At 42.0% G+C, this 282,663-nt stretch overlaps 2 protein-coding genes and 1 long non-coding RNA gene across 9 annotated transcripts; 2 read left to right on the top strand and 1 right to left on the bottom strand.

The window, feature by feature from the left end:
• Nucleotides 1-446: 446 nt before the first annotated feature.
• On the bottom strand, nt 447-203,865 carry jcada (junctional cadherin 5 associated a). 7 transcript variants are annotated; one of them, XM_059971991.1, is made up of 5 exons: nt 203,530-203,865; nt 82,005-82,124; nt 62,475-62,821; nt 25,374-29,422; nt 447-4,769 (listed from the first exon to the last, which is right to left on the bottom strand). In XM_059971991.1, the coding sequence occupies exons 3-5, from the start codon at nt 62,756-62,758 to the stop codon at nt 4,735-4,737; spliced, it is 4,368 nt and encodes a 1,455-aa protein (XP_059827974.1). In that variant the 5' UTR covers nt 62,759-62,821; nt 82,005-82,124; nt 203,530-203,865; the 3' UTR covers nt 447-4,734. The 7 variants fall into 7 exon arrangements, with proteins under 7 accessions (XP_059827974.1, XP_059827976.1, XP_059827975.1 ...); XM_059971993.1 differs by lacking the exon at nt 203,530-203,865 and adding an exon at nt 182,247-182,316; XM_059971992.1 differs by lacking the exon at nt 203,530-203,865 and adding an exon at nt 156,767-156,890.
• LOC132395421 (uncharacterized) lies at nt 62,761-127,929 on the top strand. The gene is made up of 3 exons (XR_009512606.1): nt 62,761-62,784; nt 119,847-119,943; nt 127,896-127,929. It is a non-coding gene; the product is annotated as an uncharacterized LOC132395421 (long non-coding RNA).
• Nucleotides 63,227-78,641, top strand: LOC132395420 (uncharacterized). The gene is made up of 2 exons (XM_059971997.1): nt 63,227-63,274; nt 77,305-78,641. Exon 2 carries the CDS (start codon nt 77,713-77,715, stop codon nt 78,523-78,525), a length of 813 nt encoding a protein of 270 aa, XP_059827980.1. The 5' UTR covers nt 63,227-63,274; nt 77,305-77,712; the 3' UTR covers nt 78,526-78,641.
• Nucleotides 203,866-282,663: the final 78,798 nt, after the last annotated feature.

Raw genomic sequence — 282,663 nt, forward strand, 5'->3', positions numbered from 1 at the left:
TGGAGAGTTCTTTATGTTAAAAGATGGTCCATAATGTCGGCTGATCTTGCTGATTGTCAGTTGATCTTAATTATCCATGCTTATAGTGACATTATCTTATGTTCTCCGGAGCACAGCATTGTCAGTGAAGGTCTTGGGAGTCTCCTTTTTTTCCCTCTATGCATTATCAAACTTGCTTCTTTTAATCGATAGAAGAAGGGAAGGCTGAGATTTGAACTTGCATCTCTAAGTTTGAACAACCAGGTGGCTCAGCCATTGCAACTCACACAAAATGCCGGAGGAATGCAGCAGGCCAGGCAGCATCTATAGGGAGAAGCACTGTCGACCCTTTGGGCCGAGACCCTTCGTCAGGCTCAGCCATTGAATGCACAGAGGAAAATGTATGCTTTCAAACAAAAATAAACAGGACGAAATTGGATAACATACAACAAGAGAGGTATTTAAAAGAAGTTTCATGCATATATTTTATTTAGGGATAACCTAGAATAATATACATCAGTGAAGATACATTGTAGCCTGTGAATTAGTATTTACACTGAGCTGATAAATAGAAGTTAATCTCAGATTTTGGGGGAAAACAAGCAAATCCCCTCTTGCTTTCCTCCACAGATCTTGGCTTCTATACAAATACATACCTTGGTTTAAAAAATAAAATAACTGCTTTTATTTTCAAAAAAATAATGGAAAAGCTTCTAAGATATGTGACACTTGTGAGTTTGTCTGAGACACTTATATGCATCTTCTACTCAACACAAATACTGCAGTTTAGTTTCCTTAGGCCACTTGTCTACTAATATCAACATCATCTCCATGAAGCATTCATAAGAAGACCTAATCCTTGCTATGGAAATAGTATCACCGGAAGCAATGACAATAATCCAGCTCCTCTTTCAGACCCACGCCACGGATAATGTATAGCTGAATTTCATTTGAGGAGAGAAGAGGAATATTCTATGAAACATACATTTCCGGTTTTGCTCCTACATTGTATTTGGCATTTTGTATAACAATCTGGATTTTTGCACAAGCTAGTATTTCATTCCCAGTATTGTCACTTGGATCCTAGAAAAGTATAGAGACGATTATATTTGTCCATTCCAATTATAGTAAACAAAATCTGTGGCACAATTGCATATTTTATCTCTTTATAGTTGAAGTGCGCCTGTACAGCATTTTTTGCTATATACGATAGGGTTGATTTATCTCCAGATTATCAGTGTGGTGGTGTGAGGTACAATTTGAGATGATAAATTGAGAGCATTAACACGCTCTCAGTTAACGAGAATATATATTCATATAAGTTTAAAGTGTGTTCGATTAAGTGCAACACTTCCTAAAGTGGATTAACACCAGCATGGCGAAACTATAATCTGTGAATACACTGGCCTTTGATGAACAGGAAACTGGTCCATTACTATCACTTTATAAGTTTTTCTAGTAAATAAATAATGATCTAGATCCATCTATAGGTTCACTCCTGGATTCCTGTGTAAGTGACTTCCCTGAAATGGAATCTGGGACCTGAGACAACCAATCAGAGTACAAGGAATCTATATCAACTTTTATTTTGGAAATCTTTTTGTCATTGGATATAATTCAACTTCTATTGACCATCACTTCATATGCTTCCAATATACATACTATATACAAAGATATGCATTAAACTATACAATTACTCTCTATATATTAAGTCACCTGTAAGCCTACTTGCCTTGCTGTCAATTTTGATTAACTTTAGAGTGCCTGTGAGCCATATGCTCAGACAGAAAGCTGACTTCAGACTGGCATGACATTTAAAGATTAAACGTATAACATAAATTGTTTCTTTCAGAAGTGTTATTTCTTTAAATGTCAGAAAAATAACAAATATGTTGTCTGGAGGAAGCAGGCATCTGCATTAGAATTAATTGCGTTTTGTGACTGGTACAAGCTTAGATTACTGTAATGTTGATCCTATGGAAATGACTTTGTGCCCTTTCGTTACAGATAACTGATTGATAAATATCCAATATCAAGATTTTATATACGTATACTTCGTGGCGGTCTGTCAGAATGTAAACACTATTTATTTGTGCTTTTCCATTAAAAAAAACAGGATTACAAGATCTGGTTCATTGGCATGATATAGGGACAAGGCAATTTCCTTTGCACTCACTCCCCGGCAGCTTTTATAAAATCCGCTCTGGTGAGTAAGTTACGTGCAAACACAGGGATCATTGGCTGATTTTATGTAGACAGTATAGAATTTAACATTACTTTTGTTCTTTCTTAGGATGTGACCTTTGCAAGAAAGGCCGGCATTCATTGGCAGTTTCTCACTACGCTGAGGGTGAGGGGAGGCTGATGAATCTGTAGCTTAAAAAGAAAAGGCTCCATAGCTCACAGTTCTTGTCGGTATGGAGAGGGTCCCCTACCGAGCCCTCTACCACATCATTTCCGTGAATAGGGAAGAAAACTCAGTATGACATCAAATACTCACATTGCTTAACACTCAATAGCCTGTGTCTTTTGATTCTTCCCAATAATCAAAATACAAGATATTTAATAATCCTGTTGTTAGTTCTAATCTAATAATACTGTATACATTAAAATAAATATACACATTTTATATAAAGCAAAATCTTTGAGGCCATTTCTTCATTAATGTATAGTAATTCAGAAAGGCACTAGCAAGTCCTTCGTGTATTATATTCACCTTACGTTTAAAGCCAATATAGCCCAATGAATGTTAAAAGTGCTATAGAATTGCAAGGTGGTGTTGTCAAGTGATTTTATAGCATTTCTCAGCTATATTAAGATCAGCAATCTTCAAGATTGGGTTGAATGATCTGAGTAATACCACGTTCTGTATTGCTCATTATTTCCTGCAATGAAAAGGCTGGATATCCAATCTCAGCCGTGTAATGATGATGGATGGCAGCGGCTGATGTGAGATTCGCACCGAATCATCCATCACTGTAAAATTTACTGTTGAGATCAGCACCGAACAATTGGTGCTTACAAAACTTTGGGTGCACCGATTGTAAAGTTCCCAGTAGGCAGACAATCACTGCAGGTCAGAAATATTTAAATTAACATTGAGCAGGAGTATATACTTTACAAAATGTAAATGAGCACATAATTTCTGTTATGCTAGTTAATTTCCTGATTAATGACCGGTATTAATTTGCATGCCTAAAACTCTAATGCAAATTCTGCAAGATAAGAACTGACCTTCAGTTAGAGTGAAGATCATGGAGAATACGGGATGGAAGTGTGTCCTTTGGCCAGCTTGTCCACACCAACCTTCTGAACTAATTAATAGGCAATGATCAGTGTCTACCTATGCCCATGAGTTCCAGTGTGAACTGCATATTGGAGAATGAAAAATGGGTGAGAGCTGGACATTTGAATTTCCGGTGAGTGGAAATCGGGAGTCTCATAGGACTGGCAGCGAAGACAGGAGATTGGAGTGAGACTGGGGGAGGGTGTTCCATCTACTTGTCATTTCCCAACTGCAGACAGAACAGTGCTATGAAGAATGCTATGTGAACAGCTTTGCCAAGTGTTGCTGCAGGAAGTGACTGATCTTTAATGCCCTGTATGAATGAATTCAAACTGTAATCGCTCACCATGTGCTGTATTCCTTTGTCTTTAACTCAGCTGTAACTTTGTGCCAACTGTTTCATTTCTAACTGCCATTCATGAGTTTCCATTACTGGGACACTGTGTCCTCCCTCATTCCCACCATCCAAGAGGGATCCCAGACACAGTGGAGTGCAGGGTTAGAACTTGTCCCCACTAGTGGGACCATGGAATCCAGGAATAACTGCGGCTAGTGCAACATACCTAGCTTTGGAAAATAAATGATGAACAAATGAACTCTGTTATCCAAAGGATAGTAGACCTAACATTGCTGAATGCTTTCTGAATTATAGATCCCAAATCCCTGTAACTTTCATACACACTCTCCTTTCGCCCTTATACTCCCTGCAGCTGTCCAGGCATGTACTTGAAGTCTAATCTTCTAATGCTCTGCAGAAACTTGGAACTGTCTTAAACACATTAATAACAAGTCCATTCTTAACTAGACCAATATTACAAATCCAGGTTCAGAGTTCCAGTAGATGGAAAGGTTCATTTCTCTCAAATAATCAGAAAAAACCAAATGCAGATTTGTGCACGTTCAAGTGCCTCTACCAGAGAGAAAGCAAATCCAACACAATACTTTGAGTGTAATATTGCTGATTTTTGATATAAAGTCCAGTTCGTGAAACCTCAAATTAGAAGACTGGATTTTTAAAAAAAAACTTGTGCTCTTCAGGTAATTGGTGGGAAGCTTCTTCCTTCGTTTCAGGTGTCCAGTGTTAGCATTTCCAGATCAGGCATCACACATTTGGGAGCCTTCATTCTGCCTCAACTACAACTTCAGTAGGTCACCTCTTACTGAACCAACGTGGCCTCTCGTCACCTCCTGCATCTGCCTGCTGGACTCAGAGCAGGTGGGTCATGTGCCAAGTTATCGGTGGATTTATACTGTGTGTCTATGTGCTGGGTTGTGATATTGAAGAGAAAGTTTACAGTCAATTTCTTCCTGGCAGTGACACAGCATTTTATCAATGTATTTGTTAATATAAACATAGTAGTGGAAGGTGTTCCAGATGTTTGCATTTGATGAAAGGCAGACTTGTGAATGACACAGTGTAAAATCCACAATGTTGTCCTGACAGCTCCTTGCTCTTGCCCGCTCCTTTTTCACACGGTCTCAACCTTGCTGGGATCATATGCATCTGGAAAACAGGAAGCATGTGAGACTTAAGAAAACTGCATGAGCATCTGCTTCACACAAAATTCGTACAGCTGCAGATCTGCTAACAACTCGGCATGTGTAACCTAGTGTGCTAAAGCATTTTGAAAAAGGATGGGCAGTTGCATAAATGCAAAATGGCATTAAGTGGCACAGTGCAGGTAGCCCTGTGATCAAGGTTCGATCCTGACCTGTAGTGGCTGTACAGGACTTGCTCCTTCTACCTAAGCCTGCATATTACACTTCCTTAAACAACTTAAGGATCAGTAAGCAGCATCAGTCATTTGAACTTCCTCTTACTGGTTTATAGAGTCAAAGAGATGTACAGCTCAGAAATCACTCGCCATTCCTTTTAGCACATCAACAGCAAAGCTACTTTCTTGCATTAGATCCATATCCTTCTTCACCTTGCCTATGAAGTGTCTGTTTGAATGCTTCCTAAATACTATGGTATTTGGATTTCAACGGTGCTTTGCAGATATCAACTCTCAATGCAAAAATAAACTATCACTAAGATCTCATTTAAATTTCCTACCTCTCGTTTTGAAACTATGCCCTCTTCTTTTTAGTATCCCTACGATGGGCAAAAGATTTTGACTACCTGCTCTTTCTATGTCTCTTTTAGTCTGTGTACTTTATATATTCATTGGTCACTTTATTGCATACTTCCTGTACCTAATAAAGTGGCCACTGAGTGTTTATTTGTGCTCTTCTGCTGTTCTGGGCTTATTTACCCTGGAGGCTACGGGTGGAATCAATAGAAAGACACTCAGTCGCCATGACCATCTGCCATGTTATATCCAACTATCTTGCCAGAGCTTCAGACAATCTTCCTCATCATCTTGAAGTCCATCCACCTCCATGTTGTCTGCAAACTTACTAATCATTCCTCCTACATTCACATCCAAGTCATTGATATATAATCACAAACAGCAATGCCCACTGTCCTCTACCTCCCATCAACAAGCCAATTTTAGATCCAATTAACCAATTTGCCTTTGAGCCCACATAAATCAACCTTTCAGACCAACCTACCAAGAGGGATCTTGTCTAAATTCCAGATTGACACCATCTATTTCTTACCCTCATGAATCTTCTTGTTAACCTTCTCAAAAAAACTCAATCAACTTAGTGAGACAGGATTTCCCCCTCACAAAGCCATGCTCACCATCCGTAATCAGTCACTGTCTTTCCAAATGTACATAAATCCTGTTCCTTAGAATTTTCTCCAATGATTTCCCCACCACCAATGAAAGTCTACCGTTACCAGGCTTATTCCTTCTCGTAAATAAGTATACAAAAGAATGTTAGTCCTCTAGTACTTCACCAGTGGCCAACAAAGATGCAAAAATCTGTCAGAGCTCCCGCAAGTTCCTCCGTTGTCTACCATAGCACTCTGGGATAGATCTCATCTGGTCTTTCCAAAGGTTACCTGGTTTTCTCCCACACCCCAAAGGATGAAAAACAAATTGGATAATTACCCCTCAGAAGGGTGATAATAGATTCAGGGTGGAGTTGATGGATAAGTGAGTGAGAAACGGTCACTGGAACATAAGAGTGGGAAAGATTTGGTGATCTTGTCTGAGAGTTGAATGGGCTTGATAGGCAAATGGCCTCCTTTTGTGAAAGAATATATGGTAAAATATAAGATCAGCATTTTTTAGACAGGATCAGTGCTCGAACCCTCTGTCTGTGTTGCCTGTCTCTGTTTCGGTCAGTGTGTGTAATGGACTGAACTTGCTCCAGTTGTAGCATTCATGCTCCAACATGCTGGAGACCTCCTGGACACGCACCAGAGCTCAGTTCAATAACATGCACTGCTTCGGGTGAGTGACCTCGCTGCGCAAAACAATCACAAGTGAAGATGCATCCTGGTAATACTTCGCGGCCTGTGATGATAAGGTGGCTGACTTCAGCTTAGAAATCAAACAGCTGTTTTGCTCGGTGAAACTTCCTTTGCCCTTGTGTACCAAGGGAAAGCCAAGAATTGAAATGAAAACATAGGGAAAATAACTTTGTAACTGATTTGAACTAATGAGATACAGGTTTGCGATTTTGGCAAGCGTCTTGCATGATTGGGCCCAATGAGATCATTTGGATAGCTTAAAATCATGGATCTAATCAGTATTATTTGTAATTACACACATATTGAGGATAAAATACTCTGCTAAGGCATGCTTTAAGATGGCTGTGTTATGAAAACTGTCTAGTATATCTCAAGAAACTTACTAATGAATCAGTTTCCAGTTCCTATCAATGACTGGTGTGTTGTTATGATTAAAACCAGGGTCGGGGTAATACCAGGAAATTCAAGGGATGGGAAGAAAACACCAGGAGAATGACTGGCTTCTCTTTAGTGCCTTTCAAAACCTCAAGGTGGAGTGCACTCTCTGTGGATTCCCAAAAGATCCATTGGCAGAGCATGTGGACTAATATACAAGAGAGAAGAAGCTCAAAGTGAATTAAGTCATCTTTAGTCTGTGACTTGTCTCGGACTGCCACCCAGGACCTTAGTGTGAATGCTGCTACACCTCACTGACGTGACATAATCCTTAAAGTTCAAGTTTAATTATCACTCAACCATACATGTAAATGCAGCCAAACAAAATGGCATTCCTTTGGAGCACACAAGCCAATGGCTCAAAGAAACTGTTGCTCTTTATAATCAACATCCTGGTATAGACGCTGTAACGCAGAGGAAAACAGGAGGCGGCAGAGGGTTGTAAACTCAGCCAGCTCCGTTATGGGCACAAACCTCCCCACCATCAAGGACATGTTCAAGAGGCATTGCCTCAAGAAATCAGCATCTATCACTAAGGATCTCACCATCCACAACATGTTCCCTTCTCGTTACTACCATCAGGGAGAAGGCAGAGAAACCTGAAGGTCCACACTCAATGATTCAGGAACAGCTTCTTCCCCTCTGCCAGTGGATTTCTCAACAGCTCATGAATCCACAAACACTGCCTAATTATTCCTTTTTTCTTGCACTGTTTATTTATTTGATCTTATTTATTTACATATAGCATGGTAACAAGCCCTTCTGATTCATTATTATAATAGTCAGTATTAGATCATCTGTAACAATCTTGTCTGCTTCATCCACATCAGAAGGTATATTGAAAAGTTCAGATGCTTTGTATGTTGAGTGGCTTGGTCTTCAATGCCAGGCAAATAGAAAATCGTGTGTCCATTGCCTCCATGTTTGCCCAATTGTTGTGCATTGAGCATTCACCAGGTACCCCAACATTGGCTGGTAGACGATAATACATCATCATCAACACCTCAGGGGTGTGTGTGTGCTTAGCCCACAGCTCTACTCTCTACTGTGGCGAGGCATAGCTCAAATGCCACCTATAAATTTGCTGATGATCCAACCACTGTTGTAGAATCCCAAATGGAGATGAGAGGGCGTACAGGAGCGAGATATACCAGCTGGTTGAGTGGTGTCACATAAAAACCTTGCTCTCAGTTTCACTAAGACCAAAGAGCTGATTGTGGACTTCAGAGAGGGTTGGAGGAGGGATCACAAACCCATCCTCACAGAGGGATCAGAAGTGGAGAGACTGAGCTAGTTCAAGTTCCTGAGTGTCAAGATCTCTGAGGATCTAAACTAGTCTAAACATATCAATGCAATTTTTGAAAAAGGCAAGACAGTGGCTATATTTCATTTGGAGTTTGAGGGAATTTGGTTTGTCACCCAAGAAACTTGAAGACCTCTACAAATGTACCGTGACGAGTTTTCAGACAGGCTGCATCACTGTCTGGTATGGGGGAGGGGCTGTGGATGGGCTACTGCCCAGGATTGAAAGCTACAGAATTAGTCAGCTCCATCTTGGATACTAGCCTCTGTAGTATCCAAGACCTGACATCTTCAAGGAGCGGTTTCTCAGAAAGGACCCCCATCACCCAGGACATGTCCTCTTCTCTTTGTTACCATCAGGTAGGAGGTACAGAAGCCTGAAGGCACACACTCAGCGATTCAGGAACAGCTTCTCCCCCTCTGCCATCCAATTCCTAAATGGACATTGAACCCTTGAACACTACCTCACTTTGTTATTTCTGCTTTGCACTATTTTCAAGTTAACTATTTAATACATATATCTATACTTACTGTAATTGATTTACTTATTTTTCTCCTATATCATTTTTCTGCTGCCCGTATGTTAACAAATTTCATGACACTTGCCAGTGATATTAAATCTGATTTTGATTATGATCTCTGATGCACTGTTCCAGTGTTATCTGGCAGACAATGAACCTGGAACCTAGAGAGATCTAGCTAATTGGATACATATTGACTTGACAGTAGGAAGCAGAGGGTAGAAGGCTGGGTTTCAGACTGGAGACCCATGACTCATGTGTGCTTCAGGGGTCGGCGTTAGGCCCATTGTTATTTGTTACCTATTATCAATGGCTTGGATGAGAATGTACAGGGTGGGCAAGTTTGCATATGACACTGAAATAGGTGAAACAGTGGGCAGTGAAGAAGGTTAGCAAAAATTACAGGAGATTCTTGATTTGCTGGTTAAGTGGGAAGTTAAATTGGATAAGAAGACAAATCACAGTTGAACAGTTACTGTCAATGGTAAGCCCTGAATAGTGTTGTAAAACTGGAGGACAGAGTACATGGTTCCTTGCAAATAGTGTCACAGAGAGAGAAGGGGTGGTGAAGAAAGGTTTTGGGCACCTGAGGGGCAACGTTTTCACCCAGAGGGTGTTTAGTACAGTGTATGGAATCAGCTGCCAGAAGAGGCAGCTGAGACAGGTATATTAACAATATTTAAAAGGTACTTGGACTGGTACCTGGATAGGAAAGGTTTAGAAGGAAATACAAGCAGACAGGACAAATGAAGAAGGGAATCTTGTTAGCATGGATGAATTGGGCTAATGGGCCCATTTCGATGTTGTATGACTCCATTCATTTGCACCTTCAAATCTGGGGTCCACTGCAGAGAATCTTCATTCACCAGCACTAGTTTTCCTGCTTGATTCACGATGTCACAAGTATAGCGACAGTTCTTTTATTTACGGGATGTGGGCGTCACAGCTAAGCCAGTATTTATGCCCATCCCTACTTGCTCTCGAGAAGGTGGTGATGAACTGCCTTCTTGAACAGAGTAGTGTGGCTTTTGGGGAGAGGAGGGATAGGTAGAGGGAGAAGAGTTAAAGATTTGGAGAATAAAGATTAGTTTTACTTGTCACACGCACATTGAAACACAGTGAAATGTTTCATTTGTGTCAATGATCAATACAGTCTGGGACTGCAAGTGTCACCATGCTTCCAGCACCAACATGGCATGCCGACTTCTGGTATGTCTTTTGGAATGTCATAGGAAACCGGCACAACCAGAAAATACTCACATGGTGATGAGAAGAATGTACAAACTCCTCAGAGAGGGTGGCGGGAATTGAACCCTTGACGCTGGCACTATAAAGTGTTACGATAACCGGTGTGCCACCTACACTGAGGGTAATGCTCAGGTCGGGGTGGAATATCAGTTCAGAAGGTGAGATCGCAGAACGCAGGAACAAGCCCTTTGGTTCACAATGTTGGGCTGAACTAATCATGATAATCACATCTAATCGCTTCTCAAACAAGAGAGAATCCGCAGATGCTGGAAGTCCAAGCAACACACATGAAACACTGGAGGAACTCAGCAGGCCAAGCAGTATCAATGGAAAACAGTAGACAGTTGACACTTCGGGCTTTTCCATAGATGCTGTCTGGCCTGCTGAGTTCCTCCAGCTTTTTGTGTGTGTTGCTCTAATCCCTTCTGTGTGCACAAGGCCCATATCCCTCCATTCTCTGCATACTTATGTACCTGAGAAACTTTTAAATGCCTCTGTAATATTTGCCTCCATCATTACCACTAGCAATGCATACCAGCAACCCAACACTCCGCGTAAAGAAATCCTGCCTTACGTCTCCTTTGAACTTTGCCCCGCTCACTCTAAGTGCATGACCTCTAGTGGTAGACATTTTGACTCTGGGGATAACGGTACTCGCTGTCTATCAATGCCTCTCACAAGTTTATAAACTTCTATAAAGACCAGTGGCAGGGAAAAGCAATGAGTTCTTTACAGAGCATCAGGAGCTGATTGGGAAATGGGGAGGCCACCATGGAGCATGGGGGTCATGAGCCTGGAAAAATGCAGGGTAGCAAGGAATAAACACTGATAGCGCTGTTTCCTCTATCCCAACATGAATCTCATATGCATGAGCAACTGTTTCCTGGGAGGATAATACCCTTTGTCTTTGACAATCTAGGTCATAGGAAGGATGTTAGACAGGAAGCCATGAGTACTTACTATCGTTAAATTGTTGTGGCATATCTGAGTGGGAAAAAAGGTTGTGACTGAAGGTTTCATCCAAAAGATGCCACCTTCATCACTTCAGCACCTTTAACCATCTGCCTCATATTACAGAAAATTATTCTATATTGTACGACAGAAATGCTGGACTGGAGATTCTGTCCAGGATATACTGGTTGAACGTGGCTCCGTGGAGACACCAGGCACTGCTGCCCTGCACAGTGGGCTCGTAGAACAGATTAATAGAATCTACTAGCCTCTGGCATTCAGATTCAGGTTTATTTATCACATGCACATCAAAACATACAGGGAAATGCTTCGCTTGTGTTAACAACCAACACAGCTTTGGAGATGAACTGGGACTACTTGCTGGAAAGAGGACCAGAAATTGAATTGCAAACATTTTGGGAGTAAGTTCTTCATCTGAAATAAATCATGATTTGATCATTTGCATTGCTATTAAGGTTTCATCTATTTGCAGTATGCTTTGTTCCTCCAGTGTAAGGAAAAGCTCTCATTTCCCAGCCTGTTTTAATGTAATTGTTGTTATTGACTCATATTCAGAAGGGTATGAGTCATCAGTCTATTTGTTTTATTTAATATTAAATGGGCGTACACGCGATCTGTTTGAGAACCAGTCTGATTATTATTTCTAACTATGAGTGGGGAGACTGTTGCTAAACACACAGATGTCTCTGAGAAGGCCTCACAGAATCCCATCCCAAACCCACCATGAGTCATTGCCTCAAGGTTAGGACGAGGGTCGCACTGCGGAATGTAGAATTGAGTACAATGTGATGTTGAGAGAAACGACATCCTTTGGAAGTTCACTGCTTTGCTCTTTGTGTGCCACATCATTGCTGCCCGCAGAAGTCCCGCTTGCAGCTTCCCTGTGATTTGGCTTCCAAAGCTGTGGTAACTCCATAATCAGCTGCCCTCTACTGGATACACACGGAATGCCACCATGTTCTGTTGTAGGGTAACAAATATTGCAAGCTTGAGTTCCCACGTCACATATTATGAAGAAGCTAAACGAAAACTTAAGGCAGCTAGCAGCAACTTCAGGAAGTTTTAAAAGGAACAGAAGTTGAAATGGCAAGCACTGGAATATCTGGGCTCCTGCCCTTTAGAGATAAGTGTAAAAATGTCTTGTCTATCACAAACTCTTCACCTTAGGCTCCATTACAGAGTCATACAGCACAGAAAAGGGCCCTTCAGCCCACTAGCCTAACACCAACCAACAAACACCCACCCTACATTTCTCCTGTATTCCCATTCACTATCCCTCCCACAAATTCTCCTAATACCCATCCACACTGGGAAAACATAGAGCAGCCAATTAATCTCCCAACCAATGAGGATTTGATGAATGCTTAGTCATGCACATGCTATGTTTCATGCCAAATAAAGTGAAATTACCGTCAATGCCACCAGCAGAACTTTGAGGCACAAACTTTGAACCTTAAGTACCTTACGGCACATAACAAGCTGTTATTCCAAAATAATGGATGTTGAAACATCAGGCACATCACTCTGAAGCTGAGCTGAGCTGAGCTGGTATACAAGGATTCCACTTGACATCCTGGCACAGAAATATTCAATGTTCTCTGGAAAGGTGTTGGGTCAAAAACTATAAAGGTATTTAAAATGTTACATGAAATGGACACCTTAGTGGATCAATTGGCAGAAACAATTTTAAAAAACCTACACAGCTTGCTACGTTATGTAGCAAAGCACTTGTTGAATATCCGAAATCCAGCATGGTGTCCACGTAGTTTTGTGGATATCATACTGCAAATTAAAGCAATCGTTTTGATGAGTCTATAGTGCACAACTCATAAAATAAAACTTCTGCCAAAATAAATAGTGTCATTAGATTTCTTTAGTGGGTCATTGGATTGTTTGGCAAGCAGAATGCTCAGATAGATTATCAGTTGAACTCTAGGTAAATATCAATTAGGTCTTATTGGGAAAGATTAGTACACAAAGCAAGACTGGCCTCAAAGTGGCCGCTTTGTTGGTGCTACAAAGCCAGCGCTAACGTAGAAGTCGTGGTTGCGCTCTTAAGGAAAACGTGTGTTTGGCAAAATTAGAATTTCCACAAAATAATAGAAAGAACTGCAAAATGTACTTGGGGGAGCTCTTTAATAAAAATCAGCCTTTCACAGGCTTTTAAGAAATATCTGTCTAGCAATAGAAGCTCCCACTTTTTCCTGGCACTGTGCGATTCGGTTTCCCTCTTCTGGAACAGATTACATTGGAGATCATTTCTGGGTGGAAGTGCACCAGACACAAAACTGGTCTGAGTACTTCAGTGCTGTATTATTGATAGTGAGCCTGATGGTTCCCCCATGTTGGGCACATGTCACCTGACATAATTATTCAGATAAAGTAAGCTTTCCATTTGTACCAACTTCTTTGGAGTAGAAAGCTGTGCACTATGTCTCACAGCCTGGTATGAAAACGTCAATGCCCAGGAGTGGAAAAGTCTGCAGAAATTGATGGATACAGCCCAGTCTGTCATAGGAAAAGCCCTCCCCAGCATTGATCACATTGACAAGGAGCCCTGCCACAAGAAAGCAGCACCCATCATCAAGGGCCCTACCATCCAGGCCATGATCTCTTCTCGCTACTACCATTGGGAAGGAGGTACAGAAACCTTAGGTCACACACCACCAGGTTCAGGAACAGTTATTACTATACAGACATCAGGCTCCTGAACTGGTGTGGATAACTTCACTCACCGCAACTCTGAACTGATCCCACAACCTACTGATTCTCTTTCAATGACTCCAAAACTCAATGTCACACATCAGGGGACTTATTAATAACTTGGTGCTGCATTCTACCTGGTTGCATCACCATCTGATATGGAGGAGCCACTGCACAGGGTCAGAAAAAGCTGCAGATGGTTGCAAACTCAACCAGCTACATCATCGGTTCTAGCTTCCCTCGCATCAAGGACACCTTCAATAGGTGATGCCTCAAAGGTAGCATCCATCACTGAGAGTAGATGTTGACAATACATTTACTTTGACTTTGATGATCCTCATGCAACAGCTCAGTAGAACTGGGGACACATCACATTACACGCTTTCCCAGATTTAAAAAAAAAGAGACACATTGCTGATGTCAGGAAACTGGCGGGTACCTTCAGAGATGTTTGAAGAATCTTCAGACATCTTCCTGAGTATAGAGACAGTTGACAGATTGCATACTTCTTTGACTTTGAACTATTGCAATGCCCATTCCATGCAAGCATCAGTGGCAACACTGCTGGCTGCAAACCATAACTGCAGGTATTGGTATGCTAAGACTGATGATGTGTTGGAATGGTGACAGTAGAGTAGGAGGTAAAGTAGAGTCCACCAGCAAAGGTACAACTCCAACAGACCCCTAACTAGGTATCTCTGATGGAGAACATACTCACAGATTTAGGTTTTCCAAGGATCTCATCACTGAGACAAGAAAATTCTGCGGAGAGACCGTTTCCATCTTCTGTCTGGACTATCCCTGGGCGAGGTCAAAGTCAGATTGAGTCTCAATATCTGTGCTACAGGACACACGCAGATGACCGCTGCAGAACCTTAGCCATGACAAGGCTGGCAAATACAAGAGGGGAGATAACAGCACTGGCAAGTTTGAACTGGGGTTAGTTAGCATGACTTTGTGTGCAAGAAATCATAGCTCTCAAATCTGTTCATTGATCTTTGAAGAGGTAATCAAGAGGATTAATAAGGCAGGGCAGTGAACATTATCCAGATGGACACTGCCCTGCCTCACTAATAAGGTCCTGCAAGGAGAATCGGTCTGTAAAATTAGATTGTATGGGACCCAGGGAGAGCTAGCTAAGTGGATACAAAATCACCTTGATGGTAAGAAGGGTGTTTTGCTGACTGGAGAGTAATATGCCACTGTGATCAGTTTGAGCTTTTTTGTTCACCAGTTACATACTGCTTATGATGAGAATGTAAAGATGGTGCTGACGAGTCACATTGACGGTTTACAGGCAGCAAAGAAGACCACTAACTGTTCTATTTATTACACTTTTTCTGGACTTCAATCCCTACAATCAGACGCAATTTACCTTTGGGAGTTGTGCTTTTGAACCATCTGCAAACTCTGCACGACTTGGCATTTTTTTGTGGTATCCTGTAGGATCCAGCATCTGCACCATCAGGAATGCAAGTACTGCAGCACTGGCCATGGCTGGTGTGGATTTGGGGCCCGATTGAACATGCAGGGCCTGAGCCCAAGAGCAGAAAATGGGAAATGGTATTTAATTCAACAAAACAAAAGAGCTGCTCATTGATTTCAGGGAGTGGGGCAGTGCACGTGTTTCTGATCACATCAACCACGTTGAAGTTGAGAGCTACAAGTTCCTATCACCAACAGCCTATCCTAGTCCAACCATATAGGTACCACAGCCAAGACAGCTCACCAATGCACCTACTTTCTCAGGAGGCTAAAGAAATTTAGTATGTCCTGATTGACCCTTACCAATTTTTAAGTGATACACCTTAGAAAGCTTTCTACCTGGATGTATAATGGCTCGGTATGGCAACTGCTCTACAGAACGGTTTCCTTGAGGGTAAATCTTGCCTGAAAAACTTGTTGGAATACTATGAGGAAGTAACAGGCAAGATAAATAAAGAAGAGTCTGTAGATGTTGTGTACTTGAATTTCCAGAAGACCTTTGAAACGGTGCCGCACGTGATACTGCTATACAAAATAAGAGCCCATGGTATCACAGGAAAGATACTTGCATGCATAGAAGGTTGGCTGGCTAGCAGGAGGCAAAGTGTGGGAGTAAGGAGGGTCTACTCTGGCTGACCGTGCCGACTAGGTGTGCTCTGCAGGGACTGGAGGTGGGACAGCGTCTTTTTATGGTGTATGTCAATGAGATGGATAATGGAAGTTTGGCTGTAGAAAGTAACGACTAGTGATGAAGGGATGTTATTCTGACTGGAGGTGTTCTACTGGGAGCAGTGTTGGGACTGACTGAGAAGTGTATAAATAGTTTGGACAGAAATGGGTGTGAGCCATGTAGTAACTTTGCAAATGATACAAAAATGGTGTGATTAGTGAGGAAGGTTGTCAAAGGATACAGAAGGATATAGATCCGTTAAAAGTATGGGTAAGGAAATGGCAGGTGTTATTTAATCTGGACACATGTAAGGTGCTGTATTTTAGGAAGTCAAGCATATGAGGAAAGAATGCAGTAAATGGCAGGACTTAGTAACTTTGATGCAGAGGCATCTTGAAGTGAAAGTCCATAGCTCTCTGAAAATGGGAATGAGAGTTTAGGGTGGTAACTTCCCGTTCTAGTCACTGCAGTACAAGATGTAACAGAAGCTCTGGAGAGGATGCAGAAGAGGTTCACCGGAATGTTGCCTGGACTAGAGAATATTAGCTACCAGGAGAAGTTGGGATTGTCTTTTCAGGAGCATAGGAGGCCGAGAGGTGACCTGTTAGGCATAAATAAAATGATGAGGGACAGAGACAGGATAGATAGTCAGAATTTTCCCCAGGGTGGAAATAACAAATATTACAGTGTATAGCTTTCAGTTAAGTGGGCCAAGACCTAGACCTCTGTGGTAAACTATGTATACCTGCCTGGACACGCCCCCTACTGACTGCTCCTGTGGCTCCTCCCACAGACCCCTGTATAAAGGCGATTGGGGCACTGCTCCTCCCTCAGTCTCCGAGATGTCGTGCTCCCTTTTTGCTGTTAATAAAAGCCTATCCTTCGCTTCCAGTCTCTGAGAGTTATTGATGGTGCATCAACCTCAAAACCTCCTTATGCAACTGGATCTTTGATTTCCTGACTTGCAGACCCCAGTTAGTTTGGATTGGCAACATTATCCCCTCTACAATCAGCATCAGCACAGGTGCACCACAAGGCCGTGAGCTTAGTCCCCTGATCTACTTGCTTTGTGCTTATGCCTGCAAAGCTAATCACAGCTCCAATGCCATATTTGAGTTTGCTGATGACACCACTGTCGTTCAACGTTCAGAGGGCGTTTATTATCAAAGTATGTATAAACTATACAAGCTTGAGATTCAGCTGCTTACAGTCAGCCACATGAAAGAAACCAATTTAAAAGAAGAGACCAACACCCAAAGCACAGTGAGAGAGACACACAGAGAAAATAACGCACAAATCGTGCAAAATAAAAGCGTTCAGAATGAAAGTGAGTCAATAGGCATGAAACCTGGAGCTGCCATAACCTCAGCCTCAGTTCATCACACACTGGGGCAAATGGCTGAATCAAAGGTGGGGATGAATTGGCATATAGGAGGGTAATCGAAAATCTGGCTGAATGGTGCCACAAAAGCAACATGGAGCATGTGGAGATCTTCCAACCACCAGGCATTCTTTCTTTCTTTCTTTCTTTCTTTCTTTCTTTTTTTTCTAAGGGGCAGTTAGGGGGGAGGGGTTAAGGGGAGGGGGTATGGGTTATATACATTGTTTTTTTCATACTTTGTAATCATTTAAAAATGCAATAAAAAATTATTTTAAAAAAAAAAAAAAAAAAAAGCAACCTCTCACTCAACGTAAGCAAACCAAAGAGCTGATCAATGACTACAAGAGGAGGAAACTGGAAGTCCATGAGCCAGAGGTGTAGAGGGCAATAACTTTAAATTCCTCAGCATTATCATTTCAGAAGTTTGTGAAGAATCGACAATTTCATCTAAAACTTTGAAAAGCTTCTATAGATACACAGTGGAGAATATACTGATGTCTTGCATCACAGCCTGGTTTGGAAGCACCAGTGCCCTTGAATGGAAAAGCCTACAAAACATAGTGTATTCAGCCCAGTCCATCACAGGAAAAGCTCTCCCCACCACTGAGTACACCTACAAAGAGCACTGTTACAGAAAGCAGCATCCATCAAAGACCCCTACCATTCAGGCCATACTCTCTCTGACTGCTATCATCAGGGAGGTAGTACAGGGGCCTCAGGTGCCCCACCACCAGGGTCAGGAACAGTTACTACCCTTCAACCAACGGGCCCCTGAACCAGAGTGGATAACTTCACTCACGCCAACACTGAACTGGTTTCACTACCTGCTGGCTCACTTTTAGCACTTTACAACTCATGTTCTCAATATTTATTGATTATTTTGTTTTTCCTTTTGTATTTGCACAGTTTGTCATCTTTTGCACATTGGTTAATTGTCTATGTATGCAGATTTTATTGTGTTTCTTTATACTTACTGTGAATAGCCGCAAGGAAATGAATTTATATGGTGACATATGTAGCACATTGTTTGCATTGATAATACACTTTCTTTGAATGGGAGAAAGTTTCAGGATTTACAAGTTATTTTTAGACAGGCTGGTAGCCTGCTGGAATGTACAACCAGAAGTGGTGGAAAGCCATCCATTCAAAAGCAGCGCTTCAGAGGCACTTCCACAAGTACATGAATAGGGAGAGAATGAAGGGATACAGACCACGTGTACGTAGATGGGATTAGTTTAGTGGGGATACCAGCGACTGCAGATTCTGGAATCAAGAGGCTGTGATGGAGGGTTTTAACTCAAAACATTGATAATTTCTTTCTTCTCTCTGAAGCCGTTCAACTCACTGAGTTCCTCCAGTAGATTGTTTGGAATTTGTTTAAATTGGCATCGCGCTTATCGTGGCTACTTTGTGATGTAAGTTTCTATGTTTTAGAAGCGCATGCCCAACAGCAATCAAGCACACTTCAAATTCAAATTCACTGTTTAGAACAAAGACCTTATTTGATTGGTACCTCATCCATCGCCGCTAATGTTCATTCTCTCCATTACCAGTGACTTACTGGAGGAACATAATGTGCTCCTATTTGGTGTTGTGTCCAGTCCTGGAATTCCCTCCCCAACAATGCTCCAGGAGCACCTTCACCACAGGACTACAGAGATTTAAGAAGGCAGTTCATTAGGTCACCTTCTAGTGGGAAATTGGGGATGGACAACATCATTAACAATGGAGTAACACAACATCTAATAAGCTCTTCAGCCCAATTGATCCATGATAATCAAGATTCCAATCTGAGCTCATCCCATATGCCTGAGTTTAGTCCATATCCCTCTACACCTTTCCTATCCATATACATAATATCAAATGCCTTTTAAATGTTGTCAATGAAGTGGTCTCAACCATCTCCTCTGGCAGCTCATTCCATGTACAGACCAGCCACTGGGAGAAAAAGTTACAGGATCATTGAATACTACAGCACAGAAACTGGCCCTTCAGCCCATCTAGACCATGCCAAACTATTAATCTGCCTAGCCCCAACAACCTGCACCCGGATCATAGCCTTCTTATCCAAATGTTGGAATCAAACCCGAATCCATAACTTCTGCTGGCGGGTCCTATCTATGTCACTCAAGATTTAAGGTTCTGTTATCATTCTGTTATGCACCAAGAGTAAAGTTGTACAGCAGCATAGCGGTTAGCACAATGCTTTACTGTGCCAGTGACCCGCATGCATATTCCGCCCCAGCCTGTAAGGATTTGTACATTCTCCCTGTGACCACCTTGGTTTCCTCCGGGTACTCTGGTTTTCTCCCACGGTCCAAACATGTATTGATTGGTAGGTTAATTGGCTATTGTAAATTGCTCCATGATTAGACTAGAATTAAATTGTGGGATTTCTGGGCGGAACAGCTGGAAGGGCCTCCTGCAGCCTATGTCTCAATAAAAAAAACAAATGCTCAACCTATCTCTGCAATTTGCCCCTTCATGTCCCAACAACACCTTCATAGCTCTCCTCTGCACTCTTTCCAGCCTACTGGCATCTTCTCTGTAGGAGAGTTGCTAAGACAGAAGAGAATATTCCAAACGCACCAATGACGAATTCAATTGCAAAGTAACCTCCAAACTTCTCCACTCACTGCCCTGATTGCTGGAGGCAAGCCTGCCAAACACTTTCTTCACCACTCTGTCTACCTGCAACACCACTTTGAGAGAACCATATCTTTTTACTCCAAAAATTTTCTGTTTTATAACTTATAGACAACTCTGTTTTACTATTAGTGTTACAGATAAGAGCTATTATCTTTGCTGGGTAAGATCACTGCAGCTAGCTATCCAATAGCATCTTCATCACATTGCATGACTTACAGCTGTTCAAGAAGGCTCTTTAACGCTCCCTTTCAAGTAATATTATCCCAGAAGTGCCAAAATTGTGAATGAAGAAAACAATGTTTCACACACAACAATTCAACTTATCCAGAGGAACATAAACCAAATGCTACAGGAACTCAACTGGTCAGGCAGCATCTATGGAGAGGAGTAAACATGGAACATAGAAATCTACAGCACATCACAGGCCCTTCGGCCCACAATGTTGTGCCGACCATGTAACCTACTCTGAAAACTGCCTAGAATTTCCCTAGCGCAGAGCCCTCTATTTTTTTAAGCTCCACATATCTATCTAAGAGGTTCTTACAAGACTCCATTGCATCTGCAATAAAGAGCTGACATTTTGGGCCAAGACCCTTCATCAACTCTACTGTCTTGTACAATTGCGATTTCTGGGCCTCAGCCAGAAACACTGGGTCTTTATTCCTCTCCATACATGTTGCCTGACATGCTGAGTTACTCCAGCACTTTGAGTGTGTTACTCTGGCTTTCCAGCATCTATGTTTCTGTACCCAATTTATCCATCTGTGTCACCAACTACCTAAATATTTACTTTCTGCTGTGTAAAGTGGAAAGCCTGTCTAAACAAATCAAAATTAGCCCTTGCTGTACCTCTCTTTGACAAAACCTCAGTCAAAAATATTTTAACCAATGCTAGGACATGCAGTTTGACGATTCTCACTAGGACGGACTTTAGGAATCAACCATCTATTGCAGGACTGACATCAGTTGGGATTTAAAACAATTCAGAAGATTCTCATGGATGTCTTCCAAAATTGCTGCACATATTCACACAGTCTGATTTTACAGATCTTTAGGATTGAGATGTGAACTCACTAACTTTGGGCTGCTGGTCCACTTTGTTACTTCGGCATATGACAATGGGCCATTAACTCAAGCTGCATTGGATGCTTATGTCATGTGCATAATATCACTGTGAATTCATATGTATTCTTAGAAAACATGCATTCCTAGATAAAGAGCTGCAACAATAACTAAAACCTTTTAAATGGTCATAACTAGTTTCAGAGCACTTTAGGAGAAGGCACACAGATGGTATAGAGAGGCAAGGGACTGATCAAAGCTTCTCTCCCTTCTGAATTATGCACTACTCCAGCAAAATGACATGGCAAATGCTTTTGAGCAATCTGCTGAATTCAAGGGGGCTTTGAAGGGCTGTAGCAGAAATTAGGATGATCTCTGCTTCTGGTAGGCGCAGCCAGAAGTTATTATGGAATAAGTAATATCAATTCAGGTGAAAATGGCAGAAGGCTGTACTTTTGTGACTGAGGATGTGAAGTCAAAGGATCCTTTAATGCTCACTGCCACCACTAGCTTATTCTGAAATATGGTTCTAATCACATGCAGCCAGCTAAACGTAGGGTAGCAAAAACAAGAAAGCATAGGTTTAAGGTGAGGAGGGGAATTTCATAGGAGATGTGAAGTGCAAGATTTATTTTTACAAAGCAGAGATTGATATCTGGGAGGTGCTGCCAGAGGACATGGCGAAATCAGATCCAATTATTAGGTTTAGGAGGCATTTAGACTCTCAAATAGAGAGGGTACAGAATGATACCATTGTAATTCAGACAAACTGGATTAGCATAGATGGGCAAAAGGTCAGCATGGTCACAATGGGCCAAAGGACCTGTTACTGTGCTGTACAGTCTATCACCGAGTTCATACACACTACACTTCTTCATCCAGGGACCATAAGATTTATGCCCCTTTGCTTCTCATGCATTCCTGAATTTCATTGCCTACTATTGGGAGCTGAAATCTCAGCAGGTTGTGTGAATGTCTTCCCTATTGTCCTTTGCCCGTTTCCCTACTTCTCCTCCTTCGAGGGGTACATGAAAAGATCTTGGGGAGATTCTTGCTGGGCAGAGACAGCAGTTCTGATCAGAATGACTGACATTCAGGTGTGAGGAAATATCTTACTCCCAGGCAGACTCTGTCAAAGCAAGAAGTCTATGACCAACTGATGGCAGAAGCTATAGGGCCAATGGTAAAGCTAGGTCTACTGAATATACCGTATGCTGAACAATTGTCTGTGAATTCTATACCAGATCAAACATTGCATCTGATCATGGCGGTGCAAGGCATAGAACTATTATAAATTGATCATTAATGGAAAAAAGCAGATAATGAGTTCATGGTTTAAAGACACAGTGCCGCAAGTATATGATATCCATCGTTAAGGGCCATCACCATCTGGAACATGCCCCCTTTGTGGTACTACCACAGGGGAGGGGTTGTAGGTTTTACCTACACTCAAGGTTTTAGGTACAGCTTCTTCCCCTCTGCCATCTGGTTTCTGAACAGTTCATAAACATTACATCACTATTCCTGTCTTGCACAACTTACAGTAAGATTCATGTCTTGCACTGTATTTCTGCCACAATGCAACAAACTTCATGATGTATGTCAGTGATAATAAGCCTAATTTCATTTCTGTCTACTCTCATTGTCTCTGATAATTTTATGAACTATCAGTCTCCCGTCAGCCTCTGCCTCTTCTTACAGCACGTCTTCTAATCCAGGCAGCATCCTGGTAAACCTCTTCTGCACCCTCTCCAAAGCGTCAACATCTCTTCTATGATGGGGCATCCAAAATTGAAGCAATACACCAGATGGGGCTTAACTAGAGTTCTTTAAAGCTACTATATAACTTCCCAACTCTTGAACTCAGCTCCTCACCTATAAAGGCAAGCAGCCACATGCACTCTTTACTAGTCTATCAACCTTTGTTATTACTTTCAGGGAGCTATGGATTTTGACCCAAGATCCCTCTGTATATAAACATTGTTAAGGGTCTTTCCATATATTGTGTACTGGCCATTTACATCTGATCTCCCAAAGTGCAACACTTTAACATTTGATCGGGTTAAACTCCACCTTCTACTTCTCTGCCCGTGCCTGCAACTCATCTATATCCCACTGTATAATTTGGAGTCATCTAGACTATCCACACCACCACCAAACTTCATGATGCCTGCAAACTCACTCATCTAGTTTTCCCCTAGGTCATTTAGATACGTCTCAAACAGCAAAGGTTCCACTACAGATTCCTGCCAAACACCATTAGTCACAGAACCAGAGTAAGTCCCATTGACCACTATCCTCTCTCCACTTGGATTCAGAATTGGCTGGTCCATAGAATACAGTCAATTCACCATTTAAGATGCCAATTAAGACACAGATCTTAACCCATGCATAGGTTAAAGGTCTTAAAAACATCTCAATGTTATTTTTGCCAGTTTGGAGTTCTTTCTCTACATCTTTGTCTGTCACCTTCTCTTTCTCCCTTTAAAAGTTCCTCGAGAAACATCTTTTTCTGTTACTCGTATTGCCTTATATGGCTCATGGCAAATTTTATTTGCTTACACTCCGGCAAATCACTTGGGCATGTTTTCTACTTTAACAGTTTATATCAATAACGTAACCTAGAAATTCTATTATCCCTAATAGTGCCGTCGCGGTGCTCCATTCAGCTGCTTTAATTGTGGGCTCATTGCTTCAAACTTCAGTAATGCCCAAGGTCATTACCCTACCCTGCCATTCCCCCTCCCACTCCTCCTCCTTGCAACAAGTCATGCTGCAGACGGCCTCTGTTCATTTGGCTAAATAATATATTCCCAAAGGAGGCACAGGCTTGTGTATCCTCAAGTGTTAATGTGAAAATTGTGAAGTGGCCTCAAACTCAGGAGAAGTTGCTTCGATTTCCGCTGCACTGCCACTCTCCAGAGACACAAGTCTCACAACTGCGTAACCAGCACAAATACATTGATTTGCTTTAGCAGCTTATTGGACATCAACCAACAACTAAACTGTCGGTACCTGGCATTTCCTCTACATGGTGCTGTTGAGGGCCTTTCCCGTTTCTGAATGGCGATCATTTGAAAGCTTTGTGTTAGTTGGGTGCTTGAGGTACAATGTGTTAGTTAGCTTTGTTCTGCATATACCTGGCAGACATTTTATCACAGAACATAAAGCAGTGCAGCACAGCAGAGCCAACAAAGTTGTGCCAACCTTATAACCCACACTAAGGATCAAGCAAATTCCTTCCTTACACATAGTCCTCCATTTGTCTATCCAAGACTCTCTCAAATGTCCTGAATACATCTGCCTCTACCAATACCCTGGCAGCTCATTCCAAGCTATTACAAAGCTTACCTCTGACCTTCCCCTACATTTTCATTCAGTCACCTTAATATTTTGCCTCCTCATATTAGCTATTTCCACCCTAGGGAAAAGATTCTGGCGGGTCACTTGACCTCTGCCTCTCGTTATTTTTAACATCTCTATCAAGTCACCTCTCAGCCTCCTTTGCTCCAATGTGAAAAGACATATTTCAGTCGACCCATCCTCATAAGAAATGCGCTCTAATCCAGGCAGCATCATGGTAAATCTCCTCTGCACCCTCTCTAAAGCTTCTATATCCTTTCTATATATGAGGAAACTGGAATGCAATACTCCAAGTGTGGTCTAACTAGTGTCGTAAAGAGCTACAATACCTTGCAGCTCTTGAACTTAATCCTACGACGAATGAAGGCCAACACAACATACCCCTTCTTAATCACTCTACTAACTTGTGTGACAACTTGTGAGGGATCTATGGACGTGGACTCCAAGAATCCCCTGCTCTTCCACATTGGTAAGGAAGCTGAAGTCACCCATAACAACAACTGGTGATGTTGCATCTATCCAAAATATGCCTCCTAATCTGCTCCTTGCTGTCTCTGTTGCTATTGGTGGGGAGGGGTGTGTGGAATACTGAATAGTGTGATTTCTCCCTTCTTGCGGCTGTGATACTATCCCCGATTAGCAATGCCACTCCCCACCTCTTTCATCTTCCTCCCCGTTACTTTTGAAACATCTAACCCCAGAACATCCAGCAGCCCTTATGATAGCCAAGTCTCTGTAATGGCCATAGCATTTGCAGCGACATTGACCAAGGCAGCCTCTGGCACTGTGCATCATTGTGGCTATTTGCCACTCTAAGAGAACTGGTGGGATAACACCTGGCTTAGTTTCAGTTTATATCTTGTACTAGCACACTAGAACTAAAAATAAGGCTATGTTAATTATTTTATGCAATGATTTTAGTTAAGACATTGATCTTCATAACAACTTACCTCTAGCCTCTTTGCTCTCAGCATCAGCTGTGACTGAAGTCACAAAAGATTCAAAATCCTGATCTAGCAATACAATTCTTTCCTTTGTTGCATGTGTGTCTTCCTTTCGAACTGGTGCACAAGGCCCTTCCTTATCTCTTCGCTCTGTGCCACATTTATCCTCCTCAAGCTCATCGCCAGAGTCTGCACTTTTGATGCTGAGGCGTCTAATGCGGGAAACCGAGTCCACTTCTTTCATACGGGCCAAGCGATCCAGAGCTGTGCGGCTGGGAGACGCCGCAAGTTTACCTTGCAAGGCTTCGATTATTCCTGTCGTGTTTCGACCTTTCCTCTCCGGACCCGTTAGAGAAACGGCTTTGCTTTCGGTGCCAAAGAAGCAATTTTTGTCAGCCCAGTTATAAAACTCTTGGAAAGGTTCATGAAAAATTTCATTGATGATGGCCCTTTTCCCCAACTGTAGTTCTTTGTTACTTTCAGTAACATGCTTTGAAAATTTATTCTGGAGCACATTATTTCCATTTGGTAACCACGCTCCATAGACTGGGCTGCCTTTCCATTCCAATTGTTTGCCAGATTCCAAGCCTTTTCCCACTCCGTGCACCAGTACTTCTCCTGAAGTACATTTACTGTTTGCCATATGACTGCAGGTACTGTCCAGCTCCTCTTCAGAGGAAGACTTTGCCTCATTTTCTCCATCTTCATGTTGAGCTTTCTTTGTTGGGGAAATCAAGGCTTCCACTGCCACGTCAATACCTAAAATCCTGGCAGCTCTTTCTTCAAATGATTCACTTTTGGAAATTCCTTTCACTGTTTTCCGCTCAAAGAGGTCGTCCAGGTTGTCAGTGAGTGGTTTTGGGCTTTTGCAAGAATTTAAAGAGCTAAGATCAGTTTCTGAATAAATCTCATCGCTGTTAAATTGAGAGAACATCTTTCTAGTAATGCCATTACATTCACTTTCTGGAGCTGGCACATTTCTTTTACCTGCAGCCTTATTGCTGACTAATGAATTTTCAATTATCTCGCCTGCCTTTCTTTCACTCAGTTGATAGATGGGCTTACTAACGCCATTGATGTTTATGCGTTGACTTTTGCAACTGGAGTCCTCTACATTCTTTTCATTGTTTAATTTAGTGAACTGCGCATTTTTTGCTGAAAATACATTTAATACTGTGCTGCTTTTAGTATTTGCTGTTGTTTTGCTGATTGGTTTATGGAGGGGATTACTCAGCTGGCTGCTCAGCTTGTTGTTGTCGGCAGATACTCGAAATGGTTTCTGTACCTCAAGGGTAATATTGGGATAACCTGGGGAGTGTTTATTAATTCCACAGTCCAAGTTTTCTTTGGAAGTATTTCTATTGGCCAATAGTTTTTCAGGCACAAACAGCTCAGAGTTGTCACAGGAAGGCATTTGAGTGCTTGGAAAGGCGATGTCTGAACTTAACGACTGGGGCGTTGAAAGCTCACTCTCCTTTTGTGGTGCCTGATTGTTCTCCTCCTGTTCCTGAATCTCTTTGTTGAAATTTTCCAGCTCGCTGATTGCGTCCCAAGGACGCCTGTTTACAGGCTTCAGGAGAAACTGCCCGAAGCCCACAGGTGCTTTGCCATTGTTGGATGACGTCTGTGGACAGGTTCGGTTCTCTTCCACCTGCTCTTCTGAACTTACATCTCTGCCTTTCTCAAAGGGGCTTTTTGAGGCTCCTTCCAGCTGATTTTTGTGTGGTTTAATTACCTGATATTGTGTAGGTGTTGTCCTTGAGAAAGCACTATTTTTGGATGGATGCAAGCTTGTCAGACCATGTATTGGATGGTTACTGAGCTTCTGTTTCTGGTCAGAGATGGCAGCAGCACCTGTACTTACTTTATCCCCCTGCTCTAATAAAAGAGTTTCAGATTCTGAGTGGCTCTGGTTGCCCTTGGCAACATTTTTTATGGCACTGGTGAATGATTGAGTAGAGCGAGGGCCTTTACTGAAACTTGTTTGTGTTTCCTGATCTTTGTACTGGTCACCTGGCCAAGAGCCAGAGGCTCGCAACACTCTGTGCTGGTTAAAGTTATAGCCGACTGCGCGTTTATTGCTGACTTCAGTCCAGGGCTCCAGTTTCTTCAGCCCATTTTCTGACATCATGTTTCCAGTCAATGCTTGTAACTCCAAGTCAGAAGAGGACATGCTCAAAAAACTTTGTTCAGTTAAATTTCCAGTGCTATCACTCATGGACTTTTCAACATTTCCATTTCCTATGTCACTATTAAGGGCATTTTCATTTGACCCTCCTTCGGAATTACTGAGTGGAACGGACACGAGGCAAAATATTGTTTCTGTCATTCTTCTTTTTGGCTGTTTCTTTCCTTGCACGTCAAAACACTGAGAATCTGGCTCCCATTTCTTTACCTGGGTCACTGTTTCAGTAGAACATTGGTTTGCTTGCAGTTTTCCTTCAGATTTGGTACTTGATTGTGGAAAGTGTGCCGGATGGTTTGTGGTTGAAATAATCCTTGAAGAGGGTTCGCACTGGCCAACTACAAATGGTTTGTAACAATGGTCCAACTTTGTTCTGTTCTCACTCTCTGGCTTACATGCCACCAACCATTTGTTAGCAGCCGAAGGATCAGTTATTGGCTTCAGGCCTGCCTGAATAGAGTAAAGTGACCCTGATGGAACAGAGAAGGCACTATGACGGTGTGGTGACCCAAGCATCTTATTTCTATCTGTAATTTGGTCTGTTGCATTCCATTGTACTTGCTTATAATCCATTTCTTCAGGCTGCTTGTCAGATTGCACTACTGTAATATGCCTAATCCGAGGATCAGTAAATGGTATGTACTTGACAAAAGCCTTTTGATCATCGGCGTATCCATTATGCGATGTGTTGTGGCTTTCCCGAGGATGAGGGACACCGTTACCTATTTCATCATTCATATTCTTGTCCTGTAGCAAATGCTGCTTTGCACCATGATCAACATAAGCTTGTCTTTCATCAGTCTGATTGCTCTCCTCATTTTTTGAGCACCAGTGAGCCTGATCTGTATGAGTCCTTACTGACTGAGAGAGTTGATATGTATTGTTGTCACAACTAGGCACTTTATCAAAACCTATCTGACCAACTTTTTGATGAGGTGGCGTTTTATAGGATGGGGGAGGCACATAGACAGGAGGCTCCAAGTTGCTACTAGCAAGAACTTGGGGACAATTATTATGGTCAGCACCTACTTCAGTGTCCTTGGCAAAATACACACCTTGCCCTTCATTTGCTTCAGGCACAAGGAGACTAGGGATCATTTCTGAACTTCTCCTAATTTGCTGATATAGTTCATAAGAGGGAGGTTTCAGTGGTCTGTTGAACTTTGCTTTGGGCAGTTGAGTAAACGGAGTACTCTGCCTGGCGGTTTCCCTCCATTTTGTACTTGTTTGAGGATTACAGTAAGAACTGCTGTTTTGCAACACATGAAAATTGTTTGAACACAGATTTTCCTGCCTGCTTCTATTAAAGCCAGACGCTGTTATGTAATGGAGCCCTGTCTGAAATTCCTTGCCATTGCTGTCTGGAATGACCCGAGGCAATGACTGAGACTTCCCTTTTTTAACATATCCCATTCCTTCTCTTTGAAATACTTCATCACTAACCATCTTGGGCAACATATTTTGTCTCAGCCCGTTTCCATCACTGTCAGACAAATGTCTTCCTAAAGTTGACTTCCATTCCTTGGTCCCCAAGCTTTGACACTTCCGATCCATTGGCGCTCTCCACTTGCCTTCGCACACCTCTCTCTCAACTATACTCTGACCTTCTGCTATCCAACTCTTTTGCTGATCTGGTCTACTTGCTTCTGTCACCTGCTGCTTGTTCTTCATCAGTTGATCTTGTGATCCTCTCTCTTGTTTTTCGGTTTTCAGAATAGTTTGAGTTTTCATCATGTTACTTCCTTCTGAGCCTCCTCGATTTGTATAATTTAGTAAAACACTGAAGTCTTGTCCTCTTCTTTTCCAGTAGGTGACATCTTTACCCGAGTTGGGCCTCGATGAACAGGGTAATGAAGGACCACTGTTTAACCTGTAACATAGATGAAGACGATGGTTCACACTTGAGAAATTTGAATTTTGTTAAGAAAGCCTTACTGATTTCTCACTAATGATTTGCAAAATAGCTCTGAGAACAACCAGTTTTATAAATAATACACCAAATTAACAAAGCCGACGAGATTCATGTTTAATCACATAGGAGGTGAATTGTGCCAATATTTTTTTTGCTTAAGCAACTTGCTTTTAGCTTGAATTAAGGTTTATTGAAAATAAAGCATTTAATAATATTCCCCTACCCAAAGAAAGATTAACTTGAAATGAAAGGGGGAAGGGGAGGGGAGGGGAGGGAGGTGGGACTTACCCCTGACATCCCCTCTGTACTTACTTCCAAGCACCTTAAAACTATGCCCCCTCGTGTTAGCCATTTCAGCCCTGGGAAAAAACCTCTGGCTATCCACAGGATCAACGCCTCTCATTATCTTGTACACCTCTATCAGGTCACCTCTCATTCTCCATCACTCCAAGGAGAAAAGGCCAAGTTCACTCAACCTATTCTCATAAGGTATGCTCTCTACTCCGGGCAACATCCTTGTAAACCTCGTCTTCACTCTCTCGATAGTATCCACATCTTTCCTGTAGTGAGGTGACCAGAACCGAACACAGTACTCCAAATGGGTTCTGACAAAGGTCTTATATAGCTGCACCATTATCTTACAGCTCCTGAATGCAACACCAAGGTTGATGAAAGCCAACACACCATACGCCTTCTTAACAACATTGTCAGCCTGTGAAGCAGCTTCGAGTGTCCTATGGACGCTGACCCCAAGATCTCTCTGATCTTCTACACTGCCAAGATTCTTACCATTAATACTATATTCTGTCTTCAAATTTGACCTACCAAATTGAACCACCTCACACTTATCTGGGTTGAACTCCATCTGCCACTTCTCAGCCCATTTCTATATCCTGTCAATGTCCTACTGTAACATCTGACAACCCTTCAGACTATCCACAACAGCCCCAATCTTTGTGTCAGCGAACTTGCCAGCCCACCCTTCTACTTCTTCATCTAGGTCACTTATAAGAATCACAAAGAGAAAGGGTCCCAGAACAGATCCCTATAGAACACTTCTGTTCACCGATCTCCATGTAGAATACGAATTGTCTACAACCACCCTTTGCCTTTTTGTGGGCAAGCCAATTCTGGATCCACAAAGCAAGGTCTCCTTGGATCCCATGTCTCCTTACTTCCTGAATGAGCCTTGCCTGGGAAACCTTATCAAATGCCTGACTAAAATCCATATACACTACATCCACTGCTCGATCTTCATCAATATGTTTTGTTACATCCTCAAAGAATTCAATCAGCCTCGTAAGGCACAACCTGTCCTTGACAAAGTCATGCTGACTGTCCACAATCAGATCATGTCTGTCCAAATGTCCATAAATCCTGCCTCTCAGGATCTTCTCCAACAAATTGCCCACCACTGAAGTAAGACTCATTGGTCTATAATTTCCTGGGTTATCTCTCCTCCCTTTCTTAAACATTTGCACCCTCAATCCTCCACTACTTCTCCTGTCCCTATTGATGATGTGAAGATCATTGCCAGATGCTCAGGAATCTACACCCGCACCCCCCCCCCCAACTCTTCCCACAGTAGCCTGGGGTATATCGCATCTGGTCCCAGCAATTTAACTCAATGCTTTCAAAAGCTCCTGCACATCCTCTTTCTTAATGTCTATATGCTCAAGCATTTCAGTCCACTGTAAGTCATCCCCACAATTGCCAAGGTCCATTTCCTTGGTGAATACTGAAGCTAAGTACCTCCTCTGACTCCATGCACACGTTTCCACTATCACACCTGATTGGTCCTGTTCTCACACGGCTCATCCTCTTGCTCTTCACATACTTATAGAATGCCTTGGAGTTTTCCTTAATCTTGCTCACCAAGGCCCTCTCATGGTCCCTTCTGGCTCTCCTAATTTCATTCTTCAGCTCCTTCCTGGCAAGTTTCTAGAACTCTATCAATAACTTGTTTCTTGAACCTTTCATAAGCTTTTCTTTTCTTCTTAAACATTGTACAGTATGGTTCTTTTATGCTACCATCCTTTCCCTGCCTCAATGGAACATACCTAAGCAGAACGCCATACAAATGTTCCCTGACATTTGCCACATTTCTGTTGTGTATTTCCCTGAGAACACTTGCTCCCAATTTATGCTCTCAGGTTCCTGCCTAATAACATCATATTTCCCCCTACCCCAACTAAATATCTTCCCAAATTGTCTGCTCCTATCCCTCTCTAGTGCTATGGTAAAGAAGACAGAATTGTGATCACAATCTCCAAACTGCTCTCCCACCGAGAGATCTGACACCTGACCAGGTTCATTTCCCAATACCAAATCAAGTACAACCTCTCCTCTGGTTGGCTTATCTACATATTGCATCAGTAAACCTACCTGAACACACCTAACAAAATCAACCCCATCCAAACACCTTGCTCTAAGGAGATGCCAGTCAATATTAGGAAAGTAAAAGTGTCCAGTCACAACAACCCTATTATTATTGCACCATTCCAGAATATGCCTCCCTAAGAAACAGAGTAATGGGGGAGAGAGAAATGACAGACCAACTTAGTAAGCATTTTGTGTCAGTTTTCTCGGTGCAAGACATTAACAGTACGCCAGAAATTCAAGAGTATCAATGGGCAGAAGTGAGTGTAGTTGCTATCGCTAAGAAGAAAGAAAGTGCTTGGGAAGCTGACAGATCTGAAGGTAGATAATTTACATGAGCCAGATGCACTACACCACAGGTTCTGACGTGGGTAGCTGAAGAGATGGTGGATGCATTACAACTAATCTTTCAAGAATGACTAGGTTTTGGATTGGTTCCAGAGGACAGGACAATTGCAGATGTCATTCCACTTTTTAAGAAGGAAGAGAGGCAGTAAGAAGGAAATTATAGGCCAGCTAGCTTGACTTCAGTGGTTGGGTAGATGTTGGATCCGTTAGTATGGATGAAGTTTCAGGGTTCCTGGAGGCACAGAGTAAAATAGGCCGAAGTCAGCATGGTTTCCTTAAGTGAAATCTTGCCTGACAAATCTATTGGAACTCTGAGAAATTAATAGGCAAGATAGACAAAGGTGAGTCAGTGGATGTTCTCTACTTGGATTTTCCGAAGTTCTTTGACAAGATGTCTCACATAAGGTTGCTTAACAAGGTAATCCATGGTAATACAGGATAGATACTGGCATGGATAGAAGACTAGGTGACTGGCAGGAGGCAAAGAGTGGGAATAAAGGAGTCCTTAACTGGTAGAGTACCAGTGACTAGAGATGTTCTGCAGTGGTCAATGTTGGGACCATTTCTTTTCATGTTATACATCAATGATTTGGATGACAGAATTGTTGGCTCTGTGGACAATATGAAGATAGGTGAAGGGGCAGGAAGTGTTAAGCAAGCAAGGAGTCTGCAGATAAGGAGAATGGGCAAGGTGTGGCAGATGGAATAGAGTGTCAGGAAGTGCATGGTCATGCATGATGGTAGAATGAATAAAGGCATAAAATATTTTATAAATGGGGGAAAGTTCAAAAACTTTCCTTTTATGAAGATATTTTTGGGCCGATTGACAACATGTCCTGCCCTGAGCAGTTGGGCTGACGTCATCAAGGTTGAAACTGCTGGCAGTCCAGCTCAAGAGAGGACCTCGGTATTGGAGACCTTGTCTCGCCAGGTGATCTTCATCAGAGAAAGTAGGTGATGTTGGTCAAGCTGGCGTAAGTGACTCTGATATGGGCACAACATTTCACATTCGTATAACAAGGCTGATATGACAACAGCCCTGTATACCTTGCGCTTGGTGGCCAACCTGATGTTCTGTGACCAAACTCGATCTTTCAGCTGACCAAAGGCAAAGCAGCTTTTCTGGTTCTTGACTCAATCTCTCCATCCAGAGAAGATGAGGATGTTATTACAATGCCCAGATAACAAAACTTTGAGATGAGTGTCATCAATGAGGACAGTTGGTTCTTCATGGCTTGAGCCACAAGCCGGTTGGTACAAAACTGTCGTCTTTTTCAGGCTGATTGTCAGTCCGAAGCTTTTGGCTGCACTGACAAAGCGACTGGTGATTTCCTGTAAGTCTTCGAGAGAGTGGGTAACCAGTGCATAGTCATCAGCAAACTGCAGCTCATGCGCCACAATGTCCCTGAGTTTTGTTTTTGCTCTGTCTTGCGAGGTTGAGGAGCCGCCATCAACCCTTGTTTGTAGGAAGACCCCTGACTTCAGGTCTGATGTGGCATCCTGAAGAACAGCAGCGAAGAATAGTCCAGACAGAGTAGGAGCTAAAACACAACCCTGTTTTACGCTGTTGCTTATGGGAAATGGGTCTGACAACTCACCACACATGTTGATACGGTTTTCCATGCCTTCGTGGAACTGACGGATGATGTTGGTTAGGCATGGGGGGGGGGGGGGAAACCAAATTTTGGTAGGAGCTTCCACCGGCCATCTCTACCAACAGTGTCAAACGCTTTGATTAGATCAACAAATGTGACATAGAGACTTCTCTGCTGCTCAACACATTTCTCTTGGAGCTGCCTCAGTGAGAAGATCATGTCCACTGTACTACGGCCTGTTCGAAAACCACACTTGCTTTCTGGAAGGATGTTGTCACTGATGTTGGACACCAAGCATCTAAGGGTGATCTTTGTGAGGCATTTTCCCGCAACTGACAGAAGAGAGATGCCACGGTAATTGTTACAGTCTCCCTTGTTCTTATAGATGGTCATGACTGATGCATCTTTGAAGTCTTGTGGTAGTTCTGCAGTTCCCCACAACTTTGTGAACAGCTGGTGCAGGCATGATGTCAGTGTGTTACCACTATGCTGGTAGATCTCAGCTGTGATACCATCAGACCCTGGTGCTTTGTTGGGTTTTAGCTATTTGATGGCTTTGATGACCTCGTGAAGAGTAGGGAGAGCGTCTAGCTTGAACAGTATGGGTTGAGGGTGTACTCTGCCCTGTGCTTCATCAGTGATGGTTCTGGGTCTGTTCAGCAGCTCGTGGAAGTGTTCTTGCCATCTCTTCATATGCTCTGACGTCTCAGTGAAGATGGATGTACTGTCCTTGCTCAGGAGTTGTGCGGTGCCTTGCTCTGGTGGACCATACACAACCTTGATTCCTCCATAGAAGCTTCTTGAGTCATTACAGTCAGCAAAGGCTTGTAACTCGTTGGCCTTGTTTGCCCACCACTGGTCTTTCATAGCTCTGAGCTGCCTCTGCAAAATTGATTTGCACTCAAAAAGGCACGTTTATTGGAACTTAAGTTTGGGTGTCGAAGAAGAGCCTGGTGTGCAGCTGCCTTAGCTCTTAGAAGGTCCTGCACAGATTGGTTGCTCTCATCAAACCAGTCCTGATGCTTGCACTTGACTTTCCCCAAGGTGTCCTGGTCAGCAGTGTAGACCGTTTCTTTGAAGGTATCCCAGTGCTCAGTAATATCATCTGGTGGATTCTCAACCAGTCTGCTTAGAGCAGTTTCCATAGAGGATTTCAGTGCATCAGCACACTCACGGTGTTTCAGTTTGGTGGTGTTCAGCTGTTTGGGTGGTTTGGCAGCATTTAGTCTGCGTGGAGGATTGATCGATAGACATAGATCCGACCACACCATTTGATGATCAGTTGAGCACTCAGCTCCACACTTAACTCTGGTGATACGACTGTCAGAGATGTCTCGTTGTCAGGTGATGACATGGTCAATGAGATGCCAGCTTTTAGATCGTGGATGCATCCATGTGCATTTGAGCTTGTCTGGCAATCTGAACCGTATGTAAGTAATGCACAGTTTGAATTCTGTGCACATCGAGAGGAGCAGTAGGCCGTTACCATTACTGTTGCCAACCCTTTGGCGTCCAGTCACACCAGGCCACACAGTGGACTTCTTGCCAACCTAAGCATTAAAGTTTCCCAGCAACAGCAGCTTATGGGAAGTTGCCACACTACTGATGGTGGTTTTCAGCTCACTGGAGAATGCCTCGACTTCACTGGGATTAGTCAGAGTTGGGGCGTAAACGATGACTATGGTGAGGTGGCGCTTTCCTTGCAGAGGTGTACGCAAGGTCTGGATTCGGTTATTTACAGCAACAGACAGGGTCAGTAGCTTTGATAATAAACGTAGTTTGAACTTTGACTTGGGAGTCCTTGTCCCGGACTTCCTTAAAGTTAGCTTGCAGGTGGAGTCGGTGGTAAGGAAGGCAAATGCAAAGTTAACATTCATTTTGTGTGGTCTAGAATGCAAGAACAAAAATGTAATGCTTTGGTGTCATAAGCATTGGTTAGACCGCACTTAAGAGTATCGTGAGTGGTTTTGAATCTTTATCTTTTTCTTTTCTTAGGAAAAGGAAACTAAGAAAACTTAGATAAGTACACTACCTGTGACTCCACCCACCTTTGTATCATCCATAAATGTGTTGGCGTTGGAGAGAGTCCAGGAGCCCAATGGAATGATTCCGGGAATGAAACGTATGAGGAGCATTTAACGGCTCTGGGCTGGAGTTTAGAAAAACGAGCTGGGATCTCATTGAATCCTAGCAAATATTGAAAAGTCTGGATAGAGTGGATGTGGAGAGGATGTTTCCTATAATGGGTGAGTCAAGGACCAGAGGGCGCAGTCTCAGAAAAGATGGACGTCCATTTAAAACAGAGATGAGGAAGAATTTATTTAGCCAGAGAGTAGTGAATCTGTGGAGTCCAAGACATTGGGTATGTGTAAAGGAGTGGTTGATAGATTCTTGATTAGTCAGGGCATGAAATGTTATGGGGAGAAGGCAGGAGAATGGGACTGAGAGACATAATTAATCAGCCATGATGGAATGCAGAGTAGACTCGAAAGGCCAACTAGCTTAATTCTGCTCCTATGTCTTATGGTCTTATAAAAGCCATTCATTAGCAAGAGAAGTATTCTGAGATAGAACTTCTTGAATTCTGGTATGTATATTGTGCTTACATATAACCAGAAGGGATTTTTCTTCATGCGAGTCCACTCAGGCAAACAAGAACCAAAAAATGTACATAATATACAGTGGTCATTCTCCTTTAAAGCACTGCATCTGCGGCATACACTTCTTACAAGGCAAAACATATTAATCTGTATAGAAATGGGGATCAGCTGAATAGAATGAAGTCCACCAAGATCACCAGCAACACTGAAAGGGTTGTGACAAGGTGCTTAGAGCACATGGGCTTTGAGGTAAACAGAATCCAAGTAGTACAGGTTTGCTTTCATGACTGGAAGCACATGACCAGTGATCTAACACTGGTTTTGGTACTGGGACCTGTACTGTTTGCTATATTCATAAATCACTTAGCTGTTAATGCAGGAGATTGCTACTGACACAGAAGTTAGTAGTGATATGGGTGGTGAATAGAATTGCCTCAGGCTTCATAAAAACATTGATCATCTGGTAAATTGACATCTGGGGAAATGACAGATATAAATTAATTCTGATAAGGGCAAAGTGATGCATTTTGGGAGGTCGAACAAAGGCCCGAGGGTGTATAGATGATCAGAGGGATTTTGGTGCACTAGTCCAAAGCTCCCAGAAGGTGGCAGCACAGGTAGGTAGGGTAGCTCAGAAGGCACACAGGCGATCGTCTTCACAAGATAAGTGAAGTAATGGTACAGATTTACAAAATATTACTGAGGCCACACAGGGTTAATTGCATGCAATTTTGATCATCACAGAATAGAAAGGACAAGGTAGCTACAAAGAAGTTGCAGGGGAGATTCACAAAGATGTCTGGGATGAGGTGTCTCTATTATGAGAGGAGACTAGATAGGCTGGGTTTGTTTTCTCTGCAAACGAGAAGGCTGAGGAATGGCATGGTCGATGTATATAAGATTATACAGAGCATGGAAAGGATGCACAGTGATAAACTTCCCACAGTGCAGAGGCCTCTAATAACCAGTGCACAAGGATTTAATCGTTGGCTCTGAGGGAACGTTGGCTGTGACACTGGGCCAACTACTGGGTCCTTCTTTAAATAGCATCGTGTCTTTTACATTCGTTTGAAAGGTAACACCATTACTTGTGCAGCACCCTCTCTGTGTTGCATTGATGTCATTACATACTGTTTGCTAAATTTTCTGGAGTGAAGCTTGACAAAGAACAGTGCAACACAGTGCAGGCCCTTGTATTAGCCATTGCTAACATGGTGAAAACATTTCTGACAACTCTAACTATGCTTTGTATCATCTTATTCGCCTTCATCAAGTCAGTTCTCATCCTCCTTCATCCTAATGAGAAATACACTAGATCACTCAGCCTATCCATACAAGACATCCTCACCAATGTAAGCAGCACTCGAATTTCCTGCACCCTCTCAAAAGCTTCTATATCCTTCATTAACTAGGGGGGGCGGACCAGAATTGAACCTAATACTCAAGTCTAAACTCAAAAAAACTAATCAATAAGCTTCAAGACCTTGGCCTCAATGCCTTCTTGGGCAACTAAATCACTCGCAGATCCTAGTCAGTTCAGATTGGCGACAATATCTCCTCCACAACCTCCGTCAGCACAGGTGAACCACAAAGCTACGTGCTCTGCTCTGCTTGCTTCATACTCATGACAGTGAGACAAAGCACAGCTTCAATGACCTAAACAAGTTTGCTGATGACTCCATCGTCGTTGGCTGAATGAAAGGTGGTGATGTCAACACATAGGAGGGAGATCAAAAATTTGGCTATCACACCCTTACTAGTTGCCACAACAACCAACTCGCACTCAACGTCAGCAAGACCCAGGAGAAGACCAGTCCTCATCGGGGAGCAGTGGCAGAAAAGTTCAGCAACTTTAAATTCCTCAGTGTTATTACTTCAGAGGATCTGTCCTGGGTTCAGCATGTCAGTGCCATTATGGAGAAAGCATGGCAGGGCCTCTACTTCCTTAGAAATTCGTGAAAATTCAGCATGTCATCTAAATCCCACATAGGAGATTGGTGGGTAAAATCAAAGCTCAGGGCATCGGGGGGAAGACATTGACATGGATAGAAAACTGGTTGGCAGATAGAAAGCAAAGGGTAGCTGTGAATGGGTGTTTCTCGGAATGGCAGGTGGTGACTAGTGGGGTGCCACGGGGCTCAGTATTGGGACCACAGCTGTTTACCATTTATGTCAATGATTTAGATGAAGGCATTGAAAATAACATCAGCAAGTTTGCTGATGATACTAAGCTGGGTGGCAGTGTGACATGTGATGAGGATGTTAGGAGAATTCAGGGTGACAGGGATAGGCTGGGTGAGTGGGCAGATACTTGGCAGATGGCGTTTAATGTGAATAAGTGTGAGGTTATCCACGTTGGGAGTAAGAACAGGAAGGCAGATTATTATCTGAACGGTGTAGAGTTGGGTAAGGGAGAAATACAAAGAGATCTAGGAGTCCTTGTTCACCTTGTTCAAGGTGAATGAGCAAGTGCAGCAGGCAGTGAAGAAGGCTAATGGAATGTTGGCCTTTATTACAAAGGGAATTGAGTACAAGAGCAAGGAAATCCTCTTGCATTTGTACAGAGCCCTGGTGAGACCACACCTGGAGTATTGTGTACAGTTTTGGTCTCCAGGGTTAAGGAAGGACATCCTGGCTGTAGAGGAAGTGCAGCGTAGATTCACGAGGTTAATTCCTGGGATGTCTGGACTGTCTTACGCAGAGAGGTTAGAGAGACTGGACTTGTACACGCTGGAATTAAGGAGATTGAGAGGGGATCTGATTGAAACATATAAGATTATTAAGGGATTGGACAAGATAGAGGCAGGAAATATGTTCTAGATGCTGGGAGAGTCCAGTACCAGAGGGCTTGGTTTGAGAATAAGGCGTAGGTCATTTAGGACAGAGTTAAGGAAAAACTTCTTCTCCAAGAGAGTTGTGGGGGTCTGGAATGCACTGCCTCGGAAGGTATTGGAGGCCAATTCTCTGGATGCTTTCAAGAAGGAGTTAGATAGGTATCTTATGGATAGGGGAATCAAGGGATATGGGGCCAAGGCAGGAACCGGGTATTGATAGTAGTTGATCAGCCATGATCTCAAAATGGCGGTGCAGGCTCGAAGGGCCGAATGGTCTACTGCACCTATTGTCTATTATCTAAATCTTTAACAAACTTTTATAGATACGTGAAAGAGAGTATATTGCTTGGTTATATCACACAGCCTGATATGGAAACACTAACGCCCTTGAATGGAACAGCCTACAAAAAGTTGTGGATACTGCCCAGTTCATCATGGGTAAAGACCTCCCCACCATCGAGCACATCTACACAGAGCACTGGCAATAGGAAAGCAGCGTTAATGAACCCAGACCATGCTCTCTTCTTTCTGCTGCCATCAGGAAGGTGGTACGGGAGCCTCAAGACCTAGGCCAGTAGGCTCATGAGTAGTTATTACCCCATGACTAGCAGGTTCTCGAACCAGAGTGGATAACTTCACTTGCCACATCACTGAACAGTTCCCACAACCAATGGACTTACTTTCCAGGAGATGAAGAGTTCTTTTCTCCATATGTATTACGGTACTCATTTATTATTTTTTTCCTTTCTTTTGGTTTTCGCACATTTTATCATCTTTTCACATTGGTAGCCTGGCTGTCCTCTTGGGTGTGGCTTTTCATTGATTCTATTGTGTTTCTTGCATTTACTGCAAACGCCAACAAAAAAATGAATCTCAGGGTAGTGTATGGTGACGTTTATGTACTGCGATAAGAAATTTACTTTGAACTTCGAAGCCTTTGAACTTTTAGTATTGGACTAAACACTACCTGAGATAAAGATTGCCACCACATTCACTACCTACGCCCCTGTAGCCAGAGTGGTGAACCTGTGGAATTTGTTGCCATAGATGATGGCGGAGGCCAAGTCACAGCATATACTTAAAGTGGAGGTTGATAGTTTAATGATTAATAAGGGTGTCAAAGATTATAGGGAGAAGGAAGGAGAATTGGGTTGAGAGGGTTAATAATCAGACATGGTGGAATGGCCTAATTCTACTCCTATGTCTTATAGTCTCATAATTTTACGAACTTCTATAAAGTTGCCCTTTATCCTCCTTTACTCCAGGGAAAGTAGTCCTCCAGTCCAGGTAACATCCATGTGAAACTTCTCTTAACCCTTTAGCTTAATCACACCATTGTGTGGTGAACCAGACCTGCACACGATACTCCAGGTTGGTCTAACCAAAGAGTTGCACAACTGAAACCCTTGTTCAATGCAATACGTAATACAGAAAAGAAAAAATTAATAATAATATCAATTACAGTATACATATATTGAATGGATTAAAAATGTGCAAAAAACAGAAACATTGTATATTAAAAATGTGAGGTAGTGTCCAAGGGTTCAATGTCCATTTAGGAATCTGATAGCAAAAGGCAAAGAGCTGTTCCTGAATCACTGAGTGTGTGCCTTCAGGCTTCTGTACCTCCTACAGTGAGAAAAGGGCATGGCCTGGGTGCTGGAGGTCCTTAATAATAGACACTGCCTTTCTGAGACACCGTTCCCTGAAGATGTCCTGGGTACTTTGTAGGCTAGTACCCAATATGGCACTGAGTAGATTTACAACCCTCTGCAGCTTCTTTCAGTCCTGTGCAGTAGCCCCCCCACCCCCCCACCATACCAGACAGTGATGCAGCCTGTCAGAATGCTCTCCACGGTTGCTTAAGCTCTATCCAGAGCAGGGATTTCCAACCTGGGGTCCACAGACCCCTCAGTTACTGGTATTAGTTCATGGCATAACAGAAGTTGGGAACCTCTGGTCTAGAGTATTGTGCACTGTTAAAGAAATGTTGTCATTAATCTGGAAAGAGTGCAAAGAAAACTTATGAAATGTTGTTAGCACTTAAAGGCCCGAGTTGTAGAGAGAGGTTGGGCAGGTTAAGACTTGATTCCTTGGAATAAAGGTGTGGTCTTTTAGAGGGGTATAAAATTATGAGGCTGAATACGCTCAGTCGCTTTTACAGTCATTTTTACTAGAGGGCATGGGCTTAAGTTGAGAGAGACAGTGGCTTTGTATGGAATGAGCTACCAGATGAAGTGGTTGAGGCAGGAAGCAGGTACAGTAACAACCTATAAAAAGAGACTGGAAAGACAAATGGGTAGAAATGAGGGTCGTGGGCCAAATGCAGGAAAATGGGACTGGCTCAGATGTACATCTTGGACAGTGTGGACAAATTGAGCCAAAGGGTCTGGTAATGTGCTATATTACTGAAGGGCTCTCTCTGATCCAGAGTACACCCCGGAATCTTGCTATTCTGTGTGTATGTACTACCTTCATTTTATCTTCCCAAGATGCATTATTATGCTCCAGTATGAGTTAAATCCCATTTACCATTCCACTCGCCACTTTCCCAGTTGATTCTGTTACGAATGTGCCACAACTCTGAGGGGCCGAAGGGTACAAAGTAGCCCCCTCCTTTTTGAGAATCGTAAAATCGCTATTAATTCGGGTCTGGGACCCAGGAAATGAGAGAGAATCCTAAAGGTTTTTGGAATGCATCCTGGTCCCTCAGCAAGACAAAGCCACGGATAACGGCCATTGTCTCTTGGAGATGGAATTGTGTATTGAGTACTGTACTATTCATTGAAGCCCTCAGGGAATGACCAGAGTGGGCTGGTTGAGGGATTGCATCATCCTAACCTGATTAACATCTGAGACCCCGTGAGTGAGGATAAAAGAGGGTCTGGGGAACAACCCCTTTAGACGCACCAGGAGAAACGCTAGAAATCCAGTGACAGCGTTTTATAGCGACAGCTGGTGGGGTCCGCGTGCATCCTTTTCCTTTGCCTAGGAATTGGCGGGTTTACCACGGAAGAACGGCTTAGCTAACAAAGAGGCCACCACCAACGAAATTTCGAAGGATTGACATCATAAAAACTGACAAGTTTCTAAAATCTGTCTCTCTCCAACCAAAAGCTGCAGCCTGAATGAACTGAGTGACTTTTATACTTCCATCGGACAATACATTATCCCCTAGACAACGATAGAGCTTATTTCTTATTGATTATTATTATACCCGCACTTTTAGATTTAGTATTGACGATGTATATTATCTGTATGTTTGCATTGATATTATCTTTGTGTATTTTTACTAATAAATACTGTTAAAAATAGTACCATCAGACTTCAACGGACCTCTCTATCTTTGCTGGTAAGTGACCCAGTTACGGGGCTCGTAACAATTCATATCCTGTTGTAAATTTATACAAATTTCTTCACTGCCCACAATGTCACCAATGTTGGTGTTATCTGTAGACTTAATAATCATGACACCTGCATTCTCGTGCAAGTCGTAATATAATGACAAACGAGAAGGAACTCAGCACCGCATTCAATTGTCATTCAACCATACAAATAAATACAGCCAAACAAAACAGCATTCCTCCAGGCACAAGGTGCAAACCACAACATCAAGGGTCACACACAGAACATATAGCTACAACAGCAAAAACCTACAGTCACAATATATAGTCCAAGTCCCTGAGCATCATTGTCTGCAGACTGATGGTGCAATAGTCCTCATCAGGCAGTAACGCAGCTCTAGAAAATGCAATTCAAATCATCCAACCAATGCGGCACACCACTAGTCACAGTCCTCCAATTTGAAAACCAACTCTCCACTACCATTCTCTGACTCCTAGTACCAAACCAATTCTGTATCCAACTGGCTAGCTCACCCTACATTCCGGGTATCTGTACCTTCCAGACCAGCTTACTTGGTTACCTCTTAAAAAAAATCTCAGCGAGATTCACGAGGCAGGATTTCGCACACACAAAGCCAAACTGACTACCCCTACTCACTCCTTGCCTTGCTGAATGCAAGTAAGTTGTCTCTCTCAGAACGTCTTCTAGTAACATCCCCAACACCGTTGAAAGGCTTGTCCTTGCAGCACTTCTTATCCAAAGGCACATTAGTCACCCTCCAGTCTTCCGATGAAGAACAAAAATATCAAAGCTCTCCCCAAGGACCCTAGAAATTTCTTCTCACGCTTCCAACTATTCCGTAGGATTTACCTGATCAAGTCCAGGGGATTTATCCACCTTTAAATGCTTCAACACCATCAGCATCGCACTTTTGTAATGTTCTACGACACCACTATTTTTAAAAAAAAGAATTTCAATAGCCTTTGCATAGAATTGGTTTCCTTCCTGCGCTGGGAGCGCCAATACTGAGCAGAATGCAGCAGAGCACACTGAAGGCCGCAATCTGCCAGTGCCCACCACAGCAACGGCGGCCTGGTGCAACATGGCTCGGCTTTGTAGTGTGGTCGGGCCCTGAATGGCATAGGAAGCCGCAGACCTCAGAGAAGAAGCTCTTCCCCACCTTCATCATAAGTAGCACTCTTTATCCAGAAGTAATACCCTTTTGATTCCCCTGTGGAAACAGCCTCTAAATGGACTAGCTTAGATGGGCGTTGCTGATCAACATGGATCTGCTGGAGCGAAGGGTCTGCTTAAAATGTTGCGTGACTATGTACCCTGTCAAACACTCACAGGATCTAGATCTGTTTCTGGAACTGTATCTCCTTACGTTTGGTAGCAGGGTGGAGATACAACTCTACCAAAAGCAGGTGCAAGGCACTCCTTCCCTCTGCTAGCCTGCAGATCACACTCAGGCAATGTTTAGCACCTGCTCAGCCCCCCACCCCCTCCCATGCTGGTCAAAGTCATGAGAAGCCATGGGAGCAGGTGGTGGATTGTCGCTTGAGCAGCTGGTGCATCTGGTTATGTGACTACTGACAAGTCAATCTCTGAAGAGCGATGATAATGACTGGGGTCAACCATCTTGAAAAGACATGGCCCAGAAAAGGGCAATGGCAAACCACTTCTTTAGAAAAATTTGCCAAGAATGTCACAGTGCTTCCAACTATATTTCAGTGGTTTTCTCAAACTATCTCGTTTGAGCTTAGAAAAAATTAGAAGTGTTGTCTTTGATCCTTCAGTTAAATTTGAAGAAACTTGGAGACCATTTATTCAACATTTTCATATGAGTTAAATAGTCTTTTCCTAAACCTCACTTTTATTATCCTTAATTATTTTGATAGAGGTTGGGAGTTATTGGCACTACTGCATATATTTGACATTATGCAATGGCCCATGTTGGTTAGTGTTTTATTTTCCTCTTTTTTTTGGGGGGGAGTTATTTCTTTTGTTCATAAATACTATGAGTTTGGGAGGTTATTATATACTGATTATCATATATTTGAATGTCTATTTAAACTATTAACTATGTACTCTCAAACTCTCTGTATTCATGTTTCATTTATGTTTGCTTAAAAATTAATAAAAAGATTTAAAAAGAAAGAAAAATGTCACAGTGCAGATGGAGGGCCATGATCGCCCACATCACATAAAGTTGATAATGATATTTTTAAGTACCGTCTAAGCTAAATACTAATATATTGAAGGTGGATAGATTTCTGGAATGCATGGGAAGCAAGGGTTACAGGGAGCAGAGGAAAAAGTGGAATTGTGGCCAATAATCAGGTTAACTGTAACTTTGCCAAATGGCTGAAAAGCCTTGTGTGTTATGACTACTCCTGCTCCTATTGCTTATATTGTGTTCATCCAAAATCCATCGAGAGGAGAACAGATGAATCTCACAATGAAAGCACTGCAACAAGTAACAAAGTGGATGGAAACATTTTCAAACTCTCTGAAATCCTGCAGGAGAACGAACTGTGTCTTGTTGAAAATAAAAGCACTGACTGACATACAGGATAAATCACAAACAGAGACACTCTGGGAATTCCTACACTATGTATTACTGCACAGTTTCCCTACTAACATTACTTTATATAACTAATGTCCCAAAGTGTTCTGGAGAAAATTGTATTCAGCCTGGATCACTAAGAATTAAGTCAGAAAATATATTGCCATGACATCTTTAAGGCAAACACATAGCAGATTCTGAATAAATTAAAATAAAGAAATACTGTTTTCATTAATTATTTAAACATTTAAATTTCCAGCAAGAGCAGCAGTGAAAAACAAAAATTCTCATAAATTTGCAGTAAGAGCTATTGTGTAAGGCCCCCTTCAACTCCTAGAGGTTTATCACCAAAATGCAGATGAAATGTCTCATTTATGAATAGCAGTACATGTTACTGAGCCCCAATCTTTATATTGCACAAACACGATACTTGGATATATTGTGTTATATTAAAACAATTCACAATAATTACGCTATGCACATCCAGGTGGTTTTGTTCATATTCACTTGTACAAATGCATCTTCACTCTACCATTATTTCACTATTATTTGGTGTCATTAAGGAGCATTAAAATACCCAAATAAGATCTAACACAGTACTTTTGAGCAATCACGTATTTAAACTTCATCTAGCTTGGAGAGAGAGGAACTCATCTCTCTTCGCAATCTCCCTGGTTCACAGCCTTGTTCCCAGAAGACCGTGTTCCCTCTCCCAAACCCACTCCTTGCAAATCCCTTCAAAGTCATTTCTTACCTCAAGCAAATCATGTGCTTGGACTGTAACTGGAGCAAGAGAAAGTCTGGAAAAGCAAAACAGAAAGGACCCGGCCTGTCTGGTTCTATTTATAAGAGAAATCAAGCCTAATAAAACAAATGTCCGTTAGTCCATCCGCAAATCCGGCTCCAGGTCATGCGCTGCTGTCCTGGGGAGAGGTCCAGCTCAATTGCACCTGGGAAGCTCCATTCCTTCTAAGCAACACCCCCACAAGTTTCCTGCACTACTCTTTGGGTGGGATTTTATCACTGTGGGCAGACTGCTATATGCATTTGCTACGTTATTTCACTTTCTGCATAACCTTGGCTCAGAAATCAGACAGACTTTTGAAAAAAAACTTGGAGCAAGTTTTATTCATAAGTAAAATTAACGGCTACAATAACAGCATTACAAATGATGAACTTACACTTTGAATATCTTTCTTTTTTCAGCTTTCTTTGGCACAATATCTGAATGCTCAGCTCTTTTTAATCTTCCAAGTCATTTGTTAAATTCTAGGATCTCTTTATTTGTGACTAACCCACTGTAATTCTCCACCACTTTGTTATAACACTACCTGTATCTTCAAAGAGTTTCCAAGGATCTAAACAAATCATTGGCGTTAAAGGAAGGCTCATTATAATGCAGTTCGGGTGGTCTGTACAGACACAAACGGTAAAGGAACTGGTTTGTGAGAAAGAAAAATTCAACATAGAAGGTAAATGTTCAGTAAACACAATACAGTGCACCAGGCAGTGGCTATCCTTAGAAATCTAATACATTGGTCAATCTCTCGTTAGGAGAAACTTTGGTCTTCTTTTCTTGTAATGTGATATACAAGGAATTAACTTCCTTAGCACTTGGCTGGTAACAGAATATATGCTGAAAGACCCAAGGTTTGGCAGACTCAGCCAGCTAATGCATTTACATTTGAGCACGTTTTAGTAGAGGATTGTGCAGAAATGTTTTGCACGGCCCACAAGGCCAGAGGGAGGGTTAGGTGGAAGGCTCTTCCTCCGGGGAGTTTGGTTAATAGGTTCCAGAAAGAAACAACTCGAAGGATAAACAAAATAAATCATGCTTCGTTAGAAGAAGATTCTGGAACAAATCTATCCAATTCTTACCTACTGGTAGAAACAGCAAAGGGAGTTCATGGGGAAGTGCAAAAGAAACAGAGAAAGCTTCAAAAACTCATCTTCAGAAAACTAGCTTTGATTTCACAAGCACCACTTTTCTTCTCCCCAGCATGCCACCTGCCACCACTCCACTGCTCCACCTCATCTTGCCCTCCTCTGGATTCATACCCCCGCCTCATCTCACACCACCACCTGTTCACCCCAAACCCAGCTAATCACACCCCTGCCTCATCTCACCTACCACCCGCTGCCTCATCACTACACTACCCCATTTGCCACCGTATCTCCAACCCTACTCACACCACCTCACCCCCACCAAGACTTCACCAAGCCACATCACCTCACCTAGCCTCACCCAAACCCACCTCAGACCACCTTACCCCCATCTCAACTGATAGCACATCACTCCTCATCTCAACTCATGTCACATTGCCAAACTGTGCCCCTCCCACCTCACTCCTGCTCACCATCCCACCCCACTAATCCCACTTCACATTTCCCTACCTCACTCTCTAATACACTACCCCTTTCCATACCAGACCACACACCCTTTCCATCTACCACACCATTTTAAATTGGTCTCCACACCTCACCCAAAACCATTATACCGGGTATCACCCAATATCACCTTGTCACTTCACCCCTCTTCATTTCAGCCACTGTCAGGGTCAGCCACAGAACCAAAGACATAGTCTAGAATACAGTGGCAGTAGAAAAGACCCTTCCCCACCAAAACACAGAAATTGAGGAAATTTTAGGTAATTAAAGCCATTATTACAGAGTTTTGAGCACAGATGTTTCCACAAGATATTTTTGCTCTCGAAAGCATCTTTTCCCATTTATTTTATCCCATTGGTCTTCAAAGTTTGCCAATATTCAGTGGTGATCAAAGTGAACTTGAAGAAATTACTGAGCCCAACAGCGCAACATAGTTCAATTAACAGCAGCAGAATTTCCAAAGGGGGAAACCTGAGGCAGTTCCTTATATGCATTAGCATATAATCAAGCAATCGTGTAAAGATGGTTGTAACATTTCACTGCTATTCATACCTCATACTGAGAGGAAAGCAAAAATTCTGACTGACGTGTTCCACCTGGCTGGCACAGAACTCTTTCCTATTCCTTCTGAACATCCTCGGAGAAAAATACAGTAACTGATACAAATACATAGCTCAATGGAATACTGAACCAAGTTCAATGTTATTAAATAAGCCGCTCACAGGACAATTTGGAGGCATCGACTACCTTTGTCACAGCGTGGCTTGGAGAATGCAAAGTAGGGATTGACAGCAGTAGTAGAATGAAAGTCAAGGTCACTGTTGAATGGATGTAACTCCTTTTTGAGGCATATCTCCAGAAAGGTTTCACATTGATATTTCAATTTCCATGTTTTCTGACATATTTCACTTCTGCCTTTCAAATGGGGCAGAGAGACAGATGAACTTAGCATTAAAAACAAAAAAAAATCACTTGTTCAATGGTCAATGTATCTTCACTGGATGCAGAACTTTCATCTCCAAATATACCAGGGTTGATGCGGCTGCTGGTACAGAGTGCTGGAGTCTGCAGAAACGCCCAAAGATTTGCCTCAAGCAATTCTGCCTTTACAAGGCCCAGCTGTAGACAAGAATACCTTGCTATTGACAGTACAAGTCCAGGATAAGTGGATGTCCAGCCTCAGCCCCGAACATTGCCACTACAGGACAGCACAAGGAATATTATTTGTTACTCACTTGTTCTCAATGGCCCACGTCAGCATTTACCATCACCCCCCATTTGCCCACGAATTAGCGTCGTAGTGATGAACATCACAAAATGAACCCTTTGGCCCATCTTGCCCACGCTACCAATGATGCCCATTTATGCCAATTCTACTTGTCTACATTAGGCCTATATCCCCTTTTTTTTCTTTTCCAAGAACCTGTCCAAATGCTTTCCTTAAAATATTGCAATTGTATCTGCCTCTACATCTTAATAGGCCACTAAAAATTGCCCCTCATGTGCAAGTGGATGGTAGAACCTGGGGAGAGTTTATACGAATGGGATTAATACAAGATTTATTTCTCCAAGACTTGGCATCACTATTTTCAGCTCCTCTGGTTCATCTTCCCTGACACTAGCTTTGTGTCTATTTTCAGAAGCACACCCAGGATTATTCAGTGGGCCTGTGAGGAACAGCAACCACAGCAGGCCATCTTTTTCCTATCGGAGATAGAGTTGGGGATCAGTGCTGGCAGTCCTCACGCTGTGCCTCTGGCTGCAGCACCGGAGAAGGCTGCTCGTGGTCCGATCCCGAGCAGAAGTGGACGTTACTTATTCCGGAGATCAGGCATGCTTTAAAGGGCTCACTAAAGGTGTGTAGAACAAGGAAGAGGAAAGCAACCACCTGCTCTCCGAGAAAATATAAAGCAAAAGCAAAATAAAAAAGGAGGGAGGCAAAGGGAAACTGTACATAGCAAGTTGATATGACACAAAAGAGCGTTGAAAGGCAAGTCAATAATAATTTTTAAAATTATTTAGAACCAGTAGGGAATGAGGAAAGACAGGGGAAATGTGGCTAATTGGGAAGCTTAGCACAGGCACTGTGGGCCAAATGGCCTCATTGTATGCTGAGAACAAAGTCAATAAAAAGAGGGAAACAATGAAAAAATGGCTCTCTGATTTTACAGAGGCTGAAGTGTTGATGACTGTCAGCTGCAGAGAGATTGCCCAAAGGCAAGAAACAATGTGCTTCAGCTGGGCTGCTCTCTGCCTGCTCCTCACTTCTTAAGGAAGGAATTTGTTTGGAGCTCAGGTTTGCCAGCTATTAATATCAATAACACCGCCTCCATTACATGCAGCTGTTTCCATCACTTTGAAAATCAGTGGAAATCACAGGATTTCAGCACTTCCCAGGCCACCTGTGAAGAGTTAGTGTCAGCACACACCCAGCCAGGCAGTAATACCCACCACTCAAAAACAACACTGCAGCTTGGTGCTGCTCTGCTGATAGCTTTCCCATTGACAATGATCAAAGCTCAAGCTTCTGCTGAGATTGCCAGGCCCATGAATCTTAAAGCTTCCCCACCCCAGTTGCAAAGAGGCACATATTGCTGTCTGGAAAATTGAAACTGATGACGGGTGGGTGACATTCAGGGAGTTTAACAAATTGCAAAAACAGCAGATCATCCAGGCTCTCTGTGGGATGCTCCAGATCTTAACCTGATTTACCCATCTTGCTTTCATATCCCTGACCTGAAACAAACCTGGTAATCCTAGTTTTGAAATGTTTGTTTTGTCTAATCTCTTTAGATTTTGGAAGGATCATTTTCTAGATGTCCAACAACGCTTGAAAGGAGTTGCGTCCCACTATTAACCAGAATCACACACTCAGTGGTTCAGGAACAGCTTCTTCCCCTCTGCCATATGATTCTTAAATCGACATTGAACCCCTGATCACCACCTCAACTTTTTATTATTTGTTTTCGCTCTATTTTTAATTTAATTATTTAATATACATACTCTTAATTGATTGATTTTTTTCCTGTATCATGTACCATAAGTACATTTACCAAAAGTACATTATGGTACATTTTCTGTACCATAAGTTAACAAATTTCACGACATATGCCGGTGATATTAAACCCGATTCCAAATTGCCACATTCGAATTGTAAACTCATGTCATTATGTTCAGCATTTCCCCAGCCTGAGGAACTAATTTCTCCTGACCCACACTAGCAAATATTTGCAGTGTCAGAGCTCCACACTCCTGAGACTTGTTCTATAGATAGAATTGTGTAACCAACTCATCTGACCAACTAGACGGCGAGGGAAAACATGGAATGACGAAGGCTGGATGGTTTGGAGATTAGTCACGGTGTTGGCATGGATCAAATAAAACACTAATGCTCCTCATGGACCATCACTGGGCTTACAACAACCAGGTGGTTCTAAAGCGTGAAACTCCTTACCCATTAGCATTATAACCATATAACAATTACTGGCCATCTCGGCCCTTCTAGTCCGTGCCGAACACTTACTCTCACCTAGTCCCACCTACCTGCAGTCAGCCCATAACCCTCCATTCCTTTCCTGTCCAGATACCTATGTGAGTACCTTCACCAGAAGGATATTCATCGCTATCATCTAAAGATGGGTACGGAAAAATGGATGATAAAATATAACTAGATCTGATTTGCCAGTGATAGTACCTGCAGTAAATAATTTCAACAGTTGTAATACTGCCAATGTATAGAGACATGAGGAGCATAGACAGGACAAGTACACACTATATTTTTCCCAGACTTAGGAAATCAAGGACTAAATCACAGGTTTATGGCAACAGGATGAGATTCAGTTGGAACTGGAGGGACAACCTCTTCCCCCAGAAGGTTGTTGTATCTGGGATGGGCTGACAGAAGAAGTGAATGAGGCAGGTACATTGATGGCTTCCATTAGTCTCGCGAGGCCATGGATCTGCGTCTGGAAAGTCTTGCTTCAGTCTGTGTTGGTAGAGCAGCGTCTGTTGTGGCTGTAGAGGCCCACACGGGAGTGACAGTCTCGGCTGCAGCGACTGTACTTGAAGGCGCTGTCCTCCGGTGTTGTCTTGGAGCTGTTTTTCCAGTGAGTGCGATTTTCTTCGGCAGCAAGCCTCAGCTTCTCTCCTCCTCTTCTTAGACATCTGTGTAGTTCCACCCTCCAGCGAGAGCGATCACTTGCAATGTCCTCCCACCTCTCGAAGTTCATGTTCAGTGACTTCATGTCTCTCTTGCAGACATCTTTGAAACGAAGAAGGGGCCGCCCTTGTGCTCTCTTGCCGGAGGCCAGTTCCCCGTACAGCAGGTCTTTTGGGATCCTCCCGTCTGACATGTGGCGTACGCGGCCCAGCCAGTGGAGGGCATTGTTGGAGCAGGGTGAAGGTACATTAACAATATTTAAAAGGTATTTGGACAGGTACAGAGAGGGGAAAAGTTTAGGGGGATATGGGCCAAACATGGACAAGTGGGTCTAGAACAGTTGAACATCTTGGCTGGCCCAAAGGTTATGTTTCCATGTTCTAGGACTCTATAACCAAACCTATTGTAACAATGTAACACAGACAAAATGCTGCAGGAACTCAGCAGGAGAGGAATGAGACTCTGATGAAAGGTCTCAGCCTGAAATGCCAAGTCTTCATTTCTCTCCATAGGTGCTCCCTGACATGCCGATTTCCTTCAGCATTTTGCGTGTGTTGCTCAGTATTTCCAGCATCTGCAGAAACCCCTGTTAATGACTGCATCAGTGCTAGAATTGAGCTTTCTATTTTAGCTCCATTTGACTTCCTCACTTGCCTTGTTTCCTTTTATAGTTTTCCCTTACAAATACTCAGCTGGATTGAGTTACCCGTCTAATTATTGTGCTTTCCCGAGTTTGTTATTTTGCATTTTATAGTGATTGGTATGACAGCTGCAGTGCTTGTATTTAAGTATCAATATTAATTAGCAGTTAGTACTCACAAAATGTGCAAAGTATAGTGTAAATACAGCCAAGTTAGGATGACACCCTTTGATATTGCAGAAAAGGAAATGTAATTCTGAAATATCTCCTTGACAGTGATCTGTGCATAATAACCACCAGCGAGTTTTGCAAGATTGTCCTGAAGCATTGAAAAGTGGGAGAATTTCTCATTCCCATCCACTGATGCTTCTTCCCACAGCATGATGGTGCAATATCTGAAATGGGATAAAAATGCAGTGAAGCACAGCACACATGCCAGTGAATGGTTCTGCTCCAATGAGCTATTTTTAACTGTCACATTTGTCTTTCGGAGCCACTGTACTATTCTATCTTGTGAGTCGTCTTCTTTCGTTGTCCATCGGAATCCAATGACGATGTCCACTCCGTTAACAGTGAGATCTTTGATGATGATACTGTCCTATCCTGGACCCACAAGGTCTATTGCAGGTGTGACATGTATATGTGGTAGTGATGGCAACCATGACTGCATTTCTCCTGACTATCTTCTGCTGTCTTCTGGTTGTTCTTTCTATCTCCAGAATACGAAACCCGTCCCTACACAGCTGTCACCAAGTGCTACGGTCAGCAGCAACATCCTCCAGGTCCTCGGGTCTAATCTTGCACTTCCTTAAAGCATTCTTCATCTGATCCTTATAGCGCTTCTCCGGCCCCCCAGCTGAGCATTGACCATGATGTAGCTGGCCGTATAACACTCTGCGGGGTAGCCGACATGGGGGCATCCTTATCACGTGCCCCAGCCACTGCAGCTGACACTGAGTGATCATGGCCTCAATACTTCTGTAGTTGGTCTTTACAAGTATTTCAGTGTGAGGCACCCGCTCACGGCAGGTAATTCCCAGGATGTGCTGAAGGCGGCTTATGTGGAAGCGCTCCAAGGACTTGATGTGACGGCTGTAGGTTACCCAAGCTTCACAGCTATAAAGGAGGGTGGTGACACAGACCGCTTGGTATATAGTGACCTTTGTGGAGGGACGAAGGCTCCTGTTCTGAAAGACTCTACGCCAAAGTCTCCCAAAGGCAGCTGACGCCTGTTTAATGCGGCTCTGGGTGTCGTTGTCAATGCCGCTATCCTCAGAGAGAATGCTCCCCAGATATTTGAAAGATGGCGCTACTGACAGCTTTTCATCACCAACAGTGAAGGCAGATAGGGTGGGTGAGACACTGGCACTCCATCGGTAAACCACTTCTGTCTTGGTGGCATTGACAGTCAGGCCCATCCTGCTGTACGCTCTCACCACCACAGCAAGGACAGTCTGAAGATCCTCTGGAGTGTGGGCCACAGGAGCACAGTTATCTGCATACTGCAGCTCCAGGACCCGCTCTCTATGGAGTTTGGTGGTTGCGTGGAGCCTCCTGATGTTAAAGAGGTTGCCATCTAATCTGACGTCCACTGCCACACCACTGCTATCCTCAGTCTTGTTGTGGAGAAGCTTGGTAACACACAAGAGGAGGATGTTAAAGGGCACTGGTGCCAGCACACACTCCTGCCTCACCCTTGTGCGTACAAGGAAGGACTCGGACTCTTGTCCTCCTATGGTCCCCCGAGCAGTCGTCCCATCATGGAACTGGCGGAGGATGTTAACAAATTTATTGGGACCTTGTGAGTATCAGAGTCTTGACATGCAGAATTGCATGAGGGAGGGGGTGAGAGGGACAGAGGGAGGGGGGTGGTTTCAACAATCACATTACTTTGGTCCATGAGATTTAGAAAAAAAACTAAATTGAAAGATGGTCCAGCTTCAGCTCTGTACAAGTCGATTCTATTCTGGACCCAAGATACAAATTCAACCAGGAAGGCACGCCAGCAGCTATATTCATTAGAACGTTGAGGAGATCTTGTACGTAACCATAGACTCTGGTGAATATCTACAGAGAATTCTGACTGGTTGCAACACTGCCTCGTGGGGACTCCAATCCAGAGGATTGAAACTGGCTGCAGAAGGTTGTAGACTCTGACAGCTCCTTTATGGACACAACCTTCCCCACCATCGGGGATACCACCATTAAGGACCTGGCCATACCTTCTTCTCAGTACCATCAGGGAGGCCGTCCATGAGCCACAGTCAACATTTAAGAAACAACTTTGTCCCCTCTGCCATCAGATTTCTGAACAGTCCATGAACACTACAACCTCACTAGTCCTCTTTTCGCTATTTATTTTTATTACAACTTTGGGTAATATTTTTGTCATGCACTGTACCACTGTCACAAAACAACAACCTGATTCTGAAAAAGCTCACCACAGCTTGACACAGTGCAACAAGGCTTTCCAGAAATCCAGTCACCGATAAGTCCTCGTAGCATCAAGTAAACTTCTATTGGTCTTTTCAGGTATTTCTAAAACTCTAGATATCATATAGACAGAACTAAGCTTGAAAAGCTTAGTAAATTAAAGGCTAAAGAATTGTATAGCTAATACCCAAACTATACAAGTGCTGCTGTTTTTGATAACTGTGATGAGGATCTTCAGGTTTCAATTACTTGAGGAGATTCTGCAGAACAGAGATGTTGTGTAAACATCTCTTCACTAAAGGAACTTTTGAACTGTCTGTTATTTAGAAGAGTTACAAAGATTACCAAATCAAATCTCTTTGGAGATTAAATTGGCAGAGACAAGGGCACAGCAGTGATTGTTCACAATTCAGTCTGCAGCCAGAGGGGAATTGGAAAGGGGTACGAGAGTAACCCTGGAAAGCAGGAACAATTGAGCAGTAAGGGGAATTACAGCTGAAATATCACTTGAATCTCACGCAGGGTTTTCACAATGGTAACAAAGATATTACTCAGAAGGCCGACTACTGTCCAGAGAGCACGGCAAGAATGGACATCAACACAAGAGATTGTGCATGTACCGGAAAGCTTGAGGAACACACATAAAATGCTGGAGGAACTCAGCTGGAAAGGCAGAACCTATGGAAAAAAGTAAACAGACAACATTCCAGGCAGAGAACCTTCATCAGGATTGGAAAGGATGGGGCAGAAGGCAGAATAAGAAGGTCATGAGTACAAGCGGGTAGGTACTCCTGTCTCTCCCCTCAATTTCTTATTTTGGCTTCTGCTCTCTTTTTCCCCCAGTCCCGATGAGGGGTCTCGGCTTAAAATGTCGTCTGTTTATTTCTCTCCATAGATGCTGTCTTTCCTGTTGAGTTCCTCCAGCATTTTGTGTGTTCCTTAAGAATGGACAGGCGTAGCGTCCCATGGAGTTGGTGAGCATGGGTACTGATGACCCTCATCCTTAATAACTTAGTGCCATTGTTAGGTATTTTGTTTATGTAACTTAGAGGAGCTTAACCTCAACTTCATGTGAAACCTGCACTTGTCCCTAAAAGATCAAGACATACAGCACTGTGCAAAAATCTTGGCCACATATATATAGCTAGGTTTCCTCAGTCCATTGCACAGTAATGTAGTAATTTTATGCATTGAACTGTACTGCTGCCACAAAAGAAACAAATTTCATGACACATGTGAGTGACGAATAACCTAATTCTGATACGGGTCTCTATTGTGGACTGAGAGTGGGAAGGGGGCAGGGAGAAGGGAGGGAGTGGGAAACACGAAGCAACTGAGGGACATTCTGTAATGATTAATAAACCAGTTGCTTGGAATCAAATGACCTTGCCTGGTGTCTCAGGGTTGGGTGTGTCTGCACCCACACCACCTTCCCTTCCCCTTCTGCCACTTGTCCCACACCCGACAGGGCACTCCACTCTCGCCATTCCCAACATAGTTTGCTTCCACCAGGTTTACGGACTCGGTCTCAACTCCACGTTGACAAATACAGTACTGTACACACATACAAACTTATAGTAATTTAAATGAAATGAACAAGGAAACAGATGACTCCTGTATTACAGGAATTTACTGACAAAATTCGTAAGTCTTTCTCCAAAAATTTGAGATATGGAATGAAATTGACTGTTACAGAATTTGTGAAAAAACACAAATAAATAAACACAAAATAAAATGTTTGTGTAACTTGATGCACTTCCAGATTATAGACAAGCCCATAAGTCACAAGAACAGAATTAGGCCATTCAGCCCATCGAGTCAGCTTCACCAGCATCATGGCTGATCCTGGATCCCACTCAGCCCCATACGCCTGCCTTCTTGCCATATTCTTTGACGCCCTGACCGATCAGGAAACTATCAACTTTGGCCTTAAATATACCCATGTACGTGGCCACCACTACAGCCTGTGGCAGACCATGCCACAGATTTACTACTCTCTGTCTAAAACATTTCCTCCTCACCACTTTTCTAAAATGTCACACTTCAAATGTGCCCTCCTGGAAATCCAACTAAATGATACCCACTGCCTCTCCTTTGTCTACCCTGCTGGTTACTTCCTCAAAGAACTCTAACTGATTTGTCAGGCAAGATTTCCCTATCGAGAAACCATGCTGACTTTGACTTATTTTATCGTTAGTTTCCAAGTACCCAAAACTTCATCCTTAATACTGTAATAGACTCACAACACTTCCACAACCACCGAAGTTAGGCTAACTGGCCTATAATTTCCTTTCTTTTGCCTTCCTCCTTTCTTAAAGAGTGGAGTAACATTTGCAATATTCCAGTCCTCCAGGATCATGCCAGAATCAAATGATTCTTGAAAGATCATGACCAATGCATCTGTTACCTCTTCAGCAAACTTCCTCAGGACTCTGAGCTGTAGCCCATCTGGTCCAGGTGACTTATCCAACTTAAGACCTTTGAGTTTGCCTTCCACTTTTTCATTTATTATAGCAATGCTGGTGCTGGTGGCATCCGTCGGTCTCGAGAGACCATGGATCTGCGCCTGGAGTTTCCAGGGCGCAGGCCTGGGCAGGGTTGTATGGGAGACCGGCAGTTGCCCAAGCTGCAGGCCTTCCCCTCTCCACGCCACCAATGTTGTCCAAGGGAAGGGCACTGGGACCCATGCAGCTTGGCACTGGTGATGTCGCAGAGCAATGTGCTGCTAAGTGCCTTGCTCAAGGACACAAACACGTTGCCTCAGCTGAGGCTCGAACCAGTGACCTTCAGGTTACTAGTCTGATGCCTTGCCCACTAGACACTCACTCATACTCCCTGACATTTATGGACCTCTGGCACACTGTTAGTGTCTTCCACAGTGAAGTCAGATGCAAAGTACCCATTAAGCTCATCTGTCATTTCTTTGTCCCATATTACTACCTCACCAGTATCATTTTCCAGTAGTCCAATATCAACTCTCAACTCCCTTTTACTCTTTATATAACTGAAAAAACTTTTAGTATCCTGCTTTATATTATTGGCTAGTTTGCCCTCAGATTTCATCTTTTCCCTTCTTATAGCTTTTTTTAGTCGCCTTTTGTTGGGTTTTAAAAGCTTCCCAATCACCCAACTCCCCACTCACTTTTGCTACCTTATATGCCCTGTCCTTGACTTTTATGTAGACCATACCTTCCCTTGTAAGCCTCATGTGGCTTTACAATAAAGAAAATCACAATATGGACAATTTTCTAAAATACAACCAAGCCCCACCCTCACCTGTACTTTAACTGGAACTAGCCGTCAAAGGACACAGTTACTACATTTAAAGGACATTTAGAGAAGCATTTAAATAGGCAAGACCTAGAAGGGTATGGACTTAATATGGACAAATTAGCACAGATGGACAAAAAAGGTCCATGGGCTGAAGGCCCCATTTCTCTGCTGTACAACTCAATGACTCTGTATTTTGATATTTTATTCCTTAATGACCTTTGCTACAAAACCTTGGCTCCACCTTGACTATCATGTATCATGTATTTATCAACAAAAATACACGACATTTATATTATTGGGTACAGTTAAGAGTGCATCAGAATTTGCCAATCTCCCGGCTGTGCAAAGCAAAGACTGGGTATTTCAGTTCAGGGACTCTTTGCTGGAGGGATGCTCAACGCCCAAGAGAGCAGGTGGATATCTAGAAGTGTGGGATGTTTGGCATGGGCGAAGCAGAAAATTCCACCACTTGCCAACCCCTCTGTGATTCAGTTTATTAGGCATGCAAGAAGACTATTCAGAGAACTTCTTTAAGCTGAAGAAGGTACATATCAATTAAAATAAGGAGCTCTTGAGTAAACCACTTGGGCCCCTGAGACCACGGCTCATCTGATGGTAAGTTCATCTCTGCTGTAACTTCTTACCCCTCTGATTATCAGGTATCTAACTTGATGGCCTCTGTATTGGGTACACCTGCTCATTAACACAAATATCTAATCAGCCAATTATGCGGCAGCAACTCACTCTATAAAAGCATGCCAACATGGTCAAGAGGTTCTCTTGCTGTTGAGACCACACATCAGAATGGGGGAAGAAATGAGATCAACTTGACTTCGACCGTAGAATGATTGTTGGTGTCAGGCGGAGTAGTTGAGTATCTCTGATCTCCTGGGATTTTCATGCACAACAGTCTCTAGAGCAGGGGGTTCTCAGCCTGGGGTCCACAACCTCGGTTAATGGCAAGGCTCCGTGGCATAAAAAAGTTGGGAACCCTTGCGCTGGAGATTACAGAGAATGGTACAAAAAAACAAAGTAAAACATCTAGTGAGAAGCAGTTTTGTGGGTGAAAATACCACATTAATGGGAGAGGTCAGAGGAGAATGGCCAGACTGGTTCAAGCTTGACAGAAAGGCGACAGTAATTCAAATAGCATGTTTGGCAACAAGGAGAGCACCTGTGAATCCAGAGCACATCAAACCTTGAAGTGGATGGACTACAACAGCCGAAACCCAGACTGGATTCTACTCGTGTACCTAATATAGTAGCTACTGAAAGTACCTTCCTCAGCCTTGAAAGAAAGATTCTGCTTCTAATGCTTTTTGTGGAAGAGACTCAATGACTAATGACGCTCTGGTGAAATATATACCTCACCTCTGCCTTAAGTGGACGATAGCCCATTTTCATATCCCATTTTCCCACAACATGAAATATTCTGTCCACATCCTCCCTGTCAAGATTGCTCAATAACATATGACAAATGACTGGATAATAAAGTGCAATGCAAACAGGACCAAGTCATTCTTGTGCAACAAATTCCATTATATTTATACCTTCCTCAACTTTTATATACATGCCAATGTTTCACATCTTTTGAAGATTAGTTAATACCTAATTGTTTATATCACTCAGTGTTGGACATTTCAACTGATTCAGTATCCTCAGACTTTTGGGAGAGAGCACAAGTTCAAGATTTCAGTCACTTAAAGCTGCTAATGCTCCCAGCGCTGGGCATGAATTTCCTGCTGTCAAGAAAACTTTGTTCTCTTCCCATTTCTTCCCATGACACCACTGTCTGTTCAATAAAATTAATTAACCTAATTGGCCCACTTCAGGGTCTGGTTATCCTGAAGAGGTTGGCATGATCTACTGGAACAGCATCCCATGGTTAACACGTAGTCAGAATCCAAATAAAATCAGAGCTCAGCTTGTGAATCTCACTGATGCTTGATGATTGACCAAAATCCATGGGGAAATGTGGCAAAGATCAATTTGGAAGATCTCATTCCCTGTACAGACTTCCCTCACTCTGAACAAATGGTAGGAATTAGGATCGTCGGTTTAGCTGGATCGTTAGGATTTCCTTAGAGTGCAGGCTGAAGTTGTTGATGAAAATAAAATCCCTGATACTCCATTATTAATATGGATGTGGGAAATTACTAAAGAAAATAGGGTCATCCCAGATTTCCTGGCCTCCTGTTAACTGTAATGCCAACAGTACACCAATTGTGAATTTATCTCCATGACATAGAAGCTGCCAAACAAGAGAGTTCCTTGATACTTGCTGGTTACATCACATAAAAACATAGCAGCAGAATTAGGCCACTCGGCCCATCCAGTGTGGCCTGATATTCTGTCATGGCCGACTTATTATCCCTCACAACCATATTATAAAATCATGGCTGATCGTTTTCATCCCCATTCACCCACCTTCTCCCCAAAGCCATTTACCGGTACAGAACCTGTTAATCTTTGCTTTAAATGCACCCAAGTACTTGGCCTCCTGTGGCAACAGATTCAACAGATCTTCAGCCCTCTGGCTTACGAAATTCCTCATCTCAGTTTTAAAGGAACATCCCTTTATTCTGATCCTAGACTCTTCCACTAATGGAAACATCTCTCCTTGTCAACTCTATCCAGGCCTTCCAGTTTCCAATGAGATCCCATCTCAAACTTCTGAACTCCATTGAGTAAAGGCCTCAGGGCCATCAAACGCTGCTCATATGTTAAACCTTCCATTCCTGGGATTATTTTTATTTTGCATTAGAGGCTGCACAGAGAAGGTTCACTGTGTTCATTTCTGGAATGTAGCGGTTGATGGGGGAGGCTGAGTAAGGTAGGCCTATATTCAATAAAAATGCATACACAGTAAAGTAAAAATGACCTTATCTCACCCATGAGGATATGAGGAATTGGGGAATGTGTTCAGAATTAGAGTTAGCACGTTTAGGATGAAATGTGGATGATGATTCACTGCCTCAGATGGTAATGGAAGTGGGGCAGTTAATAGACAATAGTAGGTGGAGTAGGGCATTCGGCCCTTCTAGCCAGCACCGCCATTCACTGTGATCATGGCTGATCATACACAATCAGTAGCCCGTTCCTGCCCTCTCCCCATATCCCTTGACCCCACTATCTATAAGAGCTCTATCTAACTCTCTCTTGAATGCATCCAAAGACTTGGCCTCCACTGCCTTCTGGGGCAGAGCATTCCACATATCCACCACTCTCTGGGTGGAAAAAGTTTTTCCGCATCTCTGTTCTAAATGGCCTACCCCTTATTCTTAAACTGTGGCCTCTAGTTCTGGACTCACCCATCAGCGGGAACATGCTTCCTGCCTCCAACGTGTCCAATCCCTTAATAATCTTATATGTTTCAATCAGATCCCCTCTCACCCTTCTAAATTCCAGTGTATACAAGCCCAGTCGCTCCAATCTTTCAACATATGACAGTCCCGCCATTCCGGGAATTAACCTCACGAACCTACACTGCACTCCCTCAATAGCAAGAATGTCCTTCCTCAAATTTGGAGACCAAAACTGCACACAATACTCCAGGTGGGGTCTCACCAGGGCCCTGTACAGCTGCAGAAGGACTTCTTTACTCCCATACTCAATTCCTCTTGTCATAAATGCCATTTATAAAAAATACATTCAAGACAGAAACCAGTAAATAATCAAGCTACAAGGGAGTGGCAAGGTGGAATTGAGGATAGTGTTAGATGGTCCATGATCTTATTAAATAGACCACCTCCTCACCTGTTGAAATGCTGTCTCCTTCATGGATGGCTTGAATGATAATTAAATTGATTTGATTTTTTGATGCTGGGTTGGTCTCTGGAATCCTCCAAGGGTTTTAGTATTTTTACCACTGGAATTTTTCCCTCTGTCCTCTATTCCAGTCATGGAAGAAACTGCTATTTGGTTCATGCAGTCCAAGCAGCCTAGCTGAACTAGTCCTGTATATCTGCATTTGATGTCCCTCTAAGCCTTTTCTATCCATGTACTTTTCCAAATGTATTTTAAACGTTGTAATCATACCCATTTCTATCACACCTCCGGCAGTTTGTTCCATACATCCACTACCCCCTGTCCCGGCCCTTGTAAATATTCCCCATCACCACTGCGGTGACCAACCGACACACATTAAAAAAGCACAAGCACACAAACTGCTGGAGAAACTCAACATCTGTGACAGTGAATGTTTCGGGTCTTAGCCCTTCACTTAGACCCTCGCTGACTCCCGGAGCTGCTGCAGCAGATTGTTGCTCCATATTCCAGTATTGGCATTCTCTTGTGTCTGCAAAAGAAAATCACTTGGCCGGCTTTAAAGTTGCCAGAGGCGCTATGCAAATGCAACGGGGTCACTGCGAAGGAACTCGGAAGTCCGAGAGTACTGTCTCATCATTCATGCGAGCACACTGCACACTCTAAGAGTTAGGCAACTCACCGGCTCCCGTCGGCCGGCGGCGGGAGCAGACGGTGCACCTGAGGACAGCAGCCGCCGCCGACCGGCCTGCCCTCGCCGTCACTCAGATCGTCCTCCACCCGGGGCTGCCCACTCCCGCTGTCGCCGCCGCCTCTCTCCCCTTCGCACCCGGGCTTGCGCCTGACTTCCGAGTGGCCTCCGGGTTCGAGACTGTCGGAGGAGGAGGAAGACGGGGGCTTGTCCCCTGCATTTCTCTTCGAGGGTTGATAGCCATGAGAGATCAGGAGGTCCTCCACGCTGAACATGTTGCCAAAGGCTTCAGTCACAGCAGGTAGCACCGACGCACCGCTTTGCAGCAGAAGCCATCACTGTATGTGCATAAAAGGAGAGCAGAATGTAACCGAACGTTCATCTTCTTTCTACCGAGATTCACCAGTTAGTAACCCGTTTGCTGACATTACTAAGATTCAGTTTTACTCCGGTCCTGACCCCGTAATCGCGCTGTGGCAATCTAGTTTGTAGCGCGGAACTGCACACGCTCAGACACCCACTATAAATATGTTTGCACCGTTTCCCTCCAGATAATATTTCGCTGCACTTTTATCAGAAGGCAGCTATGAGGGGAGCTGCTGACTCGGCATCGGAGCCTTGTCTTTTGACAACAGCTTTTAGCACTTAATGGGCACTCCAAAAAGGGAAAACTCGCGATTTTTAAAAGCCGCACGTAAAACAAAATTCCGTGGGTCAGAGGTCCAGCAACCCCACACCGAGGCAGCTGAGGAGGAAAATAACCCCAATGTTACATTTAGCTGTTAGTCAAGGTGAACAGATGCCATCAACTGACCGCGATAATAACTAAATAACTCGAACGGGGACGGGTATGGCCAAAGATGTATTGTGTGCGGTAAACATAAGTGGTCGAGGTATGAGTGTCGGGAGAGGGTGTGGTTTTTCAAGGGGGGGGGGGGGGGAAGATGGCGCGCCAGAGGCATAGTGAGATGGGTCCAGAGAGGTGAGGAGTGTCAGGAGGGCGTGGGAGGGGATGAGGTGTATTGCAGACGCGTGAGACTAGGAGCAGAATTACGCCACCGGGCCTGGAGTCACCCCACAATTCAATGACATGATTCTTCCGTCACGTTCTCCCAGTAGCCCTTAACACCCTTAGCAATCAAAATCCTAAAAATTTATGTCCTGAATACATCCAATGAGTAATGAATTCTCACAGATTCACTACCCTCTGGTTGAAGAAATTCCTCCTCATCTGAGTTCTAAAGGGATGTCTCTTGATTTCTAAGGCAATGCTGAGATCCCCGCCCCTCCTGCTACCCTCTCCACAGTCACGCTCTCCAGCCCTTTCAGTACCTGGTGGATTTCAATGAGATTCCTCTTCATTTTCTGAACTGAGTTCTGGCTCAGATGCATCAACTGCTCCTGGTATATGACTGTCAGGAGGAGGATGTGTGTCCGGAGAGGGAAGGTTGTGTGCAGAAGAGAAAGTGGGATGCGTCCGGAGGAGGGGAGGCTGTCTGCAGAAAGTTTCTACTCTTATCCTTGGCACTTTATTCTGCTTTAGCTCCTGTTGGGTTGTGAACCTTCTAATTGCAATGTCAGAAATCCGGCACATTAAGCTTTGCTGATGTCTTTCGCACACTAACTTCCCGTTTCTCCAGTGAGGTGTACATAATCACTGGGAACTGCAGAACACATTTCTGAGTTGGCCTTTCTCCACTGCCCTGACGGAATTTGAAGAGATCCATTTCACAACAGCCCGATAAATGTATAGAAATTCCAACATGAACATTGAATGCTATTAGTTAAAATAAGCAAAAGCTGATCAAGGAAAACCATTAGGAAGCACCTTTGTTTACTGTGATGAAAACCTCTGGTCAAGCATAATCTGAATCTGGATATGTGGTTTAATGTTACAATCTGATCAGCTATGTTCTTAAAGGCAGAACAGTCTAGAGGGGCAGAGTGGCCATCTTCTGCTTCAAATGCATATGCCCATGTGGTTACCAATCAAATCAACTATGATTTTTGAAAATTATACAATTGTAATATTAATAACATTTTTATTCACCTTCTTAAAATAAAATGTGGCTGATGACAGTAATGGGACTGGAGAATTTGGGGCTACATTTGAAAGTTGGTGTTAAAGTCAGTTGTTCTGACTAGAAGAGAAGACAGGATTGTGAGAATACATGTGATGTGGAGGAATATAATAGCAGTGAATCTAAAATAAAGCGAAGGTTATAGTTGATAAAAACACAGAACAAGGGAAGCAAACATTCAGGTCTTCAAGGTTGAAATATAGGAAACTATAGATACTAGAATTTGAACCAGTACTCAAAAAGCTGGGGGAACTGTGTGGGTCATGCAAATGTGGTGCAATTTTTTTAAGAAGGAAGAGAGTGTGAAAATAAAGAACTGCAGGTCAGAGAGATTCCAACATAGTGACAATAAAATGCTCTGAAAATCGTAATAGGATTATGCAGGGTCAATGTGGACATATGACAGTAGAATCACACAGTATGACAAATGTATTTGCTTCTTGAAGTTTTAACTATCTGGGTGATTAGCAGATTTGATGTTGGTGTCCTTTCATAAGTGTTTTGATAATGTGCAGTATGGATTATTAAACAAAATTAGAGGTTATGCTGGCATGGATGGAAGATTGAGTAATGAACAGAAAACACAGTAGGAGTAATTCAGCCAATTTTATGTTGGAGGTTGTGACTAGTGGGGTGATGCATTGGAGCTGATGCCTCAGCTGTTTGCAGCCTTTATCAATAATTGAATGAGAAGATCAAATGCAGTATATCCAGATTTCCTGGTGATACAAAGCTGTGATTTGCAAGGAGGATACAGGATGTAGAAGGACTTCAGGGGTGTAGAGGATGGAGAAGTGGATGACTGAGGACATAGCAAATGAGGACATAGGTTCTCCCCTCAAGTCGGTAGGCTTCTGAACTCCCTGCCACTTCATATTCAAAGTGTCAATGGTTAATCTACTCCATACTTTACAATTATTTAATATTAATGCACTTTAGTTTTTTATTTATGTGTGATTCATCTGTAGATTTTATCCTTACTTTCACAAGAGTAAGAGGATAGCAAGAAGGGGGCATGAGAAGGCCTTGGCGAGTAGGGTAAAGGAAAACCCCAAGGCATTCTTCAATTATGTGAAGAACAAAAGGATGACAGGAGTGAAGGTAGGACTGATTAGAGATAAAGGTGGGAAGATGTGCCTGGAGGCTGTGGAAGTGAGCGAGGTCCTCAATGAATACTTCTCTTCGGTATTCACCACTGAGAGGGAACTTGATGATGGTGAGGACAATATGAGTGAGGTTGATGTTCTGGAGCATGTTGATATTAAGGGAGAAGAGGTGTTGGAGTTGTTAAAATACATTAGGACGGATAAATCCTGGGGTCCTAACGGAATGTTCCCCAGGCTGCTCCACAAGGCAAGGGAAGAGATTGCTGAGCCTCTGGCTAGGATCTTTATGTCCTCGTTGTCCACGGGAATGGTACCGGAGGATTGGAGGGAAGCGAATGTTGTCCCCTTGTTCAAAAAAGGTAGTAGGGATAGTCCAGGTAATTACAGACCAGTGAGTCTTACGTCTGTGGTGGAAAATCTGTTGGAAAAGGTTCTTAAAGATAGGATCTGTGGGCATTTAGAGAATCATGGTCTGCTCAGGGACAGTCAGCATGACTTTGTGAAGGGCAGATCGTGTCTAACAAACCTGATAGAGTTCTTTGAGGAGGTGACCAGGCATATAGATGAGGGTAGTGCAGTGGATGTGATATACATGGATTTTAGTAAGACACTTGACAAGGTTCCACATGGTAGGCTTATTCAGAAAGTCAGAAGGCACGGGATCCAGGGAAGTTTGGCCAGGTGGATTCAGAATTGGCTTGCCTGCAGAAGGCAGAGGGTGGTGGTGGAGGGAGTACATTTGGATTGGAGGGTTGTGACTAGTGGTGTCCCACAAGGGTTGGTTCTGGGACCTCTACTTTTTGGATTTTTATTAATGACCTGGATGTGGGGGTAGAAAGTTGGGTTGACAAGTTTGCAGATGACACAAAGATTGGTGGTGGTGTGGATAGTGTAGAGGATTGTAGAAGATTGCAGAGAGACATTGATAAGATGCAGAAGTGGGCTGAGAAGTGGCAGATGGAGTTCAACCCAGTGAAGTGTGAGGTGGTACACTTTGGAAGGACAAACTCCAAGGCAGAGTACAAAGTAAATGGCAGGATACTTGGTAGTGTGGCGGAGCAGAGGGATCTGGGGGTACATGTCCACAGATCTCTGAAAGTTGCCTCACAGGTAGATAGGGTAGTTAAGAAAGCTTATGGGGTGTTAGCTTTCATAAGTCGAGGGATAGAGTTTAAGAGTTGCAATGTAACGATGCAGCTCTATAAAACTCTAGTTAGGCCACACTTAGAGTACTGTGTTCAGTTCTGGTTGCCTCAGTATAGGAAGGATGTGGAAGCATTGGAAAGAGGAGATTTACCAGGATGCTGCCTGGTTTAAAGAGTATACATTATGATCAGAGATTAAGGGAGCTAGGGCTTTACTCTTTGGAGAGGAGGATGAGAGGAGACATGATAGAGGTATACAAGATAATAAGAGGAATAGATAGAGTGGACAGCCAGCGCCTCTTTCCCAGGGCACCACTGCTCAATACAAAAGGATGTGGCTTTAAGATAAGGGGTGGGAAGTTCAAGGGGGATATTAGAGGAAGTTTTTTTACTCAGAGAGTGGTTGGTGTGTGGAATGCACTGCCTGAGTCAGTGGTGGAGGCAGATACACTAGTGAAATTTAAGAGACTACTAGACAGGTATATGGAGGAATTTAAGGTGGTGGGTTATATGGGAGGCAGGGTTTAAGGGTAGGCACAACATTATGGGCCAAAGGGCCTGTACTATGCTGTACTATTCTATGTTCTATAACTTATGGAGTGTTATGTGTACTACTGTGCTTTACACCCTCCTTCAAAGAAACATTACCTTGTTTCTATATACATTATATGCTTATATACTTTATAGACTTGCATATAGCTAAATGACGATAAACTTGATTTGACTTGGCATGTGGAAAATGTTATGTCACAATATTAGTAGAAAAATATATTAAAAAACAGAGTGTCCATGTACACAAATGTGTAGAAGTTAACATGCAGTACTACAAATGACTCAGAAGGCAAATTACCGGTATATATTATAAATTATATATATTGGCCTTGATCTAAATAAGATTTAAACATCAGAACAAGAAAGGCTTGAATATGTGATTAACATTTTAGATACAAGTATAGTCTCCCTACTGAATGAAAGATCTACAAGCAATATTGAGAGTGTGACAAGGGTTCACATTGATGTGGGTCAGGGGCCCTGAGGAGAAGTTAAGCAAACTGTGAATAAGAGAGATCCCTTTGAGAATACAACATTATTATAAGAATGAGCAATGTAGATTGTGGAGCTGCTATTTTGTTCAGCTGTGATGTCTCGAATCAGGGATCAAACTCCCAAAATGAGTGAGTCATCGATTTTTGTCTGAGATTAGAAGGGATTTATTGACCCAGAGTGTGGGAGGCCTTTGGATTTCTACACTGAAGGTGGTTGTGGAGGTTCAGTTGTTAAGTCGATTCAAGACAGGGATTGATAGGTATTTTTGGATATCTTAAGAATCATGAAATAAAGAGTTACTACAGGAAAAAGAAACTAACCATTATCTTATTGAATGGCAGAGCAGACATGAGGAATATATTCTGGCTTCTGTTTCTTTTATCTTTACAGTAGAACCACGGACAAATGTTGTGAAAATCTTTGTTTGATGGCAGCAGGGCAGTATAAGGCATAAAAAATGATTATAAGTTACAATAATAAACTAAATGGTGCGAAAGAGGAATAGCAAGGTAGTGTACATGAGTTCATGGACTGTTCAGAAATGTGATGATGGAAGGGAAGAAGCAATTCATTACACATTGAGTTTGTGCCTTTAGGCTCCTGTATCTTCTCCCCGATGGTAGTAATCAGGAGAGGCTGGGTGGTGATGATCCTGAATAATGACAGCACTAATAGTTGTAATCATATGATGCTCCAAATGAAGTAATCCTGACTTTACAGTGAAGATAACCTCAATTGTGTTCAGCTTTACAATTATGCTAAACAAGTTTGACTCAGAATAGATGTAACAGCTGAATACTTGGCATCCATGAGTCAGGACAGGATTACATCTGTAAACTTATGGTTATCCGTAAACTCTGGCCTATCCCTCACTCTACCGTAACTATGAGGTGCAGAAAGGTATAGAAATGGTGTGTAGTTAATGAGGTGCAAACTTTGTGAAATTGCAACATGAGACAACCTGTATGGTAAACTGTAAAAGCAGTATGCCATTAACAAAGTGATTCAACAACCAATAGGTCAGATCAGATCTTTGCAGTCCTGCTATACCCCACCATAAAACCTAATAGACAATTTAACATGGGGCTATCAGAGGATTCATGAAGGACGTCCACATGGTCAAAAGTGATAGAATTTAGCAATGAATGAGTGCCAGGATATACTGTATCTGAATCACTCACAATCGTATTCAGACAGTACGGTTGATCCTCCTCAGCTTCCTCCTGAGATCCCACTATCGGCATAACCAGTCTTCAGCTGAATCAGTTCATCGCATAAGAAGGGGTGAAAGGAGCCAGGTTTCAATGAGATTCCCCCCCCCCCCCCATTCATCTAAATTCCAGCGAGGGCTGGCCCAGGGCCAACAAACGCTCCAAGTAGGATAAGCCTTTCATTCCCGGAATCATTTTTGTGAAACTCCTTTGAACCTCTCTAATTTCCCCACATGCTTTATTAGATAAGGAGCCCAAAACTGCTCAAAATATTCCAAGTGGGGCTTTATAAGACACTTCCCAGTTTTTTATTCTAGTCTTCCAGAAATGAATGTTAACAGTGCATATGCCTTCCTCTCCACAGACTCAACCTGGAACTTAACCTTTACAGAATCCTGCACCCTTTGCATCTCTGATTTTTGAATTTTCTCTCTGTTTAGAAAATAGTTTACGCTTTTATTCCTTCCACCGAAGTGCATGGCACTTCGCAACATTATATTCCATCTGCCACTTTTTCCCCATTCTCCTAATCTGTCTTAACTCCTACTGCAGCCTCCCTGCTCCCTCAACATTATCTGCCCCTCCACCTGTCTTCATATTGTCTGCAGACTTGGCCACAAAACCATCAATTCTGTTAACCAAATCATTGACATTTAACTTAACAAGAAGTGGTTCCAACACAGACCCCTGTAGGACCCCACTAGTCACTGCAGCCAATCAGAGGTTATTTGGACTTTTTGCCTCCTGCCAATCAGCCAATGCTCTATCTAGGTTAGTATTTTTCTTGTAATACCATGGGCTCTTATCCTGCTAAGCAGCCTCAGGTGTGGCACCTCATCAAAGGCTTTCTGAAAATCCAAGTACACAGTATCCGCTGATTCCCCTTTCCTGCTATCCTGCTTGTTATTTCCTCAAAGAATTCCAACAGATTTGTCAGGCAAGATTTTCCTTAAGGGAAACCATGGTGATGTTAGCCTATTTCAGCAAAGTTCCTTCAAGTAACCCAAAACTCCATCCTTAACAGTTGACTTCCAACATCTTTCCAACCACTGAAGGCAGGCTAACTGGCCTATAATTTCCTTTCTTCTGCCTCCCTCCATTCTTGAAGAGAATCCTCCAGAATCATGCCAGAATTTATTGAATCTTGTAAAATCATCACTATTGCCTCCACAAACTTTTCAACTACCTCCTTCGAACCCTGGGGTATAATCTGTCTGGTCCAGGTGAATTATCTACCTCAGACTTTTCAATTTCCCAAGTACCTTCTCCCTAGTAATAGCACCTGCACTCACTTTTGCTCTCTTACACTCTCAAACCGCCAGTGTACTGTTAGTGTTTTCCACAGTGAAAACCGATGCAAAATACTTATTCAGTTCATCCACTATTTCCTTGTCCCCCATTACTAACTCTTCAGTGTCATTTTCCAGTGGTCCGATATCTACTCTCTTCTGCTTTTTGTAGATCTGAAAAAACGTTGGTATCCTCTTTGATATTATTGGCTAGCTTAACTTCATATTTCATCTTTTCCCTCTTTATGGCTTTTTAGTTGAATTTTAAAAGTTTCCCAATCCTCTAAATTCTCACTCATTTTTGCACTATTATATGCCCTCTCTTTCGCTTTTATGGTGGCTTCAGCTTCCCTTGTCAACCACAGTTGTGTCATCCTGCCTTTAGAATATTTCTTCTTCCTTGGGATATATCTATCCTGTGCCTTCAAAATTGTTTCCAGAAACCCCAACCATTGCTGATGTACTGTCATCCCTGCTAGTGTCTCCTTCTAATCAACATTAGCCAGCTTCTCTCTCATGCTTCTATAATTCTCCTTATTCCATTGTAATACTGACACATCTGACTTTAGTGCCTCCATCGCAAATTGGAGCGTGAATTCTATCATGATCTGTCTCCTGAGGGTTCCTTTACCTTAAGCTCCCTAATCAAAACTAGTTCATTACACAACATCCAATCCAGAATAGCTGATCCCTTCATGGGCCCAATCACAAGCTGCTATAAAACGTCATCTTGTAGGCATTCTACGAATTCTCTCTCTTGAGATCTAGCACCAACCTAGATTTCTTAATCTACATGCATACTGAAATCTCTCATGATATTGTAATATTACCCTTTTGACATACATTTTCTATCTCCTGTTGTAATTTATAGCCAATATACTAGCCACTGTTCCAAAGCCTGTATATAATTCCCATCAATGTCTTTCTACCCTCAAAGTTTCTCTACCCAAAAAGGTTCTATATCTTCTGATCCTATGTCACCTCTTTCTAAGGATTTGATTTCATGTTTTACCAACAGAACCACACCACCTCCTCTGTCTTCCTGCCTGTCCTTTCAATATAATATGTATCCTTAGATGTTAAGCTCCCAAGTGTAATTTTCTTTCAGCCAGAACTAAGTGATGCCCAAAATGTCCTACCTGCCAAACTGTAACTGCACTACAAGATCATCTACATTATTCCATATAATGCGTGCATTTAAATGTAACACCTTCAGTCCTGTATTCATCACCCTTCTTGCTTTGACCCCCTGTTACAGCTGATCACACTGACTGGAAATTTTGCCCTATCATCTGCCTGTCCTTCTTGACAATCTCACTACACATTGCCTCTGCTTGTATATCAACTGCCCCATCCTCAGCCCTATCACTCCATTTCCCATTAAAATTCCACACAATACCTGATAAATTAACTTCAGCCATTAAAACCCATGCTGGATTAGGAGTGATTTTTTTTTTACTTTCATCTGTGGTGATAAGTGTCCTTCATGCTAGTTTACAATTCTGATGCAAAATGAGATGAGTCACTAATGGAATTTGCTGCAAATGGGCTTGCAACCTACGTCATTCTGTGAATTATGGTTTTTGGTATGTTGGAAATGGTCCAGCCTTCCCTGTGGGCTCCTATGATTCCAATCAATGAGATGGAATACCATAACACATCTTATTTTAAATCAAAGACATTTGAAAATAATTTCTTGTGGCGACCCACTTCCTAGCGCACTCGAACTGGCTCACAAATAGTCAGCGCGCCGGCATAAAGGCCAGTCCCAAAAGGGCGCCAGGTCTGCTTCACTAACAAAGGGAAAAGCTCGCGCGGGACTGTGAATATGTGTCGCTACAGTATCCGCGCCCGGGGAGGGCAGGATCAGGGAGGCTTTAAAGCGAAGCTGCGGTTCAAATAAGATCTCTTTAACTGCAGTTTACCGACTCCGTGTCGTTATTTCAGCGCTGCGTGTAGCACACCGCTACAATTGGTGACCCCGACGGTCCAAACGATATTTGGACTGGAGATGAACGACGCCGCATCTGTTCATGCGGTTTTGTTGAAACTGCCAAGCTTCTGGACGCTGCGACCTCACCTATGGTTCCAGCAAGCAGAAGCCCAATTCCACGTTCGGCAGATAACCTCAGAAGACACAAGTTACTACTACGTGGTGAGCTCCCTCGACCAGGACACAGCGGCCCAGGTTGAGGAGTTCATACAGTCTCCCCCAGCGGTCGGCAAGTACATGGAATTCAAAGCCCTGCTCATAAGGACTTTCAGACACTCACGGCGTGAGCGGGCTGCCCGTTTACTGCACCTGGATGGCTTGGGGAACAGACCTCCATCGGCTTTAATGAATGAGATGTTGTCTTTGGCCGACGGACACAAACCCTGCCTCATGTTTGAGCAGGCATTCCTGGAGCAGCTGCCCGAGGACATACGCCTGCTGCTGTCCGACACAGATTTCAGTGACCCCCAGAAGGTGGCAGCCCGGGCGGATTTGCTGTGGAACGCCAAGAAGGTGAGTGGGGCGTCCATCGCACAGATCACCCGGCCACGCTCCCAGCAGCAAACCAGTCCAGGCCCGGCCGCAGAGCCCGCTAACCCCAGAGGCAGGGGTGTGGAGCCCAACGAACAATGGTGCTTCTACCACCAGAGGTGGGGCGCAGAAGCCCGCTGCTGTCGCCCGCCCTGCAAGTTCCCGGGAAACGCCAGGGCCAGCCGCCGCTGATGGCTCCAGCGGCTGGCCATCGGGATAGTCTCCTGTATGTGTGGGACAAGAGGTCGGGACGCCGTTTTTTGGTCGACACCGGTGCCGAGATTAGCGTCTTACCTCCGAGGAGTTACGACACCCGCAACAGGGCACTGGGTCCCCCCCCCCAAGGGCCGTGAACGACAGCACAGTAAGGACCTACGGCACTTGTACGGTGCAGCTACAGTTCGGCTCCAGCCAGTTCGCGTGGGACTTCACACTGGCCACCGTAGCCCAACCGCTTCTGGGTGCAGATATTTTGTGGTCTCACAGCCTGCTGGTCGACCTGCCGAGGCAGTGACTGGTCCACGCCGAGACCTTTCAGACGTTCTCCCTGGGTGCAGCCCAGTTGCCGGCCCCACACCTCGACTCCATCACGCTGTCCGACAACGACTTTACCAGAGTCCTGGCGGATTTCCCATCGGTTCTGGCACCGCAGTTCACGGCAGCCATGCCCCGACATGGTGTACAGCACCACATCCCGGCCCAGGGACAACCCCTCCACGCCCGTGCTCGGCGGCTTCCCCTGGACTAGCTCTGGCTGGCAAAGGAGAAGTTCAAGAGGATGGAGGAACTGGGGATCATACGCGCGTCTGACAGCCCATGGGCCTCCCCCCTGCACATGGTGCCCAAAGCGACAGGGGGCTGGAGACCATGCGGCGACTACCGCAGGCTGAACGAGGCTACCGCACCGGACCGCTACCCTGTGCCGCACATTCAGGACTTTGCAGCAAACCTGCACGGCGCACGGATCTTCTCCAAGGTAAACCTCGTCCGGGGATACCATCAAATCCCGATGCATCCGGACGACGTCCGCAAAACGGCTCTCATCACCCCTTTCGGCCTTTTCGAGTTCCTCCGCATGCCGTTTGGCCTGAAGAATGCCGCACAGACGTTCCAGCGGTTAATGGACGTGGTGGGACGCAACCTGGACTTCGCATTCATCTATTTGGACGACATCCTCATAGCCAGCAGCAGTTGTCAGGAGCATCTGTCCCACCTCCGTCAACTCTACGCCCGACTGAATGAGTACGGTCTAACAATCAACCCGGCCAAATGCCAGTTCGGGCTCGACACCATCGACTTCCTGGGCCACAGGATTACTAAAGATGGGGCAACCCCTTTGCCCGCTAAGGTAGACGCGGTCCGCCATTTCCCCCGACCCACCACAATCAAAGGCCTTCAGGAATTCGTAGGTATGATAAATTTCTACCACCGCTTCCTCCCTTCAGCTGCCTGAATCATGTGCCCCCTGTTCGCCCTGCTTTTGGGAAAGGGCAAGGACATTACCTGGGACGAGGAGTCCGCCGCCGCTTTCATTAAAATGAAAGAAACCTTGGCAAATGCCACGATGCTAGTGCACCCCAAAATGGACGTCCCTACCGCCCTCACAGTGGACACATCCAACATGGCAGTCAGTGGGGTACTAGAGCAACTCATTGCGGGTCGCTGGCAACCCTGGCGTTTTTCAGCAAACACCTGCGACCGCCCGAGCTCAAATACAGTGCTTTTGACTGGGAACTGTTTGTGCTATACCTGGCAATCCGGCATTTCAGGTACTTCTTAGAAGGTAGGCCCTTCACCGCGTTCACGGACCACAAGCCGCTTACCTTTACGTTCACGAAGGTGTCCGATCCCTGGTCGTCCCGCCAGCAGCAACATCTGTCCTACATCTCTGAATACACAATGGATGTCCGGCACGTCTCGGGTAAGGACAATGTTGTGGCGGATGCGCTGTCTCGCCCTAACATTCATACCCTTTCCCAAGGGGTAGACTTTGAGGCGCTGGCAGGGGCGCAGCAGGCAGACGAGGAGATCCCTAGTTACAGAACCGCAGTCTCCGGTTTGCAGCTCCAGGACCTCCCCGTAGGCCCAGGTGAGAGGACCCTACTCTGTGACATCGCCACCGGCCAGCCCCGTCCCGTCGTCCCGGCACCTTAGCGGTGACGCATTTTCAACTCCATTCATAACTTAGCGCACCCCTCCATCAGGACGACCGTCCAGATGGTCTCCAGCAGTTTCGTTTGGCACGGTCTCCGCAAGCAAGTCAGTGAATGGGCCAAAACGTGCATGCACTGCCAGACGGCCAAGGTGCAGCGGCACACCAAAGCCCCACCGCAGCAGTTCCACCCCACCCACTGGCATTTCGACCACATTCATGTGGATATTGTGGGCCCCCTGCCAGTGTCGTGAGGAGCGCGGCACCTCCTGACTATCGTGGACCGGTTCACAAGATGGCCAGAGGCGATCCCGCTCACCAACACCACCTCCGAATCTTGCGCCTGGGCACTGATCGCCACCTGGGTGTCCCGCTTTGGTGTACCGGCCCACATTACCTCCGACAGAGGCGCCCAGTTCACCTCCAGCCTGTGGTCAGCTATGGCCAGCCTTTTGGGGACACAGCTGCACCACACACAGTCGAACGGCATGGTAGAGCGTTTCCACCGTCACCTAAAGTCGGCTCTCGTGGCCCGCCTGCGAGGAGCCAACTGGGTGGACGAGCTCCTCTGGGTCCTATTCGGCATCCGCACGACGCCCAAAGACGATCTGCACGCCTCGTCGGCTGAGTTGGTGTACGGCGCACCCCTGGTCGTCCCCGGGGAGTTCATACCAGCCCCAAGGGGGCAAGAGGAAGAACCCACAGCAGTCCTGGGCAGACTATGCGAGAGGCTCGGTGACCTGGCCCCCGTACCCACTTCGCAGCATGGGCAGAACCCGACCTGTGTATCCAAAGACCTGCAGAACTGTAAGTTTGTGTTTGTACGATGGGGCGGGCATCGACCACCACTGCAACGGCCCTATGAGGGGCCATTCACAGTGCCCAGGAACAACGGGTCCACGTTCGTGCTGAACGTTGGGGGGAGAGAGGAGGTATTCACAGTGGACCGCCTCAAACCGGCCCATGTGGACGGCGCAACCAGTCGAGTTCCCAGCACCGCAGCGCAGAGGCCGACCTCCCAAACAGGGTCCGGCCCAGACTGTGGACATTGGGAGGTGTATCGCCGGTTCTGGGGGGGGGAGTTATGTGGCGACCCACTTCCTAGCGCACTCGAACCGACTCACAAATAGCCAGCGCGCCGGCATAAAGGCCAGTCCCAAAAGGGTGCCAGGTCTGCTTCACCAACAAAGGGAAAAGCTCACGCGGGACTGTGAATACGTGCCTCCTACAGCATCCGCGCCCGGGGAGGGCGGGATGAGGGAGGCTTTAAAGCGAAGCCGCGAAGTTCGAATAAAATCTTCTTTAACTGCAGTTTACCGACTCCGTGTCGTTATTTCAGCGCTGCGTGTAGCACACCGCTATATTCTGACATTATTTTGGGCCACCTAACTGCATTTCTTTTCTGTAGAACAGTTCAGCTCTGAGATAGTTGTCATAGATCATTGGGAGCAAGAAAATACTGATAAAACTTGTAAATATTTAAACCAATACTGGAACTAATAATAAATAGAAGCAATTTATTTAAAAAATGTTTTAATAGCTAACCTGTCAAGCTAATAACTATATAACAATTTATCTTAAATAAAGCCAATCTTCCATGGCATAGAAAGTGTTTGAACTGGGCAAGTTCTGCTTTACAGGCAGTGCCTGTTTGGAAAGTGGGAGGGGAATTACCAAGATGGCAGTGTATTGTTTTATGCTCTGTGGTTTTAAAACACAAAGTCTCAATAATGCATTTAAACAACGACAAAGACCACGTACTTTCTGATAAAAATGTAGCATTTCAACCATCAGCACTGATGTTCTGTTATGTGCGTACGATATTAATGCATCCCTAGGTATGACTCAACAGCAACATGCTGTGGCAAATGTAGGTGGCAGAATATTTATTTGTACTGCATCAGAATACACAAAGGCACCTTTGTTAGAATAATATAAATAAAATCTCCTTCACTATCTAATTTTAGGGCTGATTGCATGCCAAGAGTAAAGGAGGGTCTAACCCGGAACAAGTAACCGATCATACCAGGCTGACTGTCTGAACTTGCCAGATTTCTTGCTATCAATTCATTTACATCATCTTATTTTCCATAATTCCTCTTAGCATCTTCCTCATCAAACCCTCCCACAATTTTGAATGCCTGCATAACTTAAAATGTTAAATGGTTTAAAAGATGCAAAATCAGCAACTCTCAACAGGATGGCTGGAAGAATCCCCAATCAGCAAAAAAAACTTCATAACTTTATATAGGTTTTTATATTATAGATTTACATAGAGTTCCTCAAAGAAAATGTCAAGGTGAGAAGGGAATTGTACAGGGAGATCCATTTAATGTCGAAGTTGACTTGAAGAGTGCAAATGACAAGGGATGACTGCTGAAAGAGGGTGAGTACACTGAGCACGTGTTAAGCATACAGCTCACAATGTGACACATTTCTCAATGCACTGAGAAAATTCTCAGCTGCCTCTACTACCTCTTAACCCTTCTAAATCTCCCAAGATGTACCTTCAACACAGAGAAAAATCATCCTCTTGCTAATGTAGCTTCTGTGGTGAACTACATATACCTGTCTGAACACGCCCCCTGCTGACTGCTCCTGTGGCTCCTCCCACAGACCCCGGTAAAAAGGCGATCAAGGCCTGAGCCCGGCCTCTCAGTCTCCAGGATGTAGTATGGTGGTCACTCACTGCTTGTTCCTTCTTCCAGTCAATAAAATTGATGCACCATCAATAACACACTCTGAGACGCAGTTCCCCTTTGCCATTCCCTGCCCCGACACCACTACCACGTCCGTCATAAAAGCCCTGCGCCAGCTCTTCACTCTGTTCGGATATCCCTGCTATATCCACAGTGATAGAGGGTCCTCCTTTATGAGAGACGAGCTGCACCAGTACCTGCTAGCTAGGGGCATTGCTACTAGTCGGACCACGAGTTATAATCCCCGAGGAAATGGACAGGTGGAGAGGGAGAATGCCACAGTGTGGAAGGCCACACTTTTAGCCCTTAAGTCAAAAGGGTTGCCGGTCTCTCGATGGCAGGAGGTCCTCCCTGAGGCACTGCACTCTATCCGCTCTCTGTTATGTACGTCCACCAATGCCACCCCTCACGAACGCCTATTCTCTTTTCCCAGGAAGTCTGTCACTGGGACCACCCTACCAGTTTGGTTGATGTCCCCAGGGCCAGTGCTGCTCCGGAGACATGTGAGGAGTAATAAATACTCCCCGGTGGTCGAGAGGGTTCACCTTCTACATGCAAACCCCCAGTATGCCTACGTGGTCTTACCTGATGGGCGGGAGGACACGGTCTCCGTCCGCGACCTGGCGCCCGCAGGTGCAGCAGACCACTACCCTGAACATTCTCCAGTAACTATGAACCCTGTACCCGAAGTGACACCGCGCACACCAGGCCCTACACAGACTCCTCACGACACTCATATTACCGGGCGTTTCGTACGCATATATACCAGGCGCCTCGCACATGCGTGAGGGACCACTGGCGCCTAGTGGGCTGGAACCAGCACAACCTCCGTCTCCTGTGCAATCACCACCACCGCCGGCATCTGTGCAATCACAGCCGGTGCTGCGTAGATCGCAGCGACAGATTCGACCACCTGATAGACTTAACCTGTAAGAAACTTCGCCACATGGGGACTCTTTTAAAACAAAGGGGGGGGGGGGGTGAATGTGGTGAACTACATATACCTGTCTGGACACGCCCCCTGCTGACTGCTCCTGTGGCTCCTCCCACTGACCCCGGTATAAAGGCGATCAAGGCCTGAGCCCGGCCTCTCTGTCTCCAGGATGTAGTATGGTGGTCAACTACTGCTTGTTCCTTCTTCCAGTCAATAAAAGCCGATATCTCGCCTTACGTCTCAGAGTGACGTATTGATGTGATCTCATTGACATATCACTATCAGACCTTCGTCCTTCTTTTCACAGCAGGCAGAATATCCTTTGACAACTGAGGTGCCCTTCAATGGAGAGGAACAGGAACCTCCGTGGTTAGGGCAAGCAACATGTGATGTCTCTACTTTGACAAAGAGCAGACCTTCAGGAAAAAGGGGTGGAAGGCACGGAAGGAGTAGTCAAGGAAAGAAAACACTGGTGGCTTTCTGATGAACCAGCCTTTCAGATCTTCCTTCTTCCTAATGCTGCATAGTACCCAGTAGTCTGCAGTACTGAGGTCACAGATACAGGCACCACAGCATTAGTTTGATGACTTATCTTTCAGTGGAGGTATTAAATGTTGAGGATGTTGTGACTAAGACACAACAGGAAGCATGCACACACACACACACACACACAGATGCACGTGAAAGGGGCTTGGCTAGAATTCTGGGTGTAGACCTACAATCAGAACAATAAAACTAATAAAGACAACTTGCTGGCATTGCTAAGTAAAATGGTAGGGGAGAGAGGAAGATAGGAGGAAATAGATAAGACAAGAATGTTGACAGCTATTAAAAATGGGCTTAATGGATTGATGAATGAAGCTAGATTGGCTGGTTGAGTGGTGTCAGTATCATCAAGACCGGGGAATTTATTATGGAATTCAGGAAGAGGAAGTTGGGAGAACACACAGCAGTCCTCGTTGAGAAGTTAGTGGTGGAAAGGGTGAGCAATTTTAGCTTCCTGAGTGTCAACATCTCGGAGCCCAATTCTGGGCCCAATACATTGATGAAATCATGGCAAAGGCACTTGGCTCTACTTTGTAGGTAGTTTGAGGAGATTTAGTGTGTTAACAAAGATTCATAGGTGAGCATTCTGTCTGGTTGCGTAACAGCCTGGTGTAGAGGCCCTAATCCACAGTATCACAAGAGGCTGAAGAGGTTTGAGGATTCAGCCAGTTTCATCACAGTCATAACATAACCCTCCCCACCATTGAGGATGTCTTCAGGAGCAAGTGCCTCAAAAAGGAGGCATCCATTACCAAAGATCCTCACCCTCTGGTACATATCCTCTCCTCATTACTACCATTGTGGAAGAGATCAGGAACCTAAAGACCGACATTCAACAATTCAGAAAAAGCTTCTTCCCCAACACCATCAGATTTCTGAGTAGTCCTTCAATCTACGGACAGTAACTCATTATTTCTTTGTTTCCTGCACAATATACTTTGTAATTAATAGCAATTTTAAATCTGCACTATACCACTACTGCAAATATCACATTAACTCGGTCAGTAGTAATAACTTTGGTTCTGATTATTCTAATTCTAAATAGCCTCAGTGGTCAGCGTGAACATGGACACTGAAGGGCCTTTTTCTGTACTGTACAGCCCTATAGGATTCGTAGAATTTTTGAAAACGAACTGCTGTTGATTCCAAAAAAAAGTCATATTTTCAGTTTTCTAATTATGTGGAGACTAAGACAGCTTTCATGTGTGTAGTTTAATGACATTCATGAGCTAACCGTACTGTTATGTATGTTAAATATATTTTCTGAAGCCCAACATCTAATTAGTGGACAATAACACTCCGTGGCTTCTTTATTTGATACCTCTTGTCACCTCCCTGTCAGTATGAATCAGTCTAGACATTGTCTTCTGTCCCCTCTCATTAACAAGCCGTTTATGCCACAGAACTAATGCTCACTGGGTGTTTTTTGTTTGCACCATTCTCTGTAAACTCTCGAGACTGAAGATCTCAGAAGATCAGCAGTTTCTGAGATGCCCAAACCACCCCGTCTGACACCAGCAATCATACCGTGGTCAAAGTCAGCTACATCACATTTCTTCCCCATTCTGATGTTTGTTCTGAACAACAAGTGAACCTCTTGACCACATCTACATGCTTTTATGCATTGATTGGCTGATCAGATATTTGCATGAATGAGCAGGTGTACCTAATAAAGTGGCCACTGAGTTTATATCTGAATCTGACTGAAAGGACAGATTAAAAATAGATGGAGAAACATATTATCCTGGTACATTTCTTTGTGCTACATAACTGTCCATTGAAGAGAACGGAGATGAAGGGTTCATCAGTCTTCAGATCACAATCAGCTTCCTTTTAAAAGAAAGACAAGGTTTGGGAGTGATGTGTGAGTGACTTGATTTCCATTTGACGGAAGGAAATGGAATGGAGAGGATTTGGGATAATTGTTAGGCAATTGATACTGTTCCAGTCAGGCAACTTGGTTGGCACAAACGACCAGGCTGAAAGACCCATTTCCATGCTACATACTGTAGCACTATGACTCTATTAAAATAATCATTTAGTATCCCCAGGGTCCTAGTCTTCATTCAGCATTGGGGTTCAAAGTTTAAAGTCAATGTAAATTTATTATTAAAGAAATTATATGTTGCCATATACTACCTTGAGATTCTTTTTCTTGCAGACATTTACAGGAGAAAAAGGAAATAGAAGATAATTTTATGAAAAACTATAAATAAACAGACAAGCAACACACACAAAATGCTGGAGGAACTCAGCATGCTAGAAAGCATCTATGGAAATGAGTGCAGCCAATATTTTGGGCTGAGATCCTTCTTCAGTCGGAATGAAGGGTCTCGGACTGGAACATTGACTGTTTTCTCTTTTTCATAGATGCTGCCTGGCCTGCTGAGTTCCTCCAGCATTTTGTGTGTGTTGCCTTAGATTTCCAGCATCTGCAGATTTTCTCTTTTGTTATAAACAGACAAAAGCTGACGAACAAGAAATGTGCAAAAGAAAACAACCTACATGTGAAATTAATACTGAGGAAATAGGTCGTAAGAAGTCCTTGGAATTAGGCTGTAGGTATAGAATCAGTTCAGAGCAGTGGTGAAGGATGTTCTTCACGCTGGTTCAGGAGCCTTCATGTTGTAGGGTGTAATTAGCTCAGATTCCTCAGAGCTGGCAGACTAAGTATAATGTGGCAATTGCTCTGCTATGTAGATGCTGTCATTTGGACTATGTGTATGTGAAAATTAACCACCCTTCATCACCCCCCAAGCCCAATCCAGCGCCGTTTGCAAACTTTACCTGACTGCATGTTTGGCTGCACTCTAATCCATGGAGTATAGTTTGGTAGAATTTCCAACGTTGAGCAAAAACTCAAATTCTCCTTTCTACATTCTTGAGTTGTATAATCTTTAAACAAATCTGTGTAAAAGAAAAATGCATGTAATTATTTGTCTGTCTGGGAGAGAAAAGAAATGAGCAAGTTGATGGGGTCCAGATTCACGAATATCAAGGATCTGCTAATATCCTGAATAAACCAGACATTCTTCACATATTAACCAGCATTGGATATCAGCAAGCTATTACCATGTAGTAAGCTGTACCACAAGACTTTCTGAATAGCAAATGAAGAGAGTAGTGTGAAGTTGTGATAGGTAAATGAGGCTGCAATATTTTTAGATATTTTCCACTCTTCTTATCATAGATATGTCAATGTCATCGTTGTGTTTTTTTTTTGTAAATCAGTAGCCAACTCCTTGCTGCCTTCACTGATTCTGATAGCGTGTGAGGATCAAAGGGAAAAATCTTCATTAGCTTAGACTCTTATCTATCTCCAAGTAAAACTGTCTTCAAAGTTTGGAGGTCATGCATAACAGACCTGATACATTCTCTAGAAAGCCTTCAACTTAAATTTAGTTTTGGGTTACCTGTGCTTAGTTGCATGCATGGCAAGTTGCATATTATACTTACTGGTTAGAATGAACTTTAAGCAGAGTCATAGAGTTGTATAGTACAGAAACAGCCTGCTTAGTCCACCCAGTCCATGGTGTTTTGCCTATTAACACACATCAGGACAATATCCTTATACGACTGATATTGTGTGCATTTTTGGTCACCGCACGAGATGAAGGATGTTGTCGAGAGTCCAAAGCACCAAGAAGTCATCTGGATTGGTGGACTTTGGCCATGGGGAGGAATCAGATAGGCTGGGCTTGCTTTGCCTGGAACAAAGGACGATGAGGGTTGACCTTTGCTGATATATACAGACACGCATATACATATATAAATAATTTTCTCCTCACCCCTTACGGGTAGTATGTATGTCTCGGTCTTGGGTCCTCTACCAGAGGCCTGGGAGCATAAGGGTTCAACACTGTATCCTTGCTGTTCTTAGTAATGTGCTCTTCTGGACCGAGATCTCAGATGTTGCTCCTAGGATTTGTTGGAGCTACTCTCCCAGTTCAGATGTCCCCTGGGATTACTCTGGCTTTAAAATTCCACATCCTTTCTATCTGATCTTCCAAGCCCTGGTATTTCTCCAGCTTCTCGTATTCTTTCTTCCTGATGGAAGAATTGGGATTCCTCAGTTGGGATTGCTACATTTATTACTATTGCTTTCTTCTGTTCCTTATCCAATATTACTATGTCTGGTTGGTTGGGCAGTCCAATTAAAGATGTGAAAGCAATCCTCTGTCGACAACAGTTGATCGCTGGGTAACCGGTTGTTTTTCTGGGAATGTAGATGATGGTCTTCGCTGTTGCCAGAATCCCCACATGTGCTTGATGTATCCTCTCTCATGTGGGTTGCTGTTAAAGCAGCATTCCAATAATTCCACATTGCCCAGTCTCGTCCGTTTATTGTTTGCTCTGGTAGACAATTTCTCACCAGATGGTCTCAGTTCCCTAGCCATTGGCATGGATCTTGTTAATCTGGGCGATGTCCAAGCCAGCATGGCTCTTTGTGTTCATCTCACTCTCATTTATGGGCAGATGTAGCGTAAGCATGAGGGGTCCAGCCTAGCATCCCTACTGGGGCTGCCATCACTGATCATTGGGACCTGAATCCCAGACCCCCACGCCGTGGAGCCCAGATGCTAGATGCTTCCTGGTGTGGGGCTTCAAAGAAAGAGAGAGAGAGAGAGAGAGAGAGAGAGAGTGTGTGTGTGTGTGTGTGTGTGTGTGTGTGTCTATATTTTTTTGTAGTTTATTTATATTCACACACATAAATAAACAGGTGGCTGTGGAGGGCAGGTCACTGGATTTATTTAAGGCAAAGGTTTATAGATTGATGATTAGCCCAGGCACGAAGGGATATGGAGAAGGGAGGAGTTGGGGCTGAGAGGGAAATGGACAGCCATGATGAGCCAAATGGCCTACTTCTGCTCCTTTTTCTTATCATCTCCTATGCATACATACATACGTGTGTGTATGTGTGTGTGTATAAAAAATGTTAAAAGAAGGCACAGGTTTAAGCTGAGAAGGAGGAGTTTTAAAAGGGATTGGTGGGGACATTTTTACTTTATACATAGAATGGTTGGTATCTGAAATGTTCTGCCAGGAGCTGTGTTGGAATCAGAAAATATTTCATTTAAGATATATTTAGACAGACACTTAAATAGGACAGCCATAGAAGGATACAGACCTAATGCAAGCAAATGAGGTGAGTATAGATGGGCAGAAAGGTTGACATGGACATGATGGGCTAAAGAAGCTATTTCTGCGCTGTACAAATCCACCATTCCATGCAATCTGCCATGGAATTGTGCAGTGCTATCATTGCATGGCCTGAGAAAGATGTCTGACTTCATTGTAATTGGTAGATTGTCTGCAAAATTTAGTTTGTTTTTAATGAGAGAAGTCAAAAGATCCTGAGTTGTATTGGTCCTAAAAATGGAATGAAGTAATTATAGACACAGAGAATGGAACACTGCAAAAGACTGCCTGGGCCTTTCAACATAAGTGGGCTCTATGCAAACTTTCTGTGCCTCAGTATTTTGCTGAAGTACATGTAAAGGACCAAAGACAGCATTAAAATCATTAACTTGAAAAATATTTGGCTATTTCAATATTAGAGAAATCCTTGTCCTTCAAGTTCCTAAGAGTGAGCATCACCAATATCCTCCCTTGGTCCCATCATCTAGATGTTGCAGCCAAGAAAGTTCACCAATGAAATCTGGGATGTCCCCTTTGAACCTCAACAGTTTTTATTGACTCACCATAGACAGCACCTACCCAGGTGCATTGCAGCTTGGTGTAGCAACTGCTCTGCCTGAGACAGCAAAAAAAAATGCAGAAAGCTCACAGCTCAGCACAACACAGAAAGCAGCCTGTCTCCACCACCCCTCCTCCCCTTCTCCCATGAATTCTGCCTACAGTTCTTCCTACCTCTATAAAGCAGCCGACCACCCAAACGTTCTCTCTTCTCCCCTTGGACAAAAGATACAAAAGCCTGTAAGCATGAAGCACCAGTCTCAAGGATCGTTACTATCCCCCAGCTGTAAGACTACTGAACAGTTCCTTGGTATGACAGAATGCACTCTTGTCCTCATATTCTACCACATTATGGCCTTGCACCTTCTTGTCTGTCGGAACTGCTCTTTCTCTGGAACTATAACACTTTATCGTGCATTCTGTTATTGTTTTCCCTTATATACTACCACAGCATAGTGTTGGAGTGAAATAATCTGTATGGATGTCATCCAAGACAAAGATTTTCACTGTGTCTCGGAACTGTGACAATGAATAACCGATTAACCATTTTACCCAAGTGAAATACGCACATCGTGAATCTGAGACTGAGGTCAGCCACTGTCTTTAGCATACCCGAGGAGACACAAGAGACTGCAGATGCTCGAATCTGGAGCAATGTGGAACTCAGTGTGTCAGGCATGCCCTTCGTATGGATTGAAAGGTAGGAGGGAGATAGCTAGTATTAAACGTTGGAGGAGTGGAGCAAGGAACATTTTTTTCCAGGCCAACCTGCATTCTCTCCTCTGTGCTTTAATTCTCTCTGGCTCCACTGGCTGAGTTCTTCTGGTGTGTGGAGAACACAGAGCAAATCAGATTGCACTCTAAATTTAACAGCTCAGTGTTTCTTCTCCTGCAAGCGTCACTTAGCAGTCAGCACCCTCCTCCTGTGCCAGATGATACAAATGATCGAAGCACATTGTAACCCTCAGTGTAAAGTACGGAACATGATTCCATTCCAGAGGGTGCAGCTGAGGCCTGAGGCTTTGTTATTTAATGCATTCAAATTCCAGTCAAGGAGCAACTGGTGCGAAGTACCAGTACAGAGACTGTTAATTGAGTCAGCTCCTTTGTGAGGGAGGCTTGTGACTGACATTTGGGCAGAAACAATGAAAAGGAAATTGTAAAAGAAAACATTATTGATAGAATCCTCTCAACAAGTGCTTGGAGGTGAGGTCAGCTGATCTGTTTGGGTTACTGGATAAAATGATTCACAGCATGGAAGACTTTGGGAAAATGTAAGTGGTGTACTGTGTACAAATGAGGGTGAAGAAGAAAATTTTAAATAAATTATCCGATGCAGTCTGGTTCCTAGTTACTTAAATATGTAATCAAGTCCCACTGGCACTTGAATTACCTTCTTTCTATGCAAATAAGCCTCCAAGAAGACCACAACCTTGGCATAAGGTTTGGAGTCTTGTGTGCCTCAATGATCCAGAGAGTTATGTTGGCTGGAGTCAGGGCTTTGTGCTTTGACTCTTAATAGGGACATCCATTCAAACAGGGCAAAGAATAGAGGCCAGACTGAGAGAGGTCTGATGCCCTGAACACCAGCAGTGTAATGGGCAGTAAGTAAGTATGCAAGTAAGAATAAAAAGAGGGATAAGAACAGGAGATGGCAAGTGGCATCTTGAGTTAGTTCTGCCATTATGGATGAACAGAGGGACCTTGGGGTTCAAATCCATACATCCCTCAAGGTCGCTGCACAGGTTGATAGGGTAGTTAACAAGGCCTATGGGATGCTAGGCTTCATTAACGGGGATTGAGTTCAAGAGTAGAGAGGTCATGTTGCAACTCTACAAACCTCTGGTGAGACTGCACTTTGTGTTCAATTCTGGTCATCTCATTATAGGAAGGATGTGGAAGCTATGGAGAGGGTGCAGAGGAGATTTACCAGGATGTTGCTTGGATTGGAGAACGTCATATGAAGCAAGGTTAGCAGAGCTGGGACTTTTCTCTTTGGAGCGTAGAAGAATGAGAGGGGACTTGATAGAGGTCTGCAAGATTATGGGAGGCATAGATAGGGTGGATAGTCAGTACCTGTTTCCCAGGGCACCAATAGCAAACACCAGAGGGCATGTGTACAAAATTAAGGGAGGAAAGTTTAGGGGGGACATCAGGGGTAAGTTTTTTACACAGAGGGTTGCGAGTGCCTGGAATGACTTGCCAGGGATGGTGGTGGAGGCTAAAACATTAGGGGTATTTAAGAGCCTCTTGGACAGGCACATGGATGAAAGAAAAATGGAGGGTTATGGGGTAGTGTGGGTTTAGTACTTTTTTAAAGGATTGTATGGGTCAGCACAACATGGAGGGCTGAAGGGCCTGTACTGTGCTGTAGTGTTCTATGGTTCTATGGTTTAAGTAAGATCTAATCTTGGTCTAATTTCCTCTTTCATGCTTATTGAACATAACTCTTGACTATGGACTAAAGCTCTCAGCCCTAGAAACTCACAACTCTCCAACGAAGAAAGTTCCAAATATTGATAAGCCAATGAGAGAAGAAACTTCCCTTTAGCACTGTATTAAGGGCACATACAACCTATTGTGTGAAACTCTGCCCTAGTTCTAGATTCCCCCACAGGTAAGTATTCTTCTAACACCAATCTCCTTGAGATCCTTCAATAAATGACCTCTCACAAAAAGGAGAAAATCTACAGAGCTGGAAATCCAAGCAACGCACGCACAAAATGCTGGAGGAACTCAACAGGTCAGGCAGCTTCTACGGAAAAGAGTAAATAGTCCACGTTTCACGCTGAGGCCCTTCATCAGGAACATCTCATTGTTCTAAACTCCAATGAACATATCACTAGTACGCCCAAATATTCCTCCCAGATCAACCTCCTTATCCAGCAAGCAGAGATCTTTCTCCAAGCTGCCTCCAATGCAACTACCCCTTGTTAACCAAGGCCCTGACACTGTGTGTATTTCAACAGAGTGCAGATGCTGGAATTCATTCAAGTGGGGGAACTTGGTGAAGTGGGAGAATAAAGTACTGTGATCGTACTTTAAAGAAAATTCATAATCAAATTAATAGGAAGTCCTAGCAATGGCAAAGCACATCAAGTTTGATAATTTTGCAGGGTGTAAGGAGGGTGACTGTGAATGCAATTGTGTGAAAAGGCTGGGATTGTCTTTTTTTGAGAATTATTGGCAGTGGACAGGCAGAAGTGGGTTGTTTATACTTTTCTGCCCACCCCTTGGGTCTTTGCTCCAAATCTACTACCCACCCAGCAAAGCGCCTTTTCCAAAAAAAACCCTTTCTGGAAAGCACTGTAAAGGTGTGGGCCTCTGTTGGCCAGGGTTGACCATGGATTTTGTGTTCTTACTGTCTATACACAAGCTACTAAAAAGTACTGTCAATAGCCAAGATATTAGATAATACCCCTCCAAGAGGACCTCAACTTTGTTGTAGGGTTCGAAGACTTTCACGCCTCAGTGATCCAGATAGCTACGTTGGCTGGCGTCAGGGTTTTATGCTTTGGCTCATGGTAGGATCGCCCATGTCAAACAGGTCAAAGGGTAGAGGCCAGAATAAAGGTGGTCCACTGGTCCTTCAGGTTTGGCTGTTCAGTTCAGGGTTGTCAACCCTGACTGGTAAAACAAGATTGTTACAGAAACAGCAATGAAGATTCCTTCTACATCTGAGTGCGGTGTAATCCGGACTCTCCACCTGGAACCTGCATGGCTGACAAAAGTGAGAACTAAGAGGAAGCTACTGATATGATGAAGGAAGCCCTGAACACCACCAGAGATGAAAGACCTGTGGCGTAATGGACAATAATTGATTAATTAATTGAATTAATTAAATAATAGTGTCAAGCTATTAAAATAAAAACTTCATGCCATGATTACAAGTTACTTCCCCCTGACAGTTAATCTGATCAATCATTCCAGCAAGCTCCCCCACCCACACACACAAACCTCCCTTTACTACTTCAGTCACTTCACTGCACTGTAAACACTAAACTACTTTCTATAATGCGGCCTCTGTTATAAATCCATGCTGGTATTTACAGTGCCCATAAAAAGTATTCATCCCCCAGCAGTTTTCATGTTTTATTGTTTTACAACATTGAATCATGGGATTTAACTTGGCTTTTTTAGCGCTGATCAACAGAAAATGACTCTTTTGTGTCAAAGTGAAAGCAGATCTCTACAATGTAATCTAAATTAATTACAAATATAAAACAAAATAATTGATTGCATAAGTATTCACCCCTTTTAATATGACACACCAAATCATCACAAGTGTAGCCAACTGGTTTTAGAAGTCACACGATTAGTTAAATGGAAATCTGTTTTTGGAGACCTGTGTGCAGTCAAAGTGTGTTTCAATTGACTGAGTAAAAATATACCTGAATCTGGAAGCTCCAACTGCTGCTGAGTCAGTATCCTGGTAAAAATTGCACCATGAAGACAAAAGAACACTTCAAACAACTATGCGAAAAGATTATTGAAAAGCACAAATCAGGAGTGGGAATCAAAAAAATTTCCAAGTCGCTGAATATCCCTTGGTGTACAGTTAAGTCAATCATCAAGAAATGGAAAGAATATGGCACAGCTGTAAATCTGCCTACAGCAGGCCGTCCTCATTGTGCAAGTGACTAGTGAGAGAGGCCTATGAGAACTCTGGCGGAGTTACAAGCTTCAGCGGTTGAGATGGGAGAGACTGCGCATATGACAACTGATGCCTGGGTACTTCACCAGTCACAGCTTTATGGGAGGGTGGCAAAAAGAAAACCACTATTGAAACAAAACTCCAATGAAATCTCGGCTAGAGTTTGCCAGAAGGCATGTGAGAGATTCTGAAGTCAGCTAGAAGAAGGTTCTATGGTCTGATGAAACCAAAATTGAGCTTTTTTGGCCACCAGACTAAACATTATGTTTGGTGTAAGCCAAACACTGCACAACATCAAAAATACACCATCCCTACCATGAAGCATGGTGTTGGCTGCATCATGCTGTCGAGATGCTTCACTGCAGTAGGCCCTGGAAGGTTTGTGAAGGTGAAGGATAAAATTAATGCAGCAAAATATAGGCAAATCATGGAGAAAAACCTGATGCACTCTGCAAGAGAATTGCGACTTGGGAAAAAATTTGTTTTCCAGCAAGACAATAACCCTAAGCATACAGCCAAAGTTACACAGTAATGGCTCCAAAAGAATAAATGTTATTGTCCTGGAGTGACCAAGTCAGAGTCCAGACTGCAATCAAATTGAGATTTTGTGGCTGGACTTGAAAAGGGCTGTTCACTCATAATCCTCCTGCAATCTGATACAGCTTGAGCAGTTTTGTAAATATAAATGGGGAAAAATGGCAGTGTCCAGATTTGCAATGCTGACAGAGACCTATCCACAGACTCAAGTTTGTAATTGCTGCCAAATGTGCATCTACTAAGCATTGACTTGAAGAGGGTAAATACTTAGGCAATCAATTATTTTGTGTTTGATAATTGTAATAAATTTAGACTAATTTGTAGAAATTTGCTTTCACCATGACACGGAAGAGTCTTTCCTGTTGATCAGTGTCAAAAAAGCCAAATAACTCCACTGTGATTCAATGTAAAACAATAAAACATGAAAACTTCCAAAGGGGGTGAATACTTTTTATAGGCACTATATGTATTTATGCAGATTTATTCCATATCTGTACTTCTAACTTGAATTGTATATAATTCTCTATTTGTAATTGTTGAATGTTGTATTTTTGTTGCATGTTGTGCCAACACAATACGACAAATTCCTAATAATGTGAAACCTTGGTTTCCTTGGGCTGAGCAACTTTAGTCACGCAGGGCCACTCTGTAGTGGACAAGACTAGGCCCTTTAACCAAGCATTATTGGCTTCATTAAACAAGAATTCCCTGGGCTCATTCTCTGAGATCATTAACAAAGCACCCCCTGCACCCACTGTATATTGGCTCTTCAAGATGCCTACAGACATCTAAACAATCTTTGATCATGTCTCATATTTTCCCTGCACTTTTGCTCTCATTCCGCCCTCCCCTGGATAGAGCTCCCCAGATGCTTACCAGTCTCCACGTTCAAAAAATTGTCCTTCACAATTTCCATCACCTTCTGGGAAGATGTCTGCATCAGACATATTTTCCCCTCTTCTCCCATTCAGCATTTGGTTGGGACCAATCCTAAATGATCCACTGTATGATCTTCCTTACCCACTCCCCTTTTAACACCGCCTTCCTTTGCAAGTACAGAAGAGGCACACCTTTTGTTTAAACCTCTACTCTTATTTGGGGACCCAAATAGTCCTTTCAGGTGAAGCAGTGATTCACTTGCACTTCTGCTAGTCTAATGTACTAGATTCAGTGTTAAAAAACGTGGTCGTCTTTACTCTGGTGAAATGAACTGCAGATTGGTTCTGCAGAACATCTGCATCAATCCACTGGGGTGACTCACTGTTGTCTGCCACTTTAATCCTTTTAACACCCACACTGATCTAATGAGGCCTAATGTAAGTTTGAAGAACAACACCTTATTTTCTATCTGAGCACTTTATAGCTTTCTGTATTTGATATAAAATTCAACAACTTTATTCTCTCTTTATCAGAACTGTCCATTATACAAGTGACCGTTTGTGATGTTGCATCAGATTTTCTTTCTCTGTTAGCACAGTCTCACCTATTGGCCATATCCCGCAACCCTGCATTTAACAACTTTTTTTCAGAGTCCTTTGTTTGTGTTCTTATTTTCATTAATCCAATCACCTCTGCAACACATCCCCATGGCAACCGTGGCTTCTCTTTTGTCCTATCCATTTCACCCCCACCTTCTCTATTTTCTCTCACCCCAAGTTAAGACAAAGGGTCACTGCCCTGAAACATTTCCACAGATGCTGCCGGACCTGCTGAATGAGTCCACACTTTCTCTTGTGTTCCAAAACTCCAAGGTTCTTTAATAAAAACACAGTTTTGGCAACCTTTGGCTGACTTTCTTAACTTTTCCATTACTACTCAGTGTTCTTTCCATGAAATGTAGAGGGATGTTTTCTGCATTAAGTTTACTAATTTACTGTTGAGTTATTTGAGCTACACTATGGCCTGAATCGAACTGCATCATTTTTCCTGATTTTGCTGCGAGGGTTTGTTCTATGCATGCTATTGTTGAGCCATTACATGCATTGTGTGTACATTACCAGTGCTAACAGTGATGAAACTTGGCATGAACACAGTAAGATCACAATTTCCACTTGGCTCAGTTGCAATACATAGCACAGATTGACTAAATCACTATTTAGGCCTATTATTTGGAGGCTTGCTGGACTGAAAGTACAGGCCAGGCATTCGCATCCCCCCCCCCCCCCAACCTTTAAAAGTGCCATTTTCCTTATGTTCATCCTTTTAGGGGAGCAGAGAGCAGATAACAGTTACTGGTAATGGACTGCGGGGCATATACTTGAAGTTATTCCAAGTTTAAGACAAAACTCCTGACAACATTTGAGTTTAAAGTAGCTATCAATATTATTTGGTCTGTTTAATTTGAAAAAATAACAGGAAATAAATCACAAGTTGAAATTACTCACTAATTGGAAGCAATTAGCAGAAGTAATCCTCTGGGCAGGACATCAGAGTTTTAAACTTCCCCTGATGTGTTGTTGCTGAAACCCAGTCACAGATGATCCTGCTTCTTCACTGCTGATGGCAGAGTCCCTCCCAGCCATGTAGTTCTCCCTGCTTCCCACCCAAAATAGGAGAGTTTCTGGCCAATTGAATGACTCAATGACTCTCTTGCTCAATATGATTTTATAAAATATGGTTAACCCTGTTGAAGTGGGTGAGTTGCTGATTTACATTGCTCACTTAAGCATGGCCTGGAGTTAAAATTGAGTTTTCCGATATATTGCTGTTCCTGTGCAAATTACTGTGATATCGTAGAATTGTCGAAGACAGAATGAAACCCTTCAGTCTGTAAGGGTTATGGTGAGTCGAAGAAGGCCATCCACTGAAACACCACCTTTCTGCACTAGGCCCACGGCCCTGAAATCATAACTTGGCCGTCATTTTGACAAGCATGTTCAAATGTGGTGAAGATTTTCTGCTCTTTACAGACGGTGACTTGCATATTGCGTTGATCATTTAGGTGAAAAAATTTCCAAATCTAGCCTCTAATCCTTTGACCAGATATTAAAATCTGCAGTGCTGTGTAAAAGGCTTAAGCACGTATATAGTTAGTGTGCCTAATACTTTTGCATGGTACTGGGGTAATTTTATGTATTGCACTGTACTGCTGCAAGAAAAAAATTCGGTGACAGATGTGAGTGATGATAAACCTGATTCTGATATGGGTCTCTATTGTGGACTGAGAGTGGGAAGGGAGCAGGGAGAGGGGAATCATGGTTGGAAAAAGGGTAAGGGAGAGGGGAAGCACCAGTGAGACATTCTGTAATGATCAATAAACCAAATGTTTGAAATCAAATGACCTTGCCTGGTGTCTCAGGGCTGGTGTGTCTGCACCCATGCTATCCCCACCCCAGCATTCTTTCTGTGCCACCTGTCCCCCACCCCTCCTGCGGGTCTCCAACCTTGCCATTCCCAACATCCTTCATTACTGAGATGCTTTGTCAGGACTGGAGTCCTGCTGAAAGGTCTCGGCCCAAAACATCAACTGTACTTTTTTTCCATAGATGCTGCCTGACCTGCTGGGTTCCTCCAGCATTTTGTGTGTGTTGCTTGGATTTCCAGCACCTGCAGCACCTGGATTTCCTTTATCCTTTGTTATGCTAGATTTACAGACTTGCTGTCCGTTCCATGTTGAGAAACACAGTACAGTGCAAAATCCTTGGGGACCCTAACTATATATATGTGCCTAAGACTTTTGCATTGTACTGTATGTCTCCTGGCTTTTGCTCTCACTCAGGGAAGTAAGTCTTCCTGTATATCCAAGGACCCCCTCCCACACCAGTCTTTCTCTCTCTTACCTTGTCCCATTGGGCAGGAAATACAACAGCTTGAGAATGTGCATTACCAGGCTCAAGGACATTTCTACACGTACAAACAAGCTGCAGGAACTCAGCAGGTCAGGCAGCATCCATTGAAACGAGCAGTCCACCAGGACATTTCTGTCCTGCTATTCTAAGACTTTTGAACGGACCTCTTGTTTGATGAGCATGAACTTTTCGTCTCTTCATGCCCCCGCACTGCACTTTCTACGTTACTGTAACACTATATTTTGCATTCTCTTACTGCTTTTCCTTTTGTGCAACTTTGATGTATCTATGCTTGGAACTATCTGCCTGGATGCATGCAAAAAACAGCTTTTCATCATATCTCTGTACATATGACGATAAGAAACCAAGTACCAATTATCAGGACCTCATAACTCTAGAAAATTCTATCAATAAAACCTCCTCATTTACAAAGAAAATAACCATGGTCTATCCTATCTTACTCATAGCTACATTTTTCAGGTACTGGTTGTCATAGGTTACGATAGCACATCGATAGGATGCAGAACTGGTTGAGAAGTGGCAGATAGAATTCAATCTGGTAAAGTCTACAGTGATACGCTTTGGAAAGTCGAACTTGAAGACAGAATACAGGGTTCTTAGCAGACTGAGAAATGGAGGAATCTTGGGTACCATAGATCCCCTCAAGATGCAGAGCAAGTTGATTGGGTGGTTGAGAAGGTAGATGATGTGTTGGCCTTCGTTAGTCAAGGGAATAAGTTTAAGAGCCACGGGTAATGTTGCAACTCTGGCTAGACCACACTTAGAGTATCTCCTCATTAAAGGAAGGACGTGAAAGCTTTAGAGAGGATGCAGTGGAGATTTAACAGGATGCTGTCTGGATTAGAATGCATGTTTTATAAGGATAGATTTAACAAGCTTGGACTTTTCTCACTGGAGTGGAGGATGAGAGGTGATTTGCTAAAAATATACACAGTGATAAGGAGCATAGATAGAATGAACATCCAGGGGCTTTTCTCAGGGGCATATGGCTAATACAAGGGTCATCATTTGAAGCTGATTGAAGGAAGGTATAATGGGGATGTCAGAGATATTTTACGCAAAGGGTGGTGGGGACTGTATCTGCCTCTACACTGCCAGGTATGTGATAGAGGAAAGTACAGTATATTAGGGACATTTCAGATGCATATAGATGAAAGAAAAGTAGGGGGCTATGTGGGAGGAAAGGATTAGATTGATATTAGAATAAGTAAGAGGTTAATTACTGCTGAATTGTAGAAAATGTTTAGAACCAAACTCTCTGGTAGATCTGGAATCTCATATGGATAGACCAGGCAAGGATAGTCATGAATCTGAAGGGATTTTCCTAAAATCCCACAATGTTTGCCATTAGCGAGGCTAGGTTTGCAGAATTATTTTATTACTTGAATTCCTCAGCTGCCATGGTGGGATTTAAATTTATGCTTGGAGATTGATGGTTGACAACTCTGGCTGATGGCCAGTATTTTCTTTGTTTCCTCTTCTGGGAAACCCTCAGGTTTAAGAATGTTTAGCCCAATCCTATTTGATGGGTTCTGGTGTGACTTGTGAGACCAATATGAAATCCACAGACCCTGCCACACATGGGCTGAAGGTAGTCAGTGGGGTGGGTGGCTATATAATGAAGTGATAGTTCCACTATTTATGCTGGGTTTCTTTGTTCTCCTGATGAATAGACCCAAAGTTCTTTCTGCCATTCCAAATGCTCCTTCATCATTTTGATCTATTGGTAGGACAGTGATTCTCAGGAAGCACTGGAGATGTTGCAAGGAGACTTTGAGACTATTTCAGTCCATTTGGCAGTGTTGTGCCATGAGCCTTCAGGGCTCAGAGTGGACATTCTGTTTCAGGATGCTGATGTTAGATATGGTGGTGGATTAGCCTGCCCAGTGGTGAGAGCAATTGGGACTTCAGTGTTGGGAATGATGGCCTGGGAGCGGATGCTGATGTAGGTTGCTTATCTTGTTAGAGGTTTTGGAAGATTTCACGGAAGGAGAAATGATTATATCCTTCTGGTGCTCTGAGACCCTTCATAAGTAGGGATCACATGACCATGATCTTCATATATCCATTTCCTCAATCGGGTTATTGAAAGGTCACTCTGGAGAAACCAAAAAACAGTCCATATTTTGTCAAGTGGAAAGTTGTTTGGTGGAGGCAGAATAATTGAAGACTCAACGTGTTTTATGTAGTACCCATTCTCTTATTGATGATGACTTGGGGGCCAACCTCCAAATGGGTGCATGTACAAGTGCCATCTGCATTCTTCAGATCAAGTTGGGGTGACCTTAGTTTTGGAGTGGCGGCAAAATGCAGTTGCATAGTATGCCATTTGTCCTGTAGATTAGCTTATTTCTGCAATCAGACTTTCAGCATTGTGGTAATAAAGGCAGAAAAAAGTGCTGAGGCTTGATATCAATCCTGTCTCTCAAATGTGACTGAGTTTTTGGAGGAGTTAATTAAGAAAATTGCTGAAGGCACTGTGGTAGATATGGTAAATATGGACTCTCATAACACTTTTGACCAAGACCCTTATGGCAGGCTGGTTCACAAAGTTGGGGTCCTAGGTGTTGGCAAACTGGATCCAAAATTGGCTTGGTAATAGGTGGCAGAGGGTAGTGGTGGAAGTTTGCTTTCCTTACTGGAAGTCTGTAGCCAATGGTGTACTGCAGAGTTTGATGCTCGGACTTTTCATATATATATAAATAGCTTGGATGAGAATGTACGTGAACTGATCAGTAAGTATGCTGAAACCACAAACATTGTTGGAGTAGTAAATATAAAAAGAGGCTCCGAAACTATAGAGAGGAACATAGATCAGTTGGAAAGTTGGTCAAAGCACTGGCTGATGGAAACTTAATCCAGACAAATGGGAGGTAATGCATCTTGGGACTTAAAACATTAACAGGATATAAAGAGTAAATGGTAAAGTCCTTGGCAGTAGTTAATTACAGAGGGAGCTTGGGATGCAAGTTCATAGCTCCCTGATAATGGTAACACAAGTGGATAAGGTAGTGAAGAGGCATTTGTCATGCTTGCCTTCATAGACTGAGGCATTGAGTATAAGAGTTGGGACTTCATGATGCAGTTGTACAGTGTTGATTCACTCTACAGAAGATATTGCCTGGAATGGAAGGCTTTACTTATAAGGAGAGAAAAGTAACAAACTATTGGAGGAATTCAGTGGTCAAGCAGTCTTACATACACCTCCCAGGTAAAGGGTCTCAACCCAAAATGCTGACTCCAGATTTTTCCTGACTTGCTGAATTCCTCCAATAGCTCTTTCGTTCAGCATCTGCACTGTCTTGCGTTCCTACCGATAAGGAGAGATTGGCCAGGCTGCGTTTCTTCACAGTGAAATGTTGGAGGCTGAGGGATGACTTTACAGAGGTTGAAACATTTTGAAGGCTATAGATAGGACAGATACTGAGAGTCCTTTCTTTCCTGGTGGCGAATATAAAACTGAAGGTCATAGGGTTAAGGTGAAATGTAAATAAATTTGAGGGGTAAGTTTTTCGTACAGTGGGTGGTGGTTAATTGGAACGAACTACCAGAGGAAGTGATGGAAGCAGGTACAACTGCAATGTTTAAAGGGCACTTGGACAAGTACTTAGATAGGAAAGCTGTTGAGGGAAATGGCTCTAACATTGGCAAATGATAATAGCATATATAGGTAGAATGATCAGTATGGATGAATTTTGCTGCAGGGCCCATTTCTGCACTGTACAATGTTGTGATTCCATCAGTTTGCACTGAGATTGAATATATTGTTGGTTACTCCCATGGCCTGCTTATCATTATATGCCAGACTGAAAATGAGGATGAAAATCTACTATTTTAGGATGATTTTCCACATTCCCTCCTGAGCGACAGGGTGAAATGTTTTAGTGATGTCAGAAAGGCAAATGTGTATTAGTTTATGCTGTTCCCTGATTATTTTTTGGTGTAAGTTAACTGCTACATAATTGCACTTAAACTGTGGCCTGAAGAAAAAGAAAGTTCAGTAGTTAAATTTTTATAGTGAAATGTTTATAATCTTCCTGTTCTTATACGCCATGCCTTTGCTTATTTTAAATGAAAGCTTGCTCATGATCTTCATTTAACTGCCTCATTGACCCATCCTGTTATCCTTGAAGGTTTGTGGACATGCACTCCAATGTCACTCTGTAAGCTGTACTTCTCAGTATGATTTCATTTATTGCTCCTTCCCTTGCCTCAATGAATATTTCTATTTGCATACCGTCGCATTTCCCTGAATTAAACTCCATCTATCGAGGTTCTATCCATCTGACCTCAGGATAGTTCATCTACATCTTGCTGCTGTCTATAATTTCCCACCTCCATCTTTACCCACAGCTATTTATTAGGAAGCATACCACACCTTCTGCCACAAAACATAGGTTATTGTTTTGATTCTGAATGAGCCCGGGAAGGAAAAACAAAGTAAGCCATTTAGTCTCTCATGTCTAGTATCTTTTATCTCTTTAATGCATAGTGGGATTACCACACACCCTCTACTGACCCTAGCCCACACATCCCCACCAACCTTGGCCTACCCCCACACCAAACATAAATAATAACCCCATAACAATTAAAACTTGTGTAAGAAGGAGGGAGATCCCAATAAAGGCAGGTGTAGGACCTGGTTAATGAAGATGTTGGCCAGATCAGAGTGGCAGGTCATGTGCGATTGAAGCTCCAGTAATGAGATCAAGAAACACAAGAGAGATCATTTTCCCACTGCCTGCATAATTTCCCCATGGAAGTTTAACATTCTAAAATAGTTTTTCAAGTTGGGGAAGTTACTACCTTAATGATGCTAAATCTGCACTTCTTCCACCGGATTAGCTTTAGTCCCAAAAAAATCTAATATCCTTCAATTTTTGTGTGTATATGGTCTAAAAAATCCTTTTGAGTGCAATTAGAGAACGTTGTGCCCTTGAAACCTTTTCTCACTGCATATATCCTGGTTAATATTGGAATAATATTAACAGGTATACTATTAACTGGTTCTGATAGAGGTTTATACAACAATGAGAGGCATGGAAAGGGGAGACAGTCAGAATCTTTTCCCCAGGGAAGAAAGGTCGGGTACTGGAACACATGCATTTAAGGTGACAGAGGAAAAGCTTAAAGGAGGTATGTCGAGCAACTTTTGTTAAAGAGTGGGATTGGTGCCAGAAATGATGGTTGAGGCAGATATGACTGTGGTGTTTAAGGGGTTTTGATAGACACGTGAATATGCAAGGAATGGAGGGATAGGGTTCAGGTTCAAGCGGAAGACACTTAGTTTCTTTTGGCATTGTGTTTGGTGCAGATATTGTGGGCTGAGAGGCCTGTTCCTTTGCTCTATCGTTTGATGTTCTATGCTCTATATTCTAATACGAGCCCAACAACCTAAGCTGCATTTGATGGAAGGCGTGACAGGTCCCCACCGGTTGGCAAGCATTCACTTAATAAAAGTTTACTAAAGGGAAGGGTTTTACTTTATTTAATTTGTTTCTTAACAGAAGTTTTATCTATTACAATGAAAAGATGAGGACACATGTGGAGATTGCGTTTCAAACGTAGATCTGAGAAAATATGGCACATAGATGAAATAAAAATGGAGGACGATGTGGGAGTGAAGAGTTAATTTGATCTTGGCGTAGGTTAAAAGGTCTGCATAATATCATGGGCCAAAGGCCCTATATTGTCCTGTACTGTCCTAAGTTCTGTGTTCTAAAAACAGAAACATTTAGCTGTCTTATTGATGAAGATAATGGGTAGTGGCCTTTGACTTAGCAATATAAAATAAATATAAAAACCTCTGGCAGCAGTGGTGATTAGGTGAAAGACGTGCAAGTTTCAGCCTGTCAGAACATGCTTGGTTTGCCTAAAATTTATTACAATTTTATTGGGAATTGATTTACTAACTTCTGACATTTTTTTTTATAATCAACACCAAGTTATATTCCCCTGCATAGTCAAAGGTTTATTTTATCTTCTGCTGCACTAAATTTTACATAACAAGAGAGCTTTCAGAACGTAACTCCTTTGAAAACTCGGGAGATTGTACATTCTCCGAATTAATGATAAGAAAGGAACTACATCCTAGGAGAGGTATGACTGTTGCATACTCTTTCTAAATTAAAATAAGCTTATGAGATCACCAGATGATTAAAGTTTGTGATTTAAATAAGCATCCAAGTCAATTTTACATTTCACAGATTGCAAAGATCCCAATTTCAATCCTGGGTACACCACTAGTGAAAGATTTCTGATCAGAAAATCATCCTTCTGCCAGTACCCTCCACCCTACAAAACAAAAGAGATGGTTGCAAAGAAAGCCCAGCAGCGTCTCTACTTTTTGCGAAGGCTGAGGAAAGTCCATCTCCCACCCCCCATCCTCATCACATTCTACAGGGGTTGTATTGAGCACATCCTGAGCAACTGCATCACTGCCTGGTTCGGAAATTGCACCATCTTGGATTGCAAGACCCTGCAGCGGATAGTGAGGTCAGCTGAGAAGATCATCGGGGTCTCTCTTCCCGCCATCTACACTACATGCTGCATCCGCAAAGGAAACAGCATTATGACGGACCCCATGCACCCCTCGTACAATCTCTTCTCCCTCCTGCCATCTGGGAAAAGGCTCCAAAGCATTTGGGCTCTCACGACCAGACTATGTAACAGTTTCTACCCCCAAGCTATCAGACTCCTCAGTACCCGAATCCTGGACTGACACCTTGCCCTATTGTCCTGTTTATTATTTATTGTAATGCCTGCCCTGTTTTTGTGCACTTTATGCAGTCCAGTGTAGGTCTGTAGTCTAGTGTAGCTTTCTCAGTGTTTTTTTATTACGTAGTTCAGTCTAGTTTTTTGTACTGTGTCATGTAAACCATGGTCCTGAAAAACGTTGTCTCATTTTTACTATGCACTGTACCAACAGTTATGGTCAAAATGGCAATAAAAGTTGACTTGACTTGACTTAGCCTAGCATATGGAACTATATCAAATACCTTCCTGAAGTCCACATAGACAGGGAGTGATTAGGGGAAGTCAGCATAGCTTTAACTGCCTTCATCAATCTCCTTAATTAACTCCTCAAAAAACTTAGTCAAATTATTGAAGTAGGTATTGCCCCCCTATCCCCCATAACGCTATGCTGGCTTCCCATAATTAGTCCCTATCTTTCCAAATGAACCTAAATCCTATCCGATAGAATTCTTTCCAATACTTTCCTTACCACTGACGCAAGGCATTTTTGCTGATAATTATGTGATTTGCCCCCCTCCCTCACTTCCTGTTTGAAATAAAGGAACATTATTGGCTTTCCTCCAGACTTCGGCTAGATCACTTTTGACAAATGAAGATGTCAAAATCTCATACAAGGCCCAGCAATCTCTTCTCTTATTCCCCATTGCTCTCTGTTATTGATCACACCTGGCCCTGGGGATATATTTACCTCTATGTGTTTACTCCCTCCATCTTCTTAAGGGTTACTTGGTTCAGATATTGAATGTATTCCTCACCATCTTCACATCCTTCCCTTGGGTGAATATATACTACTTAGCCAACACCCCTGAGCTCTACACATAGAATAATTACCCTTTGTTCCCCAAAATACCCGTTTTGTCCTTATCCATTGAAGCAATACCCCTTTATATCCATAATCCAATCTTTCCCCAACCTACCCTTTTGCTCTTAATACACTTGTATAATGTTTCTTCTTAATTAACTTTACTTATCAAGGATATCTAATAACTGTTTTTGGCCCTTCTTAAGTGTGTGGCCTCTGTCGGTTGTGGTGGACCATGGGTACTGTGCCTCTGGTAGTCACTGGGAGTGGCTTCTCCAGGGCGCAAGCCAGGGCAGAATTGATAAGAAGATGCGTCTGTTGCCCATGCAGTGGGACCCCCCCCCCCCCCCCCATGCTGACGACAGGTCCAAAGGAATGACGGAAGTCAATACAGTTTGGTGTCAGCAGCATCGCAGGAGTTGCCGTGCCGGTGCTGGGTACAGCAGTCAGCTGCCTTTGGGACTCCGACTCTGGATTTTTCCTCGGGGTTTACTCCCAAAGCCTTTCCCATGAGTGGGTATAGCCACAAGGCAGCAGAGATTTGAAATCAGGGGTTTCCCTCTCCTAGATGAGCTATCATCCATGGTTAACGAGCCCCATCTGCCCAGAGCAACTGGTTTTAAGGCGCCAGTGGCCCGCCTTTGCCCCTTCTCCTGTCAGTGAGAACAGCTCCGCCAGGCATAAGAACTATGCCACACGTGAAGGCCAGGAGTTGGACTTGGTTGTCAGAGGCCTTTTGAGTTGCACACCATGAAGAGCATTTGTTTAGCAATGGGAGCTCGTCCCCACTACCACCCTTCAGCTATGACTACCCTTGGAGCCCCCTTCTTAAGTATTCTCCTGCAAATCTATATTCCTCCACCGATTCACTTGGCTGCAGTTGCCTATTCCTCTGCCTTTCAAATTCTCCCAGTAACTTTCTGCCTTTCACTTCCATCTCTTCTACTTTTGAATCTTCTTCAAAATGGCGGTTGCAGCAGCCACTCTGGCTCCAGCTAATTGTGTAATTGTTCATCCTTTACACATTTCTTGTGATTGCAAGACTCCATTGGATGTTAAGAATACCAACTACAGGTTGAAAACCCCTTATCTGAAATTCCAGAATCTGAAAACTTCCAAAATCTGTTTTTTCTTTAGTGCTGACATGACGTCACAAATGGAAAATTCCCTAAGGTGCTGGGAAGGTTCCCAGGTGATGCTGATCATGAAATGAGCAAAGATCTATCATGGTGAAATGAAAATTGAGGTAATTGTTTTGTGCGTAAATTATAAAATGAATGTCTTTTGTGCTCAGGTTGATACACGGAACGATGTGCCGGTGCAGAAGGCTTTCATTCCTCCCGAGGAGCAGGCACTCTGTTTGGCTACAGCTGATGTGAGGAAGACCCTAGCCAGGGTTAACTCATGTAAAGCTGTGTAGAACCTCAGTTAAGAGGTTCTAACAAGCTTCCATTCTCACCATTTGTACAGGAGCATCACTGAGAGTGTCCTGACCAGCTGCATCAACATCTGGTATGGGAATTGCAAGGCATCTGACTGCAAGTCCCTACAAAGGATTGTGAGGACTGCTGAGAGGATAATCGGGGTTTCTCTTCCATCCGTCAGAGATATTTATCAGGAGTGTGGTACAAGAAGGGCCCTTAGCATTGTCAATGATTCCTCTCATCTGGCCAACAGTGTCACCCCCCCCCCCCCACCCATCATCAGCATTAGGACCAGAACTATTAGGAAGGGAAACAACTCCTTCCCCCAGGCGGTAAGACCTCTGAACTCCCTGCCACTTTCCAGGTCTCATCACGTGAATGAAGCACCAGTCACGGTATACTGTTTGCTTTATTAACTTGTGTCGTAAATACACCTTATTATTTGTGGTAATATTACCTTCTGTGTTACGTGTGTGAGTTATATACATGTACAGTGTTGTGAAACTTGTTTCGTTTGGCAGTATACATATATATGGTTGAATGACAATGAACTGAACTTGATCTATGCTCAGTTTCCCACCTCCTACCAGGCTAAATTCTACCAGACAACAAAGACAATGATCCCAGCCCTGTTGAACTTCAGACTACCTGGCTTACACAGCAGACACAAACTACAGATGCTGGCAAATGAAGCAACAAGCATTCTGCCGGGGGAGCTCAGCTGGTCAAACAGCATCTCTGGGAGGAAGTGCATTGTCCACGTTTCAGCTCGCAAACTGCTACAGGGTTTCAACACACAGACGCTGCTCAACCTGCTGAGCTCTTCCAGCAGGTTACACAGGACCCTCCTTCCTCAGAGCCCATCACAGTGCTTGAGGAATCCGAGACCCTTCCTCTGTGCTGTCTCCTGTTTCTGTGCCCACTAGCCAGTGGTACCTAAGGTAATTTGGAGATATCTCCGTTTAATATCCTGCTTCTCAAACTCAGGTCCTTGTCCCTTTTTATAGCTGTTCCATTGAGCCTGCGATAGTCCATGTCCTCCAGCTCTACATTATTTTCTCAGTGATGTTTATGACTCTGGCAACCCATAGGTAATACACCAAAGTGGAACCACTTCTTCACAGAAACATTCATTTTATCCCCTAGATATAGATTCCTCTTAAGCTAAGGGCCACCTGATCTTTCTCTGCCTACACTGTACACCTCCAGTCCTTTGGTCCTGGTTCTGAATGAACTCAGGGTATCTCATCTGCCACCAGTACACAGAACTGACATAAAGATATAGGAGTGAGTTTTTCTTCAGGGTATCCTATAATTGCTGCCTCCTTTTATTTATCTGTCTCCTGGCCCCTCCCTGCCTGCACTCTGTTCAGCCCTGGGGTGGTCGCTGCACAGATGGACCACAGTGACATCACCTGTCACTCAAGCTCAAAAAGCCGGGGCTTATGTCACTCCAGGTGAAAAGACATTGGGAAGAAAAGAAGTGGGATATAGGAGCAGCAAACATTCCCTATGACAAGATTAGTGGTTTGTTATAGAATCAGGTAAGAGGATATAGGGAGAAAAATTAAACACCTATTTTATGTCTGTTTTCTTCAGAGAAGAAAATGCAAAATGTCTCCATGAAACAGTGGAAACAGATCTAGAGAGAAATAAATGAAAGAAAATGGTATTCGTTTTGAAGAGCAGTATTGGGAAGATGAAGAGGATTGACAAGTGATTAATCCTGAGAAACTGATAGCCCGCACCCCAAGTTTTGGAAGTAGGAGAGTGCAAACATGATGGATGTTCTGGTTGTTTTCCTTCCAAAATTGCATGCATTATAAAAGAGTTCCCACAGATGAGAAGAGAGCAAATATAATCCCACTATTTAGGAAAAGAAGGAGAGATAAAACTGGGAACTATTGACTAGTTAGCTTGAATTTATAGTTGAGTGATTGCTAGATTCTTTTAATGAGGATTATTTAGAGGTGGTTCCAGGTTAGATGATCTATTATCATCTATTGATAATAGTGACTTGGAGGAAAAGTGAGATGAGAAGGAAGTTCTTCACCCAGCGGGTAGTGGATCTTCGGAATTTCCAACAAAAGCGAGGATAAGGAGCCTCAGTAACCAAGTAAATTCATGGAGAATGATGGATTTGGGGATATTGAGGGTATTAAGGTAATGGATTTGTTCAGGAAAATGGCACTGAGGTAAAATATCAGCCAAAATCTCATTGACTGGCAGGTTAGGCATGAAAGACCGAATGAGCTATTGTCGCTTTTCTGTTTTCATTTCTCTGTTAGGAGCAGAAAGACCTATTCCTGCTTTCCCTTTTTCTATTCTCTGTTAGGAACAGAAGATTAAAACTGAAATTAGTATTGTTCTAATATTTAACTGATATTGTTGATATTCATTTGCACTGATAATTTTTCTCCAAATAATATGGTCAAAATTCAACAACAGTGTTAAACTGCGGTAAAAGAAGTGGATTAATTTCATTATTAACTTACTTTGAAAAACTTTATCTAGCAGAAGTCAAGGAAGCTGATCTTTATATTTAGAGTGAGGCATGCTATTATTTCAGAATTCTGTGTTATATAAGAAACATAAGGCAAAGCCTTCCCATCATATATAGCAAGAGCGAACTGCAGTTAACACTGTCAAATGTTCCAGGGCATTTCAAATCCTTCCAATTACACTCAGAACACTTCATTAGGTACACCTGTACACCTGCTTATTAATGCAAATATCTAATCAACTTATCATGTGGCAGCAACTCAACGCATAAAAGCATGCAGACATGGTCAAAAGGTTCAGTTGTTATTCAGACCAAACATTACAATTGCAGGGAAATGTAATCTAAGTGACTTTGATCATGTAATGATTGCTGGTGCCAGACAGGGTGGTTTGAGTATCTTAGAAACTGCTTGTCTCCTAGAAGTTTCACGCACAACAGTCTCTAAAGATTACAGAGAATGCTGTGGAAAAACAAAAAAAAACAGTGAGTGGCAGTTCTGTGGCTGAAAATGCCTTGTTGATGAGAGAGGTCAGAGGAGAATGGCCAGACTGGTTCAAGCTGGCAGGAAGGTGCCAATAACTCAAATAACCGTGTGTTACAAAAGTGGTGTGCAGAAGAGCATCCCTGAATGCCAAACCTTGACGTGGATGAGCGACAGCAGCAGAAGATTGGACCAGCTTCCACTCCTGTATCTAATAAAGCGGCCACTGATTGTATCTGCCTCCTTGTCATCTTATCTGCTTCTCACGCCCTTGCATTATGCCCCCATCTCACTGTCTGTATGTCAATGGAAAAGAGAAAGAAAAATGTCATAGATTACAACTGTGAGATCAAGTGCATAGAATGTAATATGTGGCATTTAACTCTCTGAGGAATAAAAGATGAAAGGAAAGAGAAAATACTAAATTTGCAAGCTGGAGCAAGAAGAACTAAATGTTAAGCATCTTGTTTATATTCCATTTTCCTAAAGCACAGCAAGTTTAGCTAGTCCACTGCTAGGATTCTTCATCAGTAACAGTCATGTAGCTTGATGTACAGATATCAGCCTCCAGCCTTAGTGTAACACTAATAACCTTCTTCTTCCCCAGTCTGATTCCTCGATTATGACAAGATGATCTGGTCCAAAAGCATGTTATGTAATCAGGAAATAAAAATATTTTGTAAAATATCTGAGCCATGTCCTGGTTTTAGCCTTTGTCTGAAAGACAATTTGGTTTCCTCAAGACGTGCATTAACCCTTTCCCAGTGGAAATGCCGCTTTCCAGAGGAAGCCGGCGTCTGGCTATTTTGATGGAGTGCGAGGTGGAGAGACCATTGTGTCTGTGCTTGGAGATGACACAAAAATAGAATAGTCAGCTGGATTAACGGAAAGGAAAGGAAAGGAAATATGGCAGCATGGGGCCTTCTCTCAATAAGGAAGAGACATTGGTTTATTAAGATTTGGACTGAATCCTAAAGAGCCAAATGCTAGGTATATTGTCGTCATTACTTATCTACAGGTTGTGGACCAACAACAGGACAAGCACAGTCCATATTAACCCCTGAACTGGTGGTTGCCGGGACATAGATGTCATCTGAGCTCGTGGAGATGACATAACTCCTTTCCTGGACCAGTTGGTTTTTAGGACAACGCAGTAGTTTCACAGTCAACATTACTGATGTCAATTTCTCACCTCAGATTTTCCTAAATACAGTGGATAACAATTAACTTGGGCCTAGTATATTTTGGCCTAATTAAGCAGCTGCCCCAGTTAGCCAAAGTTTCATGGAAATACTTAAAAAGGTATACAAAAAGGTAAATTACTGTTAACCTTGGTAACAAATCACATACTTAAATACAGAACAAATTAGAACACTACCAATACTACGACAGTACTATGAAATTGAGTATTAGTTCTTAATAGTTATTGATGGAGGAATTAATCCAATGTATGCTGGCGTGTTCTTCTGATTGATTGTATTTGAAGGAAATCACTGCCGACACCTAGTGCAGATAACAGATTCCCTTCATACAATGCTCTCAGTCATTGCATCATCCAAATCTTCATTTTCATTGTAACAGTCGAGCTGATTGCCAATGGCTTCAAAAATTCTTTGTAACTCCTAACTTGTTGAATTAGTGAAATTGTTTCGTTATCACTCCTGGTTGTTTCTGGCATCTCCAGGCCAGAATGCTTGAAACCGCAGTGAGCAAAACAAACCTGGATTGTTTTACTGCTTATTTCTCAGCAACAATCAGTGACAAAAATCACTCGTTTTTGGACACAAACACATGCAACTGATGCTATTTAAAAACTGTTCACTCTAAGCACAGTGTAGTGTCTAATAGGCACACAAGTGCACATAACTGATGCTAGTTAGAAACTGTTCAACAACTGTCTCTTGTCCTAATTAAGTGACCTAGTGTTCTAAATAAATGAAGGGAATCCTGGCTATTTTCTCGATTCGATTTTGTTCCTTAAGAGTTGTTCCAAATAAGTGGTTGCCCCAATTAACCAGTGGCCAAATTAACTGGAATGCACTGTACTTGTATTTATAGGCTCTAGTTACAGTTTGACTGGGATTTGAACTTATGACTCTTAACATTACTCCACTGGATACAAATGCAGTAACTTAATTAGTAAGGGCATCAAAAGTCATGGGGTTGAGAGTAATAATAAATCAGCCATGATGGAATGACAGAGCAGGCACAATGGGCCGACTAGCCTAATTCTGCTTCAATGGTCTTATGATCTTTATGGTCTTATCCTCTTTGCTACTGTACCCTTTGCAATGCCCAGGCTGACAAGCCACAAGCAAACACCTTAACCAATGGCATCTTCCCCTTTGTTGGGAGAACAATTTGGAGTGCTTAGCCTGTTCAGTTCTGTGATGTGAATTCGTGCAATTAGAAATGTTTTCAGACAAGCTGCTCCAATTAACGTCAACTAGGACAGACAGCCACCAGAGAAGTCTGTCTCATCAGTCATATTTCAAACCTAAGCCAGACAGTGGAAATGGAAGGGAAGCTTGCTAACTCGCAGTGTTACCAGTCATGTTGGTTTTTGAAAGTTCACAAACAATATGTTGTACTTTTTAACTTCCTTCAGTGCAGTATGTCAGTGCCTCCAATTAGAGCTTGTCATTGTGTCAGATGCTTCTCTGGAAGGACACTGAGATCAAAGCGATTGTACACACTGGCATTCAACTAATCATGCCAATCCCTGCCAGATATTCTGTCCAAGATTCAAGGAAACAAGAAAGAGAAAGTAAAATACTGTTTCACAGAGCTGTACTCCAACCACAAATGAAAGTGACCACCTTGGCCACACCTGCGTTGTTCATCCAAGAGACTGAAGGTGCTGGAATCTGGAGCAACATCAGTCTTGATCATCGGTCCTAGTGGCCGAGACCCTTCGAAAGGGTCTTGGTCAAAACATTGACTGTTTATTCCCCGGCATAGACGCTGAGTTCTGCCAAAACTTTGTGTGTGTGTTGATTATTAATCCACTTGTTTTGATCATCAATAACTTCCTTTTATTTATAATGGAATTATAAAGTAGACCACTGAATGGATTTCTGCATTTCTGTCAGTTACTTCCTTGATTTGATACGCTTTGTTGTTGGGTAATTATCTCAGATGAGATAATGACAAAATAAAAAGAGCTTTACAAGTTAATACCATGGTGTATCATAATTAATACATAAGAAGATGACTTATAGTGTGTTAGAAGTTTACAAACATGCAGGAGGTAAAGGTATCCGATAACTTTCAATCATCTGTTCAGCTGCAGTTATGGTACCAGAGCACACAATTATTTATTTCCATCTAGCTCAACAATTGCGTAATGAGTAGGATTGGCGTCTGGATTGTTTAGGGTTGGGGGGGGGGGGTCTGTAGTGGTTACACTGGAGCCCAACATGAACCTGTTTCAGATCATGTAATACGTCTGGCAGTAATTTAGGTTCTGAAGGAACTGTACGCTAAAAGCAGGCATGAACTGCTTAACATCTACGATTCGTGACTCAGCTGTGGATGCCCTTCCATACATTGTGTTAAGCTTCAAAAGAATGTATCTTTCTTTAAATCAATCATGGAGCTTTGATCAAATCATAGTGTACTTGCTGTGCTGGTGCAATTAACCCCTGGCTATCAGTATACAGAGCTCATTAGGGATCTGTCCAGCCACTGTCCTTGGTGAATCTGCCAGTCTTAAATTGGTGTGTTACAATGAAACTCATTTTTAAAGACTGGCAGTTCAAATGCACTCTCTAAATATGACATGAATGCAACCAAACTCATGATATCCCAAATAGAAACTTATTTCTCTTGATCCCAGCTCCTCCAACTTCTCTTAGCTGCTCAGTGTTCAGTTCCACAAAAGTCTTCATACTCTCGAACGATTAACTAACCGGTTGAGAAATGGGGAGAATCTGTCAAAAGCTGATGTGCAGTATTACAGAGTGAAACCACATAATATTTAATCAGCTACAACAGTTTGGAACTACTGTTTAACTAATTTCAGTCAAGAGTTAATTGGATTCCTTGCTGTTCCCTCATTTCAAACCTGGCTAGATTAACTGCAGTCTTGCACTTTTTTTGTGAGATCTTCTCATGGCTATTAATAGTCTTCCAAGTACCTTACAGATTTGGATATAACCTTTGCTTTTCTCTGAAAATAACAATCATGATGTTCCAGTTTCCTGTACAATAACCTACTTCATCAAAGTTCACATGACCATCTAAATCCCCCACGCCCTGTCCCGAAAGCTTCAAGCAATCCTTTTGCAAAGAGAGATGACTCAACTCTACCCACACTGGGCCTGAATCTTCAGCTCTCAACTAACCGAAACTGCCTTCTTACAAGTAACTGAACATTGTGCAACTTCAAATAATTTTGTTAAGGCTTAGGTGCATTAACAAGATCGTTCACAGAGTGAAGGATGAAATGTTACAGCAAAGCACTTCATTTCAACAGAGTGCCCATTTAAAGGTTTGTCCCAGCAGCTGCTTCATTTAATCGTTCCGCTTTGGAAGGACTGACATAAAACACAATACTGTAACCAATCGCTTGTTATTTAGTGCATTAAATCAGGAAAGTGTTTGGTTATCTACATATGATTAGCCTAAAAACACGTAATCATTGATCACAGACATAGTCTGAATTATGCTTCTGGTTTGGCAACGTGTGAGGAATTCTGGAGCACACACTGTGTTTTCATGGCCTCTGCATGGAAACATTACAGAAAAGAACATGCCAAGTCCGTGTCCTTCCTGAACTGTTAAGAATCCCAAATTGTAAGAATTAATTATCGTATTTCTGACCATCGACTCAAGACCTGCCCCTACCCCCACCAATCTACTCATTTCCTCAATGTGGCTGCAGTTTAAACATAAACTTCCTACATATTTCTCTTCCTGGCCTTAGAATGAGACAAAAGTAGCTCCAGTAGAATTTCTGAAGAGAGAGCAAGAGAAACAAAAATGCTCCTTGAAGATTATGGACACTAAGAGCTCAAGAGGAACCATCTGTTTAACCCAGAGCCCTTCGGTGTAAAGAAGGGGAAAGAAGGACACAGTGAGGCCAGTAGGACTGGGAAAAGACTTTGTCTGAACAAAATACAAGAGAACAATTGTTTCCTACTGGGTTAAACAGACCCCCACTCGTCAAGGTTAATTAGTATGGATGCTAGCCAATGTCATTAGTACTGCAGAACCAAAAGCAGGACCTCACAATGTGCACATGACTCGCAAAGTATTGTCAGGAAACTACCAGAATTACTTGTTCAGCATAAAAATAAATGAGGCTTTGGCTGAAGCAGTGTAATCTGCAGCCACAGCGGAGTTACATTGGAAGCACTGTGATGTTTTTACTTTTTGAACATGCTGCCCAATTTTTTAAAAAGCACTCTGCTTGCACGGCAGCTGGTTACATCAGCACACAAGCAATGAAATGCAAAACAAATGTCTGACTGCTTGCTATTTTTTACTGTTCTTTCTGGAAATGCCATTGCAGGCTAACATGCACCAAATGGGCTTTTTAAAACAATACTGTATTGGCTGCTTCCTCACAGGATGGTAACACAGTTGATGCAGTTGGATTATATAGGCTTGATGGGAGCTGGGGCACAATGAGCAACTTTGGTCTCTTTATCTGAGAAAGAATGCACTTACCAAGAATGGCAGGATAGCAGTGTGAGGAGAGGTTATGTCTATTAGATTTGTATTTGTTAGAATTTTGAACAATGAGAGGAGGTTGAATTGAACCTTTAAAATATCTGGCAGGGTTGGACATACTATATATGGAGAAGATGTTTCCATGGCTGGTGTGTCCAGAACAAGAGGTCATAGACTCAGACTACAGGGCAAAATATTTTGGAACAAAATGAGAAGATTCTTCACAAAGATGCTGGTGAACCAGTGGAACTCACTACAATAGTGGGATGTGGAAGCCAAGTCACTGAATTCATTGAAGAAGGATAGTTGCATTTCCATACCCTGAAGGGATTAAGTGGTATGGGGAAAGACCAGGAATATTATATTGAGACTGATGATCAGCCATGATCACAGTGAATAGTGGAGCACATTCAAAGAGCTGAATTGTCTGGTCAATGTTTCTGCTGTTGTCCATCCCTAGATGTGCCTGAATGAGGGGGCATTTAAGAGGCATGCAGGTGTTGATGTGCACAGAGGTCCGACAAGATATGGACAGGACATTCCTTTCCCTCAAGGCTTATATCAATGGTGGAAATTATTGGAGAAGGTTGTTAGGCACATCTGGAAAAGCATGGACTTAATAGGGATAGTCAGTGTTGTGTAGGGGAGGTCAGAAATATGGGCTGAAAAATGGCAGATGGAGTTTAGTCTAGACAAATACATTTGGAAGGTCAAGTGTAAGAGGAAAGTATTCAGTAAATGGAATGACCATTGGGATCATTGATGTACAGAGGGATCTCGGGGTGCAAATCCATAGCTCTCTGAAAGTGTTCACACAAGTGAATGGTGAAGAAAGCACATGGCATGCTTGCCTTCGTTGGTCAGGGCGTTTGGTATAAAAGTGGGGAAGGAAGGTACACAAAACTGCAGGGTCTGGAGCTACAAACCAATCTGCTGAAGGAATTCACAACATGTGTGAGAGGAAAATAATTGTCAATGTTACGGGTTGAAATCCTGCATCAGGACTAAAAGTGGAGTGGGAAGATGGCTGGTGGAAAGAAGAGAGAGGAGGAGTCTCGGGTGATTGGCGGACTGCAGAGGATGCTAGATGACAGGCAGGTAAGGGAGGGGAGGGGTTGAAGTTGGGAGACAGTGGCAGGTGAATGATAGTTAGAGACAGACAAAGAGAGAGAAAAACAATCACAGGCAGATGGAGTGAGGTGTGGGGATGGGATTGTAAAGGTTGGACACAGTGGGCGGAGCCTTTTGGTGAAATGTGGCTGGTGGATGAAACCAGGAAGGAAAGGGGAACTAGGTGGGTAATGGGGATCTGGAAGGGGTGGTTGATGTAGAGGGAAGAAAATGATTGAACCAGAACATGTTTGGAAAGAGAGGGAGTGAGGAAGGAGGGATGAGGGAAGGTGTAAACAACCCACTGGAGAGAAGGTTTGCCTAAAATTGGAAAACTCAGTGTTCATATCATTGGATTGTAGACTACCCAGGTAGAATATGAAGTGTTGTTCCTCTAGTGAAGTCATGTTAGGCACATTTGGAGTATAATGTCCAGTTCTGGCTACCACTCTATGAAAGGGTGTGAAGGCTTTGGAAAGGTTGCAGAAGAGATTCACCAGAATGTTGCCTGGATTAGAAAATATTAGCACTAAGGAGAGGTTGGACAAACTTGGATTGTTTTCTCTGAGTGAAGGGGGCTGGGGGGAGAGGTATTAGAAGGATATAAACTTTTAAGAAGTAGAGGTAGGGTAGATAGAGTCTCTTCGCAGGATGGGAAAGTCAGATTCTCAGATGTATAAGGTGAGAGGGGAAAGTTCCAAGAAGATTTATGAAGGAAGGTACAGCCATGTGCAGGCAGATGAGATTAATTTGAATTGGCATCACAGACATGATCAGCCAAAGGACCTGCTCCTCTGCTGTGTTCCAAATCCATCATCTCCATTATTGATTCTGTCTATTTGGTATATTCTAACAGCATTCGAGTTGCATCATGATTCAATAAATCCAAAATTTGCCTATGTCCTATCCCCTCTGACTGTATGGCTAAGTACAGCTCCAACACCACATACAAGTTTGCTGATGACACCACTGTTGTGGGCTGTATCAAAGGTGCTGACGATCAGCATACAGGAGGGAGATTGAAAATTTGGCTGAATGGTTTGATAACAACAAACTCTCACTCAATGGCAATAAGACCACAAGGAACTGATTGTAGGCTTCAAGAGGGGGAAACCAGAGGTCCATTCATCGGAGGTTCATTGGAGGTGGAGAGAGTCTGTATCATTAAATTCCTGGGTGTCACTATCCCAGAGGACCTGTCCTGGACTCATCATATGAATATAATCAGAAAGTAAGTGTGGCAGTGCCTCTGCTTCCTCAGAAGTCTGCATAGATTTGGCACGTCATCAAAAACCTTGGCAAACTTCTATAGATTTGTGGTGAAAAGTGTACTGACTTGGCTGCATTACAGCCTGAAATAGGAACACCTATGTCTTTAAGTGGAAAATCCTACAAAAGGTAGTGGATTTGGCCCAGTACATCACAAGTGAAGCCCTCCCAACTATTGAGCACATCTACATAGAACCATAGAACATTATAACACAGAAACAGGCCTTTTGGCCCTTCTTGGCTGTGCGGAACCATTTTTCTACCTAGTCCCACTGACCTACACCTATAGAACCATAGAATATTACAGCACAGAAACAGGCCTTTTGGCCCTTCTTGGCTGTGCTGAACCATTTTTCTGAAATGTTGCAGTAGAAAAGCAGCACCCATCATCAAAGATCATCACCACCCAGGCCATGTTCTTTTCTCACTGCTGCCATCAGGTAGGAGGTACAAGTGCTGTAGGACTTATATAACCAGGTTCAAGAACAATTACTACTTCTCAACCATCAGGATCTTGTAAAAACGGGGGTAGCTACATTCATTCTATTTCCTGTGTTCCCACAACCGATGGTCTCACTTTAAGGACCCTTAGGCTTGTTGTTTCATGTTCTCGTTATTTATTGCTTATATTTGCAGTTACAGTTTGTTTTTCATTGATCTTGTTTACAGTTACTGTTCTATAGATTTGTTAAGTATGACTGCAGAAAAAGGAATACCAGGGTTGTATGTGATGACATGCAGGTACTCTGATAATAAATTTTACTTTGAATTTTGAAGATGAAAATAGAGCAATAACTCTGTGAGTGCTAGACACTTTACAAAATCTGAAGCTGTTTTGAACTGATGCTGAAAGCCATACTTCAAAATAAAACTCATATTAGACCAACAATAACTTGGGTGCTTCAAGACACCGTACTCTTTCCTGAACACCTAGGGGTGCTTTAGAATGAATTGCCCTCTTATTTTTTTTAGTTAAGTCAATGATTGGAGACTGGCCAGTGCTAATCACAGAAGCTGCTGGAATAAAGGTGGTTGAGAGCTGGCCTGTGGCTCTTCACACTGATAATGGAGGCGTTCCTGTTAACTCTCAAATCAGTGAAAAGGAATGACGGGGCCAATAAATTTGGTGAAAAAAAAATCTAAATTGGTTTAAAATCATTATACCGGCAGAAAGTGTGGTGTTCAATCTGGACTGAACCGAAGATACATGTTATAAGTGAATCTTGGCTTCCTGATGTACCGATGCATGCAAACTGCTGTCAGTTTTTGTGAATTCCAGAACCCTGGAAAGAGTGGTTGAGAAATAGATGTGACAGTTACAGGAAAACTTTACTGATTCTACAAGTAGAGTATCAGAATTTCCAGATTTATAAAAGAGAATACAGTGAAAATTTATAACTACACACATACCTGTGTGTGTGAACATTTCAGACAAAAAGATGGCACTGTAATGTTTTGTATCTTATCTTTTCAAGACTCAGCTTGATAAAGGGCATTAAACTGTGAGTGTCACGGGAAGACTAGAGCTAAGTGTACATCTTTGGAGCAACACATAAAAAGTTGCAAAGACTCAGCGGCAAGAGAAAATCTTCAGATGATGGAAATCCAAGCAACAGACACAAAATGTTGGAGGAACTCAGCAAGCCAGGCAGCACCTATAGAAAAGAAGCTCAGTCGACTTTTTTGAAGGGTTTTGGCCTGTAACGTTGACTGCACTTTTTTCTATAGATGCTGTCTGGCCTGCTGAGCTTCTCCAGCATTTTGTGTCTGTTGCAAATACTCAGCAGGTCAGGCAGCATCTATAGGGAGAAATAGACCGTTGGCATTTTGGGTCGAGACCCTTCATCTACATTCTATTTCCCTCTACAGCTGCTGAAGTTCCTCCATCTTTTTGTGTGTTGCTCCAGACAGCATCTGCATTCTCTTGTGTCTCTATTTTGAGTATCCTTAGTTGCCCTTAAAAAAGCTGATAATGTCTGATACAAAAGAAGGATGAGAGTTGGAAACCTCAACAGCAAATACCCAACTTTGCACATGGTGTTTCTGTGGCAGGAGCTTTAATTTTGCTCAATTTCTGATATATTTTTGCTCTTGTTCTCACGAGCCTGCCTACTTCTCAAACCTGCAGGCTGAATAACCAATGAATTCTCTCATTGAATTGACTGTCAAATTCATTAAACTCATTCTAATGTAACTAAGTCAGTACAGTGACAAGCATTGACCAACATGCATCAACAGAAGCTTTTGAAATATTGCTGAGATAAACATGAGGATTTTTTCCCCATTATAAATTAACTTGATTACTCAATTTTCAATGTAACTGGGTCTATCCAGTTCTGTTTACAATGCAATTAAACTGGATTTGACTTTTGCCATGTGATTCTGTCTCCTATAACATAATTATAAATTTGTACTTTGAGAACTATAATTCTGGTTTATAAACTCTGTCTGCTTCTTTTTGTTGAGGCATATTTTTCTAGGCAGATTGCCCTGGCAGATTGGTTTCTGACAGCACTCTGGGAGGATATTCAAACTAGTGTAATGCAGGGACCACCCAACTGTGTTAAGAAAAGGCCTCCATGCTCATGGAATGAGGGCTGAGGTGGTCATTTTCAAATGTTTTGTGAGCATCTTCCAAGGATTCAAATTGGTGTTTCAGAGAGTTCTGGAACAAGTCGGTGTTAAATAATGGAATATATGGAATGAGTGAATGCGTCAGCAAGGAGACGATTGCACAGAACCCAAGCTGCATTTAGAAAGTAGGGTCAGATATCAAGGGTCTGAGGTACATTTCTTCTGCTTGAAAAGTCTCTGAACTTCTTTAGGTTTCCATAATCAAAGCTTTTCTACAGAATTCACACCATTTGTCAGCATTGTTGCAGATTTTCAACAGTGATTAAAGCCAAATTGCAAAAAAGAATACTTGTGTGTATTATTGCCCTGTACTAAGGATCTTAGTAAGCAAGACTGCATTATATTTTGAAAGTTAATACAACAATGGAGGAGAAATTAAACTCCTTTAATTTGCCAGTGTATAAACATAAATAAAACTGTATACTTTTAAAAGGACAACATAGGGAACGGGAAGCTTAACATTTCTGTGTGGCACAGAAGGTGCTAATAAAGCTGCTGCCTCACAGTGTTGGAGTCCTGCACTCAATCCTAACCTTGGATGCTGTCTACACAGTTTGTACGGTTTCCCTATGACTGCACCGCTTCCATCCAGGTGCTCTGCTTTTCTCCATATCCCAGAAGTGTGTGGATAGGTAGGTTAATTGGTCACTGTAAGTTGCCCTTGGTGTGTAGGAGTTGATAAAAAATGTTAGGAGAATGAGGAATGACATTAATGTCGGATTAGTGTGAGTAAGTGTTTGATGGAGTCACGATTGGAGGGCAGGTATCTTTCTGCTGGAAATCTAAAGTAGTATGAAAATATGCAATTTGTTTGCTTTATAAATAAATATAAATTACAAAGGGAGTCATGTCAAGTCTTTTACAGCTCAGCTGTAAAATTGCATCTGAACAGAAGATGCCAAAAGATATTTACTAGAAAGGAAGAGTTTTTGTTGCATGGAGAATCCAGAGAAGTTGCAATGACCATAGATAGAACAGAAAAACTTATACAGTGTCATTTAAAACAATGAAGATGTTTGATGGAAATAGGAAGCGATGAACATAGTTATGTATAAGAGGGTGGAAAAAGGACCTTGAAAGACTTAAGATGACTATTTTTTCCTAGCAGATTTTTATGATCTAGAATGTCCTACTTGAAAGGGTGCTGGAGTAGACTTAATAGCAACTTTCGAAAGGAAACTGGACATATACTTGAATTAAAAATGACATTTCAGGCTGTTGGGGAAAATCAGAAAGTAGAATTAATTAAAAAGTTTATGAGAGTGAGTTTAATAAGAAAGCTCTTTCAGGAAGCTGGAAGGGGCAAGAGCTGTAGTGTGTGTAACACTCTACAGCACCAGCGACAAAGGTTTGATTCCGTTGCTTTCTGTAAGGAGTTTGTGTGTTCTCCCTGTGACTGTGTGGGTTTCCTCTGGGTGCCCAGGTTTCCTCCCACTTTCCAACATTGTAGGGGTTAGTAGGTTAGTCGGTTACATGGATGTAATGGGCTGATTGGGATGGAAAGAACATGTTACTGGGCTGTATCCCTAAATAAAATAAAAAGATTTGCTGTGTTAGGGGTATTCTGGAGTTACTGTATGTGAATATAGCAGATATTAATTCAAGCAAGAACCAGTCTTCAGTTCTTATTGTAAGCTGCAAACAGTAAATTGAAGTTAAAAACACACTAAGAGATATGATCTGAAAAATAATGACTATGAGATGTTTGCATATGCATAAATTTTATTGAATCACCTACTGTTACCATTGATCTTAAGGGTTTAAAGTGTGATGTTGTATTGAGTTTGGAGACTCTTATAGAGAGGGTCTCCAGAACAATGCCTGCTTGTTGTGATGAACAAAGACTTAGCTACACCAGCAAATTCAGTGTCTCTCCACTGACTTTGATCACAGTCACAACAGGCTGAATAATCTTTCTGTGCTGCAACATTTTCTTTATAGAACAAGTATAAAAATAGATTTTTTTGGAAATATCTAATTAAATCAATTACAATTTTAAACTGCATAAGTGGAGACTGAAAAAAAGATAGTTATTTCAGTGCTGATTCTAAATGTTGGTCAAATCTGCACTGCAAGAGAAATGTCTCAGCTGCAAGTCAGCTCTTTGAAATCCAATCACAAAAGACAGCAAGGGGCCAGATTCAATTGGCCTTAATATATATTTATCTCAGTGCCTCTTCCAGGAGCATCAGGAAGCTTTGAAGAGTATCGCCTGGATCTTGTATTTAGTGAATTCACTGGGTTTCTCCAGGCAGCATTTAGGACCACTGACATGAGGAGATGGAAGGCCAATGGATTAGATCCAGACTTTCTGATAACCCTTGTGATTCTCTGACTCTGTTGGACATATAGCATTTATAATAGATCAATCAGCATGTAGTTTTATTCTGCTTGATCCCTACTGATAATAAAAAAAATTAGCACTTATTATTTCTAAAGATTATTTTGCTTATTCTTTTCACCCAAAGGCATGGCTCCCTCTCTGGGATTTAACTACATTAGCAGCAACTATAGTCTTCTTCCTTTCTCAAGTGACAGGCTGATATTTCAACCTGATTTTTTTTTTGTGCTTGAAAGAAACCCACAACATAAATTATTTGTGAAGGCAGTATACCCATGGAAAAATTGCAGGGAACCTGATAATAACTGTAAACATCAGACAGGAGCTTCCAGCAAGGCCCCAGCCTCTCCATCAACCACCATCTCGAATTTAGAATTGTTACTCAATAACAGTACTCTTGCCCATAAGGCAGAAAAGCATCTCATTCTAAGAACCTGAACCCATATTCTGGCTGTCAGACATGTCAACTTCTGAGTGAGCATTTAAAGTGTGGTTGCCTTTGTCTTTTTATATGGACACAAAAGATTCCATGTTGCTATTTGTAAAGGGCATGTGACTTGATCAAATCTTTCAGCAACCAACACAAACAGCTATCCAGTTGAATTCCTTGCTGTTGTACGGGGAACTTTTTGTCTGGAAATTGATTGCTGCGTTAAAAGAGTGATCATAATTTTGTCCACATATAATTAGTTGTCAAACACCCGGGGGCATTGTGAAATTCAAGCTTCTTTTATTAACTGCATGGTGATTTGAGAGATGAAACCACATCCAGATGGTTCAGTAGCCCAGATGCTCCAAGAGGTTCTCCCTACTACAAATACTGTTTTGACTCCCTAAGTCCATTTATTAGACTATTTATTAAAGGAGCCAAAAGCACTTTGAAGAAACGTTTCCAAAGGTGACCTGTGCTAATATTCTCTTTTCTTCCATCCTCAGGGAGGTGCCGATATAGATGTCCAGTCCCACTTTGACCCTGGCAAAGTCAGCTGCAATGTTTATTGGTACCAACTTACCACAGTCTATGAGTAGACAGGTGAAAATGGGTTGTGATTTTTATTTTTGGTAGGTCTATCATGATGATGATCCTGAGATTGAAGATCATCCTAAATCCAGTACAAACAGTAACATGGCTGGTGAAATGTAGGGGCAATATGAGAAACCCAGAGAACCAAACTACCTCAATCACCCTGCGGGGCATGGAGGGATCAAAGCTAAAGTTCATCTCTATGTTCAAAGGATGGCTGTAAGAAGTTTACACATCATACTGAGAGAATTATGGAACTGTTGAAGCAGAGTAGGAGGCTACTCAGCCCATCAATTCTGTACTGTCTCCTAATACAGAAATATCCCCAGCCCATTCTCCTTTCTCCAGATTATTCTCTGAAGTATCTAAACAATTCACTTCAATGGTACCAATCGATTCTCGTATCACCATTTGTCCAAGCAGTGAGTTTCAGAACAAAAGTTTAAAAAACCACTCAGTGGGTCAGGCAGAATTGTGGAGAGAGAAACAGAGTTGATTTTTCAGATGAAGTTTTTTCATCAAAGCTGGGAAAACATTAAAAAACAAGTTAGCTTTAAGTTGCTGATAGAGTGGGAGAAGGAGGAATCAAAGAGAATGCCTGAACAAAGGATCTATTCCTCTTTCCTCAGATAATATTTGACCTGAATATTTCCAATCTTTTCTGTTTCAGATTTCCATTTACAGTAACTTGCAGATCCTGTCTGTTTCAGCATAAATGTAAGAGGCTGTGAGTAGGAATAAAAGGATCCTTTTCTGGTTCCCTGCTAGTGAGTAGTGGTGTTCTACAGGGGTCAGCGTTGAGGCCGCTTCTTTTTATGCTGGATATCAATGATTTAGATGATGGAATCGATGGCTTTGTTGGAATTGATGGAGGGGCCGGCAGTGTTGAGGAAACAGGAAGGCTGCACAAGGACTTAGAACAGGAGAATGGGCAACAAAGTGGCAACTAAATTACAATGTTGAAAAATTCATGGTCATGCACATTGGTAGAAGAAATAAATGTGCAGACTATTTTCTAAATGAGGAGAAAAACAAAAATCTGAGACGCAAAGGCACTTGGGAGTCTTTGTGCAGAACACCCTAAAGGTTAACATGCAAGTAGAGTCAGTGGTGAGAAAGGCCAATGCAATGAAACATTCATTTCAAGAGGGCCTGAATATAAGAGCAGGGATGTGATGCTGAGGCTTTATAAAGCACTGGTGAGGCCTCAGCTTGAGTACTGTGAACAGTTTTGGTCTCCTCATCTAAGAAAATATGTGCTGGCATTGGAGAGGGTCCAGAAGTGATTCTGGGAATTGTGCAGAGGATATAGAGAATCTGCAGAGAGAGATAGATAGATATAGACAGCCATGATCTTTTTGAATGGCAGAGCTGACTCAATGGTCCAGATGGCCTACTCTTGCTCCTATTTTTATGTTCTTAAGGAAGAGTTATCGTACGAGGAACATTTGATAACTCTGGATTTGTACTTGTTGGAATTTAGAAGGGCGAGGGGGAATCTCAATGAATCTTTAAAATGTTGAAAGACCTAGACAGAATAGATGAGGAAAGGATGTTTCCCATGGTGGGGGAGTCTACGACAAGAGGGCACAGCCTCAGGATAGAGATACATCCATTTAAAACAGAGATACGGAGAAATTTCTTTCAGAATCAGAATCAGATTCAGGTTTATTATCACTGGCATGTGTCATGAAATTTGTTAACTTAGCAGCAGCAGTTCAATGCAATACGTAATATAGAAGAAAAAAATATATAAATAAGTAAATCAATTGCAGTATATGTATATTGAATAGGTTAAAAATTGTGCAAAAAAGCCAGAAATAATTATATTAAAAAGTGGGGTAGTGTCCAAGGATTCAATATCCATGTAATCAGATGGCAGAGGGGAAGAAGCTGTTCCTATATCACTGAGTGTGTGCCTTCAGGGTTCTGTACCTCCTACCTGATGGTAACAGTGAGAAAAGGGCATGCCCTGGGTGCTTGAGGTCCTTAATAATGGACGCTGCCTTTCTGAGACACTGCCCCTTGAAAATATCCTGGGTACTTTTAGGCTAATACCCAAGATGGAGCCAACTAAATTTACAACCCTCTGCAGCTTCTTTTGGTCCTGTGCAGTAGCCTCCCATAGCAGCCTGTCAGCCTCCACGGTACATCTATAGAAGATTTTGAATGTATTTCTTGACATACCAAATCTCCTCAAACTCCTAATAAAGTATAGTCGCTGTCTTGCCTTCTTTATAACTGCATTGATATGTTGGGACCAGCTTAGGTCCTCAGAGATCTTGACACCCAGGAACTTGAAACTGCTGACTCTCTCCACTTCTGATCCCTCTATGAGGATTGGTATGTGTTCTTTCGTCTTACTCTTCCTGAAGTCCACAATCAGCTCTTTCATCTTACTGACGCCGAGTGCCAGGTTGTTGCTGCGGCACCACTCCACTAGTTGGCATATCTCACTCCTGTACACCCTCTCGTCACCACCTGAGATTCTACCAACAATGGTTGTATTGTCAGCAAACTGGTATTTGAGCTATGCCTAGCCACGCCGTCATGTGTATATAGAGAGTAGAGCAGTGGGCTAAGCACACACCCCTTAGGTACACCAGTGTTGATCATCAATGAGGAGGATATGATAACACCAATCCACACAGACTGTGGTCTTCCGGTTAGGAAGTCAAGGATCCAATTGCAGAGGGAGGTACAGAGGCCCAGGTTCTTTAACTTTGTAATCAGAATTGTGAAATGATGGCCTTAAATACTGAGCTATTGTCAATGAACAGCATCCTGATGTAGGTGTTAGTATTGTCCAGGTGGTCTAAAGCTGTGCGAAGAGCCATTGAGATTGCATCTGCCGTTGACCTCTTATGGCGATGGGCAAATTGAAATGGGTCCAGGTCCTTGCTGAGGCAGGAGTTCAGTCTAGGCATGATCAACCTCTCAAAGCATTTCATCACTGTGTGTCAGACAGAGCGGTCAGCAGCACTGGGGCTCCACAGGTGACTGTCCTGTCTCCCTTTCTCTTCACCATCTACACCTCAGACCAACTACTGCACAGAACCTTGCCATCTTCAGAAGTTTTCTGATGACTCTGCCATAGTTGGATGCATCAGCAAGGGAGATGAGGCTGAGTACAGGGCTACAGTGGGAAACTTTGTCACATGGTGTGAGCAGAATCATCTGCAGCTTCGTGTGACTAAGACTAAGGAGCTGGTGGTGGACCTGAGGCTAAGGCACCAGAAACCCGTTTCCATTCAAGGGGTCAGTGTGGACATGGTGGAGGATTACAAATACCTGGGGATACGAATTGACAATAAACTGGACTGGTCAAAGTACACTGAGGCTGTCTACAAGAAGGATCAGAGCCGTCACTATTTTCTGAAGAGACCGAGGTCCTTTAACATCTACCAGACGATGCTGAGGATGTTCTATGAGTCTGTGGTGGCCAGTGCTATCATTGATGCACCATCAATAACTCACACTGAGACGTAAGGCGAGATATCGGCTTTTATTGACTGGAAGAAGGAACCAGGAGTGAGTGTCTATCATACTTTGTCCTGGAGACTGAGGCCGAGCGTCAGGCCTCAGATCGCCTTTATACAGGGGCCTGTGGGAGGAGCCACAGGAGCAGTCAGCAGGGGGCGTGTCCAGACAGCCACATAGTTCACCACAATCATGTTTGCTGTTGTGTGCTGGGGCAGCAGGCTGAGGGTAGCAGACACCAACAGAATCAACAAACTCATTCGTAAGGCCAGTGATGTTGTGGGGGAGGAACTGGACTCTCTGATGGTGGTGTTTGAAAAGAGGATGCTGTCCAAGTTGTATGCCATCTTGGACAATGTCTCCCATCCACTCCATAATGTACTGGTTAGGCACAGGAGTACATTCAGCCAGAGACTCATTGCACTGAGATGCAACACTGAGCGTTATAGGAAGTCATTCCTGCCTGTGGCCACCAAACTTTACAACTCCTCCCTCGGAGTGTCAGACATCCTGAGCCAACAGGCTAGTCCTGGACTTATTTCCACTTGGCAGAATTTACTTATTATTATTTAATTATTTATGGTTTTATATCGCGATATTTCACTATTCTTGGTTGGCGTGACTGTAACGAAACCCATTTTCCCTCTGGATCAATAAAGTATGTCTGTCTGTCTGTCGATGTGAGTGCTACCAGGTGATAGTCATTAAGGCAACTCACATTATTCTTCTTGGACAGTGGTATAACTGTTGCCTTTTTGAAGCAAGGGTGAACTTCTGCCCGTAGCAGTGAAAGGTTGAAAATGTCCTTGAATACTCCCGCTAGTTGGTTGGCACAGGTTTTCAGAGCCTTACCAGTTATTCCATCGGGACCTTCTGCCTTGCGAGGGTTCACTCTCTTTAAAGACAGTCTAACATCGGCCTCTGAGACAGAGATCACAGGGTCATCAGGTGCAGCAGGGATCTTCACAGCTGTAGTTGTGTTCTTCCTTTCAAAGTTGGCTTTGAAGGCATTGAGTTCATCTGGTAGTGAAACATCGCTGCGATTCATGCTATTGGGTTTTGTTTTGTAGGAAGTAATGTCTTGCAAACGCTGCTTGAGTTGCCATATATCCGATGTCACCTCCAACCTCGTACGAAATTGTCTCTTTGCCCTTGAAATAGCCCTCTGCAAATCATACCTGGTTTTTTGAATGAGGCCCTGGGCTGTCTGACCTGAGTGCCACAGATCAGGTCTTTCACAGACAAGGTTCCTCCTGGTTCATTTACGGCTTTTAGTTTGGGAATGTACAGTAAGTCTTTGCAGGAACACAGCCATCCACACAGGTTTTAATGAAGTCAGTAACAACTGTAGAATACTCATCCAGGTTCGAAGATGAATCCCTGAATACAGTCCAGCCCACCAATTCAAAGCAGTCCTGTAGGCGCTCTGTGCTTCCCTTGTCCATACCTTCTTGGTCCTCACTACTGGTGCTGCAGTCTTCAGTCTCTGCCTATACTCAGGGAGTAGAAGTACAGCCAGGTGATCAGACTTCTGGAAGAGAGGGCATGGGATGGCACAGTAGGCATTCTTGGTGGTGATGTAACAATGGTCCAGTGTGTTGTTCCCTCTAGTATTGCAAGTGATCTGTTGATGGTAATTGCTTAATGATTTTTTTTGGACAGAGGGTGGTGAATTTGTGGAATTTATTACCACAGGCAGCTGTAGAGGTCAGGTTGTTGGGTGTATGAGCTTGGTTGGTACTTGATTGGACATGGAGGGGAGGAAAGGATCAGCCATGATTGAATGGCTGAGCAGACTAGATGGGCCAAATGGCCTAATTATGCTCCTATGTCTTATGGTCTTTACTAAGAGGACCAATTGACCATAAGGAAAATACGCTTCTTCACTTTTCCTTTCCAAAACAGTTACAAACTTCTCTACCTCCATTCAGTTTCCTCTCAACCTCCTTTACTTCAAGCTTCTCCATTCTCACTGACCCATTCGATGTTCTCCAAATGTTTGGTGCTATCTAGGCCGCTTCTCAGGTTATGCTCTTGCAGAGGAACTCCATGTGACTTCCTTTTATTCAATGTAATTGCATCAAAAATAATGCAACAGCAGAAAGAAACAAATTAAACTCCAGAACAAAGAACCCATGACACTTTCTTCCTGTGAAAAGTGTCTAGGACTCCTGGAAGAGAGACCACATCAAGACTCTATGATCTCTTGCACTTTATAAAGTACTGTGATCTCTTTGATTATGCTAGAATTGATAAATTGAAATTATACTGATAGTTTCAAAACTACAATAATGCCATAAACTTCAATAAGGAATACCTAAATTATTTGTGGTATATATATATATAAAATTAATTTTAACACGTGATGCCCAGTATTATCTCACCCTTCAGTATGAATAATTTTATTAAAAATTTCCATTCATTTATTCAACAAATTAATATTTTAGAATGAATTTTAGATTTCTATTACATAAGAATAATAATAATCATTAGATTAATTGAGAATTAATTACATTAAATAGACAAAAAATAATTACAAAGCACAATACGTTGATCATGTGGACAGTCAGAAGCTTTTTTCCAGGTGTGAAATGGTTGCCACAAGAGGACACAAGTTTAAGGTGCTGGGGAGAAGGTACAGAGGAGATGTCAGGGGTAAGTTTTTTACTCAGAGAGTGCGTGGAATGGGCTGTTGGCAATGGTGGTGGAGGCAGATACAATAGGGTCTTTTAAGAGACTTTTGGATAGGTACATGAAGCTTAGAAAAATAGAGGGCTATGGGTAAGCCTAGTAATTTCTAAGGTAGGGACATGTTCGGCACAACTTTGTGGGCTGAAGGACCTGTATTGTGCTGTAGGTTTTCTGTGTCTCTATGTATAAGGTGTGAATTTGAATTGCTACCATGTCTGAAGGAAAAGCATCAGACTAATACTTGTTAAAACAATGATTATAATTTAAACACCATTTCTAAAATAGAGAAAACTCAAAATGAGATTACAATCGTGATCCAGTCTCCTTATTATACCAAAGATTTTAAGAATGTTTATGACCATAAAAATTAGAATTTCCACCTTTTAATCTTCCCCAGCTCCACCACCATTCCTGCTTCCTGATAATAACTTGTATCTCTACTTACATGTCAATTTCACTAAAGATAATGATTTGTGGGCAGGATGCTGTTATTTAAATTATTACTTTGGATTACAAGTTGTTGGAGAAGCACAGATGTAGAATTTGCAGGGGAGATTGAGATAGATTTGGAGACCAAAGCATGGTCAGGGACTATGGAGAGGAGAGAAAAGCTGAAACTGAAGCTTGCAAGAATTGGAAGAAGGGCTGGGTGGGCTTGGATAGTCTTTCAGTGTAGTAATAGCAGATTTGAAAAGGAGGAGGAATATAGCAGGGGAGTTCAGTTATTTGAAAGGATAGTTTTGACAACTAGATTTCCAAAGTAGGTTGTGTGGCCTCCGTTGGTCATGGTCAACCATGGGTACTACGCCTCTGGTAGTCACTGGTTTGTCGAGCAGTGTCGACTGTGGCTATTGAGGCCAATTCTGGGACGGTAGGCTCTGCCACAGTTGCTGCTTGTGTAGGGCATTGTGGAATTGTTGTCCGCTGTTCACTGTGTTCTCTGTTTAGCTCTCCGCTCCTCAAACTGACTCAGGATCACTGTTTCGCCTTGCTCTAGGTGTGCCTGAATAGTACCTCGCCATCTGTTGCGGTCATCTGCTGTATCCTCCCGGCACTCTGTGTCGATTTTTAAGGCAGAGGTCCTTGAAGTGAAGCTGGTGTTTACCAATGTTCCTCTTGCCTGTTGCTAGTTCTCCATAGAGGATGTCTTTTGGCTGTCTGCCATTCTTCATATGACGGACGTGGCCCAGCCAGCACTGTCTGCGTTGTCTTAAAAGTGTGGACATTGTGAGAAGTCCAATGTGGGAGAGGACCTCAGAGATTGGGACTTTGTCTCTCCAGGTGATGCCGAGGATGCGGTGAAGGCTGCAAAGGTGAAAACTATTGAGTTTCCTCTCCTGTTTGGAGTAGATGGTCCAAGTCTCGCTACCATACAGGAGGGTGCTGATAACGCATGCATTGTACAAGGCAGTCTTGGTCTTTGTAGCGAGTTTTGGATTCTCCCAGATCCTCAAGGAGATTCGAGCAAGGATCGATGCTGCTTTGCCGATACACCTATTGATTTCAGCATCGAGGGAGAGAGTGTCGCTAATGGTCGACCCCAAATATGTGAATTTGTGGACCACTTCTAGATCGTAATTGTTGATGGTAATGACTGGTGGCTCCACTATGTTCTGGGCAAGGACATTTGTTTTCTTTAGGCTGATGTTAAGCCCGAAGTCCTTGCATGCCTTAGAGAAGCGGTCCATGAGAGTTTGTAGTTGCTGTTTGGTGTGTGAGGTTATAGCAGCATCATCAGCAAAAAGCATGTCATGTATTAAGATCTCTCGCACCTTTGTTCTTGCTCTCAGATGCGCAGGGTTGAACAGTTGCCCATCAGACCTGGTGTGCATGTAGATGGCGTCTGTCGATGTCCCAAACGCATGCTTCAGTAGCAGAGAGAAGAAGATGCCGAATAATGTTGGGGCCAACACGCATCCTTATTTGACTCCACTACGAATAGCGAAGGGTTCTGATGAGCTGCCATCATACTCATAGGTAGGTAGGAAATATGAAATTATCCTATTGCAAAATGGACTTGACCTTACTTTAACTTCTGTTCATCCTAGTGAATATTCAACTCTAGAGTTTCTTGTATTACAATAATTAAGAGTATGAAACAGTCATATTGATTTTGCTAATTTTTTCTACACATAGTTGAGTCCACCAATGTCCTTTATGCTACAGGAGTATGGGGCCAACTGTATGTCAACACTAACCAATAGATACTTTGTATAAAGAATAAGTCCTGATATGGGATGGATACTTAAAGTGAAGCATGTGTCCATTATAACTTACTACAGATATTATGAAGCAACAAATCTGTGATATTTTGTTCTTGATGTTTTTGAATTAGAGAATTGAATACAAAAGCAGAGTTGGAGAGGAAACAAATTCCTGTCACACATTTTAGAAGAAAAAGAAGCTTCACATACAATGGACTAGATTTATTGCATCTATTTTAAGAACAGAAGGAAACTCAGGGTAAAGAAAAGACATTGTGTTTATCAAACCAGAGAATCTAGAAATCATGGTGGGGAATTTGTTTGAAGTCCCCACATCCCACACCTTCACCACATTCGCAGGAAAGCAATGATGTAATGTTTATAAAATGCTGGTGAGGCCTCACTTGGAGTATTGTGATCAGTTTTGGGCCCCCAATCTTAGAAAGGATGTGCTGTGACTGGAGAGGGTTCAAAAGAAGTTCAGGAAAATGATTCAAGGTTTGAATGGCTTGTCCTGTGAAAAGTGCTTGAAGCCTCTGGGCCTGCATTCACTGCAATTCAGAAGAATGAAGAGTGACCTCATTGAAACTTATCGAATGGTGAAAGGCCTTGATAGAGTGGATATGGAGAGGATGTTTCCTATGGTGGGAGAGTCTAAGACCAAAGGACACAGCTTCAGAATAGAGGGGTCTCATTTAGAATGGAGATGAGAAGGAATTTCTTGAACCACAGAGTGGTTAATCTCTGGAATTCTTTGTCACAGGCAGCTGCAGAGACCAAGTCATTATGTATATTTAAGGCAGAGATTGACAGATTCTTGATTAATCGGGGTAGGAAGAGATATGAGAAGACAGGAGATTGGGTCTGAGAGGGAAAATGGATCGGCCATGATGAATGGTGGAGCAGACTCAATGGGCCAAATGGCCTAATCCTGCTCCCATGTCTTATGCTCAATGAAAAGCTTCATATATAATTAACCCATTGTGGACTTAACAGATATGCAATACCGGTCAGTCCTCAATAGCACATTCGAAAGATGCTACTTTTGATAGAGAAGCACCCGCACAGAATTGCTCAGAGGTGACAACCTAGATAATTGAGCGCATGTTTATTTCTTGGAATTGATTCAATTGCAATTCAACCTGAGGCTCAGTTAGTAGTAATCTCATTTCTAAATCAAATGGCTGCAGGATAAAGATCTGAAAACAAATATCTGGGGCTGCATTCCTGAGCAGTGCTGAATAGGTACTGTGTTGTCAGATGTAATATCTTTCAGATGTGACATTAAATGATGCCCCCATCTGCTCTGTGAGATGTACATGAGATTGGTGGCACTAATGTGAGGATGCAAGGAAATTAATTATCACTCAGTACGTTTAAAATAGGTGAAAACAAAGAATGCTGGAAACACTCAGAACTGTTACCACCTGATCTGCAGAGTAATTTCAGCATTTCTGGTTTTGTTATAGATATTGTCATATTTCTGATTTTCACTAAAATCTCATCTTTATTTTACTTTGCTACTTGACAAAGCTTGCAGTGCACAAATCTAATTGACTTGTTTTTAATTACAGCAATAAGAAAGTTACATAATTATTTCATTGACTATGAAAGTTTAAGGATAGTTTTCAGATAAGTGCAAGGTGTTGCATTTGGACTACTACTTTTCACATTGTTTGTCAATGATTTGGATAATGGAAATGATGGCTTTGTGGCAAAGTTTGTGGATGATACGAAGATAGGCTGAGGAAGCAATGCAATTGCAACAGGACTTAGACAAATTGGAAGAATGGACAAAAAATTGGAAGATGGAATACAGTGTTGAGAAATGTATGATAATGTATTTTGGTAAAAGGAACAATAGTGCAGACTATTATCTAAATAGGGAGAAGGTTCAAACATCACAGGTACAGAGGGACTCAGGAGTCCACATACAAGACTCCCAGAAGCTTAATTTACAGGTTGAATCTGTGGTAAAGAAGGCAAATGCAATGTTGGCATTTATTTCAAGGGGAGTAGAATATAAAAGCAAAGAGATAATGCTGAGCCTTTATAAGACACTGGTCATGCTACACTTGGAGTATTGTCAATAGTTTTGGGTTCCATATCTCAGAAAGTATGAGTTGTCATTGGAGAGAGGAGGTTCACGAGGATGATTCTGGGAATGAAAGGGTTAACATATGAGTAGCGTTTGCCAACTTTTGGCCTGTACTCTTGAGAATTTAGAAGAATGCATGGGGATCTCATTGAAACCTATTGAATATTGACAGGACTAGATAAGGTGGATGTGGAGAGGATGTTTCCTCTGGTGGGGCTATCCAGAACGAGAAGGTACAGCCTCAAAATTGAGGAGCGACCTTTTAGAACTAAATTACAGAGGTTTTTTAGCCAGAGAGTAGTGAATCTATGGAATGCTCTGCCACAGACTGCAGTGGAGGCCAAGTCCATGGGTATATTTAAAGCAGAAGTTGATAAGTTTCTAATCGGTCAGGGTATCAAAGGATATGGTGAGGAGGCAGGTATGTGGAGTCCAATGGGATCCAGGATCTGCCATGACGGAATGAAGGAGCAGACTCAATCGGCTGATTGGCCAAATTCTGCTCTTGTCTTTTGGTCTTATGATCTACGTGGTTCCCAGAAAGTGGCATCACAAACAGACAGGATTATGAAGAAGACTTTTGACATACAGACCTTCATCACATAAAATGCTGGAGGGACTCAGTAGGTCAGGCAGCATCAATGGAATAAACAGTCAATGGTTCAAGCCCAGACCCTTCATCAGGCCTGAAAGGTCTCAGCCCAAAACATCAAGTGTGTATAGCGTTCCACAGATGCTGCCTGACCTGCTGAGTTCCCCCAGCATTTTGTGTGTGTTGCTTTGGATTTCCAGCATCTGCAGAATCTTTTGTGCTTAGGCCTTCATCAGTCAGGCCATTGAGTACAGAAGTTATATTGCAATTGGGCAACATGTTGGTGAGGCCACAGTTGGAATATTGTATTCAGTTTTGGTCACTCTGCTATAGGAAAGAGGCCATTAAGTTGGGAAAAGAATGCAAAGGAAATTTACGAGGATATTGCCAAGCTTAACATTATGGAGAAAGGCTGAACAAGTAGGGATAATTTTCCTTGGACCATAGGAAAATAAGGGATAATGTTATGGAGGTACTATAACCACATGAGGGAATAGATAGAGTATTTTACCCAGAGTTGCGGAATCAGGAACTAGGCAGCATAGGTCTAGGACAGGGGTCGGCAACCCGCGGCTCTTTCATCTCTGTACTGCGGCTCCCCGTGGTTTGTTAGTTTTTGAAATGTAATTCGAAATTTGAAGATTATGGTGATCTCGTACAATCTAAATAAAACGTTGTGGCGACCCCATTTCCTGGCACATCCAAACCGGCTCACAATTAGCCAGCGTTCAGGCTAAGGGAGATAGCCTACGGCGGTTTGTGAGTACGTGTCTTTTGGAGCATCCGTGCCCACGGGGACGGGTTGAGGGAGGCTTTAAAGTAAGGCTGTTTAGTTCGAATAAAGTTATCTTTGACTGCAGTGTCATTATTTTAGCGCTGCGTGTAGCACACCGCTACAACGTGTTTTTTTATCGCTATTAATATACATCACCACTGCCAATGCCTGACACCCGCCAGTGCGCGCTTTCTTTTAATTCTTCGATCCAAGGTAGGCTAACTATGGAGTAACCTTCAACCCAACGTCTTTTTTTCTGAGTTCAAAATGTTTTTGTTGCATGCAGAAATGTAATTTCGTTTTCTCTGCAGGAGTTCATCAATTTCATAAATGCAACACATTATAGTTTGTTTATACATAGCATAAAGGCAAAAAAAAGTTGTATGCAGTGTTATTTCATTTTAAATGTCAAATGGGTTTTGTGGCTCCCAGTGTTTTCTTTTCTGTGGGAAATGGGTCCATATTGGCTCTTTCAGTGGTAAACGTTGCCGACCCTTGGTCTAGGATGAGAAGGGGGAGATTTAATAGGAACCTGAGGAGTGATATTTTCATGAAGAGGCAGGTCCGCATATGGATTGAGCTACCAAAGGAAGTGGCTGAGGCAGAGATGTTAATATTTAAAAGGCACTTGGACAGGGACACGAATGGGAGAGATTTAGAGGGATGGGGCCAAATGAGGGCAGGTGAGCTAGCTTAGAAGGGCATCCTGGTTGGCACGGACCATTTGGGCTGAAAGGCCTATTTCCATACTGTTCAACTCTATGACGAGTGCCCTAGAAATCATGGGCTCACATACAATACAGAAAGTGCCACCATGTCACATTAAACTCAAGTTCCCATTCATTCTAGTATCATCCACTGGCATGTTAGTTACTGCCTTCCATGCCTTAGTGATTCTAGTGCTCAGCCAGATGCTTCTTAAATGCTTTAAGAGTCCCTGCCTCCACCACCCACTTAGACATTTGTTTGCTAGATTCCAACCACTCTTTAGCAGAAGCAAGTTCTTCCTTAGATCCCCTCTGCAAGTCTTACTCTTCATCCTAAACATATGCCTTTTAGTTTTAGACATCTCTACTGTGGGGAAAAGTTTGCTACTCTCTATTCTATCTTTTCCCCTCATAATTTTGCATGAGGATGCCCCACTACCGCCACTGCTCCAAGGAAAACAAAGCCAGCCTCTGCAGTCTGTCCTCATAAGTTCCATGCTCCATCTCAAGCAACATTCTGGTGAATTTCCTCTGCACTCTCCCCAGTACAATTATATTCTTCAATTAGTGTCATCCTTGGACTGTACACTGTTTTCCAGCTACGACCTGAAATGTTTTAAGGTTCAAGATTAACTTTATGTCTATAAAGTGACACTGGGCTGTACAAAGGTGACTGACAGGAAATAATAGTGGTGGAGCTCAGAGGAGGAGGTGTTCGTCGACCGTACTGCTAGGGGAAAGTAGCGATTTTTGAGTCTGGTGGTCTTGGCATGGATGCTATGTCGACTCCTCCCTGATGAGAGTGGGACAAACAGTCCATGAGCAGTGTGCATGGGATCCTTCATGATATTACTGGCTCTTTTCCGGGCCTTTTCTATATACTTACTTGATGGTGGGTAGGCCATTGCCAATAACCTCTTTCTCTAGTTTTGTGCCCTCGCTAATGCAGTTAAGTATCTCGCCTGCCTTCATTTCACCACCTTATCTGTCTGTCACTGCCACCTTTAGGGATCCTTCTGTTCCTCAATAATCCCCAAGACCCCATCATTTATTGTGTATATCCTATCATTATTAGTGCTCCAAGGAGTATCACATCACACTTAGCAGCATCAAAGTCTGTCTGTCCATCTGATTAACTGACCAATACCATCCTGTAGCCTAAGACTGCCTTTCTCACTGTCAACAAAACTTTGTCAATTTTGTGATCTGTAAGCTTTCCTTTTACATTCATATTTACTTCGTCGAAGTACGTAGTAAATGATGAAGGTCTCAGTACATAACACTATAAGACCAGAAGACTATTAGACAAATGAGCAGAATTAGGCCATTCAGTCCATCAGGTCTGCTCTGCCACTCCATCATGGCTGATCGCGGATTCCACTCAACCCCATACACCTGCCTTCTTGCCATATCCTTTGATGCCTGGACCAATCAGGGAACTATCAACTTCCACTTTAAATATACCCATGGACTTGGCCTCCACCATGGTTTGTGACAGTACATTCCACAGATTCACTACTCTCTGGCTAAAAAAATTCCTCCTTATCTCTGTTCTAAATTCTGAGGCTGTTCCTCAGTGTCTTCCTCAGTGAAGATAGCTGCAAAGTACCCATTAAGTTAATCTGCCACATCTTTGTCCCACATTACTACCTCACCAGCATCATTTTCCAGTGATCCAATATCAACTTTCACCTCCCTTTTACTCTTTATAGAACTGAAAAAAAACTTTTAGTATCCTGCTTTATATTATTGGCTAGTTTGCCCTCAGATTTCATCTGTTCCCTTTTTGTAGATTTTTTAGTTGGCTTTTGTTGGATTTAAAAGCTTCCCAATCATCCAACTTCCCACTCACTTTTACTACCACATATACCCTTTCCTTGACTTTTATGCAATCCTTAACTTGTCAGCCACGGTTGCCCAGCTCTGCCATTTGAGAGCTTCTTCCTCTGCGGGACATATCTATCCTGTGCCTTGTGAACTCTTCCCAGAAGCTTCACATCTACCAGCATCCTCCCCCAATCCACATGGGCAAGCTCCTCTCTCATGCCTCTGTAATTCCCTTTATTCTATTGTGGTACAGATACATGTGAGTTATGCTTCTCCCTCTCAAATTGCAGTGTGAATTCAATCATTTTATGATCACTGCCTCCCAAGGATTCCTTTACATTAAGCTCCATAGTAAGATCTGGGCTATTATACAACAGTCAATCTAAGGCAGCCTTTCCCTGAGTAGGCTCGAGCACAAACTGCTCTACAAAGCCATCTTGTAGGCAACAACAAATTCCCTCTCTTATGATCTGACACCAATCTGATATTCCGAATCCTCTTGCATATTGAAGTTTCCCATTACAATTGTGATATTACTCTTATTACATGCCCTATAGTTGGACCGTGGAGAGCATTCTGACAGGCTGCATCACTGTCTGGTATTGGGGGGCTACAGAAGGTTGTAAATCTAGTCAGCTCCATCTTGGGTACTAGCCTACAAAGTACCCAGGACATCCTCAGGGAGTGGTGTGTCAAAAAGGCAGTGTCCATTATTAAGGACCTCCAGCACCCAGGGCATGCCCTTTTCTCACTGCTATCATCAGGTAGGAGGTACAGAAACCTGAAGGCACACACTCAGTGATTCAGGAACAGTTTCTTCCCTCTGCCATCCAATTCCTAAATGAACATTGAACCCTTGGACACTACTTCACTTTAAAAAAATATACAGTATTTCTGTTCTTTTTTTTGCGTGTTTTGTAAAGTATTCAATATACGTATACTGTAATTGATTTGCTTATATATTTATTATTATTATTATTTTTATTTTATTTATTATTTTTTCTTATGTATTGCATTGAACTACTGCTGCTGAGTTAACAAATTTCACGTCACATGCCGGTGATAATAAACATAATTCTGATTCTGAGTCCAGCTCCCTTTTCAAACTCAACCCCATATGATTCCCATAATGTTTTGTTCACCCTTGCAGTTTCTTAAACTCCACCCAGAAAGATTCAACATTCTCTGATCCTATGTCACCTCTTTCTAAAGATGGAATTCTATCTCTTATCAACTGCCTATGCCTTCCTGCCTGTCCTTTTGATACAAAGTATATTCTTTGACGTTAAGCTCCCATCTATGGCCTTCTTTCAGTGACGCCCACAATGTCATACCATCCAATCTCTAATTGCGCCAACAGTATATCCACCTTTTACCAAATGTTATGAGGATTTAAATACAGCATTTTCAGTCTTGCATTCTTTACCCTTTTGAATTTTGCCTCTGTGGTACAATTTAACTCTTTGCTCTGTCTGCATTTGTACCTGGTCATTAGCTTGTCCTTCCTTACGTCCATGTTACACCCATCATCTGCTTGCAAATATGTTGGCTCATCCTCAGCTCGATCATACTGGTTCCCATTCCCCTACCATATTAGTTTAAACCATTCCCATCAGGTCTAGTACATCACTCGTCACAGGATTACAATCACATCCACCATCAGCACTAAATACAATGCTCCGTTTTCTTTCTGTCCTTGAAAACCACTGATTTCTTTTCTGACCACTGAGGGTTCAGGTTTCAGCACTGATCAATGTTTCTGTGATTCTCTGTCTCAACACTTTTTGGTAGTTCCATTTAAAAGCTGGAGACACAGGACATTGCTGGAAATTTTGAGCAACACACACAAGATGCTGCGTGAAGTCAATGGGTCAGGCAGCCTCTGTGGAGGGAAATGGATAGTCAGAGCCCAGACAAAGGGTCTCTTGCTACTTGTTAGTTTGGTTTAAGACTTACATTTTGTCAGCAGATTAATTAATTGAGACGGGTTATAAAGGCAAAAGAACAATTATTTATACTAATTAAAATTCTAATGAATTGGAATGAGATAAAGATTAGATTAAAGATCGTCACGCACATTGAAACATACAATGAAGTGTGTTTGCATCAAATCAAATCAGCACCTTAATATCTAATAAAATGATGAATTGCGATATCTGATTTTTTTTGTTCTAGGTGCTTCTTTTAACTTAAGTCAGCAGGTTGATAAGAATTGATTTGGTTTTGACCACAGTGAGAGGCAGGTAGTTAACTACAATGAAAGTATCAGTTCCAGGTGACTGTATGAGGCAGATGATGATTAGCTGAGTTAACTTGTCTGTTCTGTTATGACAGCAGTGAAACTCAACCCAGAAATCCCATGACGGAGACTAGATCTTGCACATGGAAGGTCCACAGTCATTCGAACAATGATGAAGCTGGCCACCTGACCCAAGAGCATACTAAAAGAGGAAAAATGTCCTCTTGGATGGGCTGAGGCTTACAGACATTCAGGGAAGAAGCTAAATGGCACGTCCTTTAGTGAGCTGCAGAGATTTGGGCGTTATTAAGGGGTACTTCAATCAAGAAAAAAACTGCAAGCCATCCACTTCCAGGCTTTAGTCTCTCCAAGTTTTCTCCGAAGTATTCATTCGTTACTGTACTCACAATATCACCCTTCGTTCAGAGCATGCAACATGGAGTTAACACAATCTTGCACACCTGGCCTCTTCCACCTCTCTTCATACACATCTCTGACCTGGACTGGCAGAAAGGGCAAACTTGCTGACAATCTTATTGTTTTCCAGGGGGTTGAAGTATTAGCCCTGATGGAGTAGCTCAACCAGCAAGCAATATTTTTGACAGGAAATCACCACAAGCCTGGCAATCTCCTTACAAGTACACACTCCAAATTAGAAAGTGGCTTAATTAGTTGCACACTGGGCTTCCTTTGGTGATGGACATTTAAATCATAAACAAAGTAAGTGGCAGGTTTAAACTAAGCCCTAAGAAAACTACCTTTGCAGCTGTTGACGGTGTGGCAGAACGAAATCCTATCTGTTTCCTTTAAACAGATTCAGCTCTAGCAGATTTTTAAATATAAAATCATTTTGCTTACTAAAGCATTCCATTTTTATTCAACAGTAAACCAAATTGTAATACAATGCAATGTTCTACACAAATAATTTGTTTAAAAATGTCTTTATTACTTTAAGTAGCAAACTGTTCAGCAAGGTATAAAATATTGAGTTAACGCAAGTATTTACTGACTCATTTACAGTGCCTTCAAAGCGAGCAGATGCTTTCAGGTTCCTGGCTAAACTTTGCAGCAGCTCCACAACTGTGTACAATACAACTGGCGATGGATTTCCTGATGTAAGTGGAAAAGGACTACTTACTTACCAGGAGTGCGGCTCAAACCCTGCCTGCCTGCTTGTTGCCTTTTGGGTGTGTGGTAAAGCAATGCGTGAAGAGACTGCTGAGCATGCTCAGTATGGGCAGCCATTCATGAAGGAAACTGTGGCTGGATTTGCTATCCTTGCCAGCTTAATAGCTCTGAAGTGACATGAGAGCTAACAGAAATAGTAGTTAGTGGGAGGCATTTCCCCCCTCGTCTTTGTGCCTTTCATCTTTCATTCAGTGAAGGAGGAAAGCCTCCAGTCAAAAGTGGCAGGACTTATTGTTAACTCTAACGTTATCCTGGCTTATTTTTACATCATGAAGTACTTAAGAAATATACAATTGTTCACACAAGAATGTTAAAGTAAAATGTCATTCTGGACAGTCTTCATTGAGAGACAACTCAGAGGCTATAATCAGGATGTTAGCCAGTTTAAGAGGAAGCTGTATAAGGCAGGGGCAGTTTCTCATTCCTATTCATCCCTTCAGCTGAGTTACTGAATGTCATCTTAGTGATGTCACCACCTCAATAATATCTTTACCAGTAGTGCTGCTGAAATCCACAGAAGTCTTGGCATTGATGTCCAGCTTGATTTCTGCAATACCTTCAGGCTGGCCTCCATAACTAATTACCATAAACACAAGCTTCTCCGGGAAACACACACAAAATGCTGGATGAACTCAGCAGGACAGGCCGCATCTATGGAAATGAGTAAACAGTCGATGTCTCGGGCTGAGACGCTTTATTAGGACTAGGAAAAAAAGATGACAAGTTAGAGCGAGAGGCTGGAGGGAGGGGAGGAAGATGTGCAAGGTGGTAGGTGATAGGTGAAACTGGGAGTGGGGGCAGGGATGAAGTAAAGGTCTGGGAAGCTGGTAGGTGGAAGGGTGAAAGAGATTAAGAGCTGTGGAAGGGGGAATCCAGGACTCTGCCACTGGTATTCTAGACTATCTAGATTCTAGAGACTGCCCCTCCTCTAACATGTTAAAGACTCATGTTGTATCCAGTGACTTTAGTGGGATCTGGATTGCACTGGTCTGTAGTGGCCCGCTGGAACAAAGGCAGATCCTTGTGAAATGGCTGAATAAGTGAAGTACTGGAGGCTACCAGTGCCCTGGAATTTTGTGCCAGCATGAGTCAGTACTTCTAGGAAAGAAAGCTTTGTATCTATGCAGGGCCTTTGATGACCAAAAGGGCTTGACTGCTTATGATGTGTCAGTGTGTCATTTCTAGGGTCACAGATCTAATGCATCACGGCCTTGTATGGAAACATCAATGCCCAGGAATGGAAAAGGCTACAGAAGGCGGTGGACACAACCTCATCCATAACAGACAAAGCACTCCCCACCATTGAATAAATTTATATGGAGCACTGCACAAGGAAGTGGCATCCATCAAAGATCTCCAGCCTCCAGCAAGCCATGTCCCACTCTCATTACTACCATCGGGCAAGAGGTACAGAAGCTTTAGTTCCATGCCTCCCAGGTTCAGGCAGAGTCATTACTCACAACCATCAGGCTCCTGAACTGGTCTGGGTAACTTCACTCACCACTGCTCTGACTGAATGTAGAACCTACAGACTAACTTTCAAGACTCCACAACTCATGTTCTCAGCATGATCCTCCATTGCACACTGGCTGTTTGTCAACCTTTATCTGTTTATGTCTTTTTTTGTAAATTTTATTACTTTTTCCTGTAAATGTCTGCAAAAAATTGAATCTCTAGGTTGTATATCATAACAAAAGTACTTTGAAAATAAATTTAGCTTGAATTTTCAACTTTGAACTTACTGCAAGTATTATATACAGCATAATCCAGGCTGATTGCTTTTGGATTTTCATTTTGTTATTATTGTTAACCAGTAAGAATAACACAAAAATGCTAAAATTCCTGTTTTTACTGCTAGAGGAGGCATGAGGAATTAGGCAGCCAGGAAGAAATTCACCCACTCACTGAACTCGCTGGGACAGAACTCACTGGCTCGGTGCCCCTGCTTGGAATGTAGCGCACCATCCTGATCCAAGTGCAGTGTCCATCACATATTTACATGGAAAAAGTATTGATCTGATCAAATGGACCAATCGCATTGGCCTGCAGCCTCAGCCCCAAATTTACTGACTTGGAAAAGCTGTAAATTTCGATATTTTTAAATGAATCCAATTTTTAAAAAAAATAATGAGAAAAATTTAAGTCAAGTCAAGTCATTTTTATTGTCATTTCGACCGTAACTGCTGGTACAGTACATAATAAAAATGAGAACGTTTTTCAGGACCATGGTTTACATGACACAGTACAAAAACTAGACTGAACTACATTAAAAAACAACACAGAGAAAGCTACACTAGACTACAGACCTACCCAGGACTGCGTAAAGTGCACAAAACAGTGCAGGCATTACAATAAATAATAAACAGGACAATAGGGCAAGGTGTCAGTCCAGGGTCTGGGTATTGAGGAGTCTGATAGCTTGGGGGAAGAAACTGTTACATAGTCTGGTCGTGAGAGCCCGAATGCTTCAGAGCCTTTTCCCATACGACAGGAGGGAGAAAAGATTGTATGAGGGGTGCATGGGGTCCTTCATAATGCTGTTTCCTTTGCAGATGCAGCATGTAGTGTAAATGTCCGTGATGGTGGGAAGAGAGACCCCGATGATCTTCTCAGCTGACCTCACTATCCGCTGCAGGGTCTTGCGATCTGAGATGGTGCAATTTCCGAACCAGGCAGTGATGCAGCTGCTCAGGATGCTCTCAATACAATCCCTGTAGAATGTGATGAGGATGGGGGGTGGGAGATGGACTTTCCTCAGCCTTCGTAGAAAGTAGAGACGCTGCTGGGCTTTCTTTGCTATGGAGCTGGTGTTGAGGGACCAGGTGAGATTCTCCGCTAGGTGAACACCAAGAAACTTGGTGCTCTTTACGATCTCGACCGAGGAGCCGTCGATGTTCAGCGGGGAGTGGTCGCTCCGTGCCCTCCTGAAGTCAATAACCATCTCTTTTGTTTTGTTCACATTAAGATACAGGTTGTTGGCTCTGCACCAGTCTGTTAGTCCGTTTATAAACATTTATAAATAAACATTTATAAAAATAAAAAATTAAGAACTTCCTAATGATTAAAAAAAAAATAAAATGAAGTAATACCAATTGCATCTTACCTACTCTTTTGCTTCCAATCATGAAGTGTGAAAACCGCACTGAACTTGATGGGACAGGGCTCCTGGGCCAGGGTCTAACCAGCTGAAGGCCCTGACAATTACTTCCCCAATGCAATTTCCATGTATCACAGACCAGAGCCTGGGACTTCCAGCTGCTTAAATTGCTGAGCAGCTTCGGTTCCGTTTGGATTCGCCATCACACGCCAGCAAGATCCAGCCCACCACGATGGAGGCTGGCAGATTTGTAAAGACATTGATCTTCGTTCTGCTTGAAAGAAAGCAGGGATTTTCTGGACAAACCACAAGCTGATGAGCACCTTGTGGATCTGTGCAAATTAAAGCTTCTGCACTTATCTTTGGGGGAATTGTAGTGTTTGCCTAATTCAGGGTAAGGTGAACAGGAGTTCACTAAGCTGAGGAGTCCAGCTGTGTCTCAACAGGGGGATGTAATCATCATGTGGAATCTTTGATTTGGGTGATAAAGAGGCTGCTTCGGGATCTGGGCTGCTGAATCAGCCTTGTTTTGGATTAGAGCAGAAAATAAGCCGCAGAGTTTTGAAATTTGGAGTGTGACATGGGAGATTCTTTCTCCTTGTTCCATCACCAGACTATGCAAATTCAGTAATTTACAGAGAAGTATTCAGCTCAACCACAAATACAAATCCCTCACAGAGGTCCCATATGCTTTTTCAGAGCAGGTCTGTGTTAAACTGTGTCATCTGACGCATAACAGTGCAGAACAAAACCAATGACAACAGATTAGCAAGAGTTTTATCAGTCCCTTTAAGCTTAAACAGGGTCAACCTGCAACTTGATCAAATGTTTGAAACCCCAAAATGCCTCAGTTAATCTCTTTCATTGAAGCTAAGTTATCTCTGTGACATTTGCCATTGCAATTCGCCCAACAGTGACTATCTTAAGCTATTTACACGTCCTTCGGTGGTGGGTTTAAAAAACTTCGCAGAAGTTCTGTCCCTCCCCCAGCAAACCAAACAGTGTTTCGGAACAAGATCAATGAATCTCCATGAAGAAACTCAGACCAACGTCACACAGTCATCAGCCAAATCCCATTCTATACAGGCATAGATTTCCCTGTCAGATCTTCTGCTGAGCATTGTGGCATGCTTTGTTGGTGCCAGAATATGTGGTGACACTTATGGACTAACCCAAGGTTATGTTGGTTGTAAACACGAATAACACATTTCACAGTATGTTTCAATGTACATGCGATAAATAAATCTGCATCCGAATTTGAATCCATGAGGGATTTCTCTATGATTTTTAAGGAGATGCTTCTCAGAGACAATGATAGTAACTGGGTCATACACTGTTGGGTCATAGTGATCCCAGGTTCCACTTCCATAAATACTGCTTCAACAAAAGGAAGCACAGGCTTCTTTCCAATGGCCAAACTTTCCATTATTGACCCAATTATACAACAGCCTATGGATGAGTTACTATACCAAAAAGTAGAACTAGTATAGCAGAAAGCATTGAAACAGAGAAAATTCTCAAAGACACAATTTGGTGATCGTTGTGTTGAATGTCATGAGAAGTTCAGGGTTCAAGAGACCACACACATTGTAACTGGATGATGGCAGATCTGACCCAGCATCAGCAAATAGTGAATTCCAGGCCTTGTATCATTATATATATTTTGTTTATCATCTTAACATGATGTCATTTTCATTGGCTGTCCTTATCATGCACTGTGATGTAGTGATAATCTACTAATGAGGTGAAGATTGTGCTCTTTCTAAATATTATTCACTTACTCTTATCACTATGTTTCAAAGAAATGGACGCACAATTTGTGGTCCCTAATTGTATGTTGTATTCCTATGTCCTGTAATAGTCCTTTCTTTCAATCTCTATTTGAGCGATTCTTTACTTTTCACTAAGTCTACTGGTTCCCTTCACCATCACATAAACTTCTGCTTAAGGTGTGCTACTCTCAGCTGAAGGCACTGAACACATGGACAGATGTTCATGTGGAAGTGAAAGGTGAGCTATAAAGGAATGCTCCAGGCAGTGTAAGGAGTGTGCACCTTGAAACTCTGGTTTTGAACTTTTTTTTTGTGTATGTTTGGATTGCACAACTGGACCATTTTTCCTGTTTAGCTTTGCAGGTACAAGTGGCCAGGAATGGTGTGTGTTTAATATTCCAGTAATATTTGAGTAGTGTTGTAAATATGTTGCTTGACTAAGCATTCCTTATTGTTTACATACTGCATTGAGGGTTATATGTAAAATTAAGAAAATTGCATACATTATGGCACTACCACATGATGCGTGTGCGCCTTGCTTAAAGTAAACAAGAAGTTAAACTCACATTTCGGACTCCTGTGTCTCTCTTTTATTTAGTTTAATGTTTTGGAGTTATAAAACATAACAGTGGTGACAAAATATTTTTAAAATGAATCTGAGATGACTACTGATCCAGGAAGTACAGTGAGATAATCAAGTTTTAAGAGGTGTAGTCAAGCAGTTAATTGTTTTTCATGTTTCTTCAGAAGGGAAGACATGGCTGAGTTTAAAAAAAGGTAGAAAATGGAAGGATTCGCCAGTTCATAAACAGCGAGTACCAGGTGATAATAATCACAAAAAAAGAGTTGAAATGGCTGGCTAGATTATAAAGACAGATGCAATCAATTGCTCATCATGTAACTGGTTCATGTATATGGAGCTAATTGAGCAGTATTTGAGAGCAAATGGAATAGCCAATGGGAAGTGAGTACCAGATTTGCTGAGAGCATGAGGCTTAAAGGCAGACAGGTTGTTTCGAAGTTTAACTGCTTCAACCAAACCAGCCAAAATGAACTTTGCTAATATTGTGGAAGCCATGCAAGAATGTTTAGAACAAAAACCATTGTTGATTGCAGAACACTTTAGGTTTCATAAGTGGAATCAAAAGGAAGGGGTGTCCGTTTCAGTGTATGGGGCTGAATTGAAGAGATTATCTGAGCATTGTCAGTTCACCAATGGGCTTCTTGATGAACTGAGAGATAGTTTAGTTTGAAGAATCTTACAAGAAAGCATTCAAAACTGGCTCCTAACTGAAGCACCATACCCATTTAAAAGAGCAGTTGAAATTACTGTATTAATGGAAACAGAGGACAGAGCTGTAATTGAGTAGGAGTGAGGAATGAAGTTGAGCATAAACAAAATTGCAACGTCTGAACAGCAAACAGCCTGTACAAACAAATTAAGTTAACATTGTAGCAGTGGCTCACATACACCAGACCAATGCAGGTTTAAAGGAGAAAACTGCAGAAAATGCCACTATGTCGGATACACAGATAAAAAGTCACGTGGCAGTTTCAGAAGAGCACTAAGCCGCATGTTGTCCAAAATAATGGGAGTGACACAGGGCTGGGTCACATTGAGATTTACTACATGAAATCTAACAAAGGCAAGCAATATGACTTACACTAGGAGTGAACAGCAAATTAACTAAAGTGGAACTGGACACTTTATGGATGTTTCAGTCATTCCATGAAGTGACTTTGAGTGGCATTTCAAAGATATTAAACTGAAGCCTACAGATTTCCAGCTAAGAACATATACCAGGAAAAAGGTATCTCCTATGGGAATGACATTTGTAACTGTGAAATACAACAACCAACAAGCCACATTGGACTTGTATGTGGTTAAAAAAAATAGGAGGGCCAGCATTCCGAGTCAATTGCAACTCGACTGGAGATCCATCCACCATTTGCTTGCCACATCCCCTGCAACAGAGTCAACTGAAAACAAATTAAGAAAGATACTGGATGATGCCACAGCAGTGTTCAAGGATGGCATTGGAAAACTCAAACATATCAAAGGTAAAATAGTGTTAAATGCATATGCTGCACCTAAATTTTGCAAAGCCTGTTCAGTTCCTTATACCTTCTATAATAAAGTAGCCAGTGAGTTAGATCATATGAAGGCTGAAGGTGTCCTTTCCAGCAATGTGTTTTTCAAAATCTGTGGTGATTTTAAGGCTCCCATCAAACCAGTACTGAAAGCCTTTCAATACCCCCTGTCGAGGATAGAGGGTATCATTGCGAACCTTTCTGGAGGAAAACACTTCAGCAAAGTGGACTTAGTTGAGGCCTACCTACTAAGGAGATGGAAGAAGAGTCTAAGTGTTTCTCACCAGAAACACTCACAAAGGGCTTTATTACTGTAATAGGCTTATTTTTACAGTAGCATGTGCACCTGTACTCTGGCTGAAAGCTATGGTCCAGCTGTTGCAAAGCTGATGACATCATTTTTACTGGTGAGGATGACAAGAAACACCTCCAAAATCTCAAGACATTCTTTAAAAAAAAATAGAAAATTGCAGGCTCAGAGCATGATGCAACAAGTGTGAATTCTTTAAACCAACCATTACTTACTGTGGTCATAGTACTGATGCACAAGGATTATGCAAGTGTCCCGAGAAAATTCAAGCAGTGGTGGATGCCTCAAGGCCAAAGGACGTGTCACAGTGGCAGTCCTTTTTTAGGGTTTGTCAATTACCGTAACAGGTTCCTGCCAAACCTGGCTACTGTGCTCCACCATTTGAGCTCGTTACTGCAGATTGGGAAGAAATGGCAATGGACAAAGCAGTGTGGGGTGGCTTTCCAAAAGGCAAAGGAAATGGTGACATCAGACACTGTACTCACACATTATGATCCACAACATCCAGTGAAGCTTGTCTGTGATGCCTCACCTTATGGTACAGGTGCAGTCATTAAACATGAGTGATGGAAGTGAATGGCCCATAGCCTTTGCATCACGTTCCCTTACCACTGCAGAGAAAAATTATGCACAGATTGACAGAGTCCTTGAGGCTGGTTTGGGGTGTAAAATATTTCACCAGTAATTGTATGAGAGGGTTTACCCTTAACAGAATCAGAATCAGAATCAGGTTTATTATCACTGGCACGTGTTGTGAAATCTGTTAACTTAGCAACAGCAGTTCAATGCAATACATAATATGGAAGAAAGAAGGTAAAAATATTCAAGTTGTCACTTTCTTATTTTCATTTTGACCATAGCTGCTGGTACAGTACACAGTAAAAACGAGACGTTTTTCACGACCAAGGTGCTATATGAAACAGTACGAAAACTACACTGAACGACGTAAAACAACACAGAAAAAAAACTACACTAGACTACAGACCTACACTGGACTGCATAAAGTGCACAAAACAGTGCAGGCATTACAATAAATAATAAACAAGACAATAGGCACAGTAGGGGGCAATAAGTTGGTGTCAGTCCAGACTCTGGGTATTGAGGAGTCTGATAGCTTGGGGGAAGAAACTGTTACACTGTCTGGTCATGAGAGCCCGAATGCTTCGGTGCCTTTTCCCAGATGGCAGGAGGGAGAAGAGTTTGTATGAGGGGTGCGTGGGGTCCTTCATAATGTTGTTTGCTTTGTGGATGCAGCATATAGTATAAATGTCCATAATGGTGGGAAGAGAGACCCCAATGATCTTCTCAGCTGACCTCACTATCCGCTGCAGGATCTTGCGATCCGAGATGGTGCAATTTCTGAACCAGGCAGTGATGCAGCTGCTCAGGATGCTCTCAATACAACCCCTGTAGAATGTGTTGAGGATGGGAGATGGGAGATGGACTTTCCTCAGCCTTCGCAGAAAGTAGAAATGCTGCTGGGCTTTCTTTGCTATGGAGCTGGTGTTGAGGGACCAGGTGAGATTCTCTGCCATGTGAACTCCAAGAAATTTGCTGCTTTTAACGATCTCTACAGAGGAGCCATCGATGTTCAGAGGAGAGTGGTCGCTCCGTGCCCTCCTGAAGTCAACAACCATCTCTTTTGTTTTGTCCACATTCAGAGACAGGTTGTTGGCTCTGCACCAGTCCGTTAGCCACTGCACCTCCTCTCTGTAAGCTGACTCATTGTTCTTGCTGATGAGACCCACCATGGTGGTGTCATCGGCGAACTTGATGATGTGGTTTGAACTGTGTGTTGCAACACAGTCATGGGTCAGCAGAGTTTACAGCAGTGGACTGAGCACACAGCCCTGGGGGGCCCCCGTGCTCAGTGTGATGGTGTTGGAGATGCTGATTCTGATCCAGACTGACTGAGGTCATAAATAAATAAGTAAATCAATTACAGCATATGTATATTGCATAGATTAAAAATTGTGCAAAACAGAACTAATATATATTTAAAAAGTGAGGTAGTGTTCATGGGCTCAATGTCCATTTAGGAATCGGATGGCAGAGGTGAAGAAGCTGTTCCTGAATCACTGAGTGAGTGCCTTCAGGCTTCTGTATCTCCTTCCTGATGGTAACAGTGAGAAATGGGCATGCCCTGGATGCCAGGGGCCCTTAGTAATGGACACTGCTTTTCTGTGACACCATTCCTCATTACTGATCATCAACCGCTTGTGTCCGTTTTCAATCCACAGGAGGGAGTTCCACTAACAGCAGCAGATGGGCTCTGTTTCTCAGTGGATACAACTACAAGACTGAATTCAAGAGGATGACTAATCATGGAAATGCAGATGGATTATCCCGTTTGCCCTTGGGAAAGTAATACTGAAAAAAATTTACAAAAAAGGACACTCCTCTTGACATATTCTCCCTAACACAAATTGAAAGTCTCTCAGTCATGGCGGAGATGACCCCGAGGGAAACCAGAACAGATCCTAAACTGTCTCAGGTCTACACGGCCACCCAAAATGGTTGGAATGTAGCAACTTCAGTTCCACCATCTTTACCAGCGCCAGGATGAACTTGCCTTATGTGGCGATTAAGAGTTGTTGTACCAGCCATGCTGAGAGATAAAGTGTGGGAGGAGCTATGTTTATGCTGGTCATCTAGGCATGTTTAAAATGAAAATGTTGACTCAAAGCTTTGTCTGGTGACCTGATAAATCTGCAGATCAAGCAGCTTTCTATGCGCTGGACAGGATGACAACATGTCCAAAAGATGCCTAGAAATGTGCTTTCCAACCCTGGGAATGGCCTGCATTGCCCTGGCCAAAGATTCATGTGAATTTTGCCAGACCGTTCATGGGCATAAGTTTCTTGGTAGCAGTGAATGTAGCTACAAAGTGGCCAGAAGTGCTTGCAATAGTCTCCACTACAGCCTCGCACGCTGTTGATATGTTGAGAAGCCTCTTTGCAAAGACTGGTGTTCCAGAGCACTTAGTCAGTGCCAATGGACCACAGTTTGTAGGGAAGCAGTTCCAGTCATTCCTAAAAATGAATGGAATAAGACATATTACATCTGCACCATCTCACCCAGCTGCAAATGGTTTGGTGGAAAAGTTTGTCCAGCATCTAAAGAGTGCACTATAAGCAATGCCAGCAGAACACTCCGCATTAACACCAAACCTGAAGCTCGCCAATTTCCTCCTTATATGTCACAATGCAGCACACTCCACAGCCAACAACTCACCAGCTGTGCCGTTCCTCGGTCCTGCTACTCCCCGCCTTGTATTTGCACTTGAATCTCCTCAAACCCGATCTCAGATACAGTATGCAGGACCAACGGATGAGACGAATTGAAGGCTCCTCAAACAAGCAGGTTTGATGTTTCACTCCTGGACAAGCAGTTCTGGTGAGGGACCACAGAAGTGATCGAAAGAGGGTGTCGGAAAGATTCAGGACAGGACTGGGCTGCTCTCCTACACAGTGGAGTTTGTGGCAGATATCATCTGGAGACAGCACATTGATCAGTTGAGGAGAGCATAGCTGATCATTAGAGAAGAAACCACTATCAGAACCACTTCCTGTCGTCTCAGATTCAACTCCTACAATCACCATGGAAGAAGCCCCAGAACCTGAGGTTATTTCACAGCCACAAGTCTCACCTGCCAAGCAGAGTGGCCCCACCCTGTTAGGAAAGACATTATCCCACAAGAGTAAGAAATCCTCCACAGTGATTAAATCTTTAGGTCTGAATGGTACAATTTAAAATTTAGTATACTGTGAAAGTCTGTATATAGTAGTGTGTACCATGTATATAGTTGAGATGTATTCTCTTTTGAATTGGAGCTATATCTATCCATTCTATCTTGGGCCTTAACAGTCAAATACTTACAGATACTGATTGCAATGTTTCAATGGTAAACCCAACTGTTTTCCTCAGACACAAATTAGTCAAATGACAAGTCCCCCTTAAGTGAGCAGGGCATGGTGTTTAATGCTAAGCAGAAAGGAATGTTGTGTATTTAATATTTCAGTGATATTTGAGTAATATTGTAAATACATTGCTTGATTAAGCATTCTTTGTTGCTTACAGGATGCTTTGCAGTTTGTATGTAAAAGTACATAAATTTCATATGCTGTGGCACTACCACAAAGACTCCTGTGTCCTTCTTTTAATTCGTTTAATGTTTTGGAGCTACAAAACGTAACAAAGTTGAGAATGGAATCAATGACAAAACTAGTTTACTTGGCAGGAATGCTGGCATCACACCTTCAAAAGTTCAAAGTAAATTTTATCATCTGTGTCACCACATACAATCCTGAGATTCATTTATTGGCCTACTTTAAGGAAATTTTGGTTCAACTGTGTCTTGAAAGGACAGAATTGCACTTGGATACTTTGTGGCATCATACAAAAAGCTGAGGAACTTAACATGTTGATGTCAAAAGTTATTCGCTAAAGAGATATTGGGCTGTACAGCACAGAACCTCACTCTACTGCTCATTGCATGCATAAAGGTAAAGAGATTAGGATTAGGTTTATTTGTTACACGTACGTCAGAACACACATTGGAACATGGCATTTGTGTCAAATCTGATCAAATCAGTGAGGGTTGCACTGGGCAGCCCGCAAGTGTCACCACGGTTCTGGCACCAACTTAGCCTGTCCGCAATCCACCAATCCTAGCCAAATGCCTTTGGAATGTCAGAGAAAAATAGAGCGCCCAGCAGAAATCCACGCGGTCACGGTGAGAACGTATAAACTCTTTATAGACATATAAATGGAAATCCATAATTTCCATATAGATGGAAATCAGACACTGATCTTCCTGCTTGCAATGTAAAGTGTTTTGCTAACCGCTACACTGCCATACTGCCAAACCTGCTCCCTTGCCCTGATCCCATTTGCCACTTAATCCTAATTGCCTGCATTAAGACTGTATGAAATGAGATATTGGCCTTTATTGCTGACAGGCTAGAGGATAAAGGTTGAGAAATCTCATTACAGCTAACTCATCTAGATGCTGTGTGCTTTACTGTCTGTGCAGGTGATAGTTCACTGGACTGATTTCTAACATGAAATGGCTGTCTTGTTCAGAAAGACTGATTAAACAGAGACAGAACTCTGTGGAACTCAAAAAAATGATCTGATCTAGATATCCAAGACCCTGAGTAGCTTGATGCGGAAATGTATGGAGGATGTTTCCTCAAGAGGGGTAATCTTGAATTATGGGTATGATTTCAGGATAGGATTGATAATTAAGACTGATATGAAGGAAAATTATTTTTTTCTGAAGAGGCTGTGACTCAAAGAACTCTATATTCCAAAGGTCTGAATCATGAAGCATGTTCAAGGCTGAGAAAGGTTTTTACATTTTAGGGGAATCAAGGAGAATAGGAAATAGGAATTGAAGTCAAAATCAGATCAGCCACTGTCTTATTGGCTGGCTTGAGGATCTGTTGAACTACTGCTGTATTTTGACATGTTCTTACATAGCCATATTCTGATAGTAGATATGTTTGTGTAGGTATAAAGGAGGCTTGAATGGATGGGGGAGTGTGGAGCCCTGTGGAAGGATCAGCCAGCAGGAACTGCACCAATGGAGAGACGCGGTGGGAGAACAAAGGCTTCCCAGGCAAATGGCTGCTGATTGGAGTCCACATCTGACCAGGACATGAGTGAGAGGAAAGTAATTACTGCTTCCTGGTTTTTAAGTGCGGAAGCGGCAAAACTATTTTTAAAATTCAAAGAAGTCAAAAATAAATTTGTATTTTGACAACAGCAGTTTATCTTTTAAGATGGATAGCAGCCTCAAGAACAGGGCAGGAATCAGCAAAGACAGGTTCAACTAGGACGATTTCCCTCCTAATTAGCAGTGTTAAAGGATGTCTGGGTGCAAAGCACACTGATTTTTGCAGATGTGAGCTTTATATTCCCGCACAATCAAGGATGGATGAAAGAACATGCTTTTCAGGAAGGAGGGAATTGCTGGCATCCATCTTCTCATCTTTGCACCCCCTCCATTTTGCTAATGAGATCCTAACCTGAGGCCCCAAAAGTCTTCTCCCCTGGAAGTTAAATATCCTGACACTATTTCTATTTGTGTAGTGTAATTATCCAATTCACCTTGGCCAAATTCATTTCTTAGGAAAACTGGGTATTGCGTTTCCTCCAATACGTGGAGCTACACTTGAAAAGTGTTTTGAGATTTGAAAGACTTTCTTGAATTGAAATAATATCTTCTCATTTATTAGCCTGGGTACAAAGCTGAGGTAAACCAGTGTTAATGAAGTTCTTCAAAATGTAAGGTCAGTTTACGTAGACAAATACAAACACATCAAAAACTAGACAGTGACAGCCAGGCTTTCTGCTTTCTTATGCTCTACACATTCTAGATTCCTGAACTATCTACAGGACATCCAGTGATAACAAGCTTCATTTCAACAAGGCTGTAAAGTTGTACCAAAAACTGTACTTCTCTGTAAAGTCAGTGTTTGTAACACTATATAAACTATGTAAAAACCAGGGCTGGAGCAATTGCTTGAGTGCAGGAAAAGGGAAATAGCATATTGTCAGTAATTTGACCCATTCGGGCAAACTCTGATCCTGTTCAGTGGAATGTTTTAATTGGCTACAAAAGGACAAGTGGATTCCTGTTTTCTCACTGGGGCTGCCATCTCACCAGAACTGTGGAAGTGTCAATGAAGTTAATAACTAATCTTCTGGATAATGTCATGGAAGAAAGTATGAGATGTATTGAAAATGTGTTGTGTTAATCCTCTTTGGTTATTTTAGTAGATGTAGTTGTATTGGAGATGTGTTGGCGCATGGCCAAGTGGTTAAGCCGTTGGTCTAGTGATCTGAAGGTCTCTAGTTCAAGCCTTGGCTGAGGCTTGCGTGTGTGTCCTTGAGCAAGGCACTTAACCATACATTGCTCTGCGACGACACCAGTGCCAAGCTCTATGGGTCCTAATGCCCTTCCATTGGACAACATCGGTGGCGTGGAGAGGGGAGACTTGTAGCTTGGGCAACTGCCGGTCTTCCATAAAAAAAAACCTTGCCCAGGCTTGCGCCCTGGAAACTTTCCAAGGTGCAAATCCATGATCTATCGAGACTAACGGAGGCCTACACACATTAGAGATTGTAGGGGAAGAACATTTATTCAATGTAATTTATTCAGTGATAATAAGCCTGATTCTGGTTCCGATTCTGAGTCAGAAGGTACAGCTATCGGTGAAAAATCCAAGTAGATCATATTTAGGTAATTTCTGTGTTACCTAGAGGTGATGTAATCCTACTGTACACTCCCATCTGCAATTATTTTCAGAATATAATAAAATAGATGGCATGCAGATTTTATTCTAGATGCCTGAGATTTTTTTCATGTCAACTAATGCATTCAGGAGCACAAAGATTATGTGTCTGGAAATTACTACATAAGACAGTGAATACAATCACTACAAGCAGCCTGCAGCCGACATGCTTAAATCTCCCGGTAAATTAATGACTGACAAATTCTTTTCAGAAGGCAACAGAGAGAGCAGATAAGGGTAGTGCAGCAAATGCACTTTGTCTTGGCCTTTAAAGAAACCAGTAGAAAGTGCAGATTTGACTATTTGTAGTGAGGAATGGTGGTTGGTGGGGTTGTACAGGGATTGAAGCTAGGAGAACTGCTGTCCACCATTTATATCAATGATTTAGACCCTGGCTTCAAAAACACAATTGGGGCTAGAGGAAGCAATTGAAGCAGATTCATTAACACCATTTAAAGAGGTACTTGGACATTTACATGGATAGGAAATGTTTGGACGGATATGGGCTAAGCACGGACAAATGCAGGCCAAAGGGCCTGTATCTGTGCTGCGTGAACCTACGATTCTAAAACCGTGCAATATCCGAAGTTGAGGATAGTCAATATTGAGGAAGAGTTCAATAAGTCAGGAAGCATTAATGAATTCATACAATTGGTAATTAATTGGAAATAAAATTCAGATGAAATAAATGAGATGTTGTACATTTTTGATAGGAAGAATAGGCAGGTCACTTATTTAGAAGGTTCAGATTATGGGAACAAATAGATTGTAGAGTATAAGTACCCTGGTCACATGCTGTCGCACAAGTTATCAAGTCCACAAAAAGGAAAACTAAGCACTAAGATGTTTAAATAAAGGTAAAGAATTAAAATTTAGAGGGATTATAATGCTATATCAAACCTTGTTTTGATTATGCTTTGATAACTGCGTGCAGTTCTGGTTACCATATAAAAATGATGTGGAGGCGTGTGAGAAGTGACAGAAAAGATTTCCAAAGTACTAGAAGTGCAAGGGCATATCAGCAAAGGATGAACAGAATGGGTTACTTGCTCTTAAGAGACAAAAGTGGAGGAGGCTTTTGATAGGGGGATCATTTTCACCTGTAGGAAAGAGCCCATTATTGTAAGATGGAGAATTTAGATACAAGTGCTTTGTTTTTCAAAATGTAGTTGTAATGTACCTTCTGGCAGTGGTTGAAGTGAACAGTGTAGATGCATTTAGCAAGAGGCTAGGGTGATAGGGATAGAAGATTACACCGATGGGTTTAGAGGAGAAAACACAGGCATGAGTGAAACATACTGTAAATGTTGGCAGACTGGTTGGGACAAATGGTCTGTTCCTGTGCAATCCTTTGAATAAATGTTTTAATAAAAAATGTCCATTCAAGAATTTACAGAGAATTTTTCATTTCAGGAGAATCAATGCTGATAGGCACATATATTTCCCTCTCGGATCTATTGAGTCATTACAAAGATATTTGGGAAATGGGTTTAAGCATATAAATGATTCTTACCACGTGCATGAGCCCTACATGTTTTCGCGCTAGCAGACGCTCCCTGAGGAAAACATCCTGGCATTTAGAATATAAGTTGGATGTACGCATCTTCATTGGGCTAAGATGCAAGGAAAAACGTAGACCTAAGTCTACGTCTGTCAGAGCCTGCCGCACAAAGTGCCGACTGATGTTTTCCTTGGGGAAATCAAAAAAATATTCAGAAAAAGGAGGCAAGTTCCAGCCGAATACTTTCAGAAGCAGACTTCCTGCTTTGTTTCTTCATTGCCAAGTATTTTAATGTTCCATCAAAGGTACAAAAAAAAGTAATCGCCGTCTAAGGATTACAGAACCATGTTAATTGTGGCCCTCTGCTTTGTTAGGCTGCCATATTCTGCAACTCTAAAGTTAATGTCACCAAGAGCTGCTCCATATCTGGACCTTACACTGTCCTCTCAAACACAGAAGTGAAAACACAACATTGTTTTGTATGAAAGAATAACTTATGTGCAAAATAATTGAGAACAAGTGTAACCTACATGTGACCTAATGGAAATATGACAGAGATAACTGGTGCGTTAATCTCGCCTCTACTCACATATGATGCCTGGAGTAACAGTTCTAAAATGAAGAAGGCAAGAGTCCTGCATTTATTGAGCTCCTTTCTCTGCCTTAGAATACCTCATTGCTCTTAATACCTAACAGCAAAGTTTTGAATTGCATCCACTATTGCAAAGTAGGAATGTTAACCGCTATTTTCTGCACAGTTCCCTGCACACAGCAACAACAAGATAATCTACTTGTCAAGATCCTGGTTTAAATAAAAACACAATGTTGCTCAGGGCACCAACAACAATAGTGATACTCTTTGTGCATCTATCTCTCCTAAGAGACAGCACCCCTGACAGTGCCCTGGAGTGCCAGCTTGCATTTTGCTGCTCAAGTTTCTGGATTAGAGTCAGACATAGACATAAATACTATATCTGAAGGGAAACTAGATTTTCACCAACATTTTCTGATCAGAAAATTTTCATGAAAGGGCACATGTGCAGCCAACAGAGCAATGATCGAGACTAATTTTCTAACCTGCCTCTGTGCAGCCTTGGAATTTTCAGGAAGAGGCAAATACCTCTCCAGAAAGGGCACAGTTGAGTTAGGTATTGTGAAGAAGTGCCCATGTCTGCAGACAGTCTTGTTATCAGCTAATTGGGAACCACCATGTTAGTTATGAAGACACATTTCCTTATTGCTACAAGGCAGCACAGCAGTGCAATATTATACAGGGGAATGTTCATGTGGCAGAACCTGTCAGTTCCTAGGTAGGGCATCATGACTTCCATACGCAGGCCTTCTTTGAATTGTGTCAGCGACCATCTTATCCCAATCTTAAAGCTGAATACATGTAAAGCTGAATACCAATGACCATCTGCTGAGACATCTATATCCAGTCACTCTCTGGTGACTACAGTACTGTGCAAAAGTCTTGGGTGAATATATATATATATATATCCAGATAGACAGATAGATAGATAGATAGATAGATAGAGAGAGAGAGAGAGAGAGAGAGAGAGAGAGAGAGAGAGAGAGAGAGAGAGAGAGAGAGAGAGAGAGAGAGAGAGAGCCTATAACCTTTGCACAGTCCTGTAGTAACTTTATGTATTGCACTGTACTGCTGCAAAAAAAAACAAATTTCAAAACATTTTTGAGTGATCATAAACCAGATTCTGATATAGGTCTCTGTTGTGGACTGAGAGTGGGAGGGGGACAGGCAGATGGGAATGAGGGTTGGGAAAAGAGGAAGGGAGAGGGGAGGGAACGGGAAGCATCAGAGAGACATTGTGCAATGAACAATAAATTAATTGTTTGGATTCAAATGTCTTTGCTTGATGTCTCAGTGATGGGTATGTGCCAACCCCATCCTCCATGTCCCAGCACATCTTCTCTGCCACCTGTCCCACACCCCTCCCATGGCACTCCTCCCTCGCCATTCCCAACATCCTTCATTCCTGCCAGATTTACAAGCTCTCTCTCTGCTCCATGTTGACAAATACAGTATTCTGCACAGGTCTTAGGCACCCTAGCTATATGTGCCTAAGATTTCTGCACAGTACTGTATATCTGTGGTAAACCATGTATACCTGCCTGGACATGCCCCTCTGCTGACTGCTCCTGTGGCTCCTCCCACAGACCCCTGTATAAAGGCGATTGGGGCACTGCTCCTCCCTCGGTCTTCAACGTGGTCGTGCTCCATTCTCACTGTTAGTAAAAGCCTATCGTTCACTTCCAGTCTCCTAGAGTTATTGATAGTGCATCAATATCTGAACAACATCATGCAATGATAACAATTGGTGACTAAATACACATACAATAGTTGTAGTTACCAACATAAATACCTTCAACATTTCAGTGTAGATGGGTAACTTTGTAGGAATTATGTTTTTACAATGAGAACAATGTTATCTTAACTGACAAGGCAATTTTCTGGATCATTTATGCAAAATAAATCAGCTTGATTGAAAGGAAAAGTGAAATATTTGCCTATCAAATAACTGCTTCATTTTATTCGATAAAATTAAAAGGATGCCACTTGGGAGGGTAAAATGAGCTGTTACAGCAGTTGATGAGATGGCAGTGTGTGCAATGCCCTCTCAGAGATAGTGTGACCCATAGGTTTTCTCTTTGCCTGGATTGTGGCAGCAGCAGGAATTCTTGACTGACGGCTGGCACAACTTTCCGGCGGGGGGCTGAGTGGAGGAGCTGGCAGAGGCTGAGGCATTGTGGACATGCAGGAGAACAGTTGTCTCTACTGCTGAGCTGATCTTTAAGAGGGTAGAGAGGACAGTTATTCTGAGTACAGTAAGCATTTGGAATGGGCTCTGCCAACATGGTTTCCGTGGAACTAGAAATTCTTTCACAAACTATCTGCCACCTCCCTCTCAAAAAGAAAATCACAAAATGTATTGCTTACCCTTTATGCAGTGACTCCTTTAAGGATATTTTCAAGTGCTTGTGGCTGATCCACAGCTGAAAGCAATTTCACTCCTCTCTGTTCCTAACAGAAATCTGTCAATTTCAGTCCATAAGAGTTTTAATTATCTCAGCATCCACAGACTTTTGTTGGTGGGGGAGAGAGTTCCAGATTCCCACTCCATGGGGTGGGTGGAGAAAGTGTTCCTTAATCCCACTCCTGAATGGTCTCTTTCAGATTTTAAGATCAGGTTGTGACATAAATAACAAGCTAACTTGGATCAGGCTGGACGGTTGCAGGGGGGAGGGATCAACTGAGTATCTAGCATTTCACTAGACGAACGTTTAAAGTGCTCTATCATTTGAAAGCAAGTGACAGCAAACAGAGACAAATAATCTTTGGTTGTCTTTCTAAAGGTTATGCAGAGGTCAATAGTTGATGTCAAATTACTGGAAGGCAAAGAGGGTCCTTTAAGCAGTGGTTGGAGTGAAGCAGCATCCTACATCTCTGTTCATTTAGAGTGCTTGTGGATCTTGTAAACAATCCAAGGCTGAAAGAATAAAACTTCTTGGAAATAAGTTTAAGGTTGCTTTCCCTAATCAAGAATGACACCTCCTTGTTGTTGTGCCTCCAACACAGTAGAGCAAGAACTCAGAGCTGCTGGCTTCAACCAGACTGAAAGTTGTTATGCATTTTTCTCCCATGTTTGGAGTCTCTGTGAATGAAAGTGCAGGGCTCAAGAAAATGACAGAAAAATTTACTATCCCCATATAGGAGGAATATGACTTTACCTCCAGCAGAACCCTTGTGCTAATTTGTGAAAATACCTTTTTTTCAAACTATTGGACATCTTTATTCCAGCGCTCCTGGCTAAGTGACCTTTCCTTACTGAGATTTTGTTGTGCCAATTAGTGTGCATTTCAGGGTGCTATGCCAAATACTGGTTCCCAAGTTCATTCACTATAGCTAAGGTCGACTAGAGAGTTAGAAATGTAGTGCAGATTGGCCGCTGTCCATTGACCAGCGTTCTACAGAACCTGCAATGACAGATTCAACATACTATGCTTGAAACCAGCAACATCAGTCCATGAAGAGGTGCTGGGGGAAAACGGTCCAAATAAGCAAATACCTTTAAATTTAAAAATGCTGAATGCACATTATTACATGTGCAGAGACATCAATTATTGTCTAGATGCAAGTTTCATGGGGACGGCAATTTTTCAAATGGTTGTTATTTGGAATTGCATTTGTTTTTAAAATTTCTAGTAGCACTTCAAATTTCAAAAACAGCATGCTTTGGCATTTTATGGGCAAAAGTACAGCCATTGAAAAGTGCAAAAAACATGTAAAAACAAAACAGGAGAAAAGGTGATGTAAGGACTTACAGGTACAAATGTAAGGATATCTAAATATAATACTGTAGGATCTTGGTGAGGCTACATTTGGAATATTGTGGATCAAAGATACTCTTTCTATAGAGGGAGTGAAGATTTACTAGACTGGGAAATAGATGAGCTATAGTTAACAGCTGCGTACATGGTTCTTACCAAACTGTAGCTTCCCCTCTACCATAATAGACAGAGCTCTTGGTCACATCTCAGCGTTTCTCACATCTCTGGTCTTACAGCTTATCTTTCTGGGCAGAGCAAGGACAGAATTTCACTGTTCTTTTCCCAGCAGCCATCACATTGAATCAGTTTTCCTTAACAACTTCCACCAGTGCCAACGAGACACATATTCCCTCTCCTCCCCTTTCAGCATTTGAAGCGATCACTCCCTATTCTTCACCAACCACTTCCTACCTTATGGCAATTTCCCATGCAACCACAGGGAATTAAACACTTGTCATTTCACATCTTCCCTTCCCACCATCCAAGGATATAATCAATCCTTCCAGATGAAGCAGCAATTCACTTGCACTTTCTCTAATCTAGTGATTTGTATTTGGTTTTCACAATATGATCTCCTCTACTTTGGAGAAACCAAACACATACTGGGCAATGGCTTTGGAGAGTGACCCTGAGCTCGCTGGTGCCTGTCACTTTAATCCACGATCCCATTCCCACTCTGACATATTTGTCTCTGCCCTCCTGCCCTCTTGCCCAGGGAAGCTTAAGCAACAACACCTCTTCTTCCTTCTGGACTCAAAATTTAATTCTATAACTGTAAATAACCCACTCTTCCTTTCTGTCTGCTTCAGAACCGGCCATTTTTGCTTGTCATATTTTAGCTCAGCTATTCTTATGTTATCTGTATAGTCTGGTGCTGGGCATGTCCCACAGCCTCGCTTTTAACACCACTTTACACAGTTAGAGAAGCATAATGCATACCTGCTTTCATTAACCTATTTGGAATTACTCTATCAAAAATATTCACTTCCTTCTATCCATTTCATGGCCACCTTCCTGCCTCAAAAAATACAAACTTGTTGCTCTCTCTCTCCCAGTTCTGATGAAGGATTCTGGAGCTGAAACTTTTAACAATTTCTCTTCCCACAGTTGACTTCTTAGGGTTTCTGTTATTATTTCTGGTTTACAGATACAGCAATTTTTAGAAAAAATATTCATGGCAGGTATAGACAATAGACAGTAGACAATAGGTGCAGAAGTAGACCATTCAGCCCCTCGAGTCTGCACCGCATTCTGAGATCATGGCTGATCATTCACTATCAATACCCAGTCCCTGCCTTGTCCCCATATTCCTTGATTCCCCTATCCATCAGATATCTATCTAGCTCCTTCTTGAAAGCATCCAGAGAACTGGCCTCCACCGTCTTCCGAGGCAGTGCATTCCACACCTCCACAACTCTCTGGGAGAAGAAGTTCTTCCTCAACTCTGTTTTAAATAACTGACCTCTTATTCTCAATCCATGCCCTCTGGTACTGGACTCTCCCAACATCTGGAACATGTTTCCTGCCTCAATCCTATCAAATCCTTTAATTATCTTAAACGTTTCAATCAGATCTCCTCTCAATCTCCTCAATTCCAATGTGTACAAGCCCAATCTCTCTGCGTAAGACAGCCCTGCCATCCCAGGAATCAACCTAGTGAATCGACGCTGCACTTCCTCAATTGCCAGAATGTCCTTCCTTAAACCTGGAGACCAAAACTGTACACAATATTCCAGGTGTGGTCTCACCAGGGCCCTGTACAAATGCAAAAGGACATCCTTGCTCTTGTACTCAATTCCCCTTGTAATAAAGGCCAACATTCCATTTGCCCTCTTCACTGCCTCTTCATATATCATATGAGGAGGCATTGATCAGGAAGGACCTATGGTTTTTAGAATTCAGGAGAATGAGAAGGGACCTCATAACATTTCCAGAAATGTCTAACAGTGTTGAAATAGGTTTCCCTGCCAGTCTTTTGAGCTCAGAACTAGTGGACAATAAGGGATGGGCCATCTAGAACTGAAACGTGAGAGAGTGATGAAGGCTTCTGAAGGCTCAGGTACTGGATTCATACAGAACACAGCTCAGCAGATTTCTAGATATTGATGAAAGAAGTAGATCTTAAGAAGCATGATAAAGGGGTGAAAAAGAGGTGGCGTGATGTAAGGAAGGCATTCCAGACATGGCCTCATGATACTTGACAGGTCAGGCAGCGTCTGTGGAAAGAGAAAGCATTTTAAGTTAAAGAACCTTTGTCAGAACTCTTTCCATAGATGCTGTTTGACCTGTTAAGCATTTGCTATTGATTAGAAAAGTGCTGATTTTGGATTTGCACTTTGAGAATGGAGTTGGACGAGTGGATCAAGTGTCAATGGGAGAAATAGTGACCATAGTTCTATAGGTTTGAAGGTTTTTATCGAACCATATATTGAAGTCCTGAGTTCGGGTCCTATGATTTCAATAGGACCTGGTAAATGTAAACTGGAAGCAGCTTCTTGCAGATTTATCCACAGGCAGTCAGTAGGAGGCATTCAAAAAGGAACTAGTGAGGGTTTCAGATTATTAAAAACAGAAAAGACCCTATAGGAGTATAAACAAGTGTAAGGAGAGGAAAGGTGATAGTTATAACAGAAGTTAAGAGTGTGGAAAATGGGTACAAAATGGCAACGGCAGGCAAGATTAAGGTAAGTCCTGAAGAATTTTGTGAGTATACCAAAGACAGGAGGAGTACCAAGGAAAGGATCAGGGACCATTAAGGGCCATACTGGCAATGCGTACAAGAGTCAGAGGATGTAGGTGAGGTCTTCAATGAATGCTTCTTATCTGTATTAACTATGGAGGGCATTGTTATTGGAGAATTCAGGGAAGGGAAAGGTAGAATAATAGAATCATTGAGCCACAGAGTACTACAGCACATAAACAGGTCATTCAGCCCATACAGTCTGTGTCTGTTTGGTTTTCTGCCTAGTCCCACCTACCTGCACCCAGTATCATAGCTTTCCATATCTCTCTCATCCACGTACCTACACAAACTTCTTTTAAATGTTACAATTCAACCTGCATTTACCATTTCCATTGGCAGAACATACCATCCTTGCACCACCCTCAGAGTGAGGTTGTTCCCCTTAGAATTCCCTTTAACTATTTCACTTTTCACCCTAAACTATGACCTCTAGTTCTAGTCTCACCCAACTTGAAAGGAAAAGGTCTACATGCATTCACCCTATCTATACCCCTCATAATTTTGTCTACATCTTTAAATCTCCCCTCATTCTCCTGCACTTCAATCACCATTTCTTTGTTCTCCATTACTACTTCTCCAGCATCTTCTTCCAGCGGTTCAAGATCCACTCTCAAGTCTCTTTTACTCATTATATATCTGTAAAAAAAAACCCTTTGGTATTCTCTTTTAATTTGGCTAGCCTACCTTCATGTTTCCTCTTTTCTTTACCTTTATTGTGTTTTTTGTTGCCTGTTGTTGGTTTTGAAAAGCTTCCCAATTCTATAGCTTCACACTATTTTTTTTTTGCAATGTTATACGGTCTCTCTTTTGTTTTTATGCAGTCTTCCCTTGTCAGGCACAGGAGCCTCGTCATTTCTTTACAATGCTTTTTCTTTGGGATAAAGTTAGTCTGTGACTCCCAGAAACTTCAGCCTTTGCTGTTCTACAATCATCCCTGTTAGTGTCCCCTTCCAATCAACTTTCACCAGCTCTTCTCTCATGTGTCTATAGGTACCTCTAATCATCTGTAACATTGATACATCTGATTTTAGCTTCTCCCTCTGAAACTGCAGGGCGATTTCTATCATATCATGATCACTGTCTCCTAAGTGTTCCTTTACCTTAAGCTCCCTAATCAAATTTGGTTCATTACACAATGCCAAATCTATAGTTGATTTTTCCCTAATGAGCTTGACCAAAATCTCCTACTAGATAAAAAGATATCTAGTAGGCATTCTGCAAATCCCTTCTCTTGGGATCCAGTGTCAACCTAATTTTCCCAGTCTACCTGCATATCAAAATTTCAATGACCAATATAACACTGCCTTTCTTTCATGCTTTTTCTATCTCCTGTAGTAATTTGTACTTTACATTCTCCCTACTATTGAGAGGCCAATATATACAGTAATTCCTGTAAGGTTCTTTTTACCCGTACAGTTTCTTAACTCTATCTACAAGGATTCTACACCTTCTGATTCAATGTTACTTCTTGCTGAGGATTTGATTTCATTTTTTACTAAAGGAGTCACCCAGCTTCTCTGCCTACCTGCCTGTCTTTTCAATGGGTTGTGCATCCTATTGAGTATTTAGTTTCCAGCTGTGATCTTCTTTCAGCCATGACTCTGATGCCCACAGCATTGTACCTGGCAATGTTTAAATGCACTACAACTTATCTAACATTTTTGGGGTACTGTGTATACTAGATACAGTGGATTGAAAGGTCTGATTCTGTGCTGTGACACTTCAGAACATAGAACATAAAACATAGAAATGTACAGCCCAGTACAGTTCCTTCAGTTTATGATGTAGTGCCAGTCTTTTTCTCAGCCTGAAATGTTGACTGTTTATTACTTTCCATAAGACCATGAGATATAGGAACAGAATTAGGCCATTTGGCCCATCGAGTCTGCTCTGCCATTTCATCATGGCTGATCTAATTTCCTCTCACCCCAATCTCCAATCTTCTCCCTGTATCCCTTCATGCTCTGACCAATCAAGAATCTATCAACCTCTGCCTTAAATATACATAAAGAACTGGCCTCCATGGCTTCCTGTGCCAAAGAGTTCCACAGATTTCCATAGATGCTACCTGGCCTTCTGAGTTCCTGCAGCATTGTTGTGTGTGTTGCTGTGGATTTCCAGCACCTGCAGCATCTCACGTCCAAGATTAATCAATCTCCTCTCTCCCATATAGCACGCCACTCTTCCTTCATCCATGTGCCTGTCTAAGAGTCTCTTAAATATCTCTGATGTATCTGTCTCTAACAAAGCTCTTTACCCCTATGCTGACTGCGGCCATGGCAAAGGTCAGGGAGTTGGAGTCATTGTCTCCGAACTGCCACACACTGAGAGATCTGTCACTTGACCAGGTTCATTGCCTGGTACTATGATCCTGAAGGATTTTGTATTTGGAACATCCTGATGTACAGGATAAAATCCTGTCAGCTTATTCACTCCAAGGCATCAGCGCAGTGATTAATTTTGTTGATAATGACATCTAACATTATCAGGAGATCTGCTGAGGCCATAACCCAAGTTTCAAATGAATAATCTCTGGGTTTAGCCTTTTCTTTCATGGTGTATGTACTTTCAATGCAATCCTTAATAGAATCTGTTGATCTATTAGTGAAATGACTAACCAATGTCATGGGCACAGCCACTTATGTATTGAGTCTAATGCCAACAGATTGATGCATGGATTTGTCAGAAGGAAGGACAGTAATCACTGAGAACAGGGCTATTTGGCCCAACGGGTACTCTTCTTTTAAACATACAATACATGTTTTCTCTACCAAGACTAAACTTCTAGTAAGAAATGTTTTGCATCACTTGTGTAGTTTCATGATGCCTCAATGTGCTTTCAACAAACAAAACAGTTTTGAAGCCTGGTCACTGTCATGATGAAGATAATCTAGTGAAATGAAAAGGCACTTAAATAACTAATGTTTTTGAAAACCAGCTGATTGAAAATCTATTGTGTATAATTTCAGTTATAGATTATGTTAATGTGTATAAAAATCAACTAAGATACAGCTGAAAGTAGTGCCAGTCCAAATTCCTAATGTTACCTCACTGGGCTGCAGTATTTTCTCAGGGGAATAAAGGATGGATGATAAATGTTGGTCATGCCAGCAGCTCTCCTGACCCATAAGCAAATTAGGAATGCATTTAGTATGAGTGAATCTCATCAGGAGTGGGCTCCAGCTAGCCTCCAATTTTCAAAGTTCAGCATGGAGAGAATTAAGATACTGCAGGCGCTGGGACTTGGAGCTAAAAGCAACCTGCTGGAGGAGCTCAGCAGGTCAAGCAGCATCTACGGAGGTAAAGGGATAGTCAACATTTTGGTTTGGATCCTGATGCAGGGTTTTGACCTGGAATCTCAACTACCCCTTTGCCTCTACTGAAGTACCTTGATCTTAGAGTTCCTCTGGCAGTTTGTTTTAGCTCGAGAGTTCAGCTTGCTGGAGTTCAGACCGTCGATCCCTGAAGCTCTTCTGAACTGTACGGAGCTAAGGGGTTGGAAGGACAGTGCAGCTAATCCCACTACTTCACTCTGTGCCAGACTGTTCATTAGTTTAAGCTTCTTTTAACAAATGTGTCTTTTTTTTACATTTATTCAGTTTTTATGTAGTATTCTATTAAAAGCCCATTGGAAGTATTCTTAAGAGCCTGGCCACCATTCTCAGCTGCTCTGCCCCATGGAAGAGCAGGGATTGGAAGCCACTGGCACAATGGGTGCCACAGCGGATCAGACTGGAATACACTTCATTACCCAGTTAAAAGTGAGTGTACTGAGTCCATCCAGTGCACACAACTTCACACCTCACTCAGTTCTTTCACTTTAAGTTTCCAGCTTTCGGCTCGTTCATAAATGAAGACAGGCACAATGATCCTCCTCATTAATCACTGCACTATTTTATGATAATTACATTTATAAAACAAAAAGTGAAAAACCACATGAAGTGTGACTGCCAAATGCATCAGGAAATAGCCCAAGTAATCATACTGACCTAGGCTTTCTGAATGCTTTTCACAAATACACAAAAAATGTGCAGCTAAATCAGAACACACACACACACACACACACACACACACACACGCCACAAGATTTGCACACAGTTGACAACCTGCATATTATATCTGGTCAAATTTCAACTTTCAAATGCTTACTCTAAATCGTTTTGGAATCCAAAATTGTTCTTTTTCTTCCATAAGTTCCATGCTTTGGGCATTTTCCAAAATGCTGCACACTTCAGCCAATCTGTTCTTGCCTCTGTTCCACTGCAATTAAGCCTCACTGCACAGTCTACCATTTTAAGTTATTTTTTTAATAACTTCAGAAATCATAGTCTGATGCAGTAGGGGCCAATTTCAACTCAAGTGTGAATAATCCGTTTACCTCTGGAGTACAGCCAATCTTATTATGGAAAGAGAAGTGATTTTCATTTGCACTCAATAAGGTAACAGAAGAAACTTTGTGTAATTCCTTCTCTGTTTATGAACGGCAAATGGTGCTAAGCTGGTGTTGGGCTTACTGCTTCAACAATGCAAAAACTTCTTTTAATTTACAGTTCTCCAGCCATCCGAACATGATAAGCAATAACATCAGTCAGATTATGTGGCCACTTCGAATGATCTGCATAGCTAACTAATTGGTTCACTGCTCAACCACTATGGCGGAAGCTTGAAGCAGAGAAGTAGAACCCACTCAGCTCAGACTGGGGTGATGTCCCACTGAGGGCCACAAAACCTAAAGCAACACAATCCTTCTGACGAAGGGGGCCCATGTTACTACTGTATTTATGAGGGAGTTCAGAGATGTTGGCCCAGGGGTGATGATTATACAGTAGGAATGGTTTAGAGAGAAACTGGAGCTGGAGTCTATGATCCTCACAAGATTTGGGAGATCCAGAAGCTGGTGCTTGATACTTGCAATGGAAAAACAAAGGGCAATTCTGTCAAAGGGAGATATTCCTCATTCTGCTTGACACCAAGCAGTAAAGTAAAGACACCAGAAAGTTAAACTTGCTTGCAGATTTTGTCATTTTGGGAGATGCTTTTCAATATTAGTCTGACATTGGGGAAGGGGAGGGTGGGTATTGAATAGATTTTCTAGTGTGGATGTTGGAAAAAGTTTCCAAGGGTAAATCCAAAGTGATTTCTGCCTTTAGAAACTGGTGACGTAAGCAAGAAAGTTGTCCTAAACAAGTTCCTGGGAAATTGGGCTTGCAGACATTGTGGACAAAAGCAGGATGTCCTGTGGATTTATTCTTCAGCTGAAGCGTAGCTAGATGGATTCCTGAGCACAAAAGCAGGTGAGCTAGCAGGTCTGGTGAAAGCTGAGTGACTGTTCTAATGCTCTGGACAGAAAGGGCTGAGTGGAACTATACTGGCTCTAACCTATTCTTGGGCAAATAGCATTACATAGGCAGGTCAATTGATGTCAGTGGAGCTGAATCTGATGGGTAGCTGAAGTGACTTCACCAGATTTATTGTCCGGCCCAAGGCAGACTTTCACTCTCTCACCTTATGCCTCAGGGGATGTGAGAGTTCGAAGTAAATTTACTTTGAACTTTAAATTCACATCCCCGAAGCACATATTCGTTATCCATCGGCCACTCGGGCAAATGGGCAAATTTCATTCCCCAGGTTTAACCCACTTCGCTGAGGCTTCCACAGCAGTCGCTGGACACTGCAGAGTAATCCCACAGATTGGGAGATTGCACGCTGCTGAATTCACGTAGCTGGCCTCAGGTGTCCAGAATCAAGAACACTTGCGTCAGTGAAACGCAGAAGGAAATAACTAGGCACAGCTGTTAGTTTGGCGTTAAGTAGCTAGGAGATTAAGGCGCATGAGATGTGTGTTCAGAAAGCTGGAGGGTCACTTTGTGTGCACAAGCTCCTGGTCAGCAAGAGCCGGCTTGACAGTTCCTGTTGATTATAAGACTGCTCTCAGTAGGAAATGAACACAGCAGCTGCTGTAATCCTTGAACACAGGAACTGGGCTCTAACATTCACAATAGCTGTTAATACTTGCTGGCATTGCACAGTAACCGTTATACATTACAGTAATACATTTATTGGGAGTTGTACAAGGGAAAGAGAGGCAACTGACTCCACAACTTATGGAGTCACTTTCGTGGACTTTACAACTCATGTTCTCTGTATTATTTATTTACATTTTTTCTTTATTATTTGTATGATTTGTCTTCTTTTGTACATTGGTTGTTTGTCAGTCTTTGTTATTTATAGTTTTTAACTATAAATAAACAAGTTAACTAAAAATGCGGGGAATTAGGTATTAACTACACTCACTTGCCCATCCATTGAAATGTTCCCACAACCATTGATCTCACTTTAAGGAATGTTTATCGTTTTATTTCATTTTCTTGTTATTTATTGCTATTTATTTATATTTGCAATTGCACAATTTGTTGTCTTCTGCACTCTGGCTGATCTTTCATAGTTACTATTCTATAAACATGCTGAGTATGCCCAAAGGAAAATAAATCTTGGTGTGTGTGGTGACATGTGTGTACTTTGATACTGAAATTTACTTTGAACTTTCCACAAATTTATTCTATTTTTTTATTTGCCTGAAAGAAAATTAATCTCAAGGTAGTATATGGTGACATACACGTACATTGATAGTAACTGTTCCTGAACCTGGTGGTGTGGGACAAAAGGCTCTTGTGTCTCCTTCCTGATGAGAGCAGGGTGAAGAGAGCAAGCCCCGGCTGGTTTCACTCTCACACAGATATTGATAGAACTTCGTGTAAACAGCAGTCTCTCTGGCCTGAGGGGTGAGGGTCTGGTTTCTCCGAGTCCACCACCTCTCGTATTCTGTGCCCAACGGCAATGCAGTGCAGCTCCTCTGAATGACCTGATGGGAACGTATCCCTGGCAGTGAGCTGTGCTCTGACCTGGAGAAGGACACGGCCTATTGAGGCCAGTCCGAAAGGCCTGTTGTGGGTCTCATGCAGGACACGGAGGCAAAGGAACCTGTGGCTATGGCTGGGATTCACACTGTCAGAGTCTATCAGTAATCCAAGGCTGTTAGGCATTAGTAAGGATTGTGATGAGTTCATGACTGAGTGTGCCACATGGGATGCAACCTGGTACCTCCAGTTATTCCCATATGTAACATGTCCTCCAGCACTGAAATTCCCCAAGCAAGGAATGTGACAGAGTAATCACACTCTGTTGACAGTAAACTGTTTTGGAAATCATTGAAAGTAATTTGTAAAAGCGTATCTCTTTATTCAAATTCTCTCATGAATGCAGCTTCTGCCTGCTTAGGATCATAGTAACATTTATCCAAAGGATGTTTTTCTATTTATTCAGCTGAAATATATGTGTGTGCACTATTGTTTTAAAAATAGCTTGAAACGTGATGATATCCTCAATAATTCAGTCTGCTAGATATGTCCTAATACCCTCCTTTGGAATGACAATCTGCTTAGATCCTTTTCTGAGGGCAAGTGTGATTTCTTCTGACTGAACCTTCACTGTCTGCTGGACCACCTGCACTTGTGCCAGATTTCCATTTCATTTTCATTGATGATAAACAGACCTTATGATTGCTAATATTCCTCAGACAAGATTAGACTTGTTCTTCAGAATTTATTTCCATTTTGGGAACTGATGCAACAGAATGTTTTGGATTCATGCTCCAGTGACTTCAGCACTTCCACTTATGGCCTGGCACTCCAAGATTTCCCTGCATTTGAACACCCCCAAAATGCATCACCCCTCACACCTTGGTTTATTATCACTGCCTCATATGAATAATTAAACAATAGAGTAATGAGGTGGTGTCATGAACAGTTCAGAAACCTGGCGGTGGAGGAGAAGTAGCTGTTTCTAAAATGTTGAATTTGCGTCATCATGCCCCTGCACCTCCTCCCTGATGGTAGTAATGAGAAGAGGGCATGTACCGGGTGGTAACAGTCTTCGGTGATTCCTCCTTGTTCCTGTGCCCAGATCTTCAATTGTTTTCAATCCTGCTGCAGCATTTGAGAGCCACAACTCCACCAATTTCCCATGACATAAGCAATCTTAAAAATCCATTTTCATCCAAATCATTAATTTACATTGCAATCACTGTGGGTCCCAATACTGATCCTAGCAGACCGCTGGTCACAGACCTAGATCCAGAATAACACCCGCCTATCACCACCACTTGTCTTGTGTGCCTTCAGCAAAGCATGTGAGCATGAATTCTAACTGCTGGTCAATACACTTGCTGAGAGGGAGTTACCAGCCTCTCGTTTTAACTTTGCCCATTCCATGAAGAGAAATTCACAGATGTCAATTTGTTCATTAATGGAGAAATGATAAATCAAAGACAAAAGATAAATTCAGGTTATAATCCTGTAGAATATCAACCATTGAAATACAAATAAGTTATTTATGGTGAGTAAGGAGCTTTAAAGTAGATCCTACTTTCCCCATAAGCCAGGAGTGTCGAACCTTTTTGAGAGCGTATGCACAAATCTTCTAAAATATTCTCTCGTGTCTCATGCCATGGTAATTTCTGAGCAGAGATTAGCATTGATTAGTACATTAATACCAATAATTGTGGACTTTTTAAGGAAAAGGAATGAGTCTTGTCATAGAGTGGACACAGACTGGTGTGTGTTCTATGTGACAGGGGTGGAGATTTTGATCTGTGCCATTGCTACCCATTCAAAGCACTTCATGATGCAGTGTCATGCAAAAGTTTGGGCACCCATGATCAAAACCTCTGTTACTGTGAATAGTTAAGTGAGTAGAAGATGAACTGATCTCCAAAAGTCATAAAGTTAAAGATGAAAGCTTCTTTTCAATATTTTAAGCAAGGCTAGCGTATTATTTTTGTTTTTGAGCAATTTTTGAGTGAAAAAAAGGAAAGGAGCACCATGCAAACGTTTGGGCACCCCAAGAGATTTGAGCTCTCAGATAACTTTTACCAAGGTCTCAGACCTTAATTATCTTGTTAGGGCTATGGTTTGTTCACAGTCATCACTAAGAAAGGCCAGGTGATGCAAATTTCAAAGCTTTATAAATACCCTGACTCCTCAAACCTCGTCCCAACAATCAGCAGCCATGGGCTCCCCTAAGCCTAGCATTCTGAAAATTAAAATAAATGATGCCCACAAAGCAGGAGAAGGCTATAAGAAGGTAGAAAAGCGTTTCCTATAGTCGTTTCCTGAGTTCATACTGTAATTAAGGAATGGCAGTTAACAGGAATGGTGGTCAAGTTGAGGTCTGGAAGACCAAGAAAACTTTCCGAGAGAACTGCTCGTAGGATTGCTAGAAAGGCAAATGAAAACCCCAGTTTGACTGCAAAAGACCTTCAAGAAGATTTAGCAGACTCTGGAGTGGTGGTGCACTGTTCTACTGTGTAGCGACACCTGCACAAATATGACCTTCATGGAAGAGTCATCAGAAGAAAACCTTTCTCGCCACAAAATCCAGCATCAGAATTTTGCAAAGGAACATCTAAACAAGCCTGATGCATTTTGGACACAAGTCCTCTGGACTGATGAAGTTAAAATAGAACTTGTTGGCCGCAATGAGCAAAGGTATGTTTGGAGGAAAAAGAGTGCAGAATTTCATAAAAAGAACACCTCTCCAACTGTTAAGCATGGGAGTGCATCAATCATGCTTTGGGCTTTCAGCTTTTTTACAGCCAGTGGCATGGGGAAAATTTCACTGGTAGAGGGAAGAATGAACTCAATTAAATACCAGTAATTTCTGGAAGCAATCATCACACTGTCTGTAAAAAAGCTGAAGATGAAAAGAAGATGCCTTCTACAACAAGATAATGATACTAAACACACCTCAAAATCCACAATGGACTACCTCAAGAGGCATAAGCTGAAGGTTTTATCATGGCCCTCACTGTCCCCTGAGCTAAACATCATCGAAAATCTGTGGATAGACTACTAAAGAGCAGTGCATGCAAGATGGCCCAAGAATCTCACAGGACTAGAAGCCTTTTTCAAGAATTGAAAGACACTTGGCTGGCTACAGAAAGCGTTTACAAGCTGTGATACTTGCCAAAGGGGGTGTTACTAAGTACTGACCGTGCAGGGTACCCAAACGTTTGCTTTGGGCCCTTTTCATTTTTTGTTATTTTGAAATAATAACAAATGGGATGGAAATAAAAAATTAATCTTGCTTAAAATATTAAAGAAATGTGTCATCTTTATACCTTTTGGAAATCAGGTCATCTCTTACTTGCTTAGCTATTCACAGTAACAGAAATTTTGACCAGGGGTGCCCAAACTTCTGCATGCCACTGTAAATGTGAAATCATATTCATAAAAGATCAAGGAAAGGAAAATAAACTCACCTAGCTCTCAGTAAAACTTTTGCTGCTGCACTAATGATGACAAACGTTTTATATCCAGCTTGTATTTGGTTGTTTTGAGAGCTATGCACGTAGCACTAGTTTCATCAGTAAATCTGCTCCTATAATTAGATTTAACCCTGCTCAATACTGAAAACAATGACTCACGTGAATATTCAATGTGGTGCTAAATTATATACAGTATTTACCTTTATTATCACTGAATATCAAGTGCTCACTCACAAACAACAGAAGAAAAAGTAAAAATAGAGTGAAGCCAGTGCCAACTGCCCCAGCCACTTGCTGTCCAATTGCTAACATGTACACTAGGTCTGTGAGGATTTCACAATGCTTCATCCAACATCACGTGTTTTTGCAACCATTCAGCTGGTGCCAGGCTGGCATGAAACAGTTTTCTGTGAAAACATCTCATTTGCACCCATTAACATCTTTTAAAATAGGATCTGACCAGCTATCTTGCTGGAATGAAAACAGGTCTAAGAGGATAAGAGTAGGTAGTGATTAATTGTGATAATTCTTCAGGTGTGTGACCTTGAACAGGTGACAGGTGTGCAAATAGATCTTGCAAGAGTGCTTCACCCAAGAAGCTGCACACTTTTGGTGTTCCAATGCAGGTGCACCTTACAAAACCCAGGAGACATTTCAGAAATTGTGATACCCATGCATAAATGAATTAAGCTTGCTTAGTAAGTGCATAGTTTAGAAAATCAGTGTGCCATTAGAAAGAATGATCTTCCCCATTGTTTTATATGGATATTATACACAGGAGATTATAAAGTCCTATATACTCCATTTTGACTGTGGAAGGGTGGGGTCTGTATACTACAGTGAGTTTTCACATACTTCAAATAATTCCGTTGTATTCTTATAGAGTTGAGTAGACTGTTCTCTTTTGACAAAAGGTGTTTCAGTAATCACACACCTGGTAATTCACAACAGAGTTCAGCGTGAAAACATAACAAATGGAAGCAGAGCACAATCCAGGGAGAGAAAGTTACACAGTTGTGTGAACGTTGTGGGGAAAGCCATGGAGCAGAGTTTGAAATCCAGCTGTATGTCAAGGTGAAGTTGAAGCTGCTTCCAGTGAGTTAGTGTCGGGGGCAATGTAACCTTGGTGGAACAGAACGTTGTGTCACACCTAAAGCTGTTTTAGAGGTGTCAAGTTGAGGTATAGGTCATGGTCTTCACAGCGAACAAGATTGTGTAGCTCAAGGCTACAATAAGTTCATTATCTAATTTTTTAACATCACAGAAATGACGAAAAACTGTATTGTCCCAGCTGCTGTTCATGTGCTGAGACCTCTCTTCCGATGGAACCATTTTCCTATTGATTCCACTTTAGATCTACTATTAACTTATAAAATAAGATGCCTGAAATTGAGTACAGTATTCCTGTGATATCTAACTGTAGTACATAACTGCAGTGTGTAAATAATGTCAAGCTTTCAAGTCCAAATCCCCATGTTCAGTTAACCATATAACCATATAACAATTACAGCACAGAAACAGGCCATCTCGGCCCTTCTAGTCCGTGCCGAATGCTTACTCTCACCTCATCCCACTGACCCACACTCAGCTCATAACCCTCCATTCCTTTCCTGTCCATATACCAATCCAATTTTACTTTAAATGACAATATCGAACCTGCTCTACCACTTCTACTGGAAGCTCGTTCCACACAGCTACCACTCTCTGAGTAAAGAAATTCCTCCTCGTGTTACCCCTAAACTTTTGCCCCCTAACTCTCAACTCATGTCCTCTTGTTCAAATCTCCCCTACTCTCAATGGAAAAAGCCTATCCACGTCAACTCTATCTATCCCCCTCATAATTTTAAATACCTCTATCAAGTCTCCCCTCAACCTTCGACGCTCCAAAGAATAAAGACCTAACTTGTTCAACCTTCCTCTGTAATTTAGGTGCTGAAACCCAGGTTCATTTATATTCCAGCATTTCCATCTGCCATTTTTATCTCTGAGATTGACTACCTCACCTGAAAAAGACTGTTTCTTTTTATGCTGTATATCAATAGTTTAGATGTTGGAATAGTTGGCTTTGTTACCAAGATTGCAGTTGATACAAAGATTGGTGGAGGGGTGGGTAGGGTTGAGGAAACAGGAAGGCTGCAGAAGGATTTAGACAGATTAGGAGAATGGGCAAGTAATTGGTTAATGAAATATGATGTTGGAAAACTTTGGTAGAAGATATAAGTGTGCAAACTATTTTCTATCCAAAAATCTGAGATGCAAAGAGACTTGGGAGTCTTTGTGCAGAACAACCTAAAGGTTAACTTGCAGGTAGAGTCGGTGGTGAGGAAGGCAAATGCTATGTTAGCATTCATTTCAAGAGGTCTAGAATACAAGAGCAAGGATGTGATGCTGAAGCTTTATAAGGCACTGGTGAGGCCTCACCTTGAGTATCGTGAACAGCTTTGGGCTCCTTATCTAAGGAAAGATGTGCTGGCATTGGAGAGAATTCAGAGGAGGTTCACAATGACGTTTCTGGGAATGAAAGGTTTGAAACTCTTTGAAACCTTTTCAATGTTGAAATGCCATGTTTCCCAAGGTGGGGGATTCGAGGACAAGATGGCACAGCCTCAGGATAGAAGGGCATCCATTTAAAACAAAGATGCAGAAAAATTTCTTTAGCCAAAGGGAGGTGAATTTATTGAATTTGTTATCAAAGGCCAGGTCGTTGGGTGTATTTAAGGTGGAGATTGATAGGTTCTTGATTGGCTACGGCATTAAAGGTTAAGGGGAGAGGTCAGAGGAGTGGGGCTGAGGAGAGAGAAAAAAGAGGATCAGCCATGACTGAATGGCGAGCAGACTCAATGGGCCAAATGGCCTAATTCTGCTCCTATGTCTTATGGTCTTATAATGTTAAACTCCAACAGTATTCTCAAGGCCTGCTTCTTGACACACTACATTAATAAATGAACATCCTTATAATCCTGGCTCACTGGCTTGTGATTCTCTGACCATTCCCTGAGGCTCCCTTCAATTTCATGGATCTTAATTTTAGCTAATGCTCCTTCACATGGTTTTTATCACTCTCTTCTATTATAATAGTCATGTTCACACGAAATAGAAGCAGAAGTAGGTTGTTTTGACCCTCGTGCCCGCTCCTCCACTCATGAGATTAGGTTTGGATTTTGATCTTCAAGATGGTGTATTGGTTTTGAAGGATTACTGTGCCTGTTCACCAAACTTGGTTTGTATTCGTTTGAGTTTGTAAGGCTGACAAATTCCATAGTCTGTTTCCTCTACTGGGAAAACCTGAAAGTGAAGGATTTAATCTTAAAAGGGAACTAGTAACTTGGGAGTAAAATCAGCAAATCATTTTTTTTTAACGGAGAATGGATAACTAGAGACGTACTTGGTCAATTGAATTTTTATGACTGACACAAAAAAACTGAGATAAAGAAAAATAAAATAAATTGGTCAAAATTAGTTTATTATTGTCACATGTACCAAGATATAATGAATAAAGCTTCGTTTGCATACCATCCGCACAGATCATCTCCTTACATCATTGCATTGATTTAGTACAAGGGGAAAAAACAATTTCACGTTTGTGGGCAGATGGCGATACTGCTCTGTGGCTCATGCTGATAACATAAGAACATGAGAACTGCGTATAAGCAGTAGTAGTGCATTTGTTCCCAAGAGTCTGATCCTCATTCAAATCAGTTTGTTATTCTCATGCACTAATACTATTCTCAGTCAAACATTTATTGATATCTGTCCTGAACATATTCCATGACAAACGCTCCACAGCTATTTTGGGTAGAGATTTCCAAAGATTCACTTCTGTCAGGGTAAACAATTTTTATTTCTCTCAGCCTTGAGCAAACCTTGATTTTGAAGCTGTGACTCCTGGTTCTAAACACCCAATTTAGAAATGTCCCCCCCCAGTCAAGCACCTTAATAACATTAAGGATATTTCAATGAAATTGCCTCCCATTCCCCTCAAGAATATAGACCCGGTCAGCTTAACCACTTCTCAAGTAACCAGCCCACTCCCCCACCAAACCTTTGCTTACTACACTCCTCAGGATATTAATTTAACTTCAAACTTATTTTATAACAGTAGGTTGAACAAGCCAGGGATTTTCTCTTCAGAGTGAAGGAGAATGAGAAGTGACTTGATAGAGGTGTATAAATTGATAAGAGGCATAACTTGAGCAGATAGCCGGAGACATTTTCCTAGGACAGAAATTACTAACATGAAGGGGGGGGGGGATAACTTTAAGGAGGAAAGTACATGGGGGATGTCAGAGGTAGGTTTTTTATCCAAAGAGTTGTGGATTTGTGAAACACCTTGGCAAAAGTGGTGGTAGAGGCAGGTACATTAAAGTCATTTCAGATACTCTTAAATAGGCATATAGATGATAGAAACATGCAGGGCTATGTGGGAGGGAAGTGTTATCTTAGAGTAGGTTATAAGGTTTGCACAACATCACGGAATGATGGGCCTGTTCTGTGCTCTGTTCTATGTTCAAAAGTATTCTTTTATTCGTTTGTCATTCTGTTCATAATAATCCCAGATGTTTCCCCTTTTATTAATAGTAGGTTGCTACTTATTGATCGTGGGGGAATGGCCATGGCTGTTCACTGGCCTTCGTTTGCATTGCTGGGCACTCAGCACTTCAATCAAATGCTATTTAAAAAGTGGACCAACTGCATCTTATTAATGAGCTGAGATGGTGTTTAATCCAAGCTAGAATCTTGTAAAGTTACACTCAGGTTGCTGTTGGAAAACACAGGATTAGCTTTAAATATGAACAAAAAAATGTAAGTGGCTATGAGAGATCTTTATGTCATCAGCCATTGTTGAGTAGTTAGCAAGACTACTTTAGTAAGACATTTAACAAGGTACCACAAGGTAGGATTATTCAGAAAGTCAAAAGGCATAGGATCCAGGGAAGCTTGGCCAGGTGGATTCAGAATTGGCTTGCCTGTAGAAAGCAGAGGGTCGTGGTGGAGGGAGTACATTCAGATTGGAGGGTTGTGACTAGTGGTGTCCCACAAGGATCGGTCCTGGAACCTTTACTTTTCATGATTTTTATTAACGACCTGGATGTGGGGGTAGAAGGGTGGGTTGGCAAGTTTGCAGATGACTCAAAGATTGGTGGTGTTGTGGATAGTGCTGAGGATTGTCAAAGATTGCTGAGAGACATTGATAGGATGCAGAAGTGGGCTGAGAAGTGGCAGATGGAGTTCAACCCGGAGAAGTGTGAGGTGGTACATTTTGGAAGGACAAACTCCAAGGCAGAGTACAAAGTAAATGGCAGGCTACTTGGAAGTGTGGAGGAGCAGAGGGATCTGGGGGTACATGTCCACAGATCCCTGAAAGTTGCCTCACAGGTAGATAGGGTAGTTAAGAAAGCTTATGGAGTGTTAGCTTTCATAAATCGAGGGATAGAGTTTAAGAGTCACGAGGTAATGATGCAGCTCTATAAAACTCTGGTTTGGCCACACTTAGAGTACGGTGTCCAGTTCTGGTCGCCTCACTATAGGAAGGATGTGGAAGCATTGGAAAGGGTACAAAGGAGATTTACCAGGATGCTGCCTGATTTAGAGAGAATGGATTATGATCAGAGACTAAGGGAGCTTGGGCTTTAATCTCTGGAGAAAAGGAAGATGAGTGGAGACATGATAGAAGCATACAAGATATTAAGAGGAATAGATAGAGTGGTCAGCCAGCTCCTCTTCCCCAGGGCACCACTGCTCAATACAAGAGGACATGGCTTTAAGGTAAGGGGTGGAAAGTTCAAGGGGGATATTAGAGGAATGTTTTTTACTCAGAGATTGGTTGGTGCGTGGAATGCACTGCCTGAGTCAGTGGTAGAGGCAGATACACTAGTGAAGTTTAAGAGACTACTAGACAGGTATATGGAGGAATTTAAGGCGGAGGGTTAAATGGGAGGCAGGGTTTAAGGGTCAGTACAACATTGTGGGCCAAAGGGCCTGTACTGAGCTGTATTGTTCTATGTTCTATGTTCTAAGATGTTATTACCATTCAGTGCATCAGAATCCGGAATTCAACTCCAACCTCGTCTGTAAGGAGTTTATACATCCTTCCTGTGACTGCGTGGGTTTCCACTGGGAGCTCTGGTTTCCTCCCACAGGCCGAAGACGTACTGGTTAGTCATTGTATATTGTCCCTTGATTTTCTAGGTAAAATAGGTGGGCTGCTGGGCAGTGCGGCTTGTTGAGCTGGAAGGGCCTGTTCTGTGTTGTATCTCAAAATAAATCAAATAAAAATTTGCAGTCTATACCAATATTTGCATCATCTTCAATTGCTTTCTCTATTGCTGTTCCTAAAATTGCAAACACAGAGCAGGATGAAGGCTGATATGGAAGGAGTTTGCTTGCTGCCTTTAAAAGAGATGTGCCGATGCATTTTTGGAGTTACAGTGCCATATCTATAGACCCATCCCCCAGCATCTGCAAACTCACACACTCCACTCTGCTGACACATGAACCTGCCTCTGATCTTGCTCTCTTGCTGGCAGTCTGATGAAAAATACAAACTGCAATCAGATAAAATGCTGCTGGAAGACAATTCTGGTTCAAATCCCCGAAAAAAAGCAATCCTGCTCTGACTGGGCTGTAGTTTGGCATTGGTCAACAACTGAAAGCTTCAGAGGGTTGTATATTAAAACGTAGTTTGTTTTGAAGGCTGTAATGTGCCTTAATAGCTTTATTTGGATTCAGGCAGGTCAGAAACTGGAATGGTGGAGAAAAGTGGATTATGTATTCCTATTTCACTTTCACTCACATCAATAAACTTGATACCTTGAACAGACACCTAAATAAACACTATTCAGTGACATTTTACAACACTCATCAAAAGGAAGGAGGCAACAGCTGCCATCTTCTGGATTTCTACCACTGAAGATAGAATAAAACACTATTAGACATTACACCATTTGTCAGAGTAAGGCCAAATATGTGCAGATTAGATGACTTGAAATGCTCCAGTCCTTCCAAAACCTTTGAAAATGTATTGCATATAATCACAATATACCTAATTAATATTTGAGTTCATATTAAAAGAATGTGGTACTATACTCTTAGGACCGACAAAAGAAAAGAGGTTGTATTGGATGTCTTAGTCAGTTTAAAGGTGCATAAATCTCCAGACCCAGGAAACAAGGGAAGAGATTGCTGAGGCTCTGACAGAGATATTCCCACATTCACTGGCCACATAATTGGAGCCAAATGACTTGAGGTCAGCAAATGTAGTTGTTCTGTTTGAGAAGGGCAGTCCAGTCAAAGTCAGAGTTGAGTTTACTGTGAGATGCGCAAGTACATGTATGCACACGTGTGTGACAGTAGCGATCAGCCAGGTAATTGCAAGTCCATGGGTCTACCAGCTGTGACTGAGAAACAAATGGAAAAATTCAGATTACTTGGCACTTGGAGGAGAAATCACAGATAGTCAGCAGGGCTTTGAAAAGACCCTAAGTTAGCCTTGTCTAATTTCATTCAGTATTGAATTGTGTTGATGGGAGTAGCATGTTAATAAATTCTCTACAGACTTTGGTAACGTCTTAATCTTGGGTCCCAATGTGTTCAGACTGGTCCAAAGGTTAAGAACCTATGGGCTTCATGGCAATTTGGGAAACTGGTGATGGGAAGCAGAGGGTGATGGTGAAGAAATAACTTTGTGAATGAAAGCCTTTCACCTGAGGTGTGCTACAGGGGTTGGTTGAGGGATCCTTGCTATTTTTTATAATATCTGAATGAAAGTATGTTGAGTAATTTTGATTATAACATGAAATGTGCTGGTGTGTGTAGTGAAGAGATTAATTTTCACTACCAAACTATATTGATCCATTGGTAAGATAAGAAGCACAGCTGGTGGTAAGATTTTATGGGAGAATTTACAGACTAGGACATACACAAAGAATGGTAGGATCATTAAGAGACAGAGGGCCCTTGGTGCACATGTCCAAACATCTCCTAATGGAGCAGAGAAGGTACATAAAATTGATTAAATAGTATACAGAATGCTTCCCTTCATTAGCTGGTGCACAAAATGAAAATGAAGGAGATTATAGTATATCTCTATAAAACATTGGTTATGTAACAGATAAGGTACTACATATAGTCCTGGTTACCACAGCATAGTCTGGATGTGATGAGACATGTGATGAGTGTAGAGAACATTCATGAGTATGCTGCCTGGATTGAAGTAGTTCAGTTATGAGGGGGGACTGTGTACGTTGTTTTTGTTTCTTTGGATTGGAGATGCTGAGGGGAGATCTGACTGAGCTACACAAAGTTATGACGGGCATGGCTGGTGAGGAATGTGTCTACAGCTACAGAGTTACCACTGAATGGGTGGTAACTCAGCATCAAGTTGATGATGGGATGACCTTTGTATTTAGTATTGATGGGTATTTGATGGCCAGCACAGCAACAGAGCCAGTGTCCATTGACAATAAAGAGATTCTGAGATTGCCTTAGCAACTCCTTGGAGCAAAGTGACTGCTTCCTATCTTTTCAACTGGGAACAGTATGTGAAACATGGAAACAGCAGGGGAAAAGAACATGAATTCAGATGCTAGGAACAATACTTGTGCTGACTGTCAGACCAACTGATTAGAGTTACTAATAACCTTCTTACAGCCAAAGAAGTGGGGAAAACCAGAACAAAAGGCCTCCCAAGTTAAAGAGAAAATCCCCGTGAACAGGGGGAGGGAGGAACTCAGAGTCAGTTCTATTGGCACAAGTCACATACACAGCAAAAGTATGTTTATTGCAATAAAGCTGTTTCCATGGGTCAATGAATCAAAGGCAATACTCAGAAAACTGACTTCACATTCAATGCCTCTAAGTCTTATCAAAGAGATTTCTATTCATTCAACTTCACACACACCAGCCAGCAAGGACAGAGGTATCCAGACTGCTTTGATCTTTCCGGCTCCATTTTCCAGCAGAGATTGAATGACGGCAAATCCAAAGTCACACATAAGTGTGTGTTGCCATCTTCCTTCTCAGGGCACCTCACTACCATTTTTAAACAAAGCCCGAGATAGACAGACTGCTGTGTCACTCCTTCCAACCTTAGCAAACATTCCAAAAATCCCTATTACTTGACATTATTAAAAACAAGTCTTTTCTATGAAACAATCAGGTTGCCTTAATCCAATTGGTTCACTAAATTAATCATCCCTGCCTGCCATTAAGTGATTCCAGCAATGTAAGTCATTCAGCCGTGCAATGACTACCAAATTAAAAAGGCTGCATTGATTCAAGAAGGCCACATAACACAGCTCTCTCAAGGGCACTTTGATCTGAGCAGTTTATCAGCAACTTGAAGAATGAATGAAGAAAGGGAACTATCAGAGCCAGAATAAACACAAGAGATTCTGCAGATGCTGGCAACACATGGAGGAACTCAGAAGGTCAGGCAGCATCTTTGGAGAGGAATAAATAGTCAACGTTTTGAGCCAAGATCATTCATCAGACACCCTGTTAATCAGAGCCAGAGTTATCTCCCGGACAAGTGTTTGGTCTCTTGATGGGGGGGGACGTAGAGGATATAGTTCCAAGAGGTTAGCTGGGATGTTTCTGAGTTTCTTTTGGCTTCGTTAGGTAATCATATGGGTTTGGAAGAGGTGGAACCTTTGATACTCAAGGTAATGCATACATGTGGAAAAGAAGGATGGAATTTGATTTTCTCCAGGATTAGAAGTTTCCCTTGCACTGGTGGGTTAAACAAACAACACAAATCCTATTCCCTGGCGATTTACACACATATGGAATTTTAACTGTTCTTCTGTGAAGAATCCAGTTAATCCCATATCCATCAGTGTGATAAACTCCAGATAAACAAGGCCTAATTTTATCAATCCTTGTACATTTGATTTAAAGAGCATAATTTTCCTGATCCAATCCAGTGACTGCAGTACCAGGCCAGGATGATGTAGATGGGGTTGGTGCCCTGCTCAGTGACCACTAGAAAGTAGTCACTAGTTTACATTTTCAGGGTAGAATAAACTGCCTGGAAACATGAGGTAGATTTTTGGTTACCATTCAGTGGGGAAATTGACTCCATTGTGGAATCATTCCCCAGTGTAAGTGGGCAGGGACTGTCTGAAAACAGTGATAACATTTCACATAGACTGTTTAGTAGAACATCTTGTAATATCACTTAGATGTTCTTTTGAGTGGGAATATCAGCAAAATATGTTGGAATTCAATTCATTTATTATTACCTCATGCACTGAGATACAGTGATAAACTTCCATGCAGACCATTTCATTACAATAATGCATTGAGATAGTACAAGAGAAAACAAAAACAGACTGCGGAATAAAGTGTTACAGTCACAGAAAAGGCACAAGGCTATAACAAGGTAGCGCAAGGGACTAAATATCACGATTCAGCAGAGCAGGTGAGCCATGGAAATGCTTCCCTGCATAGATGCCAATGAAAGTAACGTGCGGCATCTTTAATCATAAAATAAAATTATGGTTCACTGTATCTACAGAGAAGCTATGAAAACTTTACTGTAAATTTTAACAGTGAATTATATTCATAATAATTCCATTAAACATAAATAAATCAGCAGTTATTATAAAAGAATTCAACAAATTTATGCAATGCAAACAGAGCCAATTTCTTTTAGAAATAATTTCTTCCATGCTTTTTACCAAAGTATCAGTGATGCTCATTTGCAATGACAAAGGGAGTCTAGTTTCTCTTACTACCAGGGTGCACCGCAGAGTCCAAAGCAACTGCGCTCGCCTCTTTGCTCACTATTAATGGGACTACTAATGGGATTCTGATTATCTGAGCTTTCACGATGCTCACAATGTAAAGTATGATACATTGTCGTTGGCACAGGGCTTATTACTGTTTCTCAGTGATCTTTACTCTCTGGTTGAAGACAGTTGAGGAAACCTCATAAAATTATGAAGTCATTTTGTAATGACTGAGAAAGTTCAGTCAGAATTGTTACCCAAATTGGCAAACACTGAACAACGATAACCTTACCTGAGGTGAAAGAGTTGTTCTTTACTCTGCTATTGGAACTGCTGTTGCACATTGAAGTGACCTAACTGAATAAAACCAGAGTCTGGAAAAATACCCTGCGAGCTAGTCTCTTCTCAAAGTGCACTCCCCCTTCATCCTGCAGCTGTTTCCTAAACAAAACACTGCTATTGTTCTGTTATCTGCACCACACCACACGCCCTTCTCTGAAGAGCCCTGTATGCAAAGGCTGTGTCAGCCATACAGTAACACACTACTGTATGTGCTGCTGGCCCTTGTCATCCTGTTGTATTTTTAAGATCTGTGGGGCTGATATTTCCTTGAAAGATGTCCTCCTTAGTCACTTAAGTTTCTGTAGACTCACAGGTATCCTGGAAAATTGGAGCCTCTGTGATTTCTCTAGCAAATTTTATCAGCATAGCAAACAAATTCTAAGTCAGCTCCTCTATTTGAGGTGGTGGGGCGGGGGCAATAGTTATGCCATTGATAATTCTTGGGAATTTTTCCCCAGCTTTTTAATTGGTCACACTTTTAAAGCAAATTATTTTCTTGAACACATTGGAGATTTGCAGATGCTGGAATCTGGTGCAAAATAATCTGCTGAAGGAGCTCTGCTGGTTGAGCAGTATCTGTGGGAAGTTCTTGAAGGTTATTGCTCACCCACAGTAATAACTGCTGGAATCAAAGGGTAGAAACAACTGCAGAAGTTAAACTTGAAATGGCAATTGATTTTGCAAGATAACTTGATTTGATTGTGAGCAACTTACATATATTTTCTTTGGGCTTTTCTTTATATTTCATACTTATTTATGGTCAAAATTGATCAATAATTGTAGGGATATATAAATGCGATTTCCAGTGGGTTTTAGTTGTGAGTAATCTGGCCAACACTTTATGGAAAAGAATTTGTATGATTTTTATTCTGCATGAACTATTTGGAATTTTCCAACAATTGGCTGATCAAGAATTGATTTTTATCTTTGATTCTAAAGAGTTGGAGTAAGATTTGATTGCTTGCCATAACCAGATTTGCTATCCAAGTAACTTAGTAAATAGCTTAGTAAAATTATTGTGCATTCTTGTCACTGAATAGAAGCTAAACGCAGGAGAATGGCCAAGACAAGATCCACGTATTAGTAAATCAGCCAAGGTGGATTGAGTCATTCATTTCATGCTCATCAAGTCAATTTAAGGGCGAGGTAATCTGACTCCTGAATTTTGGTAGGATCTTGGTTTGCCTTTACAGTTACTGCCTGGCTTAGATGAACACCTAACCCCAAGATTACAACAACAGCAGTGCTATGCCCAAGATTCATCTCCAACCTGATTTTCAACTCAACGTCTGAAAAATTAGTTCTTTTTTAGTCACTGAACAGCCAACTTTTACACATGACATTTCTCTTGGACGTCTGCTATTTAGCACTTAACTATATTCTTAATCGTCACTCTGAGCAGTATGTCCTTTGACCTCAAAGCCAATCTCAATCCTTGACCTGCGAAGGTCAAGGTTATGGCCATTTTTTAGCTTGCTAGCCTTCGGATCATTTCTGGCTCTTCTATTGATCTCCTGCAAATCTCGCTGCTTGGTGCATTACTGAAGTCATCCAGACTCCATATTTAAGGAGAGACAAGTTCACCTTACTTTCCTTTAGACCAGAAGGGGAAACAAAGTAGGCACAGGCATTTACCTGCATTAAGGGCTTCCGCCAACACTCTGGCCATTGATAGACTAAAGTCAAGAACACAAGAAAATAGGTTTCTCCTGCTATCTCACCATTCAATATGATCATGGCTGTTCTATAATAGCCTCAACTCCTCTTTTGTCCTGGATCCTGATAACTCTCAGATAGTTCTGAGGTAATATAATTCCTCTTTGGAAAGTTCCTGCCAGGAGAGCATAGCTGGACTCCTGTAGGGTCTCCATTGTCCCCTTACCCAAAGAAAAGAACATAGCTTCCCTGACCAATGTCCTTCACCAATCTGCCAACGTCATTTGAGCCTCCTGGAAGACTCTGTCACCTACTGCTTCCATTCGTTAAACAGCAACACTCTGCAGTAGCCAGAGGAGTGCTACTTACAGTACGACTGTTTAAAAGAACTGACTGGACTAAATGATGGCAACTGCAGATCCTGACACAGATCAAAACAACAGCCCCTGCTGAAGCTGACTAGCACAGTTTTGCTCGAGGAGAGGCACAATGCTGAACCGAGACCTCACAACTGAAGAAGTTGTTTTTTTTATTACGTTCACACAGAAGAGTAAAATATCCTACAACATTGTTTTAATCCTATTTTAAGGTGGCAAAGCAAATTCAACCCAGGACATTTAAGGCTATTGGGGAAAAATACTGCATGTAGCAATTGTGTGACAAATACAGCAGGCAAACATAAATACTGAATAGAATTCGAGGTCCAAACTGACTTCAGTTAAAGTCATTTATAAATATTCATTTTAACTTTTTTACTGCTGAAGTGAAGAGTATAAAACAACATAATTGGAATATTTTAAGATGATAAGGTTTTATACATTTTCATATTGTTGAAATCATGGATCATTTACATTCTGGCCTGATGGGTAACTCCAGCCACCCATTGTAAATGGCTTCACCTCACTCCATAATTCCCTGGATGCCAGTTTTGGCTGAGCTCTTGCATGAATTACTTCCAGCTCTAGTAGAATGGGTGTGAATGTCTGTGAGAGAGGGCAGATGGTATTTTCTAGAATGGTTCCAAGTATCATGTATTAGGCTAACCTGGAGAGGCTGGGATGGTTGTTACTGGAACGAAGCTCTTTGAAAAGAGATCTGAGAAAAACACAAAGAATAATGAAATTTAGAAATGGTAGAAGTTATTTTGTTATCATAAAAACCAAGGACCAAGGGAAGCAGACATAAAGGGAAAAGCCCAGGTGAGATGCAAATGAAAGCTTTTTAACTCACAGTGTGATTGTGATCTGGTATAAGAGAATAGAGTCATGGTTTTTTAAAGGAAATTGGACAGGTAGTTGAGGGAAAATAATGTGGAGGCCTAAGGGGGAGAAATGAAGAAGGGAACAGATTAATTTGCTCAACAAAGAGCTGAAATGGACTATTCTGACCCAGCTTGACTTTGTCAAAGTTCACCTTTACTGTACTTAGATTTCACATATCAAAATCAACAATATGGTCGAGCCAGAAACATATCTAAAGGGGAGCTGGCTCAGCATCTAGAGGACTTCTCACAGTGCCTTTGTCCTAAACTTAGTCGAACAATATCCTTTCTAATCCATTCCCCACGCCACATATTCAGAGCTGACAGAAAACTGCTGTTTCATGTAACATCTTATAAGCTATTCTGTTTTGCAGGCAAGGTCCTGAAAACTGTTTCAGAAACCCATCAATCCTGTTCTTTGACACTTATTACAGAGTTATTTTAAAGAATGTGTTGGTGCCCATTTGGTGCAAGTTTATTCTGTAAGAAAAAAAGTACTTTTAACCTCTTATCTGGCTTGAACTTTACTAACTTTGGACTCAGTTTCTTGTGAATATGCTCTTATGGTCTGATTTCATAGTCAGCATTAGTATGTCTGAATTTTTCAAATTAAGGTAGATAAAGGCCTACCTAATAATCCACATTAAGATTCATTAATGATTTATACAGCAGTTGACAAAATTTTATTAGATAAATATCAACAAATCATCCTGAAATGTCCCTTCTTTCAATTACTAATGTATCTCCAAGTCAGACAAATTACCTTTTTTTATTTGCTATACTTGATAAGTGTGGTGAACTACATATACCTGTCTGGACATGCCCCTCTGCTGACTGCTCCTGTGGTTCCTCCCACAGACCCCTGTATAAAGTTGATTGGAGGCACTGCTCCTCCATCAGTCTCCAGGATGTTGTGTGGTGGTCTCTTGCAGCTAATAAAAGCCTATTGTTCGCCTCCCATCTCCGAGAGTTATTGATGGTGCATCAATAAATGAATAGTTCACAGTTAGGGCTGAGGGCAGACAGAAAGGTCCGGACACACTTTAGTAACTGGGAAGGTACTTCTGATGAAAAATGGATTTTTGCTAATGTTTTCTTTGCTGAAAAAATAGTTACAAATTCAAGAGCATGAATATTCTTGAATCAACAAATTCATGCAAAAGTGATTTGTTTCAGTCCTTGCAAAACTGCTATCCAATCATAACACACCTATAACAACAAAGGCACACAAAACAGTAAATATTGGGAGCAATTGGCTGATCTCTCAATTTCTATTCTCTTTACAGACGTTGCCTGACAGTGCTTTTTGTTACTATTTATTTTGTTTTTGTTAACTTTGTTTTCCTTGCACCTATGATCCTTTAAAACTTCTCAATCACATAATTAGCCATCTAAGTAAATCAAAATTTGATTAGTGAATAACAACAGTTGAATACCAGCAAAGTGAAGAAATCCCAGGGTCATAGGGTGATAATGCAGAACAGGTGACTGTAGCCTTGAGTTCACACGGGCCTTTTGTCTAGGAAGGACCACAGTTTGACTAGAAGCTGTTGAGCTATTGGCTGAATTGTGCTGGTAAACAACCAGCAGTTGGGAAGAGAACCGTCTATTGCTCAGTTTGTCACCAAAGACTCGAATGTTTTGACAGATATAGCGTGGGCAGCATTCTGACTGGTTGCATCACTGCCTGCTATGGAGGCTCAGGATCAAAAGGGGTTGCAGAGGGTTACAGACCAAGCCAGTTCCATCCCCTCCCTCTATCAAGGACAACTTCAAGAGGTGGTGCCTTAAGAAGGCAGTATTCATCATAAAGACCCTCACCAGCAGGGCATACTCTCAATGAGGAGATACAGGAGCCTGAAGACCCTCACCAGCAGGGCACACTCTCAATGAGGAGATACAGGAGCCTGAAGACCCTCACCAGCAGGGCACACTCTCAATGAGGAGATACAGGAGCCTGAAGACCCTCACCAGCAGGGCATACTCTCAATGAGGAGATACAGGAGCCTGAAGACCCTCACCAGCAGGGCATACTCTCAATGAGGAGATACAGGAGCCTGAAGACCCTCACCAGCAGGGCATACTCTCAATGAGGAGATACAGGAGCCTGAAGACCCTCACCAGCAGGGCATACTCTCAATGAGGAGATACAGGAGCCTGAAGACCCTCACCAGCAGGGCATACTCTCAATGAGGAGATACAGGAGCCTGAAGACCCTCACCAGCAGGGCACACTCTCAATGAGGAGATACAGGAGCCTGAAGACCCATACTTAAGAATTTAGGAACAGTTTCTGCCTTTCTGTTGTCAGATGTCTGAACGGTCCATGAACCCATGAACACTACTGTGCAGTTCTTCTTTCGCACTATGTATTCATTTATTTATTTGTTTGTTTACTTATTTTTGTAACCTATAGTAATTTTTTTTGTGTCTTGCAGTGTACTGCTGCCACAAAAGGGCAAGTATGCCAGTGGTAATAAACCTGATTTTGATTCTGATTCCTAGGAGATAATATATTTGATTAATCATTTTGTTTGTATGGAAACCTGGGCACAACGCCACCTCCCCTAGAGTGACGCTGTGCCCATTGTGTTCTGTGTGCTCTCAATATTAGCAGGAATTTCTAAAAATAGCAGCTTGGCTTAACCTACAGTGAAAACTTTGTTAGAACATGCAGACACATAGAATGGTTGAGTTAGACCATCACTTCTATCCATATGCACATTCTGCTGATGAGGAATAGAGCTTTACCCCTGAATGAATCCTGAAGTATATTTGTATACCATTTGAGTTTTTTATAAAGATTGATGGTCAAATTCAGCAACACTATTCTATTGTAAGAGAGTGCTTGGTTCAACTTGAAGCACCCTCGTTCAGCCAGAAGTTTGTGAGTTCAAGCCCCGTTCTATGATTTTGGTGTAAACTCAGCTGATAATTCAGTGAAGTAACAAAATGTTCATGTATTTCACAATATTTTAGAATCCCCATGTACTGTACACTGAAGCCAATGAAGACAGGCTTTTAAAACAATTAAAAAACAAATGTGCCTTAAGTACTCAGCAGGCCAGTAGTATATGTGAAGAGAGAAACTATACTAACATTTCAGGTTATGACCCTTCGAGTGAGTAATTTATATAATTTTATATATACAGTTGAAGTCAGAAGTTTACATACACCTTAGCCAAATACATTTAAACTCAGTTTTTCACAATTCCTGACATTTAATCCCAGAAAACATTACCTTTCTTAGGACAGTTAGGATCACTACTTTATTTTAAGAATGTGAAATGTCAGAATAATAGTAGAGAGAATGATTTATTTCAGCTTTTATTTCTTTCATCACTTTCCCAGTGGGTCAGAAGTTTACATACACTTTGTTAGTATTTAGTAGCATTCCCTTTAAATTGCTCAACTTGGGTCAAACATTTTGGGTAGCCTTCCACAAGCTTCTCACAGTAAGTTGCTGGAATTTTGTGGATGTTATGTATTTTGTGATGCATGTCTGGGATGGGAGTAGGGTTTTCATTGCAGCTGTGCACATGACAATAAACTCAACCTTAATGTTGGTCCAGTTAGTTTGATCTCCATACTCGAGGAGACTTGCCCAGAGTCAGTACACCATGGTCTCACTAGAATGATTCAGGAACAAATGGTTCAAGCGAGACTAGCCTATACTCACTTGAAGGCTCATTGAGCTGAAATGTCAGCTCTATTTCTTCACAAATACCACAGGCCCTGCTCAATTTCCACAATTTCTGCTTTGGAATTTAACCTCCCAGCATCTGCAGTTCTTGATTTTTTTTATATAATTACTGGAGTTTAACAGAATGAAAAGTAATTTTAAAAAATTGAATATGCTAATAGACTACTCCCTCAAAATGGAGAATTTAGGATAAGGGGCATTGGGACCGAGAAAGTGTCCATTTAGGAGAGGAATGAGAAGAAAATGAGAGGAGGATCAGAGGTGGAGAGGGTCAGCAGTTTTGAATTCCTTGTGTTTTCATTTCAGAGGATCTGTCCCAGCATATAATTGTCGTTACAATGAAATCATGGCAGTGCCAATACTTTGTTAGAAGTTTGCGAAGATTTGGCAGACTTCTATAGATTTATGGTAGGGAGTATACTGACTGGCTGCATCACAGCCTAGTATGGAAACACCAATGCCCTTGAACAGAAAAGCCTACAGAAACTGGGTGGATATGGCCGAGTTCATCACAGGTAAAGCCATCCCTACTATTGAGCACATCTCCATGAAATGCTGTCACAGGAAAGCAACATCCATCTTCTGGGATTTCCACCGCCCAGGACATGCTCTCTTCTCACTGCTGCCGTCAGGAAAAAAGTAAAAGAGCTTCAGGACTCACACCACCAGGTTCAGGAACAGATGTTACCCCTCAAATATCAGGTGCTTGAACCAAAGGGGATAACTTCACTCAGTTTCACTTGCCCCATTATTGAAATTTTCACACAACCTATGGATTCACTCTCAAGGACTCTTCACGTCAGGATTGTATATGGTGACATATATGTACTTTGATAATAAATTTACTTTGAACTTTGGAATGTCTTTAAGGATTGTAGATCTTTGAAATCCAGTAGATAACCCTTACTCACAGTACTCTCTAAGGCCTTCGCAAGAGTTTGGTTGTGGCAGGGGTTTTGTGATGATGTCACTGAACCATTCATAAATACAGCAAATTCTGGTTAATTGGGGCAGCCGCTTATTTGGGACAACTCTTAAAGAATGAAAACTAATCGAGAAAATAGCCAGGATTCCCTTAATTTATTTGGGATACCATCCACATATTTGGTGCGGGGGACTGTGGTCAAACAGCTTCTAACTATCATCAGACGTGTGCTCTTGTGTGGACATGAGCCATTACACTGTGCTTAGAGAAAACAGTTTTTAAATAAGCATCAATTGTTGTGTGTTTGTGTTCAAAAAATAGAGAAATAAGCAGTTAAGACAATTCAGATCTGCTTTGCTCACTCTGGTCTCAAGCAGTGAGGTTTGGAGATGCAAGAAATGGCTGAGAGTGAAAATGAATCAATTTTGCTTCCTCAACAAGTTATGACTATGAAGAATTTGAAGGTGTTGACAATCAAAATAAGTTGCAGAAACTTGTAAAGTTAGTCAGCTCTATCATGGGTACCAGCCTCTGTAGTATCCAGGACATCTTCAAGGAGTGATGCCTCAGGAAGGCACCGTCCATCATTGAGAACCCCCACCACCCAGGACATGTCCTCTTCTCATTGTTACCGTCAGAAAGGAGGTACAGAAGCCTGAAGGCACGCACTCAGCGATTCAGGAACAGCTTCTTTCCCTCTGCCATCCTATTTCTAAATAGACATTGAACCCATGAACACTATCTCACTATTTTTTATTTCTGTTATTTTGCATTACTTATTTTAACTTTATTTAATAAACATATGTATATACTTAATGTAACTGAGTTTTTTTCTGTATATTTATTTATCATGTATTGCATTGTACTGATGCCGTAAAGTTACCAAGTTTCACAACATATGCCGGCAATATTTAATCTAATTCTGATTCTGATCATCCTGAAAATGAAGATTTGGAGGCAGTCTATTATCTGCATTAGGTGTCTGTGGTGATCTTCTTCATTTACAGTCAATTTAAATAATGCACTAGTGTACATTGGATGAACTCCTCCATTAGTAACTATTAGAAAATAATAGACAGCCTTAAAGTACTGTATTTGTTCCGTATTTCATTTAAATACATAATTTGAAACTCAGTTAAATGGTAGTTTTCTGTTAGGGCAGAGTCAGTGCAGTGGGAACTGCTCCAGGGGCTGTGTTTTGATCTGCATGTGAGACATGGGAATTCTGGGAGACATCCAGCCTCCCGGATAACCACACCTGCACCAGGTGCACCGGGTTGCGGCTCCTCACTGAACACATTAAGGAACTGGACCTTTGACTCATATGGAAGAATAAGGAGGTGACAGGTAGGAGCTACAGGGAGGTAGTCACCCCTAGTTTGCAGGAGGCAGGTAACTGGGTGACTGGAGGGGAAATGGGTAGCCAGTGCAGAAGACCACTGTGGCTGTTCCCCTCCACAATAAGTATACCACTTTGGATACTATTGATGGGGACGAACTACCGGAGGGACTAGCAGCGACCGGGTCTCTGGATTGAGTTTGACGTGTTTCTCGAAGAGAAGAGAGATGAAGAAGACTGCAGTAGTGACAGGGGCTTCCATAGTTATAGAGACAAGAATCTGTGGAAGCAACAGAGATACTGGGATGGTTTGTTGCCTCCTAGTTGCCAGGATCAGGGATGTCTTGGCATTCTAAAAAGAGGAGGGTGAGCAGCCAGAAGCCTTGGTACATATTGACAACAATGACATACAGTAATTAGGAAAGGTGAGGAGTTCCCAAAGAGAGGTTTTAGGAAACTAGGTAGAAAAACCTCCAGGGTGGTAATCCCTGGATTGCTGACTGGGCCACACACCAGTGAGGGTAAGAATCAGATGATTTGGCAGGTGAATGTGTGGCTGCGGAACTGGCGCAAGGGGCAGGGGTTCAGATTTCTGGATCATTGGGATGTCATCTGGGGAAAGTTCAAACTTTACAAAAGGGATGGGTTACACCTGAACCTGAGGGGGGGGGGGGGGAGTGGGGCAATATCCTTGCAGGCAGGTTTGCTACAGCTTTTCAGGAGGGTTTAAACTCATTTGGCAGGGGAGTGGGAACTGGTGTGATAGGGCTGATAATGGGGTAGTTGGTTTACAAACAGAGGCTCTGTGTTGTGAGACTGCTAGCAAGGAGAGGCAGATGATAGGGCAAAATTGCTGTCAATGGGATGAGTTTCAATGTAAAAGGGGAACAAAATCAAAAAGGGTGATGAATACAGGACTGAAGGTGTGGTATTTGAATGCATGCAGTTGAACTAATAATACAATTATAGATTGGTATTTTGTGGGCATCACTGAATCATGGCTGAAAGAAGATTATAGCTTGGAGCTTAATGTCCAAGGATACACATTATATCATAAGGAGAGGCAGGTAGGCAGAGGGGTTAGGAAGCTCTGTTGGTAAACAATTAAATCAAATCATGAGAAATGGGTGACATAGGATTGGAAGGTGTAGAATCATTTTGGATAGAGCTATGGAAATGCAAGGGTAATAAGATGCTGATGGGGTTATATATACAGACCTCCAAACAATAGTAAAGATGTGGTCTACAGAATGCAATGGGAGATAGAAAATGTATGTGAAAAGGGTAATTATTACAATAGTCACGGAGAATTTCAATATGCAGATAGATTGGGAAAATTAGGTTGTTGAATCCCAAAAAGGAGAATTGGTAGAATGCCTATGAGATGGCTTTTTACAGCATCTTGTGTCTGAGCCCACTAGGGGATCCGCTATTCTGGATTGGATGTTGTGTAATGAACTGGTATTGATTAAAGAGCTTAAGGTAATAGAACCTTTATTGGCCAGTGATCATAATATGACGTCATTCACCCTGGGATTAGAGAAGGCCACATAACAACAGATTGTTATGTTTTGTTAACAACAAATGTATGCCAGTGATATTAAACCTGGTTTTGATTAAGTCAGATGTATCAGTATTACAGTGGAGTAAAGGGAATTACAAAGGCATGAGAGAGGTGAAGATAGATATTGATTGGAAGGGAACACTAGTAGGGATGATGGCACATAAATAATGGCTGGAGTTTCGGGAAGAATTTGGAAGGCACAGAATAGATATATCGCAATGAAGAAATATAGAAGTATTCTGAAGACAGGATAATACAACTGTGGTTAACAAGGGGAGAAGTCAAAGCCAATATAAAAGCCAAAGGGAGGGCATATAGTAGAGTAAAAATTAATGGACATTTAGAGATTGGGAAGCTTTTAAAAACCACCAGAAGACAGCTAAAGGCCAATAATATTAAAGAGGATACAAATATTTCTTCAGATACATAAAGTGTAAAAGAGAGGTGAGGGTAGATATTGGACCACTGAAAATGGTGCTGGAGAGGTAGTAATGGGGGACAAGGACATGGTGGACAAACTGAATAATAATTACGTAAGAGTCTTCACTGTGGAAGACTCTAGCAGTATAGCAGAAGTTTCAAAATGTCAGGGGATAGAAGTAAGTGAAGTTGGCATTACCAGGGAGAAGGTGCTTGGGAAACAGAAAGGCCTAAAGGTAAATAAATCATCTGGACAAGATAGCCTATTCCCCAGTATTCTGAAAGAAGAGGCTGAAGAGACATTAGCAATGATCTTTCAAGAATTAATAGACTTTGGCATGGTTCTGAAAGACTGGATAATTGCAAATTTCACTCTGGAGAGAGTTTGTAAAAGGAAGTTCTAGGCCAGTTAGTCTGACCTCAGTGGTTGGGAAGATATTGGAATCGATTGTTAAGGATGTGATTTGAGGACACTTGAGGGCACATGACAAAATAGGCTGAAGTCAGCATGGTTTCCTTAAAGGAAAACCTTGCCTGACAAATCTTTTGGAATTCTTTGAAAAAATAACAAGCAGGATAGACAAAGGGGAATCAGTGTGTGTTGTTTACGTGGATATTCAGAAGGCCATTGACAAGGTGCCACACATGAGGCTACTTAATAAGTTAAGAGGGAATGGTATTACAGAAAAGATACTAGTGTTGATAGAGCATTGGCTGATTGGTAGGAGGCAGAGTCTGAATAAATGGTACCATTTCTGTTTGGCACAGGTGGCTAGTGGTGTTCCACAGGAGCCTATGTTGGAACTGATTCTTTTTACATTATGTGTCAATGATTTGGATGATGGAGTTGATGCTTTGTGACCAAGTTTGAGGGTGATGTGAAGATAGGTGGAGGGACAGGTAGTGTTGAGGAATCAGAGAAGCTACAGAAGGACTTAGACAGATTAGGACAATTGGCAAAGAAATGGCAGATGGAATATAGTGTTGGGGGTGTGTGGTCATGCACTTTGGTAGGAAAGATAGAAGTGTAGACTGTTTTCTAAATGGAGAGAAAATTTAAAAATCTGAGGTGCAAACAGACTTGGAAGTCCTAATGCAGGATTCCCTAAAGGTTAATTTGCAGGTTGAGTCAGTGGTGAGGAAGGCAAATACAATGTTAGCATGTAATGTTGAGGCTTTATAAAGCACTGGTGAGGCTTCACTTGGAGTACTATGAGCAATTTTAGGCCCCTATCTAAGAAAGAAAGTGCTGACATTGGAGAGGGTTCAAAGGAGGTTCATGAAATTTATTGAAAAGCTTATCATAGGAAGAGCATTTGATGGCTCTGGAACTGTATTCGTTGGAACTCAGAAGAATGAGGAGGGATCTCATTGAAACCTATCAAATATTGAAAGGCCTCGATAGTGTGCCTGTGGAGAGGATGTTTCCTATGGTGGGGGTGTGTAGACCAGAGGACACAGCCTCCAAATAGAGGGACGTCCATTTAGAACAGAGATGAGGAGGAATTGCTTTAGCCAGAGAGTGATGAGTTCATGGTCACACGGCAGTTGAGGAGGCCAAGTCATTATGTATATTTAAGGTAGAGGTTGATAGGTTCTTAATTAGTCAGGGCATGGAGGGATACGGGGAGAAGGCAGGTGACCGGGGCTGAGAGGGAAATGGATCAGCCTTGATGAAATAGCGGAGCAGGCTAGATGGACCAAATGGCCTAATTCTTCTCCTATATCTCATAGCTTTATGGTCTTTTTTTATACCTTTTTAACTATTTCCATGAAACAGCTAATTGGATTGCCGCTTAATTGGGCCAAAATATACTGGTGCCAATGTGATCCAATTATTTGGAATCCACTGTATACCATTTTTCTGTGAAATACAAAAGTAGGAAGTATTTGCCAAGAAATAATTTTAGTAAAAGCCTTCCATGCTGTATATTCTCTAGTGATAGAATCAGAATTGTGCTACATTTTCCTTATCAGTAAGGAACTTTGCCTAACATTACACTATGACGAAAAATTGTTTCCACATGCCGATAACATTGAAAGCAAGTTATCACTATAAAAGCAAAAAAGGAAGTTCAAGAAATATTTTCACACAAAAGATGACTCAATAATTTACTGTAGTTACCAAGGTGGAATTCAGGACAATTTAAGAGAGGAGGTAAATATGTAAGAGGTAAAAATAAGTTAAGATGGCGCAATTTTAAGCAGCTATTGTTTGTGTGTAGCTCCAACAGGAATCATCAGATATTCCCAGTTAGGACTTACAGTCACAGCTCTGGGTACTTCAGAAAACAACATCTTTTTAAGAATCAGTACTAGTCAAGAAGGTTCAAAACCTGGGCCTCTGTAACTGGATCCTTGACTCCCTCACTGGGAGACCACAATCTGCGCGGTTTGGAAATAACATCTCCTCCTCGCTGACAATTAACATTGGCACACCTCAAGGATTCATGCTTAGCACATTGCTCTACTCGCTCTATAACCACGATCAAGTGGTGTGGCACAAACACCGTCTATAAATTTGCCGACAACACAACTACTGTTGGCAGAATTTCAGATGGTGATGAAGAGGCGTACTGGAGCAGGATAGATCTGCTGGTTGAGTGGTGTTGCAGGAACAACCTTGCACTCAACGTCAGTATCACCAAGGAATTGATTGTGTACTTCAGAAAGGGGAAGTCGAGGAAACACACACCAGTCCTCATCGACGGATCAACAATGGAAAGGGTGAGCACTTTCAAGTTCCTAGGTGGCAACATCTTTGAGGATCTATCCTGGGCCCAACATGTTGATGCAATTGCAAAGAAGCTATATTTTATTAGGAGTTTGAGGAGAATTGGTATGTTAGTAATGACACTAGAAAATTTCTATAGATGTAACATGGAGAGCATTCTAACTGGTATGGAGAGGTCGCTGCAGTAAATTGTAAACTCTGCCAGTTCCATTATGGCCTCTAGCCTCCTCAGCATTGAGGACACATTCAAAAGGCGAAGCCTTAAAAAGTTGGCATCCTTCATTAATGACCCCCATCACACAGCCATGCCCTTTTCTTATTGCTACCATCAAGGAGGAGATACAGGAGCCTGAAGGCACACACTCAACATTTCAAGAACTCTGCCATCAGAATTCTGAGTGGACAATGAACCCATGAACACTACCACAGCATTTTTTCCTTTTGTTTTGTACTATTTATTTAATTTAATTTTCTTTTTTGCATATGCTTCTTATTGTAATTTATAAATTTCACGGCATACTCTATACTGGTGATATTAAGCCTGATTCTGATTCTGACATATAGAAGGGGAAATATAGAGGAAGAGCAGATAGCTTTTGCAGTAAAACTAATAAAATGCCATTCACCCAATAAAATGTCATTTTAATTTTGGTACAGTGGAAGAGTTCACCAATAAGTTTCTACTCAGAATCAGAATCAGGTTTATTATCGTGAATTTTGTTAACTTAGCAGCGGCAGTTCAATGTAATACATACTATAGAAGAGAGAAAAAAAATTTAAATAAAAATAAAAATAATAATAATAAATAACTAAATCAATTACAGTATATGTATATTGAATGGACTTTAAAAAGTGCAAAAAAACCCAGAAATACTGCATATTAAAAAAGTGAGGTAATGTCCAAGGGATCAATATCCATTTAGGAATCGGATGGCAGAGGGGAAGAAACTGTTCCCTGAATCACTGAGTGTGTGCCTTCAGGCTTCTGTACCTCCTACCTGATGGTAACAGTGAGAAAAGGGCATGCCCTGGGTGCTGGAGGTCCTTAATAATGAACACTGCCTTTCTGAGACACCACTCCCTGAAGATGTCCTGGGTACTTGTAGACTGGTACACAAGATGGAACTGACTAGATTTACAACCCTCTGCAGCTTCTTTCAGTCCTGTACAGTAGCCCCCCACCACCACCACCCATACCAGACAGTGATGCAACCTGTCAGAATGCTCTCCATGGTACATCTATAGAAGTCTTTGAGTGCATTTGTTGACATGTCAAATCTTTTCAAATTCCTAATGAAGTATAGCCGAATGTCTTGCCTTCTTTATAACCACATCGATATGTTGGGACCAGGGTAGACCCTCAGAAATCTTGGCAGCCAGGAACTTGAAGGTGCTCACTCTCTCCACTTCTGATCCCTCTATGAGGATTGGTATGCGTTCCTTTGTCTTACCCTTCCTGAAGTCCACAATCAGCTCTTTCGTCTTACTGACGCTGAGTGCCAGGTTGTTGCTGCGGCACCACTCCATTAGTTGGCATATCTCACTCCTGTACGACGTCTCGTCACCAGCTGAGATTCTACCAGCAATGGTTGTATCGTCAGCAAATTTATAGATGGTATTTGAGCTCTGCCTAGTCATACAGTTACGTGTATATAGAGAGTAGAGCAGTGGGCTAAGCACACAGCCCTGAGGTGCCCCAGTGTTGATCATCAGTGAGGAGGATATGTTATCATCAATCCGCACAGATTGTGATCTTCCAAGTTGAGGATCCAGTTGCAGAGGGAGGTGCAGAGGCCCTGGTTTTGCAATTTCTCAATCAGAATTGTAGGAATGATGGTATTAAATGCTGAGCTATAGTCTACACAAATAACTATACATAAAATTAATATTTGTGGTAGCCAGTCTATTTAATTCCATAAAGGGTAAGAATGCAACTTTAGGCTTTGATGTAATTATACTTTTGTCTGGATTTACACTGACTGATTTTGAAAGGAACATCTTTCTGCATTTCACATAGACTGCTAGGCAAAGAGCTATTTAACTTTTAAGGGTAAAGTGATTCTGTGATAAGTCACCAGAGGGTGACATTATATAGAACCTATTCTGTTCCGCATTCCTTAAAGTTGTCATGGCCTGGGGTGGTGGTGGGGGGTTTGATTCTAGTGTGGATAAACTCCCACTATGTGTTAAATGCTCCCAACAGTGTACATGTCAAATAGCCTCTGACAACCAAGTCCAGCTCCTGGCCTTCACATGTGGCTACCAGGCCCGGTGGAAATGTTTCTACTGACTGGAGGAGGGGCAGATGGGGCTCGCCATCCATGGCTGGCAGCTCATCTAGGAGAAGGAAAACTCTGAATTCAAACCAGAACTGCCTTACAGTTATAACTACTCATGAGGAAGGCTTCAGTAGTAAATCCCGAAGAAAAATCCAGAGCTGGGTCCCTAAAGCAGTCCTACGTTGCTTACTGGCGACTCCTGTAACAATCTGTATCGGTCCTTACAGTTCTTTTGGATTCATCAGCCGAGTGGGGAGAGGAAGCCTGCTACATGGGCAACAGCTTACTCTCCAGATCATACTGCACTGGCTTGCTTATTGACTTCAATTGACAGAAGCCATCATTCTGTTCCTCTGTACAGGTTGTACCTGCACAGACAGGAGTTTGGTTCTGATGAGGCAGCAGAAGGTATTCTGGGAAAATGCAGTCCTTTTCATCTTTAAAGGAAGATTGGTAAAGCTGATTCTTTAACTGGCATAAAACTATATATTACAATCTAGAGGAATTTGCCATCTTGTATATAAAACATAAAATTAATGTACTGGGAATTGGGCAGGGGGGATGCTGATGTAATATGGGGAGAATAAATGGGGATAGATGAGTGATCAATGGTCAGTGACACCACAGACACAATGGGCTGTAGAGCTTGCTTTCATCCTGTACAACTCCATATATTAGTCATTATTCAGCAAGACAAATGTAATGTTGGGTTTTATTGCAAAAACTTTGAAGTACAGAAAGCTTTGTTGCAGTTGTGTAGAGAGTAAGATCCGAAGTACAGTATGGAGTTCTGAGCGGATGCTATGAGGAATATATCTCCTTTCAGCTGATACAGTGCAGATTCACCTGTTTAATTTCTGAGGTGAAATATTCCAAGGATAAAAGACATGGGCATGATTTCTCTGTGAGTGAAAAGAAGATAATTTCACTGATACATGTGTTGCCAGTGGTGTTGCTGCGTGCAGATACAATTACAAAGCTTGGACAGGAAAGGTGTTGAGAAATATGACCACAATGCAGTCATATGGAATTAGATTCACAGTTGGCATGGAAGAGGTGGCCCAAAAGGGCCTATTTCTGTGCTATAAGATTCCATGATTCTAAGATTGTTAGACAGTTTAAAGACAAACACATTGAGAAACAGCTTTGCCCGCTTGGGGTTGTGGTATTGAATCAGGAAACACATTCTACTGTGCTCCAAGGTGTGCAGTGGTAGTGACAGGCACCAGCAACTGTGTAATAGAGGTGGAGAGGAGACTGATTGTGAGATCCGTCGGTGGGGTTTGAGATGCTGGGTGCTACTGGAGCCCTGTCCTAAGAGGCGAGTATGGATCTTCAGTCTTGATGAAGGGTCAGCTGTTCATTTCCCTCCATAGATGCTGCCCATCTTGCTAATTTCCTCCAGTACTTTCTCTGTGTGTTACATCTAATCTGGTGCACTGTTGTGAAGGCCTCATTATCCCAGGAGCATTGGAGGAGAGGGTTGGGGGGTTAGGTTGCACTAATCTCTTCCTCAGTGATCCAAATGAGGCAGAAATTCCAGTGGGCATGTAGGCGAGGCTCATGCGGAGGAAAGCTGAGTCAATTTTCTAGAGTGACTCAAAAAGCTAATGTGATTCATGTCGAACTATTTTTTTGTAATACCTAGCACTAAATCAACAGCTTTCATCAATCTGATTTACAGTTTACCATCTGAGATTAGAGGATGGTTTATTTCCAATTGAGTTCAAGGCAACTTTTCTCCCTGCTTTGCTGCATTTCTTTGCATTAGATGGTTATGAAAGCTTAGTTGTTGAGCTCAGAGTCAGGAGAAGAGCTGGAAAAAGTTGTACTTTTTAGTACCTTGAAACAGACAACTGAAAGGTGATCTTATGGAAGTTTTAAAAAAAAAATCACATCTGTAGAATACTTCTCTGGATCGCAGGATGCCACAAATTGCTTTGCAGCCAATGAAACATTTTTGGAAGTGTAATCTCCTGAACTAGGGTTTCCTCATGGAAAGTTTGAGTGCGATTGTGGAGCAGTCATTGTTAATGTGCTCAAAATCATGGAAAAATTTACAAAGGGAGAATAAATATAAGGGAAGCATATGCGTGATTGTAAACAGCTCTGTACAAAGAGAACAATGAAAATTCAGTGGCAGCAGCAACCAAGGAATTGAGACTCTTGCAAAATCTGCCACATAATACAGAGCTCCAGCTAGTTACACCTACGCTAGAAGCACAATTTATGGAGATTGTCAAACATCACAGGCATTAATAAAAAATAATTGTACCCGTGGCCCACGTGACCGATCATAGTAATCATCCTTTAGTAAAGCAGCAACAAATTTGCATAAACAAATTGTTGCAAACGTTAAATACGGTAAGGAAATGGTGATATTCTCTTGGTAATGCTCCATGAGGAAACGATTGATCCGGGTTACCAGGGAATAATTTACCTGCCCTTCTTTGAAATAATGCATCTTTCATTGTACATCTATTTGGTGAGCTGGGGCTCTAACATAAATAGCTCACTGAAAATACGGTGGGACTGATTATGTAGCAGACTCTGTCACCAACAGGAGTCATGCAAGTCCTGTTTCAGAACACAGTTCTGGGGTGCTTCTAACATTTTGTCTAAATTTACAATTTTTAAAGACTCCATCTGAGTGTTAACGTTATATACTGGACTAAGAGGAGTGAAACCCATTCTCTAGGCTGACAGAGGAAGATTCTGTTTCTGTTAAGTTATTTAAACTATTTATGAGGATAAAACGAGATAAAAGCTAACTTGAATAGATCATCGCCAGGGATGATTACAGTTCATGCCTAAAATTAACAGTGAATCATTGACGGTGTGGCTGATAGCGAGGATAGAAATTCCAGGCTGCCTGAAGACATCAGTTCCATGATGAGCTTGTGTCCACCTATCAAAGCAGATTGGAAACTATCGCAAACTACAACCCGGTTAGAGGGGGAACATGAAAGACTCGATTCAAATACATAGTTTGGGCAACGAGGAGCCAATCGAACCTCAGCGGGTCTGAATCTCTTGGTTTGTTTCTCAAATTAGTATCTGAAATCCAGCTTAAATCATTCACGGAAGCTCATCCAAAATCCCTCCAAGGACAACATATCCATTATATCCTTACACCATTCAGGAAGTCTAGTCACTAAGTATTATAAAATACCTACTCATTTTCTGGAATTTAAAAAAATATTTAGAAGCAGGACAAACTTGTGCATGCTGTTAACACAAAGTGTAAAACAGGGTGCTTCAGCTGGTCAGCATTTGAAAAAGCCGTCATGGTTGTCAGCACCCGAAATCTTTGTGCTTCTTGTGTTTTGTACCAACAGAGAGATCGGAGGATTTTTATCACTGGAACTGATCTGTCCCTGGTGTGTTGTCAAATAAATGACATCACTCTGGATTACTGTGGGCCACATGTTTCACATGTTACTCGTGATATTTCTGGGTCTGTTGACAGCGAGTCCATTCATGTGCTGAAGATTACCCTCTCCATTCATGGCGTTACATCAGAACTGTCAAAGGGACCCCCCACCTGAAATATGAACTAATCCCTCTCTCTCTTTACACTGGTCGATAGGCCTGATATGGTAGTTTCTGGTTTTAAAGTTAAAGCATTCCATTGGGATAATCAAGGGGCAAATGACATGAGAGAAACAACATATTATGATATTTAAAATGCATCGCAGGCTGAGTCCCCTCTAATATTTTTAGCCTACATCATTAAATAACCATTTGATTTTAATGTTCATGATGAGTTATCGTTCATATTTTAGCAATAATCAAGGGATATCTAAAACTAGAGGACACAGATTTAAGGTGAAAGGAAAATGGTTAAAGGAAGAGAAAATAAGATATTGGAGAAACACCAGTCAGGCAGTGAACAGAAATGGATAGTTGGTGTTTCAGGTAGGGTCGTTCATCTGGACTGAGGGTTTAGAGTCAAAGAATTATAGAGTCATACAGCATAGAAATAGGCCCTGCTCCATGCTAACTTAGATGCCCCATCTATTTCAAGGGATTCCATCCATCCGTATAACAAAGACCTGAGGGATAAGATTTTCCTCTAAAGAGCAGTTGGTATCTGGAATGAACTGCCAGAAGAATTGGTGGAGGGGCAGTAAAAATGTTAAAGAGGCATCAGGGCAGGTACTTGAATGGGAAAGGCGCAGAAGGATATGGAATTAACTCAGGCAATTGAAATTAGTAACTTTGCCATGGACGGTCCCAAGTCTGCCTGCAAAAGAAAGAGGGTCGGACATGGGGCTTGCAACCCCATCCTGCAAAAACCCGGCACTATAGAAATGCCAACAGAAGCTCCAAAGACGTCATCCCTTGGAGAAGAGGGATCCTTAAAGATGGACCACATCTGGGGATAACTTGACTGACTGGCCCAGGAGAGAGGGCTCTGGAGAGTTGTTGACAGCGGCTTATACCCAGTAGTGGTGATGGGTTTGTCAACAATTGGGATTAATATAATGGACAACATTGGTGCACTGCACTGAAAGGCCTGTCTCTGCTGAACTATGTGAGATAAATGAGCTTGTTACTGTATTTATGGAAAGGGTAAGACAGTTGAAGAATAGTCAAAGGTTTAGGAACCATGACTGATTGTGGTTCCCTTTTTTAGAGGCATGGAATTTTATAACCCCTGTATTCCATCCCCTCTCCCCCACACTGCCCCAACATATTGCCATCTCCCACTGAGATCAACTGTCTAAGAAGATGAAATCTGTGGCTTTCCTGTACTGTATGGCTGAGAATCTCACCAGAGGACACCTAGACCCAGCCAGCCACTGGGGGAGCCAAGATAATTAACTCAAAATGTTCAATGAATTGGGAAAAAAAGGAGAGGAATAAAGGAACAATAATTCTGCATGTTGAAGCATCATAATTAGCCATGTCCATCTTATTCTCTGGGAAAGAACATGTTGGAAGCAGTAAGTGAAGACTACATTCACACACTCACAAGTTACAGACACAACAACATTAAGAAATTGTTACCATGGAGCTTCTTCACTGCAATTAGTACCAGAGGTTGTCACACAGACAAAGGCAGTCGACCCTTTCATCACTGTATTAGCAAATCATGAGTGTATCTAGCACTGCTCCAACCACAGTGTGACATGCCTGATGAGGTGATTATTTCAAGTTCCAGCACAGTAGGGCTGTGAATCTGTTTACCAGTTCTGGCTACTCAAAGGCCAGCCCATCCAGAGATACGTCAATAACCCTGGACACCTGAGAGCTTCCCTCCAATTTAAATCTTCAGTGTACTGTTACGTACTTAGCAATTAACATACATGAGTGCAATTAGGAGCACCAGATATAAGCAAGGCCTTACCTCACGAGAAACTAGGAGCCATGACTGCTTGCTTCCGTCCACAGATGGGGCAGCAGCAGCTGGAGCAAGTTCTCCCAGACGTTATCTGTTGTGCATCATACAAATCCCAAGCCTGCATTTGACAGAAACTGATACTCTGAGCTGTGGAATGACTGAACACTGCAGCCTTTAAGCACTAGGGAAGGGTTTGGGGAGGGGGGGGAGGGAGGTCCAAGTGTTAGGGAAGAGGACTGAAGGGTGGGTTAAAGTTGTCGTAGTGATGTGATTCTTTTGAGCCTGTTGGAAAGAACAGTTAAAAACCTCAATGTAAGCAGTCCCTTGCTCACAATTCAACTTTGAGAGTCTGCTCTCCTTCGTCCAATTATGTCTAAGCCAACATTCTAAGTAATGGTGGAAAATTCCAGAGCACTAAGATAACATACTCCTGTGTTCTCAAGTAAATCAAAGGCATGTGTGGAATTTAAGGCTAGATTCAGTACAAGAAAAGTGCCCATCTGCAATGTAGCATATGTACAGTATAACTGACTAACCTGCAGAGCATGTGTTTAGATCGATATAATGTATGGAGTTGGTGCTGGATACAGATATTCTCAATGCATTATTTTGCAATACACATCAATTCTTAACTCACTCCTCTGATAAGTGGAATCACAGTTTACATTTCAAAGCCAGCACCAACACTAGCTTGGAGAAAGAGAAATTCAGAATTAGGATATTGCAGATTTTTTTAAAAAAACAACAAAAGAGTAATTCAGTCTTTATATGATGTTTTTATGATCCTCTGTCTTTTCATCAAATTTACAGTCTGTCTGAAGTCGCCTACAGCAAACTATCATTTGATTTTCCTCTTTACTGTAGGAGATGGGCAGCTTACTGTTTTTTACTGAGTGCATCCAGAACAGTTTGAACTTATTAGCACTCCAGTCAAACTGCACATGGTAAACCATTGCAGGCGAGACCATCACCTGCGGCTGTTTTTGCAAGATGTGCTGAGTATTTAAAGAGCCAGCAATAAAATAACACAGAGCTTTTTAAAGATATAACATATGCACATCAAAAGCAAAATCTTGAAATGATCCTTAGCCTGTAATCAGAGTGGCTCAATTTGGCATTAGAAATTGGAACCTCTCCTATTCAACTCAAAGATAGGGTGTGAGACTTTAGTCCCAGAAGAGAAAAACTTAATCACTTGGAATTATTTGCAGCCTGGCTGTGAGACACCAGCAACAAACTGGCAGGAAGTAAACACAGAAGGAAGGGGGAATGAGTTCAAAGACAAATTTCCAGATGTTTTTGACAAAGAAGCAACATAACAACAGAAGGAATTTAAAGCAGATGTATCTTCTTGTGGAAGTTCATGTTTGACTTTACAACATTCATGAACATGCAGAAAACAGTCACTAAGAATGGTTCTCACAACTCTCATTTGAAAATTGCCCTACCCATTATTGGAGCAAATCACCCCAGTAATGTCTCTAGTTCAATTAATGCTCTGGAGTCAAAGTTAGGAGAGGAACCGAGTATTACTTTGGGCTTGGCTTTTTGGATTAGGAAAGGGATTTTCACTCTTGTTTACTGTGCATCCACATTTGATGGTAAATATTATCTGGATCTATCTCATTTGACTCCAACCAGTCCTGAACTACATTCCTCCTGATGGGAAATGACAACTAAGAAAGAATGGAGAAGATCTATTCCCACCGCCTTCACTTGCTTCTGCACAACAATCACTTAAACCCCCTGTTCACACTCCTACCATGCTGATCTCCACTGTGGTCAACCTGCATTACACTGTGGCATCTCTGAGAATGAGAAAAATGATGTCGATATCACCATTAAACTAATTCTTTTGTTTTGAAGACATGCCACATCATTAGGTACCATTGTTGAACAAGTTCCAGGGAAGACAGTCCTGTAGAGAGTTAGTGGCCAAAGTAACTAGGGTAAAAGATGAACTGAAGGAAATTTATATTAGGCAAGAAACGGTGTTGGATAGACTGTTGAGTCTGAAGGCTGATAAGTCCCTGGGACCTGATGATCTGCATCCCAGGGTACTTAAAGAGATGGCTCTAGAAATCGTGGACGCATTGGTAATCATTTTCCAATGTTCCATAGATTCAGAAACAGTTCCTGCTGATTGGAGGGTGGCTAATGTTGTCCCACTTTTCAAGAAAGGAAGGAGAGAGAAAACAGGAAATTATAGAACAGTTAGCCTGACGTTAGCTGTGGGAAAGATGCTGGAGTCAATCATAAAAGAGGAAATTACGACACATTTGGATAACAGTAGAAGGATCAGTCCGAGTCAGCATGGATTTATGAGGGGAAAATCATGTTTGACTAATCTTCTGGAGTTTCTTGAGGATGTAACTATGAAAATGGACAAGGGAGAGCCAGTGGATGTAGTGTACCTGGACTTCCAGAAAGCTTTTGATAAAGTCCCACATAGGAGATTAGTGGGCAAAATTAGGGCACATGGTATTGAGGGCAGAGTACTGACATGGATTGAAAATTGGCCGGTTGACAGGAAACAAAGAGTAGCGATTAACAGGTCCCTTTCGGAATGGCAGGCTGTGACCAGTGGGGTACCGCAAGGTTCAGTGCTGGGACCGCAGCTGTTTACAATATACATTAATGATTTAGATGAAGGGATTAAAAGTAACATTAGCAAATTTGCCGATGACACAAAGCTGGGTGGCAGTGTGAAATGTCAGGAGGATGTTATGAGAATGCAGGGTGACTTGGACAGGTTGGGTGAGTGGGCAAATATATGGCAGATGCAGTTTAATGTGGATAAATGTGAGGTTATCCACTTTGGTAGCAAGAACAGGAAGGCAGATTACTATCTAAATGGAGTCGAGTTAGGAAAAGGGGAAGTACAACAAGATCTAGGTGTTCTTGTACATCAGTCAATGAAAGCAAGCATGCAGGTACAGCAGGCAGTGAAGAAAGCTAATGGCATGCGGGCCCTTATAATAACAGGAATTGAGTATAGGAGTAAAGAGGTCCTTCTGCAGCTGTACCCTGGTGAGACCCCACCTGGAGTATTGTGTGCAGTTTTGGTCTCCAAATTTGAGGAAGGACATTCTTGCTATTGAGGGAGTGCAGCGTAGGTTCACAAGCTTAATTCCCGGAATGGCGGGACTGTCATATGTTGAAAGATTGGAGCGACTGGGCTTGTGTACACTGGAATTTAGAAGGATGAGAGGGGATCTGATTGAAACATAGAAGATTATTAAGGGATTGGACATGCTGGAGGCAGGAAGCATGTTCCCGCTGATGGGTGAGTCCAGAACTAGAGGCCACAGTTTAAGAATAAGCCGTAGGCCATTTAGAACAGAGATGCGGAAAAACTTTTTCACCCAGAGAGTGGTGGATATGTGGAATGCTCTGCCCAGAAGGCAGTGGAGGCCAAGTCTCTGGATGCATTCAAGAGAGAGTTAGATAGAGCTCTTATAGATAGCGGGGTCAAGGGATATGGGGAGAGGGCAGGAACGGGGTACTGATCAGCCATGATCACAGTGAATGGCGGTGCTGGCTAGAAGGGCCAAATGGCCTACTCCTGCACCTACTGTCTATTGTCTATTCCACATATGGGACTGTGCAATGACTCAGGCTGGGTCTGTGACTAAAGTCAAAACGTGTTTTTTTTGTCAGAGACTGCCTCTTCATTGATTTCTACACTAATTTCAGTTAGCCACAGTGGATGCTTTCATAATTGTATATATGCTCACGGTTCAATTAGTACCCCTGTGCAGGTACAAAAGCTTCTGGGATAGAAAGATTAGACTTGTATGTAATGTCAAAGGAACAGCTGTCAGTTTGGGTGCAATATAAAATATGTTGGAGGTGCTGTAAAGCTGCATGACAATCTCATTTGTTATACTTCTATAGCATTAATTCAGTTGCTTAAATACTATTTTTCACTCAGAATAGAAAACGAAAGCTGTTCATGTTCATAGAGACAAAGAAAGGTACAGCATGGAAAGAGGCCTTTTGGCCCACCAAATCTATGCTGACCATTAACTCATTTACACCAATCCTACATTAATTTCACATTTTCATCATCTTCCCAGACACTACCACTCACCCACACACTAGGGGCACTTTACAATGGCCGGTTAACTTATCAACCTGCAACCTTTAGAATGTGGGTGGAAACAGGAGCAGCCAGATGAAACCTGGTTCACAGGGAGAATGTGCAAACATCGCACTGCTCTAGATGTCAGCACTGAACCTACTTCGTTGGCACTGTGAGCCAGCAGCTCTATTAGCAGCTCCAGTGTGCGACCCATGGGGGCCAAAAAGAAAACTGTGAGAGCAACACATGAATTGCTCCACACACTTGGCTCAGACCATGTGAACTAAAATATCATCAAAGATTTGCAAACACAAGTGCCCACGTGAGGTAGTTTGTGTATGTTTAGCAAGATACACATCATATAGTCACAAACACTTCCCAGAGCATGTGAGAATTTTAATGATGCAAAAATAATTCTTATAACACCTCCACTAAAAAGTTCTGAGCATTTCAATCGAAAGTTTATAGCTATGCTCTTTCATTAAATTTATGATTTGGAATATGTTCATACATTAGAAAGTCATATTTAACCATTTCCATTTCAGACATTCCTAGAATTGACAAGTAATGGAAGCGGTGATATTTGGAGATACAATGTTAAACTTCCTCTAGTTACTCTCTTTGAATTACAACCATAATGAACCTTTGGTATTATGCAATAATTAGCTGAAGTTCAATAGACAGAAAAAACACAGATTGAAAAAATGTTTAGATCTGTTCTGATGAATATTATCTTGTTACATGTAACTACATATTAATACTATTTCGTTCTAATATTGAAAACATTTCTCTTCATTTCATTAATATCGGAAGTTACAATCAAAGTTACAGTGATAAACTATAAAGAAATAAGCTAATAATAAATCTTTGAAGGTGAACTGAACAAAGTTAGAGGAGTGAAGACGATGGAACATAGGTACAGGAGTGAGGCATTCATCCCCTTGAGCCTATTAAACTAGATCAAAGCTGAATTGCACCTTAATCTCATCATGTAGCTTTGATCAAGATCCTCTGATTACCTCATCTGTTAATCTTGGTCTTAAAAACTTCAAATAGCCTAGCATACACCCCCTAGGGAGAGAATTCCTCTTACTTTATGTGACTTGAGTGAAGTGAAGTTTATAGATTTGATTCCCAATTCGTTCAGCTCTCACCATAAAAATTGTCCCCATTTGTGATGGAATAAACTCAGATTCTACAACTCATCCACAAAATTTACCTTTTTAGTGTTGTATCATTTCAGTAAACTTATGTTACTTTGGCTCAAGGCTCTACATATTCTTCTAGTGGAATTCAGAACCAAACTGGAGACTCTGGGTGAGGTATGACAAAACTCTGTACAACTGAAGCTGAACTTCCTCCTCACTGAACCATCTTGGATTAATGGTTAACATTCCATTAAATTAATATTTTGTTCCTGTACATCATTTCTGTTTCTGCCATTCAAGACCCTTTATGGTTTTGAATATATGGTTGTATGGTTTCTAGGGTCTCAGCACTTAGAATCAAATTGTCTTACTTTGCTCAAAAGTGGATGAACTCACAATTCTTTACCTTGAGTTTCTTCTGCCACAATTTTGTTCATCTGCTCAATCTCTCCATGATGCATTGTAATTTCTGATACCCATTTTCACCACATATTCTTTCTCCTAATTTAGTGTAATCTGCAAGCTTGGATTAAAGCTATACTTGTACATCAATATCACTCTCTACACATATAGAATTCAAGGGGAAATAGCATATCGTCTTTTCCTGCCCATTAGTCTGTGAGGACATCTTTTTAAGAGAAGTCACTTCTTGAAATGAGTAAGTTGGTTTATTAATATCATAATTACTATTGTACAGTGAAAACTTGTTTTGCATATTGCTTCTATACTTCATGTCATTATAGCAGTACACTGAGATAGTACAAGGTAAAATATTAACAGATTGCAAGTCTTAAAGTTACACAGAAAATACAGTCCAGGTAGACTATAAGGTAAGGTAGAAGGTCAGAACGAAGTAGATTGTGAAGTCAGTAGTCTACTCTATTATACTACAACATTCATTAGTCTTATAAGAGCAGCAGAAAGCTATCCCTGTCTCTGCATTCAGGCTTTTGTCTCTTCTCCCGACGGGCATGAGGAATAGTGAACGTCAGGGGTGGTTGGGGTCTTTGATTACACTGGTTGCTTTGCTGCAGCAGTGAAAGGTCTACAGAGGGCAGGCTGGTTTCCAACACGGTCTTGTGCAGATTAGTTGCAATACCGAACCACGATGCATTTGGATAGGATGCTTTCTGGGGTGCATCTGTAAAAATCGGTATTGCTCCAAGACTTGGTGAAGAATTGATGGTGGATTGGCTGCCTGTTCTATAAGGAAGTATAACTAAGAATACCTCTGTTTATCATGCCATGCAGGAAAACTTGGCGATCTCTTTGGGTCTCCATTCGGACGAATCCCACCTTTCCTCTTCCTGTGGTTTCTGCTCTTGTAGACAAACAAGTTGAAAAAGCATCACAACCTGACTGACATCACCAGATCCTGACCTTTGATCCTGAATTAAGACCCCACAGTCCAGGAAAGGGTTGGGCCTCAGCTGCCATCCTAAACATTTCCATTAATGCAGCAAAGGATATGTATTAAATAAGGATAATGTTAAGCATCCCTCAGTGCTTAGATCCAGTGAGTTCCATTCTCTTGACATCTGTGTGCTCTTTAAGCATTTAATGTTTATCTCTTTAACGTGCCACTGATAATCAATCTATTATCAGTTGATTGATAATAGATAACTGGATAATGTTCTGTAAATTTGGTGACCTTTGCCCCTCCCAAAGCCAGCTTTTACAGAAATGCTTGGTCTTTATTTTTATTACCTCCAGGCTTAATTATGCCATTTCCCTATTGTTTACTCTCTGCCCACTATGGAGTCCTGTATATCCAAACCTCTGTTGACCTTCTCTGATCACACAGCAAAAGCAGCGCAGATCCTCTTCCTATCTAATCTCCGTGGACTGCTGCTATCTCAGATTTCAGGTAAACACAGCAGATACTCAGCAAGTGAAGTGCCATCTGTGGAGTGTGAAAGAGTTAACATTTCAAGTCAATGAACTCTCACATTCCTGACCACCATCCTAAATTCATCTTTCGCAGTCTGAGTGTGCCTGAGTTTGAGTTTAACTGCACGTACGTATATAGCTAGGTATAATATTTCGAGGAATATATACGGAAAGGTTACCACTAAGAACAGATGTGTCTTTTTACATTGAACCAATCAAATTTTATTTGCCCAATTTCAGAATTTAAAAAACATACTTAAATCTGCTTTTCTTTCATTGTAAAATATTTTAACTCCAATCTCTGTGGCTGCCTCTCATGAAAAGTTCAATGGTGGGGACGCTGTTAGCTTCTTTGATTGATATTTGGAGAAGCTGGTTTTGTCAGATGGCAGCCAGCATCGCTCGGCCAGAATAACGCTTTGTCCCACTCCATATTCTGGCTTAGAGAGCCTTCATGCTGGGTCTCACAAAACGTCGTATTTGTTGCAGTCTGCTTGTAAAATCATACATTATTATTACATTACTTCACATTCCTGGCCATCTGCAGCTTCTGCTATTTGGTTTGGCTCTGCTTGTCAAGCTTTACGTTACTCAATAGTAATTTTCTGCCTTTTTGCTCTGGATGAGTTGCTGTGCAATAAGCATCTGTGAAATCCATTTCGTTTCACAGTGTGGAGTATAAAGCGAAGCAATGGCTCTCATACAGACCCAGGTAATCAAGGGTACCATGTGATTTTCCATCAGTCAAGCAACTGTTTGTAGCATTAGGATTAATCAAAAGTGAAGGAATGTAATACATTTTATGGAAAATAATACAGAGTTGTTGAGAATTCTTAATCTACAAAAGTTGCATGAAGTAAAATCAGCTTAAATATTAATCCTGGCTGTAACTTTTGGTTTTACACAAGAGTGGTGCAGCAGTTCACACTGAACAGGTGGGGGGGGGGTAGAAGTCAATAGAAGCTCTTGAGGAGATTGAGTGTCTCAATTTTAGTTCACTTCTTATTCTTGTAACAACCTAGAGTGGGATTCTAGGCTCTGTAATACCGGACTGTTGACAGAGAATGAGGAGATTGAAAACCATAGTTAAGGTGTTTAAAGATGCCTTGGTTATATTGCTGATTTGCCTGACTGGCTGGGCAGTAATATCTTAAATTGACATATTTGTGGGTTTTTTGGGAACATATGGACAATACTCCAGCTTGATGCCAGGGTTGTAACTGTGACTGTACTAGAACCACTTGATAAGAGACGCTGCTCGTTCTGGAGCAGATGCAGTAATACAACTGTTATGATATTGTTTGGTCCAATAGCCTTTGCTTTATCAGCTTTTTGACATATTATGAGGGAAGTAAGTTGGCTGAAAGCTACCTGCTGTGATCAGTTTGGATTGGAAGCCAAACTGAACCATTCTATCAATTCTCCTGGCTGCATACGGTTGTAAGTTCTTCAGCCTTTTCCTTAGAAATCAGCACACGGGGTCTTGCCATTGTCACAGATGAGATAAATGAGCTTCAGCATAAGGGATGATGAAACTGCTGTATTTGTGGAGAAGTGGTTGATGGAAGAACATGATTGGCAGCTCGCTGTTCTGGGGCGTAGAAGTCTCAGGTATGAGGGGCATGGTGTGAAAATGAGGAGGGAGTGGCTGACTACAGCTCAGGGAAAGCATCAGAGCAGTACTTAAGGAGGATATCCAATAAGAAGTGACCAAAGAGTGGAATTTAGGTGAAAAGCGGGCAGGTCACTTGGATAGGTCATACTTAAAGTATAATCGGTAAAAGTTAGAAGCACAGATCTGGAGGAGGATGAAAGAACAGCATTAAGATTCATGATTCAACATTCAACATTGTTTAATGTCATTCCCAGCACACAAGTGAAAAGGAGAATGGAATTATTGTTATTCTGGATCTGATGCAGCAGGAAAAAACCACAATAAGATAAAGAACACAATAATAGTCAAAAAACACAATAAATATAAATACATTAAGATAGCTTACATAGAGATTGACTGTATGTCGATAAAGTGACGCTAGTCACAGGTGTGACTGTACGTAAGATGAGTGGCAGGGAATGTTAAAGTGGTGGCGGATGGGGGTGTGGAGGGATGGGTGAGTGGGTAGAGTGTTGATCAGCCTTACTGCTTGGGGAAAGTAACTGTTTTTGAGTCCTGTGGTCCTGGCCTGGATGCTGTGTAACCTCCTCCCTGATGGAATTGGGACGAACAGTCCACGAGCAGGGTGAGTGGGAAACTTCATGGTGTTACTGGCTCTTTTCCGACACCTTTCTGTATTAATGTTCTTGAAAGTGGGTAGGCTGGTGCTGGTGATGTTTCGTGCAATTTTCATTATCCATTGTAAAGCCTTCCTGTCCACGGCAGGGCAGTTTCTGTACCAGGCAGTGGTGCAGCTTGTTAGGGAGCTCTCTCTTGCACATCTGTAAAATGACATGAGTACTGGTGATATTAATCCAGGTGTCTTTAGCTTCCTCAGAAAGAAGTGGCATTGGTAAGCTTTCTTGATTGAGTAAGATGCATTCTGGGTCTGTGCAAGATATGCATACCCAAGAGTATGAAAATGCTGGCAGATTCCACTGCTGTGCCGTCGATGTGAGTTCTCCCAAAGCCTATAACCACCACCTTTGGCTTGTTGACATTAAGGGAGAGGTTAGTTGCCTGACACCACGCCCCAAGCTCTTCCACCTCCTGTCTGTAGGCCGTCACGCCATTGTTGGTGATGAGCCCCACAACTGTCATGTCCTCGGCAAACTTAGCAATGTGATTTGGTCGTGCAGTTGTGCGTGAGCACAATGTACGGAAATGGGCTCTGTATACAGCCCTGCGTTGGCATCCATATTGAGGATGACGAGGTGGGAGGGGTGGTGGAGCATCCTGACGATCTGAGATCTGATTGTTAAGAAGTCATGCACCCAATTGCACAGTGGCATATTTAGACCAGGGATGAGGAGTTTGTTCACCAAGGTCTGTGGGGAAATAATGCTGAATGCATTCCCGATATTGACTGCGATTAAATTAAAATTGCATTGGACTTTGTTATGCATGCAGATAATTTCATCATATCAGTGCATTGAGGAGGCATAAGGGGAAAAATACAGAATTGCAGAACGCTGTCACAGTTACAGATGAAGTACAGAGTAGGTAGATAGTAATGCGCAAGTTCATGACAAGGTAGACTGTGAGGTCAAGAGTTTATTCTTATCATATTGGGGGATCGTTCAGTAGTCTTACAAAAGCAGGATAGAGGCTGTCCTTCAGTCTGGTGGTACACTCAATGTGCATGAAGCTCTGTGTTTCTGCTTTGCAAGGCTAGTACTTCAAATCCATGTGTACTGAACCTGCTCCTGTCAAACCCTTCTTCATTTCTCCTTGGTTTGATGGCAGCAGTAGATTCAAGGTCCATGAAGTTACAGACTGTGGAGGTCTGCTGCTGCTAACCATTCACAGGCCCTCATGGATGCCCAGATTTGATCTGCCAGATTACATCTGAGTATGCCACTTTTATCTTGGTACCACATGTTGTGATGGAGGTGTGAAGACAGTATGAACTTCTGTAGCCCCTGGGGTCGTGGTACTCACTGAGTGTTGTTGGGTAGGAAGTTCACGAATTTAATCCCAGTGACAAGGAATGAACAGCAGTATGTTTCCAGATCAGGACCATCCGAGTCAGGCTGGAGCTCCCAGTATGTTGTTCTCCCTGCTCTTCTGCTTCTTTCTGGTCAAGGCTGCAGGGTTGGGAGGTGCTATCAAAGAAGACTTGGTAAGTTGCTACAAAGCATTGTGTACAACCATGGTGTACCAAAAATGAAATGAAAGCAGATTTCTGGTGGTAGATAGCATTCTGAACAGGTTAGGATTGGGGCTGAGTGCTGTTGCTTCACTCTTTCAAGCAAGTTGGAGTTGTCCTGAATTGGGCCTGCTAGATAGTTAAAGGGTAACGGGGCAGTGAGGATGTGAAACACTCATTACAGAATATTCAACCTGTCATTGGTCTCACTATCATAAATTTGATGTGGTTGGTCCATTAAATTCTCTGGTCGATGCTAACTGCCACATGTTAATACTGGCAGATGTGGTGTTGGTAGATTCTGGGTATGACTCAAACTTGAGTTAGAGTACGAGTTCTCTAATTGTTCAAGAAGTCGGAATCAGAGCTAAAATCAGAATCAGGCTTATTATCATTGACATACTGTATGTCGTGAAATTTATTGTGGCAGAAGTACAGTGCAAGACATTAAAAAGTTGCTAAAGTTCAAAGTTTAGAGTAAATTTATTATCAAAGTACATTTATGTCACCACATACAATCCTGGGGTTCATTTTCTTGTGGACGTTCTCAATAAATCTATAGAATAATAGCTATAAGAGAATCAATGAAAGACTGCCCAACTAGCGCATTCAATCAGAGTGCAGAACACCACAAAACTGTAAAATACAAATAATAATAATAATAATAATAATAATAATAATAATTAATAAATAAAGCAATAAGTATTGAGAACATGAGATGAAGAATTCTTAAAAGTAAGTCTATTGGTTGTGGGAACATTTCAATGAATGGGCAAGTGAAGTTATCCCTTTTGGTTTAAGAGTCTGATGGTTGAGACTGTTCCTGAACCTGGTGGGGTGAGCCCTGTGGCTCCTGTACCTTCTTGCTGATGGCAGCAGTAAGAAGACAGCATGTCCAGGGTGGTGGGAGTCCCTGATGATGGATGCTGCTTTCCTGCAACAGTTTTTCTTGTGGATGTGCTCAGTGGTTGACAGGGCTGTACCTATGACGATCTCGGTCATATCCACCACTTACTGTAGGATTTTCCATTCAAAGGCTTTAAATTACAATAAGAAATATATATATATATATAAATATATATATAAGTATAATAAGTATAATAAGTAGTATAATGACCAGGATGATAGAAAGTGCACTGCATGAGCCAGAGGCTTCTTTGTCTTGAAATACTAATAGTTCTTGCGAGAAGTTTGTGTGCATGGTTCCTAGCACAATGGTGTTCTGCAGCTGCTTGGCCTTAATCCAGAGTAGAGGAACTCTGTGTGTCTTAATGCTTGCCTTGAAATGCAAGTCCTGATAGGATATCAGCAGCTGCTCTTGTGTCTTCCTTCTGAATAAACAGTCAATGGTTTGGGCTGAGACCTTTCTTCAGGATTTTGAATGCTGGATATACTTGGGTTCAGACCATGTCATGGCTGTTCAAGGAAGGAATCAGCACTGTTCCATCAGTCTTCCAGCATTGCTATGACACTGTGTTATCCATACCAATATGCTGTCGTGTCCCTGGCTGTACAGCAAATTGCTTAGGTGTGCCCAGTTCAGAAATTAAAACAGGCAAATCCACACTAGCTAATTACCACCTTGTCAGTCTATTCTGAATCATCAGCAAAGTGGCGGTGGAGTCAACAAGGGCTTTTAGGTGTCATGCATCACTAAAACTTGCTTCCCAGTGCCTTGTTTTTCCAAGCCCACTCCATTCCAGACTTCATCCCAGCTTCAATCCAAACATAAATCAAAGAGCACAGTCCCTGAAGTGAATGAGAGCAATTGTCTTTGACATCAAGGCAGCATTTGACTCTGAGTGGCATCAATGAATTCTGGTAGAACTGTCAGCAGTAGCCAATGCTCATTGGTTGAAGTCATAAATTACACAGAGGATGATGGTTGTGATTGCTGGAGGTCAATCACACAGATCCAGTGCATTGTTGTACTAGGTCTAGGAGTATGTCCTTGTCCCAACCATTTTCAGCTCCTTCATCAGTGACCTTTCTGCCATCATAAAATCAGAAGTGTAGGTCTTTGCTGATGCTTAAACAATGTTCGTTTCGTTCTCGGCTCCTCTGAAAATGAACCATTCCATTGCCTGCCTGCAGCAGAGTCAATACTTAGGCATGAGCTGATGATGATGAGTGACAAGTTACATTTGGCCATGGAAGTACCACACTTAGTCCCTGCCCTTTGGAGTCTCAGCTATATTAATGCAAGTAGATCATGATGTCTATCTCAGAGATGGATGTCAAAGCAGAAGTGAAGGGGGCACGTTGTGCTGAGCAATTCACTGAACACTTTCCATCGTTCATAAGACACAGGCCAGGATTATAGTGGGTTACTCTTGATTGACCTGACTAGCACTTCCTCAAGTACAATTAAGGGTTGAGCAACAACTTCTGTCCTTGCCATTCATGCCTAACTCCTAAAATACAAATAACTCACAAAAAAGCACTTTCCAATGGCTGGATATGTTTTGCTGTATTGTCCCTTTCAGAGCCGTAACAGAAATCGCACCTGCTGGGCTAAATGCTGACAGAGGCAGGAACTTGCAGCACATCAGTGGGAAAGCCATGCTAAAACTGACGGTGTTAGTTTCAGCAAAACTTGCCACAGAAAACAAACACAGTCATTCTGCAATTGTTATTATTGAATTTCTCACTCCTTATGCAATTCTTACAAAGAACATTATGATGACCCACAATACTGTTTTAATAGTATTAAAAATGAACTTTAGTACTGGTTGCAAACTTACTGATCACAGGTCAATTACGTGTTTGCTTACATTGCAAACTCTGATGAATGGTCTTCTGAAATCTAACTCATTTCTCTTTCACAGATGGCGCCTGCCCTGATGATTCTTTCTAGCATTTCTGTTTTTGTTTCAAAGAAAAATAGAAAACCTACAGCACAATCGGTTTCAACCAATTAAAATGCATGTTATTTTATCCAAGCAAGAGGGTTACTACATTTGAGTAAACTTCTGAAGTAACATAACTTCTGAGCGCAGTGATCTCCACCTAGCTTTGCCATGGTCTTAAAGGAACATACCTCAACACAAGCAGTCCTAATGTCAATGCTTACGCCACACCTTTTAAGGACTATATTACTTGGTATGGCAACTACTCTACTCAAGACAGCAAGAAATTACAGCGAGCTGTGAATACAGGCAGTCCATCAGAAAAACCAGCCTTACCTCCATGGACTCTGTCTATATTTCCCGCTGCCTTGGGAAAGCTGCCAGCATAATCAAAGCCCCCACTCACCCATGACATTCTCTCTTCACAAGCCCTTTCCATTAGGCAGAAAATACAAAAGCATGAAAACATGCCCCACCAGGCTGAAGGATACTGTTATATGACTTTTGAATGAATGTCTAGCACAATAAAACTAAACTGTTGACTTCACAATGTACATTGCCATGGTCGTTGTACATTATTTGTCTACTTGTAGTGCATCACCTCTGTAACTAGAGCATACAATACTCTGTTATTGCTTTACTCTGAGGGTCTAGGCAGAATAATACTCCAGCACAGACTAGATAGGTTGAAGGGCCTATTTCTGTGCTATAGTGCCCTTTAACTCTATGACTCTATGACTTTATTCTACTGTAATGTATAATGAAATAATTTGTATGGATGGCTTGCAAAACTAAGTTTTTCACTGCATCTCAGTGCATGTGACAAAAATAAACTAATTACCAACAACAAATTATGTCATGTCCCAGGAACTTTTCATCCAATTGATTCTTTTGGAAGCCTAATTAGCATTTCCATTTTAATGAAGTAATTTTGACCTTCGTTTTGTAAACAATATCTTACAAATTACAAAGAGGAAATAATTAATTATGTTTTTAATGTTATTCACTAAAGAAAAAATAGGCCAAGATATTGAGAGATCTGTTTTGCTCTTCAATTACTTTCATTTACTTTCACCAGATCAAAAACTGTCAGTATCTTATTTAAGTATGAAATAACTAATAACGCTGTGCTTTGCAGATTCAAATCCAGAACAACTCAAACTCACAACCTACTGACTTTATGATGAAAGGATATGTGGAAAGAGATGTTAGACCATAAGATGTAGGAGCAAATTAAGTCATTTGGCCCATTGAATGTGCTCCACCTTTTCATCATGGCTGATCCAATTTTCCCCTCAGACCCAATCTCCTGCCTTCTCCCCATATGCCTTCAGACCCTGACCAATCAAGAATCTATCAATCTCTGCCTTAATTATATATAAAGACTTTGCCTCCACAGCTGCCAGTGGCAAAGCATTCCACAGATTCACCACTGTCTGCCGAAAGAAGTTCTTCCTCATCTCTGTTCTAAAAGGATGCCCTTTATTGTGAGGTCGTGTCCTCTTGTTTTAGTCTCTCCCACTGTAGGAAACATCCTCTCCACATTCATTCTATCAAGGCCTTTCAACTTTCGATAGGTCTCAATGAGATCATCCCTTGTTCTTCTGAATTCCAGTGAATACAGATCTGGAGTCATCAAATACTCATCATATGACCAGCCATTAAATCCCGGAATCATTTTTGTGAACCTCCTTTTGACCGTCTCCAGATTCAGCACGTCCTTTCTAAAATAAGGGGCCCAAACCTGCTCACAATACTCCACATGAGGCCTCACCAGTGCTTTATGAAGTCACAACATTACATCCTTGTTTTTATATTCTTTTGAAATGAAAGCTAGCATTGCATTTGCCTTCCTCGCCACAGAGTCAACCTGCAAATTAGCTTCAGGGAATCCTGCACAAGGTCTTCCAAGTCCCTTCGCACTTCAGTTTTTTTGTATTTTCTCTCCATTTAGAAAATTGTCAATCGTTTTATTTCCTCTACCAAATTGCATGACCATACACTTCCCGACTTTGTATTCATATGGCACTTCTTTGCCCATTCTCCTAATCTGTCTAAATCCTTCTGTAGCCTCTTTCTTTCTCAGAAATACCTGCCCCTCTACCTATCTTTACATTGTCTGCAAACTTTGTAAAAACACTGTTAATTCAATCACCCAAATCATTGACATACAACATAAAAGGAATTGGTTCCAATTCAGGCCCCTGTGGATCACCAGCAGCCAACTAGGAAAGGTTCCCTTTGCTCCCACTCTCCTGCCAATCAGCCACTGCTTTATCCATGCCAGAATCTTTCCTGTAATACCATTGGCTTGTGGCTTGTTGAGCAGCCTCATGTGAGGCACCTTATCAAAGGTCTTCTGAAAATTCAAGTTACACAACATCTCCTTTGTCTATCCTGCTGGTTATTTCTTGAACGAATTCCATCAGCTTTGTCAGGCAAGATTTTCCCTGGAGGAAACCATGCTGACTATTTCCCTCCAAGTACCCTTTGACCATATCCTTAATAATCAACTCCAACATTGAGGTCTGCATAACTGGCCTACAGTTTCCTTTCTTCTGCCTCTCTCCCTTCTTGAAGAGTGGGGTGACATTTGCAATTTTCCAATCTTCCAGAACTATTCCAAAATCTAGTGATTCCTGAAAGTTCATTACTAATGCCTCTACAATCTCTTCAGCCTCCTCTTTCAGAATCCTGGGGAGTACACCATCTGGTCCAGGTGATTTATGTACCTTCATGCCTTTCAGTTTCCCAAGTTGTGGTAACTTCTCTTTAGTTGTGGTAACTTCACACACCTCATGGCCCCTGACCCCTGGAACTTCCAACATACTGCTTGAGTCTTTCACAGTGAAGACTGATGCAAAATACTTATTCAGTTCATCTGCCATTTCATTGTCCATCATTACTACCTCTCCAGCATCATGTTCCAGTAGTCCAAATTCCACTCTCACCTCTCTTTGGCACTTTATGTATCTGAGGAAACTTTTGATATCCTCTTAATATTATTGGTTAGCTTACTTTTCTATTCCATCTTTACCTTCTTAATGACATTTAGTTGTCATCTGTTGGTACTTGAAAGCTTCCCAATCCTTTAACTTCCCAGCAACACACACAAAATGCTGGTGGAACACAGCAGGCCAGGCAGCATCTATAGGGAGAAGCACTGTCAACGTTTTGGGCCGAGACCCTTCGAACCCTTCAATATCGGCCTGAAACGTTAGCTTTGCTTCTCTATACAGATGCTGCCTGACCTGCTGTGTTCCACCAGCATTTTGTGTGTGTTGCTTGAATTTCCAGCATCTGCAGATTTCCTCGTGTTTACTCTAATTTCCCACTACATTTTGTTCTATTATGTGCCCTCTCCTTGTCTTTTATGTTGGCTTTGACTTCTTTTGTTAGCCAGGGTTGTATCATCTTTTCTTTAGAATACTTCTTTTTTGGGATGTATATATCCTGTGCCTTCCCAATTATTTCCAGAAATTCCAGCCATTGCTCCTCTGCCATCATCCTTGCCAGTGTTCTTTTCCCAATCAATTCAGGCCAACTGCCCTCTCATGCCTCTGTAATTCCCTTTATTCCACTGTAATACCAATACATCTGATTTTAGGCACTCCTTCTTAAATTTCAGGATGAATTTGTTCATATTATGTCGACTTGCCCCTAGGGGCAAGTGTTCAATGGTGCTTTGCATGGTTATGGAGAAGTGTTCAATGTGTGAGGGGAGGCAGAATTTGCAACAATAGTCACAAGATCAATTGATAGATGAAAGTTGAACAACACTCTGCCTTCTGGTTCATCCATCAGCTTCAGTCTGGATCCCTTCCCAATCCTACATGCTGATTGCACCAGCCTAACTGAGTTCCCCAGTCCGATTTCTTGCAGGGAGAATGCTCCCAATTGTCAGCGGGAATGCTGAAATTGATGAGGCCTTATTTGACCTTTTCACTGTAACAGAGCTCTGGGCTGCTGGCATTTCTTGAATTGGCTGTGGAGAATATATTTGGCAGAAGGGCTTGAGGCAAATCCACCAAGTTTCCCAGCCAAAAAAAAAAGCCTGCCAGTGTCTGATTAGACAAGGATCTTGTCACATTACACAAGGATCTTGTTATTCTAAACCGTTTGTTTTAACCCCAGAACAAATGAAGCTAATTTTAAAATAATTTGAAATACGTAAAATAAACCCGATAAAGTGGATAAATACTGACTGTCAATCTATTGCAATGGGAATCCCAACACACTCAAAAATCTCAGTTTATATCTTTGATCCAGTACTGACCAGAAGATGCATTTACTTTAATGTGGCATCTAACTGGAGGCTAAGAACATGGAACACTGAAAGATATGGTGCAGAAGGAAGCTTTCAGTCGCATGCCTATCAAAACTGAACTTGGATTAATCCCACTTGCTGGCTTTTGATCCATAATCCAGTGGTTTAAGGCTCTTCTGGGGATTTATTAAAAAATTGTGAGAGTTTCTGAGTCCGCTTTTCAGGCAGTGACTTTGATCCTCTCCATTCACTGAGGGAAGTAATTTTTCTCATTTCTCTCCTCATAACGATAAAAGCAGACTCAATGGAGAAGTATTTGGAGATGTTAGAAGCTGGGGAGTAGATGTGGACTGCTGGGTCACTCTGCCTGGCCCACTATTCAGTCATTGATCAGTTGCCTCACTCCATTTGTATGTCTTTGCTCCAAATCCTTTGGGGCAAAGACATATATTTACCAACCTCAATTAGAAAATTTGGAGATGACTCAGATCGATTGCTGTTGCAGCAGGGAGGTGTTGTTTCAATAAGTAGCTTTACAACAGTGATCTGAAGTGCAGATCATGAGGAAGGCGATGATGCACTGTCATACGTTTCCAGCTGGGGAGGATGTACTGCACTGAACCACATTATAATCGGAGAAGTACTATGTCTCTAGAGAAAAGCAAACCTGCCTTACAAATGTAGTCTGGTCATGCGCATTAATCGTTTATGTTGAAACTTCCCTCGCAGTAAAAGCCATGTCCAAGACAAACGTTTAGAAGTGCTGTTACTTTGAGCCTTGGTTGTTATAAGCCACTTATCTTTATTGTAAATGTTCTGGCTCGTCCTGCCTAAAAAACCTTAAAGAGAACAAGGCCCATGGTCTGCACTGAGACATCAAGCACGTGAGCATTATTTATGCTGGGTCGTATGAGACCTATAGACGTTCCATTTCATGAAGGATGTAGGGCTGCTTTTCTATCTGGTGGCCTATTTTCTTATCATTAACTTTTGGAAAAGGCTGCTTCCTCCTCTGATACTGCACTGAAAAATACAGCCTTGGAAATCATTAAATTAGAAAGACTATAACTAAATACTCAGGCTGAAGAAGTCTAATCTGGGGTCAGCTGGAGGCCACATTAACTGAGAATGATATCAGTGGGCTATGTGTGGTGAACATGCAAGCAGGCCATTTGAAGCAAGACAGCCTTGATAAATGAGCTGGGACTAATAGGGGATTAATCTCCTTCCAGTGCATGATGTATTTTGAACATCACACAGCCATGAATGTAAATGTCTTTCTCTGTGTGGTGGTGTCTTTTGCCCAGAGCTTAAGTTCTTGGCTGAATTGATCCAGATGGGGGAGGCCTGATATTTGGGACTGAACTCTTTTCTCAAAGCTAGTGGAAATGTAGCCCTGACTCCAGGAAAATAGTTGGCCTTGCCCCATTCCCAACATAACTACATCCTCGGTGTTGTTCAGTAGGTCCCCTAATTAATTATCAGAGTCATGCACAAGGCTCTTTTATACGGTCAGGACACACAATGGTAGAGGATGTTGAATTGCTGTTTTTGGTCTGACTTGGTCAATATGCATTTGTTCATGGCTTCATTAGCATCAAGTGTAGTCTTGTTGAAGGGGACCCAAGGTTTTTCTTTCATTCTGTAGCACCAGAAAGGTAAAGTTCTCTCTGGCCCAGGGAAGTACAACAAATAATCAGCTGGAGGAACTAAGCGAGTCAAGCAGCACCCATAGAGGCAGAGGAACTGACGATGTTACGGATTGAAACCTTGCATCAGGACTGGGTGAGGGGGGGAGGGCTGCCATCAGTCATCACCCACCTAACATCAATTGCAACATCAGGCCTTGCTGCTCTCTTCTTTGCTTCTCGCCGATGCAGCAAGGCTTTGCATCCCACGTAAATAACCCTCTCATAAATGGCCCCTCTTTCACAGTTATACCAGTTCCATCACATTCCTTCAGAATGCAATTTGGCAAGGTCTGTCTATGTGATTCCCAATAGGTGTGCGATGGTCTGTGTGGTTTCAGTGGTCTGAAGGGCCTGTTTCATGCTGTAGCCCTCCAGGTTTCTATGACACTGTGCTGATGGCATCTTAATCCTGAGATAAAGTGTCAGGGATATGAGTTGTGATAGACAGGTGGGGATGCTTGAAGCAGAATTTCTCTCATGTGAGAAATGGCCATCTCCTGATGAAGGGCCCTTGTCGTAAAGCTTTCTCCTTCCACGGATGTGGATTGACCTGATGAGTATTTCCAGTAGTTTCTCATTTTTGATTTTATAATCTCCTGAAGGTCCGTTCGTTGGTTTTGGTCCTGGATAAGTTTGTTCTCCAATCATCTGAACAACACTGGCACAATAATTAGACCCTGAAGAGTCTGAAAGACAGCTGCATGCACCCTCCTTGGGACGGAGGAAGTGATGAAGTTTAAGGAGGATAGAGCAGTGGAGCTCTAGAGTCATATTTAAACCACTGTGGGGCTGCCTTCCTTGAACATAATTATTTATCAAGCAAGTGCCTTCTATTCCCTTCAATTAACTCACATTCCTGTAGATCTTAATACAAAGAAAGTGAATGACCAGGAGCACAGGCAAGAAATGTGTTATTCTAATGTTTCTTTATTCTCACTTATGATCTGGTTTTAGTTATTGTATACACTGGATTAAAAAGTATGATTTCTTACATGTCCTAAGAGGCATTATAGGTCCCTTTGAGACACGGGACAGTGTAAACATTTGCTCTTCTCTGAATTTGGATATAAGGTCAAAAGCCAAGCTAATCCAGGATTCTGAATATTGGGGGGGTCAAGCTGCAGAAATCCAATTCTTCTGCCTTGCTCTTGTGAAATTTCCCCCATCCATATCCAGGCTGCTGAATGCCAAAAGGCAGCAAAGTGCTGTACCACTTTGTAAGGAAGTAGACAAATATCAGGCTGATTTTTCTCATTGCTTCTTTAACTTATTATATCATAGAACTACGTTGTCGGGCCCATGATGACCAGGTGGTTGTTTTCAACTGCTTGTTGTCTATGTCTTATCTGATGTTCAAGAAATCAAGAAAGCCTGTAAATCAGGGCAGTGGTCCAGCTTACCCGCTCAGTGCCTGTCTGGTGATGGTAAATGTTGGAATATGCTTACATGTCCAAATAGTACTCCCATGGCAATCATAATCTATGTGGCTTGCTCCCACTCTTCTTGCTTGTAATTTTCTATAGCAATGGGTGGAATAGTATGACAAACACAAGAGAATCTGCAGAATCTGGAAGTCCAAGCAACACAGGCAAACTGCTGGAGGAACTCAGCAGGCCAGCCAGCACCTATGGAAAAGAGTACAATCGATGCTTTGGTCTAAGAACCTTTGTCAGATCTAGTAGAATAGAGGAAGAGTATTAATGTGGTTGACTGTGAAATGAGTATCGTGCAGCAAGAGACTCACCTCCTGACAGCCCAAAGCAAAACGCTGGATTACTCTCCACTCACCTGGATCAGTGCAGCTCCAACAACAATGAAGAAGTTTTCCACATTCAACAACAATGCAGCCCACTTGACTGGCACCCAGTCAACCACCCTAAGAATTCCCTCCCCACACACAGTACACAGTATCTGCATTATGTACCATCTTGGTCCCGCTGGCAGTACCTCGCAAATCTGTGAATTCTACTAACAATATGGACCAGGTTAACAGATGTTTGAATATACTTTCACCTGCAGGGCATTGGGTATAGAAGTTGGGACGTTGGGCTACAGTTTCACAAAATGCTTGTGAGTCCACAACTGGAATATTGTGTTCAGTTTTGATTGCCCTAATACAGCAAAGATGCCACTAAACCGTAAAGAATGTAGAGGAGTTTTAGGAGGATGGTGCCGGGACTTGAGTGAGTTATGGAGGGAGGTTGAGCATATTGCTATTTTAATCATTGGACCATAAGAAAGTGGTCTTATAGAGGTTGTATAAGTTATGAGGAGCTTAGATAGGGTGGATGTGCACAGTCTTTTTCCCAGGACTGAGGAAGATTTAATAAGAACCTGAGGGGAAAATTCACAGTCAGAGCATGGGCAGTATACGAACAGGCTGCCAGAAGAAGTATTTGAGGTAGGTACGTTAACAGCATTTAAAAAGTAGACGGGTACATGCAGAAGGAAGATTTAGAAATTTATGGGCCAAATGAGTGCAAATGGGACCGGCTTAGATAGGCATCTTGGTTGGCATGGACCAGTTGCCTATTGTCATGCCATATGACTCTACGGCTCTATGACTACGTGACCATCATTTGCCCATTCTCCTCCATGTCACACGCCATTCTGACTTAGAAAAATATTGCCGATCCTTCATTGTTATTGGTTCTAAATCCCAAAAGCATTGTGTAATAGCTTTGCCACCAGGAATGAGATCATTCACGAAGGTAACTCATCAACCACCTTCCCAAGGGCAAGTGTTCATGGATAATAAATGCTGACTTCATGATTATCGGATTTTGAAAGCTAAATAATTAAAATTTAATAGTTTCATCATGAGTGTCAAATTTCAGCTCAGGAATCTCAAGTGTTTTTAATATTCCAATTGGGGTCTCATAAAATTCCCAAGATAATTGTAGTTCATGTGAGACTGACTCCCTCCACTGCAAATAATTCAATAGAACATAGAACACAGAACAAAAAGCATAGAGCAGTACAACACCGGAAATGGCCTTTAGAGTCATAAAGGCTCATAATGCCATGCTGAACTAATTAAGTCAGGAATCAAATACCCAATTAATTAATCCCTGTTGTCTACTCTGTGTCCATGTCCTTCCACTTCCTGCAAATTCATTCACCTATCTAAGAGTCTTTGGATGCCTCTATCATATTCATCTCCACCACTACCATGAGCAGTGCATTCCAGGCATCCACCACTCTGTGTGAAAAAACCTCAGCCAGCATATCTCCTATGAACCTGCCCCATATGACCTTAAACGTATGCTCTCTGGTATCAGACATTTCAACTCTCGGGAAAAATCGGATACTGACTGAGAACTTTATCTACGTAACTCTTAAACTTATAGACTTCTATCTGATCTCTTCTCAGCCTCTGCCTCAACAAGGAAAACAACCCAAGTGTGTTCAACCTCTTCTTACAGCACATGTAATCTCTAATCCAGTTAGCATCCTCGTAAGCGTCTTGTGTACTGTCTCTAAAGCTTCAACCTGTTTCCCCTGGAATGGGCCGACCAGAATTGAATGCAATACTCCACATGCAGCCTAACTAGAGTTTTATAAAGCTACCTCCTCTTGACTCTTGAACTAAGTTCCTTGACTAACAAAGGCAAGCATGCCATATTCCTTTCTTACCACCCTATCAGCCTAAGAGGCCACTTTCAGGGAACTATGAACTTTGTCTCCAAGATTCTTCTGCATATCAACACTGCTAAGGGTTTTGCCAAAAACAGTGTATTGTTCCTTTATATTGATCTCTTGAAGTGCAATACTCCATATTTGGCTGGATTAAACACCGTCTGCCATTTCTCCACACAGATCTGCAATTGGTCTATACCCCGCTGTACCCTTTGCCAATCTTCTACACTGTTGACAGCATCATTTGCATACTTACTATCCCCACCATCTACCTTTTCATCCAGGTCATTCCTTAACCTTTCTCCCACTGAAAGGTCAGTACCTGGCCTTGATGGGTATCCAACACCAGGTCTTGCCTATTCTTACTGATCGTGACATCTACCTTCCTCTCAATCCCTTTACTTTCTGATCTGGTGCTCTGCTTCTCATTCCCCTTCCAAACTAGCTTCAACCATCAACGGGCAGTAACAAACTTCCCAGCCAGGATATTGGTTTCCCTACAAACATGGAGCAAGCCATCCATCCTGTACAAGTCACCCCTGCCCCAGAAGAGGTTCCAATGATCCACTGACCTGAAACCCATGTACCGTGCACCAGTTCCACAGCCACACATTCATATTTCTATTGCTACCCTGACTAGCATGTTGCACTTGGACTAATCCAGAGTTTAGTACCTTCGTGGTCCTGCTTCTCAGCCCAACTTCTTATGCTCAGTGTGCAGGACTATGTCATTGAGGCCAATGTGAACCATGAATTCTGGCTGCTCATCCTTCCCATTGAAAATGTTCTGCAACTTCTCTGGCACCCTTGAGGTGACACACCATCCTGGTGTCTCTGTTGCAGCCATAGAATCTCCTGTCCGTCCCCTTAACTACCGAGTCTCCAATCACAACTGCTCTGCCTGATTTTACCCTTCTTGTGCTGGCCTCTGCCTCCTTGCTAACTCCCTGAGATAGAGGACTGGTTCTTAGCCTTCCCAGAGTTTCCTCCCAGCAGCTCTCTGGGAAGTGAGAACTGACCTTAGGAACAGCCAGATCCATGCATGCAGCCAACCCACCAGCTTTACACCTATGTTGAACAATACTCAGAAATGACCGGACAGAGATGAAAATAAAACTTCTTTAATAAAGGGGTTTGAATAGAGAGGAATAAAATAATGACAATCGTGTATATTTCAGACCAGTTTGATCATCATTGTTCTTCACAGAAACATGTTGGTAGGTGAAGTCAAAGCAATCAGAAGAAAGGAAGGGAATTGCTCAGGACAGGTTTATTGATGGTTTGAGGTGCTGGGCAGAGATTTCTATTTTAATGCTGAACACAGTGTCTGACGTAAACAGCATGTCATTTATATTTCCTTCTGCAAAAATGTATAATTTTGGATTAAAATTCTTTGGCAAGGTACTGATTTGGATCTCATACTGTATCCAAGATAATCTGCCTGCTGTACAGCAAGGACATGAACTAAACTGTAAACTGTCATACACCAGCCATTGGGGTTGTTGTTCAAGAGAAGTTCAAACCAAACTGGAAATGCTTCTTAAAGTGCTCAGTGAGTGAGCCAAGAGTAAGTACTTATTAGGCTGACAATATTCACAATGATTACTCCCTGACCCTTTATAAATAATATAGATACTGCAGTCAGATAGTCACACCAAACACCCACAGCCGAGAACTGTGCAAAGAAAGATCTCAAGTTCAATTGTGCAGGCAGGGGGGCAAGGCTGAGATCTACCACGGTTAATTTACAGATGTTGGTGGTCATGGAAGCAGGCCAACACTGTATAAATAGTAATAAATGAATGATAGGGTCAAAATGGGAAGATTTGACAACATGAAACAACACTATTGTTTGTGTGGACTGTATGTCAATTTAAAAATCTAGGCAAGTGGCCAAGAATGATAAGTTGTGAGACTATCAAAGGATAAAAAAGTAAAAGAAGCTATCTGTAAATTATTGGTGGTAGCAGTAATGGAGAAGAATTGGCTTGTGCATAACTGCAGGGTGTTGCAGACCTGCCTCCACCTCTGTTCTGTCTTCTTCCTACTTTTCCCAAAGTGTGGTTGAGGATGGACACCAAGCAGTACTAGCGCAGAGCCAGGAAGAGACCCATATTTTCCTTGATTATTCAATGAGTTACAAGGTGTCATATCTTGCCTTCAGCGTCCAATAGTTGCTCCTTGAATACTGAGGCAGTGCCTAAGTCTTTACTAGCTGAGGAGAATTCCTAAACCGGGTTTTGGTGCCCACAGGCACATCCCTCCTCTGACTAAGTTCCTCATTCTCAATTATGTCAACTGTCATGGATATCTGAATATTACCCAAGCCAATTAGATTATTGGGGTCACTGAAGGAGGAATGGCTAATTGAATCCATTGTGATAAGGCCTGATGACTGAATGTTAGAGATAGTTTGTAACCCAAAAATTAACATCCCAACATAGAATGAGAGAATCAAAGTCTTCATCAGACCTGGAAAGGGTGCATACAAGGAGAAAAGTATTATCTGAAAGGGGAGGGTAGACTGACTTGGACTGGAGTGTCAGAGGCTGACGGTCGATCTGATAGACGTTTGTAAAATAATGGGAGGCAGGGTAAATAGACAGATTCTGCTTCACTGTGTGGAAATGTCAAATGTCAAAAGGTATCCCTTTAAGGTGAGGGCTGGTGGAAATTTAAAGGAGGTTCACAAGGCAAATTCTTTTACGCAGAGAGTGTTAAGTGAGTGGAACATGCTGCCAGGGCAAGTGGTACAGATATGATAGTAACAGTTAAGAAGTACTTAGACAGACACGCGAACAGGCAGGAAAGGGAGGGATATGGATTGGGATAATAGTTGACAGAGACATTATGAGCCGCAGAGTCTGTCCCTGTGCTGAACTGCTCTATATTCTAAGTTCTATGCACTGAATTGGAAAATTCAGCTTTGCGTCTGCAGGGTCTGTTCATTGCATAAGGTATTTCATGTCAATATGTGGTGACTAATTTCAATTACAGGTGCAGAAAAATAAATTGTGCTGTTTTTCCCACCTGAAATGTGACTTCATGGTTACTGAAATGTAAAGTGTAATCCATTATAATTATTGCAACTGCAGTTAATTACCTGGATTGTAATTTGCTAATTTACTTATTTCCACACAGTGTGGGGTCAGTCATAGAGTCAAAGAGCAGTACAGCACAGAAACAGGCCCTTCAGCCCATCTAGTCATTGCAGAAACCATTTAAACTGCCTACTACCAATAACCTGCACTGGGACCATAGCCCTCCATATCCCTACCAGCCATGTACCTATTCAAACTTTTCTTAAATGTTGAAATCAAGCTCGCATGCACCACTTGTGATGACAGCTCACTCTCACAACCCTGTGTTCCCTTTAAACTTTTTGACTTTCACCCTTAACCAATGACCTCTGGTTGTAGTCCTACCCGACTGCAGTAGAAAAAGCCTCCATGCATTTATCCTATCTATAGCCCTCATAACCTCTATCAAAGCTCCTCTCAATCTCCTTCATTCTAAAGAATACAGTCCTAATCTGTTCAATCTTTCCTTATAACTCGGGTCCTTCTGTCCTCGCAACATCCTCATAAATTTTCTCTGTATTCTTTCAACCTTATTTACAACTTTCCTGTAGGTAGGTGACCAAAACTGTACACAATACTCCAAATTAGGTCTCACCAATGTCTTATACAACTGCATCATAACATCCCATCTCCTGTACTCAATACTTTCATTTATGAAGGTCAGTGTGCCAAAAGCTTTCTTTACAACCCTATCTCCCTGTGACACCACTTTCAATAAGTTATGGACATGTGTAAGTAGAAAGAGCTTACACAGAGTTGTTAAACTATGTTATTTGAAATAATGGTTTTCAACTCTTCTGTCTGTTTTGTTCTGCTGCCTCCATTGGCTATTTGTTCTTTAAATGTAGTACTTATTATGTCCTTTTAGAATTAATTTTGTATTGTTATTGTTTAATTTGCCTCAATGCAATGTTGTGGGCCGTATGAACAGTTTGCAAGACATGCTTTTCTTTGTATCTTCAGAATCAGAATCAGAATCAGGTTTATCACCGGCATGTGATGTGAAATCTTGGTACATATGGCAATATTAAACCAACACCAATATGAATATAATTAGCAACATCTCTTTTATTCCATTCAGGATATTTCTGAAATCAATAATTTTTGGAATAGGGAATTCCAGTAAATTCCATATTAGTGTCAATGCATCTTAATCTATTTCTGAACATATACTGCTGCATCCCTTGAGTATTATCTCCATTGGCTTCAGATGCAAAATATATATACACAATTCTCCCAGATCAGGTTATCAGTGATCATTGTTCACCCATGGTCTGGTTGAACTACAGAAGGGATTGTGATATATTTTCTGTGAGCTTATCATTGGCTTCAATCTCCAGCCTTCCTCAGATGATGCCTGTCCCTGTGCTATGTAAACCATTCTCTCTACTGACATAAAAACCAGGTCATGTCAACTGTTTGGTAACTGCATTGTTTCTTGTTGATGTCATGGCTGGATTTGAGTTAAAAGCTGCTACCTCCTTAGATGTTCTGTTTTGGTATGAAGCTTGCTGTTGCTCTTTCTTCCTCTGATTCCTCCTACTGGAAATTTAAACTTCAGCAACCTTACAGTTGTTAGCGATACAGTTCAGGTTTGGTGGTTTATCGCCCTCTGGGCTGGACCCCGGAGCTGATGCATTCCAATTTGCCCAGACCGCCGAAGTGTGCATCTGCTTGTCCTTCTTTTGCTTCCACCCTGAGGCAACTTGACTATTTTTACAGCATGCTGTTGCTTTCCACTGGACAGTGGTTAGGTGAATCCCCACGTATCCAAAACCCTGCAATGTCACTTGATGGGAGTTGTGAACCATTGCCTTGGCAACCACATTTGGGATATAGAGTCTGGACAAAAAAAAACCTTCAGGATGGCGGAAGGTGTGGTTAAATCAAAGTCACATCATTTCGGGAAGTTGGGAGAATAATATAGTGTTACCAGATAGCTATTGCCTGATGGGTTTCTGTATCCACCTTTACCTGAGATCCACCAGCACCTCATCTTCAAGCATTGACACCGTTGTCCCATAGTCATCCTTACATTACATGAAATCCTTCACTTTTGCATTCAGATCTGTTCGGTGTAATGACTGACAAGCTCTCCCCCCAGACGCGATGAGTGGATGTGCTCTGATGTTTCTTTGCTCATAGATCGTGTTATGTGGAAGGCGAGTGGGTGTTCAGCGCCATCTACCAGCCTCTCGCTCGCTGCTGCAAGAGGAAGGTGTCTGCATGTGGCGGTCTCTCGCTTGCTGCTCCGAAGGGAATGGCCTACATTCGAATGGTCTCTCCCTCTCCCTTGATGCTGTCGGAGGTCTGCAGTTTATGAATTGGACTGTAGTTCATTTGGTCTCTTTTGATTGGGCACTCTCGATTTTATGTTTATATATTCTGTGTTTTCATTTGTTCTTTCTTGTTGCTGTTTGAGAGATTTGTTTTTTGCGCATGGGGGGGGGGCATTGATGTTCTTGTTGCCGTTTGCAGCAGAGGAGATGCTGATGTATTTCCTTGACCGGCTTCTCTATGTTTTGTGGCTGTCAGGAGAAGACAAATCTTTGAGTTGCATTCTGCATACGTATGTGCTTTGGTAATAAATGTACCTCGAACTCTGTACTGCTGCTTCAGCTCTGAGAATCAATCCCTCAGGTGAAAAGTGACGATACAGGGCAGGACCATCAGGGAGCTCCAGCTGCTTAGTTGTTCATTCTCACTAATAGTGGCAGGCAGTTCTTGCAGGGAGTGCTGTGATGTACTTAAGGGAGCCAATTAGACAATTGAGCTTTGGTGAAAATTCTCCTTTGCATTCATGTCAAAGAGTTTCTGATCAGACCGCACACATTCATGTCCCCTACATGTGTACATTGAACCTTTCAAGCCCAAGTATGACCTACACAGTAATTATTTATTCTAAATAAATAAATTAATACATATGAACTGATGGAATGGTTCAAGTCCAAGTATCACAACCATGTGCCCCCTTTTCAGTTTGAGCAGCTCAATAAATGTTAGAACAATATCAGTTGGAGATCTTGCTTGGTAGCTGCTCTAAGACCCTTTCCTATGCCATCTGTTTGTAGCATTGGCTCTTTCCTGACATCTGGTTGGCATCAAGTCAAAGAGACATACAGTATGGAAATAGGCCTTTTTGGGTCAAATGGTCCATGCCAACCACAATTGCTGTTTAAGACAATCCCATTTGCCTACATTTGGCATAAAATCCTGCAACTTAGGCCTCACCAACATCATATATAGCTCCATTATAAGATCCCTGATACTCTGATACTCAGTACTTTGATTTAAGAAGGCCAATGTGCCAAAAGCTCTCTTTACAACCCTATCTACTTGTGAAGTGACTTTCAGTCCATTTACTTCAGCTGGTCCAGATCCAACTGCAAGCTTTGGTAGTCTTCCTTGCTGTCCACTGCATCCTCAATCTTGGAGCCATGTTTTTTATTATTAGCTGTCTCAGTGGTTCACGCACCTCACATGGCTGGAGCTTGTATTTGCTTCTGTGTTTGATGTATCCTGGGAAACAATGGATTCCAGAAATACATGTCTGGCTCTGAGGTGTCTTTTTCTCTCTAGCTACCCGCATCAATAGGATGACCTTGTCTACATCTTAATCCAATGATAACCCAATCTTACTATATCACAGATACTGCCTTCCTTCCCTTCCACATTCTTCTCTGTAACTTTAGACCAATTTATTTCCCAATCCAGATGACGAGACGTTGACCTGAAACATTATCTGTTTCTCTTTCTGCAGATGTTGTCTGGCCTACTAAGTGTTTCCTGAATTAATGTTTCTATTTTATACCTGCAATGCAGCAGTTCCCCCATCTGGGCAGTAACACCGTGGTGTAGAAATGCAGGAGATTAACAATTACAGTGTTATTGTGAGGTGGCCCTTCATGTCTCAGGTTAATGTGTGAGCATTGTGCATTGATGCTTTCAGTATTTTTGTCACATGGATTGATTCTTATGGATCAAATATATTTTACATTAACACAAAAGGCCATTGTTTACATAATTTTTAATGGTTTTGTCACAATGCACTAAGTTACAAGGGCAATATGAAGTAGTACAAGCTAAAGATCCATGCATCTTTTCTTGGTCCATGTATTTATATTGATAGTGAGCATGAAGGCTTCAGTTCGTTTCCTACTTTGCAGTTTCCATGACAACAATGCTGCTACGTAAGTCAGGGGACCAAAATCTTTCCTCCTAACCTTCTTGCCCACCTGCTGCAATTTTTAGTCAGATTTGGGAGGCTGAAATGTTCCAACATCTCCCAGAATAGAAGCTCTGTTCTCTCTAGCAGAATAACCACTAATGGATATCTCAACAAATCTACTATTAATGATCTAGGTGCTGCTGTGGATTTCCAGCATCTTGTATCCTCTAAATGATTACAGTCTACAGTGGTGCAAACCCTGTGTAGTTTACCAGATACAATTCCAGGAGTTCTAGGTGTGAACCTTGTTCCCTATACCATCTTCATTCGGAATTTTGAGCAGAAATGAATATAGGTTGATGATTTATGATACACTCCCTTTGTAGCCTTTTTCTGCCAGAATCAGAATCAGGTTTAGTATCACTAGCATATGTCATGCAATCTGTTGGTGTGCAGCTGCAGCATTCACTAATAATAAAAATATCTATAAATTACAATAAGAAAATAGTTTTTATAAATAAAATAAATAAGTAGTGCAAAAAGAGAGCAAAATAAAAGAAAAATAGTGAGGGCACATGGGCCGTGAAATAGTGCATATGAGTCCATTGTTCATTTGATAATCTGATCACAGAGGGAAGGAAACTGTTCCTAAAACATTCAGTGTGTGGCTTCAGACTCCTGTACCCCCTCTTTGATGGTAGCAATGAGGAATGGGTATGTTCTGGGTGACGGGAGTCCTTACTGATCAATGTTGCCTTTTCGAAATATTGTGTTTTGAAGATGCCTTCATGCTGGGGAGGCTAATAGCAGTGACAAAGCTTGCTAACTTTACAATGCTCTGCAGCTTTTTCCAATTCTTTAAAGCAGCCCCACCATATCAGACAATGATACAACCCGTTAGAAAGTACCCCATGGTACATCTATAGAAATTTATATTTGGTAACATAGCAAGTCTCATCAAACTCCTAATGAAATATAGCCACTGTCATGCCTTCTTTGTAATTGCATCAATATGTTTGGACCAAGATAGATCTTCAGAGATGTTGGCACTCAACAACTTGAAACTGCTCACCCTTTCCACTGCAGATCCCTCGATGAGGACTGGTATGAGTTCCCTCAACTTCCCCTTCCTGAAGACCACAATCAGTTTCTTTGATTTTACTGACATTGAGTGCCAGGTTATTGTTGTGACACCATTCAATCAAATGATCTATCCCACTTCTGTACGCCTCCGCAACATCATCTGAAATTCCGCCAACAATAGTTGTGTCATTGGCAAATTTATAAGTGGCATTTGAGCTGTGCTTCACCACACAGTCATTGGTGTGGAGAGAGTAGAACAGTGGGATAAGCATGCACCAGTGTTCATTGTCAGTGAGAAGGAGATGTCATCTCGAACTCAAACTTCCAGTAATTGCCCCCCAACCCTTCACTATTTCCCATTTGCTTTTACCTCTCTCACCTTATCTCTTTGTCTCCCTCTCATGCTCCTCCCCCCTTTTCTTTCTTCCATGGCCTTCTGACTTCCCCTATTAATTCCCCCTTTTCCAGCCCTGTATCTCTTTTACCAATCAACTTCCCAGCTCCTTACTTCACCCTCCCCCTCCTGGCTTCACCTATCACCTTGTGTTTCTCCCTCCCCCACCCCTATTTTTTAACTCTACTCATCTTTCTTTCTCCAGTCCTGTGGAAGGATCGCGTCCCAAAATGTCAACAGTACTCTTTTCCATAGACGCTGCCTGGCCTGCTGAGTTCCTCCAGAATTTTGTTGTCATGGGGTCAGATTTTGTCTTGTAGGATGTAATGGCCTGCAAAACCTGCCAGAGCTGACATGCATCCCAATTCTGTCTCTAACTTCAATTGGAGTAGTTTTCTTGCTCTTAAAATAGCATTCCATAGGTCATACTTTGACTTGTTGTAGAGTTCTTGATCACCAATCTTGGATGCCACAGAATTGCCAGGGACTTTAGTATTCCTATATTGACATTTATTTCCTAAATCTTTGATGAATAATAGTTAAGAAGTTGCCTCGTTTGTGCAACATCTTCATGATTACTCCTCAAAGCATCAAATATTCATGGGGAACATAATACTCCTCCATTTATTATTTGTCTTCATTGATCATTCTGAAAACAATGTGAATCAATTAGCATGGATTTTGTACACAATGGTAAGCAGATTTTAAAACCATATTCACCATTTCAGGCAAACACGAGGAAATCTGCAGATGCTGGAAATTCAAGCAACACACACAAAATGCTGGTGGAACGCAACAGGCCAGGCAGCATCTATAAGAAGCACTGTCGACGTTTCGGGCCGAGACCCTTCGTCAGGACTAACTGTAAGGAAAGATACTAAGAGATTTGAAAGTAGGAGGGGGAAGGGAAAATGCAAAATGATAGGAGAAGACTGGGGGGGGGGTGAAGCTGAGAGCCAGACAGATGATTGGTAAAAGGGATACAGAGCTGGAGAAGGGAAAGGATCATGGGACGGGAGGCCTATGGAGAAAGAAAGGGGGAGGGGTGCACCAGAGGGAGATGGAGAACAGGCAGAGTGATGGGCAGAGAGAGAAAAAAAACTAAATATATCAGGAATGGGGTAAGAAGTGGAGGGGCATTAATGGAAGTTAGAGAAGTCAATGTTCATGCCATCAGGTTGGAGGCTACCCAGCCGGTATATAAGGTGTTGTTCCTCCAACCTTAGTCTGGCTTCATCTTGACAGTAGAAGATGCCATGGATAGACATATCAGAATGCCCATCACTCTGCCTTCCCTTCCCTTCTTACACATCCTTTCCCTTCTCTAGCTCTGTATCCCTTTCGCCAATCACCCATCTGGCTCTCAGCTTCACCCCACCCCCTCCGGTCTTCTCCTATCATTTTGCATTTTCCCCTCCCCCTCCTACTTTCAAATCTCTTACTATCTTTCCTTTCAGTTAGCCCTGACGAAGGGTCTCGGCCCGAAATGTCGACAGTGCTTCTCCCTATAGATGCTGCCTGGCCTGCTGCGCTCCACCAGCATTTTGTGTGTGTTGCTTCACCATTTCAGTTTGCTTAGTATTCAGAGGTTAATATTTTCTAAAGTCTGTCAATCAGATATTCATTTCTGTTTTTAAATGTACACAATATTGTAAAATGTTGCCCAGTTCCATCTTTTTAAAATTTGTTGAATATAATGGAGTCTTAGTTCCAATTTAATTCAAAATGCTAGGCCAAATTTTGATTAACTATTTAGCCTTAATTGGAAAAAAATATCCTGGTTCTAGACTCTTAAACTCTGAGTTCCCATACATTAGATGATTACCTTGTTTTGATGAGTCCATTGGCTTTAAAGAATACTTTTACTTTAGTAAGTTGAAAAGCTCCTCTGGACAGTGACAGCAATGTAATTATGGAGGAATACATAAATCCTGAAATGTTTCCAATATGCTGAAAGCTATGGGCTGAATCCAAATGAAGATTCCAAAGTTATGAGTTTTCTGGAAGTTTTAAGAATTATATGCAATTTAATATTCTTAATTATAAGCAAGTACTTTGATAGTCAACAGGGAAATTCTGGCACTGGGGCAATGCAGGACTTACTGTTACTGAGCTCACTGCTGTTTCCAGACATGGTCTTAAGTTTGATTCCCTTCACATTTGATTATACAAAGCTGGCAAAGTTTGGTAGCAGACAGTCTGTTATAACCAAGATCAACAATATAAATTTAGCCAGAGGTCCTCAAGAATTAGAACTGGTTGCCAATTATTTTCTTGCTTTCAATTGAAATTCAGGTCCACATTAAAGATGTGGTTAAGGTTGGAAAAATATTCAAATATATATTTCAGTTGGTTGATTCAGATAATACACACAAAATATGGTCTCAGCAATAATATTCCTGAAAATTTAATCTTAATTTTTTATTAAATTCTTCCGTATAAACAATTTGTTTATTAAAGTGAAAATTGAGAAAGTGATCAAAAATTGAATTATGGAGGCAACTTGGTTGCATAAGTACAAAAACAATGCAAATCTGACAGGAGGAGGTGCTGTATGGTGCTTAAAATATGAACTTTATACTTTAGGTGATATTTCTAGAGAAATCATCACTGTTTATTTTGATATTGCTGATGTCAAAGACAATAGTAGCCAATAATTTGACACTCTGAGCTGTGGGGAGAATGTATCTTTGTGTGTGATAATTAATTTTCTTCTTCGACAGTTTCTCAGCATCAAAGATGACTTAACAAATTATTCCCTGTGAGAACAGCAAACAATCTGCGAGGAACTCAAACACGAGGAAATTCTGTGGATGCTGGAAATTCAAGCAACACACACAAAATGCTGGTGGAACGCAGCAGACCAGGCAGCATCTATCGGAAGAAGCACTGTCGATGTTTCAGGCCAAGACCCTTTATCAGGACTAACCTCAAGACCTGATGAAGGTTCTCGGCCCGAAACGTCAACAGTGCTTCTACCTATAGATGCTGCCAGGCCTGCTGCGTTCCACCAGCATTTTGTGTGTGTTTCCAGAGAAACTCAGTGGCTTAAGTGGCATTTGAGGGAGGAAAGGAATTATTGATGTTTCTGGTTGAAACCCTATATCAGGACTGAGGGTGGAGAGCGAAGATAGCCAGTGTAAAGAGGAGAATGGGTTCGACTTAGTCCACAAATCACCCTGGACTCCAGTATCATCACTGTTTATATGTTGCTCGGTAACTCATTCTTTTGAATATAATGGAAATAAATATTGCCAATGGCACTGCATTGTTGGGTGAATAGGATAATACCTGTTAAGAGCTCGACAGCAGAGATGTGAATGAGTTTGTGTTCTGAAGGCAATCAGGTGTGAATGAGTATTTGAGTGGTAGATAAACCGAGGCTACATCCACACTACACCGGATAAATCCATAACTGAAGCTTTTTTTCTTTGTTTTTACCCTCCGTCCACACTAAAACGGCGTTTTCGTCCCCCAAAACCAGAGCTTTATAGAAACGCTTTTCAGGGTGTGTATTTTTGAAAACACTGTTCGGGCAGATCAGTGTGGACGGGGTAACTGGAGACTTTTGAAAACGCTGTCAGACGGCAGCACGTTATTTCATTGTTTTCTTGAACACAACCTAACAATTTCAGAACAGACGGCAAAGAGACTGAAGCCAGAAGAGTTAGAAATGTACTCACCAAATACTTTGACCCATAACTTACTGAATAAATAAATATACTCACTTTGCCCTGTTTTCTGTCCTTGCTTGTATGAAGGTGGTTTACCTATTTATGCAAGTACTTCTCTGACAATAGATGTGTTACAGCCTAATGTAACATTGTATGGAAATACAAGATAACACTGATGCAGACATGTTTTATACATTTAACACGGTACTTTATTAATGCAACAGAGTTAGTCAGTTTTTCAATGTTCATTGTCAGCCGGGTCAATCTGTCCATGAACTCCCTGTCGGTTGCCTCTGTACGCTCCTGTGTTTGTTGTTTATTAGTTTTAAGTTCTCCTGCGTGAGAGCCAACAGCTGTCCATCATTTTAAGTTTTTTTAGTCTGTAACTACACAAACATGCACTTTTACAGCGAGATTCCACACCAAACATGTCGCTTGTTTTTGGTAGATGTGTCCTGCACATGCACAGGAGGAAGAGATTCGCCAAAATCTCCGTTTCAATGTGGATAGAGACATTTTCAAAAATGCATAGTGTGGACGCCTATCGTTTTTACATGAAACTGGCGTTTTCAAAATTATCTGGTCTAGTGTGGATGTAGCCCCAAATGGTGAAAATGAAGGCAACCTGCTCTACTGGTGGTGAAGATAGTGGGAAAATCCTCAAATCAGAATCACCTTATGACTAAGGTAGCAAAGTGTTTGATTCAGTCATAGACAGTTGCCAGAGAAGGAATGGATCTGATGTTGTGAAAGCAGATTTCATGATATGAGCTCAAGATAATGGCTTTGGTCTTCATAACATTAGACTGAGATTATTGAATAAATTTGCATATTTCGGTGTTTTTCATCATATTTGAAAATATCACTAACAACAGATAACATTGTTTTCATGCTCCACATGGAATTAAAGTAACTTGGACAAGGTGGCTGTTGTCAGGCATTGGTTAAACAGAAAAATGGAGCAATAGAGACCCAAATTTGAGGAATTTTAGAGCTTGACTAATTGCAGAGTTTGAACATTAAAAATCTAAAAAGGAGCAGTCACTTTACCCCTAAACACTGCTCTGGTGTTCAGAGAGATCGCGGCTGATCTCCACTAAACATTTCTTTAGCAGGGAAACAGCTTTCACATCACATTTTCTGCCACTTCCTGATGCAGTTCTGAACTTGCTCCCTAGTGGTTAGAGCTCAGCCAGATTTGTTTCGATGTGCCACCACACAGTCATTACAGATGGTAAAGTTTTCCAGGAACAGCTTCTGATTGTGGGAATAACTGATAAGATCGGATTTTGGGATGTGGGCATCACTGGCAAAGCTGGTGTGTATTGCCTAATGGTTGAGAAGGTGGTGATCAGGCAGGTTTTGGACCAACGCCCTCCTACTGGTTGGATAAGGAGACCTAGTACTTCGACCAGCAATAATATCTTGTAATATCCAAATCAGAATAGATGTGATTGTTGGAGAAAGACCTGCATGTGACAGGTCTCCGGTGTGCTGCTGCCCTGTACTACTTTGTGGTAGAGGTTGAAGATATGGTTTGATCTGCATTTTGTAGAAGGCACCCAGTGCTGCTGTAATGGGGCAAATGAATATTTAGTTTGGTGGATGGAATGGATGAAACTGGTAGCTTCCTACATGAGTATTGTAGCATCACTCACCCTGGCAAATGGAAACTAATCCATCACATGCTTCACATGAGGTTTGTAGAGGGTAGATAGACTTCTAGGTGTCAGATGAGTCACCAGTTGAGGGTACTTGGGTCCTGACATGCTCGTGTAACTATGATGTTTATGTGGCTGATGGTCCAGTTGAGTTCCTTTTCAAAGCTAACACTAATTTTGTTGATGTTGGGGACTCAGCTGTGGTAATGCCATTGAATGTCACTGTTTGGAACTTCTGTGGCGTAAATGTTATTTGACACTTATCAGTCTATACCAACGTGCCCTCTGGTTGGAGAGCTGGATGGTGTGCTTTACATTTGATTATTTTTACTTTTATGGTTACAGGCTCTCCTGACCCAACGAGCCTGCACCGCCCAGTTACACCCACGTGACCAATTAACCTACCAACTGGTACGTCCTTGGGATGTGGGAGGAATCCAGGACACCTGGAGGAAGCCCACACTTACATGGGAAGAATGTACAAACTCCTTACAGAGAGTGGTGGAATTAAGCCTAGGTTGCTGGCATTATAATAGCATTGCGTAAACTGCTAAACTACCATGTCACCCTATCTGTGGAGGAGTTACAACCCAAAATTCAATGTTGTGCAGTCATCAACAGCAATCCCCATGTCTGACCTTCGATGGAAGGGAGATCATTGATAAGGCAGTTGAAGATGGCTGGCTTGGGACATCACTCCTAAGATTCCCTACAGGGATGTCTGGGATTGAGGTGATTGACCTCCTACAACCACAAACATCTTCCTCGATGCAAGGGATGAGCAACCACTGGAGTGTTATCCCATTTATTCCCACTGCCTACAGTTTTACCAGAGCTCTTTGATGCCAAATGTTGCCTTGATGTTAAGAGCAGTTACTCTCAGCTCACCTCAAGAATCCAGCTCTTTGGTCCATTTTGGATCAAAGCTGTGATGCAGTCTGGAATGAAGAGGTCCTGGAAAAACCCTTACTGCGTAAATGTGCAAGTTATTGCTGAATAGAAGTTTCATAAAAGCCCTTTTGGTGACAGTGTCCGATACTTTGCAGATGATTGGGTTAGTAATTAGTGGGGTTGAATTTGTCTTACTTTTTGTAGGCAGGACACAGCTTGACGTGTTAGTGCCAGTGCTGTGAGTGCTGAAAGCTCTGCAGTGGAAGTCTTCAGTACTACCACTGGGATGTTGTCTGATACCAACCTTTATTAATTCACTTACTAGATGTGGATAGCAATGCTGGCATTTAGTGACTATCTACCTCTGATGAGGTAGTATGTTGGTGAGCTCGGAGTTACATATAGGCTGAATTGTAAAGCTTTGGAATTCATAATGGATTCTTCCACAGTGCACATCAAAGGCTGGAAGAGTTCAGCAGGTCAGGCAGTATCTGTGGAGGGGAACAAACAGTAAATGTTTTGGGCTGAGAGCCATCCTGATAATGGCACCTACTGTAGAGCTGTTTCGACAGCGGTTGAATTGTAGTGGATTGAGGTTTCTGGGTTAATGCATGAGCCTCTCAGAGCCCTTCGTGATGGTGGGCATCGCTGGGATGTAATTAAGGTGTGTGACCTTGTTTTTTGTAGGTACCGAGATAATGGTTGAGGCCTCCATCAGTCAGAGTTGGCTATAGATATTGCATCCTAACTGTCTAGATATGTAAGCCTTGGCGTTACAATAAGGAGAGCAAGCTCCCCCTCTCCGTGCATCTGATGAACCTAAACATTAGTCACCTGGACCAGATGGATTATACCCCAGGGTTCTGAAAGAGGAAGTTGAAGAGATCGTAGGGGCATTAGTAATGATCTTTCAAGAATCTATAGATTCTGGCATGGTTCCAGGGGAATGGACTATTGCAAATGTCACACCACTCTTCAAGAAGGGAAGGAGGCAGATGAAAGGAAAGAACAGGCCAGTCAGCTGAGCTTGGTGGTGGGGAAGATGATGGATTTGATTGTTAAGGATATGATTTTGACAGGGTGCCACTCATGAGGCTGCTTAACAAAAGAAGAGCCCATGGTATTATAGGAAAAATACTAGCATTGGCTGATTGGCAGAAACATAGAGAGGGAATAAAGAGAACCTCTTTCTGATTCACTGTCGTTGAAGAGTGATGCTCCACAGGGGTCAGTGTTGGGACTACTTCTTCTTACATTGTATGACAATGATTTGGATGACAAAATTAATGGCTTTGTAGCTAAGTTTATGGAGAAGCAAGAGCCAATTTTGCCAAGCGCATTGGATTTAAAGGCATACAGTTTGCTGAGAAATTTAACCACTCCAACTGAACAAGCCAAGATGAGCCTTGCTGTATCATGAAAGTAATGCAGGAACATCTAGACTCAAAACCATTGCTGATTGAACAACTGGGGTTTCATTAGCAAAATCATATGGAAGGGAAGTCCATTTCTGTCTATGTGGCTAAATTGAAGAAATTGTCTGAGCATTGTCAGTTCAGTGATTGGCTTAATGATGCAGTGAGAGATCTGAAGTACAATTCATATTTTAAAATCTGTTGAAATAGCTGTATCAATGGAAACAGCTGACAGAGATGCAATTGAGTTGCAGTCAGGAATGAAAGTGAGCCTGAACAAAGTTCAGTGTCTAAACAGAAACCAGCCTAGGCAAACAAATCATGGTACCGCTGTGGCAGTGACTCATATACATCAGACCAGTGCAGGTTTAAATGTGAAACTTGCAGAAAATGGAACAAAATAGGTCACAGACTAACAATAGACAAGCAATATGACTTACAGCAGAAGTGATTGGCAAATTAAATAAAATGGCTTTGGACACTGGTTCAGCTATTTCAGCCATCCCTCGAAATGACTCTAAATGACATTTCAAAGATACTGAACTGAAGGCCGCTGAGTCAAACTAAGAACTTAAACTGGAGGAAATATAACTCCTTTGTGAATGACACTTGTAACAGTGATATACAACAATCGACAAGCCACATTGTGCTTGTATGTGGAAAGAACAGGAGGGCCAGTATTGTACCTGAGAGAACTACAGATACATAGGAGATTAATCCACATCCCCTGCAATAGAGTCAACTGAAAGCAAATTAAGAAAGGTACTGGATGATGCCACAGCAGCGTTCAAGGATAGCATCGGAAAACTCAAACATATCTAGGGTAAAATAGTGCTAAATGAAAATGCCATACCTAAGCTTTGTAAAACCCATCTGGTTCCTTTTATCATCCATGATAAAGTAGCTAGTGAGCTGGATTGCATGGAGGCCGAAGGAATTTATTCCAAGGTTGAGAGGAGCCCGTGGATGACACCAATGTTCCCAGAAGCCAAGAAGAATGGGTCTGTCAAAATCTGTGTTGATTTTAAGGTCACCATCATCCCCAAACTGAAAGTAGATCAATATCTTCTGCCCAGCATAGACAATATCTCTGAAAACCTTTCCGGAGGAAAGCACTTCAACAGAGTGGATTTAACTGAGCGCTACCTGCAGATGCAGATGGAAGAAGACTCCAAAGCTGTTCTCTCCATCAACACTCACAAAGGGATTTATCACTATAATCAGATTATTTATGGAGTAGCATCTGCATCTGCACTCTGGCGGAAAGTTATGGACCAGGTGCTGCAAGGCTGTCCAGGCACTCAGTGTTACCTGGATGACATCTTTGTTACCAGTAAGGATGATGGGGAATATCTCCAAAATCTCTGGCAATGTTACAAAGATTAGAAGATTATGGGCTTAGAGTACAATGCAACAAGTTTGAATTCTTTAAACCAAGCATCACTTACTGTCACACTATTGGCCTGCAAGGATTACATAAGTGTACTATGAAAATTCACAGCTGTGGTCCTTTATAAGATTTGCCAGTTTCTACAACAGGCTCCTGCCAAACCTGGCTACAGTGCTCCACCCCTTGAGCTCATTACTACAGATTAGGAAGGAACAGCAATGGACTAAGTAGTGTGAGCTGGTTTTGAAACAGATAAAAGACACCGTACTCACATTATGATCCCCAGTGTCGGGTGAAATTTTCCATCCATTTTTCAGAATGGTAACAGGACCAGAAGAAAGGTAGCTGTCAGAATCACGTCCTGCAGTCACCAGCACGAAGGAGGACCCAGAACCTGAGGTTGTTTCACAGCCACAAGTCTCACCTGCCAAGCAGAGTGGCCCCCTTGTCAGGAAAGATGTTATCCCACAAGAACAAGAAATCCTCCACAGTAATTAAATCTTTAGGCCTGAATAGGACAATTTAAAATGTACTATGCAGTGGGTGTCTATATATAGTAGTTGTATGTGTATATAATTCAGATGCATTATCTATTGAGTTGGGAATTTATAGCTAAACAGGGGAGAGTGTTATATTTTTCATATTTCAGTAATATGCAAGTAATATTGTTTGAGTAAACATTTTTAATTGCTTAAATAATTCATTGCTGGTTATATGTAAATATACATGAATTGCATACAATTCGCCTTGCTTAAAGTAAAAAGAAAACAAGCTAAGATCTGTTGTCCTGGTCTCCCATCTTTTTGCTTTTGATTAGTTTTTATGTTTTTGTGTTATAAAATAAATAGAGGGGTCACTGGTATTTATGATGTTCTGAGCTGAGATTTTGTATTCAGTGCCCCAATCAATAAAGGCAAGTAAGCAATACATTTTCTTCACCATCTGATTCACTTGCGTTGCTACTTTCCGGGAGCTATGTTTTGAAGTAGATAGCATTCCTTTTATATCTGGCCATTCAACGTGTTTATTACTGGAGTGTTCACATGGAATATTTTAGAGGCTGCATTATAACGTGCATGTTCTCTAGTAGCTGAACATTGGCTTTTGATGGGATTTGTGCCAAAAAATTCAATAAACATTCAAATGAAATGGCCTCAGGTTACTTTATCCCAATGTAGCTGGGAGCTTAATGTATAAGCATACACATTGTATCAAAAGGACAGGCCAGAAGGCAGAGGGGGTGGTGCTGTTCTGTTGGCGAAAAATTGAATCAAATCATTGGAAAGAGGTGACAAAGGGTTGGAAGATGTTGAATCATTGTGGATAGAGCTAAGGAACTGCAAGGATAAAAGGACCCTGAAGGAAGTTATATACAGACCACCCCCCCCCCCAAACAGTAGTAAGGATGTGGTCTACAAATTCCAAAAGGAGATAGAAAATGCATGCCAAAAGGGGAGTATTATAATAGTCATGGAAAATTTCAATATGCAGGTAGGTTTGGATAATTAGGTTGGTGATGGCCAAGAGGGGAAATTTCCAGAATGCCTACGAGATAGGTTTTTAGATCAGCTGGTCGTTGAGCCAACTAGGGAATCAGCCATTCTGGATTGGGTGTTGTACAATGAACTGGAATTGATTAGAGAGCTTAAGGTAAAAGAACCCTTCAAGGAAAATAATCATCATATGATCAAATTCACCCTAAATTTTAAGGAGACACTGAAGTCAGATATATCAGTATTACAGTGGAGCAAAGGGAATTATAGAGGCATGAGAGAGTTGTTGGCCAGTATTGATCGGGAAAGAACACTGGCAGGGATGACGGCGGAGAAGTAATGGCTGGAATTTCTGGAAGCAATTCGGAAGGCACAGGATATATACATCCCAAAGAGGAAGAAGCATTCTGAAGACAAGATGACATAACCGTGGCTAACAAGAGAAGTCAAAGCTAACATAAAAGCCAGAGAGGGCAGATAATAAAGCAAAAATTAATAGGAAGTTAGGGGAGTGGGAAGCTTTCAAATACCAATTGAAGGCAAATAAAAAAATCATTAAGAAAGTAAAGATGGAATAATATTATAAGCTAGCAAATAATATTAAAGGAGAATACTAAATGTTTCTTCGGATACATAAAGTGTAAAAGAGAGGTGAGAGTGAAAATCAGCGCTGAAAAACGATGCTGGAGAGGTAGTAGTGGAAGACAAATGAATGGCAGATGAACTTAAGTATTTTGCATCAGTCTTCACTGTGGAAGACACAAGCAGTACGGTGGAAGTTCCAGAGTATGTCACGAAGCATGTGAATTTACCATTAACAGGGAGAAAGTTCTTGGGAAAGTGAAAGGTCTGAAAACAGATAAGTCACTTGGATCAGTTGGTGTACAGGGTTCTGAAAGAGATGGCAGAAGAGATCGTGGAGGCATTAGTAACGATCTTTCAAGAATCACTAGATTTTGGAATGGTTCTGGAAAACTGGAAAATAGCAAATGTCACTCCATTCTTCAAGAACGGAGTGAGGCAGAAGAAAGGAAAGTATAGGCCAGTTAGTCTGACCTCAGTGGTTGGGAAGATGTTGGGAGTCAATTGTTAAGGATGTGGTTTCGGGGTACTTGGAGGCACATAATAAAATTTAACATAGTCAGCGTAGTTTCCTCATGGGAAAATCTTGCCTGACAAGTCTGTTGGAATTCTTTGAAGATAGACAAAGAAGAATCAGTGGATGTTGTGTACTTGGATTTTCAGAAGGCATTTGTCAAGGTGCTGCACATGAGGCTGCTTAACAAGCAACGAACCCATGGATTCTGGCATGGATAAAAAAGTGGCTGTCTGGCAGGAGGCAAAGCATGGGATTAAAGGGAGCCTTTTCTAATTGGCTGTGCGAGACTAGTGGTATTTCACTGTGGTCTATGTTGGGACTGATTCTTTTTACATTATATGTCAATGATTTGAAGATAGGTGGAGGGGCATGTACTTTTGAGGAAGTAGAGAGGCTACAGAAAGACAGACAGATTAGGAGAATGGGCAAAGAAGTGGCAGACAGATACAGTGTTGGGAAGTATATGGTCATGCACTTTGGTAGAAGAAATCAAAGGTTAGACTATTTTCTAAATGGAGAAAAATGAGCAGTTTGGGGCCCCTTAACTTAGAATGGATGTGCTGAAACTGGAGAGGATTCAAAGGAGGTCCAGGAAAATGATTCCAGGTTTAATCAGCTTGTCATATGAAGAGTGTTTGATGCCTCTGGGCCTGTATTCGCTGGAATTCAGATGAATGAGGAGTGATCTCATTGAAACCTATCGAATGGTGAAAGGCCTTAATAGAGTGGATGTGGAGAGTTTGTTTCTGATGGTGGGAGAGTCTAAGGCCAAAGGACACAGCATCTGAATAGAGGAATACCCTTTTAGAACAGAAATAAGAAATTTCCTTAAACAAAGTGATGAATTTGTGGAAATCATTGCCAACGGCATCTGTAGAGGCCAAGAATTTATTTAAATTTAAGACCGAGGTTGATAGATTTGTGACTGATCAAGGCATGAAGGGATATGGGGAAAAGGCAGGATATTGAGGCTAAGAGGATAACTGGATCAGCCATGATGTAATGGTAGAGCAGGCTCGATAGGCCAAATAGCCTAATTCTGCTCCTATGTCTTGTGGTCTTATAGACTAATATCTCCAATGGCCCTTTAAGAAAAGTACTTTATTGACTCAGAGACTTGGGATGCCATGAAGTGACAGGAGCAAATGTTTCTCTCTTCTATCCTTGTTGTAGTGTCACAGATCATTGCAAAAATATCCACATTGTTTACAATTCCTCAATGAGGTTCAGTGATATTGCATAAGTGATTAAGAATGATCTTCTCTAAATTCCGGCAAAACTGAATAAAATACCACTGACTCTGCATGAAATGTGCTTCGGTTATTTCTTATTTAATCCCCAGGAACAGGGCCAAGTACAAGCTGTAAGAGTCCTGCACTCCAGAAGTGAACTACATGAAATGCTGATTCCATTTTCATCTCCACAGATGCTCTCTGACCTGTTAAGTATTTCCAGACTTCAATTTTTCTGTCAGATTTGCAGTGGTTTGGCTTTTAACCACACTCATTAACCTAGCTTGACCATTCCAATCAAAAAAAAGTAATGATTAGTTAAAAGTCTCCACAGAAAATCAAACCACGTTCCTCGGAGCTGTTGGCTTGACTTCATTGCAAGGGTTGTGCTTTTTTTAAACATCTCTTTGTTGTTTTTACGGAATAAAAAGAAAAAAAAACACAATATATATGTCATTCATAAGTTGAAAATATAACAAAGTTGAAGAAAAAATTTTTTGGAAAACAAAAGAAAAAAATATATATATATAAAAAAGAGACACAACCATCCCACCATGAAAATAAAAGCAGTCAATTCAGTTCATTACTTTCAACATCTTGAACATTATTCTCTAGGAACTTGTAAAAAATGTTCCATATTTCTCAAAATTTGTCAAGTTTGTTTTTTGTAATGTAGCTTATCTTTTCCAGAGCAAGATAAGAAGTCATTCCTTTCAACCATTGTGAGTCCACTGGTTGATGGTTTCTTCCATGAATAGGCTATGCAGCACTTAGCTTCCAAAAAACAAATGTTAAGCAGAGACCTTACATTTTTGGAGGTTACAATGTCATTTGGATAAATATTCAGAATACATAATTTAGGATTGAGGGGCACCTTTCTCCCAATAACCTGACTAATCAAATCCAGCACCTTCTTCCAGAAACAAATTATCCGGGGGGACTCCCACATACAATGAAACAGAGATCCCTTTTGATGGTTGCATTTAATGCAAGTGTCTGGAATGTTGGGGTTAAAATGATGCAATCTGACTGGAGTACTGTACTGTCTGGTTATCCACTTATATTGTAATAATTTAGAGTGAGTGTTCACTGATTGGGTTTGAGCTAAGGAACAAGTTTCTGACCATTCTTTTAGAGACAGATTCCCATTCAAATCAATTCTCCATGCTTGAGGTATGTTGTTTGATGACTCTTTGCACTTGCTTGCAAATAAATTGTGTAGTACAGAAACATGTCCCCTGGCTTCAGATAAGTTCAGAGTGATGTCTTCTAGGGTAGATAAAGGAGGGAGTTTCAAACTGTTGCCTTGCCTGGACATAATAAAACTTCGCAACTTAAGGTATTTAAAAAAGTGTTTTGTTGGAATTCCATATGTGGCCTTGAGTTCTTCAAATGACATAAATGTATTGCCCTTCTAAGGATCAGACACCTTTACTATGCCTCGGGTCGCCCAGGTTTTAAACCCAGGGTCTGCTCTGCCAGCCCTAAAGCCATCATTACCAAAGATGGGGGTAAACTGGGATCACTGTGATGTCTCTCCCAAATATACAACAGCATCATGCCAAATCATCATTGTATTTTTTACAAAAGGATTTTTAGTTTGTTTAATCAGTTTTTTCTTACCTGCTGGATACAAATAAAGATCTAGAGGGATATTGATCGACTGGGATTCCATTGAGACCCAAGTAGGGGGGTGATCCTTAACAAAGTAGAACATTCCTGCTCTAACTTGGGCTGCCCAAAAATACAATATAAGATTCGGTAGCTGTTGGCCGCCTCTATCATACGGCAAATGTAATGGGGAAAGCCTGAGTCTTGGACGTCTATTATTCCAGATAAAGTTAGAAAAAAACTTTCTTTAATAAATAAAAGAATGATGATGGAGGAGAAAGTGGAATAGATTGAAAAAGGTACAGGAATTTCGATAAAATTGACATTCTTAGAATGTTTATGCGTCCAATCAGAGATATAGGCAATTTTGACCATCTGTTTATAAGTTGAATAACTGAGTCTGTGAGAGGATTATAATTAGTTGGGATAATTTCATCAATAGTAGGAGTGACTTTAACACCCAAATAAGTAAAACCCTGTACTGACACCATGAATGGAGTTTGAAATGAGGGATTAAGTCTCTCATCTTTATCCATGAATAATATTACAGATTTATTGTTGTTTATTTTATAGCCTGCAAAAGTACCAAAAGTACTTATCAGGTCAGTTAAGGCAGGTAATGTTTGTTTCAAGTTAGAACAAAATAAAATTACGTCATCTGCGTACAGGGCTATGCGATGTTCTATATCTCCTATAGTTATTCCTGCTATGGTAGCCTCTTTTCGAATTGCCATAGCAAGTGGCTCAATGGCCAGGATAAACAGGAGGGGAGATAGAGGACAGCCCTTTCTTGTTCCCCTTTGGAGTTTGAAAGGTGCCGAAAAAAGCCCATCAGTTAAAATTTCAGCCTGTGGATTAGAATAAAGAAGCTGTATCCATCGTAAAAATTTCCCCCCTATACTGAATATTTCTAAAACTTTAAACAAATATTGCCATTCCACTCTATCAAAAGCTTTCTCAGCATCCAGTGACAGAATAGCACTATCAGAGCTTCCAGACTTTTCGTAGAGTATATTAAGCACTCTTCGGATGTTGTGGAAGCCCTGTCTTCCCTTAACAAAACCATTTTGGTCAGGGTGGGCCATCTTTGGCAAGAGTTGCTCCAGCCTCCTGGCTAATACCTTACAAAGAATTTTGAGATCATTATTCAGAAGTGAAATTGGTCTGTAAGATCCACATAGGGACAGTGATTTTCCAGGTTTTAGTAGTAGTGTAATTACTGCCATATTAAGAGAGGGGGGGAGGGATCCAATATCAAATGACTCCTGATACATATCAAGCAGAGGTGGTATTAACTTAGTTTTAAAGATTTTATATATTTCAATCAGAATGCCATCAGGCCCAGGACTTTTCCCTCCCTTCATGTTAGTTATGGCTTCAGACAATTCTTTATCCTTTAAGTTATACTCCAGCAAGGTCAAGGACATTTCATCCAGGGGTGTAAATTCTAGCAAATCCAGAAATTCCTTTTGTACTTGTGGAGTTGAATCCGAATATTCTGATGTATACAAATTTTGGTAAAATCTCAAAAAGATATTATTTACTTCTTTTGGGTCAGCAGTTGTCACTCCCTCATCTGATTGCAGGGAGTTTATTGTCCTTTCTGTTTGTATCTGTTTGATACGCCAGGCCAAGAGTTTACCAGCCTTTTCACCCTGCTCATAATGGGATTGCTTCAATCTCATCAAACTTTTTGTTGCCTTGTCAATGGACAATACATTATCTCTAGCTCTCAGTTTAAGTTCTGCAAATAGCTGCTGAGAGGGATTTTGAAAATTTTCAGATTCAGTCTCTTTTATTCTTTTCTTGAGCTGTTCTATTTCAAATCTAAAAGATTTCTGCTTAAAGCTGGTGAAGCTAATCATCTGACCTCTTAGAAAAGCTTTAAAGGCTTCCCATCTTATAGCCGCAGATGTCTGGTCCATATTAATTCCAAAATAGTAGTCTATCTGTTCTCCAATAAACTTTATAAATTCTGGATCCCTAAGCCAAATATTTTGAAGCTGCCACCTTGGGGAGTAATGTAAAGCGTTAGGCTGGTTCCAAGTAAATGAAACTGGAGCATGATCCGAAATTAATATGCTGTCATACCAGCAGCTTGAAATTGTAGATATTAAGGTAGCTGAAACTAAGTAGTAATCAATTCTGGAAAAGGTCTGGCAAGTGCTAGAATAGCAAGAAAAGGCTAATTTATCTGGGTACTTCCTTCTCCACACATCAACTGAAGTCTTTAACACATTGCAATACCTCTTTTCTTGTTTGATTGTGAGAGGTATATTTCCCCTTAGATCTGTCTAGTTCAGGTTGAAGTGCACAATTAAAATCACCACCTATAATAAGGTAGCCCGGCAGAGCAGCTGATGATAAAAATAGGTGTCTGAAAAAAGCTGGATTGTCATCATTTGTCCCATACACATTGACCAAATTGAACCTGGTTGAGAAAATTTCACATTGAATAATAAGGTATCTGCCAGATTGATATTCAGTAACATTAACAAGGTGAAAAGGCACCAACTTATGTATAAGGGTAATTACCCCCCTTGAGTGTGAGTTACAATACGTCGAAAAAACCTGTCCTGGCCATCTCTTCCTTACTCTTAACTATATCTTCAGGGGTTAAATGGGTCTCCTGCAGAAAAACTACTTTGGCTTTTAACTGTCTTATCCTACTCATTACTTGCTTTAACTTGACATTTTTTTTAATCCTCTTACATTCCAAGAGGTAAACTGAAGTCCGCAGGACATAGACTATTAGTTATAATTTCAATCATGTTGAGCTGAATTGATTTAGAATGACTGCTAACTGGGATAACAACGTGACAAAAAAGAAAAATAGATAAAAAACTGTGAAAAGTAAATGGAAAAATGTGAACATAACTGAGTGTATTTCCCAAACTGAAACAGACCCACCCACCCCATAATGAAAGATTCCTGACGGCCCCGAGGGAGGGCCTAATTATGGAGTTTAACTGGTCCTCCCATGTTATCATGTTGAGGAACAGCATAGCCAGCAACCAGGTCAGAGCCCCTACGATATCAGTAGTAGAAAATCTTACAACTATATTATACCAAGAGACTTTATCAGATTTAACCTAATCGTAGTTACGTTGCCACTGTAGAAGGTGAGAGCCGATGCAAATTCATTAACCTAAATAATGCATTGATAAACACACTGCTAACGTTTGTTAGCTTTCATTTATGTTCCTTAGGCACTGTGAACATGCCTATTTAAGCAAAAAGTTAAAGAGAAACCTGCTGTATTGTCTTATTTGTCCGCAGCCTACAAATTATAGTTCTTCAATTCCTGCACAAATTTCTCTGCTGCCGGTGCGTTGTCAAAGGTGTAGCGCTTTCTTTTATGAGTTACCAGCAGTGTAGCAGGATAAATCAGACCATATCTTAAGTCCGAGATCGAGAACGAGGCCAACTCTTTCTTCACTGAATCGAATACACGCCTTCGCTTAAGTAATTCAACAGAGACGTCGGGGAAAAACCTGATTCTTTCATTATCAAAGAGTACAGATTCTTTCAGTCTGGCTGCCTTCATAACCCGAATTTTATCGGCGTAGTTTAAAAACTTCATTATCACTACTCTGGGTCGCTTGGCCGACTTTGTTTCAGTTTCGTTTGCCCTGCCTATTCTGCGTGCTCTCTCAATTAGCAAGGGCCCAGGGAAGTTTTCAGCACCCAGAACCTCAGGAATCAATCTTTCCAAAAAAGAAACCATATCCGACCCTTCTGCCCTCTCTGGAAGTCCCACCAAGCGAAGTTTCGAACGGCAGCTACGGTTTTCCAAATCATCCAGTTTAAGCACTAACGCCTCCAAAGCTGCTTTCAAATTAGTATTCTGGGTACATAAAGAGGCAATATCGTCCTGATTGGTATTAATTCTCCCTTCGGCTTCTGAAATGCGTGCTGTAACAGCTTTCAAAACCGTTTGTATTCCTTGTATTGCGCTCAGTAGCCCTTCAAATCTTGACACAAAGTCATCCTTCATTACTTGAATGGCATTTAGGATTTGGCTTTGACCTGTTAAAGCCTCCTCCTCGCTGGTATTGTCGGTGGTCTGCACTGCATAGCTACAAGAGAAGGCCAATTTCAGAGACTTCTGCGTCTGCTTTGTTGCCTTCCGTGGCATTTTGGCTTTCCTTCAATTTCCAATCAGATCAAACTGGAACTGTCGAGGTATTTCAAAGTTGTTTAGTTGCGTAATTTCAAAACTTTTCGTAGGGACTCCGACACACGTTGGCTCAGCACGGCACCATAACCGGAAGTCCAAGGGTTGTGCTTAGTTTACAGCACAGTCAGACTGCCTTCCAAAGTAGTTCAGAAACGAGTAAAAAGGATTGATTAATAGGAAGCAGACAGTTCTAGCATTCGTACCTCTACAAATAAATTAAATGCATCCCTGACAGGACAACAATACCAGTAGTCAGGGAGAGGCACCAGCATTGTTGTTCCTTATTTTGGGTAAAGAAGTTAGACAGAGCCAGATTCATGCATATTCATTAAAGATAATAATATCTCCCTACTTCTATATTCATGACATTAACTTCCACTACACCCCCTCTTTTCAGTTTACTGTTTCTCATCACTGTTTGATTGGAGAATCAAGAACGAGAGGGCTTAGCTTTCTTTTAATTATTTTTATATGAGTTTCTACAATACAACTACAAAAAAAATCAACAAAATTGATATTTATATAGTGCAAAACAAACGTGTCTAATATATAATTCATAACAATAAGGAAAAAACACCTAAAATAAAATCATATAGTGTTCTCCCCACCCTCCCACTACAGAACTCCAGGCCAACCATTTCAATATGTAAAAGAAAAATTAATTGGAGTGTTCAACCCCACAGAGCTGTAAATATATATATTTAAAAAAAGAAAATATAATGCCTACTACCAAAACTATGATGTAATTCACGTAAGAGAAAACCGTAAAAATTTACAGAAAAAAGCTGAAAGTAAGGGATTATAGTACAAAAAAAGAATAAACTTAATCTAAAGAGAAGTTATGAAAGTATTCAAGAAAAGGTCTCCACACCTTATGAAACTTTATGAGGGCTTAGCTTTAAGAGGAAAAGAGAAAGATTTAAAAGGAATTCAGGAAACATCTTTTTTACTCAAAAGGTGGTGTGTATGTGGAATTTGAGGAAATGGTTGAGGCAGATATTACAACAATTTTTAAAAGATTTTTGGACTGTTTATGGGCCAGATACTTGCAAATTGGACTGCCTTAGATGGGTATCTTTGTTGCTACAGACTGTTTGGACTGAAAGGCCTGTTTCTGTCCTCCAAATCTCATAGAACAGGAAGCAGAAATATGTCTCTGGAAAGATGCAGGCCATCAGAGAAAAAATTATTATTTTTAACATATAGTTTTTTAAACAAGTATTATGTATAGATTCTGTCAACAAACAATACCTATCCCTAAAGGGCCTTTTAGCATGTAAAATAAAGAGCACTCAGTTGATGTCTGAAGTAAATTAAAATGTTATAACATTTTCCACTGTACTGCAAGCACATTATCTCATCTTGGTAATCCACTTCTTAAACAATAACTTGTGCTTGATTTTCCCAGCAGAAGATGAAGGTGTAGGAAACAGTCTTGGGATTAGCACAATAGCGCAAACAATTCATGGAACTTACTGTAGGAAGTGAGTTCCACTGCGATTAGATTGACTTGTGGCCTTTCCTTTTGTTCGGCCTTTGGAGGGAATACTTGACCGAACTGCTCCTACGTGACAGGTAATTAAAGCCAAGACATAGTGGAGTTTTTTATGTGAAAACGAGATTTGAGTGTGTTTATGGAAAGCATCAGCATAATAACAAGGAATGGGTTGCTCAACAAGATTGGTGGAAAGCTGTTCTCTCTGAAAGATTCGTAACGTGGTTTACTATTGTCACATGTACTGAGGCACAGTGAAAAAGCTTTGTTTTGCATGCCATTCATACTGACTGCTTCATTTCAACAGTGCATTGAAGTATCATGTGGGAAAAATAATAACAATAAAGAATAAAGTGCTATAATTGCAGAGCAGGCGAACAGTAATGTGTAATACCTATAATGAATTGCTTGTGAGGTCAAAAGTCCATCCTATCATACTAAGGGACCTTTCCAATTGCCTCACAGCAGTGGGAAAGAAGTTGTCCTTCAGCCTGCTGGTACGTGCTTTCAGGCTTTTGAATCTTCTGTCCTATGGAAGGGGCAAGAAGAGAGAATGTCCAGGGCGGATAGGGTCTGGCTGCTTTAACTGAGATGTGAGAAGTATAGACAGAGTAGAGGCAGAGTTTCTGTGATGTGCTGAGGTGTGTCCACGATTCTCTGCAGTTACTAGCAGCCATGGACAGAGCAGCTACCATACCATGCCGTGATGTGTCCAATTAGGATGTCTTTCTGCTGCTTTGAAAAACAATTGTTATTTATTTATTGACATATAACACAGAATAGGTCCTTCCAGCCCTTCAAACCACTCTGCCCAGTAACCCATGATTTAATCCTAGCCTAATCTCAGGACAATTTACAATGACTGATTTAACCTACCAACTGGTAGGTCTTTGGACCATGGGAGGGAACAGGAGCACCCAGAGGAAACTCACACAGTCACAGGAGGAGCGTACAAATACCTTGCAGGCGCCCCTCTATTGAACCCGATTTGCTGGAACTGTAAAGCATTGTGCAACCCCACATTAGCGAGGGTCAGAAAAGACGTGCCGAATTTCTTTAGCCTCTTGAGGAAACAGAGATGTTAGTACACTTTCTTGATCAAGGTGTCCACGTACTTGGAGCAGGGCAGGTTTCTGGTGACGTTCACTCCTAGGGATTTGAAGCTCTAAGTTGTCTTGACCTCAGCACTATTGATGTAAGCAGGAGCAGATGAAGTTCTCTTCCCGAAGCCAATGACTAACTGTTTTGTTTTGCTTACCCTGAGGGAAAGGTTGTTGTCATGACACCATGATGATAAAGTCCTTATCTCTTTCCAGTACCCTGACTCATTGTTATTTGCTATACCGCTGAGCACAATCTGCAAACTTGTGGATGGAATTTGAGCAAGATCTGTCCACAGGGTGGTGATTGTGTCACGAGTAGAGTAGTGGGCTGAGGATGCAGCCTTGCAGGGGACCAGTGCTGAGAAAGATCATGGCAAATGTGTTGTTGCCTTTCCTCAATGATTGCAGTCTGTTGTTCAGGAAGTCAAGTGCCCAGCTGTAAACACAAACGTTTCCCATGTCTAGTAGTTCGAGCAGAGTTGTTTCAAGGTCTTCTGGTCAGGACGGCACATGCGAACAACGATTCCTTGGGTGGCATCTTCCAGCTAGCCAATCGTTTAAATTATTTCACTTTTTCCATGCTTTCTGCTTGGTCTTTTAGTCTTGTTTGTCTTTCACAGACTGTTGGAGTCTGTGATGTGTAGTTTAGAGCTCGATCGAGTGATCTAGCACTCCGCTGTCCCACAGAGAGGACCGAGAGCTGCCTTGAGGAGAAGAGCAGGGATGGGATGCGGGGCCACAATCGACTCCATTTTGAAGCGTCAAGGAAGATTGAAAGATCGAGGCAAATGCGGAAGTCAGCGGTCACTCTCCATGGGTGCCGTGGGCTGACGGTGCTTTGTGGATGGGTTGGTGGCGTTCGGAATTCTGCAGGGCGGTTGCTCTTTGCAGAAGGACTAAGCTGGAATGGCTGCTCTCCTCAGTCCTGGTGGGAGGATGCTTTCTGATTTAAGTGATTATTGGATTGTAGTTTATATTGCTCTCCATCAGTTTTCAGTATTTTCTTTCCTGTTGCCAATGCATGCATGCTTAGCCAATAAAATGAACCTTTGAAGTGATAAAGTGATGGATGCGGAGGCTGTGCAAAGGAGATGTGTTGTTGAAAAACAAGAGAAGAAATTGAACCATCATAATTTCATCCAAAAGGGAAAAGTTTGTTGAAAAACAAGAGAAGAAATTGAACCACCATAATTTCATCCAAAAGGGAAAAGTTTGTGAAACGTATTAAGCACAGAGAATGCCACAGAACTGGCAAAGCGGCAGTTTGCTACCTGGAAAGTCACTGCTAAGATCTCAACAGCTGCTGAGCCAGGAGATTTGGAAATCACAGGACCACTGCTTGATGGCTCGACCTCAACAACTCAGTTAGTCATTTGGATGTATGTCAGAAAGCTTATGTAATCTGGGGATTTGCATAAATGAACCAGAAACAATTGATTTTTCAACGCTATAAGATAACTTGACTCCACAATGGAGAATGGAGCTCTCTATAAGATTTTGGAAATTAGCCGTCAATTCAAATGAAGAACAGGAGGACTTTATTAATAACATATAGTGCTGCATTATAACTTGTTGCATCACCATCAGGTATGGAGGAGCCACTGCACAAGTTTGGAAAAAGCTGCAGAGGGTTACCAACTCAGACTGCTCCAGCATGGGCTCTAGCCTCCCCAGCATCAAGGACATCTTCAAAAGGTGATGCCTCAAAAAGGAGGCATTCATCATGAAGGACCCTACCACTCAGGACATGCCCTTCTCCCATAATTACCATCAGGAAGGAGGTATAGGACCCTGAAGACACACACTCAACATTTTAGGAACAGCTTCTTCCCCTCCGCTACCCATGAACACTACCTCACTATCTTTGCTCTCTTTTTGTTCTACGTATTTATTTTTTAAATATTGAATTGATTTTACTTTATTACTTACATCCTTTATATACATGAGTAAAAATCTTTATGTTATATCTCTGTCTAAATGTGCAATGTGCAATTTATAGTAATTTATAATAAATGTTATGTACAACAGGATAGTCAAAATAACATAGAAATACAATTGCATCAGCATGAATTAAGCAGTTTGATGGCCTGGTGGAAGAAGCTGTACCGGAGCCCATTGGTCCTGGCTTTTATGCTGCAGCATCATTTCCCAATTGTAGCAGCTGGAACAGTTTGTAGTTGGGGTGACTCAGGTCCCCAATGGGCCCTCTTTACACACCTATCTTTGTAAATGTCCTGAATAATGGGAGATTCACATCCACAGATGTGCTGGACTGTCCACACCACTCTCTGCAGAGTCCTGCAATTGAGGGAAGTACGGTTCCCATACCAGGCAGTGATGCAGCCAGTCAGCATGCTCTCAATTGTGCTCCTATATATAAAAGCAGTTGTGGATTTTTCACACCTGTTCTAAAAAACAAGTAGGTCTTGTTGGGACTTCTCTGCAGAACAGGAGATGATTTGGGTTATTAGCAACTTAGCAAGGGCCAATAAAAAATATTAGAGGTATAGGCAGAGCAGCCATTGTGAGAGCGGATCACAGTTAGAGTCGGAGGCTTTGACTCAACAGGTTTCGGTAGAGGCTAAGGGTACTGAGCCTTCTGGGATCATTTAGTTGATTGTAGAACTTAAGTTTAAGAAGTTAGAGCTAAATGTATAAAAAGTTTTGGCAGGATGGTGGTTAAGGTAGTGCAGTGCTCCCCCTATAAAATGTATGATTGCAGGGTCTGCCTGATGACCCCATTTGCAGGAAGTGCACCCAATTTAACAAGGTCATGGAATTGGATCTGGAGTTGGACATAATCTGGACCATCTGGGATGCTGAAAAACTCAGGTGAAACTTAAACTGTAGTGGTCACACCCAGAGTGCAGACTTCAGCTAGCAGATGGGTGACTACCAGGAGAAGAAAGGGGAGTGCAGTGTTTGCCTATGGCCATTCCCTTCAGCAACAAATATACCCCTTTGGATACTGCTAGGATACCGCTAGGATACTGTGCGCATCAGCGCACAGCTGCAGCAGCCAGGCCAGTGGCACTGTGGCTGGCTCCAAGGTTCAGCAAGCTGGGCAGAGCAATAGTGCCAGGAGACTTTATAGTTAGGAGAACGGACAGGAGATTCTGTGGCTGCAAGAGACACCAGAATGCTGTGCTGTCTCCCAGGTGCTAGGGTCCAGGTTGTCTCAGTGCAGCTGCAGAACACATTCAAGGGGGACGATGAGAAGCCAGTGGTCCCTCTGCATATTAGCACCAATGACCGATAATGTGTGAAGAAGTCCTGCCCAGTGAGACTAGGGAGTTAGGGAAGAGGCTGAGGAGCAGGACCTCCAAAGTCGTCACCTCTGGATTACTCCTGGCATCGAGCACAAGTCGAGGTAGGAATAGGATGACAGTACAGATGAATGAGTGGCTGAGGAGCTGGTGCAGGTGTCAGGGTTTCAGGTTCTTGGATGATTGGAATCTTTTCTGGGGCAGTGGTGACCTGTACAAAAGGGACAGGTTACAGCTAAACTGGAGGGGAACCTGTTGTAACTCTGCACCTACATATTAATTAAATAAAACATGCACATGGGGAATGGCTTTAGCCGATGTATTCACATTGTAACGAGAGACAGAGAGAGACAGAGAGAAAATAATGTGCATATGTAGACAACAGATCATTGCGTAGTGCTGAGGGGAATCATTGCTATAAAATCATTGCTATCCATACATTACATCCCCCCTGCCTTCGCTACATCGACATTCGCCCCCCTCTTTTCCTTCTCTTCATCGACGACTGCATTGGCGCTGCCTCCTGCACGCATGCTGAGCTCGTTGACTTCATTAACTTTGCCTCCAACTTTTACCCTGCCCTCAAATTTACCTGGTCCATTTCCGACACCTCCCTCCCCTTTCTTGATCTTTCTGTCTCCATCTCTGGAGACGGCTTATTTACTGATATCTACTATAAGACTACAGACTCTCACAGCTACCTGGACTATTCCTCTTCCCACCTTGTGTCTTGCAAAAATGCTATCCCCTTCTTACAATTCCTCCATCTCCACCACATCTGATCTCAGGATGAGGCTTTTCATTCCAGGACGAAGGAGATGTCTTTCTTTTTTAAACAAAGAGACTTCCCTTCTTCCACCATCAATTCTGCTCTCAAATGTACCTCTTCTCTTCCCGCACATCTGCCCTCACCCCATCCGCCTGCCACCCCACTTGTGATGGGGTTCCCCTTGTCCTCACCTACCACCCCACCAGCCTCCAGGTCCAATGTATAATTTTCCGTAACTTCTGCCACCTCCAATGGGATCCCACTACCAAGCACATCTTTCCCTCCCCCCCCCCTTTCTGCTTTCCGCAGGGATCGCTCCCTACGCGACTCCCTTGTCCACTCGTCCCCCCCATCCCTTCCCACCGATCTCCCTCCTGGCACTTATCCTTGTAAGCGGAACAAGTGCTACACCTGCCCTTACACTTCCTCCCTCACCACCATTCAGGGCTCCAGACAGTCCTCCCAGGTGAGGTGACATTTCACCTGTGAATCAGCTGGTGTGGTATACTCCCGGTGTGGCCATTTATATATTGGTGAGACCCGACGCAGACTGGGAGACCATTTCGCTGAACACCTACGCTCGGTCCGCCAGAGAAAGCAGGATCTCCCAGTGGCCACACATTTTAATTCTACATCCCATTCCCATTTCGATATGTCTGTCCACGGCCTCCTCTATTGTCAAAATGAATCCAAACTCAGGTTGGAGGAACAACACCTTTGTAGTGTTCTTGCACAGGTGTAAAAGAACTCTGAACTAAACACCAAGCTTAAACCAATCAATGAGGCGGTCCCAGTAAGATTAACCATTTACTGTTCACTCTTCCACATTAATGTATGGTGAAAACTGTTGATAAAACAATACAAAATATATACAGTATTTGTTTCCTTCTTGATATCACATTTACATCATAAATACTTGCGAAAGTAAAACTACAACAACTATATTAATTAAAGTGCAACATACAGTCAGAATCTACCTACGCCATCGACTGCTTTAAATACACTTCAACACAAACTATCCGCAACTCTTTAAATAACAAAAACATAAACCTTATCAACAGTCATTACTTTTAACAGAATCAGCTTTAACATTTTTAATTCAACATATCGATTATCTCATGAACTTACGGCGTTACTTCACTGATGTTTCTAGTGCGTAGAAAGAAAACTTTTCTTGCGCTGATCCTGCACATGTGAGCCCCCTCCTTCCCATTTCTCCAAACCGGTATTTTCCCACAAGACACGGCGAAACCAGGTGTGATGTCATCGCATGCCGCGATATATCACAGACAACGAATTTACTTTAAACAATCTTAACTTTAACTAGAAAATGCTAACAAATGAATTACTAAAGTGAAAATATTATAAACTAAACAAATGCCATAAAGGCAACACAACCTTATATACCATCTGGGTAGCCTCCAACCTGATGGCATGAACATTGACTTCTCTAGCTTCCGTTAATGCCCCTCCTCCCCTTCTTTCCCTGACATATTTAGTTGTTCTTTTTTCTCTCTCTCTGCCCATCACTCTGCCTGTTCTGCATCTCCCTCTGGTGCTCCCCCCTTCCCCCTTTCTTTCTCTCGAAGCCTCCCGTCCCATGATCCTTTTCCTTCTCCAGCTCTGTATCACTTTCGCCAATCACCCTTCCAGCTCTTAGCTTCATCCCACCCCCTCCAGTCTTCTATCATTTCGCATTTCCCCCTCCCCCCACTACTTTCAAATCTTTTACAATCTTTCCTTTCAGTTAGTCCTGATGAAGGGTCCCAACCCAAAACATCGACAGTGCTTCTCCTTATAGATGCTGCCTGGCCTGTTGTGTTCCACCGGCATTTTGTTGTGTTGTCCATACATTACACTTCCTCCCCTTTTAGATTAATGCACCATCAACTGTATACAAGAGGTGATTGATAAGTTCGTGACTTAAGGTAGAAGCAGTCAATTTTAGAAAACCTAGCACATTTATTTTTCACCCTCCCCTAGTGTTGCCATCATGTCCTTGTGGACCTCCTTGGGTGATAAGCCCTTGAGACTGAGGTAGCGGATGACTGCACAAAGGCCGATGATATCCATTTTCTCAGACAGTGCTTACTTGCAGTTTTCAATTAGCTGAAACAGAAATACCGCAAAAGTTATTAACTTCAAACTTTCTGCATAATCACTCAAAGAGTTGAACTGCATGTGTGTGTAATGAGAGCTGTATAACTCATCTTCTTCTACCTTAGGCCACGAACTTATCGATCACCCGTATATACAAAACATTCAATTTCCCTATCATAATCCATAATCAAATAAACATGGTACCATATTCCAAATAAGCACAATAATGGTCCATAACTAACCACAATGCCTTTAGGTGGTGCTCTGTTTCTTTCAGAGTAGTGCCTTTGGACCTGTGAAGTGGCATCAAGTTTAGCAGGTGTCTTGTAGCATCTCTGGACCTGTGGAGTGGCATCAAGTTTAGCAGGTGTCTTGTAGCATCTCTGGACCTGTGGAGTGGCATCAGGTGACTTGTCTAAGACAACAATTTCAGTTGCCAGTGTCATGTTGCTGTCAGTGACATCCTCACTCAGGGGAAAGCTCAGTGGCTGTGATGTACCTGGCTTGTTGGATGTAGTCGACTCAGGTGTGTTCTTCAGTTGAGCATGCAGTATCTGGCCCATGTGGTGTCTCCATGTGTGATCTCCGACATCCATTGTGTACATCAATGGTCCTGTTCTTGTAGCTGTCCTACCAGGTGCCTAGGTATTCACGTGCTATGACTTCCTGTCCAACCTCGAAACTCCTTGCTGCTTCACTTGATAACTGGCTGAGCCGCTTATTCTGTACTTCCCTCCATAGATCTGGTTTCAGGAGATCTATGCAAGATCTCAGATTCCTGTTCATTGCAGGTGTTTGATTTATCGTCGCAAAAAACAGAGTTCCGATACACAAAAAGGAAGTTGTCCACTTTGTGTTGTAGAGAAATGCCTTCCTTGTGTATAGCTGTAATAGACTTCTTGAATGCTTGGATGAATCTTTCAGCTAACCTATTCGTTGCTGGGTGGAGAGGAGCTGACCGGAAATGTTTGACACCATTTTTTTTCATGAATAGTTGGAGTTCTCCTGATGTGTATTGTGGTCCGTTGTCATTCACAATGTGTTATGGTAAGCAATTTATGGCCAAGTAAGTCCTTAAGGTGGAGACAGCTTTTGCTGAGGTGCTTGACTTCATTGGTATAACCTCCGGCCACTTCAAATGAGCATCCACAGCAATTAGAAACATGGAGTCCATGAATGGCCCAGCAAAGACAATACGTACTCTTTGCCATGGTGAAGACAGCCACTCTCAGTGGTGCTTATGGGGGTGCATTTTGAACTTTTTGGCACCTCAAACAGCTTGGCTAAGTCTTCAACTTGTTTATCTATTCCTGGCCACCACAGATAACCCTGGGTGAGAATCTTCATCTCGACTGTACCCAGGTGTCCTTCATGCAGATTCTCTAAAACTCGGGTGCACAGTTTAGAGGGAACAACAAGAGATCCACACATCAGCATCCTTTAACATACTGACAGTTGGTCTCATCTCACTGAGAACTCTGGAAGCATAGAGTATCATGAGCTGGCAATTCATGATGATTTCCCATGGTGACTTCTGACAATGTCGGGTTAATCCTTGCTTCCCTTTGTTTCACAGAATTTGTTACCAGCAACTGGTCAAGCAATGCAGTGTGGAACACCTCTGCTGGGCTTTGCTTCTTCAGTTGCCAACAGTGAAAGAGGTGACAAGCCATCAGCATTGGTGTGTTGTTTGGTACCCTTAAACTCTAAGTCATAAGAGTGGGCTCCTAGGAACAGTGCCCAACATTGTAACCGGGTAGCAGTCATCACTGGAATTCCCATCCTGGGATTGAAAATCAACACTAGGGGCTGGTGATCTGTCACTTGCATAAACTCTTGTCCATAGAGGTAGCGCTGGAATTTCTTTATTCCCTACACTAGACTAAGGGTCTCTCGGTCGATCTGTGCATAGCTGCCTGCAGCATTCATCAGTGATCTTGAAGCAAATGCAATCAGACATCCATCTTTCATAATGTGCGACAAAATGGCCCCAATGTCATAAGGGGACACATTGCATGCCAGTCTGATGGGCAACGAAGGATCATAATGGATGAGCAGTTCACCTGATGTTATTAGTCTTTTAGTTTCCTTGAAAGAGAGAGTGGTGCGGACAGCCCAGCGCAACTGTAGATGTGAACTTCCCACTATTCAGGACGTTTACAGAGACAGGCGCATAAAAAGGGCCCGAAGAATCATTAGGGACCTGAGTCACCCCAATAACCTGTTTCAGCTGCTACCATCGGGAAACGGTACTGCAGCATAAAAGCCAGGACCAACAGGCTCCGGAACAGCCTCTTCCACCAGGCCATCAGTCTGATTAATTCATGCTGACACAACTGTATTTCTATGTTATATTGACTGTCCTGTTGTGCATACTATTTATTATAAATTACTATAAATTGCACAATGCACATTTAGACGGACATGTAAAGATTTTTACTCCTCATGTATATGAGCGATGTAAGTAATAAAGTCAATTCAATTCAATTCAATGCTTTTTCACATCTTCCTGACCATTGCCATTTTGATTCTGACTGTAACAGTGCATTCAGTGGGTGCAGCACTGTAGCAATGTTTGGGAGAAACCGGTGCTCATAGTTGTAAAATGACCTGAGATGTGAAACATTTTCCAGTTTGGGTTCCTGTAGCACCACTTCATTCTTCTCTCGTGTCTTAGGTAAGCCATGCTTGTCAATGATAGGTCCACAACTTCATTCCTCAAAAACTCATTTCTCTCTCTTTGCGAGCAGACCGTACTCTCTCTGCCTGGTAAGAACTTTACCAAGGTTCTGGAGAAACTCTTCATCATTCTTGCCAGTCACGATGACAACATCAAGGTAATATTGAGACATCTTGGAGCATTTGATCCATTGCTCTTTGCCAAATTGTTTGAGTTGATGCAAGGTCAAAGACCAGGTGATTATACTGGAACAGTCCCTTGTGAGTGTTGACTGTGAGGAACTTCCTGCATGACTCCTCAATCTCCATTTGCAGATAGCGTTGTGAAGTCATTCTTTGAGAGTCTCTCCCCACCTGCCAAAGATAAAAAATGTCTTCTCTTTGTGGTAGGGAATACTGCACAGTACACAGCACAGGGTTGATGCTCACTCTAAAATCTCCACATATGTGAATGGCTCCAGCCTTCCCTTTCCTGATTACTGGGACAATGGCTGTGGCCCAAACACTCCACTCAACTTTGGGGAGAATTCCAAATGCCTCCAAGCTCTGAAGTTCAGCACCCACTTTAGGACATAGTGCTTTAACGCACTGGGCGTGCTTTATGGAATTTTGATATTGCTGCTTCAATTCTGGCCTTCATGCCTATGAGTTTACCAATACCCTCCCAAGCACCTTCTCATTATCTTTAAGCAGCTGTGCCAGGTTGGTGCTACCATTTGGGCTGCAGTTGCCTGTTGACGCCACATTGAGAGCTTTGATTGAGTGCCAGTCTAATTGGATTTTTCTCAACAATTCATGTCTGAAAAGAGCTGGCCCTCTACCTTTCAAAATGTAAAGCTCTGACTACTGTGTTTGGCCTCCATACGTCTCAGTTTGCCTTTGGGAGACTCTTTTTCGCTGTGTAAGTCTTTAGCATCACCAAGGTCTTTTCTAATGGTAGCTTAGAAAACAGCCTACTGTAGTCCATACAGCCATAAGACATAAGAGCAGAATTAAGCCATTCAGTCCATCGAGAGTGCTCTACCATTCCATCATGGCTGATCCCGGATCCCACTCAACCCCATACACCTGCCTTCTGGTCATACCCTTTGATGCCCTGACCAGTCAGGAAACCATCAGCTTCTGCTTTAAATATACCCATGGACTTGATCTCCACCACTGTCTGTGACAGAGCATTCCACAGAATCACTACTCTCTGGATGAAAAAATTACTCCTTACCTCTGTTCTAAAAGGTCGCCGGTCAATTTTGAGGCTGCGCCCCCTAGTTCTGGATACCTCCACCATAAGAAGCATCCTCTGCACACCCATCCTATCTAGTCCTTTCAACATCCGGTAGCTTTCAATGAGATCCACTGCCAAATGCTCCCTCTTTCATTCCAGAATCATCATCATGATCTCCTCCGGACTCTCTCCAATGACAACACATCATTTCTGAGATAGGGGACCCAAAACTGTTGACAATACTCCAAGTGCGGCCTAACTAGTGCCTTATAAACCCTCAGCACTATCTCCTTGCTTTTATATTCTATTCCCCTTGAAATAAATGCCAACATTGCATTTGCCTTCTTTACCACAGACTCAACCTGTAAATTAACCTTCTGGGAGCCTTGCATGAAAACTCCTAAGTTGAGAAGTCCCTCTGCACCCCTGACGTTTGAGACTCCTCCCCATTTAGATAATACCAATACGAGGCATGACTGTGCCAGCGTGTGGACGTCAGCAAGTTAGACCAGCTGGAAGAATTTAAAAAGAAGACAGCTTTATAGAGCAGGCAACAGAGTAGGAGGGGTTTGACTCAACAGAGCTTAGGTGACAATGGGTCGAGGTGAGTTGTTACTTGTGAAGAGTAGGAAGTATTTCTGTGAGGCTGGTGTTCTGTGCTCGGTGTCAGATGTGAGAAGTCCTGGAGACTCCCAGCCTCCCGGACGGCCACATCTGCGCCAGGTGTGTCGAGCTGCAGCTCCTTAGGGACCACGTAAGGGAATTGGAGATGCAGCTCGATGACCTTCGTCTGGTCAGGGAGAGTGAGGAGGTGATACATAGGAGCTATACCTGTAGCTCAGAAGTGTAGGGAAAGGAAGAGGATGGCAGCAGTAAAAGGGGACTCTATAGTTAGGGGGTCATACTGGTGATTCTGTGGATGCAGGAAAGAAATCGGATGATAGTTTGCCTCCCAGGTGCCAGGATCCGGGATGTTTCTGATCATGTCCACAACATCTTGGGAAGGTGAACAGCCAGGGATCGTGGTACATATTGGTACCAATGACATAGGTAGGAAAAGGGAGGAGGTCCTGAAAACAGAATACAGGGAGTTAGGAAGGAAGTTGAGAAGCAGGACCTCAAAGGTAGTAATCTCGGGATTACTGCCTGTGCCACATGACAGTGAGTATAGGAATAGAGTGAGGTGGAGGATAAATGCGTGGCTGTAGGATTGGAGCAGGAGGCAGGGATTCAGATTTCTGGATCACTGGAACCTCTTTTGGGGCAGATGTGACCTGTACTAAAAGAATAGGTTTTACTTGAATCCAAGGTGGACTAATATCCTGGCAGAGAGGTTTGCAAAGGCTATTGGGGAGAGTTTAAACTAGAATTGCTGGGGGTTGAGAAATGAACTGAAGAGATGGAGTAAGGGGTGGTTGGCTCACAAATAGAGAAAGACAGTGCGAGAGGGAGGATAGGCAGGTGATAGAGAAGGGACGCGTTCAGACTGATAGTTTGAGATGTGTCTATTTTAATGCGAGGAGTATTATGAAGAAAGCGGATGAGCTTAGGGCATGGATCAGTACTTGGAGCTATGATGTTGCGGCCATTACAGAGACTTGCATGGCTCAGGGGCAGGAATGGTTACTTAGAGTGCCAGGCTTTAAATGTTTCAGTAAGGACAGGGAGGAGGCAAAAGAGGTGGGGGCATGGCACTGCTGATCAGAGATAGTGTCACAGCTGCAGAAAAGGAGAAAGTTATGGAAGGATTGTCTACTGAGTCTCTGTGGGTGGAAGTTAGGAACAGGACGGGGTCAATAACTCTACTGGGTGTTTTTTATAGACCACCTAATAGTAAAAGGGATGTCAAGGAACAGATAGGGAGACAGATTCTGGAGAGGGTTGTCGTGGTGGGAGATTCTAATTTTGCAAATATTGTTTGGCATTTCCGTAGAGCAAGGAGTTTAGATGGGGTGGAGTTTGTTAGATGTGTTCAGGAAGGTTTCTTGACACAATATGTAGATAACCCTACAAGAGCAGAGGCTATACTTGATCTGGTATTTGGAAATGAACCTGGTCAGGTGTCAGATCTCTCAGTGGGAGAACATTTTAGAGATAGTGATCACAATCCTATTTCTTTTACCATAGCACTGGAGAGGGATAGGAACAGACAAGTTAGGAAAGCGTTTAATTGGAGTAAGGGAAAATATGAGGCTATCAGGCAGGAACTTGGAAGCATAAATTTGGAACAGATGTTCTCAGCGAAACGTACCACAGAAATGTGGCAAATGTTCAGGAGATATTTGTGTGGTGTTCTGCATAGGTACATTTCAATGAGATAAGGAAAGGATGGTAGGGTACAGTAACTGTGGTGTACAAAGGGAGTTGAAAATCTAGTCAAGGAAAAAAGAAAAGCTTACGAAAGATTCAAAAAACTAGATAATGATAGAGATCTAGAAGATTATAAGGCTAGCAGGAAGGGGCCATGAGAAGACCTTGGCGGACAGGATTAAGGAAAACCCCAAGGCATTCTACAAGTATGGGAAGAGCAAGAGGAAAAGACATGAGAGAATAGGACCAATCAAGTGTGACAGTGGAAAAGCTTGTATGGAACCAGAGGAGATACCAGAGGTACTTAATGAATACTTTGCTTCAGTATTCACTACAGAAAAGGATCTTGGCAATTGTAGGGATGATTTACAGCAGACTGAAAAGCTTGAGTATGTAGACTTTAAGAAAGAGGATGCAGTGGAGCTTTTGGAAATCATCAAGTTGGATAAGCCACTGGGACTGTATGAGATGTACCCCAGGCTACTGTGGGAAACGAGGGTGGAGATTGCTGAGCCTCTGGCAATGATCTTTGTATCATCAATGGGGACAGGATAGGCTTCAGGGGATTGAAGGGTTGCAGATGTTCACTTATTCAAGAAAGGGAGTAGAGATAGTCCAGGAAACTAAAGACCGGTTAATCTTACTTCAGTAAGTTGATGGGGAAGATCCTGAGAGGCAGGACTTATGAACATGTGGAGAGGCATAATATGATTAGGAATAGTCAGCATGGCGTTGTCAAAGGCAGGTCATGCCTTATGAGCCTGATTGCATTTTTTGATTATGTGAATAAACACATTGATGAAGGTAGAGCAGTAGATGTAGTGTATATGGATTTCAGTAAGGTATTTGATAAGGTACTCCATGTAAGGCTTATTGAGAAAGTAAGGAGGCATGGGATCCAAGGGGACATTGCTTTGTGGATCCAGAAATGGCTTGCCCACAGAAGGCAAAGAATGGTTGGATATTCTGCATGGAGGTCAATCACCAGTGGTGTGCCTCAGGGATTTGTTCCGGGACCCTTACTCTTCATGATTTTTATAATGACCTGGATGAGGAGGTGGAGGGATGGGTTAGTAAATACGCTGATGACATATGTCTTGTGAATAGTGTGGAGGGCTGTCAGAGTTTACAGCGGGACGTTGATAGGATACAAAACTGGGCTGCGATGTGGCAGATGGAGTTCAACCCAGATAAGTGTGAAGTGGTTCATTTTGGTAGGTCAAATCTGAGGGCAGAATATAGTATTAAGGGTAAGACTCTTGACAGTGTGGAGGATCAGAGGGATCTTGGGATCTGAGTCCATAGGACACTCAAAGCTGTAGCACAGGTTGACTCTGTGATTAAGAAGGCATACGGTGCATTGGCTTTCATCAATTGTGGGATTGAGTTTAGGAGCCGAGAGGTAATGTTGCAGCTCTGCAATTCTAGGTAGCTCACCTTTGTCTGAATCTGTGTTGTTTGATTTTGTTTCACATTTGGTCACTTTATGTATTCACTTAGTTTTGTGTTTGAAACTTTTCACTCATTTGAGGTTTTTATCTGCCTTGTACACTCTATGTGACTTTGCTGGTGACACCTTCTGCAAACTTTTTCTTTGAACCAACTGTTACGAAGGAGGAACAGCTCTGATGGGCAGAAGGGTGCAGAGTTGCCAATACCCCCCCCCCCCCTTTTGGAGAATCACAAATCGCTACTATTTCGATGCTGTTATCAAGGAAGTAAGAGAGACAAGGAAATGCTGCCAGGGCAGTTGTAATTGATAAGAGCTCATGAAAGAGAATGAGAGAGAGAGACACAGCTCAGAGATACACAAGGTGGAATGTCTCCTACTGAGAAAAGCCTTTGGTTTACTGCTATTGTCTTTTGGAGAAGGATTGTTTACTTGGTACTGTTCTATTCATTGAAACCCCTCGGGGGGGCAACCAGAGTGGGCTGGTTTGATGGGTCACATCATTCCAACCTGATTGACACCTGAGACTCCGTGAGTGGGGATAAAAGTGAGGTCTGGGGTAACACCCCTCAGACGCACCAGGAGAAACGCTAGTGAGCAGCAGAAACCCACGAGACAGTGTGGGACATCGGAGACCGAACGAAGGGTTGGTAAATTTTAACTCACAGTGTTTTGCAGTGAGACCGGTGGGGGCTTGTGTGTGTGTCCACCCTTGCCTGGGTGATGAGTCCACCACGGAAGAACGGTCTAGCTAAAGGACGGAGGGGTCATACGTGAATGGCCACAACAACAACACATCGACGGATCAAGATCGTAAAGGAAGGTTGGCAGGATAATAGCTGTTACTGTTTACACGTTTTTTCTCTCTCTCTCTGTCTCTCTCCAACAATTGAAACACAGCGACCAACAACTACTGCAGCCTACATGAACTGAACTGAATTGAACTTTATATTTCCATCTGACAATTCATTATCCCCTAAACAACGATAGAGCTTGTTTCTTATTGATTATTATTATACCCACACTTTTAGGCTTACTATTGCTAACGTATATTCTCTGTATATTCGCATTGATATTATTTTGTATATTTTTGCTAATAAATATTGTTGAAAATAGTATCACCAGACTCCAATGGACACTTCTATCTTTGCTGGTAAGACACCGCGTTACTGGGTCCGTAACACAACAGTCATTTGTATGATGGGAGGATTTGCCACATTGATAGCATTTTTTGTACCATTCAGGGACATTTTGTGCATTTCATGTTTTTTTGTAGTTGTTGCTGCAGCCTCTAATGATACTGCAATGGTCAATGCCCCATTCTAAAGTTAGGTCTCTTTCTTCTAGTAAGCTCTTTTGATGCTTTGACTATGCATCCATATACAAGCCTGTCCCATAATGCATTAGAAAATCCATCCCTAAAGTCACAGTACTGGGAAAGTTTTGCAGTTCTGCAATTTATTCAGAAATGCTTTCATCCTTTGACTCTTTCCTTTTGAAAATCTAAAAGCCCAGCTATAATCAATGGTTTCGGGCTCAAGTGATTTTGTAAAATTGTAACAATTTCATCGCACGTCTTGCTTGCTGTCTAAGCCATGTAAGAGACAGTATGTCCTAGGTCCCATTAAGCTAAGAAGCCTGATGGTGTTTTTGTCTCCTCCACGTTGTTCATGTTACAATACATTCCACCCAATCAATGTACAACTCCCAGCCTTCCTTAGTGCTATCAAATTCATCAATTTTCCTGACTGAAGCCACATTATCTTCACTTTAACTTTGCTAGCTGTGTGCCTTTCACTGTACACTATGCAGTGTACTCACGTGTCCCTTCATTAGTGTTGATGTGTGACAGTCTTCCATACTGTTTAACTCTCACTGTTTTATCCTGTAACTGTCGGTGCAGTTGGTGATATTCTCTGATATTCCAGTTTGTCCTCGTCGCCAATTTTTGTTTCTGTGCAACCACATATAAATTAAATAAAAGCATGAAAGCTGGAGATAGTTTTAACTAGTGTAGTCATACAGCAGTGAGAGAGAGAGAGAGAGAAAGAGAGGGGGAGGGGGGAGAGAGAGAGAGAGAGAGAGAGAGAGAGAGTGCACATGCATCGATAACAACTCATTGCGTGGTGCTGAGTGGAATCATTGCTGTAAAAGAAATAGATCCATACATTACAGAACCACTCTCTTCACCAGGAGGTTTGCTGGTGCTAGTTGATAGTTTAAACTAATTTGGCAAGGCAGTGGTCAAAGAGACTTATTCTGGTTGGTTAGTGGTGTTCCACATGGAGCTGTACTGGGACCTCTGCTGTTTGACATATGTACAAATGACCTGGACAGAAGTGTTCATGGGTAGGCTAGTAAGCTTGCAGCTGATACAAAGATTGGCGGTGTTATGGTTAGTATAGAATACTGGCAAAGAATAGAGCGGGATGTAGATCAGTTACAGATATTGCAGAGAAATGGCAGATGGACTTCAACCTGGCCAAATGTGAAGTGTTGCATGCTGGTAGCTCAAATGCAAAGGGACTGTACCAAAGGAGTGTGGTGCTCTTTGATGAGCAAAGAGATCTTGGGGTCCAAGTTCATAGCTTCCTGGAAGTGACTCACAGGTTGATAGGGTAGTTAAGAAGGCATATGGCATACTTGCCTCAATTAGTCATTTTGTTCAAAAGTCAGTAAGATATGTTACAGCTTTATAAAACTCTAGTTAGGCTGCATTAGGAGTATTGCATACAGTTCTGGTCACCCCATTGTAGTAAGGATGTCATGGCTTTGGAGGGGATGCAGAAGAGGTTTACCACAATGAGTCCTGAATTAGAGGCCATATGCTATAACGAGAGGTTGGACAAACATGGGTCGTTTTCTCTGGAGCGATGGAGGCTGAGGGGAGATCTGACAGATTATGAGAGACATAGAGTAGACAGACAATATCTTTTTCCAAGGGTTGAAATGTCTAATACCAGAGGGTGTGCACTTGAGGTGAGAGAGGGTAATTGCAAAGGAGATTTGAGGGGCAATGTTTTTACGTGGAGAGTGGTGGGTGCCTGGGGTGGTAGTAGTGGGAAATGTTCAAATATACATTTCTTGTTGTAATTTATAGTTTTTTATGGACTGCACTGTGCATCTGCTCCAGAATAATGAAGTTCATGACGTATGTCAATGATATTAAACCTGATTTTGATTCCTTGCTGAGGTAGACTCTAAAATTTTGCAACAGAAAGTAGTTAGTCACATGATACAATCCTTAAAGTGATACAACCATAAAACAAAGAGCAATGTAACCATATGCAATGTGTGTTACAGAAGACATGTCAGATATCTTTGGAGTGAAGATCCTAAGCCAGTTTGCTGCTCTACTCATTGCATATGTGCTGATTATGATGAAAACCTATACATGAACAGGAGAAAGACTGACAAACAGCCAATGTGCAAAAGAAGACAAACTATGGAAATAAAATAATCCTGAGAACATGAGTTGTAGAAAGTCATTGAAAGTGAGTCGGTCGGTCATAGAATCAGTTCAGATTAGTGGTGATTGAATTATCCATGTGGGTTCAGGAGCCTGATGCTTGTGGGTTAATAACTGTTTCAAGCTGAAGGGCCTATTTCTATCATGTACATCTCTATTACTCTAAAAATCCCTGATTAGTCAGGAAAGAAGAGACCGCTTTTGAAGAAAATCTTCTCTCTCTGGCGAAGAGGAAAATACAAAAGCTGGCTTTTGGATATTCTGACTGAACCCTGCTTTTGACATCAGCTGCAATTCATGCCAACATGTTCACAGTTCAAAGAGTTCTAAGTCACTTAATGTCCCATGAAAAATAAAACCTATTAAAAAGATTAATCTCAGCCCAAGGGATCATTAATGACGATGTTATTCTCCAAGGTACAAAGACTTAATTTTGCTGCATCGACAGTGAATTGATGTGAAATGATCGATTGATTGCAAGGCCTCAGGAATTTGTTTGTACAATTTTGTACTTTCGGTCAAAATCAGGAGATTGTAACATGGCTTTATGTCTATTACTGACCACAAAGGGGCCAGCATTTCTGAGAGTACCATAACTTCTCATTGGCGGTATGTACCCCTGCGTCCTGATGTACCGCCCACCCAAATAACCCAGTTTACTCCTCCTGCTCATCAAAAACCACCCGCCCCCACCAATCCTCTTTCAATGCTTCAGAGACATATATTTCAGCTGGTCACACTCTAAGGAAACAATAAGGACTTCGCCACACCTGCATCTTCTATATTCTTATCAGCTCCAGAGACTGAAGTGTAACTGCATAATTTCCTGTACGTTCAGGCAGATGTACGTATCTGTCATGTATTGAAATGGTAATGTCAGTTAATGTAGCTTGACACGTTTGGTGATGATGTCATTCGAACAACACATGATGAGAGGGAGCATGAACACATTCTAAGCATGAAGTGTTGAGTTAGTTAGTGATATATGCACTAACAAAGTACTGAGCTAGGTTGCAAATACACAACAGTATCGAGCACATTTCTCTCACAGGGCATTTCCTCCTTCAGTCCCCAGCATCTGAAGATTAAGACATGACTTATGAAACAAAAGGCTACCTCAGTGTACCATCGTTACCCAGGTGACAATGATTGCAGGAGGCAGGTCCTCCCATACTCATACGTTTCCGATGCTGTTGCATCAACCTACTTGCTTGGAAATTGCACTTCAATGCACCAGGGGCAAAGGTAGAATTCAATTCTCATGGTGTGTCTTGAATTCTTGGCTTCCAGTTTGCCTACCATAAGGGGAGATTTAAAAAGCATATTCTTCCCAGGACTGCAAGTCATTTTTCATTCTTAACTAAAACGCAGATGATTCCAATGTACAATGCTTTCGATGATTCCAATTTACTTCTCACCATAGATGCTCAGTGGCGTATCTAAGGTATGGCAGGTATGGCACGTGCCCTGGGCGCCACTTGGAGGGGGCACCACTGAGCAGTTTCTATTAAAGTCAGACAAGCCAGCCTCGGATAGTGATAAAAGAATTTTCTTCAGATGCATGCTCTCTCTTTGATTATCATGGGTGAGAAGCACTAGGATGGCCTTATTTCAGAGCAATGTGTAAGAAGACCATGAAGTTTTTCTACACGAAGAAGAAGGAAAGTGGAGCAGAAGGACAGAAAAGATGAAAGTTGGAGGCGGAGGAAAGCAAGAAGTCGAACAGGTTTTTCATGCCCTTCTTTGAAAAGCCGGGAACAAGTAGTTCGACACGTTCCATGGAGTCGCCTGCACCTGCTACAAGTTTGTTAGAATCTGAAGGTGGATCAAGTAGAAATGTGTCAGCATCACAGGCCGAGGAGGAATTCAAGTCAGATAAATCCGAGTATGATGAGATTAAGAGTGAAGCTGCCACAGAACATGGGGACGTGACAGGAGGGGAAGACGATGTAGGCGGTGGTGATGTTGAGTTTATTGATGAGATTTTACCTGACCAGATTGAACCTGACGACACTGAACCGAGTGAACTGGATGGCATTAGAGAGCCTCGAACTGTCATACCAGAAGTGATTGACCAGCATGACATTGGACTTCTGAAGTTCGACAAGGATACTGGAAAAGCAATTCTGCCTGACGCGTTGAGATCAGAAATAATAAAGCTGGGTTCGAAGTATTTCCAGAACAGTGGGGGGCCTTTCCTACCAACAAATAACCGCTCAATGAACAGAACTTGGTTCAAGAGGAACTTGGGAAAAGGTCGTGGTGAGGAAGTGACTCGCTCATGGCTGGTCTATTCCCCTTCTAAAAAGTCTGCATTTTGTATCTGTTGTCTTCTCTATTCCCAGTCAGACCATCAATCCTCATTGGAGCAGGAAAGTGGATTCAACCAGTGGAAAGCACCTGAAAGGATTAATGTTCATGAAAATGCCAAGAATCATTGGGAATGCTTCACACAGTGGAAAGAAATGGAAAGAAATTTAGCTGGAAACAGAGGATTTATTGATGTGGTGTTTCAGTCACAGATTGAGAAGGAAAAGCAGAAATGGCATGATATCTTGACGAGAATCCTTCACTGCATAAAATTCCTTGCAACTCAGAACCTGGCTTTGCGAGGACACAGGGAGTCACTTCAGCTAGACGATGTGGGAAATTGCCTTGGCTTACTGAAACTACTGGCCATCTTTGACCCTGTCATAAAAGAACACCTCGTTCATTTGGAAAGTCATCCTGGATCCACATCTTATCTTTCACCGGGTGTCCAGAAGGAATTCATCCACATGATGGCATCCACTGTTCACCAGAGTTTATTGAGAAGCATTCGTAAAGCCAAGTACTATGGTCTCATGTTCAACTCAACTCCTGATCAGGCACACCATGAGCATATGTCAGAAGTAGTGAGGTATGTGGAAGTTGATTTTGAGAGGAAAACAGTCTGTGTTAGAGAGTCCTTCCTTGGTTTTATCCAGATAAGCCAGAATGATGCTGAGAGCTTGGTTGAAGACATCTTGAAACAGCTAGAGAAGGACGAAGTGGAGCTAGAAGATTGTCAGTCACAGTGCTATGACAATGCTGCTGTGATGGCGGGACACAGAAGTGGTGTTCATCAAAGAATAAGTGAGAACAACACCCTGACAATGTTTGTGAATTGCAACAATCATTCACTCAACTTGGTGGGTGTACATGCAGCCAAGCAGGATACAATGATTGTCACGTTTTTTGGAACCATTGAAGCTCTCTACAAGTTTTTCTCTCGTTCAACACAGTGCTAGGAAAAACTCAAAAACGCCATGCCTGTGGTTGTTAAGTCGGAGTCCGAAACCAGGTAGAGCACAAGGTCAGAAGCAGTGAAGCCTGTGAACAAGTACCTTGAGAAGATACTTCAAGTTCTCCAGGACATGATAGAAAAAGAGATCAGTGAAACAAAAAATGACGCAAGGCAGCTGTACAACTGCATGTTGAGTTCAGATTTTCTGATTTTGCTTGGATTTTGGAACAAAGTACTCATTCACATTGACTGTATTCAAAAGAAGCTGCAGTATCCTAGCATGAACTTCTATGATGCTACCCTGGATTTGAAAGCCCTCCAAGATAATTTTTATGATGAAAGAGAAGTGTTGGTCCGTGAGTCACTTGAAGAAGAAGTTGGTTTCTGTCAAGAATGGAATATTGAAGTTGAAAGACATGAGAGACGAAAGGAATGAATGGCTGATGAGAACTTGAGAGACGCTGGGTTAACAGCTAAGGAGGAAATGGAATGAGTTATGAAGGGACCACTCGACCTTCTTCACAGAGAAATGGACAAAAGGATCATTTCTTTGCACGACACTGACGCCAAGTTTGGGTTCCTTCTCAATGTTGAGGGGCTGTGTTAGGGCGCCAACAGTAACGACCTAAAGAAGAAGTAACAAAAATTTGGGCGAATTGTACAGCTCTGATGTTGATGGACAGCAGCTATATGAAGAAATTTTGGATTGCAGAATGTTGCTATCAAGGCAGGTCAATATGAAAATATCAAGACCTGAAGAGCATCTTGAATTTATTGTTCAGTATGGAGATGAGAGTGTCTCCCCCAATCTTCACATTGCTATTCACATAATGCTAACCATCGCAGTTTCCATCGCCAGCTGTGAGAGATCATTCAGCAAGTTAAGAGTAATACTTTCATATTTCAGAGCCTCCATGGGTCAAGGCAGACTCTCTGATCTTGCTCTGCTGAATGTAGGAAGAAAAAGAAACTGAAAAAACTGGCTTTGATCACATCATTGACCAATTTGCATCAATGAAAGCAAACAACAACACTTCTCTTTCATCATAAAAATGATCTTGGAGGGCTTTCAAATCCAGGGCAGCATTGTGGAAGTTCACGCTAGGATACTGCAGCCTCTTTTGAATACAATCAATGTGAATGAGTACTTTGTTCCAAAATCCCAGCAAAATCAGAAAATCAGTGCTTGAAGATTTGTACAGCCAGATTTGGGAACAGCTTCTTTCCAACTGTGATAAGACTGCTGAACGGATCCTGTCCCGGATCTGGGCCGTACCTTCCAAATATCTGGACTTGTCTTGCACTACCTTACTTTCCCTTTTCTATTTTCTAATTAGAATTTATAATTTATACTTTTATTATATTTACTTTGATTTGTACTCCAGGGTGCACGAAGCGCAGAATCAAATATCGCTGTGATGATTGTACGCTCTAGTATCAATTGCTTGGTGACAATAAAGTAAAGTAAGTAAGTAAGTTATAATTTTCAAGTAGTGCCATAATTTGTTAATTAGAAGATTAATGAGCTTGACTTGTATTTTTGAGCTGATATTACAATAGACAATAGACAATAGGTGCAGAAGTAGACCATTCGGCCCCTCGAGTCTGCACCACCATTCTGAGAAAAGTTATCTAAAAGATAGGTGTCAGATGCTTGGACTGGGGCACAATTTCGGTGCTTGCCATAGGCACTATTTTCTGTAGATACGCCCCTGTAGATGCTGCCTGGCCTGCTCGGTTCCTCCAGTGCTTTTTGTGTTTTACTCCAAAGCACAATCGGCCTTGCAACTGAACCTCTTAGGCTGGTTTGCCATGGGAGGAGAGATTGAATAGGCTGGGCTGATTTGGCCAAACTTAGAGGAGTGAGTGTCAAACTCAGTGGAACTTAGTGAAACTGACAGACAGGGTGAGTGATCCTCTATCTCCTGGCTGAGGAATCTAGAACTGAAATGGAAATGGTAATGGTTTATTATTGCCATATTACTGAGTCAAAAGGGTTGTTGTGATGCGTCTAGTGTGATAGCGCAGTGCTCGTCGCTCTCATTTTCAGCTTCCGCCACTGGCGAGCAGTCTTGCAAAAAGGAGAGCTGAATGTGTAAGCCGCTCCCTGCCAGTACACAGCCTCTCCAACAGTAAGCTTCATGTATTGAATCCTCGCTGGTGACACACAGAAATTGAACTCCTTTTGGACTGAGGCTGAACTGCAGGGGATGGGGAAAAGGTCTGCCCCAGCATACGTAGCACGCAGGCCCACCAGTGTGTGGACACACCCTGCTGCTCATGAACCAGATCCCCAGCCCCACTGCCCTGTGGACAGCCTCCAGAGAGACAAAAGCTACGGGAGTGAACCCAGACAGCAAATCCGGAGTGGAGCCCCTAAGGCGCTGGACGTCACTGAACATCCTGGCAGCTCCTGAAGGCAAGCTGGTGCCAAACATATTGCTTCTAAGCTTTCCTTTGGACTACACTGGTGAGACTGAGAGGCATTCTTGATGATTGTGATGATAATGATCATCAGCCATTGTCCTTCGAGACAGACAGATGCCAACCATCATTAGTGGGATACAGTGAAAACTTAGTTTTGCATGCCACCCCATACACATAGTTTCAAAACTTCTCTGTTTAGTTTCTGATCCTTAGGGTTCTTCTGCAGTCTCAATTCCAAGATTTCAGTTTATTTTGGAGTACAAACTGGCATACAAATAGCAAGCAAGCTAAATAAAGAGCTGAGAAACAATGCTAACAGGGGAATTAATGCTAAGTGGTGTAAGACAAAGGAATAAAAGATGGCACTTTTGAAAAATCGATCAGTTTTACAGATAAGATGAAGAAAATTCCTTAGATGGTGATGAATTAATTAGTAGGCTACATAATTAAAACAAGTACATCATGTGCTAGTACTTAGTCAATAAAAAATGAGAATGGTGATGCACCGTTAGTTTAGCTACTTTACCGTTTTCTGCCACTGAGTGTGAAAAATACATGATTTTGTTATAAAGTAAAAATCTTATAGAAAGTATTATTTAACAAAAATCAGTGGTTTCCAACAGTGCATTGTAGTGGCACAAGGAAAAGCAATGGCAGAATGCAGAATATTGTATTCCAGTTACAGAGAAAGTATAGTGCAGGTTGATAATAAACTATAAGGGCCACACAGAACAGACCTGACAGGCCACGTGGTCCATTCCTGCTTAAGATTTTTATGACATTCCAATTACATGGACTAGCAGTGAATGCATGGATGGCACTGGAAGTTTGTAATCCTTATACTTGCCTGTAAATTTCCATGGGCCTAGGAACTGGAAAATACTACCGTTTGAAATCAAAAGCAGAGTCTCCGGAGTAGTTACGACCTGTGTGAGCAGGACAACCAAAACAGTGTGCCTCAGTCACCAGCAGGGTGAAGAAACCTCTCCAAGACCAAAGGAGACTAGAGCAGGAAGTGTCAGAGCACAGGTCATCTCCAGGTTTCAGTAAGGGTCCATTCCTGAGAATTGTTTGTAACCTGAACAGTTGGCAGTTTGGAAATGTGGCTTCAAACGGAGTTGTCAAGCAGTGGTAGATACCTGCAGCTGCCAGCAAATCTGTCCCACTGCTCTCTGTTCATTTGAATAGATAGGCTGCACAATCGTCAGGCATCTGTAAACTAGGGAGGATCTGTAGTTAATCCAATTCCAAAATATGTGCAGTTTTAAAAAAAGAGGAAAGGAAGGATTAAGAATGAACATTGAAGGAAACAAAGTAAAACATCATCAAACTTTTTTCACTGTTTAAAAATCTCCAAGAAAAATTACAGTCTGAAACTTATGAATTGTCAAGTATATATTTTTCAGTGATAAAGAGATTACCAACTGGAATTAGCATTAACTACAGCTTTTGAATTTCAGCTGCGGGGGGGTGGACTGGTTTCACAGGTCTGTTTGCTCAGTAGGTATCTATCATACAAACAGCACGACTGTAAACTGGTGCATGTATATCAACACCAAGTGTTCGTGCCAGATACACCATTTTAAATCATTCATGCAATGTGGATAGATTTCCAACTTTAACCCAGCTAAACTTTGGCTAGGCCATATATGGAGTAGTGAGTACAGTTCTGGCCTTTACATGATGGAGAGGGTATGGGGGTTTGGAGAGACTGTAGAAGTTCACCAGGATGCTGTCTGGATTAACTATAAGCAGAAGTTGGACAAACTTGGATTTCTTTCTCTGGAGCATTAGAGGCAGAGGGAGGCCCAAAGTATATAACATTATGTGGGGTAGAGATGAGGCAGATGGAGGTTTTTCTTCCCAGGCTGAAAATCTCAAGTATTAGGGAGTACAGATTTAAGGTGTGGGGGAGAAGGGTTATAAGGCAAGTTTTCCACACAGAGCATGGTCGGTGTCCAGAATACGACTCCTAGGAAAATGGCAGAAGCATACATGCTAGCAAGGTTCAAGAGGCAATTAAACAGACACATGAAGAGCAGGAATGAAGAGGTACAGACCATGTGCGGGCAAACAAGATTAGTTCGGATTGTCGTCATGGTTGGCACAGACATGATCGACCAGATAACCTGTTCCAGTTCTCACTGTTCAATGTGGGTGCCAGGAGTTTTTCTTTGGTTTGCTTTGCAGTAAAAGTGTATTTGCAGTTATCTCGTTGCTTCTACTACATATCTTGGTATTTTTGGCACCCAGTTGGCTAGTGCATGATTTGTAAGATTTTCTCTGTTTGTAAAGTCCTCTTCTGACCTCTAGTGGTAGACACAGGGCTAATTCAGTATAGTCAATGAAGTTTTTTGCACAATTTAAATGGTTTTAATTTACCTTGACAGAGAGCAGACTTTCATTTCACAGATTATTAAAAGAAAAGCTATAACAACATTTGCATAATACTGCAATGACATTATGCTAATTATAGATATAATCAGCAATACTGCAAGCATTCTAATATCACATACTTCCTGTAACAATGCAGTCTTAACTGGTAAATTTTATGGAGCACATGCAACTAATGTATTAAGTATTCTGCCATCTTTTTAGTATTTAATTACATCACTGGTGAATATTTCCAAACAGAAGCCTGCTGGAAAGTATGTCATCAAGTGGAAGGAAAACTACACTTACTACATGATAAATTTCATGTCTTTTAAGCAACTTGCAATTAGCACCTCACATATTACAGAGTGAAAACTTCTTTTAGTTGCCCAGCTTACACCAGCACATAATGGGCAGCAGAAAATCCAGGTTGGAAATGGAGCTCAGGCTGATGTTTGCTTTGGTGTGAC

This window comes from Hypanus sabinus, chromosome 6, assembly GCF_030144855.1.
Source record: "Hypanus sabinus isolate sHypSab1 chromosome 6, sHypSab1.hap1, whole genome shotgun sequence".
In the NCBI taxonomy this organism is placed as follows: Eukaryota; Metazoa; Chordata; class Chondrichthyes; order Myliobatiformes; family Dasyatidae; genus Hypanus; species Hypanus sabinus.

Excerpts from the sequence above, each read along its gene's own strand:
- jcada (XM_059971991.1), bottom strand. The coding sequence starts at position 62,758 with ATGTTCAGCGTGGAGGACCTCCTGATCTCTCATGGCTATCAACCCTCG. Across the intron at positions 29,423-62,474 it reads CCGCCGGCCGACGGGAGCCG|GTTAAACAGTGGTCCTTCAT; the intron begins GTGAGTTGCCTA and ends TCTATGTTACAG. Across the intron at positions 4,770-25,373 it reads TGAGAGCAAAGAGGCTAGAG|ATGCATATGATCCCAGCAAG; the intron begins GTAAGTTGTTAT and ends CCTGTTTTCCAG.
- LOC132395420 (XM_059971997.1), top strand. The coding sequence starts at position 77,713 with ATGGTGGTCACTCACTGCTTGTTCCTTCTTCCAGTCAATAAAATTGAT.